We start from the raw sequence: 271,291 nt of genomic DNA on the forward strand, positions 1-271,291 counted from the left end.
AGCACACAGTTTGAACCTTATTTTTTGCAATGGGGAAGTGTAAAGGGTCGGTTTGGATGAATTTTTGCTTTGTAAGCCACTGTTCTGGATCCTTAGCAAAGTTATTGTTGTGCTGTTATTTCTTCAGGAACAGTATTGCTATTTTTTACTTCCCCGTGAATGGCAAAACCATAAAGAAAGCTGGCATCAAGGATTGTGTTTTATAAGAAAGGAAATAGGAAAGATGAAATGGCTACATATGGCAACATGGACAGTTTCCAACTGAATGTGGAAAAAAAAGTCAGATTTTTGCAGAATATACATAGAACCGAACTGTATTTTTATGCAAATGCTATAGAAAATGCAGCTCAGCAAAGGCTGTTTTCCTCCTGTTAGCTGCAAAGCACTTTGAGTGCCTAAAGACCTACATTTTCCACAAGAACTTCATGGGAAAAAGTATAAAGAGGTAATAGAGCGTCTAAAAACATTATGCCTACCACTTTTTTTTATATCCAATTTTCATCTCAGGAATCAAATACGAGGAAGAAGCACTGTTGTGCCTTTGATAAGTCTATTAGTGATGTTTTCCTTGCTGTTCTGACAGTGAGTACACATCCGAGGGCCATTTGCAGACAAGACTGCAAGCTCTGAGTGTCTAATTCATATGCCATTAGATAGGAAGAATTGTTACCTGGTTTTGGAGAATGTGTGAATGGAGAAGTTGAGTTTGGAGGGACGCTTATAAAACGGGAGGGGACCCTAAAGAGATTGCAAACATCTGCGCTGACCACAAGGAAGCACACTTCACTTCATCAGGTTAGCTGGAGCAGTGAGTAGGGTCAGAAGCACTCCACTTACTAAAAGAGAAAACAGAGATGATTGAAAATGTAGTAGGGCCACAGAACAGCACAGATTGCTTCTGGTCATGCTATGCAGCTATGGTATAAAAGTCTGCTTCAACCGTATCAGCTTTGATCAGCTGGGTGTCTGGCTGCTGTAAAAGAAAAAAATAAATAAAATCACAGAATCATAGGGGTTGGAAGAGACCTCTGGAGATCATCGTATCCAACCCCTGCTAAAGCAGTTTCTTTAGGGTAGGTTGCATAGGAAAGCGTTCAGGTGGGTTTTAAGTATCTCCAGAGAAGGAAGCTCCACAACCTCTTTGGGCAGCCTCTTCTAGTGCTCTGCATCCTCAAAGAAATTTTTTCCTCATGTTCATATGAAACATCCTATGTTCCAATTTGTGCCTGTTGCCCTTTCTCGGGTCACTGGGCACAACCAAAAAGATCCTGGCACCATTCGCTTGACTCCTGCTCTTTTAAGTATTTATAAGCATTTATTAGATCCCCATCAGGGGGACAGCCCCAGGTCACAGCCTTTCCTTATAAGCAAAATGCCCCAGGCTCTCAATCATCTTTGTGGCCCTCTTCTGGGGTCTCTCCAGCAGTTCTCATTCTTTCTTGAACTGGGGAGCCCAGAACTGGACACAGTACCCCAAATGTGGCCTCAGCAGGACAGAGTAGAAGGAGAGGATCAGCTCCCTCAACATGCTGGCCATGTTCTTTTTAACGTACCCCAAGATACCATAGGCCTTCATGGCTACAAAGGCACACTGCTGGCCCACAGCCAACCTGTTGTCCACCAGGACACCCAGGTCCTTTTCTGCAGAGCTTCTTTCAAGCAAGTCAGCCTCTAACCTGTACTGATGCACGCGGTAATACCTCCCCAGCTGTAGGACTCTGCTCTTGCCCTTGCTGAATCTCATCAGATTCCTGTCTGCTCAATTCTCCTGGGGCCTGGCTGGGTCCCATAGGATAGCAGCACAGCCTTCTGCTATGTCAGCTGCTCCTCCCAGCTTTGTATCATCAGCAGACTTACTGAGGGTGTATTCTATCCCTTCATACTGGTCATTGATGAAGATGTTGAATAAGACGGATATAGAGGAGTGAAATTTGATATTTTAACAAAAAATTAATGTGAGTCCTTTGATATATTTTTATCTCTAGCATTAACTTTAGTACACTTATTGTAATTTCAAACACCTATTAAGGATGAGTGGAAAAAGAACATATTGTCGTCTTACAGAGCATGTTCAAAAGTGGCCAGTATTCTTCCCAAATAACGCAGATCTGTCTCTCTTCGCCACACAGAGCCCTTTTATTTATTCCATGTGGATAAGAAATACAACAACCTTTTGGGATGAAAATATCATGCTCACAGATTCAAAGCTATTGCAAGAAACATCGACACTGAGAATACGTATTTCTCTGCTGGCAGCAGACGTTCAGTGCTCTTAGAGAAGCATTTTACCAAAATACTTTTGATAGTAATACCTCAAAAATACTTTTCTGTATTTGCGGAGGGGAGCAGTTCAGTGCACATTTTCTTTCCTACAGTCTCTTTCCTAATACTACTAGAGAAATTTCTCTGGAAACAAGAGATTATCCTATTTTGGTTATGGGTACACACTATACACTTTGAAGATGCCCACGTTACATCACCAGTGGCCAGCTTAAGCCAGAATGCTTTCAGAAAATTGATGCTTTCCTTGGTTCTTGGCCATGGGGAATACTAGGGACAATAAAGAAGCTTACAAATAAACATGCAGCTGTAATTACCTGAGTAGCACCAAGAGACCATTATATCCAGAAGGAGGCAAGAAGCTGTGTTTCTTCCCCCCGGCTCCTGTCCATTGCAGCAGGTGGTGAGATGGGCTGTGGATATACTGCCATGTGTTGAATTTATAGGGGTGAGATAACTCATTGCTACACACTGCTGATGGCAAGAGTCACGCTGGAGGATCTGAAGACTTGTTTAGGGCAGAATGTGCTGAAAGCAGCACCAGCCCCTATGCTTTGTTGCACCAAGACTCTCCTCAGCTTTCTAGGCATACCTGGCACAGCGCATTTCCCAGGCTGAAATGATGCAGGCTCAAGGTCTTTTGACTCCAACTTTTGCCCAGGGTGGACATAACCATATGCAATAGGGGCCATATGGGTGACTGGGAAAAGCCATGGTGAACAGATTTCACTGATGGTTGCTTATGAAAATGAGGGTAAAGAGAATGTGATGAAGGGTGTGCTGATGGATTGCCTAGATGAAAGCTTAGAGGAGATGTCATATGCAGGCCCAGAAGTTAATAAAAATGGCTTAATCTTCTCAGATTTTATGTCAGGCATTGATAACCAAAAAGAGAGGATGGGAAAACATGCCAGTCCCATCAGGAATGAAGAACAGGAATGGGCATTGGGCTCTCTCCCATTGTGAATTCTGAGAGCTCCCACAGGATTGCACCTGGGATTTATCTTCATATGGGAGATGTCATTTGGGCAATCTACCAGGGAGAAGCGTGCAGTATTGACAAGCTGAGCCAATGCTGCAAAGCATAAGGTGTTGCTGATTTCCAGCTCGCTGGATAAGTTGGCTGAGATTTTGTGCTTCATTTCCATTGCAATTACAGCACTATGAACTGATAGTCTTTCAGGGTTTGCTTCTTCACAGGAGTTATGGTTTTTCAGTTTCTGTGTGTATATCAGCCACATAACTGTTTGGAAACAACCTACAGAGATGACAAACTGCAGTGATAGCTACTTGAACATTTCTCAGGTATGGGCTGTTCCTGTCAGTCCTGGATCTGCCTGCACCTCCACCAATGCCAAATCTTGGATGGAAGGAGGCAAGAGCTTTCCTGGCAGCCCAGTCTCTGGGATTCCGGCCATTCTCACTTTCCATTAAAAGATCAAGTTTCCAGCTGCCGTGATTACAAAGAAAAGGTTGAAAATGTAAACCCTAAGTATGCCAAAGCAACAGAAGCAACTATAAAGCAAATGATTTTTCTTTTTCCATTTAGTCCTGTTTTGAACTACTCCTCCTTTCTCTAGGAGGCTGATTCATTCTTTTGAATAGATTGTGTTGGCAATACTGCGTTTCTGCTCCCCCAGGGATAACTTCAGAGCTTTTCTTTCAAAACTACTTTGCCCAGTTTAGACATCTATTAGAAAAACTAAATGAGAAGGAATTTGTAAGAAAAATTAATGATCTGCTAACATAAATTTTTCACAACCTCGCACACGGATGGAGTGGGTTTGTAGAATTACAGAACCATAGTGACTAATAATAGTAATGAAGGGTCTGATTGTATCATGTGGTTAAAGATAGTCATAATACTCTAATTGTCTTTGCCATTTTCCCACTCCTTGCTGTGACATCAGCCCGTCCCCAGACCATTACATCCTGCTCATGGTTCTTTCTTTGTTGATAAATAATGAGTCACTGTACGCATTGCTCTATGACTTGTGCAGCTGCATTGCCAAATTTTCCTCTCTGTAGAATGAATCTCTCTTCCCAAGGGCTTAGTGTGCCTTGCAAATGGTGAGGTTTATCTGTTGACATACAAGCCCATTAGCAGAGGATGAACTTGGCAAGGGTTGACTAGGCATGAGGTTCAACAAAGCCAAGTGCAAGGTCGTACACTTGGGTTGTGGCAACCCCTGCTATCAGTACAAGCTGACAGATTCAAGGATGGAGCACAGCCCTGCCACAAGGACCTGGGGGCATTGGTGGATGGCAGCTGGATATGAGCCAGCAGTGTGCTTTCACAGCCCAGAAAGCCAACCATACCCTGGGCTGCATCAACAGAAGCATGGCCAGCAAGTCAGGGAGGTGATCCTGCCCCTCCACTCTGCACTGTGAGACCTCACCTGGAGCACTGTGTCCAGATGGGGACTCCTCAGTACAGGAGAGACCTAGACCTGTTGGAGTGCATCCAGAGCAGGGCCACAAAAATGATCCAAGGGATGGAATACCTCCCTACCAGGACAGGCTGAGAGAGCTGGGGCTCTGCAGCATGGAGAAGAGAAGGCTCTGGGGAGACTTGAGAGGCAGCCTTTCAGTATCTAAAAGGAGGGCTGTAAGAAAGAAAGGAACAGACTTTTTAGCAGGGTCTGCTGTGACAGGACAAGGGGAAATGGTTTCACACTAAAAGAGGGGAGATTTAGATTGGATACAAGGGAGAAGTGTTTTACACTAAGGGTGGTGAAGCACTGGCACAGGTTGCCCAAACAGGCGGTGGATGCCCCATCCCTGGATACAGTCCAGGTCAGGCTGGAGGGGCTCTGAGCACCTGATGGAGCTGTAGATGCCCCTGTTCAGTGCAGGGAGTAGGACCAAGTGGTCTTTAGGGGTCCCTTCCAACTTAAATGACTTTGATTCTCTGAAATAAGGTTCCGGCTGGCTGCTGTGCCCTGGGAGCAGGCTCACCTACAGGAAATGGCATACCTTCATTCATGGCAAAGCACCACAGCTGTGTACCAACAGTGGAAGCCACTGCATGTCTGTGTGGGGTCTCCATGGGCTGCCATTGTAGGGCACATTGGATCCAGACCTGAGTCCTGCTCTGACTCCGATTGCAACTTGAGATGTTTACATTATAAGCACGTGCACAAGGAAGTTCTGTGTTTCATCCACAAACAGTAATTCTGCAGTCAGAATCTACTTTCCAGCTTGCTGACAGGCTAAAGAACTTGTTGTGAGCTCTGAAACAGCTGCCAAAAAGTAGTAAAAGGTGTGAGGGAGAGATGTGTTGTTTTCCATTAAGACAGCAAAGCGCACCCTTCACTTTGACACCAATTCAGAGCGGAGGCGGCATGGAGCCTGGCACTCTGACCCAAGGGTATAACAGAGAGCCCTAGAGAAGCGGGATCCTTCCCCGCCGATTCTTCCCGCTGGGCTTGGCGCTGCGGCGGCCTGCGCGCCTCGGAGCTCCGGGGCGGGGCGGTGGGGCCGGGAGCGCCGCGGGCAGGAGGGCGCCGGGCGGCGGCAGGGGGCGCTGCGGCCCCGCCGTTGCGGCGGCGCGGGGGCGGCGGGAGCGCTGATCCTAATTGGAGGCGACGCGCGGCTCCTCCATCATGCTCCCGCAGCCCCCGCCGGCTCGCAGCGCCTGGGCGGGCGCTGACGGCAGCTCCGCGGGGGAGCGGCAGCCGCCGGGGCAGGTGTTGCCGCCGGGTGGCCGCCCCCCGCGGCGAGGCGGGCCGCGCTGCTCAGTGCCGTGCTGGCTCCTCGCCCGCTCCCCTCTTTCTCCTCCCCCCCGGGCGGCCATGTTGTCCCCCGGCGCGGTAAAGGCGTGACGAAGCAGAAAGGTGTGGGGAAAACGCTCCCGCGGGTTAATAATTAAGCTTGAATGTCCTCCCCAAAGCCCTTTTGTTTTTTTTTTCCTTTTTTTTTTTTTTTTTATTTCAATCCTAGGTGTTGTGTGTGCAAACATTTGCACTGTTCTTGTAAATATGAAAGGTGAGGGAGGCAGCAGCCCCGGGCACAAAAGGCAGCCCTGAAGGAAGGCCTGTGCCCTCCTGAGGTGAGGGGGAGCACCTCACCATGGCACACCCCCAGTCTTCGAATGGGGACAGTGGTGTCCGGGGTGACATACATGCCAAGCAGGGCCCAGGTCCCTCAGGGGGGCCTGTAGGCCGGCTGTGGGGCTGGAGCCCAAAGCAGTCCCACTCTTCTAGGGGGAAGCTCCAAGCAATGGGTTGAGGCCTTCAGCTCACGTTGGTTGACTGGATGATCTTACTGGTCTTTCCAACCTTAACGATTCTACAACTTGATGATCCTTATGGATCCCTTCCAACTCAGGATGTTCTGTATTCTGTGACTTTTCAGGTTGTGTCTGTGCCCTTCCTTTGACGCAGATGAGGAGTGCTGCATGCAGCAGGGCCGCGTGTCAGCAGGAGAAGCTGCCAAATCCTCCCCACCCATCACACCCTGCCAGGGCCTGTCTGTAAGGTAGAGTTTCCTGCTCTGTGCATGTTTGGAGGGGAGGAGACATCGTGGTGTTGCTCCCGGGCTGTGTGGGACACCTGGGCCAATGTAGCGTGTTTGTCAGCCGGAATAAGCAGAATATCTGAGAAGCAGATGTTCTCTGTCTTGCAAGTGCTACTCTGGCTGAGCGTAGCTGAGCAGGCAGCAAGGTCTCCTGAAACTCGTGTGTTTCGAGGTGTGAATGTGCAGGCTGTAATGAAGTCTTAGAGGCAGAGTCCATGCAATCTGATCCCTACATGCAGAATTTAAAAACTGTTACATACCCTGTCAGACGTGCTACAGACATGGATTGGCTTTACAGAGATCTGCCATTATGTGTCTCCTTGTGTCTGCCGCGAGCTATTAAATCAAGGTTAGTAGATGTATTCTTCTGCAGCTTTGTTCTCTTGGGGCAGATTTATATATATCCCCATCCCATAATCATGGATGCTGTACATCACACCCCTGGATGATGTCTAGTGCAGGAGTGCAACACGTAAAGGACTCTTTCAGTCCTTTATAACTGATATTAGAGCTTTTTTTAATGGGACTGGGCAGCTCTACTGCCCACAGCATGACTGTGTATTTGCAGGATGACAAAGACTAGGTTTCTCCTGCCCTTTTACTTATACATGCTCCCTGATCCCAGAAGATGGCTGTGTACTGGACTGGAACAATACTTCTCTGACCTTTAGATGAGCCCAGAGCAAGTACAAGGAGAAGCACTCCCTTTGTCCAGTTTCTGCTTACACTTCAGGTAAACCTGGGCTCTAGGATGGGGACATTTTCAAATACTTCTGCTTTTCTTCATCCTGTGGCCACCTGGACAAGACCATTCATTTTACGCATTAGAGAGATTTGCTTTACAGGATTCTGCATTTTCATTATTTAAATAGATTTTTTTTCCTGTTTCTTCACATTGACTTTTTTCCACATGTAACGTTTGTTGTTGTGTGCTTTCTTCTCTGGTATTTTACAGTCACCTAGAATGGAAGGCAAGGATGTATCAATTTATCTTTTGTTGCTGTTACACTGTCAAAGAATATCCACCATTCCCCAGCAAGAATTATATTTTCCTTTTTTGTGTGTTTACTTTGGGATCTTCACTTGCACTCCCAGCCCCTGCACATTTTGATTCCTTTTTAGATATTCTCTTTTCAAAATCCATCAAGTTTCTGCTTCCCCCTGCAAGCCTCTGCCTTTACCTTCTAGAGTTCTTTGTGAATATATATATATAATTCTATGGCTGTTTGAAGTCCTGGTTCTGCTTTGTCAATGTGTCTTCCAATTTCTTCATGTTGGCTGTCAGGTTCCTCTTCACAGCTTTACTTTTTAGCCGATCTCCTCCCATGCAAACATTACCCAGACAAAGCTGCTGGTAAACTCTGAGTGGGCTTTCTATCTCTTCTAGTTGTGCTTCTGGGGTGTTTAGCAGGCTTGTGATCCATGGAAGCAAACTCTTTTGCGGACAGTAGTTTGTAGAATATAGCATAAATATTTGCCAGTGCCTTATTCTGCATGTAGAAGAGGTGTGGAAGAAAGAAGTTTAAACAGACTTTTGCCTGTCTATTATTGCTTTGACTTATGAATTTATGATTTGGGTTTTCACGAAGACTTATGAATTCTTACAACATTTGTCATTCTGAGCAAATTTGACTCCAATTCTGGTATATATACATAAGTATCTGTTTTCTCCAGAAAATGGTAGTGTGCGTATTTCCCAGCGGCAGTTCTGTAGACCTTTGTATTTTTCTTTTTTTTTTGTCATTTTGAGCAAATTTCAACCTGATTTTTGTTATATGTTTTTATATGGTAGAGAGTATCTGTTCATATTCACCAAAGCCAGTTCTGCAGCAGAAGCTCCTGAATCCAATTTATCTGCTTCTGTGCAAGCAAAGGAGCCAACTACCAACCCAGCCAGTCCTGATGGAGCTGTATGAAACCAGTAACCACTCGGGTTTCCAGGTGCACCCACTGTCAGCCAAGCTAAGGAACACATTACATAGGCTTGTGGGAATGTGCTGATGGCATCTCATGAACTTTACTGCCCTTGATGTAAATCTGCCTGCCTTTCATCTCACACAGGCACGGCTATGGGAGCAAAACAAAAATCAGCTGAGTAAGGAATTGTGACTGTGGTTTTGTTTACAGGAGAACAAAACATAGCAAGTATGGTAGAGAGAGTAAGTGAGGCTACTAGTCTGTCCTTTAGAGGATGGTACTTGGTTCTCTTCTCCCTTTATGGGGGAAAAAAAATTGGCTGTCACATTTTTGATACGTAATGACTGAATAGATGAGTTTTCTGGCTTGAAAACTTGTCTCTTTCCTTATAGGCAAAAGTCTGGTTACTGGAGCTCTGTACTTCGGACTGTACGATTCTTCCTAGAGCTGGATGAAGGCAAAGTGACACTGAGCAGTAGATTTGCTGAAGGAAACAAATTTTTCAGGGAGACCGGATCTGTTTTGGGGAGACATTAAATTTAGTGCAAGGAAACAAACAAACAAATAAAAATCACACTGTGAAAAAGAGTTTAAACAATGATTTAAATTTGTGTGGCCTTTTTTCTTTTCCCTTTCATGTCAAAAATATAGAGGAGAGGATTTAATACGTTAAAAGCAAACATTTCCTCCTTTGTTCCTCCTTTTTTTTTTTTTCTTTTTTCCTTTTTCCTTAGCTGTACTCCCCACCCCCTTAGCTTTTATTCCAAGTAGATTCAACTGAATTTTTTTCTACCCATGATTGTTTTTTGTTTGGCCATTGAACCAGATAATCCAATATTTGCACAGCTCTCCCTGGAGCTGCACAAAGAGGTAATGCTGTCATTATGATAGGTAGACCTCAGGAGATAGCTTGGAAGCACAGGGTCTCCTAGCAGAAGCTCCCTGGCCTTTAAATGTTCACTCTCAGATCTTCAGGATTTCCCTGCAAATCTCTGGGTTGTGCTATATTAGAGGGGTTGAAGTGGTGAGGGTCTGTGCATTCCCAAAGGAAGTAGAGGAAAAATGCTATTCAGCAACAGGGTGTGGAGTTCCTGGACTGTTCATGAATATTTTTCCTCTAGGGAAAGATAAGGCTTATAGTGTTAAATGGCAGGTTTTATTCATATATATATATATATATATATATATACTTATATATATATATATATATATATATACTTATATATACTTATATATATGTATATATATATATGTAGGTATATTTGAGATTTATTTTGTGGGGTTTTTTTAAATGATTATTCTGAAAACAAGGTTATTTATATACGTGTATACTTCTTTGTTGCTATAGGTTCTCGCATAGTTCAGTGTACCTCGTTCCATTTGTACAGATATATTTGTTCCTGATTAAACTCCTTTTCTGCTGTTTGCACCAAACCATCCTGGTATCATGAAAAGTGCCTGACCCAGGAAACAGCCTATTTGGGCAGATGGCTTTTTCATGTCTATCAGTTTGCATGTGGAAATTCAAAGTTTTGTTTCTCTGCCTCGGACAGTTAGTTGTATGCACTGCCTAAGCAAATGCCCACTGTTAGAAGCAGCTGCAGGTTTTGTGCTTGTGGAATTTGTTTGCACAAATACTCTAAGCCACCAAATTCTCCACCCAAACCTGCCACAGTTGCTCAGATCTTCCGACAATTACATTCTAATTAGACCCGGCATTCAAAGTTGCCTCCAGCACTTGAAACAAAAGTAATTTAGCCATAATAAAAGTGGTAGATTGACAGCTCTGGAGGCTGAACTCAATTCATCTGCAAAACATACCCAAGGTGGGAAAGAGCTGCAAGAATCGCCACAGCGACTGTCTGAAGGGCTTAACCCCTGCCTTGAAATGACAACCTCCAAGGGGTGAACATATGGGTAATTTTCTGCAGGTCTCCTACTGTCACTACTGAGAGTGCTGCTAATTACTAACAATAATTAGTGTGTTATCTGCGCTATGAGTACTTTTCCACGATGGAAAAACACGTGATTCATTGTACGATAACAATCCAATGCCCATCATGTAGTGACAGTGTTTAGTAAGTTAAGAATTATTCTGAATTTGAACCACAGCTGGCGAGGTGAAAGGCTTTATCCTATTACCAGTCCCCTGAATCATTCAGTCTGGAGTGTGAGGCACAGGGCTGTGATTACCAATTCATTTCATAAAGGCCAACCATTTAAAATTCTCTCAAACTAGCAGCTGCTTGAGGAATGAAAAAGCTCTTAGGTCTGGACAAATATCTTTTTCTTCATCTAGGTTAATTTAAAAAGAAAAACAACAATTCTTTCCCTTGACAAATGAGACTTTCAATCAGCATTGAGCTATCCTTGCAGAAGGATAACCTGTGTTCGCTTACTTGACATATGGGATTCTTCCACTTCCAGAGGTGGGAGCCATGGTTAGGCTGAAGAGCACTTGACAAAATAAGCTGCTTCATGTGACCGGTCCATAAGAGGAATCATTTAGGTTTAATGGGGAGAAAAGAATAGGCAATCACTCGTCTTAGTTTTTTTTCTTTTTTTTGGTGTGGTGTTGCTGGATTCTTTTATTGCTGTTGCTTATAACCACGGATGGAGACAGGAAGGACTTCTACTACTTTTCTCTCTCTATCCTTTCCTTCTGTTCATTGGTTTCACAGGAAGGACCACCGATGACTTCTGAAATCTGGCGGGTCTTAGCTTTCCTCCAGATGCTGAGTTAGAATACTCCTTACTGCAGGAGGCAAATCTTAATTCACTTGGTGGTAGGATTACAGCAGGTACATTCATCCTCATGAAAAACACTCATTTTTCCATACCTAATTATCTCTTGATCTGCCAAGTCACGAGGAAAATCAAAATCATCTTCTGTTTTAGATTATATTTTCTTAGGATTGATGGGAGAATTCTGGGTGACATTCTGAAAAGCATTCAATTTATAGGATCAAAAGACTGGCTTTTAGGAGCATCTGTTCCTCAGATGTATTAGGGGCATAAGAAAACAGTACCTTTGGTTTAGCATAGGTGGAAGATTGCTGCCTTTATTGCCATTGGTGTAGGGTAAGATCATCACTTGTGTTTTCAGACGTGGCTTTGAAAACGATTATCTGGTACATTCTGACTGGAAACTGAGTTGCCCATAGGGCATGCTTCAAAAGAGTAAGAGCTTGCACTAATAATTCCACTATATTTTTTCCTTTGTCCTCTGCAATACATTTTCCCAGCAACCACAATCCGCTCCAGAGGAGGAACAAGGTGGTTTGGTTTTGCATGTGTGTGTGTAAGGCATTTGATTTATGCTTAGGGCAGCTGGCGTTGTTTTCTTCTTTTCTGCGACATTCCTGTGTGATCTTTACATTACTATTCCCTAATTGAAAATTGGTTATAAGCAATGCTTTTCTGCCTGCTTCGTCAGTCTATTCTGCTTAGCCTACAAGCAGTTTCAGACAGAGGCTGTCTTTCATTCCAGAAGCATGTACGCTTCCAGTGTGCGTGCTTCAGTGGCCTCAGAACGCTGTGCTGTAACACTTGCTGGCCACTTCTGGTGTGGACTTGTTGTACCTACAGAGTCACGCACTGCATGTCCTTTTCTCATCCCTTTCTGTTCCCTCAGCCCTACTTGAGCAGAATTTGCTCGCTATAACTCTGTCTGTGAATACCCATGGCAGCTGTAGCTTTTCTCCTTCTCTCTGACTGCATGTATCTGTACCAGCATTTTGGTTTAATCCATCACATCCTGGATCTCGCCAAAATACAAATCCCATATGTAAGGTAGCAGTACAGGTAGAAGCCCTCTCATGGGTATATGGTTTGTAGAATAGCTTGGGATCATTTAGATTGATAAGAGCTGCATAAGTTTGAAGAACTATTATGTCTCACGCTCGCATAAACTTACATTCTACAGCTTTGCATTCTGCTGTGCAGATTAAATCACAGCAGATCTGTCTGAAGCACCCATTGAGGCTAAACAGCGGCATGTTTTCCGCTCCGTTGTTTAAGATCAGATGTTTTATTAAGGGAATTAAAATAAAACTTGACCTAAACAAGGCAGGCCTCCTGCTATTTTTAGAACGTTATGCTGTATTCCATGTTCTTATTTCGCAGGCTGGTGTGTAATTAATGATGTGTGTCCTTCCTTCCCTTGCTAATTGATGCACGACCTTTTGGGAGGTGGGCATCATTATCAAACGTAATCATGCAGAAATGTGAAAAGTGGAAAAAGGAAGAAACAACAAAAAAAAAAATCCCCTTTCCTTGATGTTTTCTCACTGTTGAAGCATGGGACACATTGCCTACAGTTCAGGACTTGCATGTCTCTCCCACTGCTGCAGGCTCCATGGGCTTTGAACAGCCTTTGGCTCCCAGCGCCTCCACGATCCTCTTTAGAGAAGTCATCCTTGGTGTGTCTGCTTCTCCTGCCGCCCCTTGCCCTGGCACATGGCAAGAGGGCAGAGAAGCCTCTCCCTCCATTTTCTGCTCAGTGATCTCCATCTCACTGCTGTTCACTTTCAGGTTGGAAGGCAGGTGTGCTGGAGACTGTAGGCTCCTTTAATCCCTATTAAGAACAGCAGATCACAGTGGCCCCTCTGGCCTTGTTCCCTATGACTATGAAACTAGCTTTAGCTGCACAGCTGTTTAATCTTTCTATTGGAAATGTAGTGCTGGTCAAAGGTCTGTGTTGCATCTTTTAGGATGGTTTCTTAGCTCCGTGAAGTTAATAGTGAGGCAGCGTCTGCTCCAATTCACAGATTTTGGCAGAAGGTGTGTGCAGCACACTCACCTTCCCGCAGCTCTGCACTCTTGCAGGGAGAGGTCCCAAAGAGGAGAACCAAAGACATGCAGCAGGCCTCCTCTGCAGGCCCCTCTTCTCAGTGCCACCCAGCCAGTGACCGCAAGGAGCGAGCGAGCAGCTCTGGGCTGCATTATGAGCTGTGAGGGGATGAGAAGCAGCTCTGTGTCATTTTATCTCTAAAACTGACCTGATCCTTGCTGCAGGTCCTTGCTGAGAGTGCAGACAGAGCGAGCTGGGGTGCCTGCTCTGCACAATGCCCCGGGCAGGACAGGGGGCAGAGAGAAGGGCTGATGGGGGTATCTGCTCCTTTGGCTGTTCCCCCCAGCGCTGCTCCTTCATCTGCAGTTAATTTAGAGCCTACCTAAAGTGCGTCCACAACTACGTTTAAGCAAAAGTGGTTACCATAGTAACACTGGAGCTTTTCTAAATGCAGTCTATGATGTAAACAACTGAAACGACTGTCACCCCAAACAGTTGTTTATTTCGTCTGTGTAGTTTATTGAGTATTTAAATCTGTTGTAGCACACACAGATTTACCGCTTCTAAGTATAACTTAGAGCAGTAACACATTTTTTTTCTTTTTGCTTCCATTTCAGCTGATCTGTTTCCATGTCAACAGCACACATTGATAAAGAATTGACATTCTGACTGCATGTGGCAGTGCAGGGTACGAGGTGGTAATTAAAGTAAATCAATGTTTCTAATGATGGCAGTGTTAAAGCTGTGCCAAAATCCTGGGATTCCCATGCACGGTAGCCAGAGATTGCTTCTTGAAGCTGCAGAGAGCGAGGCAAGAATTCTCAAGGGAACAGACTTTCTTTGCGAGGTTTTCAAGCCTTCCTGCTTACAGATGCAGAAATACTGGGAAAGCAAACTCACTCGCTCTCTGCCTGTCTCTCAGAAAAATGCACCTAGCACTGTTTGTGTGTGCACATGTGTATTTGCTTTGGCTCATCCAATTCTAATCTAGGTGCAGCCTAGAAATGCATAAAGCATGCATTAAAAAAATAGAACTCAATTCTTGGACTACAAACCTGTTTTGAGTCAAGTTTCTGGCAAAAACTGTGGAGCAGGAGGGCTTAATTAGCCCCCTCTCTACTCCTGATTTTCTTGCGGTGAATGCACGTATTGAACGTACTAAGGGACAAGAAACATGGAGGCCCAGAAGGGCGTCTTTTAAAATTGGAGGCCTGCTCAACAAAGACCTGCACTCCAAATTGTGTACTTGGGGGATGAAAGTGGACTGCTTTTCTCTGTCTGTGTGAGCAGCATGTAGATTCACAATTGCCACTGTTGAGGTGTCATTGTTGTGTTTGTTTTGCTTTCTGTTAGAGCCTAGAGCAGCTCACATCTGCATTAAGCACCCCATTTATACACCCTAAGAAAGATGGACATAGTCCCCAAGAATTCTCAGACTAAGCAGGCAGCAGATAGGGAGAGAGAGAAAATACTACCCCCGTTTTGCAGGGACAGAGAGGGATTGAAAGGAATTTGTTTAAAGCTGCAGATAGGAGGATGCAGGCTCCCTACCTGCAGTTCGGGTGCCAGAAAATCCCTCATCTTCTATTTTCTCAGGGTCATACTGAATCTTCTGGCAGGCATGGAAATTGACTCTCCGTGCTCCTTAATTGAAATGTGCTCTCTTCCAAGGGTGAGCAAAATTTGGGAATACATTTACTTGGAGACATTTAGCTTTGTGGGGATGCTCTGTCCAGTTTGAAGTGGGATTAAGCTAGTAATTTCTGTTATTTTTGGGTCTATGCTAACTTCCTGGTCTCAAGCATCTAAATGACATGCCTAGTGGTCATTGTTGCTGTGGATTCTGTTGGTAGCCACTGGAAAGAAATAGTTGTGTCCAAGCAACAGCACAGGTCACCTTCATCAGCATTTAGTACTACCGCTTTGTGAATGTATAAATTCACTTGTTCTGTCTTCCATATTGTGAGTTCATACCATTTCTGTGTTTCTGACAGACCCATGAACTTTCTTTGTCTAGGAAGGTTTCCATGTTTAGATTAAGTTCTTAGGTATTGTTTTAGAGAAAAAAAATGTAAACGCCAATAATAGTAACGTGATTCCTGATACCACTGAGGTGTACTAAAATGTGGTGAGTTTTATGCTGTCGTGCAAGCACAGAGGAGCAAACACCTAACCCCAAATGCAGTTGTTTGTATATTGGAGAATGGCGATGAATAGAATAAATCCCCCACATGTGCTAATGATCATGCCAATTTTATTTCCAGATTGATGCTTTGGAGGATCTCTGAGCATTTCTGAAGAACTAAAGAATTATTCCTCACAGCAGCCCGCAAGGTGGTAAGTATTATTACTATATTTTGTAAATGTGAAAGAATTGTGAGATATTGATAAGCAGAGAAATTGCCAAGTCAGTCAAGTCAGTGGCAAATAACTTTTTTCCTGTAGGAAAATATCACTCTTTCTGATACAAGGCAAGTACAGTGTTGATGTTTCTGCAAACAAGCCCTTGCAGAATGACTTTAATTTGATTGCCTCAGAGTGAGACTCTTTTAGGGTGTATTCTGTGATTGTCACTGAGGTGGTATAACATAAAGAATAGATTGCAGCTGAGAGGGGATTTGTAATCTGTTTGTTGGGCTTGAACATTGGCTGTAGCTGGCAGTAGAACAGCAGCTGGTTAGATGGGTCCACACAATAATGAGGGCTAAGAAGATCTAGCGCTCTCAGTTGAACTGCTGTTGGCCTTCCTTATCATATTACCTCACCTCCTTGCTGCAGGGACTGACAATCTTTCAAGGAGGTATGCACAATTCTGTTTTTCCCCCTTGCATTAGGGGGAGGAAAGCAGCAGAGGCTGTGGGTGTTTCTTCTGAGAGGCTTGGCTGACTGTGCGGGGGAGTTCTGTGAAGGGTAACATCCAGCACCGGAGGGATTTGGCTTTGGAAGGAGCCAGGGAAGGCAGATGTACCTCCTAGTGCTGCAACCTCTCCTGCCTCGCTCTGCCCTAGGTGGGGTGTCTCACTGGAAATGCTTTACCATAGTCTTGCGGCTTTCAGCTGCCAAGCTGTGTTTCGGCACATATAGCTATTGTTCCATATGGCAGTGCTGCTTCTACCCTCATTTATTAGCTTGGATTAATTAGCAGGCATTTATAATAATCTGATAGACCAATACAATAAGCTACTGTCATGCTTTATCATAAATAATGGCCATAGTAACCGCAGTGATACTGTTTTACTTAAATGAAGGTGGTTACACATGCTTTTGAGAATTAACTGAATTTGATACATGACATAAACTGGTTAGTAACACGTGGTCCCTGTTGTTCACAAGCTCTGGAAATCCATTCACAATCATAAACAGCAGAGTTCTGAAGAATGAAAGGACAATCACAAACATTTATATGCAAACTAATGCAAAATGGAGGAAATGCATAACCAGCCACAGATAGCTGTTGAAGAAAAGCAGTACCAGGAATTCTGTACTAAAGACCTAGACCTTAAAAGGAGTAGATAAGACCCATTCCTAAGAGACAACTGAGAAATCTTTGTGTAGAACAGAGGGAATATGGAAGCGATAGATGTGTAATGATGTTTGGCTATAATTGCATACAGCATGACTACAGTGAAAGCGTGAACCTCATTCTTTTCCAAATCTGAAACCAAACCTTGTTTTTACAACCTAGAATTTCTTAGCTTTGCTGAGGTGCAGTTTTGGAACCAGTAATTGAAAGAAAACTATTGTTCTGATAGTTGAACTTGCCCTTTTTTCGCCAGTGTTGTCCAATGACAGAAAAGGGAGGATGAAAGAAACCGGTTACTTTACAACCTTTCATGTAAAAAAAGATGTGGTGGGAAATGTAGGGTTTAAAAAAAATAAGTCTGGTATATTAAGCTATAGTCTTATGCCATTCTAAAATAAAAGAAATAAGAGTTTGTCAGTGACAAAAAACAAAACAAAATGAAAACTATCTTGTAGAATTTTAATAGAATTGTAAACCACATTCTTTTGCCTTTGGGAAAATGCAAGGTGCTACTCACAGTTCTGCTTGGTTTCTGCTTGGTTTCATTCAGTTCTGAATCGCCTTTTCTTGGCAATGGGGTGCAATTCTCTTAGAGTGAGAATAGGGCTAATGGACGCGCACATTAACAACAGTGAACTGTAGCCAGTAAGAAAAAGGGGAGGTTGAAAAGAGACAAGCAGGAATACAGTGTTGTGAGTACTAATTTCTCTGTTGTTACTACCTGACACAGATTGCAACCTGAAACATACACAACTGAAATACTGCTTCAAGCTTTCTTAAACTTCAAAGAGGCTCAGTTCTACTGGTGAGAATTGGGCAGAAGACATGGGAAGGGCAATAGCTAGGGCATACTGAAACCTAGTGGGGCTTTCTGCTGGGACAGACATTACTGAGCAGTTCCTTTGCTACTTTTTGAAGGGATAGGCTGTCTGTGCTGGTGAAGACACAGACCTCTTAGTGCTGTGAAGAAACCTGGGACCAGAAAGAATGCTGCAGTGATTCAGAGTTAGTAGGTTTCTGACCAAAAACAGGTTGGAAGTGCACACAGTGAGACACGCTATATCACTTTCTTCCTGTTCTGCCCTGAATGTACCAGGTACAGTCCAGGTCTTTGTCTGCCTCACAGCAGAGGAGCACCATAGTAAGTAACTGATTTCTCCATTAATTCTCCCATTCATGTGATGTGAAGAGCTGCCACAGGAAGCAAAGCTGTGGGTCTCTGCTGGCAGGGGAAGCAATGACTGGCAAGTGCATGTCACAAAGAAAGGGAGTTTCCAGGGTGTCAAAAATGTCTCACCTTGGCTTTTGTTTGGATGTTGAAATGCTGAGCCAGCATCCTGATGCACTTTGTTATTCTGGAAGAAAGCAACTCCATTTATGCCTCAGGTTCCTGTAAGAATTGCTGGGCCAGAGACTGGCCCATAATTGCAGCTGTCAGCTCACTGTTAAATGGAGAGATGTAAAATACCTCCCTGCACATCATTTATTAACATTTAAAATCCATCAGGGGACATATAAAACGTTTCTCTTTTTGTAACATTTATAAACTACCGAGGAACACAGACATATTCCCCTATATTAATTACTCTAATTTAGGCAATGTCCATGGAGGGCCCATGAGCACACCAGCTATGATTCCCCCCACAATCCTTTTATTTCTAGTCATTGCGGTTCCCCTGAGCCCCTTCCAGCTGCAAATTCTCCCAGCATGAAGCAGAGTAATGCTGGAGAGTGAATGTATTTCCAGACCTTGTATGCATGAGGGAGTTGCACTGAGATGACTGATAAACCTGCTTAGTTAAACCAATGCAAAATGTGTTGTGGGCAGTCTTATTTCATCTGGCTGCTTCTTTTAGATGTAGATTAGCTTTGAAATCAAGTAAACCCCCATTTAACATCTTCAAATAAAGATGTATGAAGGCATTCACATCAGTTTAACTTGAATTGTTTCAGTCAGATGCAAACGAAACCGGTGAAACTTTCTTGTACTGAGATGACCTCAGTAAATACAAATTTCTGTCTGTCTTCCACAGGCCTGAAGGGTTGCAGCTATTCTGCAACTTTCTTTTTGCAAGGCATCATTTTAATCACCTCAGCCAGGAGCCAGGGGGGGTTATAAACTCTGCCCAATCAGCGTAATTCAAGGGAGGGACATTTAGTAGTCAAGAAGGAATATGAAAGAAGGCAGCTTCACTTGTCCCCCTCCTCTCCTTTTAACCTCTTCAGGCCTGCTGCTGTAAATGTGTTGGGCCTACTACACATCCTTGGTGCTTCACTGTTGCAGGCAGAATTTGCCATGGGGCTGGGACATGTAGGATAGCCCAAGCAATGCATCTGACTAGGGTGAGGTCACCCTGCTGCATCTTTAGACAGCGAATTCTCCAGAGCTTTCAGTCTTCTCTGCCAGACTTTGGGGTTGGTACCCACATGCCAGAGCAAGAAAATGAGCTGTCCTATTCCTCCTGGGTCATTTCAGCCAGCTGTTAAAATAGCTGATGAAAAGAAACTTGGCTGCTTGCAGTAGACATGTTTTCCTGTGGTAGTATGACATTTGGAGAATAAAATGAACGTCATCATGAGTTTCCCCCGTGATATAATTTGAAGTGTATTCCCCAGCCACGTGTGCTGAGCTGTGAGAGTTGTTGCTGAAAGCACATAATGTTGTGTATGCTTAATTTTAAATGACTGTACTGTGGAGAAGTCTGTATGTGTTACAGAGTTACCGAGGTTTCAAATGAACAGACCTATGATTTTCTTCATCAGGGATGAGGCCAGATAATGTTGCTTGTCACTTTCCTGCTGTACACTAGCCCTATCACTTGGGGGTGTTTTAGCAAGTGTCCCACATCAGCAATGGAAAGGCAGCGTGAAATATAGGGGGAGGCTCCCGTAGGGTTGTTATGCCAAGGATGGTTGGTAAGGTCCGGTGCCCCGAGGAGGATCCTTTGGCAGAAGCATCCTTCCCATGAGCTGTGCCACTAAATCATATATCATAGGAGGGCTGAAATTTGTTTTTAGCAATTCAAGAACAAGATCCTACATCTGTTTCTAATTACAGGTAGGGATCTCAGAGGAGGTCTGAGTTACAGTGTATGTGGATATCAAAATGCATAGCTCTCATTACTTGAATAGGTAAATAATTTTATTCATCATCTGTGTGGGGACGTAGGAAGTGTAGCCCAGGAGATGTTAACAATTAACTGCAATCTCGTTTGCATTACCAGCTATCAATATCTTCAGCTTTTCTGCACAGTAGTTTAATATTGACTGTGTAAACCTTCTGAGAAGTGTTTTTTTTTTTTTTTTTTTTGAGAATTGGGCATTTAAAATATGTATTTATATTTTTGCCAGATTGTGTTTATCTTCTATAGAAAAAAATGTATAGTGTATGTTTTCGTGGTTCTTTGCTTTCTCTTGGGGTCCAAACATCTTCTGTAATATCTGGGCTATCTCAGCTTGTGACTGGCTTCCATTCAGGTTGAGAAGCTAACCACCATGCTGGTCTGTTTCCCGTTTCTGAAACAGTTTTCCCTGGATCCCAGAATTTTAGTTTGGGCAATATTGGTGTTGTTGCTCATCCTTTTGAGGGCAACTATTTCTTTCCCCTGCAATATACAGATACTACAATCCATTAAGTGCAAGGATTTGCTCTTGATTTTCAAAGGATGTGCCTTCACTGTAGAGTACACCGGGAGACTCCACAACCCGTATTAGTACAATTTATTGCTATAGATTGAAACAGACAGAAGAGAGAAAAATAATGAGAAGTGGAGCTATTTGTGGGCAAATACGCCGTAATTCAAATTTGTAACTTGAGTTGGCTTAAGTGAAGCGCGTTGGTGCCTTTTTCTGAAGTTGTCTTCATGCTTGGAGAGTATAGGCAAAAATGTGAGTTACTACTACACAGCAGCTGCTAATAGGACTCCCCTCTATGGCTTCACCGTGACACTGCAGCACGACTGTCCTCCCTCTAGTGCTCCTAACTCAAAGGCAGGTAGCTCAAGGGCACGCAACTGCTGGGAGACTCTTGTTTGCAGTTGGAGATTCCACCTGTATCCCAACCAGTGCAAAATATTGCTGTCACATTGGTTCCGCCCTCTGCTAACTGTGGTATTAGAACTGCTTTGTTGGTTTGTATGTACAGGGTTGGGACACCCCCAGAGAACCACTGCATATGCAGTGATGTAAAATACTCCCCTGCTGTTCCTTCAGTTGTTAAGTGTGTTGAGGTGAGCAGCACCTACCTGCTGATGGGAACATTGCAAAATCTGGACGTTGCAAAGCAGGGTGTTAAACTGGAATTCAGTCCCCAGTATGTTGTTGGAGTGATTGGTAAAGTTAGGATGCAGCTACAGCAATATGGATGGGAAATAGATGGCAGCAAGGATTTATTAAAAGTAAATCATACAAACGAACAGAATTTCTTTCTGTGATAGGATAAAAAGCTTAGTGGATAAGGTAAATCCCCTCAGTTTTGGGAACGTTCTTCTCACAGTTCCATGCCACATTCTTATAAGAAATTTAGGAGCCTGGATAAGATGTAATTTTTATAAAATAAGATGGATTGTAAGTCATTTTGAGCGACAGTAAATATATATGTCAAGGAATATCTAAAGTGCTTGTCACATTGGTGCTTATATACATATTAATAACTCAGATTTGGGAGAGGAGAGAGCTGTCTTTCAGGAATCAATTCTGGCTCCAATACTAAGCTAATGTGCTCTATTTTCGTTAATTGCTTTGATGGTAGGATTACGACTTCATTGATTGTATGTGTGAATGATGTTAGTCATGTTGGGACTGCAAATACCACGCAGAGAGCAGTCATTAAATTATAACCTTTCCTAGACACGTCCTTGGCATACAGCGTCAAGCCTCAAAGAGGGAATGTGCACACAGCTACTCTGGAATTCCTCTGAAAGCCAAAACTCCCACTGTCCTTCCAGCTACAGTCAAGACATGTGCTCTCTATCTGCAGTTGCATTTAAAAAAAAATCTTGAAAAATGTACATTAAAGGAACATTAAGGTTGTAAAGCGGACCGCTGAGTAATTAGGAAATAATAGAATTCAAGTGGCCTGTATAATTTTATTTCAGCTTCCTGATGCATATGTATTATGAGGCGGTCTCCAATTCCAGGAATCCATGCTATTTTTAGCTCAGGATTCTCCTTCGGTAGCCCTCCATGCAGGAAGGAATTTCATGCAGACTGAGTTTTGCTTCATGCAATTTCATGAAAAATTCCTCCAAGCTTCATTCCATGCTGGTTTGCAGCCCACTGTTTCTCATGGTACTTTTGCAGGATTAATGTATGCATGCAGAAATGGGGAATGCTTCAGTGAAATGTTTCAGAAACACGGGAGAAGGAAATATGCAATGTTGAAGTGCAACAATGATATCAGGAATTTGCAGTATCTAACATTTTTCATAAATCGAACTTAAAAACAGCCATCAAAACCAAGCAAACCTTACAGATGCAAGTTTCATTGCAGATATTTTGCAATGCCTTTAATTGAAGTCATAATGCGATCTATATGTACACTGAATCTTTGTGTCTGAAGATTTGCACTGTTGCCTTAGATGCATGACAATTAGGCATTTTCTGTTGGATGCTCTGGATAATACCATTAGATGCACAATAATTAGGTGTTTTAATCTCATTAATATTCATTTTCATACATTTAAATGCCTCTCTTATAGCATTTGTTAATTAACGTACATTACAATAGTATATTCCTCTTCCCCATTCACCCGTTCTGACTAATTTAATGAGCTGACATATCAGATGACTTCTCTTACAGGATTCTGCTGTCGTATCTCTGGTGGGAACAAAGCTGTGGTTATCGTGTTGTTTGTGGGTGGTATTAGTGCTGCTATTTTTCTCACAAGGAATCTGGGGCATGGACAGCCTGTCCTCAGTGATGCTGTTGCTAAATAGATGGCTCCTCGCCGTGCATTTCCTTTTATTCGTATTATTATTTCCCACATCCCAGAAAGAAAGTTTGGGTCCCAATGTGTTTTATGAATTGAAAGTGAATCCTGTTTCTACCTCTAAAAGCTTGCATTTCTTCCACCACAGAAAGTAAAATGCAGCCTGCAAAACTGCAGGACGTGGCAACAATTAAAAATAGCTTTCCTCACTCTTAGTAGGACTAATTTAAAAGGTAAACTAAAGCATTCAAGGGAGTTGAAGAAAATCCCTGTCTCCTGACAATGTCTGCAAGGAGGTGAAGTAGTAAGTGAAAAGCTGCTGTATAATTACACCTACTGGGGATATTCATTATGATTCTTGGGTTACTCTAGAGCCTGACTATTAGTATTAAGTTAGACAGCTTGCCTGCGCGTTGTGCAAATATTTTAACAGACTGCACAGCACCTCCCACAATAACGTCTGTGCTTTCAGTTCCTGTCTTCTGCCAAATACAAATAATAACAATAACGGTAAACATACAATGAATAAACTTAGTTTCTTCTGTCGATTTAGCAGATAGAGTTATTGTGGTGATTTGCTACTGTTTTTTGAGTCTCAGTTCATCAAAAGTTAAGGGAAAAACTCCCTAAATTCTTCATATTGATAAATTGAAAAGAAGTCTCAGCAGTTAACAGATTATTCAAATCCAGATGGAGAAAACACACCTGGAGGGGAATTTTCAGAAGGGCTCAGTGTCAACTTAACTCTGCTCCTACTGAAGTCAATGGGAGTTAAGCCAGTACGGAGCGATTTTCAAAATCTTAACCCTTGGATCTGCATATCCGTCTGAGTTCGGTGAGGTTTCTTCTTTAGGAGATTCCAAGTTATTAGGGAAGAGATTTCCAGTAGCACCTGGGGGATTTAGAAGCACAGTTCAATTAGTCTTTCACTGCAATTTGTGCTTCTAAATACCTGAGACAGGTTTGGAAATCTCACTCTAAAACCCCATCTCAGCTGCTGGGTAAATGCTCAGCACACACGTCTGTTCCGATAAAAACAGGATTCTGGACCGAGGCACATGCAGGATTTTGTGCGTGGTTAGACAGTACACTGGGAGAACAGGCTGTCACATTACCGTTAACTGTAAATGAAGGGCACTGTCAGCTGGGAAACGTTTGAAGCAGCTGCTGCTGTGGTCCTGTGCTGGGTTCAGCTAACGCTGATGAATCACGTTCTGTGACCTCTGCTAAGCCAAGGGGCACGTAACTCCCCGCAGGTGCCGAGAGGGTAAGTTAGTGTCTGTCTGGGTCATGATGGAAGGATCTGGTGCTCCACTTTTTGGGCTGCCATGTCATTCAGGAGTGATGTATACTGTTTTATGTTAGACAACATGATTTGCCTAGATTTAGTGACTCCTTTTCGTGTGTTTTTTATGCAGCACAACTGCCGCCACCCAAAAAAAACCCTACCCCATAGTACAGGTAAGACAATAAGATTTAGGTGTCTTGACAGCCCTCACTTTTTCTGCTGGCAAGAAAAGACAGTTCCTGCTTTTCTGTATTTCATGGGAGTGAAAGTACCATTCCTTTTAAATGTCTGGAAGAGAAGGGGGAGAGGGATCTGTCAGTGTGTTAGAAACAGGGAGATTTTCAGTTGTGGTTCTTAGGAGGAGGGGTTCAGAGCCCAGCCCTGCTTCACTTGGAGGCAGTGAGGCCCTGCTAACCCCCAGCCTGTTCGGGAGCTCCAGCTGTGATGTGCCTCTGCTTCCGAGTTTAATGTACTTACTTTGCTCATATGTTTCACACAGAAGTGGGCATATACCCTGATTTAGAGGTCAAATATTCCTTCAGATGAATCCCAGTATAACCATTGATGGAAACTAGCAGGGCAGTTGGTGAACAGCGTTACTGTGAGAATGATGTTTTGTACCATACATCTCAGGACTCTTTGCAAAGAATTCCTTGCTTTACCTTTTAAACTCCACTGTGGTGTAACTGAACAAGAATTTGGGGTTGGGATGTGGAAGAATGGGAGTAAGAAATCTGAAAAAAAATATCTTTAAAAAAGATGGCTAAAATGGATATTTAATTTAAATTATTTTAGTTGTCAGTACCATGCAAAAAAAGAAGAGGAAGCTTGTAATTTATAATGAGATTGTCCCAGTCATGACAGAATTAAGCTTAACAGGACAGCCAGCCTTGGTCTCAGCTTGGCTAAGCAAGTGGGTGAAGAAGAGTAAGTCTGTTTCTGTACCAGCCCCTTTCCTCAGCAAGCTTTTATTTCTGTCCTGGGGGGGCGGGGAGAAGCAGGAACATTGTGGCTGCACACCTAGAGAAGTCTCAGATGCTTTCCTCCTGTGAGCAGGGGACAATCAGGCAGGGGGAAATGGGAGGAGCTTCATCCTGGTGAGTGCATGGGGGTAGTGAGCTCTGTAAAGCAGGGGAAACAGCTCCCCACTGCAAAAGGGAGGAATCTGGGCGTGAAGCATGACTCATGTCAGCCCCTTCAAGGGACTGTACTATTGTCCAATGCAGAGTGAAGGATTAGGGTGTCACTCAGGATCTCCTTTGTACAGTACTGACACTAAACCAAGCCTTCTGTGGCCATTTAAAGGGAGAGCATTTGGACTTTTGCTGGAACTAACCATTAAAGAATGGCTCTAGAAGGCTCAAATTGTACTCAGAGCTGAGCTTACCTCTCTGATCTTTTTACGACGGTACCTTTGTTTAAACAGAGTGCCATGGGAACTGCTGGCCCACGGCATGGAAGAGCTGTGGCCGTGATGGCGTGAGGCAGAGGGCAGAACCAGCACAGGTGCCAGAATTAGGCACAGGGTTGTTCTGTACCCCATTATGCCACGTGGAGGGCCATAAAGGCACAAGCTGTGAACGGGGGCCTGGCTAGTGCTGGGAAGTTGGTGGGTGTCGCTCAGCAGCAGTGAGTCCTTCTGTTGCTGGTGGGGCATTGGTCGGTGAATTGCAGTTCTGTGTATTGCTATCATTGCATGTATGTTTCCATTTTCTTCTTCTGTCTTAGTAAATAGTTTTTAACTCGTAAGTTCTGTCTGGTTTCCAGTTCTCTCCTTCATCCCACTTTTGAGGGAGTGAGCGAGCAGCTGCGTGGTGCTGAGCTGATGCCAGGTTAAACCACAGAACTGCTGTGGGCATCAAGGGAATGGAAGAGAGTTCAAAACAGCCATCTCTTGGCCTGTGTGAAGTCAGGCAATGTGGAGCTTACCACAGATCAAAGCACAGCTGCATTACAAGAGCAGTAATGGCTTGGGAGCTGTTGTGGTTGTGTGATGATAGATCGGGAGGCAGCCAAGGTGGAAGTACAGAAAGTGAAGGAGTGAGCTGTTGTCTCCTTAAAACTTAACAGGTAGGGAAGGAGAGGAGTGATGTTACCAGAAAGGATACAGAGGAGTAAGAAGAATACAAATGTATCTCCATGACCTGGAGAAAGCCAGGACAGCTGTGGATGATTCTCTGCTGAGGGATGGAAAGGCCCTGTCTGGTAATCAATCTCTGAACGTATCCAATCTAGCTTACTGTGGTTTCTGTGAACAACTGCAGCTCCTGATGAACAAATGTTAGAAATACCCGTTTGGTTCTGTATGGCTTGGCTGGCCTTTAGGCTTAGCATAGTGTGATGTGTTATGAGAGCTTTGCTTTGGCAGGGGTTCTGTTTAGTAATTGATGATTTGGAAAGTAGCACTTCCCTCGATCGGTCTGTAAGAGAGAGTAAGTCACTGCTATTGTTCTCTCATTTGCTTGGAGAACTGTGCTGATGGGGGGAACATTATTATAAAGACTGGTTTCCTATCCTTCCCTTCCTTGCGTGTTTCTCTCTTGAGCTAGCACATCCCACTTGTGCAGAGGAAAAAAAAAAAAGACTGGAAAGGGAGCCCATGGACAAGTGGCTCTAGAAGGGAGAGATGAGTTTTTTAATTAATGGCTTCTGTTTGCTCCTGCCAACCAACCTAGTCTACTTCTGCCTTTAGCTGGCTGAAGGAGAAGAGCTTGGGATGAGCAGAACCTGAGACTATCCAGCTTCACAAGGAAACAGTGGATATGCAGCAAATAAATGTCTGGGAGACATAAATCCTGGTGCCATTTAATCCTGGTGCCAGTGTGAAGCTACTTTTATATCAACGCTAGTAGGATGGGCAGGCAAGATAAAAGATGGGAGAGAGAAGAATTCCAGGACATCCCTTGGGCCACGCATAAACTTGTACAAATCCAGGGCTAAGGGTTCTTTGTCCCTTCTCCAGCTGAGCTGCTCACAGTGCCATGGCTGAAGGCTGGAAAACAGCTCATATGCTAAGGTGAAAATAGCAGCACACACTGTATTTTATGCTGTTCTCTCTCCTGACGTAATCAAGTACTGTAAGTTTTACATACCAGTGCACAGATTACTGGCATTTACTAGGAAGCACGAGGAGCAGGCTGGCAACTGCTTGGAGGCACGCGGAATATATAGGCAATTGCTCTGGAGCATGGGGAATGCACAAGCAATTCAATTCCCAACTGGTTTCTAGGCAGGAGCTACCAATTAAAATTAAAAGAATAAAAGACTGCAAGCTTGGGACTGATGATGTGCTCTGGAGAGAAGAGTTGCCAACAGCTTGTGCTACAAAGATGCCTCTCTTTCAGTAGATTTCAAATGGCAAAAGAAACTCAGGTAACAGATCATTCTTTTCTTCTGGCTTCCCTGATTTTCATGTACTCAGTCATGCAGCCAAAATTCCTACAAAGACAGACAGAGCTGCACCCTGTGAATTCCAAGCAGCAAGCCAACCTTTGGAGAGCTGATGCAGTGAATATGCCAGCAGTCAGCTGTACCTGGGAAGCAAGATTTTAAAACCAAGCCTCAGACACCTGAGTGCTGAATGATGGGGCTCAGATAATCTATGAATGAGAGTATGGTATTTACCTGTACATACATGAAAGGATTTAGGATTTAGGAAAAAAAAAATATCTTCTCCATCTAAATGTGTATTTCCCGTTAATTGTTAATGAATCTCTGAAGTAAAACTTCCCTTCTGATGGAGAAAACTGAGGCCTAACTAGGTGAGGCTATTAGGCATATGTGGGATCTGTGTATCCTCTGCATTTATGCTGTGCCCATTACAGGGAGCCCTGAGAATCATGAAGGAAACAGGCAAGTTTTAACTGCAGTTACCAAACTGCAGCTGCCTTGGGGCAGATGAAATCACAAATCACAATCTGTCATTGGTTTTGAAGTCAAAGCATGCTTTCCTTGCTGTTCTCAGAGGTCGGGTGAATGTTAATGAACTCAGCATTCCACCAGCCACAGAAAAATGGGTGCACTAACGCAGTACCACAAATGTCTGGAAGTAGTGCATGCATTATTTTAGGATGCATTTTGTCCAAGCGGTATTTAATAGGGAAGCAGAAGGAAAATGAACAACCTTCAGGCACTTCACCTCCAGCTGGTAACTCAGGAATCTCCACACCACAGAACGGAGTCAGTGCGGTACCTTGTGTCTACACAATTCTGTCCCATTACGATTTGCCTTGTGAAGAACAAGTTGTGTAGCTCTCAGGTTTTTCTGTCAGAGAGCTTAGTGTAGGAAGTGACCTGCTAGCAGGTGCAGGATAGGATCATTTATTATTGCTTAGCTTAATAAACTGCATCTTAAATTATGATATCGATTACAGCACAGAATGAAAAGGCTGAGCTGGCATTATTGTATTTGACACAAGAAGCATTTTAAAATGTTTACACTGATTGTATGGTGCATCAGTGTTGTTTTTGGAAAGCAGTAGACTGAAAATATGGTGTTACATAAAGTGCTAGGTGCTTCTGAATCCATTTACTTAAATTTTCATCTAAAAATCAAAGATTTCACATGGCAGGTGGAGCTCATCCGTGGTTCTCCCCGTTAACAAATACAAGCCAGTATTTACTGTATCAATTCACCAAATGAATGACACTAAAACACAGCAAAAATGCATTTGCAACAACCCTGGTAAGTTCTGTAGGATGCTCCTGACAGGATAAACATGTCTGCTCTGCCCTCCTTTCCTTCCCTCCCCCCCCAAACAAGCAATAAAAACATTTTGCATAAACAAATTCCAAATTACAAGTAATCATAGGAAAGCTGACAAATGTATGCTATGCTAGTCTGTGAAAATACTAATCAGAGCAGCCTGTCAATTGTTAAAGTTAATGATTTAGATATGCAAAACTCTGACTAAATTTTTGTGGATAATTACATAATTACAGCTGGGTTAACACAATCAGAAATAGCTATTGCATGCTCCATCTTGAAATCACCATGGCAGTTCCCTACTATTTTTAAAGACCTCTTTTCCCTCGTTCCACCTGCACACAAAAAGCAGTAGGGAGGGGGAAAAAAAACTGGGAGCCACCAGGGAGAGGAAAGCAAGTGAGGAGGGTGCCTGCTCCAGCCTCTCTTCACCTCCGCTGGAAAACAGAGTCCCTGCTGGGTTGGGTGGTGGTGTGGGAATGCCAGTCAGATAGAGGGGGATTGGAAACAGGAGAGTTGGCTGCTGTAACAAGCTGCAGTAGCAGCACCTCTACCAGTGGATTAAAACCTGTGAAAACGAGCTTTTTCTGTGGGAAACCTCTCTGACTGAAACGGAGTTGCAGCTTCATTTTAAAGGGCTTGCTCTGATACAGGAACCTGGGACGGGCAAGGCTTACCCACGCCATTCCATTCTTTGTTAAATTATGAAGTCATTCTGACAGCCCTTTGGCTCACAGTCTGTCTTCTTGCAGGTGTTTGGTTCAGAAGGTGCTGTGAGGCCTCCAGATGCTCTGAAAGGCCCCTCTGGTTCATCCTGGAGCTGGAGGAAGGCAGACTTTAGTGGAGAGGAGATCCAGGGAGGGGGTAAGCTTGCCCAGTTCTCTGGGCACTGGTCTTTTTTAAACTCCCTTGAAAGTTGTTCTGAATTGTTCTGTCCTCAGAAATCGTGAATTTCTCTTGCAGCACAGTTTTCTCCCTCTCGTGTTGGCCTCATGGTCTCTTTTTATACTAGGTCTGACTGGTAGAGTGTAGAGATTCCAGCTATTGGGAATTTCAGGAAGGTGACAAAAGCATAAATAAAATGAATGTTGGGCTCTTTCCTGAATGTCACATTGTCTGGGATGGGGTAATGATAGTGATTTAAAAAGTAATATATCTCTCATGTAATTTTTTATCATAATTTTTCTATACAGTTTCCATTAAATAGATAAATGACCTAAATGAGGAAGAGAAATAAAGTGAGAAAGCATAAAATCAGTCCCTGTCAAGAGGGACTACATAGAAAGAGTTGAGATAGTGCATCATCTTTGCTGGTGCAGGTTGCAATGAGCGCAGCATGTAGGTTTCTGTTCATCACTGATGAAAATGCAGAGCTAATGGTGGTGACTGTGTTGAAAAAGAGTGTTTTGTAGTCCAGAATTTGCTCTGTCAAGCAGTTATTGTGCTCTTTGTATCAGTTGTAGTTTCCATGGAAACAATTAGAAGGCATTACTTTCAGAGCAACCTTTGTAGATTTGGCCCTGGACAATTCCCCTTCACTCATTGTGGCCCAGAGAAGCAGTATGGTTGGACATCTGTGGTCTTGTGGGAGAAGGAAATAAATGCACCTTTATGCAGATGCAGATGTGTCGTCCTCCCCCCCAGTATGTTGTCAAAGTCAGCTTGAGGTAATTGATGATACAGGGCCGATGGTTGCTTTTGTTATATCCTCAAGAGAAACTGCTACAAATTCATTTGGTGGATTGCTCAGCCTGCAGTAAGGGCATGAAATTAAATAGCGGTGCGGTTGGATGTCTGAATGAAACCTGAAATGCTCTTTTGGAAACACTGCAGGCACCTGGAGCAATGGCAGGGCTCTGAGGCACTATTCACTGGTCTTACCCTGCTTACTTCTGCTGCGCTGATGAAGCAAAAATAAACTTCCTGTACTTAGACAGATTTTAAACATTTTTTCTACAAGACAGAAACCAGATGGAATATTTTCACAGCTGACACCAATATTCGCAGTTTTCGTGACTTCAGTGATATTATGATTTATACAGGGATTGTGTGTGTCGGCAGCCTCGAGCAGACAGTCTCTTGCCATCCAAGCTTTTAAATGTTATTTGGATTGATAGGTCAAAAGATTCTACGAGCTGAGCACAATGTGAAGTATCACTGGATTTAAATGGTAACTGCGGGCTGATCTGGTTCTGTATCTTGACTATAAGGCGTAATAATAAAATATGTTAAAAGGGCCTCACTCCAGAAGGGATAGCAGACCCTTAGATGCCTTGAAATTAAGCATTTGTAGAAGTAAACAAAGAATTGTCATGTCGGGTCACGAGCACAAAGCAGGCTATTGACTTGAAGCCTTCATTGGCTCTCGTAAAGCAAGAGGTGAGTGGCAGCAGGCATGGTGTTGGAGCTGCCAGTCTCGCAGGCAGTGTTTTCAGATGGCCCTGAAGACAAAGAGGAGTTGAAGGGGCTTTTCTCTCCACTGGGGAGCGAGCAGTCAAGTAGAAGCTGCAGGCAGCCCAGGTAGAGGGCAGGGTGGGGAGCAGGCCCACAGAGCTGGGCACAGGCAGGGGGTTCTCTTCGCTTCCTGTTTCTTTGCCCTCTATTTGTGCCTGGATCAGCTGCTGTTCACTACACACGAGCTTCTTCCCACCTTTGTGGGAATCCCTGGTTTCCTGGGAAACTTCTGCTGACCTGTGCCTGAAGAAAACTTCAGAAACACATTGATTTTTTTATATTTAATGGCGTTTTCTCTTTGCCTAAGAGTGGCAGCTTGTTAACTTTGGTGGCTGCCTTTCTGTTTTCAGAGATGTCTCCAGATTGTATATTTTCTCCTTAGAGTTTTAGGTGACGTTTCTGGCTATGTGAGATCAGCACTGCACCTTGGTTGGTGCTGATGATACCAGCGGCGCTGGAGTTAATCCTTGTGTGCTCTGTGTATTTATCAGATCCGTTCTGTGAAGTCCACACCTGGTAGTGCACCAGAGCTGGTTTGCACAGGGCTCCAGAGCTCTGAAAAATGCCTCGTCTTTAATCAGGTGTTTGCTTAGGAGGGGATGTGTTGTTGCTAGGGGATGTAAGTTCTCTCAGGCTTGGAGATAAATGGAGGTATATATAATTTCAGGTGCTTATAATATGTGCACCTAATCTTTATAGAAGGATTTATTGTGTAAATCAATGACAAAATAAATGGCAGTGGCTCCTACGCAGCTAGGGCAAGGAAATGCTGCATCTAATGTGCTTTTCCTGCTCAGCCACTTACTTAGTAAGGCTACTGGCACCCCAAAGTATCCTACAGTCTTCTGCCATGCGTGCTTCAGATTCAAATCCAGTGCAATGGTCAAAGAAAAGGAGCATAAAACCACCCTGATCCTTCATGGTGACATGGTAGCTGATGATGTTTGGACCTGAGACTATTTTTCCCCCATAGAAATATGGTAGAAATACAGTAGAGACAGAGTGAGAAGATGGTTAATAACCTGTAGCAAACCCTACTAAGTTGTGGGCTAAATAAATGTTGATTCCAATGATATCTGCTGAAAAACAGCATACGACAAAACATTTGGTGATAACATACGGAAGGAGGTGTGGGAGACAGTTAGAGGAAGCCTTTCACTTTTCTGTACATGTTTATAATCTGGTGTCCTCAACATAATAGAGACTACATATTGAAACTGTCTGTATGGAGCCTGGCTTCCAAAAAATAAAAAACGCTCCTGTGAGTAGAAACACTGCCATTTTTTACATGCTATTTCCTCGTTTGGACTTCCCACCCCCAAGCCAGCTTCAGTGAACACAGACACTGCATTATAGGGGCCATGCTAGTGAACAGTTGTTTAGAAGGCTGTACCACAAATCTGTAATGTAAGTAATGTTCTCCTATGCACTGTCGCTTAAATCCAGGAAACCACATTTTAAATATGATGCTGATCTCTATCTAGGGGAGTTTAAACAAAAGCAGCCACTCTTGCAAGATACTTCCTTTGCTAAGCTGGAAATCCTAGGCATGTAGGAGCTAATCTGGCAAATTGCTTAAATGTATGCTTAAACCCATGTGTATTTGCTTTGAAGTCAACGGGATTACTTGTATGTTTATACGCTTCAGTGGTTTGAGGCCTTGAAACATAGGAGGACATTTGGCATCTAGACAAGCAGGGCTAAAAGGAGCATGAAGAAATTATCTCCCTTCTCTGGGATTGGTTATACTTATGGCATTCCTGGCAGATTTTTTTTTTTCCTCGGCTGTTGTTAAAAACATCTGGTGATAGAGACTCCACAGCTTCCCAGGCTCTATTCCTGTGCTTCACTATTGTTACTATTACAAATGTTTTTCCCTCAAGTCTGACTTGCATCTGTCTTCCTGCAAGTTAAACCCGTTGATGTTTGGGCTTTCTAGCTTACAGGAATGTTGGGCATGACAATCTTCTACACACTTAAGAGTTTTAACGTTGCCTTCTCAAGAACTCTTGTCTGAAGACCCCAAAATTTTCAAATTGTAGTCCTCTGGTTTTCTTCCAGGACTCTCCAATGAGTCCATCTCTACCCTGCACTCTTCCCTTTCTCTTCCCCCATTGAATTTCAGCCATTTCTTGGCACCGTTGTGATTTGTCAACATCTTTGCAAACTGGGAGCCTCCTTACGGACTACTTGTTAGTCCGTAAGCACAGTAAATGTGCTGTTTCAGGTCTAGATGATTCATGAAAATACCAAAGGGAATCATATCCACAGCAATTTTGTATCTTCCCCCAGGTGGCTTGCTTTGGCTGTGGGCAAACGGTAACTTTCTCTGCATGTTCAGCCACTTTGTATCTGTCTTGTAACTTTTTCATTCTGGCTGTGTTTCCTTGCTGTGTGTATGAGAGAGACAGCCCCAAAAGCTTGACTAAATCAGGAAATGTGACATCTCTTGCTTTGCTTCTGTCTACGAGGCCCGCTGCCCTATGGCAGAAGGAAATTAAATTGATTTGACAGGATTTATTCTCTACAAATCCATACTAGCAGCTATTCATTTCAGTGTTATCTTCTAGGCGCTTACAAATAGTTTGATTACTTGTTCTGGTGTTTTTCTGAGGATTGAAAACAAATTGACTGGCTGCTAAGTCTTCAGCTCTGCTTTCCCCCACTTGCCAAGCAAGGTCTTGTTTGCTCCCCTCCAGCCCCTGGGCACCTCATCTCCACCACCAGCACTCACAGAAGTGACTGTCCGGTGATTTAGAGATCGCATAAGTGGCTATTTAAGAATCCAGGGCTGAAATTTAGTGTGCCCAGTCAATTTGAAGACCTTTAATTTATTTAAGAGCATTTTAATCTGCTCTTTCTAGGCCATTATCTTCCTGCTGCTACATATTCTGTTCCTTGTCTGTGCTGGCGTCTGTGTCCTTTAGAAGTTTCTCAGAGGCACTCCCAACTCTCCTTAATTATTTATTTTTGCCTTCTGTGAGGTCTGAGTTTGGGCCAACTGCCTGGGTTTAATCCTGCTGTCAGCTATGGTTGTGTTGCTTCTGAATTGAGGCGTAACTGAAGGCTAAGGAAACAGCCTTAATTTCTACTTCTTACTTGGGCAGCACTCTTGCTAATGTATGAGTGCCCTGCTTAAAATTAAGAGCTGCAATAATGGGACATGTGGTGTGTTGTGATTTGGGATGTCTGCTGACTGAGGCTGGGTTGGAGTTGATATATTGATTTTGATTTTTATTTTTTGTCAGCTAACTAGAACAAATGACTCAACAGTCAATGGGAGAGGATTAAGAATACTCTCCTCTTTGTTAGGGGTGAGAATTAATTTTAACAAATAGTCTGCCTAGAGAATGAATTTATCACATTGCTATTTACCTCCTCAAGTTGTTTCTGGGTGCACTATCCCTTTTGCAGTTGTACTGTTGTTCAGGTACTGGAGTGATAGCTCTGTCCCTTCCTTTTTTCCTAGAAAATCAAGTAGAGAGCCTCATTACAAACTTCACTACATTATCATTCTATTATCTATTCTCATAATATCAGTTTCTCCATAGTCAAATGGGGAACATTCCATTGAAGTTGCTACTGAACTAGCAATTGACTGTATGTAAATCAGAAGTTTCTGCAAGTTTAATAGATTTGAGGGCTTTTAGTTTCTTTCCTATAGAAGAGTATTCTCATTCCTGTTATATTTTTCCATAATCTTTTTCTTTCTGAAAGGGAAAACTGTGAAGGTGCAGTAGCCAAAGTTGTCTCATTGTTTTGAGACATGCAGTGAGATACTGGGCTAGAAGAAATGGCAGTATTCTACATAATTTCAGAGGATCCGCTACGGAAATAGCCTGATTTTATGGGAGCTCTTATGGAAAAATTCTGACTTTATGTGGATTCAGGTGAAAAGATAAATTTCTTGGATTTCTAAAATTGGGTGGATTCCTTGAGTTCCATTAAATCTATGACAGCCATGGAAAAATGCACAGTTCTTGCCATGGAGTAAATTTTTGTTGTGGTCTCCAGAACTTTCTTTTCTGTGTTCATCTGCATCTCTGACACGTGCATTCTGGAGTGCATTCCTCATCTTGTATTCTCTTCCTGTAAATATTTTATGCTTCTTGATGGATGCATAGCACTCTGATCCTCAGATGATAGATCATGGCTGCCTACAAAGGAGGTTCAGCGTGCAAATGAGTGTGATGGGGACAGGGTGTGAAAAATAAGAAATACCAAACACAGGTCTGCAGGTTTTGTGCTTTTATGCTAATACCAGCTTATTTATGCATTATAGGAGGGAAAATAATTGGGAATAAGGAATGGTAATGATTTGTTGTATTCAGTGTGAGGCCTAAGCAGTGCAGCATCAACAGCAACCTTCTTGCAATTTGTAAAATCCTGGCTTTTGCAAAAGGTCCAGAACAGAACCACCTGAGAAGCATATAAAGCTTCAGAACAGAGAGATGGTATTGCAGCATCTCAATTTATCCTGTAAGCAATGCCCTCTATGGCTAGGACGCAAGTGTGACTGTTGCATGCTTGCCTTGTTCCCTGTCTCAACAGAGGAAGCAGAGCTGAAATAGATCTTGCTTTTCAAGGAGAGAAATTAAGACACAGAGGAGAAAATCCTCATACAAGGCTTGAAAATCAATGGTGAGATGAGGTGAAAACTTGTAGGAAGGCTGTGTCAGAAGGGCATGGGAAATGACAAAGAAAAAGCGATGTTAGATAAGTAGAGGAATCAGAAAGGGAAGAATTGTGAAAGAGATTAAGCCAAATCTATGCAGGGTTTTAAATGAAGAAGCCTGAACAGTATCTTGAGATGATCAGGGAGCCATCTGATTAGCTTTGATTTAATGATATTCTTGAACGTCTTTGTAGGCCTGAGCAGCCAGAACTGAGAACGTTCCCAATGGCAGAGCTGAAGTGTCTCGGTGGGAATCGCCTGTCCCTAGCTGGGAGGATGTGAGGAAATGTCACATGGAGCAGAGGCAGAGGGGTATGCAGGTACTGGCAAAGGAGAGGAGATGAATATCAGGGTCCTGATGATGTCCCATGCTGCTGTTGCTTCAATAAGAAATATGAAGCAGAGAGCTGGAACTGAGGCTGGGTGTTGGTGCACTCAGAGCTGTCTATATTTAGCCAAGCCACAAGGAGTTTCTGCAGGTCAAGTGGGACAAATGGAAAGGGATGTCTGGTATACAAGGGAGCTGTTTATATTAGCTGCAGCAGGCACAGGTATTTGTGCTCCACGTGATGCTGTGCTTTATTGCCCGCTACTCATTCTCTTTCCTGAACCAAATAGGTTCTCAGGATCTCTATTCCCTTTTGCTCAGTTTCTGTAAATGCTAAATAGAATTTTGCCGTGTATAATGTTTTCCAGAGAAAACATCACCTTTTGCTGTATTAGCTATATTATTCTAAAGGAGTTTAGGTCCTACTGGGACTGAGAACTGCTTTTCCTCTTTCCCCATCAAACAACCTACAATCCAGCTCTCGTTTGCATAATCCTATTTCAAATACGAACAGTATGAATCCTCCAGTTTATGCTAGCGAGGAAATTTGGGTGGTTATTTCATCATTGCCTGGAGAAGCAGGACAGGGAAGCTGCCAAGCTGTCTCTGTACAGCTTTGCTCTGCTGAAATCTAGTGTAGAAAGTGTAGCCGTCTTGATAACATATTCAGCTCTTTTTCACCTTTTGCTAGCTCGTGCTATCGGTGAGTTGTGGCTGTGCATTTTTCTCTCATAGTAGATAACAGTCTGCCCACCTCCTCCCCAAAGGGTACAGGTCGGACAAGGTCCTGTTGTCTTTCTCTGGCTGCAGCTTCCTGATGTATCTGTCTCTACGCTGGTGACCCTTAGATCACACAATCGATTCTTGCATCACCTCTAGGATTGCTAATAAAAAATGCCTAGTTAAAATGTTCCTGTAGCAGCATGTAGTAACCAGCTGGAGGCTTACCTGCTGACTGTGGTGAAGTTTTCAGTGCAGAAGAGGGGTGCCCAGCTTGAGGACAGTGAAGCCTGGAAAAGCACACGGTTGTCCGACCATGTGAGCCTGCAGGTCAGGAAGAGGCAGGAGGCTGGGGAGGCTGCTCTCCCCTGGCCTCTGCTCCAGTGCCCCCTTCCTTGCCATGGAGCTGCCCTATGCTCTGTGGAGATGTATACCCTCAGAGCCACGGCCAGTCCTGCTCCTCCTGTGCCACAGGTCAGGGTGGGGGGCTGTGTCTGTGGGCACTGCGCATGTTGTGCAGTCCTTGTGGTGCAGAAACCAAGGCTGGCTGTGATGTTGAGTGGGGCGAGGAGAGGATGTGTTGCTACTTCCTCAAGAGTGCAGACCAGTTCCATTCTAATGTAAAGGCTTTGAAACTTTCCAATTATTCCTCCTCCTTCTGTGCAAAGTATGCTTGCCTTGTGCGTTTTGTCAAGTTACGAAAGAAGAAGATGTCCACTTTGTAGTGCATTTTCTCCAACTGTCCCATTTTCCGCTGAAGCAATTTGTGCCAATATCTAACTGCTCCACAGACAAAATCTGCATGGCTAATACCTGCAAACATATTCATGCTGATGAGTCCCGCATGCTGAAAGGGTCCTGCTTGCACCACATACTGCAACCATGGCCATATATCAGTGGATTAGCATATTTGATTAAACATATATACAGAACCGGAGATCATAGTAGAGGGCATGTACTATATGAGCCTTTAATCTCAGATGTGCCCCGTGGGTAAGGTAGATGGATTAGTATTGTCACGTGTAATCATCTAATCTTACCTCTCAGCCCCATTGACAGAGCTTCAGGGTTGGAATCCCCAGAGATCTATGGAGAGCTGAGAAGCTCTGGAACACCTGATTTTGCATAAGCAAAGATACAGATTGCCTGCCTTGGTTGTTGTCTCCAGCAAGGAAGATTGAGGTGGCAACCCAGATGCTTCCCTGTGGGTGACTCCGTTTGAAACAGTTAAAAGCAGTGGGACTTGGAATGCCTGATGCCCTGCTGCCTGCACGTATCTGACATCATCGTTTCACTCATCATAGTAAGCTGGCTAAATTAATTTGATTTTAAAGAAGTGAAGCACTGAGACTGTGCCTGACATTTTCAGGATTCCAGGACACCGTGTTCCCAGATCAATATGCTGATTTAGTAACATAACTTATGCTCAGGAAGGCCACGTGACATTCCTAGACCCTAAGATTCCATCTTAGTCTAGCTTCTTTGTTAGAGCTGCACAAATCCTTTCCAGGAGTGCAAGTGTGATTTTAGAAGCTTCCCATTAGAATGAAATAGTGTGAAATTACAAACAACTCCCACTAATACCAGATTTGAAGATACCTCTTCTCATCTGAGTCTCAGGTAGGTCCTTATACAAGACCAGCACTATTTTGCTAACAATCAGACAGGCACATGCATAGGTAAATGCACAGATACAACACCAAGAGCCTGATGCCCAGAACATGAGTGCTTGCATATGGAGATAAATCGGTTCTGCCTTTAAGCAGGCGGACTTCTTCAGATAAAGAAATGCATTTGGAAAGGTGAAAGGGCACTGAAAGCACCAAGAGTTTATGTATTCAAAAGCCAAGGAGATATTTAAGTTCTTTTCAGGCTTAAATAGAATCTGAATAGTGCTACAAAGATAGCTTTACATGTATGGGTTTACATGTACGAAAACCAGCCAGATATCACTTGATCATGCTGCTCATTTAAAGTTATCAAAACTGTTTTGTTATGGGCTATTTCTGTTTGTGATGCTCACAGAAACAGCACATTGATGTCAACGACTGTTGTGTCACAAAGTGATTTTAGAATGCAGACTATATGAGCAAACTTTCTGTTCTATCATTTACTGGTAAAAGAAGAAAGAAAAAGCAAACGCTATCCTCATTTTCTGGGCTAAACTGCTCAAGTTTTAACTTTCTTAAACAAGACCATGCTTAGAAGTTATACCTCCTAATGCTTGGTTGGTACTGGCAGCCGTGCCTCCTAACAGTGCTAGGAAAATCTGAAGATATTTCTTTCGAGGTATATAGAAATTCCAGTTTAAATAATGAGACTGCTAGCTTAACTTTCTCTTCCAAACAGAGCAGAAATTAACATAGTAATTGAATTGATTGTAGCGATGAAGCATCATGACTTCTAGACCCACACTGTTTCTATGCTATCTTAGCTTTAATTCAGGATATCTCAGTAGCACAGTGCTTGGCTTATAAGGATATTTGCCTGACTACAACTTTGAGAACAGGCTTAAGAGTACACTGAAAGAAATCTGCTCCTTGCTAAAGGCCACACTTTTTAAAGTACCTTTCCTACTCCATGTAGCCAAAGTAGTATTGAAGATGTTTGTAGTGGTAATGCTGAGTCACAGCCTGAACCAGTGATTGAGCACCTGGAGGGAAGGCGGGGCCAACCCAGGGGAGCTCAGGTGCATGCAATGAACCTGAGTGACTAGAAGGGTTGGAGCCAGGATTCACCCCTTCCTAAACTTCATTTAAGGGTTGGCAGTGGAGGTGAGGGTATTTCTCTGGAGCTCCCTGCATACCTGAGACCTTCTAAAGGTAAGAATATTCTTTCCTTTATTTCTGTGCCTGCTGCTGTTGTGTTTGAGCAAATCCTTATTGCTGCAGCTTGGGGTCTTGCTGCTCTGCTGTCATTGTTGTGCTTTCCGTTCCGTTACCGGAGTTTAGAAGATGGTTTAGTTTGTGGTTTTGTGTATCAGTCTGCCAGGCAGCACTTTAACCATGTGCTTTCAAGGTTAGAGCCTTGGTTTCAGCCTTGTGCTTACTAAGTGGTATGGAAATGTCATGCACAGTACATGGAAATGCTGTAATCTGTTGCTTTCTAAAAGCTACCCGAAGTACTGCACCATAATCAAATAGTACTTCTTGATGACATTGTGTGCCTCAGCTGTGTCCTGAAACATACATAAATAAGTCATCCAGGGATGCACAGCCAATCAGGAAACCTTGCTAAATGGAGGGCTCACATGTGCTTTTTCTGTGCTTAACTGATGGCTTTATTTTAACAAAACACTTGCTAACAGAGAGGCTGTGAATGCACATTTGGTCTGTCCTTGTTGTTCACAACTAGGTCATTGCTGTGGCTGTGTTCTGGACTGCAGTTAGCCTGTGGTTAGCTCGTCTCCCTGAAGGGAGCAAATAGGCCTGTTCCACCTACTCCTTCAGGTATGATGGAGAACATTATTTTTCACCATACTTGTACCATTAAAATATCCCTGTTCTCTTCTGTTTCTCTTAAAAGTCTCCCAGAGAAAACTTCTCCTGCAGACTTCCACTTTCTGGAAGGTTCCAGCTAATGGCTTCTCTCTCATTAGTCCTGGAGTTACCACCTGAGCAGGCTTCTAGTGCCTGCACCACTCCCCTTTGTTAACGTATTTCTGGCTCCCTGTCTGGCTGTGCTACCTTCCTGGCCTCCCACTGGATATCCAGTAGTAAATGTTAGCATAAGGACTTGGGCACCTTTCTGCTCTGGCTTCCTGCCAGTTCCAGGAGCTGCTCTTCCATGCTTTTGGGTAACTTTTCCATTGTTGCTCAGCTATAAAAAGCAGTTAGTCTCAATTTCTTTCTCTTTTCTTTTGGTTTGCAAGAGGTAGGAAAACTTTAGTGTGACTTTTTGCTTTCATGCTGAGACTAACGAGGTGTTTGGTAGGCACCTGTGTGCAAGAGGCAGATGGCATGGTCTCTTGCATGGGCGTTACCTCAGTAGCTGTTACTACTGCTAATGAATAAATGGAGTTTGTGGTAAGTCTGTGAGCTGTGCTTCCCCTTTTACTCAGCGTATTATTGCTCTGGGCTTAAAAGTGTATCCTGTAGCTTTGGAAACAATGGGTCAGCTTCAGCCCTGGCAGTATGTCCAGTAACTATATATAATATAATTGTTACACCTTAATTTGCAGATATCTTATGTTTTGCTTCATCTGATGTTTTATAATGCTTTTCTGCGCTGTTTACTTCAGGTGATTTATTTTGTAAGACAATTTTGCCAATACTATGATTCTTGGAGTGTTGTGTTCTATAACATAAATAGAAGCTAGCGTATTCATGCCTTCTGAAGTCGGTGAAAGTCTGTCTGTTGACTTTCGTGGGCTCTGGATTAGATCTTTAATGAACATCTCCTGATATCATTATAGGAGCAAATATTGGAACAGCATCATGAAAACTTCAGATTTAGTCGATACGGAGGATTTATTACATTTTTTTATAGAACATAAAGTAGTTTGGAAATTGCTTCTTGAACGACTTCACCTGCTGCTCTGTTCATGCTTGTCCCACAGTGACCTGAGCCACCCAGACGAATATTTTCGTCAGACAGGAGCTGAGACCAAGATTAGGAGAAAGGAAGGGACCACACAGTGTAAAATCCAGCTACAGGCTTTGAGGCAAGCAGAAAACAAATTGCAGACTCAAAAATCAAAGCCTAAGTGCACCCAAAGAGGTGTGGAATTCCTGTCAGCCTCAAATGTTCTTCCCCTTAGTGTGGGGTATTGAGTTGCAGAGAACGTGAGAGTTTGGAAATGTAAACATGCAATTCATAATGCAGAAGCCACAGAATTAATGAATTTCACACTGCCCCCACCTTAGACTAATTAGTGCAATTTAAATGCTGCACTTGTCAGGCAGAGCAGTTTGTGCATCATGTATTGTGTTAAGAATTATTTTAGATCGATTTTCACAATGCAAAAATAGTGTGAAAATATCTTTATTTCAATTAGTGGTAGTTTTACAGCCATTAAAAGATTTCTTTAATAGGCTTAGACTCCCATGGCCTGCACAGCTGCATGAGGTCTGGTTTGCATTTAAAGGTGGGAGAAAATATAGTGGGAAGAGAGACATTTAGCTGACTGGATTTGCTTAATTAACCCCCACCCCATGCGAAAATGCCAAAGCAGGCCGATGAATTATCTGTCCCTTCATCACAGGCCAATTGCTTAATTGCAAATTATCCCTAATAATTACGCAGTCAAATAACTGCTGGATTTATATTTAATGAATTAGGGAGCCCTTAACAAGGATTTAAATGGACCCACCAGGATTACACAAAATTGACAACTATCAAAGGGCTGGAAGCTGCTGCTCGTGCTTACGTGGAGGAGAACTTGGCTCTGTTTCCCGTTAGGTGATGTTTCTCCATTTCCATTGTCTCAGTGGGACAAACTGAAAATGGGAGATGACTGAAAATGAGAAAGGGAATCAGAATCGGGGAGGCTGGAAAGGCAGGGCAGAATATAGGACCAAGTAAGGAAACCCCATTCTGTACTAAGTGAGATGGAGCCCTGCCAAACAGCGCAGGAAGGGTGCACTTGCCTTTGGTGGCATTCCTGGTAGGGGCAACAGAGTCTGCCTACTGCAGAGGTGTGTGTGGATGCAATTACTGCTGATGCAAACATGGGGCAAAGGTTTTGGCACTTGTTTTTCAGTTTTGACAGCAAAGGGAAACAGAAGGGAGTCTTCTCACCTCCCTTCCTTATTTATTTCCCTTCCTCTGCTCTCTCCTCATAAATAGCTTTCTCTCTTCAAATTCCTGTAAATTACTCGGTGTGTGGGATGTGTTCCATAGCGATGGCCACTTGTCTTGTTTCCAGGCTGACATGTACCTTGCTGAAATACAAAACCAATTGAGAATAGGAGTTTAAACATAAAGCTGCATTTGCTTGTAGTCGGAAGGGTAAGATTCAGTAATTGAATAAGCAATAGAAAACTTGAAAAGTGAAGAAGGGAATAAGCTGAATGCAAAGGAGCATGCAGAGGAGAGTTAGATGATGCTTGCTTTCCCTAACATGGTCCAATCAGATTAAGGTGACTGAACTGTTTTTGAAATGGAAACTAATACCTGTCTATTCCTTATCTTTCTTGTATTGATGTCCTGAGGTCCAGTTGGGAAATTGGGATCCCTCTGTGCCTACAACAGTAAAAACACTAGCTCTGTCTCTCCCCACCACTGTTGTGCAAAAGTGCTCTCTGAGCTCTGATTTCCTTTCTCATTCCTCTGTTGCTTGCTCTTTGTAGGTCATGTGTAAGCAATTTTTTTCTGCTGCTTTTTTTCTTGGAGGGTAAGTAATTAACTTGGAGGAGAGTGGGAAGCTCTGGTTTCAGGTGGCTTTGAAAGGCCTTTTACTGAGATTTCTGGAGTGTGCCTCTTCCTCCTCAGAGATTTCTCACTATGGATTCATGTATAAGAAGGTGATATTCTGGACTTCAAAGTCTCAACTCATATCTTTCTTGATTGTGAAGCATCCTATGTTATATCCTAAAGAGATTTTAACGTTTGTGAAGCAAGGCATGAGGCAGTATACTTCTTTTTGTTTGTTCTTGTTTTCTAAACGCTTGAGCCCTGTCTGCATACACTCTGCCATGATGACTGTCAAATTTTGCTAGGGCAATCACTGCCTGAAAATTTTGGATTGCACTTAACAGCTCAGTGGCTAGAGGACTTGATGTTGGAGCTGCAGAAACATGGCTGCATCTCCCGGCTGTCAATGGCCCAAGATTGGTATAAATTGGGCTTATCATCTAAAATCTGAAGTTCTTCAAAATGCAGATAATTCCCAAAAGAAAAATTCAGGGATGTTCATCATTCCCATGAAACGCTTTGACTACCTTGTTAAGGCTCTGGACTGTTGTTTCTCTGGTAGGTTTGCTCCGAGTGAAGTAGCATACTAAAGTGGATGTGAATCTCTACCTGCAGCCCTTATTCAGGGAAAAGAAATGTTGCTGTCCTATGACCTGTTGCTTCGAAAGTTGGACTCGGTGATCCTTAAGGGTCTGTTCCAACTTGAGATATTCTATGATTCTATGAAGACCTTGCATTGCCAAAGCAAAGTGCTGGATTTAATGTCTAGAGCAGATGCCAGTAACGGGTCTGGAAAAAGACTCACCTGTCTATCCTTTTAATGAGCAGATCATTTCTTTTTGTAATTGATGTAACTTACCCTTTGATGTTGTCTTCATCAGTTTCTCATTCTCTCCTTGTCAGTTTTTTCCCACCCTTAAATATACATTCTAGTCTGTGCTGCTGTTCACGCAGCTTCAGTTGTGGTTTAGTTTTATCTTTCATTCACAATAAATACATTTTTCTAGTATATATACCCTTGAATTAATGCCAGGAGTGGTTAAGGGTGCAAGAATCTCAGTCAATATCATAAGAAAACAGGACTGCTTTTTGGCCCTGTTGGCTTTTTTTAACCAGAATGAGCACGTCTTCTAACTTCTGTGTGTCCCTTGTCATTTGTTCTACATGAGGGTTTCTTAAAGGGTGATAGTAGGCACAGATGCCACACTTTCTAGGATATCTTTTTCCATTCTCTGTCTAATAGGGATTTTGTGGCATCAGAAATATTGATGTAAATCAGCCTTTTCCTTAGAATAGATTGGAGCACGTATCTCAATGAATCTTTTCCCGTGTTCTTCATCTGGTCACATAAACAATCAGCAGTTCTAAATAATGTTGTAATTAAAATATCCTGGATTGTTGTTGTTATGGACACTGTTAAGTGCACTGAAAAGTGCCATGGGTTAACTGAGACAGAAGACATACTAATATATAGTCTTCTGATGTTACTTTAACATGGGGCGGTGCGGGGGGAGAAGGGAGTATATGAAACACAGCTATGCACTGTTATCCAGATAACATGTCACAACTGGAATACAGAACATTTTTTCAATTTTTTTTACTCTTTAAAAAGTACACTTTTTTTTTAAGAAAGTATTTCCAAATAGCAAGAAACCCACTGTGTCAATTGGAAATTCAGGCTTTGATTTTCACTGTCTTCATCGCAGATTCCTCTGTGGGTGATCTCCTTTGGAGGTCACCCTTCTCAGCATGGCTCCAGGCACCCCACAAGGACCTGGTGGGGGGGGTGAACAGATGGATGGGGGTCTGGGCCAGCTGGGTAGCTTACCTGGTAGCATGAGCACTCAGCAGCAGAGCTGGAGCTAATGCCTTTGTGTGCAGGGTGCCTTTCTGCTTTATCACCTTCAGATCTGAGACTTACTGTGCCTCTTCGTTTCCAGTAACGACATTCTGGAGGGGAATTTGTCAAACACCCTTTAAAAGTCCAAATAATCTATGTCATTTGGTTTTTCTCTCCTTGCTCTTACTGACAGCCACAAAGGATTCTAACAGATTAGAGAGGACATCTTTCTGTCTTTTTTTCTTTTTTCTCTTCTTAGAGAAGGATGGGTTTGTCTTTACCATATTCCCTCATAGCTTCAACCACTATTGTGTGTACTGAAGTAAGGCTTCTTACTCTGCAAGCACTGTTAGGTGTGTGTGTATGTATGTGTAGATATATATTTGTATATGTATATCTGATATTACTTTATAGCATCTTTGTTTCTAAACATGTATTAAAAAGCTTTGGTAAAAAAGTCACTTTATCTGTTCAGCCACTTAGTTTTCCATATCCTTTAATCAAACCAAGCTGTTTCGTTAATTTGACACAGTTTTCTATTTTGATACCTTTATCCCTTGTTTTACTCCTCCTCACTGGAAAGTAATGGTTCAACAGCTTTCACTGCTGTGAATATATGTTCAAAGAATCTTTCGCACAATACAGCAGTTCACCCAAGATGCAAAGCATAGCTTTGCTTTTACAACATATTGCAATGTGTCAGTGCTGCTGCCATTATCCCCCATAAAGGGCAGTGTTCTGCCCAGTAATTCTGTAAAATGCATAGAAGCAGATTGCAGAAAAGAGGAAGTAACCCTGGAACATCCTAGGAAGACCTATAAACAAAAGTAATGAAAGTCTGGAATGAGCTAAACGAAAGGTAAACGTTGAAAAACAATTGAAGTGGTGAAAGCACAGAATGGACTTTTAAGTGCAGTGAAGGCCTCTCGTATTTGAATACCTCATTAAGTGTCTGCATGGGAGTTGAGCACCTAAATACCTTAAAATCTGGGTCCAAATGACTTGGATTTTAAGCTCTCTGGAAAAAAAAAAAAAAAGTGATTTGATCTTCCAGGATACAGAAATACGAGATGAGCAGTTACTTCCTGCTCTGTGTATTTGAGATTTGTCTCATCAATCTTAAACCTAAGAAATAATAGTGAAAATGTAAGCTCTCTACAGCTACGTACTGGCCTGTTCTCAGAAACGGAGTGAAAAGGAATGCTAGAGGTCTTGCCTTGTGAATTAAATACTTTGTAAATGGCAGCTGCCTGCTGTGAAGCGTTTGGTTCAAAGCAGAAGCAGATCTCTGTAGGAGAATCTCTGCACTTGGCTGGGTGTGTGTGTGCGTGTCCTTGCCTAGATGGGGATGTGTACTATGTTCAGCCTGGAAAAGTTGGTGGGTTGGGGCACAAGCACCTGAACTGTACACATATACTCTTACCCAACTGAGTTTTTTCAAACTTTTCTTTTAAAACAGCAAAACAAACAAACAAAAAAACTCTTCAGTTCCAGGCATGACAAATTGAGAGTCTTGGAAAAAACTTCTTTTCAGTTAAAATACTGAATTCTATTGGGAAGTGGAAAGAAGGAAAAAAAGCATCCTGAAAGTACAATTAGGCATTAATGCTAAAAAAAAAAAAAAAATCAGCATATACACAAAATTATAAGTAGCTAGGAATAAGAATTTAAAAACTACTCTGCCCTTTCTGCCATGGCACTACAGTAATTTATTGTTGCAGAACATTCCCTCCTAGAACTGTCTAAATATTTCAAAGAGTTTCAATTACATATTGCAGAGGGGCGTCTTAAAAAGTATGCAGGCTTGCTAGCTTTGCTACCTTAGAGAAATACACACACAGAAAAGCAAACAAAACCAGTAAGAAAAAGCAGTAAGAAACGTAGAGTGTTTAATTAAAATATCAGGTTTTGGCACATTTGTGTTCTTGTTAACCATGACTTCTTTAGGATAGAAACCCAGCATAAAATCCGTTAATTGTAGAGACAGGACACTTTTTTTTCCCTTGGAGCTTTGTTCCAGAGGCTTGTGTCCTCACCAGGAGGGAAAAAACAACAACAAAACAAAGTCTATATTGGATCTTCAGCTTTATATGGAAGTTAGATGTAGTGTCCTTGGCTGCTGTAACAATGGAGTTGCTACTTTCAGCAAAAAACAACTACTCTTTGTGCTCCAGCTAAGTTTTATAGTGGTTTGAAGTAATGCAATTAAGAATAAGGGTGGCTTGGATGTGTCAGTAAGTTGTTGAGGGCCTTCTCCAGCTCAGTGGCTGGCTGCGGTCCTCTCTGGTGTGAAGTACTGCACAGCAGTGCAAGCACACCTTGAAGCCTCAGTCTGAGAGGCAAGTACACGGTTTCAGTCTTCTAATAGGCTTCAACTGAGAGCCAAAATTTCCTTATTTTCTGTACAAATGTAGCTTTTTGGTCACTTCATGCTCTTCTGTTGGCCAGTTTACTAAGCTATGTAAGATAAGTGATGTGTCTCTTAGAAATAAATGTTTGTTTCCTTTCTAAGTCAGGACTCTCTCACTACTGGAAGAGTGAGGAGTTGAGAGAGAGATGTGCATACTACTACAAGAGTAGGTAATGAAGGGCTGTTGGCAGAGTAATGCAGGTATTTTGAGCTTCAGGGGAAGTGTGTTCGTTCCTTGTCGATTTGTCTTATCAGGAGCTTAGCAGGGAGGGAGGATCTTGGGCACAATTCTGGGCCTTGAGGATGGAACTTGACCATGTGGGTCCATCCATGCTGGTACCAAAGTAATTTCTCTCTCTGAGTATACTCTGCATCCTGCAGTGCAGATTCCTATGCCATGCCGATCTCTTATGTAGATATGATCAGTATAAAAATATGTTCTAAGTTTTTTCTCTGAGTAACACTAGTGTTCTTCTAAAATCAACTAGCAAAGAAAAAATAGCTGAGAGCAGCCTGTGGCTGTTTATTCATTTTTACATTCTCTTGCAGCTTAGACTTGGTGGTGAGACCTAATGCTGCCAGCACCCTAATGCCAAGCATCTCTCGGCAGGCACTCACCTTGTCATCCCAGAGCAAGCTGTTTTGTATGCCAATTCTAAAGAGGGCTAAGTGAGTTCAGGTTATGGTATTAATAGTACTGAGGTAACTGGGTGACACACCAGAAGAATTTGAAATTGCTAGGTGAGTTATAAGCACTGGGGATTCTGGCTTATTCTTCCTTAAATACACTCTTTCTATATTCCCTTGACTGCAACTAAACTGCAGAATATTTACCTGCCTGATTGTTGTTTGTAAATCTAGGCTCTTTCCTCCCCACATTCTAAATCTTCCTTAGATTCTGAGAGGAAAAAAGAGCATACAAGAAAGTGGCTGTAAAGCATTTCTTTTCTGTTCTGCCTCTCTGCATAGAGCTTTTTGTGGCACTCAGGGGTGCAGTAGGGCTTGAACAGTCCAGACAGTGTGCCAAACCGTATTCCTGTAGGACATCACTAGAGATCCCTGCTCATAAATGCTGCCTGCAGAACTGTAACCAGAGAGAGAGAGATGTGATTCAGGGAGGACAAGCAGGTGTGATTAAGGGCTTCCAGGGGAAACAGGAAAGGAAAACAATGAAAAGGCAGGAAAGGTGGGAAGAATCAACATTCAAAAGCCAGAATGAAAACAAAGGGGTTGAAATAGGAAGTAAAGGAAAAAAGATAATTGCAAATCTGGGACGATGTACGAGACTGAAAAGGTGGTCCAGTCATAACAACCCTATGTGGAAGGTCCGAGAGCTGGCTGGCAATCAGCAGGCAGAGGCAGCAAGAATAAGGGAAAGATGGAAGAAAGAGGTTGGCTGTGAGAGCAAGATGTGCTGCTGTGCTTTGTGAGGGATTGAGAGTTGTTGTGCTGGGAAGGTCTGTTTGCTTGTAGACAAAATGCTCAGAAACCTACAGGGAAAGAAGGAAAGGGTCTTGTGTGGGGAGATGGAATGATGAGCTGCTCACAGTGAATGCTTTAAAAAAAAAAAAAGGTAAAAGGGCAGCAAATTCATTAAGAACTGCTGGATGCTGAGCACAGGTGAATTTCAGTCTGCTTCTTTGAGCATCTGAATGTGGATTTTAAAGGTGCAACTTATAAGAAAGAAAAATGTGGGAAGCCTGGTCTTATTCTTCCTTCTTTGCTGATGTAGATCTCTAGAAATCAAGAAGATACCTGAATGGTGGGAGGCTTAGCTTACTGCTTTTGCAGTAGATTGTCAGCAAATCATTTCATTCTTTAAAACAGAAGAAATATCTGAGACAACGGAAGGAAGAGTTGATGGATCTTGTGCAAGCCTTGCTAGCTCAGTCAGCCTGAATGATTGTAGTTATGGGTCAGCTTCACCTTGTTTCCTAGTGGATGGTTTGAAATCCTTTTCCCATTTTTATGAAATGCTTGTATACTGCTAATACTCTAGTGTGTGATATCTTGTTACTCTCAATTTTTTTGTCTGACTAGTTTTCCTCAGGTTTGTACAGGCTAAAATTGAACATGAGTTCAATACCATCTATGGTGATAAGTAGCGATTTTGATTCAGGATGTTATTTATTTAGCTGTGTCTGAGCAGAGACTAAAGAATTCCTGCAGTATTAAGAGACTCTTGAAAATTTCAGCCAGTTCCCTGATTCTGACTACTGATGTCATGAAAAATCAGAAGTGGGATAAGTGAGTAGGGCTGACTGGGAGAGTCTGAGGGTTGTATTTCTTCCCTTCCTCAGTTCATCACAACTTCCATTACGTTATGGATAAGCTCAATAAAAACAATGAGTGAAAAAGCAATGGCTGAATTTTCAGACTTGGATGATGTGAAGAATTACTTTAAGGATGTTAGGAAACATAAAGGCTTGAAATGTGTGACTGTGAACATCCAGGAACACATTATATTTTCTCTTTTCAGCTTCTGGTATTCACTTTCATGACTAGCCCATTTCAGTGACATTAGTGGGACAAGATCCCTATGGGTATAATTTCTGTTACTTCTATAACATCAGTTCAAGTCAACATCTCTACACAAATTAGAACTTGCTTGGTGAATTTTGTGAGGTTTGTGTTAAACATGAGACAAGATGTGGCTGCTGTCATTAAACGGACGTGCAGGGGAAACTGGTGCTGTGTACCATCAAAGCAATACTTGCTGCAAAGTGCAAATAAGGCAGTCCTACAAACAGGTGAGATTCTGAGAGGTATCTGCGTGGGAAGGAGTGCAGAAAAAGGTTGTGAGTGGGGACCATTGTGAAACAATAGCTAAGGCTCCCAGGTGCACCAGGAAAGCACTAAATATCCCTAGAAAAGCAGTCCAGCAAACACCTTTTTATGGAGTTGAATGGAGTGTCCAAAAGGGAATCTAAGCAACGAGTAAATGACTTTATTAACACTGCTTGATAAGAAAGCTGATGTTGTTTGATAACCTAAGGAAGGAAGTATAAAACTGTTACCAGCTGTTGCAGAAACATGAAGAGTATTGTACTGAGAGAGTACAAAATGCTGGAGCTACAATACAAGTCTCATATGGGAGACCAAAAGAAGGGGAAATCAGAAACATGTAGCAGGCTTAAGACTTAAGAGCTGTACAGATAATTTGGAATCCTTGGCTTAGAAATAGATGGCAATGGGCATCATTTAGCAATAGGACAAAAGGGAATGGCTTCAAGTTGTGCCAGGGAAGTTCAGGTTGGATATTAGAAAGAACGTCTTCAAAACAGTGAGGCACTGGAGGAGGCTACCTGGGGAGGTGGCATAGTTGTCATCCTGAAGGGTTCAAGAAAAGGGTAGATGTTGCACTGAGTGGCATTGTCTAGAGTGGTCACAGGCATGAGCTGGTGGCTGGACTGGATGATCTTATTGGTCTTTCCAACCTTAATGATTCTATGAGACCCTAGCTGTGAACCAATTGTAGATCATCCTCATCGTGTTAGATCATCCCGAGTTAACCCCAAAAAGCAGTAAGGATGTGTGAGGCTATGGAACAGTGCCTGACCAGCTTGTGCAGGTAGGAGAGCCACAGCAATGCTTCCATGGATCAGGGCTGCCACCCCAGCCCAGGAGCGCAGAAGGCAGAGCAAAGCTGATGGCTCCAAGAAGGCTGCCAAACATACTCTGGGCTCTCTGTGCACCACCTCAGTGTACTGTGCTGTGTGCATGTGGTGGTGCTCAGCAGGCTGTGAGAAATGATTCGGTAGCCTAAGCTCAGTTCCACCACAGAAATGCCAAGCTTCTTAAGCTGCTTAGCAGGCTTGGTGAAGAGGATAATGATTAACTGTTTATTAAAGTCAGCCCCTCTAGGTCAGGATGAGGATATTGGTAGCAAGAAGGCTCGTGCTGCTCTTGCTTTCCCAGTGCCTTTTATGTAGATAGTGGGACTTCAGCCTTCAGGGTTACAGCCACCAGTATTAAATTTACTTAAAAGTATGAAGTGGCTTCATTCTGCTCCAAATACCACTGTGGGCCATTGTGAGTTTCCCTCTGCAGTCTGAATCTCCTTAAAGTTAGATATGCACTGGGTTCTGAGAAATAACTCTATGGGGGAATGCAGTGTACATGTCAACTTAATTAAATGAATTTGTTTAAAATATGATCAATGGTGTGTGAAATTATATAATTATTCTTTAAATACACTGTTAATTAATTAATATTTTAATTAAAGAGTAATTGGAAACTCTTTGCATTACTACCTTTTCTGAGTGATGTGAATGTGTCTTTACCTCTTAGTAACTGATTAGACCAAAGAGGGATTTAAAAAAAAAAAAAAAAAAAAAGCATTCAACTGGCCTAGGAGAGTCTCAAAAGAGACACAGGTGACAGCTAAGTCCCACTTTGCCATAGGAAGAAATTTGGCAGCCTTTTAAATTCTTCCTCCTCAATCAGCCTTCAGTTTTTCTAATATTTTTTCACATCTCTCTTTTGGGAGGAGTAATTGTGTCCCTTGGAGGCTTGCCTTGGAATATCTCCCTGAAAAACTAACTGGGAATAGAGCAACATGGACTAGTTGCTGGTTGGGAGCTGGTGGTTGCAGTCTGTGTGAGCTAGGCAGAAGTCCCTCTTTCTCCCTCATAATCAGTTTCCTCCCAAACCTATCAGTTTACTTGTTAATATGGACAGCCACAAAATAAACAAATTCTAACTCCCTATTACTCATTGCCAAATAGCACTGCAGCCCTCAGACTACTTTTTGTAACTGCTGGTGTGGAATAAATGAAAAGAATTGGAGACTGGGAAGAGAGAGAAATGACCGTGGCCCTTATCTTCCTCCAGGAAATTCATATTTAATTCACACTGAAGCCAATGGTATGTAGAGAACAATTTGAACCCTGCCTGTGGAAAAATTATCAGGAGTTCTCAAATTAAGGCTGTGATTTTTTTAGATGTGGGCATTCAATGTGAGTGCACCCAGTGAAAGCAATAGTAAGGATGCTGCTTACATGTCTAACATGAGCGCACACTGTTGTGTGCAGCTTTAGGGCAAAGACTCATAGAATCATTTGAGTTAGAAACTCAAAACCACCTGGTCTGATGAACAGGGACACCTACAGGTGCTCAGAGCCCCTCCAGCCTGACCTTGGCTGTCTTCAGGGATGGGGCATCCAATGCCTGTTTGGGTAACCTGTGCCAGTGTTTCACGGCCCTAGTGTAGAACTTCTTCCTTATGTCCAGTTGAAATCTTCCCTCTTTTAGTGTGAAACCATTTCCCCTTGTCCTGTTACAGCAGACCCTGCTAAAGGGTCAGTTCCCTTATTTCTTACAGCCTCCCTTTGGACTGATGTGATCCAGGAAATCCTGGACAGTAGATGGTTATTTGTGTTTCAATCTTCTGTTTAGATGGCACACTGTGACTTCATGCAGCTATTGGCACCTTCTAACTGCTTGCTTCTGCTGAATGTGTTTAAAGCTTACGTGAGTAGTTTTACTGATAGAAAATGCCAGTTCTGTGGGATTCCTGACATACCCTGCAGTGTCATATCCACTGTAGACTTATAGGGTTTTAAGTGAAATCATAGTTCAGTGCAGTGGTGGTGCTTTAGCGAATAACATGAGAGGAAAAAAGATTATAAGAGGCCAGTGCAGAAAGAACAAGGAACACAGTTAACTAGCACAGGAACAGTCTAATATGTGATTTGGAGTATTACTGAATTCCTGATAGCAAAATTGAGCTCACTTTGTTATATCCTCATAGAAAGCTCCTCTTATTTGCCTTTAAATTCAACAGTGAATCCCCCTGCCACGCCTGAGCTGTTCATGCGTGAGCTGTCAGGTGCATGAGAACTTACATCATAGCCATGCTGCTGCATAAAATTTTTAAACCTGCCCTTGACAACCAAACAATTCAGCAACCTGGCCGCGAGCTGCAAGGATCAAAAAGTAGGACAAAAATTACAACTGTTTATACAGCTTTGCACAATGCCATGGCAATGGTTTTTGCAAGAAGAAATATTTACTGGGGGTAAACATGATTTAGAATGAGATATTATGTCTGTTTCTTCTCTGTGGGGTCCGCAGTGCTGCAAATCCCAAACTTTTACTTTGACAAATTCTGTTTTTCTAAGGTACAGGAATCACTGGGTAAAGAGTATCTGTGATATGGGGCTGGCAACCCAACTTGAATAGGCAAGAGGGAAATTTAATGTAGCTACTGGAGTTTTTTTTTTCCAGTGCTGTAGACTGTTGGGATGGATGATCTTACAGGTCTTTTCCAACCTTGGTGACTCTATAGTTGTTTAATGAGACAAGACCGATTAGTGCCAACCGTGGCATTCTTTATGATACTGACATCTGTCCATGTCAATATCAAAATGTCCAGAAAACAGCCTGGAAACATCAAACTTATTTTGCAGATGTTGCTGAATAATCATTAGGTGGTTACAGCTTTCAGTTGCCCAGTGGAGGAAAGTTTCAGCATGTTAAATGGATTAAAAGTTTCTCCATTTCAAAAATGTTGTGGCAAGAATTTTCACATGAGGTAGTAGGCTGAGACCTTGTGGTCCATCTTTCTCATTGAGCATGAGAGCACAGGGAGTGGCCTATTCAATGAGGCTGGGGAAAATGTGAAATGTGTGGGATTTCTGTTCTGACCAGGTTTACAGGCCCAAACATATCTTGGGGTTTGCCCCACTAGTAACTCTGAAACTGTGCCTATTTATCTCCAGACTGATTTTTGCACCTAGAGAAAACTGATTATTCTGGCAGAGGCTCTTTATTACATTCAGGAACTATATAAATGTTGAGCTGATTTTGGTCAATATTTGCGTCTTTTTATATCAGCTGCAAACATTTAGGCTTGCAAGAAATTTCTAACCTCTAACCTTTGGACTCCATCTAGAAGGCAGCAGAGGAATGCCTTGATTCTTCTCTTCCAGAGCATACACAGTGCTTGGTGAAATCCACGCCACCTACCAGCTCTGGTTTTTGAGCTTCCCATGTAACTGAATAAAAATGAAGTTATGTGACACTGGGTGTTCATGTGGCATGTGTTTCAGAGATCTGAGTATGTCCTCAGCTAAGTATAGCTGGTTTTGTTTACTATATAGCTGTATGCTTTTGTTTAACTCTAGAATTATCTCCCTAAGAAAAAACATCTCTCACTGTTTCCAATTGCTGCCTAAAGTTTGGAAGGGACAGATCTATGAAAGACTTACTGAATGTCCAAACTGAGAGATGAATAGGGATACATGAAGGCTGAGGCAGTGTGTGCTTCCTGACAGTGCTAAAAGGGTTGGGATTCCTTTCCATTTAAATCCCTGGGCAGCCACCCACACAGATTCCCATCTCTTTGCACACAGTGCCTCAGTGCAGAATTTATACTTCTTACACATCATCACTGAAACTAATTCTCTTGTTCTAACCAAACCTGAAGGGGTCTAACATGGGATAATTTCCATGATGGGGGATTGTGAAGATATGTAGCAAGAAAGATAGTGATTAGAAAGTTACAAGAAGATACAACTTAGAGTAAGCATAGCCTACTTTTACTGAAATACTTCAGATTCGTATACGAATTTGGCCTTTACTGTCTGAGGGAGAAAGCAAGATTCTTTATTATTTCGCATTACTGTGACAGATTCAAAATACAGACACTTCAAATTCCTGTGTGTCTGATTTTAGAGGAAACTATAAAATAGGTATGATTCTTGTTTTATTTTTGAATTGTGTGCTCAGAAAACAATGCACTTGTAGATATGAGCAGAAATCATTGCAGCCTGCTAAAACAAATTAGGAAACGTGCTTTCAAATCTTAATGTAATTTCTGGAGGAAGGAGCCTCTTGACTTGAACGGTAAAGGTCTGAAAATGGTCAGAGAGAATCATAGAGCTAAGTGGGGATCCCAATTACAGATTAGCAATAATGCAAATGTTGCTGCAGAGGGACCACTCAGCTTCTGCAGCTCGGGAGCTGTGGCAGTGAGCAGAGCGCAGGCATAAAAACCTCTTTCATTATTGTTTTTAATTATCTGCACAACGACAGAGCTGGAATACCTGCTGCACACTGAGGCCCTTTGTGCAAGCTCATCAGCGGAGGCTAAGCAGGCCAAGGCCTCTATTTCTTGCTTTCTGGCAGATATTCAGCTGAATTTTGCTTTCATGCTAATGCCTTTCTTTCCTATTTTTTCCTTATCTTTGCTGGCTATTTTCCCTGCTCCACTGAACGTAAGTAACAGATGCAGCCTTACGTGACAATACCAGAGCTTGGCTATCCGGCTGCAGTCCCTGAGTCCTCCTGTGCAACCCTAACACTCTTGCCTTGGTAGGAGACAGGTGGGGTGCAGAAAGCACCACCAAAAACTGAGAGGAGAAGCAAGAGCTGACAGTGGGAGGTTTGCTTTCTTTGCAGAGGTTCATTGAAGCTCATCCCCTTTGAGAAAATCATTGCTGTTATGTTGCAAGATTTGCATCCAACCAGAGGCTGTGTTGTTTGAGACCACTATGAAACTTACAGTGCTGCTGTGTACTTGCAGAGAAATGCAAGGAGATCTGGCCCAGGTTTTTGGCCCCTAGGCAGTGTTATTGATTGTAGGAGGGCAGGAGGGAGGCAGAACGAAGCAACTGAGCCACATTCCAGCATGAGCACCTAGCTGCCTGTGGCTGAGCCTCTGCCTCCAACTCAGCATCGTCAGGAAGAGCCTGAGAAATGGTTGATAGCGAAGGGTATGGCAACTTAAGGCAGATGTTGCTGAGGCTTGCATCAGAACTTGTGATAATAAGGTGCTCCTCATTCACCTGAGCTGTTTGCCTGACAGCCGTGTGCCAGAGATTCATGTGGCGGCGCATTTCTGCCTGTTGTAAACTCGTGAAAGATGGCATTTAAGTATAAGGATGTAAAGGACCCTTTTTGTCTGTGGAGCAGCAAGCAGAGAAAAGCAAAAATGTGGTCTGGGAAGAGCTACATGGGGTGGATAGGTGGAAAGTGGCAACACTGGCTAAAGCCCTTCTGGACAACCAGAACTGATGTAAGGGTGCATCAGTGGGGACACCAACACTGCAGAGCGTGTGCCCGTTGTTGAATGAGGAGGAAGTGATGGATCAAGTCATCATGGCAATAAACTCCTCTCACAATGAGGGGCAACTGGAGAGTAGCACAGGCCTTGGGAAGATTGCAGACAAGAGGCAATGTGGATAAATGCAAATCATCTGGCCCACACCGTGCGTACCCCATGGGGAACAAAGGGACAAATGCGATGAATCACTAATGGCTATTTCTCAGAAATCATCAAGAACTGTGGAAGCTCCAGAGAGCAAGAGGAAGAAGCAAAGGTGAAATTCCACTCTGAGCCCGGCTGGGCTGAGCAATTAAAGCCCAGTCAATCCAGCAGTGCTCCTCCGGGAAATAACGTGGCAAGCAAGTGGAGAGGAAAAATCTTTGAGAAAAGAGGAAATGATGAGTGGTGGGGGCAGGGGTGGCTGTGTGCAGCTCTCCTGCAGCTGATGGGAGGGCTGCGGAGCGGCTGCCTGGAGGTTCCTGTCAAGCCCTGGGTGGTGATTTGTGGCTCTGGGCTGCTCGGGGGCAATGCGTGGGGAGCTTGGTGTGGGTACAGCTGGAGGCTTTGTGTTGGTGTGATGCAAGGGAGAATCCTGCAGAACTGGGCAAACTTTGCTTTCAGAATTAATGTTTAAACATTAGCGATAATAACTATTAAAGCTATATACTGTATAGAAACATACTGGCAGCTCTGTGTTGTTTAAGCATCTCCATGAATGCAGGAAAAAGGGAACAAATTTCAAGGGGCAAAGTAAGTGGCAAGGGTTGGGAAAGTGTTTTAATTCCTACTGTAGCTAACCCATTTTTCAAACATTTTTGTGAGGTTAACTCATATAAAACATCTGCACGGCAAGAGAGTGCGGGTTTCAATTAGAGCCTTCCTCTAAGCAACTGGAGGGTCTGCCCTGAACCCCAGAAGCCTTCCCAGCTTTAACACTGCCCAAATCCCTCATATCTTTGCAGAGCATTTAAGCTCTGACAGAGCTTTGCCAAAATCCTTTTACTGAAAACAGTTTAGTGAATTCTGGCTACCTTGGAATTGAAGATCCTGGTGTAATTAGATCTAGAGCATGGTTAGGGATGCACACAGCTGAATGTAGGTGTCCATTGTGGTCAAGTTTGGTCGTAGCTGGGTCAGTTTTTACGTTAGGATTGCTCTGACATGGCTTATTGTGCTGCTGTGTGCCTGCTGCTCCCAGCACAGGGAACTACTGGGAACAAAGATCTGGGAGGGGGCAGGGTGCTGGTGCCTGGGCAGTGGCAACAAGAACCTCTGTTAGTGTGGGAGCTTATTTGGCCCTGAGTGTGGCCACTGCCCTATGTACTTGCCTTCAGGATTTGTTGTGTTCGTAAGTCAGGCTGTAAGAAAACTTCAGTTTGCTCGTCTTTCACTTCTTGCTTTTGCAGGCTGTTGCTTTTTTGATTTTATTTTTTTCTGGGGTGCAGGAGAAGGTAGTGGAAAGTGAATGGAAGCCAGGTTGTGGGTTTTTTTTTTTGTATCCATTAATGTGTCTCTAAGTGGCTGCAGTTCAAATGCAACAAAATTCAAGCAATATGGCAAACATAACAAAGGAAGAAATATCAGAAAAGCTGGATAGCAGGAAAATAAGAGTAGGAAAAGTAATAAAATTGAGAATCAGACTAGGAAAAGAATACAGAATCCTTTGCATGAGGACAGAGCGTTAGGGAAGAGAGGGAAGGCACAGAGAGCTAAGATTTCTAGCAGGTGTTGAGCCTGATGCACACATCTTTTGCACAACAGCGAGTGGCTAAGCAGGGAGAATACAAAGAAGCATGACTGACATAAGCACAGTCACCATGCCAATGAGCACAAGTGCCTGTATATATTAATAGGCCAGAGGGAAGACGTGAATGCAACGGCAATGTTAGCTGCCAGAGGTGAGCTGTATTGTCAGCAATATTTGGATGTGGGATGGAAATCGGACATCCAATTTCAGTGCTTGTCGTCTCTGGGGGGAAGGGCTGTTGGGGCACTTTGAGAACATCCTTCCAGGGACAGCCTGAGTGCTCGGAGAGCGCAGCGTTATGAAAATCCCAGCAGTTCTGTGCCTGTGAGGTGGTGAGGGACAGATGCTGGAGCATCTCAGCGGAGCGGCCTCTGTGGCTTGGGGTTAGGGAGCGTTGTAGCAGAATCCTAGCGGTGAGCTGCCCTCTGTGTCTGCTGTACAAATCTATGGCTGCTGGAGGGGCTGCACCCTGCCAGCTGTGCACAGGGTTCAGCTTCCCTGGATTTTGGTTTTCTGCTTTGTGCCTTGCTTTATTCCTAAAGCACAGGGACAAAGGGCCTGAGCGGCCTCTCCCCAGTTCCTTGTCAGAAGGGCTGGCTACCTTCCCCAGTTCCTCCTGTAGTGTGGCTGTTCTCTTTGCATGTGGTACCCTGGCCCTGCGACCTCACTGTGTGTTAATCACCATGCAGTAACCATGCAAATGTCCTGTAATGCTTCAGCTCTGGGAACAGCTATTCTCACTCCTGATTGACAACTGGGCCTCCGCCAGTGCACTGGTTTGCTACTGTAAGGGTGAATGCGTATGTAGATAAGCAGCTGAGCTTCCTTAAACATTTCAGAGGCTATTGTGTATCTCTGTGCATGTACCTACACATGGACTTTTGCTGTGCTCCACTTGGGAGACTGTTTCGCTTGCTGAATGAGCACAGTTTCCGCTTTTGCCATAGCTCTTTATTCACTGCTATGACTTTTCATCCCTCCGGTGCAACAGCTCTCCTCTGCAGGATTTGCTCTCATTTAGTAAGTGGAGCCCCATTTTTCTGCTTTGTGCCTGTGCCGTTTCTTTGCTTTGCAGCCCACTGGCAAAAGCCATTTGCCTAGTGAGACTGTGGTTAACGTATCTCACCCAGTTTCATTCTTTTATTCAGTCTTTCTACCTGGCTGCTGGCGGCTGACAAGCATCTGCCTCCTATTTTTTTTTCCCTCAGTCTGTCTTCCAGCCCTTTTATTCCCTGCTAAAAGTCTCTGTGCTTCGTTTTTACTCACATTACATAGCACCTGGGAGCTGGAACAAATCTGACAAGTGAAAATGTGGGAACTAGATAGTTTTGGCTGTGTTCAGGGGCATAAACAATAACTTCATGCCCTTTTAATATTCAGATATCATTTGGGGAGCTCGTGGTTACAAATGCCTGAAGAGGTCCTTGGCTAAACTTTGAGTTGTTTTTTTTTTTTTAATTTTCATTTTTCATAAGGTTTCTGCAGGTCCTTGTGATTCCTATCTTTGTTCTCTTTTCCTCATGGAGATGTATAAGGAAAACTTGTGGGAAGTTGATTTGTAAAGTGCAATGCAAAAAAAAAAAAAAAAGGGGATATGTGCTAACATCTTAGTAAGTAGCAGAGTGGGAATTTAGTAGGCTGGAGGAGTTTTCTAAAGCCCTGCTCAACATTTCACATTTTATGATTCTTAATGACAAATGGCAATTGTGAATATTCATGAATTTTTCCCTGGGTTAATGTCATAACCTTTGCAGGAGAAAGGTGCTTTTTCCTGGTAATAGCTACCTTTCAATTTATGTGTGCGATAGCCCCAGAATTAACATTCAGAGTGTGAGAAAGTAATCTTGCTTGTTTGTTTGCTGAGATGGGGAAGGGAAAATACATCTCAAACGTCTGTCCTGTTGTACCTTTATTGAGACAGTGCAGTTCTTTACTTTCAAGCCCTTTGTTTTCCTCACCATATTTTTAGACTGCTAGGAAAGGTGCCTCAGTTCAGCCTTTCTGAAGAGGCAACTCAGTGTGTAGTATGAAGAATTTGTTTTTCTTCCCGAGCACAAAGAATTTGCCTGTGTTTGTTTCGACCATTTATTCTGAACACTAATTTAGTATTTTATCAGTAATTACCATATATCCTTTCCCTTGGTCAGTATTCACTCTTCTGCTGCCTTTTCCCTGTCTGTGATTGTATTTGGTGCCTTGCAGTCATTACGTCTTACTGTGCCGCACTGAACTGGATGTGCCCTTTATCTGTCCATAAGCCTAATTTATTCAAATCATTTTAAATTTCCTTGCTCTGTGCACCATTTTACACTTATGTGCTATCAGCAAAAAATTCTGCTTAAATAATTATATCCCCTGCAGGCCATTTATATAAGTTGAACAAAAGCAGTGTTGTGCTGGAATTTGGAGCACCGCCTTGTTACTGTCCCGCTAGTCATCCTGAGCCCTTCCATTTTTTGGACACGCCATTTCTTGTCCCAAAGATGACTTCGAAGCTGTTTGCAATCAGTCTTTCCTATACTTTCTGATTTTTACAGATCAATCTCTTTGTGAGGCGTGACACCATGTGAATTCCTTCCATGTGGATAAATTATGCCCATCACTTCACTTCTGCCTCTCCATTTAGGACAGTGCTGTAAGAATTTTAAGCACATTTGACAGACACGATGTGAATCCTGGCTGCCTCTCCTTCCTCAGACTGTATATTTCTGTGTTGCATAATCCTGTCCCACATTAACGTCTCCAATATCCGTTCTGTGGCTGCAGTTAGGATTATTGGTGAGTAGATTCCTAAATCCTCCCATGATTTAAGAAAGCGGGGGGGAAGCAAAAAAAAAAAAGGAAAAAAAGGGAAAAAAAAGCTGGAGTAACTACCTCCTAGGCATCTCAGATATGCCTTCCTCAGGAAGCTATCAAGCAGTATTACTACAGGTTTTCCAATTTCCCTTGCTATTTCCTTCCAAATTGTGAGATGCAGTTAATCTATATCTTGGGCCCTGTCAACTTTTAATAGTTCTAATTAACTATCTACCTGTCCAGATTGGATCATAAAGCCTTTTAACGTTTCATTTTTTTTCCCCAAGAAGAAAATGTATCCTTGTTTCTGGGATGTGACCTTCAGCTTCTTCTGTAAATACTCGGGCACCGAATATTAATTCAGGCTCATTGCTGCATCAGTCTTGTCTGTCACTGGCTTCTCACTCATACCCTCTCGCAACCCCATGAATTCCTTCCCTGGTTGTATGCTTTTAATATATCAAATGAAAGATCTCCATTGAATTTCTTCACATCCTTGCTTTTTTTTTTTTTTTTTAAAAGCATTTGCTACTCCAGAGTTTCCTGCCAGTGTTTATAATTGCCCAATTTTGAATGCGATGTCATCAGCAGACCTGCTAAGTAATATAATAATAATACAGTAGAGGAAACTGAAACCACGGTATGGGCCCAAATGGCGAACTTGTCTGGAACTGGATTTGCTGAAGTGGAAGCAGCACCAATTTTACAGTGTGTGGAATGAGAGCAGAACCCACCCTTGTCTGTGAAATAGCTCAGAAATGACCTGGGGCTTTTCAGCTTGGCGTAGCCGTGGGGCTGCCTAGTGCTTGGAGCTCCAGTGTTTTGTAGGGCAATCACTAGGAAATCTGAAACTCGCCGGAACACCAAGCTTGGTTGAGCTTGGATTTCCTCAGGAAAATAGCAATTCTGCTCTTTGTTCTGAAATAAATTCCTTTTTCTTCCTAGAAGATCGCTATTTCTGTATGACTGTGCTAAGGTTTTCAGTGGCACCTTGGTGCATTTCCTCGCTCAGTGCCGTTTTGCCTAGGTGCAAGCACAGTGTAAGTGGGGTAGGGAGGCACTGCAGGAGCTGTTTTAGCTTAGCAGTCACTATTCCTACCTTTTTTTTTTTTTTATACCTTAATGTCCTAAATCACATTCTCTGTGTTGCTTAATACCACATCTGGCATTCTTCCCTTCCTTGTCGGTTTAAGTACACATTAAATTAGAAAGCAGTCCTGTACCAGATCAAGCTTTGCTTCCTCTGCTTAATGTAATCCACTCTGAGGTCTAGATAATTAAACTCTCCCACCCCTGCTGCTGTGGTCTTCTACATGTTTTGCTTCATATATGTGATTCTTCTTAGCTCCTTGCTCGGTATGCTGTGCCTAACGTGTTCCTTTTGAACAGCTCCAGTGTGGGTATGAGCTGTGTCATTCTGCTACAGCTGCCTTTATTCTAGGCTTCAGTTCTCAAGTTTGGCCAATCTCTCTTTTGGAAATGGAGCTCTGTTGCTGTGTCCTGCCTGCTTCCCTTAAACAGCCTTTTCTGATACAGGAGTATGAAGAGACTTCCCACCTCCAGCTCTGGTCCCCAGTGCCTGAATTAAGGCTGTTGGATTTCAGTAGTAGTCTCCCTTAGACAGCCCTATTCTTTGTTTGTTTGGTTTAGTACTTGATGGTCAGGATAAATCCAGAACCACTACTCCCTCCTTTGGCAGCGGCTGCAAAACCACTGTAGCCAGAGAGGTTCGAGTAGACCTTCTACAGCCATTACCCCTCAGTGCAGCTCTCTGTGGGACTCCGAGTACCACACACCTGAGCAGTGTCAGCAGTAAGAGAGCAGGCTCTCCCCCAGAACTAGTGATAGGACAAGAGGGAATGGCCTCAAGTTGTGCCAGAGGAGTTCAGGTTGGGTATTAGGAAATGTTTCTTCTCTAGAGGAGTAATCAGGCACTGGAACAGGCTGTCCTGGGAAGTGTTAGAGTCACTGTGGAGGTGTTCAAGAAAAGGGTAGTTGTGATATTAGGGGTGTGCTTAGTGGACAACATTGGTGTTAGGTGGATGGTTGGACTAGGTGATCTTTAGAGGTCTTTTCCAACCTTAATGATTCTATGATTTTAAACTAGTGTCCATAAACATGTTTTAAAATTGTGGAGTCAACTTTGGGAATTAACCTGTGTAAAGTCATCTTTTCACCAATCCTATTGGAAGGCAATCTCACATGTGTTTTAGGGACATTCAGACAATTTGTTGGGATGAGCACTCTCTGTGAGACTGCAGTAGGAGTGAGAGAGGAAGGGGGAGAAAACAAACATATCTCTGATATGCTGCAACAAAATATGCTTAGCTCTAGCCAATGCTTTCTCAATTGAAATTCAGAATTGTTCCAATTTTATTTCAAAATAGAAATAAGATGTTGTACTAGTGTACATAGTTGTTTTCCCAGCTAAGCTTTTTCAGTCAGCAAAAGCTTAAATAATGTAAAATGTGATGTCACTTGAGGAAAAAAAAAAAATTCCTGATCCTCGTTGTCACGTTCTGTAGTGGAAATAACACTTAACAGTTTTAGAGATTTAAATATGTCGTTACAGCTGAGGACATGCTTCCACCTTGCTCTGAAAAAGAAATTGTTTTTTTAATATACTTTTGCTTTCAGTGAATAAGTCTCACCCAGTGTGGGTGGTTTTTTGTTTTTTTTTTTTTAGTGCCCACAAGGTACTAAATATTGGTATTTACGTTAAAGTGCAAGCATTACATGGCTGTACTTTCACATAGCACTTGCTGTTTCTTTCCAACATGGGAAGACAGCTTTATCAAGGTGGCTGTGTAAGTAATTTGCCTCAAGGTGTTATTTAGAGGTCCTAATAACAAGCAAAATTTTCTGAGATTTGAGCATGTTGTTTTTGGTCGGGATTCCCAAGGAAGGAAATGTTGGGATGTTGTTTGTGAAGGATGATATCATTGGAGACTTCTGTGTGGTAGACAGGCTATTCATGGCTTCCTGACCACCCGTCCCTGCCTCATGGCCAGATTGACTCAGGAGATTCCGATTGTCTTCTACTCAGCTCAATGCTGAGGTTTGAAAAAACAGTGTTTTCCAGAGAAAGCACCTTCTTGTGGTGTCCCCAAGTCCTTCTTCCCAACTGGCAGAAAATCAAATCATGGGCTGTGTTCTTCCACCCCTGCCTAGATTCCAGAAAAAGCCAGCACCTGTGGTCCCTGAGCAGGTAAGTGACTCCAGCCATTACACTTGCCAGCCCACTGGGAGACTGACAAATGAAGCTGTGCTCCTGAGTCCTGAGCGTATAATTTGCCACATGCAATTTGTGTCGCATCATGTCTAGCTGGAGCTTTATTTTCTGGAATACCCAAAATATATCTACAGATAGATCGTGTCATGTCAAAAATGAAATGGAAGTTGATAGTAATCATAGACTGTATAATTAGAAAGCAGGAATCAGAATGTTTCACTAATGGCAACACCTGGAATACCTGCACAGAATCAAAAGTTGTCTTTGAATCTAGGGAAGCCTATATACAGCTGTTATTGCCCCTTTAAAAAGCTGCTTAAATATGGGAAATTACACTTTGATCACGCTTCTGCTGGGGTAAACCACTCAGAAGTCAAGCATAGGACAATAATCTGACTCTTCTTGAGGAGGTCACATCCATGAAATTTAAAACGTACAAGTTACACAGAGTAGGTTTTTCTAAATTTAGACACTTTTCTATAAAGTCATGGTGTATCCAGGCCTAATGACAGTTGCTTGATGTTGTCTAAAAGTCTTCAGAAATATAGCAGAGGAGGAGGAGGGAGAAGCAGCTTTAGGGCCATGTAAAAACAAAGCCTTTCTTTTCTCCTTTTAAATCTCTCTGCTGTGCCCTGATTGAACATAGGATGAAAAGCCACTGTCTTGAGATTTGAAGAAAACAAAGGATTTCTGTTTTTACTATTACATTGAAAAGCTCTTTACTGTGTGAAAGGTTGTCTCTTCGAAACTTCCTCAGATTTGTGACCCAGGTTTCTGGGGAGTTCAACTGCCCAACTTCTACCACAGAAATCTAGGATGTAATATCTCATGGGCAGAGCATTAGCTTTTGATCTTCATATCAATTTTACACTGTATTTTGGGTGAAGTATTTTAAGAATGAGTTTTTTGGCTTTCAAAGGTGATGTGATGGAAGGGGTGTGGTATGTTTTGATGCAAACTATCTGCTGTTACACGGTAAGAATGATAGTGAGTGGGCTGAAGCATTGTACTGAGGATGGCGGTCACAATGTCAGTATGAGCAGTGGGCTCTTTCAAGATCGGGCCCTAAAATTTTACGTTACTCTTGAGCTCATGTATCTTTCCATTACGTTAATTGTCAACAACACAACTAGCATCCATTAGAGCTTGTCATGACAACTGTTTGGAGAAAAAAAAGAAAAAAAAAAAAACAATTTCAAGAAAACATATTTTGACAGATTAACAACATTTTCCAAAAATACAAAATGTTTTGTGGAAATGCGTTGGTTTCAATGAAAATTTCTCAGGGAAAATTTCTCAGAGGTAGGCTGGAATTTTTAGAGAAGCATGATTAAAAGGAAATAAACTACATGGGAAACAGTGTAATGACCTAGAGTGCTGGAAACCCCATAATACCGTCTATCTCAAGTGCAGAGGTGATTTACTGTGCTCATCTCCCTATCCCACTTTCTATGATGGATATGTTCAAACTGGGCTTTCCCTCCTGCCTCCAGAAGGTTATTTTCTTGCTTGTCCTTCTCAAGTACTTGGTCTATCAGCTTAAAACAAAATGAAACAGTCAGTAGTCCAGCAGATGCTAGATCCAGGCTGTTCTCTGCAGTTTGGCAGTGGTTCAGACTCTTCTTTGAGAAATAGCTGCTGTTGTGATGGTTGTAAGAACCGAAAGTTAGCTTCATTATGAGGGCCGGGTTACAGTTTGAGCTGCACAGTATGCTAATGAAAATAAGGCTACAATTAACAATGTGGTGTTGTGTGTTCAATGCGTTTTTGGATCAGAAATACCTCCTTTGTGCGCTCATTCCTTTATGCCTCAAAGTGGAGGGAAGTGAGACTGTGGTCTGCTTCTTTCTTGCCTCAGCTCCTAGTAAAAGCAGAGGAGGAGATGTGCTATCCATGGAGCAGGCTCGAGAAAGAACTGCACATGTGGGAACTGTGATGTCTGCTTTTCCTCTTCCCTCTGACCCCTTTGCGGCCAATTGCAGTCTGTCCTCTAGGAAGTATTTCCAAGAGAGTTAGATATCACTGATGTCTTCATGACAGGATCAAAGAATGGCTCAGGATGGAAAAGACCTTGAAGATCATCAAGTCTAACCACAACCTAACTAAACTACCCTAACTCTAACAACACTCTGCTAAATCATGTCCCTGAGCACCACATCAAAACAGTTTTTAAACACATTCCAGGATGGTGACTCAATCACCTCCCTGGGGAAGCCTATTCCAGTGCTTGACAACCCTTTCTCTAAAGAAGTTTTTCCTGATATCCAACCTAAACTTACCCTCACACAAATTCAGGCCATTTCTCCTTGTCCTGTCACCAGTGAGAAGAGACCAACCCCACTCTTGCTGTAAGCACCTATCAGATATTGGAAGAGAGCAACGAGGTCTCCACTCAGCCTCCTTTTCCCCAGACTAAACAGCCGCAGTTCCTTCAGTCTCTCTTCATAGGGCTTATTCTCCAAACCCTTCACAAGCCTTGTTGCCCTTCTTTGGACCTGCTCCAGCACCTCAATGTCCTTTCTGTTCTGAGATGCCCAAAACTGAACACAGTACTTGAGGTGGGGCCTCACCAGTGCCAAGTACAGGGGCAGGGTGACTTGCCTAGTCCTGCTCATCACTTAAACATAGAATCAAAGACTCACTTTGAGATGTTTCAATTGAATTATTTTCAAAGAAATACATGATTAGGCAAATGTTGCTCCCTCTGATATCGGTGTAAATGTGGTGCAACTCTGCTGAAGTCAAGGGCTAAGTAAGCAAAGTAAGGCCTGGAAATTTTACCTACTGGCTCAGAAAGCAAAGAGTCGACAAAAGGGACTGATTTGTCATTGAGGAAAGCCAAGATAATGCCACAAGTAGATACTAGTTTATTAATTTGATGTAGAATTTGACTGTAATGAGGCAAGGTGACCCCCTGATTTGGTCACTGGCTTCAGTTAGCTTGAGTTATTCTGAAACAGTATAAAATCTTACCTAAAAATGTCACTGCTGTACCTGCAGAAGGGAGCAGCTTTGGAATATACCATTGTTGTGATGACTGGGCAGCCTCATCCCAATCCGTGATACAAGTGTATGACATTCAGGTGCTAATTCACAATTAAGGTACTTATAGGGAGTCTTTATTCTGTATCCACGTGACTAAACCTAGCAGCGTGTAGATTAGCTATCTATTCTTGGAGAACTTGATTATCAAAGAAAGGCATGTTTCCAGATGTCCCAGTCTGAATGACAACCTGGCCCCAAAATGTGTTTGTTCAACCCTTGTGTAGAGACTTTGCTTGGGCAAGTTGTTTGAATGACTTTGGAATGGAGATGAAACACTGCCATCCTGCATGATGGGTGGTTGAAGCTCAGGGTGAACTAACGTGCTGGATTTCCTGTTGTAAATCCATATAGTAGATATGACTCATTTTGGGGGGAATAATATAGGAGAGATTTTTTTTTTTAATTTACAAATGATTTCTCCATAGGAGCAATATAAATTTGAACATTATACAGGGTTATTACTTATTCAAAATGAAACGAAGATCCATACAATTAATGTGTTCAAGCTAAAAATCTCTAACAATCTATTATATTGTTAAAATATTTTAAATTAAATTGATTATAATGTTTTTTGTGAAGGACAAGTTTGTAAAGGCAGTAGTTTCCTACCGAATGGAATAAAAAAGCATTTCACATGCACAAAAAACTAATGTACCAAATTTCAGGGTATAAATAAGGCAATTGTAAAATGTAGATGCTTCAAAACACTAGCAAAATTCAGCCAACAAAGCAGGGATCAGAAATTTATACCCTCGTTACCAGTAATTACAGTCACATTCTTTACTGAACTGTATTCCCAGCCAACACATAAAAGTGTCCTTATGCATTACCTGCTTAGAACTAAGTCACCCCTAACACACATGTGCCAGAAAGCGAATCTTTAGCTCTGTGGCCATGTTAGCACATGGAGCTCTGCATGCGCTGCTGTAAATGTATCTGTCTACCTTTTAAGCAAAGTAGCTGAAAGCCCCTCAGGGTGTTCTTACGAAATGTAAATTCACTGACTTGGAGACCTCAGCATAAAATTGCTGCTTTTAGTGGATGGCAGTTTAACACTCTCCTTTCCTCAAGAAAATGAGGAAAAAGAAATGCAATCCCGTGATTGGCTTCACGTACATTTGGCATTTGTCTTTTCCTTTTTTCTTTGACAAAATAAAAGCAGCTTAAGCGTCTAAAAAAGTTGCCTTTTTTTCTTTTTTTTTCTTAGTGCAGCAATAAATTCTTAATGCCTTTGTGACAGATCAATCTCAACCTGTCAATATTTCATATTAGATACTTCCGCTGGCTAAGTTAAGACGGAATCGTAAGGAAAGATAAGCTGCCTTCTGGCTCAGGTTGACACCTCCTGCCAAGACTGTTAATGTGTATAAGAAAAAAAGGCTCAGACTTGGGAGCTTAAATTCATTAGTGGTCTTTCTGCAAGTATTTTGGCAATACTGCATGGATCACATGTATTTTCTTCACATGGTACACACGCTTGATTCAAATTTCTTAAAAACCCAAGTAACCATAAATTCAAATACATGGCAAGCACCCACTTTTTTTTTTTTTTAAACTTCTGTGGAACTGTTGGGGATGCTTCATGTTGGAAAACCAGACCATTTCCAATGCCAACTGTTAGCTGTTGAAATTCTGAGCAATTGGACTGTAGTCACGAAACCAGACCAAAGCAATTGCGCTTGGAAAAAGAGCTGTTGCCTGAAAGTCTGGACTGCGGGGACTTGAGCACCTGCTATAAGAGTCACTCATTCAGTTCTTAAATTATCTTGATGCAAGGTTGCATTCCTGATGGGGTCGAGAAGCCCCAGAACACGTTGCAGAACACAGAAGATGCTACCTACCACAGAACAGTCGGGTCATCCCAAGTCCTCAGTACTCATAACCAAATGCTGGATGCTTTCCATTTGGAAAGCGAGATATCTGAAGCAAGTGATGGGTCTCAAAAAGTTTTGCTTGTGATCTTTCTGACCACTTCAGAGCTGAAAAGTCGGATGTTAAGAATATTTTGTTTCAAGATTTCTGCATGCCTTCTCAGGTGAATAGACCCACTGTTCAAAAAGTGTTTTTCAACTTTTTTCAGTTTGAACATGCCCAACGCATTCCATACTTTGGGGAGGCAGACCCCCTGGGTAGCAGATGTAAGTTTACTTAGAAAAGGCTTTCTTTTCTTAGTCAGCTTCATTGCACTATTGGAAGCAGTTCATGGAAAAAAATACCAGTCTTAATGCATTTCAGTAAATTGATTCTCTTTGGGATTATTGAAGGGTAATGCTAAAACAACCTTGAGTTTTAAAGCACAGTGACAGTCTGTGTAAAAATATTCTCCGTGTTTCTTGTGTCTGTTGCTAGTGAAATAAAAATAAAAAATAAAAATCAGCTCTCTTCCATTTCTAAGTTAAAATCCTACTTTACCTTGTCCAGTGTCTGGCTGCATAACAATCTTTGTCTGGTCTTTCGTAATTTTTTTTTTTTTTTTTAAGACCAGGAACATTATTTAATGAACTTGCCAATTAGCACTGGTTTCTCTCTGGTTGCTGTACAAATGCAGTGTGAAAAAGAGGCCCTTCTCTGGAGATCTTCCCTGATGATAAGATGTAATCAAACAGATTTTGTAGGTTGTCAGTGGATTTCAGCTGTTGGGGCTGATTACACAATCTAGCAAAAAAAAATCCATTGGTCCACAACTGAAAAAGTTTATTTAGAGCAATGTTGGAGGTGCGTACAGAAGCTGGGCAGACCTTCCCACCAGTTGCTAAGGGAACAGGTCACACTTATCCCATTCTCAGGGTAGTCAGAGCTGCTTCACAAAGCTTAGAGAATGTATCATAAGGCTGGAGAAGGGGATCAGTCCTGCTTACACCCAGCATGAGAGGAAAGCCACGTGAACCCTCCAGTTACAGCATCCGTCCTTCCCGTCATGCAGTGAAATCTTAATTTCTCTGGGCTTACAGATGTCTCCCTTGCATTAATCACAGCTGGTTTCTCAATCCAAACAAACTCTTGTGGAAACTTGATTCTCTCTCCTGTGAATGCATGCAGGAAAGAAGGTGCTATTTTTTTGCACAGTCATCTTTCAAATTAGAACTAGATGATATAAGTGCAAGACACATCATTAACTAGAGGAATCTGTTAATACCCATTATCATTAAACGGGTGGAAGACTATTTCTTGAATTGCAATCACAAAACTGTGTGCAGTGTTTGCTAACTGCTGTTTGCTTCCAAATACTGCATGTTACTTGCTCATTAATTACTGCTACAGTTTGCAGGAATTATTCCATAATTGATTGGCCTTTAAAGCACTCTGCTGTGTCTTTCTCACATTTGGGAAGTGCTGCTCATGACTGTATTTTTCATGCAAGTTTTTCATAGAAGCTTCACCAAAGTTCTTTGAACACGTCATCTTGGCAGATAAAAACATGACTTAGGAATGGCTACTAGAAATGAGATAGCATGAAAAGTTTTAGAAGCAATGAAATATCACTATTAAATGTAAAATTAATGTGGCATTCCAACATTGTGAAATCCGTCTGCCCAAACTGTAAAACAAGTGATACTGTAAAAAGTTTGAATGCACAGTACTCAGTAATTTATGTAGTAATTCAGGAATTGGTTCAACTCTTAGAAAGGCAAAAAAGTTGTTGAGTACCCATCAGCCTTCTCTGTGCCCATTGTTAGCAGCCTGCCTGTTTGCTCACTAGGGAGGGTATGCCCTCTTAGACTTTCCTTTTCCTGTTGATTTACCTATGGATGTATGATGTACCTATTTCTTATCTTTCTTTGTGCCCCCTGCTGAATATCGTTCCAATTGGGTCCTGTCCTTCCTGACTCCATTCTTACATGGCCTAGCAGCATCTCAGGTTACCTGTCCCTGTTTCCACTGCCTGCGCGTTTTCTTCTTGCCCTCCAGTTTGACCAGAAGGTCCTGGTCAGTAGTAGTGAATAGCACAATCGTGCTTCATAGGGCTGAATGTTCAAGACCTAATCTCGTAGCAGCACCTCATGTAGCGCTCAACATGCAGGACTCCTGGAGAAGCTTGACATTTATTTAGATGCTTATTTAGATAAATAGGATCAGAAGTCTTGTGAAAATCTCACTCTAGCAGTATGGGAGTGCAAGGCCTTTGGGAGATTATCCATACAGTAGTTGGATTGTCAAGCAAGAGACCAAACAACAGCCTTGGAAAGAGGCTATATAACGCACTGTTAATCCACACCCACTACCCAGCCAAAATAAATAAAATTAAAGCTCTTAGTGTGTTATATTGATGCAAAGCTTAAGATAATGCAAGATATATTCTGTCCTGAGTCTGACACCCACCCCGCTGGAGTTGTTAAGTGCTGGTGGTCAGGGCGCTGCCAAGAGCGTGGAAGGGGCATCAAGGACAGAAAAGGAGGCAGAAGAGAAGTTGCCTATAGGTGAGAGGGTGATGCTTTCAAAAGCTGCTTTCATTTGGACTCCTGTTCTTGCAGGTGTTGGAGTGTGCATAGCCACACACTGCTTGAGCAGATAGCTGCTGCCTGCTGCGTGCCGGTGATGACAGCCGTGACATCCTGCCTCTTACTCTCTGTGGCAAGTGCCATCACACCCAGTCAAATCAACTAAATGGCATCTTGCTTTTTTATACCTTTTTCCCTAGAATTTATTTGTGAAGCTTTTGAACAATTCCTCTTTCGCTCTGGTTTGACCAAGTGGCAAGTTGAGACTTTCACTTTTCTATTAAACTCTTTTGATTTAATTATCCCTGGTCCCTTACAGCAGCAAGTTTTTCTGTGTGCCGAAGCCCACCTGGTATAAAATCTCCTAGTTTCCATAGCCTATAGTGATGCGAGCTGCAAAGCACCGCTGTGAAAATAAGGTCCTGAGTCATTCCTGCTGTGTAGCAGACACAGTTGTGGCTTTTCATTAGTGAGAAGGATTCTGAGCTATATATTCATTTAAAAATAAATTGTGTTTGGAGAGTTGGAGGTGATCAGTATTGGTGGCTCCATTTAGTAGCAGCAGCAGATGATTGGTGCAATTTAGTGTGGTTTGGGTGCCTTTATAAGTGCTGAAGGTGGATGGATACATGCAAAATGAAAAAAAACATACAGCTAGTATGCTGTCTGCTTTCTGTATTGAGAGAGGACTAGCTTGGTACTGAAGGGCTGATGAGTAAAGGTGGCTTCCCAGAGGGAAAAGGGATGCGCTTTGCACAGAGAGAAGGTTGTGTGGGTGCATATCTGGCTCCTGTAAATACATCAGAGTACTTTGATCTCCAGGGTTGCCAGGCCAGCTTCCTCTTGAGTTTAAATGAGATGCTTTTTTTCTGATGAGTTCATAGTGGATGTGATGGTTTGATGAGCATTACATTGAGGTGAAATTACCGAGACAAGCAAATTGTGGACCATCTATACTAAAAAGCATTAATGATTAAGCTCTGGTGGCAGTATTTGATAGAAGAAAGATAACATTCTCTTACCTTTTCTGAAAGGGTTGCTAATGCTATAGAGTGGTGGAGATGACACTGAGAATAGTATGAACCTGAACTTGGAGTCAATGACTGAAAAGTGAAGGAAATTAGTACTGAATTAAATATAAAAGTGATTGAACTGTGGGTTTAGCCTGAAAGTTGGAGATCTGCATTTTTGCCAAGATAACCGATTTTTACAATTGGAAACCAAGGGCCAACAGCACAGAAAGGCACTGGTGAATGCAGAGTTGACTGGCCTATATTAATATGGTACTGCAAATACAGCTATGCCATCAAGATACTAGAGAGGCTTTCTAGCTATAATACAAACTCACAAATTGTTTTGGCACTGAGCTCAGAATTGCCCAGACAGATGCATGGGATGAATCAGAACATGATAGGAACGCAAATAGCTGCCCTTGCTGGAACACAGAAATGCTTTCCTTAGTGCTAAATGGCAAAAACACGATTTGGGGAGACATCAGTAAAAAAGCCAAATGTTGCCAGGTGAGAAAATGAGGTCAAGGTAAAAGAAATGTATTTTCTTCTGATGTTTAAGGAGGCAGAACCAAAGCTGAGTTTCAAACTGGCAGAAAAAATCGAGGGAGATAAAATGATGCAGGAATCTGAGTGAGACTGCAGCTAAATCAAAGAGGTGAGAATTAATGATCTACCCTGAGGTATAATGCACATGGTATAGTTTAGGTGGCCCAGCAGAAGCAGCAAATCAAGCTTAGTAAGAGGTTTGGAATCAGGAAATCTGAAAAGGGGACGGAAAGAAAAAAAAAAAAAGATCAATTTATTGCAGAGTGAGAAAAGTTTATAATAGATGGGAAGCAAGCTATAATGCAAAGTGAATACATGGTATTAGCTAGATGTATTGTTTTCCTCTTGTGCAACCTGACTGAACACTAATGCAGTTTTTAATATATGGAAAAAGCAGCAGGACTTTGCAAGAAGAGCTTTAATATCTTAGCAAAATCTGGTTGTCACCAAGAGCTTCTGGTAAAGCACTGCAATTGTAACCTCCCATGCCAAAATGAAACCAAGGGGACCGAGTTGGAGCAGCTGATATAGCACACTTTCCTATCAACACATAGGCATCTAAATCAAAAGCTTGATTTGTCTGATTGTCTGGAGCAGCTAGTCTAAATGGTGCCCCAAACCGTGCAATTAATGTTACTTGATCCTCTTTGTCCTTGGTGTTCTGTACGTGTATGGCACTTAAGGGCAAAAATGAGTTTAAGTTGAGTGGGGAAGTAATCCATTCCCTTTGCTGATGTCTGCTAATGCTGTTAGAGCGTACACAGATTATACCGTATTCTATTTGATCTACCTGGCTTCATCTCAAGTGTTTTAAAGGTTGGTCATAGTCAGTGGAGGAAAACATCAAACGAGAAGCTTTAACTGAGATGGGAGTACGACGGAAGGGAAAATGCAGGTTAAAATCGTTGATGCTTTTTACAAGTTGTTAGAACTGAATCACACGTTCCCTTTCCTCCTACCCCCCAGTCAAACAGTCTCCAACTGGAAGTAATAGAACTGTCTTTTCAAGGTAGAAACAGCATGTGATCATTAACATATAGCTTCTGTTTCCTATGCTGTGTCAAGCCATGCATCCACTTTTTCCTGGGTCATAACCAGCAGCAACCAGGAGACAGATAGCTTCTGAATGAAATGGAGGCACTAGGGTTGTCTGACTTTCATCCCCATTACTGAGTCAGCAGACATCCCTGCTCGCTACATCTATTGCAGAGCCTACAAGATAAATCTTTCGGAGTAAAACACATGGAGGAATTAAGGACGTATGTGTGTATGCACATCTTCCTGTAATCTGAGGCTCTTCCTTATAATTTAAAAAACCCTTCTAAAGAATGCACCTAGTATACAAAAATGATCTCCTGAAATCCCTTGTTGGGTGCTCTTTCATATTACCTCTTGTGGCGATTCCTTTTCCACGACAGGGACTGCAGGGAGTGCTAGAATTGTGGTTGCCTTTGACTTGGATACATTTAAGCTTTTCAAGTGATTTTCTTTCTCTAAGACAATGCGCTTACAGCGTTAGGCACTTCTCTTTGGAGATCTGAATACATTCTCCTTAACGGAGAGAGAGAAGGTGAGAGTTTTAGCTCTTTTGCTCCCTTACACCTGATAAAAGGGAAAGAATAAATTAAAGCCAGACTCACTGTCCTGTGTCCAGCTGAGAGGGGTTCTTGGAGGTGCAGCAGAGAAGAGTTGCAAGGATGTCATTTACCCATGGCAAGTATTGGCAGGAACAGGACTTCAAATGGTGAGGAAAGGAGTAAAGGCACAAGAGAAGGATAACTCTGGGATATTTCTTAAGACTATAAACTTTTCTTAGTTACACTGACTTCTTCAGCACTCCAAACCAAGGTAACCTAAAGCCATAAGGCAACTCACCCTGGAGTAATTCTGCTTGATTCTTGGTGGTATGTTGGCATGATGGCTAATTGACTGGAATCACATAAAATAAAAAGGAGTTTAAGTTATTTAAAGGGAAGTGAGACTTTATAAATATAACAGAAAATGTGAAATTTAAAGTTTAGTACAATTTTTGAATTAAAAAAATGGAAAAGTAGCAAGGAGAAGCAAATGTTGGAAATGCAATCCTGAAAACCCTTGACTTGTATGGTATGTTAATGGGTTGTTAAAAGCTAAGAACTACAGAGAAAATGAATAATAAATGGAGAAAATTATGTCAAACCAGCAGAAATAGTTGAAGTAAGAATTTTTTTTCTCCTGGATGTTTTTCTGGGACCTGGCTGCTTTCTCTGATCAGCATCAATTTCTGCATATTCTCTTTTCTTTCCCTTTCTCCCTTTTAAATGTTGTGACTGGAAAGCACAGCGTATTCAGTGGAGAACACATTACGATTGTATATGAATGTGTTGTGAAACGTACTGGAGAGCTGGTGTGCACATGCTAGAGTAATTGCAATCATGTATGTCTGTGTTTCTACTGATGGATTTATTCATCTTGGTGGTAAGATCTACTGCGAGGGAAATGTTAACAGAAATTTGATGGAAGAAGAAAGTAAGACTTGTGTACTAGAGTTTCCTGAGAACAGGTAGTATTGTGGATCTTATCACTGGAGCACTTGCTGCTGCAGTGGCAGGCAGAATCATCTTATGTATCTGCCAGATAGAAGGAAAACCAGTCAATCAAATCATGACCACTTTTCCCACCCATGGCAGTACTGACTTTCACTTCTTCTGCAACAGTCTCTAATCCATCCATTTGCTTCTGCCCTTTAAATCCTTCTGCAATGCTTAAAGAAGACATCTGGCCAAAGATACCTAGATTGATTGGTGATAAAGAAGAGATGATTTTATAGTTACAGAGATCATAAGTAAGTCAGACTTACTAATAAATAAAACTACTTTGGTTTCAGAACTACTCCAATGTGCATGGTTGCTGTACTGCTGTTGCCCAATCTTCTCTGGTCTTTTTCATCACAACTGTGGGTCTTCTCTCAATCAGTCTAGAACCTGCTGACTCCCTGCATGTGCGCTCTCACTGCTCTGACACAGCAGCCTCCTCTTTGAGGGTCATTTGGACACTCTGGGTTGGACTCATCTTACCTAACTTTACCTTTTAACCTATACATCTGAGTCAGGGGGGATAAATAAAAATCAAAAGATGCCCTTCAGATCTATCTGTGACCTGTACTGTAATAAGGATTATGTTATTGACAACTAAACTTTGTTCTTTCCTGGGATCACTGCACAAGCCAGTGGCCATTGTATGTATGCAGGCACATATATTCATTTTGAAGTCTACCTTAGGAAGCAAAAATTGTTTGGAAACTTCCAGTGTTCTGTCAGAAAAAAACAAGCAAGTCTTTTGAGTTGGACCAAATGCAGAGAAAGGGCAGGTGAGCTGATGGTATTGAAAGGATTGGTGTGGGGTGCAGTTGCTAAGGAGAAACATTAGCCAAAGGGAACAGCGCACTAAATTCTGGAGGCTTTGCATGGGCATCTGTATACGTGGGGTGCGTATATTATCTGTAGACTCATATATCTTACTGGAAAGAGCAGGATACAGGCAGATATTTGAAATAGAGAATTGATAACAGTAGGAAAGAAAGATGAGTAACCCTGAAATTGCCAAATATAAAAGGATGTTTATTACAGCTGCAGCAGGAAGTGAGACACATGAATGTAAATAGAATTACACACTGCTAGGAATTATACATGGCTGGAAAATGTGCAGCCCCTATACTTCTTTCAATATATGAAAACATGCATTCCTTGAAGATCTGCTTCTTCATGTATGCTACAGGTCTGCTGTGACCCCACTGTTTTATGGTCATGGCTTGAATGGGAAATTCAGTGGTTCCTGTTTCATTGAACGTTGTCTTTTGTCTGCAGTCTGCTGCATGTTTGGCAGTAGTGGGTTTTAGCAGGTGAGATTCTGCACATGGGAGAAGGAGCAACAGGGGAAGCAACAAGAAGCTAACTTTGACTTGAACAAACAGAAAGGCTAAAAAGCTCCGTCATTAAAGTCAAAATATTTAGAAGCATTCTCGAAGGATAGGTGTAATTTCTGATTGCAAGCAAGGCTAATGTACCACTTAACCTACAAGTTTACATGAGGTGTAAATGATACACAGTAGGAACTCTCTCCAAAGAGGTACAAAGCTCCAAAACTTTCAGTGTGAATGGAATGATACGTAAAGATATTCATATTTTTGAGGTAAACATATTACTGATGTTCTTGGTACTTTGCTTTTAAAGATGCAAAATCAATACCTTTTTTAGGTGACTATTTATTCACTCATTCTAGTGCTTTTACAATAATACAGACATTAAAAGAATCATAAGATAACACCTGCAATTTGTCTAGAAGTACTAAAAGAAAATAACGTATTGTTACACAAAATGATCAGTGTCTGAGGTCTTTGACAGCTGTAAAAACAGCACCCTTTCACAGGCAGCACTATTAAATAATTTTTAATTTGCACTAATAGTGGGGTTCAGGTTCTCTAACGATCCTGTGAAAACATCCACAGAAACGCTGAGAGAAGATTTATTTTGTGGCAATACCAATTCTAGGTGACAAACAGTGTTCTTGAGGTTTTTTGTTGACAAAGACAACAATAATACTTCCTCATAAATAGCTGTATAATGACTACAATCTGCAAAATCCAAAGTCATTAAAAAAATCTACATTCAGAGAACACAATCCTCACTCTTTCTGAAAGACAGTTTCCTTATTATGACTTTTTTCATTTTGATTGAGCCAGATGCCAACAAATTTTTTGGAGGCTCTATTCTTTATAAATGGAGAGCAAATTATTAGCAGGAGCCAGCAGCAAAATAACAGAGTGCACTTTGCTGAACAAACTTGAGAAATAATTACCAGATCCCTTATGAATCTTTTCTTTGTCTGTGTTTTTGCTGCTGAAGGACAGGATCGTCGTTTACATGCAGATGCCAGGGCTCAGCTCCTTACCTGTAACAGGACTTGGTTCAGTGCAGCTGAAGTGGGGACTGTGAATTCAGAACACCTTCACATACTAGCCAGCAATCTCTGGTGCTGCAAAAAGCTGGCCACAGCCCCTGGATTAATATCAGTGTCATTTTGTCCCATTCTACCCTCAGAACATCATATGCTGCTGTTAGACCCACGTCTTGTTGTCAAGGCCACGAAATGAACTTTGGTGTCCAATTGGCGTTCTTCAATGCCACAACCCCATTACAGTTGGCATAAACACAAGCAAGAAGCATTGTTTTCCTCTTCCCCCCTCCCGTTCCCTCCTAGGATAGCTGTGGCCATAAAATAAAGATAGTTAAGGAGGACTTTTGTATTAATGATTGCGTGTACATTACAGTAATCAGGTAATGGCTATATCAGCTTTCATTAGAAGTCTCAAGAAGCCCATCTTTGCTATGCGTGATAAACTAATTTCTAAATACTTTGGTGGTGTTGAGTAAAGCCTTAATGTCCACTTTATCTATCCGGGCAATTGTGTGTTGGTCTGTTCATTACTGTGTGTAACTGCAAACTCGCGTGTTAAATGGGCTTGGGTACTAAGGATGCTCTGTGTGCCATGCGAGCTCTGCACTAAAGTATTTGTGTCAGTTTTTTGTGTCATTTTTGTACTGCAGTACAATCCCAGGTATAAAAGAGAGAAGCCTGTTAATCTCAGTTATCAACTAAAAAGTTGTGGGCCTTTAAGTACTGAGTGCAATAAGTGAATTCACAAGGTGCACTTCTGCTGTCCTGCTTCCAGTAACGCTTTGCAACTTTGAGTCAAGTAGATTCAGGGGGGATAACAGGCAAGAATTTAAAGACCAGAGGTACACTGCTTCTTGTTCAGCTTCTTGATAGCATCTCCTGGCCTGCTACAGCATGTTTTTACAAGATCTTTGTACTCGGGGCCATGTTTGCTGTGTTGTAAGGCTGTGGTGTACGGCAGGTGCACGCTTGCTTAGGGGTAGAGTTACACTCAGGGAGGGCTCAGCACGGGCTGGAGGTGATCCTCAGTGCGAGCATGCAGGCAGGGAAGCAGCTGGAGAGGGAGGGGAGGCCAAGGGGGTCCAGGCAGTGCAGCACCAGCTGCCTTGATAACAGCTCTGTTGCTGGCTTAAAATACTGGTGTGACTGCACCTTTGGACGGGACTATGCACGTGTGAGAAAGGATAGATCTTGTTGAGACAAAGCAATTTGCTTGTGTCCCTGGTGGCGTTTTCTGTGTTTGTCCTGCCCGTTTTCCTATCACATCCTCGTGATACAGTTTATCCATCTCACTTGTCAGCTTTTGTTGGCTCCTCAGCATATGCCCTCTTGTCCACTTGCCCGGGCCCAGTAGCTCACATTTTGTCTCTGTTCTTTGAGTGTGATGCATTCTATCACCAGCTGTTGGCATCAGGGGTCTCATTTCCTTTTCCCAACAACCCCTTTCTTGACTCTGAATGGTCACAGCAGTGAGTAGGACAGCACCGAGAGGTACTCAGAGAGCTGGGCTGACAATTACACGATGATGGAAGTTAGCATTATTTGAACCCCAGCAGCTACCTCTTCTGCAAGATGGTGCCTGCTGCTGAATGTTCAGCATAGGAAAGGAGACGATAATTGTGTCGTTAGATGATGGATATTGTGCTGTCAGCATCTGGCATCTTTTAGACTCTCTAGTGTGTAGAACAGCCAGCTGACCTCCACAGCGCTGCTCGGCTGTGGGATACCTCTGAAATCTATGAAAGAAACAGGTTCTGGGGACACTGGAGATGGTCCAGAGTACTGCTGTGGGATTATCCATCAGTCCTGCACCACGCAGCATGTGGAATCCCTTTTTTATGCCTTCTGACAGAAAAGCCGAAGGCTGATCAACATGACCTCAGGGGACAGTAAGGGATATGGCCATCCGCTGTGTGTTGATGCCTGCTGCCAGTCAGAAGGGTGGCCTGTAGGATATGAGTGCTCCTGGCACTGACACCAGCTTCGAGTGATTGATTGTCAGTCCTCTCAGTAAAGCCTTAACCATAAATAATAGTGTTGTGTGAAATCGAGTATTTGAAAAACAAGCTTATTGCATATGAGTCTGCATCTCTAACAGTGAAAATGTGACAACGGATGAAGGGAGCAACGCACTGACAGAGCTGTAAATATACACGTGCCTTTTCTTGCAGCGTGGAACTGAGATGGTAACAGAATCTGTGGTTATTTCAGGGAGAAAGTGGCCAAACCTATGCAACACCACAACCAAAGAAAGTATTTCTTTAGATTTTATGATCTTAAAGGTCCCTTCTATCACAAACCATTCTATGACTCTATGGCTATTTTTCCTTTTGTTGTTTTAGGAGGCATTCAAAAAGTTGGGCATGTTTGCTGCTATCTATCTCCCGCCTTTTTCTAATGCTTGTACAACACTTACAGGATCAACAACAGGTTGGGATAGGTTTACAATGGCAACTTTACAGATAGGCATGAGAGCAAGGCATGGAGTGAACAAGAGCAGAAAAAATGAATTTTGGATCGTTTTTTTTACAGTTTTCTTTTTGAACAACCAGAGCAGAGCAGCTTCTGTGTTCATCATGGGCTCTGCATTCCTGCTAAAAATGAAATAGCAGTGGCTTCTGGATGAAAAGCAGAGCCTGGGATTTCCAACTTTCCATCCCTCCCATCAAAGCAGGGATTACAGTGAGAAGGACAATCTGGAATTGCTTTTGTAAGGCTTCTCCTGAGAAAGCTGTAGCTGGAATGTTGGCTGCCTCGCCAACAAACACCTGTACATTTTCCATTCTTCCCATCCTCTGACACTCGAGCTTGGGGTGGGCTGCAGGATAAAGCAGGCTCGTATCTGAAAACAAAACAACTTTCCCGAACAGAAGGTTTTGGAGAGAACCCATCTGGAGTGAATTCCATGCTTTTTCCCAGGCACTAGAAAAGTGTGCAAGTTTTCTGAGCTGGAGCGGAAGGATTATCTGTAGCATTGCAATCCAATTCACGTGACAATTAGAAAATATATGAAACGTCCTTCCTTATGCATGAGAAAAGATGGGTAGGGATTTTTCTCCTTTCTTCTTTTAGGTTATTAACAATGTAACTCTTTCAGAGTAATAGATTAACTCAGAAAGGACTGCCAGTGTGTGACCAAGGCTGATATGAGAGGAAATGTGTAGTTCAGGAGGATTCTGTGTTTGAATGATGTGCTGAGTGCTTGGGGTATTGCACAGGGCATGGGAACTAAGGGAGGGGGAAGAGGGGTAGGGAATCACAGGACCGTTTGAGTCAGAAGGGACCTTAAAGGCCATCTGGTCTGACTCCCCTGCAGTGAACAGGGACATATACAGCTCCATCAGGTGCTCAGTGCCCCTCCACTCTGTGATGTTCCTGAAATACCATTTCCCCTCGGTTGTTTTTTTTTTTCCAAAAGTCCCTTCCAAAAGAACTGTCCTGCAGGATTGTGCCGTCTCCTTGGGAGCTGATGCTTTAATGCGTTAACACCTGTTCGGGGTATTTTTAAATGCACACTGTGTGTTTAGAGGCAGATGATCAGTCTGGATCATCTGGATCGCTGCAGCGGGTTCCGAATAATGCGTGCTGGTCCGAAACACAAGTGTTGGGGCTCCTCAGCTAACTGAGGGCTGTCTGACAGACCCGGGCTGCCGCTGCTCTGCTTGACCAGAGGCAAATGTAAGATTCAAAGCGGTGAGGGTGTGAATGGCGTGCGTCTGGCCGGGTGCCCGTGGGGTGACCGCAGGTGCGGCCTGCACCGACACTGCCACCCAACTTCGGCTTTCCAATGGCAACGTGGTCGCGGGCACACCGTGGGTTTCCAGAGGCCGTGTCACATCTGCAAGCCAGCTATTTCCCTTCCACCTGCCCGCAACGCGCAGCACCTAAACACCTCCCGCAAAACCAGCAGCAGCAGTAACAAACGATGCTGACGGTCGCTGAGCCGCTGGCACCAAGTTGCGCGCCTAGCTGCGCCTACCGTCAGCGCGGCTCTCGCAGCCCCCCGCTGTGCGCCGTGCCGTGCGGTGCCGCGGGCAGGGTGGCGGCCCGTGCGCGCCTCTCGCGGCGGCTGGGCAGCGGCCGCCCGCCTCCCGCATCCCCGCCCGCTCCCCCCGGCCCCGCCGCCTCCCTCCTTCCTTCCCACCCTCCCTCCCTCCCTCCCGCCCCCCCGCCCCGCCCGCCCGGCGCGCACGGCCGCAGCGCGGGGACGCGGCCCCGGGCTCCCGCCCGCCCTCGCACGCACACACACACACACACACACACGCATACACACGCACACTCACACGCGCGCTCCCTCGGTGCCTGCTCCTTCCTCGCCCCCCGCCGCCTCCCCCGCCTCCTCCTCCTCCTTTCTCTGCAACGAGACGGAGAGGGAGCGAGGGGAACGGCGCTCGCAGGTATTTGTTTAGCGGCTCGGCGCTGCCGGATGGGCACCCCCGCCCCCCGTGCCCCTTCCCGCCGCCCCTCGCAGTTTGTTTACAAGTCGCAAAGTTGTAATTGAGGAGCCGCCAGGACACAGCTGGATGCTCGCTGCCGCCGCTGCTCCGTCTCCTTCTTTGTGTTAGGGACTGATGTGCAACTAATTAGCGGCGGGCAGGCTGCGCATCCGAGCCCCCCCAATAAAGAGCCCGGTAAGTGCTGCTTTGCTTTTTTCCCTCTCCTCCCCCCTCCTCCGTGTTTTTTTTTTTTTTTTTTAAGGGGGGGTGGGTTTTCTTTTTTATCTTTCTCATTTTGTGCTTTGTCGGCGGCTTTTTGTATCTCTTATTTTTTATTTTTTGCCGTCGTTCTTGTCCTCAGGGCTCGCCAAAGTACCCGAACGCCAGAACCGGGCGAGAAAAGGCGCCGCGGCATTAATTTATTAATTAATCTGCCCCCGCCCCTCCTCCCGAATGTCAAATATGACCTCTGCACCCCGGCTCCTGCACGCCAGACGTGCGGGAGCGAACATGCACAGCCACGGCCGCCTCCCGCCGGCGGTCCCCGGTGCGGGCTGCGGGCTCAGCCCTGGGCACGCGGCCTCTCGGTGTGTGATCGATGCGTGTCCGCCGCCGCCGGGGGCCCCGAGGCCGTGCGGCTCCGCTCACCTTCCTCTCGGGGCAGCCTTTGTATTGCCGGCTGCACCCCGGGCTCGTCCCTTCCCCGCCGAGGGGAGGACGCAGAGCGGCTCCCGGTCTCCTCCCGCCGTGTTCCAGACCGGGGCGAGGCTTCTCGCTCAGGTTCGCGCTCCCTGCGCTCGGATCTGTTGACATAAAGCCCGCTTTTCGGTGCCTCGGGAGAAGATGAAGTTGGTGCGCTCGGTAGGTTGGGCTCCGAACGGTTCATTAATCTAATTACGATCGTAATTACCGTAATTGATAACCATTTGGAACTAAACGCAGCGGCGTCTGGCAGCTAGACGCGGCCCCGCGGCGTGCCCGGAGCGAGGTTCTGCCCGATGGCCGCCCGTCGGAAAAGGTGCTGAAGTATCTGAGCCGCTCAGGTACGGCAGCTGGAAAACAAAGAGCCACTGTTCGGAAACTGAGGGCTTTTGAAGTTCTGCTGCTGTTTCGCCTCAGTTGGCGAAGGCTACCGTAACGTGCCCTTCTCCCGCCTCTAAACCGAGCCCCCCGGCAACGGCCTGCGGGCGGCTGCCCTGACCCTGCGGCTCCCCGCAGACGGCCTCGGGGATCCCTCCCTCCCCGCGGGGTGAACCCCGGCTCCCGCAGCGCCCGGGGCCTCCACGCGGTTACGGCTCGCCTGCCCCGGCGCTGCTGTCGGCTGCCGCCCCGCTGCCAGCTGTGCCGCGGCGCTAATGACCGCCGGGCGCAGAAGGACACAGCGGCAGCTGGCGGCTCCCCGCCTCCTCCTCTTCGGGGCTTCTTTTTTATCCCCTTCCCGCCCCCCTCCCCCCCTTTTTTTCTTTTTTTTTCTTTTTTCCTTTTTTTTTTTTTTTCCCCTTACGCTTTCTCTGCCGGTGGGCAGCCCCGGCCCCGCGCCCGCCGCAGACTTCGCCGGGACTTCCCCGCGCCCTCCCCTCGCTCCCGCCCCCCCCTGGGAATCCACTTTGTGTCTTTCAGCTCCCGTGAGGATGCGGCAGGCCAGGCCGGCCGGCCGCTCGGCGTCGCCGGGGACGCGCCCCGCGTGGGACTGAGCTCCCCCCGACCCCCGCCCGCTCGCCGCCACCATGAACACCAACGTGTGCGTGGAGAGCGGCCCCAACCCCGAGGCGCCGGGGCTGCCCAAGGACAGCCACCTGCCCGAGGGGGCCCTCAACAGCCTTGTGGATTACAACTCGGAGATGGAGAGGTACCGCTCCTTCGCCACCTTCTACAAGACCAACGGCGGCGCCTTCCCGCAGGCGGCCAAGATCGCGCGCATCACCACCCCCATCTTCCCCAGCGCCGCCGCCGCCGCCGCCGCCCGCATCGGCATGTCCCCCTGGAACTGCGACACCGCCACCGCCGCCGCCGCCACCGCCATGCTCTGGGGCAGCGGCGGCGGCGGCGGCGGCGCGGCGGGCGGCGCGAGGAAGCCCTCCTCCTCCTCCTCCTCCTCTGCCGCCGTCGCCGCCGCCTCCGCGGCCGCCGCCGCCTCCTCGCTGCACGCCGGCAGGGGCGGCATGCACCACCGGAGCGACTCGCAGCGCCTGGGCAAGCCCGGCTGCGCGCCGGCCGAGCAGCCCGCGCTGCCCATGGCCAACGGCAACTTCCTCTCCGGCCTGGCCCCCGAGCACTGCCGGCCGCTGGCGGGCGAGTGCATGAACAAGCTCAAGTGCGGCGCCGCCGAAGCCGACATCATGAACCTCCCCGAGCGCGTCGGCACCTTCTCGGCCATCCCGGCGCTGGGCGGCCTCTCGCTGCCGCCCGGGGTCATCGTCATGACGGCCCTGCACTCCCCCGCCGCGGCCTCGGCCGCCGTCACAGACAGCGCCTTCCAGATCGCCAACCTGGCGGACTGCCCGCAGAGCCACGCCTCGGCCGCCCCCGCCTCCGCCCTGGGCGCCGCCGCCGGCGCGGGGGGCGGCGGAGGAGGAGGCGGCGGCGGCGGCGGGGGGGCCGGCGGCGGTGGCGGAGGTGGCGGCGGAGGAGGAGGCGGCGGGGCCGGGGCCGGGGCGGGCAACCCCGCCAAGAAGAAGCGGAAACGCTGCGGGGTGTGCGTACCCTGCAAGCGGCTCATCAACTGTGGAGTCTGCAGCAGTTGCAGGAACCGCAAAACGGGACACCAGATCTGCAAATTTAGGAAATGTGAAGAGCTTAAGAAAAAACCTGGCACTTCGCTAGAGGTCAGAGGAGATGATTTCTTTTTCCCCAGCCTCCCGCCGTCCCTCCTCAACCCCCTGCCCCCGCCCCTGCAGTGCTTCTTGTCTAGCTTCAAGATGCAGCACCCGTTCTCCGAGGCCTCCTTCAGGCTCTGAGGGTGCTCCCGCCGCTGGCGCGGCCCCGCGCCCGCCGCCCCCGGCCCCGCCGCGCCCGGCCCCGGCCCCGCCGCCCTGCGGCCGCTCCCCTGCGGGTTGCGGGGTCGGAGGCTGCGCCCTGCCTGCCGCCCCGTGCCGTGGGGAGCCGAGGCGAGGTGCTGCTCGCCCGGTGCGCCCGCTGCGTGACCCAGCAGACTGGTGGCCGGCCGGTTTCGCTGTGTTTTGTTAGTTTTTTTTTTCTTTATTGTTTTTTCCTTTTTCTTTTCCTGGAGATTGTGGTTGTTTCGGGGCGGTTTCAGGGCCAGGACGGTGGGGAGAGGGAGAGCTGGAGCTGAGCATCGCCCCAGCAGAAGTCTGGGGTAGCGTTGGCTCACCCATCTGGGGGCTGGCTGGTGGCAAAGCTGATGCTGTGACACGTGCCCATGTAGTACGTTTTGCAGAGTAGCCCGCTCGTGGCCTGGGGAACACAGTGGGGAAATAGCAGGGGTATGCTGGGCTGCTTGCCTTTGGACCTGCATCCACGCTTGTCTTTACACTGTGCCTCCGGACTTGACGGATGTGCCCAGCGCTCCTGGCTGCGCAGACAGGCTCCCGTGTTGGCAGAGGTTTTGGTGAACATGCCAAGCCCAACAGACAATGGAAGGCAGAACACCCGCTGCACAGAGCGCGGCTGGGGCTCATCGGTAGGCAGGCGAACGAGGAGAGGGAAGCCCAGTAATCACACGTAATCCCTTGTCATTATTAAAATTATAGCGTTGCTGGCAAGGTGCGTACATTGGATGTGTCTGGAGGTGTCGAGGATGATGGATTCGGTGCAGAGGAACAGTGCAAGTGGGGTGACATCGAGATCCATAGTGACAAAAATTAGCAATTCAGTGAGACCTTTTTTTGGTGCCCCTGCTCGGTGCAGGCAGGAGTGAGCCAGCCAGGGGGTCTGGGGGAAAGCAGCAAGAGCCCGCTGGTCTGTCCTGCATTACATCAGTGTGGGTAGTGGCATTGGCGTTGGCACTGCCGTGGGACACTTGGGTCTAAAGTGACATAAGTGACATGTGGTTGATGGCATTAACTCTTCTGTAGCCAGCCTCGCCACTGTCACTGGTGAGAGGGACCTACTCTTGCTGGAGTTTGTTCTGTAGCTCCACATGCTCTTGGCTGTCGCTGCACATGCGTAGTGGCCCAGCATTGCTAACCCCATGCCTGGCACAGACTCCACATGTGAGAAACCAGATAGGCTTAGCAGCTCATGGCTTTCTTGGTAGCACCTTGGCTGATTTCGTACAAAGTTTGCTAGGAAGACTCAGTGCTCTCTGTTCGGGCTCGCCAGCCCGGGTGCTGTTGGGCTGAACATGATAAATTACAGCTTCTGAGGACTCATTGACCTGTATGGAAAGTGAGATATCTTGGGAAATGTGCTTGCACGCTTGCAGATCTTCCAGTGGGCTCACATGCTTCCCTGGCTGCATCTCCAGAATTTCCTTGCTCCTGATGGAGGGGTTTGGCAGCCTTAAAAACTACTAAGGGGTGCCACCTGTTAGAATTGCTTAACCAGTGTGACACCATGGATTTACTAGCCACTCGCGTGCTCTGCCTTCACTTCACTCCCTCTCCCTGTGGGTGTTCCGTCAGCCACACAAATGCAGATCTCTGGTCCCATCTGTAGAGTGTCAGCGGAGCATTGCCTCGTGCCACACGTATGTCACAGAAAGTAGCTCCTTTTCTTGCAGAAACAGCAGTAGGATCAGTAGGCGAGGAAGGTCCCAAGAGGAGCAGCCTTCCCTTGAGGTTGTTTCTTATTTCCCTTTCGTTCTTTTCTTCTCTTTAACCACGTAACGGAGCATGGTGGCATGGCCAGGGTGGGCGGGTGAGTGTCCTGGTGCATCCCTAAAGTGCGAGAGTTGTACTCAGCGTGGCTGCAAGTTGTGGAGATGGCTCAAGGCAGGGGTGGGACTGTGCTTAAAAACAAAATAAACAGAAAGCGAGAATAATAACAATAAACAGCGAACTGATTGATTCCAATGCAAGCATTTTTCTCGTTTTTCCTTTAAATTCGTTCTTCTGTGCAATGCAACTCTCAAGGTTAGTACACCGAATGGAAGAGATTCACACTAATGTGTTCCACCCCCCAACCCTTACATTTTTAATGGCGTGCTTCCCTCCCAGCTTTTTTTTTTAAACACTTGACCTACTTTTTCCTATTTTTCTTGTATGGTTTTCACCCGCAAAGTGTCCCAATGTTCTAGTATTTTACATAGAATGTTATTATTACTAGGAGATTTTATGTACAGTAATAATAAATCTGTAAAACTCAGACTGACGTCACATTGCACACTGCCTACTTGTGTATGTACGTTCTGTCTTCATGCAGATTTACAGTTGGTTTAAAGAGGCATAATCTTTATTCACCCACTGAGACTATTTGTTTGCCTCGGATGGGCGGACGTGTCTCACTCCTGCTGTGGGTTAGGGAGATAGGGAGCCAGCTAGGGCTGTGCATCTCCCCTCTTGGAAGGAAGCCCTCTTGACCCCACTGCCCAGTCGGTTAGCGATAGCAGAAGGGGATGGAGGGCTGGCTTGCAGCTGGTGTGTACTATTCAACCCTGGTGCGAGATGGCTTCTGTCAAACAGGTGGTGCTGCTTGCTTTACTGTAGCAGCCTCACCAATTAGCAGCACGCACTATTAAAGTTTGCGTATCAACCTGCAGTATCGACCTCCAGATACCAACCGAGAATGCCAGCTTCTGTACACCAACACAAAATACAGCCTCCAAACCCGAGGCACCTCACCGAGCCACATCCAAAGGCAGCTTGAGATCCTTCACCTAGGTTAGAGTTGCAGCAACTGGTTTCAGCAGAAGCAGCACCCAACCTGATCACCTTAACTGCTTTGCTTGTGTCTGCTGGGAACGCCATGCAGCATAAGGCCTTTGGGTTTTCCCAAAAACTGGGTTTTCCTTTCAGCCTGTTGAGATGCCTGGGGATGGTGTGATGCAAGGCCCCTGCGCGTCCTCATGGCTCACTGAGGCCTGCTCTCTGCTGCTCAGAGCACTCATCTGTTGGCAAAAAACCTGCTGGCTTTTTGCTCTAGAACCGTGTCTCATAAAGTGTGTCATATTGCTGTCAGCGGAGATGTGGCATTGAGGAAGCCACTGAGGGCCCTGCAGGGTTGATCTTGTACTTTGTCAGACTACCGAGCATAAAAAGCCTAGCACAAGGAATATCTTGAGATGAAGCTGGATATAACCTGTTGTACTGCTTCGTATTTTCTTGCTTCTCCCTTCTTCACGTGATGCTCACACAGCAAAGGAGCTGCCCCAGCCACATGACAGCACCATTCAATCCATGCGATGTGGGAGCCACAGTTTGATGCAAGGGGGGATGAAAGGCACGCTTTTTGTTCCAAATGAAGCCTCTCCCACCTAAGGAATTCTCTTGGTGAAATTTGATAATTGAATTGAACAGAAATTTGAAGTAATTCAGCAAAAATGGTAGGCCAGTCAAAGGCTGAACAGCCTCCTTCATACAAGCTCTGTTTTTTTTGTGTGTTGGAAATTGTTTGCTTTAAACTGTTGAATTGTGATTATTTGCCAGGGAAATTGTCCATGTGGCAAGGGAGGTTAGCTGGCTGTGACAGTCCTATGCCCAATGGCACTGAGCAGCTCTCTGAACATTTTTGTCCATACCAAGGCAAGCTGTGCTGTTTGGTTTCAGGATGCTGTGTCAGACTTAGAACTTTGCCCAGTAATGCAACTGATTCATTTGTCTTCCTCCCTCCCTCCCTTCCTCCCCTCCCTCCCTCCCTCCCTCCTTCCTTCTTCCTTCCTTCCTTCCTTCCTTCCTTCCTTCCTTCCTTCCTTCCTTCCTTCCTTCCTTCCTTCCTTCCTTCCTTCCTTCCTTCCTCCTCCTTCCTTCCTTCCTCCTCCCTCCTCCTCTCCTCCTCCCTCCCTTCCTTCTTCCCCTCCTCTTCCTCCTCCTTCCTTCCTCTCCTCCCTCCTCCTCCTTCCTCCTTCCTTCCCTTCCTCTTCCTTTCCCTTCCCTTCCTTCCTTCCTCCTTCCTCCTTCTTCCTTCCTTCCTTCCTTCCTTCCTTCCTTCCTTCATGTAGATGTGAAATGGATGTGCAGTCAGATGTGCATTGTTTAGGACAAGTTGCATGTGTCGTGAGAAATATGATAAATGAAGATAACAATTTTTTCTAGAGCTGCAATAAGCATAACAAGTTTTTGTTGTTTGTTTGTTTTTATTTTATTTTATTTTATTTTTCCCTCCAAATGGTCTGAATCCCTTTGGAACGTGTACATGGAAGGCAGTATGGGTTGGAACTGTATGACAGCTACAGCACTTTTGGGAAATGTTGTTACAGCTGTGATTGTGCAAAATGCTGTGCACCGTACACACCACACTGCTTGTAGGAGACTTGTTTAAGTCAGTAGATAGGTGAGCACTGTGTGACATACTGCTCATTCAAGGTGGGGAATGGTAAGCAACAATTCAGAGCAAGACTCCATTTCTGTCTGCCTGTATGTGTATGCTGACATCGCTTTGTGGGGTCACTTTCCATGCAACTCTGTTTGCTGGGTTGACACCAAGTGTGGGGAAGGCTTGGCTTGCCTAGGGGATGGATCAGGATGTCAGAAAGCAGTCCCTATTGAATAGCAACATCTTGGTACTGCGTTTTTGGTTTTAAAAGAAATGTGCTTTAGGCAGTTCAATAAAAGACAGTCATTAATTTCTGTACTCCGTGTCATGCATTTGATGTGCGGTGATGGCTGAGAACAAGTGCCTTCCAAAGAGCCAAAAAAAAGTGTGTCAGTGAAAGGGAAGATGGTAAGATTCCAACTGTGATTGTGCTTGTGATTTAAGGGTTTGGCTTGATGAATAAGACATTTCTAAGCAGGCAAACCTAGAATGTACAGCCTAAAGTCTCACCAAATACCGCATAATCCTTTTGATCACTGGCTGTGGTGGGAAGCAGCTGCTGATTGCGCAGGGAAAGGCTTACGATAAGCTTTTCGAATGTACCCGAGTGAGTTAGGGGGAATGAAAAAGTAACTCCTGTCCCTGTAAGGAAGTCCCTGGGACTTGACCTCTGTGGCTAACAATTCCCAATACCGCTTATTTAAAAACTGCCAGCAAACCTCACTTTTGAGGAGCACCACTGTGCCAAGGAAGTGTTTCTCTGCTGCTTAGCATCTGCATTTTTTTAATAACTCACAAGCTCTGAAGGATCATACTAAACCATGATGTCTAGAAGCATGCTACTTTGTTAGATGCCTCTTTTCTGTTCTGTTCTGGGAGCCTGCTCTGTCTGTCTGTCTTTTCTTTTGGATACCCATATTGCGTTCCACAGTCATGTCTTGTTCAGTCACACACAAACACCTCCTGAATCACTCTGTGGCATCATCTCAAGCCACCTCCTGTTGGAGCATCCTGTGCTTGCTGTTCTTTGTTGAGCTATGTTGCACCATACTTCGGATGCAAAGCCATTTAATAATGTTGAAGCCTTAGCTCTGCAGGGGCTAAAAAGATCTCAGCAGGCTTGTTAACTTCTACTCCCAGACATTATGGGAAATATTTTGTCCTCACTGGAACTCCTAGGCATCTTCTTAATTAAGATCATAAAAATCCATGGCCAGGTTTGTGTTAAGCCTTTTGATTTTTTTTTTTTGCAGCTTTCCAGTGTTTCCCCATATTTAACCAGCCACCACAGTGCCAAGTGAAGTACAGGAACTTAAAGGCAGCATGGTGGTTGTGCTAGATGCTGCATTCTTAGTGGGCCGTACACATCAAACATCTTCGCCTTTGCCACCGAGGAGTTTGAGTCTTTCCTCTTCTCTGCTAAAGTTTGTCCTCATCTCGTCTCAAAAGAGACATTTTCAAGCTCAGCTCCTCTGCAGTCTCAGGACAGTGTTCCTTTTGGTTCCAGGCTGCTCTGGCAGTCTCTGCTTCTGTACGGGATTGTTTTTAGCTGGTGTCAGGCTTCCTTTGACTAGGAGCTAATAATGGATTATTCAGCAGCTTAGCAAGTAGAGAAGCAGTGTTAGAATTTGAGGTGGAGGTAGGAACCTAATAAACACTGGCAAATTATGGGAAGTCCCAGGGAGTTCAGGTTGCAGATGAGTGAACTCAAGCAAAGAAGAGAGGGCAGCTGCAGGGTGCTCGAGCAGGAAAGGACCCAGGATCGACTCTGGCATGGTGCTAATGAGCAAAGCCTCGAAGGAGCATGCTGCTCCTCAGTTGGAGCGAGTCAGACAATGTAGGTGGATGGATGGGGTTCTGAAGGTGGTCTGCAGTACGGCCATGCTGAAAGTGACACTGAGACCTCTCATGATAGGGAGAAAGCAGCATGCAGATGCTGCTGGGAGCAGGCGGCTTGCGTTACCAATGCAGGCACAGCAGCTCACCTATAGCTCTCTTCCCACGGCTTCTGCCTGCGGTGGCCAAGGCTTCACACATCAGAAGAGGACCCTGGAATGGGTGAGCAGGGCTTCCTATGTCTCGTGACTGATAGGGAAATCTGGTTTCTTTCATTCTTTTTCTAAACTGAGTATAATTTATGGAGAGAATCTGGGTGCTGGTGCGAGCACGTGGTATGGAAGGATTCTCATGATCCAAACAGGTTGTTCCAGAGCCAAGGAGACGATGAAAGCGTACATACAAATGAGCAAAGAAGGAGGTGATGCTAGCAAATGAAGGGTTGAGAATGATGGATTGTTGTACAAGTACTATTTGGGCTTAGAGTCTTCTTGGGCAGCATATACCACGTGTCCCAGGGAAGTTGGAGTATACCAGAAACATGTGAGCATGTTTCTCAAAGAATTTGCTCCATCATCACAGGAGTAATATCCAGTGGCAGCTGTTGTTAGGTGCCATCCATCTTTCTGCATGTGGGGCATCCTTCGCTGTGCACCGGTCTCAGCAGGTGCAGGCATAGCAGGAAGACAGGGAGTCCATTCCTCTGCCTAGAAGTATAAGGAGGGCAAAGATCATTGGGGTGCTGTCAGAGGTCGGGCATGGAAGAGGAGAGAGAGGCAGTCAGTAGATGTTGTCCCATGCACTAACTCTATGAGTGGTACCTATCTGAACCAAAGGCTGCTGGTTTTAGAGTGAGTGGGAGAGGAGAAAATGTGCTTTGCAGGGTCATAGGTCTGGATAGGTGGCCGACATGAAGTGAGTGGGAGAGGACTTGATGGCAGAAGCACAGTAACGACATAAAAGCTGTTCACTCTAAATCACCAGCACAACTCAGCCTCAGAGGCAGGGATTGCCAGTGGCTGCTTGCTTGGAAGCTGATGTAAAATAAATTGGAGGTCAGTAACCAGTGGAGGTGATAGCATCGTGAAAATAATCACTGAGATGAATCTTAATTGTCATGCTTGAAAATTTCAGAAGGCGTACCAGGGAATGAATGGAACTCAAAGCCACATGCAGTCCTGTGAGGCTTTCTACTCCGGTCAGGCATGGCAGCGACCTGCTGCATAGAGGTTTGCCTTTTTTCCTCCAGCTGGGCAACCTGCAGAGCTCAGTGGCTGTGAAAGCTGAGCCAGCACCCAGCACCCACAGCAGCTCTCTGGAAATGCCCCAGCCCAGGTAGATTCCTGAACAAAGCATCTTTTTCTTCTGTTAAAAAAAAAAAAAAAATTGCAGAGAAAGAAGAAGCAGGCGAGCAGAGGCCAAGCATTTAATGGATGTATTTTTCACTGGCTCTTTTATCAACAGCATGTGTGAAATCCCAGAGGACAGAAGCAGTTAGCTAACCAATGAGGCATCGTAGCTGGCGCGAGGCTCTGTGCAGGAGGAAAAGATGCCGAAGGCAGAGCAGCTCTAGGGGAAGGAGATTGAAGTGCAGGCCTGGCAGTGGGAAATGTGCCTCCTTCTGCTTGTGGACCAGTCCATGCGAGCTCACCATGCCCCGCAGCAGCTGCTTTGCTGGTGATAGAGATGTCAGTGTGTGAGCGCGGAGGCTGGTACCGCTGGGTAATGAACCGGTGGGGATTTCTCATTAACAGAGTGAATGTTAACAAGAAGAATTCCAGTTTGTGAGCCTGCATGGGAGGAGGATCGGTGAGAGGGGCTGATGGATTTGATTATGTGTGAGGGATTGGCAGAGGGCAGGTCCCTGGCAGAAGGCCCGCTTCCTGCTGGTTCTGTCTGACGGAGGACAATCAGCGGAAGGCACCTGCTGGGACCTAGGTGAAAGCAGGAGCTGAGCAGCGGTCTGGATGTTTCACTTGTAGTGTCTTTTGCATAGTAGTGCCTCAGGCTCTATGTTGTGGGACAGTAATAAACCGGCATCCAAGAATTCCTTTACAAAACATTCTTCAGCTTTCTATGACAGCATGTTGGGCTCATTGATGCTCGTTCCCACTGCCAGCACAAGGCCCCGCGTGGCAGCTCCCCTGACCCTCTCAGCCCTGGTTCAGGTGTAGCACTGTGACATTGCTGGCATGGCTGGTGCTGCCATTGGTGCTCAGCATAGATGGAGCTGGGCTAGGCTGGGTTCCTTATGGCTTCTGCTCTGTTTGCCATCTGTTTTCCCCAGTGATGTTACGCTTTTTTTTCTTTTTAGATCAAAAATTGAAATTGTTTACCCGTTCCCCAGACTTAATCTCATATATAAAGCAAAAAAAAAAAAATATATATATATATAAAATAAATTCTGGTGTGTGCTGCATGTAAAGGAGAGACACATTTGCTCATTCTTTCTCCTGGGGTGAAACAAATTTCCCCAAGCTCACCCTATTGACTGGGACAGGAGCTGCTGCACATGCTGAGCCCAGCAGTAGGACCTGATGCTCCTGGGGTTATCTCGAAGAAGCTGCTGGGGAGCAGCTGGCTTCCTGAGGCATTGCCCCAGATGAGCCGCTCATCTCACATTGCCACTTGCTGCATCTTGTGGCAGAGCTTTGCTTTTCGCTTCATGCACTCGGCGGGGAAAGCCAAATGAGTTTCCTAACCCGGTGTGTGCTAAATCTGGTTTGTGTCAAATACGGTGCGGGAGATACGCAGTGCGAGTGGAAAAATAGCTGCCGGCAAGCAGATTCATGTCCTCCCAGAGCAAATAAAGCTAGCTTTTAAAATAAATGTTAAATCTCCTCCTCAGCTTGAAGAGAGCCAGGCCCACGGCTCAGCCTCAGCAAGAGGGATTTTAGCCTGGGCTGCAGCCAAAGTTGTGACCCCATGCCTGTCCCTGTACCCACTGGGGCCACAGACTAGGACGGCTCCTGCTGCTCGGGCTCAACATTGGCAGCAGCTCTCTGTTTGCAGAGGGGACGAGGCGGGGGATCCACACACCAGTTCTGTGCCCCGGAGCCTCCTCGCCTCAAGGCAAACATTCAAGGAGACTTTGTGCGGGCTGGATGTGAGTGCTGGGAGGTTTTCCCCAAAGTCATCGCTGTAGGTAATGTATATTTATGAGGGGAACAAAGCGGGCAGCAGTTGCTTCCAAAGACTGCTCTCCTTTCCTGGTGGCTCTGCCTTTGGGCGTGTGGTGTGGGGGAAGGCTGCTTCACCTTGGGGCTGAGCTCACTGCTGGGGCTCTACTCTTCTCAAGCAGTCTTGCAGACATTATGCTCTGTAGACCATACTCAAGACCATACTCATAAGTGTGTAGGAGATGTGTGCAGTCATTGTCAGCAGTGGTCAGTGTTTGCTCTTTGGCTGCTGATTGATCCAAATGGTGTTTCATGCAGGACGATGACTTCTCAATTGAACTTGTTGGTCATCATGTAGCACTGGATTTCTCACTTTAGTTTTGTGTATATGTATCTATCTATATGTATACATATATGCCTACAAATGTGTAAATGTGGTAACTATCTATAAAAAAACACGTTTGGGCCAGATTTCAAGCTGTGCATCCAGTAGCCTAACTGCCAACCTGCCGCTCCTGTGGGAGAGATTTCAAGCAGAGATGGTTCTCCAGCCTGAGATGCTCATATAGGGTTTGTAAAGCTGAATTTCCTAAGGTCTTTCTCCTCTATATGGCCAGCACCAGTCCTGCTGCTTTGGGAAGTAGGAGAAAATATACCAGTTTCGGTTGCGTTGCAATTGGGATTTTGGATTCAGTCAGGGCAAAGTTCCTTCCCTGTTGCCAGTTTCTGTGCTTGCGTAGGTTTGTAAAGACAGTTTGGTTGCCAGTATCTTGAACATACCCCAGCAGCAGTATATCTCCCAAAAGGCCTCTGTAGAGCCAAATCGTTTTAGCCAGGACTCCTGGAGAGAAATGCCACATCTGACAAATAATTTGCTGTAGCCAATGTGTGGGTTTGCTTCTGTGAGAAGAGGTTTTTTGCTCTGGGATCAAACATCAAAGGGTTCTTACATAATGCAACATCTTTTAACATTGGTAAGGTATTAGGGCATCATCATGTAGCACTCTGATACATTTTAGTATTCTGTTCTGTTTCTGAATGCAGCTCACCTCTACCCAAGGGATTCCCTAGCCCTACAAAAAACAGTACTGAAAGTGATCTGGAGCAAACCCAAGGATTTGGGTGCACTCCAAACAACAGCATCCATAGCAGGAGTGGCTGGCTCTCCTGATTCTAATCTACCTGCAGAATCTTTCCAACAGCTGTGAGACTCATGAACACTTCCAGCAGGTTTTGTAGATATAAAGTAGCCAAGAGCGGGGGCTGGGGCTGGCCTGGGAAAGCAGGTGGGCCTGTGGGTAGCCCCTTAGGATCCATTGGGTGGTCAGTCACCTTGGATGTGGAGGGTGTTGATCTTTAATGAACACCTTTGATGTAAGAATGAAGAGGTCAGCTGTCAAAATAGAGTCTCTGGTGATAAATATAGTCTCTGGTGATGAATACGTGTGTGATTTTCCTACTGCGGCTTAATTTCAGGGATTTACTCAGTCCTAGCTGCCTCTTTCACCTTGTGAAACCCAGAATCTTCACCAAGTCTGAGCAACACCTTCCTCTTCTGCAGCAAACTTATGTCCTGGTGAAAGCTGCTGAGAGGAAAACGCAATAGCGAGTGTTAAGCGGGAAGGTCGTTTGGCAGCAGGCTTGCGCAGGGATAAATCCTCCATCCCGCCGTGCCTTACAGCATTACGGGTTTCTGAGCATTCTCCTGGGAGCCAAGCTGCCGTTTGTCAGCATTTACACCAGCGTGAACGGCGACGGCTGCCTTCAGGAATGCTGATCAGCCCCCGGCCTGCTCCTCGCCCGATGCATGGGGGAATCCGTCCTCACTGTCACTCAGGATAATGATACCCCGCCGGCAGAGCACGAGGCCACAGCGTGCCCTAATCTCCTCCAGAGCTGCCTTTCCCAGCTGGGACTCCCGAGTTTAGTCATGCGGGTGGTAGATGGAGGCTGCAATTGAGCTGAGCCACCGAGTGGGCTGCAGGGTCTTTTTTGTCTTGAAATAACCTTAGCTTTCACAGGGCTAAGCCCTAAGGGCCTTGTCTCATAAATCGGGTTTGCTTTAACTTGGGCCACGTACTCCCCTTTTAAAAGCTTTCTAGTTTATTGTGGATGAAAAATTTATTCCCAAACTGGGGGGTTAGCACACTGGATATTTAATTGTAAATCTGTATATCTGTATAAATTGTATATCTGTAATTAGAACTTAGCTTGTGGATGCAAAATTCCGTATCTTGTGGTTTTTTGAAAGCACACATCTTAAACTATAGCCTTGCCCTTCAGAAATACTATTCTGTGTATTTAAAGGTCTGAATGACCTTTTAATCAGACATTGCACCTTTCCTTCCAGCCGATATGACAACGTCTGACAGTAACTCAACCTGATGTTGTGAGGAAATAAATAAAGACCATTGCAGCCGCTATGCCTTTAAATCTGTCCAGCTAGCTGTGGTTTTTCGTGTTTAGGTAGATGAACCCATGGAGGAGCATTACGTTTAGTTTTCAGGCGAAGACAATATATCGAGTTCAATACATTTGCATGTCTGGCTGCTCTTTTGAGATCAATTTAGGCGTGTGATTGCTTCCTACCACTCTGAACTCAAGCCTTTCCTGCAGCCGACCTCCTTATGAATTATGAATCCACATCCCTGGCTGGAGCTCAGCAGCCATCTTACAGCCTGTGCTGACCTGGGGCTGTCCTCAGTGTTCACGGACAGCTGCTCATGCTGCAGGTTCCAGTGGGGGGCTGGCAGGGCTGGCTGCCAGTGACTCCTGCTTTAAGGCTACTGCTTCAAGGAAATTCTTACTGATGGGGGCAGGTGTATCTACAAACCAGGCCACTGCCTGAGGGAGCTGGTGTTCAGATGATCTGTGGAACGCCAGCCCTTGAAGAGAGGGACTGGGTACTGGGTAGCGTGGGTTGCGCAGCTGCTCCGCGGGCACACGGGGTAGATGTAGTGGTAGCACAGACCCTGTTCAGACAAGCTGATATTTTTATACATGGTCAGCTACATCAGCAAGTCTTTGTGTCCCAGGGTTGTGTTTTTAGGGTAATCTCATGTGCTGTGATGCTGCTTTCCCTCAGCGGTTCTGTATGTCAGTATGTAAAGTACATTACACTATGTGTTAAGGTGTGAAAGGAACTGTGCTCAGGTGCATGTGGGACACCCAAATGCAAGTGGATACCATTCTGGGGAGACAGCAAGTGGAGGGGTAGGGGGGGAGAGCAGCAGCCCTGAAGGCAAACTGTTTGATGTGAGGGGCCAGGGCCTCACACATGTGTGGAAGCAAGCAGGTGGGCAGCCTGGGCAGCCCCTCCGGTCAGTTGGTGTTTCCCTTCCTCACACCAGGTCGAGGATGTGCTTCAACTGAAATGTGGAATGAGGGGAGGTAGAGCAATGCCTGTTATGCTCCTGTCCGAAGAAGTGCTACTGCCAAAACACGTGCCTGACTGTCAAGCAACCCACCTGCCTGCAGCCAACAGACCATCCCCTGTGCCGAGCTGCAGCTGGGCAAGGTTGTGTGTTTATTCCAAAAGCACTGTCTGTTTTTCAGGAGATGTTTTTGATATTGATGTTCACACGCCTGTGACTACCTTGCTTAGCTAACTAAAGAGACTGCATGCTAGGGGTGTTACATGCTGCCTAAGATGTGTCACATGTGACCCTGTAATGGCATGTGGTTGAAGGAGGGATGTTTCTACGAATTGTCAAGCTACGTGTGGCATCGTGCTGTTCCTAGATAACTGAAAGTATGCCTGAAATGTACAGGGAAAGAACAAAGAGAAGAAATCGAGTTTTGTAATGCCACAAAAGAAAGCTTAACTTGTTTTCTTGCTTTTTTTTTAGAGAACACCTGTTCCCAGCGCTGAAGCATTCCGATGGTTCTTTTAAGCAGTAGTGTATCTTATTTTCAAGGCAGTCCGAAGTGAATGGCAAGCTAAAGTCTTGTTTTAAGAAACTGCTTAGTCTACCACTGAAGAATATACTCAGATACTATTTTCATTTCTGTATAGGGGTTTCCTCAAAAGCAAAAGACAAAAATCTGGGAGCCTAGGGAATTGGCCGGCTTATTCACATTCAGTACACTGATTCTTTCTTTGATGTAACTTAGCTATACTAGTGAAGTTGTTGTCTATTTTTAAAGTGGCTGTTAAAAAAAAAAAAAAAAAAAAACACAAAAAAAAAACCACAAAAAAACAAAAAAAGTTTGGGTAAACCCCTGCTATAAAGTCATGTATCTTTGAAAAGTAACATATCTATACTTCATTTTCAAATATATGTGTTTCAGTACTGTAAACTGTACAGATAGCCGCTTGTATTTTGTGTGTTTAGACACAAGGAGACAATCATGTCTGAGCATCTATGGAGATTAATGGTTTGTACACAACGGTGTGGTTCTGCCAGTTAAATCCGGAGCAATAAATCCTAGCTTTAAATATTATTTTGCTAGTTGTTTAGCAGCAGCAGCAACAGCAGCACTGTTTTACCATGCATCCTTCCATAGAGACTTGATACCAAGTTTTGCAAGATAAAAAGATTGTGACACATCTAGCAATTACCTTCCATCATGATGTTGTAAGAGGGGAAGACATAAAATATAAGATTAATCTTTCAAGCACTGTATTAGAGTAGTGGTTAATACACTTGCCTTGCTTCCGAAGGAGCTTTACATAGGGGTATCCATCCAAAAATGCTGTATGGTGTTTGACCCACTTTTCACTGAGTTCTAAGGCGAAGTGCCCAGCTTATGTGGATGTGCATAAAGTTTGTTCTAGGATGCAAAATGAAGTGAGCATGAGCCCTTAGTATAAATAAGGACTTGGCTTCATTGCCCTCCGTGTACAGGTTCTTACGTAAAGTTTTTGGTCAGTGGAGTAAATGTTTTGTAAAGTTGAATGCAGTATTTTTGGTCCAAGAGGAGCTCTTCACGATTGAGTTTTGACCGTTGGACCGGTTTGGGTCTCACTTGCAGTTGTATTTAATTCAGAACCTGAATATTTTTGAAGTATAAAACTGAACTTAAAAATACTTCTATAACAAAGACCTGTTCTCCCTACATGGTCCTTGGTCCACTCATCTCAACTTTGCTGAACCACTGCTCCCTTAGGCCCTGAGCAGAGTGCTCTGCTGTTCTCGTTCCTGCTCTGTCTGCATGGAGGAAATGGCTGAGAAAAATAGGAGGATACTGAAACTTAGTGATACTTAATACTGGTTGACCATCATTTCTTATTGCTCTGTATGACAAAGCCATACCATTCATGAGTGAAAAGGCCATCCCGTCAAAGTAAGTGAATGCTGTTGTGCCGCATACTTGATAGATTTTGCGTTTTAAACAAAATAAGACTACCAGTAGTTTCACAGAACAGGTGCTGGGCATGGAACTAACTGATCAGTGGTACACAGCCCACCCAAATCTTCTGTCATTTCAGCTTTATCTTCATGAATGTGCTCAGTGCTCCAGCCTGTGGTCCCCAGTCACCCTCATGAGCTGGATCGTGTGGCGTGGTGGGGAGCGTGGCAGTGCGGGGCCTGTGTGGATGAGGGGATGCTGACTTTGGCAGGGGAGGGAGCTGTTGGGAGCCAAGGTCCTCCAGGAGGAACCTCCTGAGATTGCCCGTGTGTGTCAGCAGGGCTGTGCTGGGCAGGGGTGGGTTATTGTATCTGGAGGAGCATGACTGGATGAAGGGTGGACCAAAAGCCTACGTCTTTGCGTGTGTGACTTTGGAAATGGAGTGTTACACTCAAAGTGCTTCTGTCACAGTGCCCCTCCTTTTGTTTATAAGGGGTCATCAGTTGGATAACCATATAATGAGCTTTACATCTGTTGTTATGTCAACTGTGTACAGATTTCTCTTTGTGTTTGAGACTTTTTGGTTAGGGCCTCTGTTGTTGACTGACCAACACAAGCTCTGTAAGGTCTTCTCTACCAAAACGCTGATTGATTTATCAACCGAAGCCTTATTTGCACATCTGGCTGGTAAGCTTGCCTTGCTTTTTGGAAAATTGTGATTGTTCTTAAAGAAGTAGAGACAAGATTAAATTCAGGCTACATTAGGTGTACAAAGAATATTCATAGCGATGTACTTACTGTCTAATACCCTAATGTTGCATGTCTTGATGTGCTTTCTTTTTTTTGTTTTGTCGTTTTCTTTTCAAGAACTGATGGATCTGTATATTGTAATTGTGGTGTTTTACATGTCAATTCAAAATTGTTAAAAAACAAACAAGCAAACCTGTTAATTACTGAAAAAGAACATGAGTTGATTTTTCTTTGGTTTCCCCACGTGGCTTTCATTTTGGATATTGTTCCTTTACACCATTGCAGTTTTAGACTTGGGGAAAACATTATTTCTGAGATGCAGTACGCGTAGAGCATTTTGGTTTGGGATGTTTGAAGAAGGAAATCCCTTTGCTGGCCTTCCCCCTCCCCTGTTGTATACATATTTGTAAAATGGTTTCTTTTTTTTTTTTTTCAAGTTTTAATGACCTTATCTGTGTTTTTCTCAAAGTCCAAAAATATTTTCCAGTACGAAAATCTGTATTTCTCTATCTTTCATTCACATGGTGCAAAAAAAAAAGTTAGAAATTGTAAAAGAAAAGCAGAACACAATTTCACAGTCTCCTAGGTGTGAACACTAAGCCTAATGGAAGCATTGTTGGCATACTCCAGATAAATGTAGGAAAAATGGTAAGGCTGAATGGGAGGCACACGTACCCATTCTGTAAATTAATAACAGACCCCCCCTAAGAGGGAAATGCTCCCTTTTGTGCAGAACCCCCGGTATGTAAGTCATGCAATTAATGTTAAAGCATATCAAGTCTTTAAATGGGCTATATCTGTAATCAAATAATGAAGAAAGAAAGTAGTTAAATGAACATACCATTCAGGGTCGAATACACTCAGCAAAAAGCAGTAGTGGGTCTTTGATCATGGTTAGATGCATAGTGATATCAAACAGTGGATTCTCATGTAACAGCTAAATGTTTCAGATTTTGTTTTTATTAAATTTGGCAGTTTCACGCTGAGCTCTACTGTACTCTTAGTGAATAAAAGACAGCTCCTATGTTAGAAAGTACTCCATTTTCACAATTGCAGGGAACTAGGAAGCTTTTTTTCAGAAACACGAGCCACAGAAATGTACTCCTTTCACAGTGTTCTCCTATTTCTGAACTGTGCAGTTATCTATTAAATTTTCTAATAGATATTTGTGTAAGGTGTATGTATGCTTGTGCAATTATGGAAAAAAAAACAGTTTTGGAAAACAGTGTATTTATGAAAAAAAAAAAATCACTTATGGGGCATGTAGAAAACTGTATAAAAACATTCAATTTGCCCAGTAAAGTTGTTTTTGTGATATTTCTGTGTTGTTGAATAAAGGACTTTAGTATTCAAGATATTTCTCTTTTTCCATAAACAGGCTTTGTTTGTGGGATCTTAAGCAATGAAAATCTCTTTTAAAAAACAATCCTCAAAATGATGAAGAGGGTCCAAAAGCTGACCTCAATCACGCGTTTGGGAATGAATGCTTATGAAGTGACGGTGCAATAGCTACACAGCTAATTCCTTCTCAATTGGCAGTCGTTGGAAACCCCATAAGTTGTGTACCTGCGGGTGACGTTGTGCTCTGAATTGTTTAAGATAGCAGAAAAATAATACCACCTTTGTAAGACTAGGAATGTGATGTTGAGTTGTGGAGACTATGAAAAGTGGAGTTAGAAGGAAGACAGATTGCAGAAAAGCCTTCAGCCCTTTGGTGCAGACCTCTATTGTATAATGGAGTGGGAGTGATGTGATGAATTAGTGGTTTGTTTCATAGGGATGAGCATATGATGGTAAAATCTCATCTGTAACTCTTGCAGCACACTGTAGACCTGAGGGTGGATTGTCACATCAGTACTGGAGCATTTGGGATTGCGAACATGGCTTGTGTGAGAATGACAGCAATATCCTTCTCTTTGTTTTTCTGCTTTTCAGTTTGAAGTTCTGCTCTTTGCCTGCTATACTTAGGAAATGTTTCTCGTTTCCGTTTTCTTCCTTTGTGCTACAGACAGGTGCTAACATCATGCCAATAGGTGGGAGAGTGTTTGGCTGAGTGGGAGGCGTGTCCCCTTACTGTCATGAAGCTTGGAATGTCATTGCTCTGCCATTACACCTTGCATAAACATAACGTTAGCTCAGTGTGCCAGTGCAGGACTGTGAGAGGGGTAGAAAGAAAAGGTATGTCCCTTGGGCTGCAAGGTTCCTTCGATGCCAGCTGATTTTCTGGGAAGCCTAGGTGTATCCTTCTGGTTTTTAGAGAAAGCAACAAAACCAAAAGGAACAGAGGTGGATTTTCCCTTGATCCCATCTTCTCTCATCAAAATCCATAAGGATATATGCTCTTATGAGACCTAGACCACTCATTAGACAGCATCAGGGATGAGCCTTGAGTTGTTTGAAGAGGAGGAGGAAAGGGGCTGCCAAGTTGCTTAGGCACAATCAGTGATCTCTCTGGATTAGATACAGAATTTGTAGGGAGGAAATGTGCTAATTTCATAAGATGGTCGATTTGGAAGCAGGAAAAGGTCTCTGAGTTCCTATTCCTTTAATGCTTTCTCTTTCAACTTTTTCCCCCGGGGTATTGTTTTATACTAGTCTGAATGAAAAATATCCTTTAGCTCCAGAGAAAAACTCACCACAGATATGAACCCTGCAGTTTAAAACTACCTCTAGCTTTTTATAGCTTTTGTTTTTTAATTAAAAAAAAAAAAAAATCTTTAAAACAAACAACAACAAACCCAAACATAAAGCAGGTAATTCTTCAAAGCCAAAACTGACAAACTCATTAGTGAAACTATTAAGAGGAAGGAAAATATCCTTTTGCGAGAAGTTTGATTCTTCTAGGCTGTGCTGGACTCAATTTGTTTTTGCCACTAGCCATTTCATCTCTCTCTGATATTTCTCCAAGGAACAAGTCTGAAATTATGAATGGCCTACGTGATACGAGGCAACATGCTTCCTGGGAGATTCAGTCCTCCCTGGCTTCCCATGGGCTTTGCTAGATAACTTGTGAAGTTGGAGGGACTTCACAAGGATTTACTCAGTCACCAGCTTGTGTTGGGCATGGGTAGATGGACCTAAAATCTAAGAAACACGTCATCTCAGTAGGAAATACAATGAAGTTTGAGACCTTTGGACCTACCTGAGGAAGGAAAGATGAAGTTCAGTGTGAGATTAGCTATCATAATCTCTTCCTGCCATTGCCTTGATTCTTTTTTCCGTTTGGCTTTTAGGATAGATGTGTTTGGCTGGGTAGCATGGACCTGCAGAATGGCTGTTCTGCCTTAGATAGCGAGAGTGAAGGAAATGTGTGTAGTAATCTTGTAACAAAAAAGTCTGTGCCGCCTAAAGAAGCTGTAATGTTCAGGAAATAAGGGGTTCTATTGTTCTAAGTATTCAAACTATATTAAAGGGTTGTGGCATTATTCAATAAGCTGCAATAGTTTGTAATTCTACTGCCCATTCCCAGAAAAGGGGTTTTTAGACATGAACCCCAATGGGTTACTGGGCTTAGAAGGTAGTTCTTAGTCTAAGCTGGCTGCTCCATGAGAAGATCTCGTGATTGGGGATTAATCAGTCTGTGTAAGCCATCTTTGCCTTCGTGAATGCAGGATCTTTTCTATAAAGCAGTCAGAAACCTTGTGGGCAGATTGTCAGATGTTGCCATGTCAAACAGAGCCCAGACTAACTATTCAGAGCGGTTTTCCCCAGCTCTGTTTATAATGTGTATAAGCATTCTCCAGCTGAGAAGAAAACACCTTTATTTCCTTACTCCTCTACATATGCCCTTGTTACAGAGTTAACAGCACTAGCCATCTGCACATCTTCAGGCAAAATAAATAAATTGGAAGAAATAGAGGACTGGTTTGCTAGACTTTTTTCTGTGGGAGGAGAGAGAAAAGAGCTAGCCCAGGTCAGAAGCTCCTGTTGCTGGCCCACCTCTCCAATGTGGGTGCTCTCCTATATAGCCTGTGATTGCCTTTGGCGATCAGATGCAGCCCTGAAGAAGACCATTAGGGTAAACAGGGTCTGAGAGATAGGCAAACCTCCTGATCCTTCTAATTGCAGTGAAGGTGCTGGGGGAGTTGTAGGCAGAAAGAAGGCTTGCACATCAGGGTGGTGCCTAGAACAACTCAGCCTGCGTGTCTTGCAGAGATTCTGCTTTTGGCTGGGTGTCTGAAACACCAGTCTCTGTGAGAAGTGTGCTTTGTCTCTCATGTGCCTGCGTGTTGATGCTCATGCCTAGAGCTGGGTAGCTCATTTGGCCAGCTGATATGTTGGCTGAGGATGTGTGGTTTAATGCCAAACTGAACAACTGGCTTTCAAGTTGACTTTGGACAATTATTAGGGTAAATAACCTGGTCTAACGAGATCTGCCACCTAGATTAGGAGATATGAACCTAATTATTACTTTCTGATACTCTCCTCTGACTTGTTTTGCCTTTTTGATCTGATTGTTTGCATTTCTAGACCTGATTTGCCTTTTTGATGCAATGCCATGTGACCTGCTGATTAATTTTTGTGAGCAACATAACCTCCAACCTATGGCTGACTTGCAATATTTTCATGATGTGCTCCATAAACATTCATTCATTTCCTATGATTACTGTGTGGAAACAGACTTACGAGCTAATAAACTTGGATTTGAATTGGACGAAGGGTTTTCTTGTGTTGATTTTTTCCTGTTGGTGAGAAAAAAAAAAGAACAGAGAAAGGGAGGTACGGCCTTTGACTTGACATAACTGCTGTTCTCCCCACAGATGCTCTCCACAGCAGGCATGGCAATACCAGCAGCAGCGCCTTGAGTTCATTTTGCGGTAAGAAATGCTCCCTGCTTGAACTCAACCAAACTTTCAGGGCTGAGGGCTGGTGGAGAGGGGGAAGGGAAGCAGGGCTGCTCTAATTGCTCGCTGCAGCGTCTCCTCTCCATAGCCCTGCTTTCTACATCGTGCTGACACGTGCAGAGCAGCCTCCAGCTGAGACCAATTAAGCATTTCGTTCACCGCCACTACTCCACGCCTGCCCGAGCTGGGCGATGCTTGCGGCTGCTCGCATGTCGTTGGGCAACCCCTCAGCATGAGTGGGTCTGGGTAGCGTCCTCGCTTGTTCTTGGGGCCTGATGTGCCCCAGGCGGCGACACGTGGTGAACATCTGGTCCTCAGCCTCAGCCGGCTGGAAAATGCTGCTGGCATTTCATTGAAATGAATTCTCACGTTGCAGCTGTTCGCTGTGTCCCTCGGGGGATGCATGAGCTGGCAGCGGCTGGTAACCTGCTGAATGGTCCCTTCGAGGGGCTCTCTGGGGTGGGACATCACTTCTGCAGGCTAGAAGCAGGTAGCTGAATGCCTGCATGTGGCTATGCACAGTCCACCAATGTGAAGAATTCCTCTGCCTGTATCAATCTGACGCACGATACAAGTGTGCACAAAAACTGTGTTGTTAGGATGGCTCAGGCCACCACCACAGGCCAGTGAGGCGTGCATGATCTTGATGTTGCTGAAGGAAGTGGGCAGCAGCAGGGAGGTCAGGCTGAACTGTGCAGCTGAGTGAGACAGGTCCTAGCCAGGCACCTTTTTGGGCACCAGCTTCCCTACTTCTGCTGGAAAGGGTGACTTTGCAGGGGAAGCAATCCCTCCTGGTGTTTAACCACCCAGCATGCTTCCATTGCAGCCTCAAACAAATTTCTAACAAGTCAGTTTAGTGGAGCTTCCCTTAGCAGCTGTAGAATGCTCACCATCACTGCCCACCTTAGAAAATATCATTATTACTGGAAAAGAGGTTTTCTGTTCACGTGCTGATATTACCTATGTTGCACATGATATTGCAGGATGGATAGGTGGCTGGTGCTCACTACTTTCTCCAGGAGTTCGTCCAAGTCGCTGCATTTCAGGTGCTGGAAGCAACTGGGGTAGGAGTAATGTGCCGGCTGGGGAGTCGCCCAGCAGCCAGTGGAGGGTGACACCCGTGATAGAAACGGACATTCATTTGCCTTCCGGATGGAAGGGATGTGACACCTCTTGTCAAGTCCCATCTTTGTAGATTTGAGATGTGAGGCAGCAAGGCAGAAGTCATGGCAAAAGGTCGGACAGCTGCAGCACTTTGCATGCGCAGGCCTTTGCCCCAGTGCTGCGATGGCACAAGCACTGGGCATAAGAACAAGCGTGGCGAGTAGTTGCAGTACTTGTGTGGTTCTGTTCCCCTTAGCTCCTGTGGTTCTGCTCCCACTTTGCACCTCGTTGAGATTTTGCACCACGAGACTCAGAAGACCACACTATGTGTCACGAGTCCTTCTCTACATCTTGCCTGTGCCATGAGCTCCACATGGGTTTCCATCAGCATTGGATTTGGGGACTTCTCTGAGAGCTGTAGGAGATCAGCATCTCTGAGGTATCAGTACAGTGATGAATTTTAGAAATGGGTGGAAAATATGAGCTCAGATGTGTTTGAGTGGCTGTCTGCAGAGTTTGAAGCAAGGCCAGCTAACTAAGGCTGGCCACGAGCTGTGCTCCATAGAGGACTGGAATGCATTGCTCTGATATAGGCATAATCAAGGCAGGGCAGAGAAAGCAAGCTTCTTCCTTGTGAAACAGGCCACTCAGATGCCTCAGAGCTGCAGGCAGGAGAATAGATGGATCAGGAAGAGACGAATGAAGGACTCCTTGCCTGGGAGATAACTTATGCTGCCCATAGCCCCTCTCTGGGAGTTGAGGCCACATCTAGGTCTCTTTCCCAGCCCTTCCTCTGCTCTGCCTGCCTGCAGTCCGGTCCTGCTCTTTTCCAGAGCTCATGGAAACACAGAGCCTGCTGCCTGCCGAGACCCTCTCAACTCCTCTTTTCCCATCAGTAAACGCAGGCAACCAGCACTTCGTGCCATTACACCTCCTTAGAGATGCAGAAAACACATGGGCTGTTTGTTTTCACATCTACCTACCTAATTGATGGGTTGAGAAAGGGGAGGCGGGAAGGGAACTTCAGCCCTATTAAACAGCGGGGAATTGCGTGCAGTAGATGAGGAGTGTTTGTATTGCAAACACCACCAGCCAAGCTCTCGGCATCCAGGACACAGCCGTGGCTGTGCCAGAGCCCTTGGTAAACATCTCTATTTTCAGGGTGTGGAGGATGGTCAGTGCAAGCAGAGTGCCCAGGACGGGTTCAGGCTGGAGATGGCTGCCTTGCTTCTCAGCAGGGCTGTGCTCTGGAAAGAGGGGGAAAGAAAAGTGCTGGGCTATGAGGCAGGTCTGCGACCTACAGCATGATGAGAGCGTCGCAGGGTGGCAGGGCTCAGGGTAGCCAAGGGGTAATGGCTCCCACTTGTCATTGCCAGCACAAGGCTGGGCTCAGCCTGACAGTGCGTTGAGCCGATTACCTCTCCCCTTTTAAAAATGATAATCAAAAAGAGGCGAGAGCCAGAGGTCCTTCAGCGAGTTATCATTTTCCCACACTGCGCATCTGTGCTGAGCTGAGACGGCTTCCCCTGTGTGCCGAGCTGGAAACAAAGGGGGAGTGGGAGCACCACCCAGCAGGGATGGGCAAGGGGCCCAATGCTACTCTGCAATAAGAGATCAATAGGCCCCCCCTCGAAGAATGTCAAGCGATCGCCCAGGCAGCACCAGTCCAAAATGGAGAGCAGTGCTGTGGTGGGCTGCTGCCTCCATGGGAAGTCAGGTGCATGCTGCAGTGACAGTGCCACTGTGGGGCGGCGAGGCTGTGGGTCCCCCCGCCTCCAATCTGAGCAGTTTTCTGTTGATAATAAAAAAACAAAAACAACCACACCATTCCCCAGGAACTCAGCCATTAGCATACTCGCCCTAATACTTTAATCCCCATCATTGTTTATAATCAGGCTGCATGCAAGGTTACGCATGGCACCGCCTGATTTATGAATATATATATTTTTCTGTTTTAATTGAAACGGCAACATTTAGGTTCCACCTTAACAGTGCACCTTAAAAGATTATCTCGGTTATTTCACAGGCACCGAGCCGGCACTAATAGTCCAAGGCAGATATTGAAAAGCAGCACAGGGCCAGGCAGATCTATTAGAAATTCCCATCCACGCGCCTCATACATATTGATTTCTGACACCAAGCAGCAGTGAAAGCCCCCGTGGGAATAATATATTTAGCAGGGTTCGCTGCGAGGAGGTCACAGAGTGCATACAGATTAGCTACAGAGGACCGAGGCACTAGTGTTGGAGCCAAATGCTAGATTTTATATCATTTTAATCTGAACTTTTATAATCCTTTTAGTTCTTCTTTCTCTGGCTGGCAGAGGGAAGGCTCCTCCACATGGATCATGCATTTCCCCCCCCACCTTTATTCCTCCCATAAATGTGCAAATGCTGTTGTAATGGGAAGGAAGGCACCCTTAGCATAAGCAGAAAGAGGCACCAGCAGATTTGGGTTTTATACATGGCGCGTGTACATGTATATATCCATACAGATAGATATAGATAAGCATGTGAACGGGTATCATAATGGTCATTCCAGCTGGAGAGATCTTTATTTGAAGATTTCCTTTCACGGGTTGTGTGTGTGTAAATCCCAGGCTTCAGCTTTAATGTGCAGGCATAAAGGGCTGCCAAAGACCCTCTTTTATTTTATTTTTATCCAAGAACTTAATTGAGCAGAAGTCGCAGTTGTGCTGTTGAGCCTCGGAGAGCGATGACAGCAACAAAAAATACCTAAACAGCTTTAATTACCTTTCTGCGTATGCTGATGGAGAGGAAATGATGCCTGCTCGTTATGCGGCGAGGTGTTGTGACGGATCAGATGGAGGTGTCAGGAGGGAGCCAAGCAGGCGCTTGGGAGGCTGGAGCCGTGCCAGCAGCACAGAGGGGAAGCTTGGGGTTGACACACTTTGACACCAGAGTGAAATGTGCTCCGACAACAAAGGAAACTGGGAGGTTTCAGCAAAACAGACACAAAAGCTTACTGGCGTCTTCGGGGCGATAGAAACACGGTGACTTCCATTTGTCGCTTTTTTTTTTTTCCTTAGGAAAAGGGCCTTGCTATCGTTCTGCAATTAAAACCGCCATGGGGACCCCCGCCTGTTGTGGGGTCAGCTCCTCCACTCTGTAGGATACATACAGCATCCTCGCTGGCTAGGAAAGGAGAACTCATTGTAGACTTGCTTTCTACTTCGCAAAATCAAGTGAAACATCTTTCTGTTCTCTCTCAAGCTATCGACGTGCTTGATGTGTTATGAGAGGCTGCAGTAATTTTCTTTTTCCTTCCTTCTGCAGCTGTCTGGATGCTCATTTCTCTGCTTTATGTGGGTGGAGACCAGTATGCTGCCTTGAAAAACCCCTGTGCATCACATCTGCACTTCCTATGAACACTGAGATGCAACCTTATGGGCAATGAGTGCTCCCACTTCCCAGGGTGCCAAGCTGTAATTAGGCCTCTACTGGCTGTCAAGGTAATCTAGCTACCAATGGTCAGGCCTATAGAGGACCAAGAGGGTCATCCTCTGAACCCTAAGGTTCTGAACCCAGGGCTGCTTTTCTTAGGCTCTTGAATAAGTGCTGCCTTGTTCTTACTCTGTGAGACAATTTATGGTTTCACTGACTGCATTCAGCCACGTGTCACTGGTTTGGGTCAGTCCCCGTTAGCCCCATGCCCTCTCCCCAGAGGGCACATAAGCTTGTGGCACATGATGATGTACCTAAGCTGAATGGTGTCAGAGCAGCTTTTGTTTCTTGCCGTCTGTTTGGTTTCTTGCTGTACCCATGGCAGCAAGAGCAGGTCTTCAGCAGAGCGGACAAACAGTTTTTCCATCTCTTGCTGCTGCTGCTACTTAGTTTGTGATGCAAAATGGTTTTCGTATTTCCACTGCAGATTTGATAAGCCAAATGCCCAGAGTGACACTGTCACGATACACCATGGCATAAACAAACAGCTGGCCAGGCTTCCAAGAAACACAGAAATAAAATTGGGTTATGGTTCCAGAAAAAAAAAAAAAAGAAAAAAGTAGGAAATGCCATGAGATTGGAATTCTTTTTAAATTAATGCATTCTATGATATGCCATCGAACTTAACATTTCTTAGAAGTTGTGCCAGGCTGAGCCAAGGTATTTTGCAGAAGAGGTCGGCAGGAGCTCAGGAGCTGTGCCTGGCCCAGACCTTCTCCATCTGGAAAATGCCATACCTGTGTTAGGCTTGCCCTGCTGCTGGGGCGGCTCAGCCAAGTGGCTGCCTGGAGCCTGCTCCCACTGGCAAGATCTGTCCTTTGAGCCAGAACCCAGCCCTTGGACATGGCAGAGGTGTTGGAAGGGGCCTCATGTGTCTAATTCAACATTTAAAAGGCTTTAATTATTAATTATATTTGTCAATATAAATTATTGGGTTTTATCCTCTGGGTTTTTTTTTGACTGCTGGATACTTTGAATCAAATTACATCTGAAAAATCACATTCATTGACCTTAAAAAAGTAGTGGAAAGGGTGCATGATGCAGAAGTGTTTAGGAGTGGGGGTTTTCATGCCAATCACAGCTTGGCCTGTCTCAGTAAGGACACAACAGAATGCCATACATAGGTTTATACATTACCTCAGTTCCCTGGTCACACTGTTTTGTTTGCCAAGTCCCACATCCCAGCATCAGTCTGTCTGTTTGCTGCTCAGACAGGATTTCTGCTGACAATCTGGGACGTGCTCCACTCAGATTTCGTCTTTTTTGTCTGTTTTTGGAGATCTCTATCGAGGTGGCAAACAGTCGTAGCATACTGAGGGGAGGCCAGTGCTGGCCCCTGGTCAGACTCTGCTGCTGGGTCTGGGGCCGCACTGAGGCCTACGAGCAGTGGGACAGTTGAGGGCATGCAGGCAGCCAGGCAGCATGGTGGGGCACGGGTCTTGTCCCAGCAAGGCAGGAGCTGATAAGTTCTTCTTTTTATCTTTTCTGTCGTGGTGGCAGTCTGATGGCTGCCTCCCTGACCATGCCTTGGTTGAGTGGTTTTTGCTAAGATGGACAGAGCTCCCCTGACACTTGTATGAAGGTGACACTTATTTCCTATCCAGCACAGCCGTTAATCTCAGATACAAACGGCCTGAGCGTTTCTGGCATCTAGATAGGATCTTCTAAGAACCACCTTCTTAACAGATGCTTTTAAAATTGGTGGGGACAGTCAATGTTATCTAACAGAACCAGCCTAGTCGTAGCTCCCCACAAGCATATTCCAGTCTTTCAGGAGCATAGCTTGTGTGGGAGTTCCCTGGGATATATATATATATTTTTTTCTCATTCTTCATTTTTATAGTATAGACCTCAGCACTGCTTCAATCATCCCCCCAATTAAAGTTTTTATTTTTTTTTTTTATTGCTATTTCAAGAAATGCTCTCCCCTTTGGATTTCTCTCTCTTTAAGAGGGAGTCCCTGACTGACATTGTTAAAATCCACCAAACTGAGCGTGGTGTCAGACGTGACAAGCTGTGTTTCTGTGGTGGTGGGGCAGATGGGGCTCCCCACACACCCTTCTCCTCCGCCTGTGGCTTTGGAAGGGCTGTACAAGGGCCAGATTCACATCTGGCTTACTATTCAAAGTCTCGACACGCACGCCAGCTCCCTGCTGTTTATACAGCTGGGTTTTAACTCACGAAGCTTGTACTGGGCTTTGGTCTCATCATGTGGTAAAAAGCTGAGACTTGTTGGTATTTCTTTTGGCACACTACCCTACAGGCTGGGGTGTCTGAAACGGAGCAGTGCCAGTACTAAAGGAATACCCTGTCCAGTCAAGGATCCCACCCATTGTGGTTTCAAAATACCATGTTTTTTCATATCTACATATATGTATTTGCTATATATTTCTATTTTTACATACATCAATGCATTTCTTCATGTACGTACACATAGATAATAATTTTATTAAGCAATTCAGCTAGAGGAAAAGAAAACATCTTGTTCCAATGCAGATATGCACGTCATCCTGTCTGTATCAACAACTCTAATCTGTAGGCATTTTCAGCTCAGACTTGGGAAAGTAATGAGAAATGGCGAAGGTTAACAGCTGAAGAGTTAACCCTGCTTCTGTTGGAAAGGGAATGCAATACGACGTAACCTGTCCAAGGTGACTGTGGGTGTGCTGAAAAGAGGTGTTTGAGACAGCAAGTAGAGAAAAGAAACAGATGTTATCGTCAGGAAATACTTTGTTTAAAATGTGAAGCTAGTATAACATTATGTGGTTTCTGAACTGAGCTATTTGGTAGGTGAAACCCTATGGGAAGCAAGGCTGGGGGAAAAGGAAGATCAGGTAAGTTAGCATTTCTTTTGAATAAATGATCTTGAAATCCAAGTACAAGCCACTCTACCAAGAGAGGACAGATGGAAAATGTTGTAACAGAACAAGTAAACATAAAGCGGATATATTCAGTTGCATATAGTAGTCAGTGAGTAGAAAAGAAATGGCATGCAGCTTGGAGTCAAAATGTGAATGCCCAAGACATGAAATGAGAAGCAACATGTAAGGGGCATAAAGAAAAATATATATCCCACAGCTATCTTATAAAGGAATTGTAGTGACCCACAGTTAAATGAAGTGGGAAAGTTAGCAATAGGTGATGCTCTGAAGGCAAAAGCATCCTGTATCATTTTCATTTTGCTTCAGCCTTACTTACGTCACTATCAGTGAACAATTTTTGGGTTCATTTCAGCAAACAGGAGGTCAAATTTAGGGTGGAGAAAGAAGACGGCAGGATACCTTCCATTAGGCTGAATGTGAGAGCTCACAGAAGGAGTCATTTAGCTGTTGGCAAGGTGATGTTGTTGAGAACTTGTGGCAAGGAGGGGAGGCTCCTGTATTGTGGGAGAGGATGAGCAAAGTGCCTGTCTTTGGAAAAAGGCAAACCGGGGAGCCAAGGAGCTATAGAACAGTCAGTCTACTTAGCGCATGGAAAAATGCTGGAAGAAATAATCAAACAAATTATTTATGAGCCTCCAGAATATAGTGCAGAGATAAGTAACAGCCAACAGGGATTTGTCAGGAACAAATCATGTCAAACTCACCTTATTTCCTCCTATGACAGGGCAATAAGCCTTGTGGAGAGGCAATGAATATCATATATCTTCGCTTAGAGAGGCTTCTGGTGCCATCTCACACAGCACTCTTTTACGGATGATAGGGAATGGTGGCTTTTAGTAAGCTATGGCACGGGCAGAGGATCACCCCACCAGCCATCACCAGTGGTGCCCTGTGGTAGGATGTGCTGAGTCCAAAGTGTCCGGTCAGTGTCTGGGAGAATCACTCAGGGATGGACCAGGGGTCAAGAGGCAGAGAGACAGGGAGCTCAAGGGAGGGCAGGGATTCAATGTGCTCATGGCCAGATTGGTGAGGAAAGTGAGAGAAGGTGATGTTGGATAAAGCCAAGTATGAAGTGCTGCCCTGAGGTAGAAATGAATGACATGCACTCCGGGCCAGGAACCATTAGTTAAACAGGGGAACAAAAGGAAAAAATATCCTCTGGGTCTTGGGAGCATCTCAAGCTGCATGCGATGCATGGCTGTGAAAACTGCAAACACCTCACTGGGAAAAGAGAAGGGAGACTGCAGATGAGGCGGGCTTTCTGCTCTGCTCAGCTTGGCCAGTGCTCAGCTGGTGCTTTCTGCCCCATTTTGAGCACTGCAGATTAATCAGTGGGAGCCCAGCAGGGAGCACTGAAGGATGATGCAAGGTTAGGGGAACATGTCCTGCAAGGGAGGAAGGAGAGGTGGGGACTTATCTGGGCTAAAGGAGGGACGGCTGGGGCTCAACCTGTAGATGGCCAAATGGTGAGTGCAGGGGGCTGATCCCCCCAGGGAGCAGAAAGGAGGCTCCTTCCAGCCAGTTTTGTGCTGTGGTAGTTTTGTTTTCCCCAGGTTTTCTCTCAGCCTGGCCTTGGTGCTGCAAGAGAATGCTCTCTGCAAAGCAGAGCAGGCATTTGGGATGTCTGCTGCTGGCATGCTGAAATGAGACCCGTGCTAATCAGCGCAACGGGGAGATAATTAATTATTCCCCGCGCCTCCTCAATGGAAATGTTAGGAAGGAGGGCTGAACCATCCCTGCTGCCCTGCCTGTAATCCTCTGCCACGGCTGGCTTTATTGGCTCTGGGGGGAAAAGAGGCACATTTGCCTTCCTGCTGATAGCACGTTAAGCACGCTCACTTCACAGGCGCGTGCGGATGAAAGTGTAATTGCATGGAAGGTGAATTGATTGCAATTAACCTTGGGACTTGGCCTCGGGCTGGGGTGTCCCACCTTCCTCCCCGGGAAAGTGCCGCCGGGGGCATCCCACACAGCTGATGAATGTGTACATTGTGGCATGCAGCACATACGTTGCTCGAGAACACGCATAAATCATGTAGGAAAACGCGTATTATGGCGAAATGATCAAATTAGAAATGAAGCGCATAAATCATGAGATTACACTGTTGAATTGTATCTGGAGACATAAATTATACAGTGAGATCCCAGGTTCACCGAGAGGTTCATGGCGTAATGAAATGGGGCTCACGTCGCTGGAGGAAAATGCTGCTGCGCCATGAAATGTACCCAGTCCGACCTCACGTGTATTTTTGCAACATCTTCTGTCAAAAAGGATCAAAACAATAGGGACGGTAAGCCCCAAGGAAGCCTCCCCTGCCGAATCAAACAACAATTACACATTAAAAAGCATGTTCGGAAGATAAGTTTGTAAGGAAGATAAAAAGTCTCCAGCATGGCTGAGAGTTGGACAGACAAGCTGCTCTGAAAGCTGGTGACATGCGGGCGAGCTGAAAGAGCCATGCTGCTAAATGTGAGAAGTGGGAGGACGTGTGTGAGTGGCTGCCCAGTTTCCTATTGCCCGGAATGTGGGGTGCTGGGGCTGCCGCCTGGAAGTGGGCTCAGCAGCTCAGCACGGGGTTGCCTGGTGGCTGCAGCCAAGCAATTGACAGTGAGCAGGGAAGAGGAACTCCAATCGATGGGCCAGGCAGAGTCAGCAGAGTTCATGGGAAGGAATGGGAAAGGGATGCTGAGTGCAGCTGTTCTGTGCCTGACCATCTTCTGGTTTTTTTCTTCTGTTGTGTTTCCTATAGCTGTCATCTGTCTTCCATAGCATAACCCTTTTGTGAGCATCTCAGGAGATGCTCGGGCCCTGTGAGAGAAGGCTCCCTGCTAATTTATTCTCAGTGAGCTTGGGATGGGGCTTGGGCTTGGGTTTGCATTGTGTACAAACAAACACACCTTCAAGAGCTTTTGGACTGTGGGTCCCTGGGAGGAGAGGCACCAGGCACAGCCTCCTACTCCAAACAAGTTGGTTCAAAATAAAGAAACGGCATGGACGTTATCATTTTACCAGATGATCTATGCATTTCATTAGTTGGAGCATGCATTTCGCTACAATAAACATGCTCAGAAGATGATCTGCACGTTGCTTTCTGGAATGCATGTGCTACAGTGGAGTAGGTACATGTGCACTGGCTGGGTAACACCTGCTCTCCCCCAGCCAGTCCTGCTGCTGCTGCTGACGGCATCGTTATTTGCTTCTAATGACATCGGTTATGGCAGCAGCATGCGTATTAGTTGTGGCCACAGGATTAATGATTGGTATCCAAGCCTTTATTTTAAAATCACTTCTCATCAATACATCCATTTTTATACGTAGAGCTTTATATTATTTGTTGCACGTATTTCCCCGTTCTGACCTATTTTGCTGCACCCTGCATCTATCACCACAGACGCTGTTCTCCTCTTTGGAAAAAAACGCTGCCTTTTCTACTTTGCTGTTCATTAATATGTGCAGAAGCTACATTTACATGTATTTTTGTATTGTTTTATAATTTTTTCCCTCTACCTGGAAAGAAGTTCTGATTCTGAAGAGGATTGTGAAATCTGAGTGAAGCTGAATTAATTAGGCACTCTGCTGATGCTACGCAGCAAGCATTGCAGTTTACCCCGTATACATTCTCTGATTAGTCCCGCTCTCTCTCCCTCTCTCTTAACAAAAATAAAAAAAATTAAACATTTTCTAGCATGCCATTCGGGAGCAGCAGTTTTAAAGGAAACCATTTGTGATAGATCTAGTTCAGTACTGAAGCATAGTTTTCAAACTGGGTCAGCCTGGAACACTGGAGACCATTGGGAGACCTGAAGCATCCGTTCTCCACCAGGGTATAAACGTTTGGGGTTGGGTTCTTAGCAAGCAAAAGATTGAGCAGATCTCACCATAAAACCATCTAGGTTGCAAAAGACTTTCCGGATCACACAGCCCAACCTTCTGGCTGATCAACACTAAGCCATGTTATGAGTAGCTCTGGGCATGTGTTGGTGCAGGTTGAAGCACAGCAGGGTAAGGAGCAGACCCACTAAAGCTGATTTTTTCCATGCTTACAAGTGTGGTGTGGAGCTGTCTGGTGTCTGCAGGGTCCTGCTGGTTGCAGGACTCAGCACAGAGCGTGCTGGGCTGCAGGTGCCATCACTGCTCGGTATTGAAGCCCTGTCACTGATGGAAATATTGCAGGTCAGAAAGGTGGGAGACGCTCTCGTTTCTTCCCCAGAGAGCATTCCTCACTTATCTCCTTCTTCAGCTTTTTCCCCTGTCCTATTTTATTCCGGGCTTGCAGGGTACGTCAGGATACCTGCCAAATATTTGCTGACTCAGGACCGTGATTTGTGTGCTGGCTCCTCCACACTCATCTGCTGACTGCAAGTCTTTCTGTGTGCTCTGGGACAGGCTTTTTTAATTTTCTGCGAATCGCTGCTTCCTTTTCAGATGTTTTTGCTACCATAGCATTATGATTATGAAACACGGTTCAAAGAACACTGGTAGGAAGAAGATAGACTGGGGCATTGCTTCTGCTTGTGAAACGCCTATAGGTTTTGAAAAATAATGAGAGGAAGGGGGGAAAATATTGGGTGATACAGAGAGGACCACAAACCCCACATTGTTCTGATGTTTTGGTTATCAGCTCTGGTCAGGAATAAATCAATCTGCAGCAGCTGCAGACACGAGAAATGCCCATCATCTCCAAAGGTTTTCTGAAGCTCTGGAGGGGTGGGGGAGGGGCAGCAAGGGGACAGGCCCATAAAGCGATATCCTGACTTATCTTGCCGCTTCGATCCATTCAGGTGCATGCACACGATGCCTGAGGTTTCTGAATCTGATCCGCTCCTGCCTGCTCCCAATCTGTAAAAGTAATGCAGGCTGAAGGAGGTTGCGGTTGTCCAAATCCTGTTTGTTTGTTGCAGTCAACTGCTTCTTATTAGAGCATGATTTAATGTGCTTGGCAGCAGTAAAACCACCAGTTTTATGTTCTTTTAATCTCAAATGGAAGCTAAACTCGGTTTTCCAAAATGTTAAAACCAGCTGTGATCTAATATGAGGTTCTTGAAGGCAGTAGAGCTGGGTGTTTCTCAGGATAGAAAATCTTTAGTAATAATGTCCCAGATTTTTGAGATGCAGTATTTACAAAAGGAATATGGTTCTTCTAAAACCAGATAAAGGATCTCATTTAATCTGTACTTGGTCTCCCTTTTCCTGCAGGTTCTTTCACTTTTTTTTTTTACCTTACATACAGTTAATTTTGTAATATTTCTCCTGTGATTCTCCAAATAGCCCGAATTATTAGTCTGTTGCTCATATTATTTTTGCTTTCATTCTGCCAGGAGAAGCCACAATTGGTTAATGATTATCTAAGATTTGTCACGGGACATCTTTTCTGCGAATGCATTTTCCATGCGTAATAATCACACCCCATTGCAGACCTGTGGCCACAGAAGGGTTGAGCATCACGCTCTGCGCATCCCTGTAATGGATGGGGTTTTCATGCCAAATGATTTCAGAGCGTTATCGGTGCCAAATATATTCCTGGCTGTAAACGCTGTTTTTCCACTCGTGCATGTAAGCTCTGCTTTCCTTGCCATAGCTCGGTGTTTGGAATAGCTAATGACTGCTGCTTATGGTGCATTTTAATATGTCTAGTGGGCCAAGGCACTTATCAGGTGCTACCTGCCTCCTCTTCCTCCCCCACATCAAACAGCAGTCAGGCAAAGGCAGAAGAAGATTTTTGATCTTCATCTCTGATTGGGTGATGCAGCACCAAGTGTTGGTAGAGTTGGCAGAAGCAAAGAGAAGTCTGTCCTTGCAAAAGCATGTGCAGAGGTTTCTCTCCTGGCACCTTTCTTAGCAGAGGTTTCTGTTTTGAAGACTTCAAAGCATAAACTGAGAGTGAAACTTGGAAATGGCATCAACTTTAGGGGAATTTCCAAGTGGTTTTTTGAATTGTGCCTATGGGATGGCCTTCCTGCCCTTTGGGTTAACTTAGGGTAATGGATGGAGAAGGAGGGAGTGAGAGAGCATGCTATGGCCACCAGCCATTAAAAGAGAGCCTCTCAGCATTTTCCTTGCAGACACCGCTGGTTTCTCTTGTTTCTTGCACACTTAACGGTGTGGAAAAGATAAATTGCCTCAGACCTCCACAAGGAACTACTCTGCTATGTCATTTACAGAGGCTGCTTGGTAAAACCTTACTGATTGCACCTCAAAGCTTGATATGCTATTCTCACAAGTGAAAACTGGAATTTATGAAAACAGGTGCACTAACAGGGCAGGCTTCAGTGGAACAAGCCCACAGAAAAGTGAAAAGTAGGACTTGGCTTTCCTAAAACAAAAGCAGGAGAAAGAAACTATTGAGGTCATTGTCATGAGAGAAGACAGTACCCAAGTACTGTCTTTGGGACTTTTAGATCCCTCAGCAGGAGGATAAAGCAGAGAAGTCTTTTGGGCTACACTTGTACAGCAGCTCTCAGGTACGTGATGGTGTTCGGCATACTCCTGCACCTGGGACAGCCCCTGCTGTACTCCCTGGCTGCAGGGCAGGGTTTCCATACCAGTCCCCTCCAAGAGTGAAAACCCAACAGCCCTCAGGATTTGGTTGCACCCTCTGGATGAACACTTATGGCTTGAGTCCAGGAGCTCCTCTACAAGCCCGTTTCCAAAAAACTAGAGTTATGTTGCTGTAATCAGGTACAATCAAACCCCAGCCTCCACCTGCAGTTTGCAATTGCAATTGGGTGCGTTTTTCCTATAAGCGACTGTCAAAGTCGCGAGATGGGCTGATTAATCCCAAGGACAGCACAGTGCTGCTTTGCCTTATAGCACAGTCACTTCAGGGCCAGCCCCAAGAGGGACCCCTGGTAATTAACACAGCTCTCACCCTTCCACTTTTAACATGCCTCTTAATTAAGCTCTCTGGAATCCGAGCTGCACTTTCTGGCCGTGGTGGCTGTGAAATGATTTATCCTTAATGGTGGCCACCAGCAGCGGCCCTGTGCTTAACCCCGTGACTTGTGGTGTCTCTGCCCCTCAGCCCAGGGTAGGGCTGGCAAAGGGACCTGCATCACAGAGCCAGGGTGTCAGTGGGCATATGGCTCTGTGGGGCAGCTCTTACCTACTTACGTATTATATATAAATATAAGAAACAATAAGGATGCATGTGAGAAGACACTGACCTGTAATTAGCCCGTCTAGCTTTTTTTTTTAGCGCTTGTGTCACACCATTTGTGGATTAATTAAACCTAATAGATGTAATGAAACGCAAAGAGAGCTAGATCGCTTTCTAGCGATTTAGTATTGATTTGTAGGCTAAGCCAGCTCCGTCGGATTTTAAGCAATTATTGTCGATAGATAAATTCTGCCATAATTGTTTTACGCGCAAACAGATCACGCCGAGGCACAAAGCCTACCTGCGTACGCGCTGGGTAATTAACCCCCCCCCCCCCCGTTTATATTTCCGTAGCGCCGAGCGCTCCCTGGCTGGTTGTGCTGTGCGCCCGGCGTGGTTTAATTCCGCGTGATGGATGCGCCACCGGCAAGCCGAGCATCCATCATCGCTCGGGTGCGTGCTCCCTTCCTCGGGGACGAGCGCTGCCAGCTATCAGCCCCGCGCTGCGCCGAGAGCACTGCTCGGGGAGCGGCGGTCGGGTCGGGGAGAAATCCCATTTCCCAAAGCGTCTCCCCGCGGACGCGCTCCGAGCAGCCCTTGCTCCGTGCCGGGTGCCGGTGGGATCTCCCCCCCTCCCCAGCCCAAAGCGCAGGGATGTGATGATGAGGGCTGGCGCCAATCCCCCGAGCCAGAAAGCAGGGATTCCTAATTGTCAGCTGCGCTGTGCTGGGCTTGTTTAAAATAATTAGAGTGCGGCGGCTTAAACAGAGCGGGGGGATGCAGTGTGGTGGGTTGGGTGTTAACGCGTCCGTGCGGGTTTTGTCACTGCGTCGACTCCTGGCTGACAGCATCGCTGCTGCGGGGGGATGGGGCGGGGAGGCAGGGTATGAGATTTCAGGACACAAATGTCAGAAAGGTGGGAGGAAGCAGCCCGGAGCGCGAGATGGATGGAAACAATACAGCCAGCGTTCCCCGGCTATATTATTAAAACTAAAAAAAAAAAAAAAAGAAAGAAAGAAAAAAGAAAAAAAAAAAGAAAGGGGAGGAGAAAGAAAAATCTGCTTTTCCCTCTTTCTCCTTTTTTTTTCCCCTCCGAGAGGGATAGCTGAAATCTTTCTTAATTACCGCTTATTCCAATGACAGAATTGTAATTTATCATTTAGTTGTAATTTGACATATGTTCACACCTTTGCCATTTCCAATTTCCTCCCTCCTCCTAATTGTCTGCCTGGCTCGCCTGTCACGCGCGCCTCCTGGGATTAATTCGAGCTGTCTGTCTGCGCCCGCTGCTGGCACCCGGGGCTGCCGGGAGCGTGACAGTGTCACTGCGCACACCGCTTAGCCGCCGCGTCACCCGGCCGTCACGCACCCGCCGCAGCGCGCCGCGACCCCCCTCGCTACTTGTTTGTCCCGCGTCGCCTCTGTGACTTCGGGGGGCTTTATTAGGCCCTAATTACGCCGCCGACTGTCAGCTCCGGGGAGAGGAACCCTCGCGCTAATTACCGCGGGGAGGAACGAGAAGGGAGATGTGTCTCGCTCTGTTTCTGCGATGCGTGCCGCATCGAAATGCTGTGCCGGAGCTTCCTCCTGCTGCACGGCTGCGCTCGCCTTCCTTACAGCTGGTCCCGCTTCTCCCAGCACCTGCATCCTCCTGGCAGAGCCTCCGGCAACTCACTGAGTCGTTCTCAAGATGCTCCCGGTGCAGAGATGGTGCGTTGCCCCCGCCGTGGCCGCTGGTGTCCTGCATTGGCTGGTCCGGGGCTGCGGGGAGTTGGGGTACCCTGAGTGCAACGCTCAGAGAAAAAAACCGGGATCGACAGTCCTAAATGCAGCCTCCCCAGGCAAACCCCCATCAGCACCTCCAGCCACAAAGAGAGAAAATTGCATGCAATGGAGTGCCGAATGGATGTAGGGTTGTGTGGGATGAGCTGCCTCCCAACCCAGCGACAGGCAGAAGCTGGGCTAGATGGGCCGGCGTTGCCTTGAGTGTCAGGGATGCAGGTGCTGCAGATGCAGCACATAAAGTCAAGGTAACACCTTGAAAACACAAAGCCATCCACCCGACACAATACCCTCACTGTCCCTCACCTCGGGCCATCCTGAGCCTTTCCTGGCACTGCACCACGACAAGGGCCCAGCGGAGCCCTCTGGGGTCACTCTGACACCCACATTTCAGCAGACACCAGCCAGGGCTCTCCATTTCAGATGTGCCACGATGAGCTTTCACTCCCCTCAGTTGCACCCTCTCACAGCCCGGGTGTGCGGAGCAGCCAGGCAGCACTGCCTGTGAGTATTTCATGTCTTGTAGGAGGCAAGGCTGAATGGATTTACATCTACTTAGATTTCTTTTCCTTTTCAGGTTTGCTGACCTTTTAACAGTATTTCAGTCCTTGCTTTGTCTTCTGCATGCTGCTGTGAGGATTTTTGTCTTTTGGATGCCTTCCTTTTTGCTGTATGCGACAGCCAGCATTTCCATGCAGTTTTCTTTTGTTGTGGATGGAGATGTTCCTGAAGTGCCTACCAACTTTCAGGAGCATTTCCAGCCTTCTCTGGCAAATTACAAGCATGTGAAAATGTTTTGAGATAAGCCCCAAAAGAGAAAGTCCTCCACACGCCCAGCCATGTTCTCCAGCTTTGCTCTCAAGACTGGGGTGTGAGGTGCTGACATTTGGTTTCGGGTCTTTGCTATCTGTAGGAGCTATTTCATCTACTGGAAGTATTTCACTGGCAATGCTGTTGGAAATCAATGTGCTCATTAGGAGTCGATGCTAAGTGCTTTTGAAAATTCCCTTTCTTTTTCATTCCTTCTAGCTATCAATTTTGTTTTTGTTTTAAACCTGACTTCCCGAGGCCTTATTCATTAATAGATAAGCAGCAATAAGTAGGTTATGAGAATGCAGGAGGCTCTTATTCTACGCCGGCATACCCAGTGCGCTTCCTACTTAGAAATAAATCTGATTTTGCAAGGTTGTGCAGCTCTGGTGGCTCGCAGAAGGTCTCCAAAAGGGATACTTGTTGCATCCCTATCAAATCAAACCCACTTTTGTTTCAAAATAGAAGGAAAAACTAACCCAACTGAACCATCATTGCTTTCTGTGAGAATGTGAGATGCTTTCTACAAGCCAAGAGGCCTCTCATTCATATATGGAAGAAGAACTTTGCTTTAAGAAGAGCGCTCCCCAGCCCTGTGACATCCAGACAGAGAGCACACACAGCCACTATCCCAGTGATGCCCGGGGAACCTACGGGGAGGCAAAACCCAGGTGATGCCCCCATGGAAATGGCTTTGTGTGCTGCAACAGAGTGGTCGCTACTGGTGGCCGCTGTAAAACTTTTATATGTAGAAAGTGACAGGCTATCACACTTTTTATATATATGCATATATAAAAGTGACAGGCAGTGGAATGGGCTGCCTGAAGCTGTAGGCTTTGAGCGCTATAGCCCACAATCCTGTTATTTATCTATCTATCTATCTATCTACTTATTTCTTTATTTATCTTCTAAGAACTGAGGTGCTGAGAAGCCCCTTCTGCCCCCATCCAAGCACTCAGCAATGCTGCACAGTCCCAGCTCATGATTTAGGGTTATTAGGGTGGGTTCTGGATGCCCTCTGTGGGGTGGCATACGTTGGTAGGGACACCAATGCCAGCTCCCTGAGGAGCACTTGGGTGCCCCAGATATCTCGGAGTGCTTCCCAGGCTGCTGTCACACCACGCTGTTTGCTGGAGGACACAGGTTGGGGGAGCAACGAGCTAACGAGCTGAGCAGAGAAAGAGCTGTTATCAGAAAGTCAGCGGTAATGTGGCCTTCCAGATAAATATCCCAGCTCTTCCCGTGCTTTATAGTGCCATTTCTAACTCTAAGAAGTCAGGGTGTAAATCTAATGGAGTAGGTATTCGTAAAAGTTCAGGTTGCGTAATAAAAGTAACAATTTTCCGTAATGTTCCTTTATAGATATGAATGAGATATAAAGTATTTTTGCTTTTATAGTATATGTAAAAGGAGTAAATACACCGTATCTATAAAACAGGGATTACTTTTAAATCCTTAAAAGATTTCTAAAACAAAGTAAATAACGCTCATTATTTTTTTCCTGGAGACCATTGGAATGGAAACTTGTATCTTTTGCATGAGAACAGCACTCCTGCAGCTTTCATGAATCACAGAATCACAGAATCATTTAGGTTGGAAAAGACCACTAAGATAATCCACTCCAACCACCAGCCCATGTCCCTCAGTGCCACATCCATGCGGCTCTTGAACGCCTCCAGGGACGGTGACCCCACCACCTCCCTGGGCAGCCTGGGCCACAGCAGCACAGCTCTTTCTGAGAAGAAATGCTTCCTAAGACCCAACCTGAACCACACCTGCTTCCCTCTGCCCACAGGTTCTCCTCCCCCTTCCCATTACCACACACGCTGGGATATGTGGCATGGCCATAAAGACACGTAGCTAGAGGAAAGTGGGCAGCTTGAGTCCTTCGATGCACTTCTCTGTTGCTCTGCCTATAGATCTACACCACAGCTGAGCTCCTGTGCTTAGCTCAGATGGGATCGCTGTCACCTTGCCACCACATAAGCGCAAAATAGTGCTGGCTGCTGTTTTCTGTGCAGTGGGGATCACGTGTGATCAGCTACAAGCAAAGTCATCTTTTTATAATGCTTCTCAAAGAGGAAAAGTGTATAGAAAACTCATACATGAAACATTCCCTGGCTGCTAGGTGAGCAGCAGGCCAGCAACAAATAACATGAAGCAAAAGACCTTTTGGGTCAAACTCATGGTCACATTTACCTGGAAGTAAACCATAAACAAAGGGCCGGGAATGCTGCTGTGCTGGAGCAGGGCGGGTGCTTCACAGCACTGAGGCACCGAGGGCTTCGAAGCTTAAATGTGGGAGAGGTCTGACTGATGGTCTTATTTTAGTATCTGATTTCTTTCATTTTACTTTGTTATTTTTTATATTTGATTTCATTTCTTCATTTCATTTCATTTTATTTCTTCATTTCATTTCATTTTTTAATTTTTATTTTTACAATTATTATTTAATTTTTTATTTTTAATTTAATTTTTTATTTTGTTTCTTTTTTGGTTTTTATTTTTTTAATTTCATTTTAAGTTTATTTTTATTTTTCATTTTTAATATTATTTTGTTTTCTTTTTCTTTTTATTATTTTTATTTTATTTCATCTTTACTTTTATTATTTTATTTCACTATATTTTATTTTTATTATTTTTTAAATTTTTATTAGTTTTTATTTTATTTTTCTATTCTTATTGTTTTATTTTTATTTTCTTTATTTTACTATTTTATTATTTTTATTTTTATTTTATTAATTTTTATTGTTATTAATTTTATTTTTATTCATATTTATTTTTATTGTTTTATCATCATAATTTGTATTTTTATTATTTTACTATTATTTTTTATTATTTTTCTTTTTCGATGTTTTTATTATTTTATTTTGTTTTTACTGTTTTATTCTATCTCTATTTATTTACTTTTATTTATTATTTCTTATTATTTTTGGTGATTAGTTTTTGTTTTATTTTCATTAATATCAACGTTGTTGTTTTTTAACCAGCTGGTTGGCGCCCGCCTAACAAAGTCAGCGCCCATTTCTGAGGCCTGGCTGCAGCTCCACGCATCGCTGCGTGCAGGCGGCCATGCGGCGACGCAGGCAGGCGCGGCGGTGCAGCCGTCCCCTAGCAGAGCAGCTCGGCTCCCACCAGGCAGAAGGCTGTGGTCCAGCTGAACGCTCGCAGAGAAGGGAGAGCGCTCTGTTCACCGTACCGTGGTGATGGAAAGCAAGAAGCAAGGGAAGAATTTAAAAAATAAAGGTAGAATCTTAGAATCGTACTATTTTTAAAGCCTGGTCCAAAGGTGACCGGGCTGATGAGCGGAGGGAAATGCTGCTTGGGATGCCTGGCTGCGGAGCTGCTGTTTGTACCTGTAAACAGTGGAGCGAGCGAGTGTGGCGCATCTCAAAGCAAATGATGGACAAACGCTGCAGGGCATGCTGAAGAAAATAAAGCGCTTCCCCTTTATCCCAAATCTGTTCATCTGGAAACCGCTGTGGGAGCAGAGGCTCTCTGAGCCTTTTCTTCTCTTTGCCCTTGTTCTCTTCGTTTCTGAGAGCTAACCCCAAATGTCCGAGCACTCTGGCTCTGGCTTCAGGCCTGACTGAAGGCTAGCTGCAGGGTCAGTCTGTTTTTGGACATTTTTTCTGGGGGGTGGGACATTCTAGCTAACTTTTTTCTTAGCTGGAGCCTTGCTCCAAAGCATTAGTGATAGGACAGAGGGGAATGGTTTTAAACTAAAGGAAGGGAGATTCAGATTAGATGTCAGGGGAAGTTTTTTGCTGTGAGGATGGTGAGGCACTGGCACAGGCTGCCCAGAGAGGCTGTGGGTGCCCCATCCCTGGAGGTGTTGAAGGCCAGGCTAGATAGGGCCCTAGGCAACTTGATCTTGTACTGGATTCAGCAGTTGGCAATACTGCCTGTGGCACAGAGGTTTGAACTAGATGATCCTTGAGGTCCCTTCCATGGGACCCAAGCCATGCTATGATTCTATGAAATCCCATGCTCTCAATGAGGATCGAGGGCTCTGCGATAGAATAGAAAACCATCCTGCCATGTTTTGCAAAAGGGAAAAGGTTTTTCTCAGGTCCTTCTGAGTTCTGCAGATGTCAGGAAAGCTTAGGACAGCTTCTGCTCTTTATTTAGTTTTTTAAGATCTTGGCTGAGCAAATCCCATTAACCCTTTTGGGTCTTCCCTTGCTGCCAGCCATGGGAAAAACCCAGCTCCCAGTGCTTCCACTTGCACACCACACAGAGACGCAGAGGCAGAGGCTGGGTGCCACGGGAGCGATGCTCCACACATGCCGAAGCCATTAATTAAATTAGAGGTCTCCAAAGGCGGCCGCAGCAGCAGCTGGGCCATCAGTCATCGCGCCCCAGGCTGACACACAAGCCCTGGTGCAGGCAGGGAGATGGTGGTTTCTATTTAAAGTTGGCTGGAACCCAGCTCTTGGCCCGTGCCGGGTCCCGTGGCAGCACAGAGCCCTGCGGTTCATTGCATGGTGCACAGGGTGAGCTGTGACACCCCCGGCATGGCACGCTGACAGCAACGTGCTGCTCTTGGCAGGGCAGGGCCAGCTGGCGGGGAACTCCCTGCTTCCACAGGGCTGCGGCTCGCAGACGGTTAATCAAGTGAGCAAGGCTGAGGGGAGTCGCTGCACCCTTGGCAAATAGCAATCCAGACACAAGAGCAAATAATTTGTGTCAACGTGACAACAGAAAATGGAATGTAAACTTGCTAACCAGCCAACAGATACCAGCTTTTATACGTCTGTTTGTCTCAGCCATGTGTCTTTACATTTGGGATCCAATAATTCCTCCACGGCATTGTGTTTCTCTTCCTCCTCTCTCCCTAATATTAATGGGGAGCAGAAAGCTTGCCATATTAAACCTCGGGCCAGTTCCTGCAGTGGGGCCGTACCCGTCCCACGGCTCACTGACACCAGGCGGTTTTTTGTGCCTGCGAGAAGTGGCCCGTGTGTAGATGACCTGCAAAGAGAAAATTGTCAGCTCAATTATTTGTATTGAGTAATTTGATCAGCTCTCCTTGGAAGCCTAATGAATAGGTTATTTTCTGCAGCAGCTGCTGTTCAGGCTCTTGGGTGCAAGACCACGTGGACTGGATGTTCAAAGGGAATTACTGTGTTGGGGTTTTTCAAGTAACCCTTCAAAAATTCAGACTCGGAGAGCTCTATCAGTCAGTGGGGAGAAAAGACGGAGTGGGGAAGGCTGAAGCAGGTAGGAAAATCTTGTGAAGCCCTACAAGCCAGCAGCTGAAGGGGTTCTGGTGTGAAGATGTGTCCCTGGGGCTGGAAAGGACCCAGCTTGGAGATCTCAGCTGTACCCTGTACACTCTGCAAGAGGGATTTCATCCGGGGAGCTTCCTGTTAGCAGCCTACTGCCACTGCGCTCTCACATTGAGCGCATGGAAGTTGGGGTTATGGGGTTATGTCCAGGGGAATGTGGATTTGGGGGTAATGGTGACAGGCTGCTGTCTGCAAACAACCACACTGCCACCAAGGTGCCGAGCACCTTGGCAGATGTTACCAGCACTGGGATGGAAATCACGTGTGGATCTAGGGATCATCTCCCCCAGAATGAGGGCCTGGATGTTAGAGCAATATTTGCAGGTTATAATTACCATTAATGTTGGCACATATGCACAGTAAGAACAGTGACAAAAACAGGTTTTAGCAGCAGATGGCTGCCACATCAGTCAAGTTTTTTTGTTTTGTTTTCTGCACATTCGGGCTGATTCAGCAAATTTTTTGCCATACCTTTTATTGCATGGTCTTTGCATGGTGCCCTTTTTGATCAGGGCTGATTAAGATTCCTGTTTCTTTCATCCAGAAGCTCTCTATTTACACCCAATACAAGATCAGTGGGCTAACAATTAAAGCAATGGTGTGCTGCTATTTTGGGACTGTCGCCTGTTTATTTGCCACAGCTGTCTGTGCATGTGGGCTGCATGATACACAGGTTGCCATGGTTAAAAACCCTGTGTACTGTGCTTGGTAAATAGCTGCACAACTGGCTGTGTAAATGCCAGGTAACACACTAGGGTTTCTCTCAGGCAGTTTTGCACAAACCTTCTTCCCATTCTGCACTTGCACTGATTTGGTTTGCTTGCTCCCATCCACATGGAGTGGGAAAAGAAAGGAATGTGCCTCCAGGAAACGACTCACTTTGTGTTTGGCCTTGAGAGATGAGGATGGAGGGGACTTGCAGGTCTTCACAGGCATAAAAGGCCACCAGCAGTTAGCTTGGAGGAATCTTCTCCATTGCCAGTGCATGGGAAGGGGTTGTGGTCTTCAGTCGCCGCAAGGAAGAATCCAGTTAGGTGCCAAGGAGTGACTCTGTAATGATAATGGTGGCTGTCAGACCTGGACTGCTGAGGATCTCTAAGAGCAGATTGCATCTCTCTTCGGCAGGAGTGATATATTGTGACTAATGCGACCTTAAATCAAGGAAACGGGCCAGCTGACCTCTCGAAGTGCTTCATAGTCCATAACTTTATTTATGCCGTTAATACTTGGAGGCTGAGCCTGATTAAACCATTGAAGCTGGCAGAGCTGTGCAGTGAACGGCTTGCTGCACAGGAGCATGGGGCCACAGAGCCTAGGGGCTGGGATGCCAGCATCCCGACGCTGTACCACTGGGCATCCTCTGGCCCGTGCCCCTTTGGCTGCGTCAGGGCAGGGAAGTGCTGGCACCAAGCACATCCGCTATTTCTCTCCAATGCTCCAGCCCAAGGACTTATCTTAAATTACAGCAGTAGTAAATTAAAAATATGTGTTTGTGGTTTGTTTTTTTTCCCCCTTCCATTCCAAACAGCTCATGCTCACATTTCCTGGAGCGCCGTGTTTGGTTCTGCAGATGTAAAGGAGGGCCCATGGGGTCAGGCAGTGCAGGTTTTCCATTTTTCACATCGCTGCACCCACAGACAGACAGAATTCAGTATTATTCACATGGTACAAGGGAAAAGCCTTCCCAGTCATTTTGCTTTTAACACTGCATATTTTTCTTGCAGTAATGCTGAGGAAAATAAAAGCTCTTTCCTGCAGCAAAAGGCTGCTGTAGGCCCAGGAACTGCTGCAGGTTGGGAACAAACATGCTTCCCAGCGATGTGGTTTTCTTTAAAATGGGAAATGTGAGAGGTGAAAGCAAGCTGTAATGGTAGCAGGCTGCAAGATGGATTAGCAGATACAGGGCTGCTGGAAATGGAAAGGGCTCACCTCTCGCAGGGGCCTGAGCATGCTCATCTGCCACACAAGGGCTTGCAGAGTAACAGCTATGAGTATGTGTATGGTAAAATAAAAACATAGATTTAAGTGCTGAAGGAGGAAAAAAAAATAATTGAGATATTTGGGTCACCTTTATCTACCAAAGTTGAAAAAATTGATGGGAGATCTGTGAGGAAATTAGCACAAAATAGAGGAAGAAGTCAATACATGTGATGGCTTCCAAAATTCTCTCTGCAGTCACTGCAGTTTAACCATGGTTTCCCTTAAGGAGAACCTGCCCTGCTTGCAGAACATCACCAAAAAGGCTTCACCTGTAGTCTCCAACCCCTGCAAACAATCACTGGGAGCAAATGAAAGCACAAGCCAGGGTAGGAATTGGTACCCATTCACAGGCAATGAGGATAATATTGTTATGGGACAGCAGTCCTCGTGCTTAGTGAGCGTGGTGTGAGACGTTCTGGGCAGAGCTAGGCAAGCTTGGAGGGAGCAGGGCAACCCACACCTGGCTTTTCCTCCCTTCCCATATAGCAAGAGAGTCAGCATGGCATTAATTATGCAGACTTCACATCAGCTTTGTGTGGTGTTGTCTTCATAGCAAAACAAAAGCACAAAGAAGCTGCTTTTTTATTATTAGTAATAACTATTCCAGAGTCATATTGCTAGCCAGCAGCTGGCTGGTCCAGTGGCCCTGACCACAGATGGGTTTTGGGTGTAATTCAGCCCCTGGAGATCATGGTCTGGAAAGCCAAACAAATGAGGGACAGACTGGACAGTGCCAGCAATCAGCTCATGGTGTGAATGCACTGAACAAGCCCTGCTGATCCGTGGGGCCAGTTGGACAAACCAGCTGAGCTTCCTGCCCACAGAGCAGCAGCTCTGCTCTTAACACCAGCTATTCGAAGCAGCAATCACAGCAAGCAGCTTACCAGCAGTTCAGCCTGGAATGTGTTTGCATTGCTCATCAGATAATTTGGAGAGCTGGACATATTCATGAAAATTGTGATCTCTTTCAGGACAATGCGCATGCAAGAAAAAACGTAAATTCAACAAATCAATTCTTTGCTGTGAATAGCTCTCCCAGAACTAGTTCCTCACAATACGGCATTACACATTTGTCATTTCTAACTCAAATCAGCGTGCTGCTCTGCCATTGCATTGTTTACCACTAGCAGTTTTGACTCCCTACTCACTGAATCATGAAAGCAAGGTTACATACAACTTCTGACGTGGAAAAATGAGTCCTTCCCCCTTCAGCCCCCTCCCCTACAGATCTAGCAGCGTGCCACATTGCTCCTCAGTTTCCTTTGATGCTGTGTCCTTTCCCACCTGGGCTTCTCTTCAATGGGGCAAAGAATGGCTGAAATGTCATGACTCAATGTTGGCATCCACTGGCCATAGATACCAGTTATTCACCAAGGCCTTTTCCTGTTATATTATTTCCTAGACTCACGAGTCAAAAGAAGTCGGTGAGTCCATGACTCCTGCTTTCCTCACATGAATGAAACTTAAAACTCCATCAGACAATTTCAGGATGTTGGCAACTTGGCGCCTGACCGGTATAGGACTGGATTTTATCCAACAGATATTTTGTTCAGATATGGCATTGAAAATAGTTGTCTTAACTGGATTAGTAATTACATGCAAATACTTTCCTTTACATTCCTGAAAGATCTGCTTGTTTCTGTTCATGCTGATGGGTGTGCTCAAGGAGCCCAAACTGCTGCAGTCCTGCTGGTGGAGGGGGGGTGGGAAACATGCAAGCCAGCTTAGCCAGAGCTCAAGGCATTCAGAGTTGAGATTGTCACTTATTTTTCCCCATTTGCTGTCCCCTTTCTGCAGTCTGTGCAGAGGAATAGGCTCCCTGGTATCCTGTGGGTAAGCTCTCAGCCCAACCTTGCTTTTGGAAGCAGCTCACATATCTCCCAAATTGTTGCTGGGTGGGTTTTTTTGGCATTTCTTTTTTTCCTCCTCTTGGCTCTCCAAATGTACTAAAGTGTCATTAAGACAAATGGCAAACATTTCTCCTTTTCTCACATCTGTCAAAACCTCAAAATCTACTTTCATGACATTTCACACAGAATTTTTTTTCTACATACCACTCAAAGGACATAGAATCCTAATGAGCCTTGCTTTCATGATTTTAATCTGTCATGTGCTGCTGCCCTTGTATAATAAATTAACAAAAGGGAAAGGAGGAACAAAGAATATAAAGAGCTGTGGGCAGAGAGGGAGGGAAGAAAATTAGGTCGGCACTCACCTGGGGTTTAGAGGCACTCTGAGTGAGGCATCAGTGCTGTGTCACCAAGTAGGCACGTCACAGAGGACCTGAGCAGGGCACTTTTCCAGCTTGCACCTTGTGGGCAAAGAGGTTAAAGATATGGCATGTTCTTTTTGGTAGCTGCAGTAAGACTTGAGAGTATTTTTCTATTGCCAGTGTCAACAAAGTGCTAAGAGCTGAAAGAGGGCTTCATTTTTGGCCCTTAATTTTTAAAATTGTTGTTCCTGCAGTGGTAGACTTGGCCAGCAAAATGTTAACTGGTGTGCTTTCTTTTACTGTCTGTAAATATAGTAGCTGCTATATAATAGTTTCTAATGGAAGAATAAGAACACTATTTTTTCTCATCAAAAACGGAAAATGTACCGAAAATTGCTTAAGTGCATCCTTTATGGAGAAAAAAACTGGACAGCCATTTCTCCTAATTCATGACTGGGAAGCTGTGGGTAGCTCAGGTTCTTCCTCCTTAGCCACAACAAAACAAATAGAGCCACCTCCTCCCTGCATCCCGGGGAGTGGAAAGATGTGTTCAGATGGGCCAAGTGCCTGTGATAGCTTGGGTAACAGCAGTTAACAAGACTGTGGGCAAGTCTCTAGTAGTTTGTTGTAGGCAGTCCATGGGCAAAAGGCCCAGTTTCAGTATGAAGTGCTGAGGAATAGCTCTGCTGGCAGCATTTGAAGTCATCTAGGAGTTATACAGGACTTCTGCTACCAGAAGAGTGTTTGCCGTACCTTGATTACCAGATATAAGCAGCTGTAGCTGATGCAGGATGGTTGGTTTCCCATCCTTACGATACTTATTCCTCTACCTGAAAATGGTCTATATTGTTATTTCATAGCAAGTGTGAAACTCATAGTCGGTACAACACAAATACACAAGAAAAAAAAAGTCTCTTTCTCAGTCTCTTAACACTTTCCTGTGCAACATTGTCTAGGGAACCTACTGTAGCAGAGAGATAGACTCAACGATCCCCAAAGACCCCTTCCAATCCCTGCTATTCTTGGATTCTGTGATAACAAAGAATTTTAGGGTAGGGCACACAGTCATTGAGATGCTCAAGGAATTGTTCCTTGCACACTGGCAGGCCATGCCGTGTTTCTGTTTTAGACCACTATAACATGATGGAAAGCACAGCAATGACAGCAGAGTAGTAAGGCCCTAGGCTGCAGCAAGCGTGGATTTACACAAATGCAAGAGCCAGGAACACAGAAATTAATTAATTAATTAATTAAAAAAAAAAAAAAAAAAAAAGGCTACTTACCTTACAAGACCTCAGGTACACAGAAGTCACCCACAAGAGATACCCATGAGGTCTGGGAAAGGGTAGATCCCGGCTCCACCCCTTCCAGTCACTCAGGTACATTGCATGCATCTGAGCTCCCCTGGCTTGGCCCTGCCTTCCCATGAGGTGCTCAATCACTGATTCAAACTGTGACTTACCATTTCTGCTACAACCAGAAGAATTCCATAAGGAATAGCAGTACTGTCCATGCTACAACACTGGTCAATGAAAACAACCATATCTTGTTATTTCCTTGCTTCATCTTTAACCTGGTGTATTGGGATGCATAGTGATGCTGTACATCCACACACACATCTTTTTACGGCCCGAATCCCAGCCAGTGCCCATGTGACAGTCACCCTTTTGTTGCTAGCCAGCAGGAAAGGAAACCAGAGCCTTCAGGTGAGCTCCAGCCTTGTGGGGCTGTCAGTGCCCCCCAGTTCCTGCCTTTGTTGAGGGCCTCAGGGGTCCACAGGAGAGGAAAAGCACAGCTTCTTCCTGCCCAGCATCTGAGGCACACACCAAACTGCATCTTGCCACCTCCCTGATGTGAAAGTTCAGCCTGTTCCAGCAGCAGTCAGCAGGGAGCCTGGATAATAGTTGGACACGGCACGTGGCAGCATGGCGGAGGACCTGCGACAGCCCTTCTGATATATTTTCAGAAAGTTTCCCAGTGAAGCAGATATGGCAGAAACTGATGAAAATTTGATTTCACCTACAGCAGGGGAAAGAGAGGAGGAAGTTGGGTTAATGTGTTTCTGAGACAGAGAGCCTCCAGGAAGCGTTGCCTGTGCCATGTTTACTTTTCACATCTGATGTCGCCTTTTGCTAATTGCCAGGCTGTTCGTTCACATCAGAGGCGGCTCAAAGTTCAGGAAATCAACGTGCATTTGGGGGGCCAGAATCTGAACCCAGAAGAACAGTCTTGTGTTTTTCTTACCACTGAAAAATGTAAATATCGTTGGTGCAATGTTCACTCATTATCGTTGAATCAAAGAGCATTCCCAGCTCCTGCTGGAATCACATGGAAAAAAATACAGATCTCTCTTCCCATTACTGACACGCCTTGCTGTGTGAATGGGCGATACTTACTGGATGCTAGCATCTCACATCCTCATTGGTGAGCTGCCCTATTTCAGGGCTGTTTGTATTAGGCAATAGGCTAGTAGAATCATTAACATGCAAATAGAATTATTTACCTGAAGAATGAAACACATGATTAAAATGGCAGAGGTTTATAGAGGGGGTGAAACCACATTACATAGGTGAGACACTGTGGTTTGAGGCAGATGAGCTTTGCTAGGGATGAATGACAGGGCTGAAGTGCACATGTAAAAGTAATCAGAATTCCTGTGCGAAGTGACACTGATATATTCTGAATGTCACGTTACACTGCATAGTGCTGTGCTCGCTCCAAAAATGCCCTTTAATTATAGTTGCTCCAGCCTTAGAATCACAAAAGTCAAACAGAGTGGAGGTGGGCACCATTTAGGCAACGTAAATCAAGTTGCTGAAGGTGCTATGTAAAAAGGATGTTCACCTCCCAGATAATTTAGTAAGACTTACCTGTGACTTTTAACTACGTATAGGTCTATTTAAGGCTAACAGTTAGCCAAAGCTCAGTTTCTGAATTAAACGGGACAGTTCCACCCATGGTTGGTCAAGCGTCATGGAGAATGCAACCTGTGCCTGGCTGTTTAGGCAAAAAAAAAAAATCTTTCCTTGAGCTCTTTCCTCCCAGTTTTCTTTTCAAGAGTTGGCACAGAAGAAAGTATCTTAAAAAAGAGAACACCAAACAGGGCAGAATTTCAAGCAGAATAACTGAAAAGCTCTCCTGAGCTGCAGCCACACACAGTCGCACACTCGTGACTGTTCTAAGATTCCTCCAGCACAAAGTTTGCTGACTTTTTTTTTGGTGGTGTTCTCTTTCTTTCCCATGGCACCAACAGATTTATCAACAGGTCTCTGAAGAGTGATGTTAGATTGGACATCACCTCGGATGCTGGTTTTCTTTCATCCCCACAAGCAGGGGATGTGTTTGTCAAAGGCCTTCGGACTGACATTCTCAATAACAGCAGGTGTATGTGCCATAATTTACCATTAATGAACAGGAATGTGGTATTTCAAGTGTGCTATGTTACAGTGAGGTAGATGTTTTGAAAATTACTTTGTGGCTATTTGAAATTAAACGACTCATCCCTCTGCTGCCGCTCAAAAGGTAGGGCTGCTGAAGTGCCTGCTCCTGCATCACCTGCTCCTTACCTTTACAGGGATCACCATTTCTGTTTTTTTTAAAATGAGACATTTCTCACGTGGAGAGGGAAAGAACAGAACATCTGCTTTCATAAAGTGGTCTTTTTTGCTTGTGTTATGGTGACAGATGTTAAAAATTCGGGACAACCATGTGTGGGTGAGCGGCACCCTGGGATGCACCTCTGTGATCCATGCACGCCATGTCTTCTTCTAATTTGAGTTTTTTTTAGGTGGAAACTGTTTCTGCACCCACACTTGAAGTGTTGCGCAATAGAATAATGGATGTGTAATGGTTTCTTTCCTGGAAGAGCAACAGTTCGTTTTAGTTGAGGAACCTGGAGCCATGCATAAAGGCTCATGTTCGCTCCTTCTCCCTTTCTCTCTCTTTTTTTTTTTCATTAAATATCTTTTTGCTCTTATAGTGCCAAAGGAAAAATTCAGTTGGAGCTGAGTCTCTGCACAAAATACAAGAGGTTTGCTGGAGTCCCCTGCTGTGCAGGGAAGAAGCATCAGCTGATTGATCCACCATATCATTTTACTTTCGCCCAAGATTTCACAGCCTTAAATGTCTTTGTCTGTAAAGATTTTAAAGCTGGTGTAAATATGATTGAGGTTTTACACTGGAAAAGAAAATCAAATGTAAGCTTTAAGGGAAAGAGGTATGTGTGTGGAGGAAGCAGTAGCTGGATTTGTTTCTCAATCCGTGAGCGTGCTTGCATTTTGCTATTTTGGACACCTCCAAGTGAGAGGCTTTGCAAGTGTTCCCCTTTCCTCCTAATGAACCTCAATTTACCAAATTTGTGCCTTGTTTGGGTTGGAAAGTGCTCGCTACTCTGTACATTGGCCCTGTCACGCTGCATGGCTCCAGCCCCAGCCTTTTGTGCTGTATGCTTTCAGATGGATGGCTTTTTCCATCATACATCATGGCCGTGACAGCAGGCTGATGATCTACAACTCCGAGCACTGTAGCTCTGATGATGTGGCTGTGGCTGCAGTAATAATGTGGGCCTATTCCTGGGAGAGCAATGCTGTGCTGGGCTTTTTTTAAAGGTGAAGAAAAAGGCTTAAATCCCCTCCTGTTTGCTATCTGCAACCCTCCCTAAAGCCCCAGATCAGTGGGAAAAAAAAAGAAAAATTAATCCATCTTCTGTGGAAACATCAGCACTGGTGAATGAGAGAGCTCTGATTTAGATGCTGGGCAGGATATGACAAAAGCCAGCTTTGTAAATAAAGATTTGGGTCTCTCACCCAGTGGGTGAATATGGTGGGATGGGGGAAGAACAAACGTGTCTCCTACACAGCTGTGGCTCGATCAGTGCTTGTGGTTCTTCCATAGGCTCTCCTCTCTTGTCTTTCTCAAAACTCTGGCTCCTGGAGGCAAGGGAGTCTGTTAAATCACATGGTTCTGAAGTAAATGAACATCTTTCTTCTTCAGAAGGAGATGTAACCTCTCCAAATCATGGCATCGGTTACCCACAGAGCTTCAGAAATAAATAAAAAGGCCGAGGAGGAAAAAAACTTGAATTTTATCATTACTGTATTACTGTAACGGATTTAAAACCATTCTACTGATGTAGGGTTGAGTCCCGATGCTGGATTATGTGAGCTAATAATGGCACTGGATTTAGACCCTTGCCTGACTGTTGCTGACAGGGCTGAGCTCTTTGCCTCTCACTCCATCTCCCTAGGGCCTTGCCAGAAATGCAGTTTCTGATGGGCTGCATCTGCTGCCATAGAACATGTATGTTTGAGTTAAGGTTAAAGGCTTTTAGCAAGTGAATGCAAAATCAGCCTCTGAATCAGCCTAAAAGTGAAGTTGTTCTACCTTTCCTCTGGCAAATGAAACAGAAAATGCACTAGCAGACACATTTGATAGTGTTAATTAAGCTACAGCTGTTTGCAGGGGACCTTAAGGATCTCTGCTGGCAGAGGTAAGTTTTCAACTAAAACAGACAGATTTAGATTAGCTGTAAGGAAGAAATTTTTCACTGTGAGCTGGTGAGGCCTTGGCATAAGTACCCAGAGAAGCTGCGGATGACCCATCCCTGGAGGTGTTAAAGGCCAGGTTGGATGGGGCCTTGGATAACTGCAATAGGGGATTTGATCTGGATGTTCTTTAAGGTGCCTTCCAATTCAAGCTGTTCCATGGCTCTGTTTCTATGAAGCCGAGGTACCAGCTCTGTAGCAAAAGCTCTGCTTTATTTTTTTAGGTGTTCTCACTAAAGTTTTCCTTTCTCACTAAAGTTTTCCCTTCTGTGCAGCCTGCTCTCTCTGAGACACCTTGTTGTCCTCACGAACATTTTGGCAGAGCTGATGCTCAGTGCATTGGCAGTGACCTCCAGCCTGGCTGCTGGTGGGCTGCTCAGGTACCTTCCCCATTGCCTTTGGCTCTCGGTGCCTAGTCTCTCCTAGCATCCCTGAGCCAGTGGCTACTGGCCAAGCTCCTTTGACACTGTCCACTCTCCAGGTTTCTTGCTCCATTACACGGTCCACCTTTGAGTTAAGTTTTCCCTCATATTTAACCTATTTTTTGCCTACAACAGTTAAAGCCATTAGTTCCTGTTCTGTCCTCTTTGACTAATGAGAATTGGTCCCAATCCTCTTTATAATGTCCCTTAACATACTCGTAGACAGTTATGTGTCCCTTCAGCCCTCTCTTCTCCAGACTGAACATGCCCAGCTCTCTTTGTCTTTCCCTCACAGGCCCTGTTTTCCAAACCCTTTATCACCTTCGTTGCTTTCCCATGAGCTCTTCTTCCCAATTAATCCTTTTAAAAATGTGCTGCCCCATACTGAACACAGTGCACCATTGCCTCTGCTGCTGAAGGAGAGCAGCAGCATTAGCATAATTATCTCGCCTGGTTTTCCCACAGCTCTGCTATTAACCATTTTATTTCTGGGACACCTTGCCTGGCTGCTCAAGCAAGAAGGAGAGTACCGCAAGCAGGGAAGAGCTCTAGAGACCCGCTGCCCCACAGAAGTGGTTCCAGGAGGAGCTGGTGGTGGTCTACCTGCAGGTGGGACACTGTCCACACTGGGCACCAGACTGGGCAAAGCAGGTCGTTGGCGGGGAAGTCGGCTTTGAATCAGCATCTGCAAGGAGAGTTTGCACGATCCAGAGTCATGGCTGTGGCTGTGTCACCCCGCAGAGCCCATCTCACCCGGCTCACCAGGCTTCTGCTGCTTTGGTGGGTTTCACAGTGACCTCCAGATCGCACAGTGGAACAGCACGACTCCCAGCATTTTCTGCTGATGTGTTGCAGCAGCACATTTCATTATTCTCCACCCTGCAGAATACACTGCTTGGCTGTGTTGAATCTCACTGCGCTTCTTTAATTTATCTCCCAAACACCACGTTATACTTTAATCCTGTCCTTCTAGATATTTGCATATCCTCCTTGGTTTGAACAGTGCCTAAATGCAGGCTGGCTCTTAAAGGCACAGAGAGATTTGCACGGCTGCCTGTGCCAAGAGCTGCTAATGAAAGCACCAATGAGCATGGGAGTATAAACTCACCACCTGTGGAGTCTTGTTTGGCATCCTCATTCAGCCTAATAAAGAATCATTCATGTTTAATTGCTACATTTGATTGTTTAATTACGGTTATTTTACATGCCATCTTGTTTTGTCTTGGCTTTAGACGCTATCTGCTACCTTACCCTTTCTGAATAGTGAATTATACTACAAGAGAAAATCAGAACTAGAACTAGTCCTTTAAACTGCAATCAGGTTGTTTTTTTCTCTTTTTAAAAAAGCTGTTCATAAAACCCTTTCTGTTTGACATTGCTCTATAGATTCAAATCCAGGGTGGTTTTTTATTTTTTTTTCCGTGCAGCAAGAATTATACGAGTAACTTTTTCAAATGCTCTTGCAGGGCTATGATGTGGGTAGCTTCATCTTCTCACTGAGGTTTTATCAAATTAAGTTTACTTTGTTTAAATGTCAATTCATCTTAACAATTGCAAGATTGTTTTTTTTGGCAGAGGCTTAACTTGGCATAAAATTAGTTTATTGTGGGTTCACTTAGTTCAGCAATGCTATAACTTCAAATCAATACAAATCTGTCCTAAAACTTCAGTAAGATGGTCTGCTTGCAAATCTGGCTCCTCTTTAAAGGAATGGAAAGGAAGCCAGGACCTGCCCCATGTTTCTCCAGCTGTGCAATTTTGTTGCCCATCCTGTGCTGGTGGTCTCTTCTGTCTGATGACGAACCTTCCCTGGGCGAACTGCTTCCTCATGCACTCTCCTCTGTCTCTCAGTTTGGAAATGAGCTGCCTTTCACTTATGTTTCAGCACGACAAGCTCCCTTTTAATTAACGTGCTTAATGACTCCAGAAACAACAGCACACCTCTGGTTCACTTATGATCCTTTCTTGGATATTGTTGCATGGTGAGCTGTCCCAGGCTCCATTTGGCTTTATGGGCAGCACAAGGCAGCACTCATCTGTTCTGAGCCCTCCTGGTTCTGCTCTTGTCCCTCGATGCATCTCTGTCCCCAGATTTCTATGCACCAGGGTGTGCTGTGCTCCATCTTGCTGGTATGTGCATCTTTTTCCTTTCTTTATCCATCAAATTGCCTGGCATTGGTCAGTCACCATTGCTAGGGCACAGGTCTCTGACAGATCTGTGTAGAAGCAGCTGAAGAGATGCCCAAGTCTACAGGAGAACCACCTATCCTTTCTGTCCTCTTCTCCTTCAATATTATGACCTTCCCAAGTCTTCCTCCCTGCAGCCAATGGACGTTCTCAGGAGCCTCTGAATTAGCTCCTTCCCATGGAAAGTGATGTTCCTAGTGTGACACCATTTTCTCTGGTTTGCTTGTTCCCTTTCTCTATGACCAACATAGACCCAAGAGGAGGAGGAGGGCCTCCCTTTCACTGCTGCCTTCATTCCTGCATTACTAATGCCTAAATCTGTCTCCAAGCAGTTTGCTCTGCCCACCCAGAAGAGAGGTGACCTTTGGATATTGCTCTTTAACCAAGATGTTTAATTGGAGAAAACTAGCAACTAGTGTCCAAGATTTAGAGAAATAATATGGAAAAAGCATTTATCAAATAATAAAAAGAGGAACTAAATTCAAGCCATTGTGCTCTGCCTGGGTTCTTGCCTTAGAAAAAAAGAAAGAAAAAAGGTGAGCTGAATTGCTGAAGGACAGCTGAAAGCAGTTATTTCCCTGCTTGGAGGCTGTAAGGGATTTCCCTTTGGATGGCTCACAGGCTCCTTCCCAGGAAATTCTCCCCTTGCTTTTACTGCTGTCTTGCCTTTTTCCATCTTGCCTTTTTCAGCTAGGAAATGACCTGCCACCCAAGTGCTTTTTTTTAGGGCAATTTCAGCTACTTCTTGTTCACTTAGGGGTTTGGAAAATATCAGGCTTATGTACTAAAATCAGTTTAAAGCGCTTTGCAAGAATATGGTACAGGAATACGAAATCATTATTCATCATTTGACCAGATATGAAAATAATCCTCACTCATAACTAGCTTCTGAAAATGGCCAGCGTAATTTTTATACGTGCAATAACAAAGTAGGAAGCGACTGCTATTTCTGCAGCAGACAAGGAGCATCTCACTGAGACAAAGCTACAGCGAAGCAGGCAATTTTCAGTCCTTTTCAGCAAGCTTTCTATATCCTTTCTTGCCTTTGCACTCACAGAAAGCCAATTTTCCGTGTCCCTACTACACACAAAATGGGGCAAGATTTTAAAGATACAGCTCTGCTCTATTTGACTGCAGCAGACTGAAAGAAAAATGAAGTTCAGTACTTAACCGATCCTTTGCAATATTTCAGGGTAAATTAAAAATCAAAATGTCAAGAGGTTCAATATGTCAGTGGGCTTTTTGACAGGGCGGCTACTTTGAAACCTAAATGAGAACTGTGCTGCTTTTAAAAACTGGAACCAAATGTGTGCAGCTGCTGCGCCATTTAGAAATTCTGGTCCCTCATCTTTTTTTCTTTTTTCTTACATAATAAAATTAGTAAAATATTCTGGCTTCTGTTCTACTTGTTTTCAGAGTGGAAAGCCTCCACTTCATAGAGTAGATGGCTATTTACGAGACTGGCTAGTTTTCATTATCTGCATAAAGGTGAAGCCCGGCAACATTACCCTCTTGCCTCGTGTACCATTGAGCAAGCCCATCTTTGCTGCCCCCAGTGCATTTATCTCTCGTGGCCCTCAACAAACCATTTTTTTGTTTTGCCATCTCAGTTCGTCTTTGTAAAACAGGGAAGATAATAAATGATACTACTTACCTTCTTCAGAGAGATGTGGTGAAGATTAATTACTCCTTGTTTATACAAAGATTGGCAATAGTGATCTGCAGGTTTGCTAAGCACTGGGATGATTGCTATCGCTGCCTCTACTGACAAAGAAGCACAGCCAAGGACAGGAGCTGGTGCCACTGCAATCATTTACAGGACCAATGATAGCTGTGGCCTTGAAGAAAACTCTACCAAATATTTTGCATCTGAGAAGAGGAGGAAATGCATACCGGCAGGGCCATGGCACCTCTGGACTCTCCTCAAGTGGGCACCTCCAGTCCAGTCCCTGTCGCAAACCCTTCCGTGTGTGGGAGAAGTATGCACATAGGCAATCTGAAAGCTTATTCAGAGCCAACTATTTCCTTCTGAACTTCGCTTTGGATGCAGAGATGGACTTAGCCTCTCACATACGTCTTTGCCAGAAGTTGCTGCACGCATGCATTGTGCCACAGCAAATTGGCACCTTTCGCTTTGGCCTGCTGTGTTAGATAGACACTTGCAGGCAGTCCTGTCGGCAGGTTAGACTATTTTCATAGTAATGCAGCCAGAGTGAAATGTGTTTTTCCCCACAGCTGTCCAATTTGCTCTTGCTGGTGCTCTGAGCATTGCTGGTTTGCCTGGTGTGTTTGCTGCAGGCGGGGCTGTCTGTGCATGAAATGACGGCAGGCTTTGCTGGCCTCAACTTGTCGTCTTCCCCCACTTGGCTACAGCTTTCTGTAGTCTGTGGTTATCGCTTTTCACTTCACTCAGTAATTTCTCCTGCTTTGACAGCTGCCCCAGCCCTCCCGTGCCGCTTGCCGCTTGCAAGGAGGAGAGGACACATCCATTGGCAGTGAGGCAGCAGGTTCCCAGAAAAGCCCATCCTTCAATGACTGACAATTACAAGATCCCCCTCTTGCTATTGTTCAGACAAACCCCAGGACCTAACTTCACCCTTCTTTCCTGACCACACAGCTATGTACTGTTGTGCTGGCCCTCTCCAGCCCGCGACCTGCTTACCTTGGTCCTGAAGCACACATCTATAGGTACAGGTGGCAGCAATCAGAGGAAAACACCCAGCCAATTCTGACTGCTCAGCAACTCCATGCACACTGTAACAAAAGCAATGGCTGATCAAAATTCCTCATTTTGTTGTGATTCGCTTTCTCAGCAAGTCAGGTTCAGTTACCGTAGTGGACAGTTCTGCTGGTAAGAGGTCAAAGTCAACAGTCCACAAGTCTGTGCTAGGCTACTGGCGACCCTCTAGAGTTGTGTAAGTTGAAGGGAAGGCTGTATGTGGAGCAATTTGCATTGCAGTGCATGTGCAGGTGAGAGTGCAATATGACAGGAGATGTCATACTTGAGATTAGAATTTACACTCACAGCCTTAGTCAGATTTGCGTTTGAGAAACTATGGTGCTCTGGAAAAAGATTACTAATCATCTGATAATTTTCTATTGTTTGTATCCAGTAAATATCCCTTTAGTTTCCTATTTCCAGTTAAGATTAATTTTCTGATCAAAGAAAGTTTGATCAGAAGTGCACAGACAGCACAAGAGCAGCAATATTACATGGCTGGAGGATATGTGTTGTGTCTTTGACTCTGAAGGAAAGCCAGCCAGGAGGGGAAGATGATGGCTTCTGGTAGAAGCTCTGCAATAAATAATAACTCTCTGGGTTTGGAAAAGAGTTATTTTTATATATTTCCTTCCTGCTGTCAATCAGAGGAGTCCTTTCTTCATTTCTGAAGTAGAGCCAGTCTTTGTTTTATCGTTGGGGTGCTTTGGTTGAAATCCTGTGCTAATTTCCATTGTTTCTATTTTGATTTCTTAGAGCAGTCCAACAGAGATGAGTGCTACTGCGCCCTTTGTCCTGCTGCTCTTGGCAATGGTAACAAGACCTGTCTCCATCCTCCCAGGCTCTGCCTCATCCCATGCAGCAGACAAGTCCCTTCTCTTCCCCTCCATCCTGCTCAGTCCTGCTAGATCAGCTTTCCCTTTTGCATGTGGAGCCTCTCACCATGCACACTCTCAGTCGTTCCCACCACCAGCAATATCACCTTTCTCACTCCTTCCCTGCAACCCTGCTAAATATCTGCCACTTCACAGTGTGTGCAGGCTGGGTGGTTTGTTGCTGATATCTGGCTCCAAACGGAGGCATCGCTCTCAGAGTATTTCCAGCACCATCTGCCGCCTTCCTTTATTTCAGTTTCTAGAAGGGGTTTTGCTGTAGCTGAGAGACAGAGGAGGAATCTGGATACGGCTGACACAAATCCCAGAAAACGTTTGTCTGTTTGCCTTACACGCTAATTAGTGCCGACGTGGTCAAAAGTGCTCTGAACTTTTATTTATTTATTTTTCTCCTTTCTTGAGCATCTATCACCATGACAGCAACGCGCTCCAACCGCAGGAAATTAAAACACCCGACACAAGCAGCTAATCAAATGCAGAAGCAAACAGAAGAATTTTGCACAGAGCTCTCGGTGTCATTCCGATCCCGCTTTGACGGGCAGCAGAGTTTCTGCGGGGAAAAAGAAATGTTTTGTTTGCTTCAAATTCCCTTTTCCCTTGGAAGCGTAAACGTGAAATTACTCTCTCCTCCTCCATTGGGATGTCTTATTTATTTTCCTGCTGGTGGCTGTTAAAGGAGACGCGGTTCAATTATGCCCTGGGTTGAATTAATGGCTCACACAGCTCAGTGTGCGTGTTCTGGTGTAGTCTTACCCACATGAAGGGGCTGGTGGGGCTTTTGTGGGGCAAGGGAAAGCCCTGCAGGAGAAGAGCTCCTTGCAGTCCTCTTGAATCTCTGACATATGTTTGGTTGTAGGATCTAGAGTAGACCTCACGTCTGGGCTGAGTGAAGCTTTTTATTTTCTGACATGCTGAGTTTGTCCATCTCAGTCTGGACCCTATTAGAAACTTCAGTTAGAAGTCTGCTAACTTCCCTTGAATGCCGTCACTCAATCACCACCTTATACTAGTCTTCAGATGCCTTATTTAGAGGAGAATGGAGTTTTACCACGAATAACTTGGTTGATTCCCCTTGCACCTACATTTGTTTTTGTTTGTATTCTTCTTTGTTGACAGTTCAAGCACGTAAGTACCCCCCCAAGGAGCATCCTGAAAGACTTTTCTCCTCTTTGTCTTTCCTTAGCATTGAAAACTGGACTGCATTATTTTTTACAAGCACTGATAAAATATTAGCCATGTGAACAAGCCAAGGTGCCAAGCAGTTCTGTACTCAGTGTCTGCCCTTCCACCCAGATACATACAAGAGAAAGCAATTCAGCAGTGGTCTTTTTTCCATCAGTAATGAATGAATTTGTCTCTTTTTTAGTTCTCCCTCCAGCTTTTTGAGTTATGTAGCTGATACCGCCAAAAGCACTCAATTTACTGTGGGGCCCTTGTAAACAAGCAATGTATTTCTTGCCATAAGGGCACAGCAAGGTTAAATACTGAATACCACTGGATAAGATTTTGCAGACATTTTGGGTATGCAGAGCCATGAAAGCGCCTGAGGCTGTCATCAGATCCACCTGGAATCCATAATCAGGATAAGTGAGATGATTGTCTTTGTTTTTCATAATTTGAGGAGTGACTCCCAACTATTTCATCCCATAATGTCCTTCTGAAACTTCTGTTTTGTGGATGCAGCTAGGCAGCCTCTGCTTGCTTTGATTTTATTTCATGGCATTCTTCTCTTGCCTTTGCTTTATGTTTATAGTTGCCAGCATAGTGGCTGCTATTTTTAAAGATTTTTTTTTCCTTGCTTGCTTTAAAATGATTTGTTAGTATAGAGTATGATGTATTTTAAATGGCTAAAGAAGAGCACACCAGGTGTAGATTCAATATAAATTGATTTGAGACTGCAGCAACCACAGTACCTTCATCTGCTCTAACCAGAAGAGGTCATAGTTTCTAAAGTAGTGAGTGTGAGCACCTGAGAAATACTCACTATTGGTCAAGTTTAGGTTACAGCCTGTAGAAGTTATTCTCTGGCCTGTAGCTATTTACAGTTTTCTGCACTTGGAAATAAATCCCACTCAATTGAGGAGAATGACTTTGTGAACCCTAGAGAGGATACTGCGTTGGGAACCTGTATAAGCATAATCACATAGCACTTGTTAAAACAGGAGGAGCCCCTAAAAGGCTTCGGCTGCACAAGGGGTGGGTGGTGCTCACAAGTGCTGCTAAGGGCAATGGGCTCTAAATTTCAGCTCTGTTCTCCAGTCCATAGGGGCAATTCTTCTTAACCCGATCCCAAAGTCTGCTGCAAACTGTTGTATTTCAGAGCCCTTGGGAGAGTATTTCACAAGATGGAGATTAGAAAGCAAGAACAGAAAACTGGAAAGTGCTTCGTGGTGTCTCTTTAACAGCTTAGGATTGATTCATTTTAGTATTTGTGTCTGGGTCTTATTCACTGCTGCCTCATAGATCAATGGCATGACGGAGTCCCAGATCGTGTTGATGCAGCATATGGGAATGGGATCCATTATCTTTAGTTCCCAGGACTATAAAATGTCCAATAAACTCAGCAGCAAGAACGCTGGATTTGTGCAGCTCCACCAGCTGCTGGAGCTTTGCTGCCTATTAAGCTGCGTTTTTAGTTTCATTATTGATGGGGAATGCTGATAGCTGAGTAAATGATGTTGCCTGTAGATTTGAGGCACTTTCCCTGCTTATAAAGGTAAGTCCTGCTACGGTGCCTCCTCTTGCCGAGGGAGGAGGCTTCATGCTACAGTGAGAAATCAATTTAAATTAGCATGGGCACAACCAATCCGTAGTGATGTCAGCAGCTCAGACCGGTTGCAGGAATCTGAGCAGCAAGGCTAAGCGCCTCAGTCTCAAATGCTCATCCTCTCCACAGACCCCAGGCAGAGCATCCCTGTGCACATTTGTTGCTCCAGCATCACTCTCAGTCTCTTCCCTGGCTGTTTATGTTACAGTTTGACTTTCCCCTGTTTTTCCCACTCCTGCAATACCTTTGGAATAAATTCCATAATCGCTCTGAAAATGGTGCAAAACCTGAGGTTGCCTATAGATGTTGCCGTGGTAGAGTGGTGAGCAGCTCTCAATTCCATTTCACTTGTTTCCTTAGCACTGCCACCATAGGCACACTGCAGTTCCACATCAGTATCAGCTTTTATTGCTTTCTTTACTCATCTGGGAAACAGAGATCAAGAACAGCTATGGCAAGTTAGGCAATATCTTCAGCCTCCTGCATCATTAGTGTACGTAGGCATTCTAATGGAAGTCAGTGTAAGCCAGCTCTTATTTAATCCACTGAATTTTGATTTCTACGAACAATCTCCAGGTATTATTTCAGTGCATACGTAGTTGACTTCCTACTGAACCATTGGCATCCACTCTTGAGAAGAGAAACCCGTATCCCACGGGCAGGACATCCTGCCTGTTCCTGGACATCATGGAAGCCAAACTTCTAGTAGCAATGTTGGTATGAATACAAAAGAAAACTTTCCCTGGAGCTTCTCCCGTGCTAAGGTCTGTGCAGGTGGTGATTAAAGTAGCTGTCACCGTGCTTGTAGCTCAGCTGCTCTTGGCTGGACGCCTGCTGTTACTGCCTGCTGCCCATGAGTGCCTTCCTCGGGCATCTGCACCTCTCAGTGCCTGCCATCAACAGCTGCAGCTCTGGCAAAGTCTGATAAACACCAGTGCGTTTCTGCCAGCTTTTCTCCAAGGAGCAGAAAGGAAGACATTCATGTCTAGTAGAAGTTTACTTTCAAGAGTATGGATCAGAAGTCTTGTGCAAACTACTCTCTTAAATTATTTAAAATCTGCTGTAATTACTGAGTATTTCAAAATATTATTGGGAAGAACTTCTGGGCACATCTGTTTTTCCCTTCCCTTCACTGCCACATGTCCTCTCAGCTATTAGGAATGCTAAAGGATGGCTTTCATGAAAATGAGGGCTATGGCAATGACATGTTTTGACAAAACGTGACTTCTGTGGTCCAGAGGTGGAGGATTCATTACCTCCATCTACAGTTTTTTTGCAGCTTTTCCCCCATCTTCTTAAAAATGTATTCCTACCACCTCAGATTTGTCTGTCTCGAGCTCCCAGCTAATGGTTCTTGTTATCTACCACATTAAAGAGCTTCACAGTTCCCTCTGTTTCCTTTCTGTGAAGGTAATGGTACATTGTAATCAAGCCACCTCTCGGTCGTCTTTTTGATAAGCTAAACAGATTGTGCTCTTTATGTTTCTCACTCTAAAGCACTTTCTTCAGCTCTTAAATCATTTTCGTGGCACTTGCTGCGGCTTTTTTCTGTGCAGTCACCAATTTTAAGTTACACCCTTATTAAAAAAGATGAACCTGGAGCTGAGCGTATTGTCAGGAACTGGCCTCATATAGACTGCAGGCAACCTAAAAAGCCTGTGCTTGAATCTACCTGCATTCCCCTCCTTGTATACAGGGATTATTTCACCTCTTTAGCATGGCTTCCTCCTGGCAACCTAAGTTCAGACGCTTGTCCCTGTGCAGTTAGTGCAGGGCTGTCCTGCTGCCCTCAGCCTTTACATCTGTTGGTATTTAGGTGCAATTTTTTGAGGCAAGCTTATTTTCCCCATCCATGACTGTTCCATTAGGCAATGAAATGGGAGAAAAGGAAGCCCTTGACTCCTTCAGCGTGGTTGGTACTCCCAGCCCCGTCCCTGTGACAGCCCCTTTTTGACCTGCCCCATCAGCACATTAGTGAAGTTATTTCAAGGTAGTCCCAAATAGAAAATGCCTTCACTGTCCCAGTCAGTCCTAGAAATATCTCTGTTTGAGTCCCACTCAGAAATACCTCATGAAATCAGTTCTTCATCCATCTAATGCAATATTTACTGATGTTGCAGAGTGCTCATTTCTTAATCACCATGCTGCAGGGCACCAAGCACTGCACCTGGCAGTGGGAGGAGGTGAGCCATCGCACCAGATCCATCCTCAGACAGGGAAGTATTTTTTGAGACAGGGCTTCTATTCACAATAATGCTGACTGACATTAATTATCACTTAGAAATCCCTGTCAGCACTTCCATTTGGCATAGGAATAGTGCCAGCAGGCAGCTCCAGCAGTAGGAATTAACGCCCAGGTCCCCAGCGGCTGCTGCGGTGTTGTCCACGACCGCACATTGGTGGCAGCAGCGCACGGTGTTGCCCTCCCCTTCCTAACCCCTTGTCCTTCCAATCAGGTTTGCAGGCTCAAACCCTTGCTTCATGAGCACGCAGGGTGATTTATAATGGGCTTCAAGTGGGAGGCACTGGGATGGCAGTTGCGGCGCTCCCTGCAGCTGGCCAAGCCCCCTCCCCACGCAGCGATCTGTGTGGCCGCACAGGAGGCACTTGCCCATTAAAATGCTGTCAGAGATCGTCTTTCCGACTTAAATCAAGGCTGTCGCTTTGGTAGGCGAGAGTTTTCGAGGTGTCCGTCTCTTCATTTGTTGGTTGTTTTTGTGTTGTGTTTTTTTTTTTATCCTGTCCTTTCCGTGTTGTTATTGCTTCCATTCCTTAAAGCACTGCAAATTGCAAGCCTGTGGCTTGCCGTGAAGGCATGCTGGTAAATGATTTATAGAGGGTCCTACAAATCATGTTGCACTGAGCGCAACCCCTTCCCCCACAGCACCAGCCATCATTTCAGTGCCGCTCAGCCTTCAAGGGAGCTAAGCTGTCCTTTCCCTGCTGAGATTTAGGAAGCCAAACAGCACAATGCAGCTAAACGTGAGAGTAAACACGCCACAGTAACAGCCTGGCATTTAAGTTTCAGCAGGGCTTAAGATGGCCTTGCTTATCAGTGGAATTGTGTTATGACACCAGCCGGTGTCCATATACAGTTCTGATGCTTTTACAGGCACAAAATAAAAGCCCAATATATGAATAGGACTTCAAACACTAAAAGATGAGTAGAAATTTCTGATAGTGAAATGAACTGCTGTATTAATTGTGCCCTCAGCCCTCCCCATCCAGGCAGACCACAAGCACTCTTTGGCTTACCTCAGGACTTTCTGAGGGCCGGTGAATGCTGAAAGCTGTCAAACGTGGCTCCACAGGGCGTGCCAGAGTATCCACGTATACTGAATGCTGGAGATCAGAGGCAGGGAAAGATATCTCATCCTGTCCCAAGTCTCAAAATGCAGAGAAAGGACACTCTTACCTGGTGGGTGAGCAGAGGCTGTCCATGGTCTGAGGATCTCACTTGGTCTCGGCTGGTTTTGGCACAAAGTGCACGTGGAGAGTCACCCAATTATCCATGTTGCCATTCCACTCCCCTTGTTCCCCATGCTGACTGTAAACTCACAAAGCAATCTGAGTTGGGAGGGACTCGGGATCACCCCAGTCAACTCCAGCACCTCTTGGCCTACCCAGTGTCTCTTGACCCACATAGCAGCAGGGAAGAGGCTGGTTCAGCCCTGCTGGCCCACCCTGCAGAGAGCTGCTCCAGGTTCAGAATGCAGAGCTCACATTTTGCCAGCTCTTTTGAACGTGGGAACTCCGAAGAGTTCATGCAATACAGTATCATGAAGAAAACAGTTCTGGTGCTTGGAAAGAGACAATTCACCATGCAGCAAAACAAGTGGATCACAATTTAGACAAAATATTTTCCCCTGCAAGTGCCCAAAAAGTAGAAATGAAAAGTTTTTGTCTTTTTTTTTTTTAACTAATTAGAAGTTCCTCTGTGACTGGGAGTGGAGTGTTCATCAGGAAGTTACGGCCTCTTAAAAATAATCAAAATGTTCCAGGAGCTACAGACCAAAGCCTCAGCAAGATGCACCACTTCCATGTTGGAAAAGTGAATTCCAGCCACTGTGATACTCCATCTGATGAGAACACTTAGCTGTGATGGGGTGAAATAAAGTGCTTTATTATACTGAAGTGAGCCATGCTGGGAGTGTTGGAATACGGTTAATGCAAGTACAGGGAAATTATACAGCATCCGCTTTGACTTTCTGATTTCCTCTAATGGACACATGGCCTCCAGCCCAAGTGCTCAGGGAGCTTTGTGCCATGCCGTTTCCCCAGAGAGCCATGCTGTTTCTCCAGTTATTAGGTGGGCTTTTCCTCCAGAGGCCCTAGCAGCAACAGACTCATTCACAAATCTGGTGTTTGCAGCTGAGAATTGAAAGCACTGGCATCTCAGGGCCGGCATCCCTCCCTGCAATCTGTTTTTTCTCTAACAACACATTAAGCATTAACTGATGTCACCTGTACTCTGCAGGAAAGGCAGCAAATCCAGCACTTCCCCATGAGATTTTGGCTGCGGGTTCTTTTAGTTCAACGCTCACCCTCTGACCACAGTTATTTTCTCTCTTTCAGATCCATCTCGGTTCCCCAGTTTGATACTTCACTGGTGGATGCAGCAGCACATTGAGCTGCCCAAGAACTGCATTACTGGTGCAAAAGGCTACTGAACATACAATGTATGCATATATAAACATTTACAAAGGGGCTTGTAAAAAAAAAGCCTCTTGACAAGCCACCGCCTCCACCGCCCCATCTGCCCTCCTCTCCCTGCCAGTCTATGTCAACAACTTGCTCACCTCCCCTCCAGCACGGTATGCTCTCCTCCACCATGTCAGTCTCTCTTCCCATCCATCCTTGGGCCGTTTTCGCCCTGCCACTCCTGAACGGGGCATGATGTGCAGAGCTGTTGTTAACAGTCTGGCTTCAGATTTGTCTTGGTTTTCTTGTCCAGGCAACAGGGAAATGCATACAGAAGCAGTCTCCTAGGAAAACCAACCGTGAAAAATGCAGCTTAAGAAGCAATAAAAGAGTTCCCTGCCATCCCGCAGGAACCAACAGGAGAATTTACATCTCCTACCGAAAGCTTCCCAGGGGCATCTCTGTCGTGGTCCTCAGTGGGGCCACGCGACCGTCCCATGTACTGACAACCTCCACATCCCTCCTCCAGGGCCTTCTCCACCTCCTCTCCACCCCACGGTAATTTCCCGCTCGTTGCCTTCTGTCACAGTTCTCACTCGCCTTACAGGATCCTGCTGACATCCCGTGGCACCCAGCTCTGGGACTGCCACCCCAAAACCTCCCGTGTGCAAGCAGTCTCTGCACTGGCGTGCATTCACTGGAGTCTCTGTGGGACTTCTGGTCTTATTTCATCCAGACATTGATGTCACTTCCAAGTCTGTTGCACTAAATTCAAGGGCAAGCTAACATTTAGGCCTGCTGCTGTTGGCACTGGAAGCCTCAAAATGTCCCTGTTGAATACTCCCTGGAGTGTGTGGACGAGATATGCCAGGAAGGTATCCACCCATGTGGGTCAGCAGGGAAAGCCCCATTAGCACTACCATCAGCACAGGGTCTTGCAGGAGGGTTTAGTGTCCCCATGAGCCATAATATTAGGATAAGGTTCTTCGCCAGAGGGTGGTAGGCATGGAACAGACTCCCCAGGGCAGGGGGCATGACCTCGAGCTGCTGGAGTTCAAGGAACAGATACAGGGTTTGAGGTTTTGGGTGGTCCTGTGTTCAGCTGGGAGCTAATCTTGGTCCTTTAGGGTCCCTTCCAATTCAGGATATTCTTTGATTCTATGATTCTATGAACCCCTTAGGGCTGTTCTGGCACTTTTTGGGTTGCATGGGAGAAGGGAGGTGGGGCCTTTGCAGGCTTTTACAGAAAGAGCTTTCTTATGGGGGCTACACATGCAGGCACTGCTCGAGCTGTCCCCTGTGCTCAGAAAAGCCTGGGTGAGGGCAAAAAGCTGCACGTGGCCCTAAGTGCCCCTTGTTCCCCACTGTGGGGACAAAGGCATGGCACAGCCTTGACAAGTTTGTATACAGGCATACTTCCCTGAAAGCCATTTCTCCAAAGTCTTTGTAGTTTTGTTTTTTGTTTTTTGTTTTTTAATCTCAAGCTCCTTTTCCTGCTTTACATCATGCTTTCCATTCTAGAGATGTCAGATGATCTGTGATAAAGTGACAGGATGTGCAGGAGCAGTGAGGAGACGAGGTCCATTTTAATGAGACTAACTCTACTGGGTAGTGCAGACCGTGCCTCAACAAGCCCTTGGATCTTGTTTCCTTTTGCAAAGCGTCTTAATGGCATAAAAGGATTTTTGCACAAATAAGGAAAGGCAATTCCCCAAACAGATTTCTTTCAGTGGCCATTGAAATGGAAAGCTGCCACCGAGAATTGCATGATCCTCTCTAAGAGGTAAGCACAATTAGAAATCAGTATTGCTTGGCTCCCAAAAATGGACTGAAATACTGTGGAATTAGCAGCGTGTTTGCTGGAGGCTCACCATTCACCCAGCAGGTCCTGCCTGCTGGCACTGAGGTGTAATGACATGTAATATGGTCTCACCCAGCACTACTTACCTATGACCCATTCCTGCAGGCAGCTTGGATGCAAAGCAGGAAGAGTGGGGACTTATAGCAAGGTGCAAGGGAAATATGAGAAGGCCCCATGCTGTTCTCCAGCCTTTTGTTATTTTGTCAGCTGATCTTCCAGGCTGTTATTAGAGTTTCAGGCAGACTGGGGTCATGCTTCACATTGGCTACAGCATCAGGTAAATGCAAAAGGACAACTAGTCCTGGTCAAAGTTGCAAGGAAGGGTTTCTATCAATGGTATATTTTTAACCTAGACACCACTAGTTTAATATGTTCTGGAACATCTACAGAGAATCACTTTTATGGGATCTATTTTTTAAATCTTGCTTTCCAGGGAAGTACTTTTTTTATCTAGTATTTCTTCCTAAGCTACTATTGGATCCGAGCACATGAATTCTAAGATTTTCTGGGCAATGTTGTGAAAAAGTGAGTAGACGAACAGAAGATGTAAAATACTCCTGACTGCCTAAGAGTTAGGCCATTCAGTCTACTGGAATGCGCATTTAGGAATGGTTTGTTCAGGTCTGCAGGAAATCTTATTTAGTTATTTTTTAGTATTAAAAAAATATATATATTCTGATCTTAACTTGCATTTCTGACTACAAATGACTCCTGTATTTTTTTCAGGTAGGTCCGACTATCACTCCAACTATGATCTATTCTGGAGCTTTCTCTTTGTACATAAAAGTCAGATTTATATAAATAGATGCAGGAAATCTCATATAGCCAGTGATGAGAGGATGTTAACCAATTTTTAAAGGCCTGATCAGAACAACTATAGAGAAGAGGTCAATACTAACTGTTATTCCAAGTGTTAATCTTGACTCCAATAATACTAGATACTAAAACAGGTTCCCAGATAAGAATTGCAAATCTCGCATTTGAGAAGAAAGGAAGTGTGATCCTAGAAAACAGATGCAGAGCCCTCCAGATCTCTGCAAGCATCCAATCTTTACGCGTTTGATCGATAGCTTTAGCAGTGGGACAGATGTGTGATGTATTCATTTTCAGATCTTTCTAGGGAAGGGAACAAAACAACATTAAAATCTCCTGCCGCTCGTCAGTGAGTAGATGGCATTCTCCACGGGAGGGGCAGGCAGCCTGCCTTGTGGACAGCCGTACCTACAGGTACCTTTTTTGATTACGGGAAAGGCAGGAAGGTGACAAAGCTCTGCTTTCCATTCACTGGGACAACTGGCAAGGCAAATAAACAGGGCAGGTGGGCATGCACCCAAAAACTGAGGAGTGCTGGGGGAACATCAATATCAAGACAATACCTGAAGTGATGAAGCTGTGATGGGCAGACCTGGCCCTCTCTCTTCTGACAGCCAGTATAGATAGCTTTTTCTGTTCTCTATTACACTTTTAGAGATCCCAACCATCACTCGCAGCAGCTTGGGAGCAAAAAAGCCCAGGGCCTTTGGGTACCACAGATCTCATCAATAGATCTTCAAACAGCAGGGAAATGCCAGAGGCCGTATGGCTTACAGTCAGTGGCAATTACTGTCCAGTGCCATGAAAATTGCATGAAGAAGGAGTTAGCAGCATCACAGCAACAGAACTGCTTATGGGTTCTTTGTGACCCTCTCAGAGCCAACCAAAGCAGCCCCCAGGCTTCCATACAACATGATATAGAGGAAATTTTGGCGAAGCATCAAAAAAAGCCTGCCCGCATAGTGCACCTGCACATCTTTGATGCCCTAGAAGGAAGTCTCTGTGTTCTGATATCACTTGAGCCTCCACAAAGGAGATGAAAAGGAGGAATAAAACATCTGAACAGCCCTATCTGACCTGAGCTGCACACATTCATTACAGCAAAGATGGATTTCTTCTGGATCCTCCTGTGTATCCTCCTCCTTGGGGATGGCAGCAAGCATCTCAACGCTCCAGTTACAAGATATTCATGTTAAACAGAGAAGAGGGACAGCCAGTTGGTGACAAACATTTAGGATATAGCTTCGGAGGATCTTCACAACCTGCAGAAGGATTAACTGCAGTGACCATCATGGCCCCACTCCTCACAAGTCTTTGGCGTACGTCAGCTCCTAGCAGGCAGCCTCACCAGGGCTTAAATCCCCCCAGCTGCTGCAAAATGGGACCAGAGGCCTCAGCTTAGCTGCATCTCAGCTCCAAGCCCTGTGGCACAGGGCTGCACCAGGAGCACTGCTCATGCTGATCTGTGGAGGCTGCTTGAAAGCATCTGATGCTCATGGCTTAGAGACAGCACAGTCCCTTCCAACTTCCTGGAGTTTTTGCCTTTGTTTTCTCCCCTACTCAAATGGAAATGAAAATGCAGGCTAAGAAAAATGGCATGAATAATACAAACTGGGGGCCCTTGGGAGAAAATTTCAGTTTTGGAAAGTCACAACACTGCATGGATGTGTCTTGCTATCAGAAGTTTACCTGGATTTTCTTAACTCTTCTTGCATGCATGTATTTCTCTGCTGCCACGCATGGTCCTTTCTCCTTATTTAATTAGGGTATAATCATAAGCATATTCCTAAATTAGAAGAAATATATAAAGATTCATCCATTCAGCAGGCATTTTTCTGGGAAAATAGATGTTCTCCTTCAGGTATTGGCTTTCTTCAGTTTTGTTTCTCTATTTTTAATTTAAAGGAACTTCTCTTATGTTTTATTCACTTGTTTTCATTAGGTAAAAGAATGCCTTGGCATGAAAACCTGTCCTGAATGCACTGCCTGCTTGACAGATATATACAAAGACTTGAAACCTGAGAGGAGAAGCGGATGGTTGCAAGCAAAAAAAAAAAAAATCTAAACAAAAGAATGGAATTAAAGCCAGCACCGGGGCACGTATTAATACCATGCGGCTGTCATTGCCCGCACCGATTCCTAGGAGCGATGCAGAGCATTGTGCTCAGCAGGATAAGACAGACAGACCTCGAATATGAACCCCCACTGCCTTCTAAAGAGGTAGGGCCGTCCTTCTTATCTCCGGATTGATCCTGACCAGTTTACTGCGAGAAGCTGCTGCTTGAATTTCAGATGTTGAGTGCTGGTATCTGCAATTGGCCATGCACGGTAAATCACATGCTAATGTTGCTCTGTCTTGACTGGATGAGAATAAACATCATAATCAGGAAAAGGCCTTGGAGGAGCCACAGCGGCTCTAAATCTCTCAGGGAGCAGCGGCAGTTTTGGGAGAGGCGGCTGATAAAAGCGGATTAGGGAATTTTAGAAAATTTAAAACCCGCTCCTTTCTGGGCCACACAGGCTCTGCCCAGGGTGTCATCGCTGGGAAAATTAGGCTGCTGGGAAATTTATTGCCAGGGCACTTCATTTCCATTTCAATTTCTCCTGTTCCAGTTCCACATGTGTGCCCAGTCCAGGGCTGTGATCAGATCCTGCTCTCCTGCCTTAACCAGCACCAGCCTTCAGAGTGCTAAAGCCAACTGCAGGCTGCTCTTCCAGCCACTCGAGGAAAGGAAGGGCAGCCAGCAGGCCTTACAGGGGTCGTTTATTGCTCTTTTTGTCGTATTCTCATCCTTACAGGATTTCCCATGGCCAATAAGTTTTGCTCAGGAGCTCATCCCAGAAGAGGTAGGCACAAGGCATGGACCCGGCATCCTGTGGCAGGCACCAGTGGGGCACTGCTGGGCTCTGCAGCTCCATTTGCCCCCCAGCCCAGGTGATATTAAGCTGCTCCCAGTTGGGCTGGAAAGTCTGAAGATGTTTGAGGAATGGAAGAATGGCAAACAATGAGATTGCTGGTGATAAAGCAATTCTGGAAAATGGATGAATTTTCTTCAGAAGATCCACTTCCCTGTCACCCCTGCCTCTCTGTGTTCTGCTGATGTTACCCTCTGTAACAAAGAGGTCACCAGCAGGAAGATGTGCGGGAAGGGGGATTGGTAGGTGGATATTCCTAAACATCTAGCACACCGCCAAGCACAGGGCAGGAACATGCTGCATTAGTTCTGGGCTGAGCAGAGTTAGACAAAATAGCTTGAAAAATTGAATGTACTTCTTTGTGGAGGAGTCTCAGACCTAGCACGGATGTCATGAATAGATGAAATTATGTCTAAATTTGAGAAGAAAAAAAAACCTTCCTCTGAGGTGTGTCTTGCAACTGCAAATGAGGCATAACTTGAATAATCTATCAACTATGATGAGCTGCTATTAGCATTTGAGTTACATTTCCCTCGAAAAGTCAGGAGGGGCTGCAGCCCCAGATTAGGGGTCCCTCCTGACATGTAAATAGGTAGCACATATGGAAATGGAGTTGTCCCGAGTGTCACCACCTCGAGGTGAATGATAGCTAGAGGTGGAAGAGTGGAGAATAAATGTTACTGCAAGAAAAGCTGGTGAATTTTCTTTTGAGAGACTGATAATCCCGCAGGCTTCTACAGAAGCAGCTTTTGATTATCATTGCTGATGATATTAGAAGACATCTCTGGAGTCTGTCCTTTAAAAAATGTTTCCCTGGTGCTACTTGAAAACATATGGGTTGGGAACTGAAGTGAAAAACTGATGTTTTGCTAACTCTCTTGGCACGATGGAGGCTTAAAAATGATGTGCCTGATACCAGAGATGCATTTTTAACAGTAAATGAAAGCAGACTGGATAAAAATTCAAAATACTAGACTGGTAAATGCGAGTGAGAAAAGAAGTTGGAAGAAGAAACAGGGGCTGGCTAAAGGACCAGATGAGAAAAGGTGGATCAGTTCAGCTGGGCTGAACAGGAGCAGAGCTATTTGAGTTGCTTCAACACACTGAAGGCGCAGACACACACCAGCAACTTACAGAGGGAGCTGAGTAAGCCAGGTCTAACAGTGTACGTTCAAATGCACCACTTTCCCAAGGGCTTCATCAAGTAACGATGGACAAGCTCAGGCTGCCACTTGTATGGTAACAGCTTGGATGGGGAAGATGGAGCCAGCTTCTTCAGTCTAGAATCTAATCCATGCCAGACAGTGGTCTGTAGATGGCTGCGGTATCTAACACAGGCACAGCACCTGGAGAGAAGTTCATGCCCCATTTCCAATGGCTCTTATCTATAAAACTAAACCTATTTCCAGACAACATACATTGTAAGTGCGTCTTATACTGGAGCTGGATGAGGTTAGTTTTGCTGATTCAATAGAATCACAGAATCATTAAGGTTGGAAGAGACCTCCAAGATCATCCAGTCCAACTGTCCACCTGCCACCACTATTCCCCCATTAAACCATGTTCTAAATACCACATGTACATGTTCCCTGAACACCTCCAGGGACTGTAACTTCACCACCTCCCCGGGCAACCTGTTCCAGCACCTGACCACTTTTTTGGAGAAGAAATTTTTCCTAACCTGAAAAGGTTGGATAGGTTATAAAGACCAACCAACCAAACACAAAAAAAAACATTATGCTGATACCACTTTAGTGTCTTCCCTGTGAAAAATGGTGGCCCTCAACAAGGGAAAAGCTAGATAGGCTTCATCCCATCAGCTCCACCAACTGTAAAAAAATGAATCTGTTGAAGTTGCTGCAGAAAAACTTTTGACAAAAAGACACTTTGAAAAAGTGCCGAATCTGCAGAATCATTGGATCTCTTGGCTGATCATGCATTTTCTGAGCCTCTGCCAGTAATTACAGTTTCTGAAAACTTCTGAAAGCAAAAAAGTGTTCCCTTCCACGGCTTTCTGTTCCACCACTTTCCCTCTTTTGGGTCCATTAGTCAGCACATGCATACCCCCACAGTCAGGTGACCAGCAGATTGGTGCTACAAAACCGCTTTGCCTTCCAGAGTGTCAGGTGATGAAATTTAGGAGGTTTGGGTGTAGTCATAAGACAAAATAGCCAACTGCTGATGAGGTAGGAATCCTGTGCCAGCATGGGCAAACTCATCACCTATTTAATTTCTGTAACCAGGTCAGATATTTTCCCAGGAAATGTTCAATACAGATGCCAAAACATGCATTTTTGGTATATGGTGGTTACAGTGTCTGCTGAAGCTATAAAGTTTTGTGGTATCCTGAAGAAATGGTAGATCCTAAAGACAGCTTTTGCTCTTAGCCACAATCAATTAGCAGTATCTATTTCTGAGTTTTCCCAGGCCCTGTTTTAACAATCTCTAACTAGGAGCTTAACTTCTGTTCCAAAAACTGATGTGGGTAAAATGCACTTAACATTGCTCACAATTCTTACAATGGACAGAACAGGTTTTGCATTTGGCTACACAGAGAAGTTCTATTCAGTGATTTTAGGAGCTAGGATTTCTCCAGTTGCGACTCAAGCCATGACTTCCCATTAAAAGAAGCCTTTATGCTTCTTCATCCAAGAGACAGATCATGTTCTGAGAAAATTCAAACTATTTTATTCTAGCCTATGTCTAAATTGAACAATAAAAATTGTTATCCTTTATGACCACCAACCAATAAACTGACCTGGTGATAGGGAATTTAGTCAATCTTCTTCCTTTGAAACGACAGCTGAAATAGTGATACAGTCTCCTGTTTGAGGGCAGGAGAGGAGGAAGGATTGGAAAAGGATGACTGACAGACAAAAATCTTGACCTTGTTGCAACACCAAAATGCTTCCCATTAACTTCTGGACGCCGAGCTCTCCCCATCATGTCACGCTTTCTAGGAAGCCTTCATAAAATCAGGTGAGCAAAGCATCATGCTTCTGCTGTGATTTATAATATTCCACAAATTGCTCATCTAAAAAAGCTCTTTGAGTATATTGTACCACCTTTCACTTTCTTCTTCTGTCATCCCTCAGGATAAATGACAGTGGAGTGTGAGGAGTGCTCCCCAGCTCATTGAAGGTGTGTGCCAGTGAACTTGTAATATAAACATGGTCTGGTGGGAACAGATTAGGGGCATTCGGGTATAAAACGAGAAGCATGTGAAGTGTCAGGGCTGTGGCAAATTCATTGGCATGGTGGACTGCAGCGTCTCCATGAAAGATGGGAGATACAGCCTCAGAGCCAAGTGCCAGCTTGACTACTGAGAAGGTTTTGCCTTTCGTACTGCTACAGATAACTTTGTTATAGGAACTTAATTTAATTGACATACAGTTGCTTTCATTCCAGGATAATACCATCCAAGGTTACACAACTCAAGACAAAAACCACACATTTACATGGAAATAAGCAAGTCTGTATGAGGCATTATATTGGCATAATTATTCTTGTTTAAAATCATGCCTCATCTATTATGTTTTTTCCAGAGCATCCGATCCTTAGGTGTCTGTTGATTATGCAGCACTGTGTGATAAGATCATCGTGGATAAGCATCAATGTACGTTTACGTATTCTACAAAATCACAGACAGAAATCACCTCAATACACATGATTTCAATAAAGCATCTGAATGCTAGTAAGACAGCAACAAATAGACAAAAATATGCATCCATTTTGGTGCCACTTGCCAGTCAGTGTAAATTATTTGCCAACAGAAATCTGACTTGAAAGGAGGAAAGATTGTTTTCTCTCCTTATCCCCCCAACTGCCACAACCATCACTGGACTCCAACTGAAAACAAAAAGTTGCTTACAGCTATCCTTCCTTACCCAGCAGAGGTCATTTGGCACAAAGTTTCTATTAATTGATATAATTAATTAACTTCCATGGATGGCAAAAGATAGAAACAAAAGCAAAAGAGCAAGACAGTCTCATGCAGATGAGGTTTCTATAGCAGCTGAACACTCCCTGCTTTCACGGCACTGCTGTGCAAGTTCCCGTTTGGGGCCTGTTGTTCTTCTTGATGATGGTGGCATTATTAATTGCCCACAGGGATGGACTTCAGAATGTCAAAAGAATTAGGGCTGTAGTGTCAGAAAATAGGAATGTAAGCCATGCTGAGTGAATGGACAGTTTTTTGAATGTGTTTATATTTAAAATCTTTTTAAGGGATGGCATTGCAGGCTTCAAGTGCCCTAGCAAATCGTTAGTGATAACAGGAAACCCAAGCAGAATTATAGCAGCTATTTCACCACAAACTTGGGCATCCAGCCCTGTAAAGAGAGTCCTTTCCACCTCTGACTCATAAAAAATAAATATGCCACCTTCCCACCAATCCAGTGGGAAAAAGCTTGATCAGAGATGAAAAATGGAAGTGACCCATGTTGGTGATATTTTTGGCTTGATACAGACTTAACAAAAAGAATGGACAAATTCATAAAAGAAAGTTTCTTTAAGGGCTGTTTTATCTCTCAAGAAGTTGGTGAGCTCCAAACTGTTGCAGGTTGGGAAAGTCCGTGGAGGGACCATCCTTACACGCTTGTTCTGTTGCTCTGTCTGAGTACCCACTGTTGGCTGCTGTCAGCAGCTTCTGGACTCATGTTCCAGACAGTGACTTCAGAGGCAGATCATAATTACAGATCTATTTTTAGATGCTCTAATTTTGGCAGGAAGCCAAAAATTGTAATAAAACAGCTTTGGTATTATCTGTCATCTCCAGACATGGAAAAGAGCCATGAATTCAGCATGGGGGTAGATAATGTAGATATATTAGAATGCATTATTATCTACAGGGTTGCCTATTGCCAGTTTCATTTTTATTGCATGGCAAAGGTCAGCACCTTTCGGTAGCTCAGAGATCCCAAAGGATGACAAATTACCAAGAATTCCTCTATTCAGCATATATATGAAGCCATCATAAAAGAATATCAGCATGGTGCTAGCAGTCTCTGATCTACATTATATGCTTCTTTTGGCAACGAAGATTTGTCTGCCATTGACGGTGGGCAGATAGTGAGGGATGAAATTTAATACAGACAAAATGAAAGTACGGTGGCACCTTACTTGTTCTTCAGCTGAAATGTAGCTCAAGTTAACAAGATTCACAAGATTCTCTGATTCCAACTGGAAAATGAGCTGCATTTGGTTTTGGGAAATTGCAAGAACATTTTTATTTCAGAATGTTTTACTGTTATTTCTACAAAAACAGGTCCACTTGGACTTTTTTTTTTTTTTCCCCCAATTAAAACCAGGAAGAAAATGGAATGAATGTGCAATAATAATGGAAAAAATGGAATGTTTGGATAAGGATAAATGGGCTGTGCTTCCACAGCTCACTTTTCCAGGCACAATGCGCTCGTGGCTGCCATATGTGACAGGCTTCATTGGATCCTTCAGGACAACTCAGTCTCAGCTAGAAGAGATTGCACCAAGCAACTTAGTTGGTGATGCTTAGGTGAGTAAACTATTACGTTAATATCCCAATGCACTGGCTTATAATTGGTGTTCAGGTGCATTTAAGCCTTCTGGGATGTGCTTGAGAAGAACCTGCTTGTTCTAGGTCTGAAAACTCTAGAGTCTGGCATACGATGGGAAAACAAGAAAAGTTCCAGCACATGAGACAGAGTTCACATACTGGGAGCTTTCAGGGAAGGGTCCAAAACCTGTCATTTTGCCCTTAAGGTTTTATCCTGACTAGAGTACTGTTAGATCACCTCATTATTTCATCTCAAGCTATACCTCCTTGCAACCGTTAAGCCTTTTTCTACTCATAAGGCTCTGGCCTCAGTGGTAACACATTAACAGCACATGGATCCCTCATTCTGTAAAAGAGTTTCTGAAATTTGTCACTTTCTAACTATGTTAAAGTCTCTTTATTGTAGGATAGAAAAGATGGCTAGAAATGCTCAGTGTACCTTCCCTTTTGCCTCTCCTGCTTCCCCTCTAATCCATTTTCCACATTGGTCTGACAGAGTCTGAGATGGTTGCACTTCAGGCCACATTGCAAGACCCATCTATTATCCTGCCTTTTGCCAAAGAGACTGATTTGAAGGGGTGTGAATTTTTGTGAGGCTTAGGAAGTGTTGAATTGACTTTTCTGTCACTTTTGCTACATTTCCCTTTCCGTGGGTTACAGCACTGATGGAAATGTTCTTATAGTCTGTGATAGGCGCATTCTAGAAATAGCATGATAAATAAATGGAAATGTTTTTAAAAATTAAGAATCTTCCACAAGTTTTAAAAATGAAGACACTACGTGTAATGGGCCAAAAATAACCACAATGTTTTTATTTCTGGCAAAAGATACGCAGCGGGAAGGAAAACTATGCAGTTTAATTTGCTCCTTGGTATTAGTTCTTACAGTATTTGCCAGTAACGGCAACATTATAATTTGTAGAATTAATTAATGATCTGGCATCTGATTTTGATTCATTAATGCTTAAGCCAGCTAAGTCTCAATTATCCTCTGGACTATTTATTCCTTAACAAGCTTTTAGCTAATGTGATTTTCAAAATATGAAAATAGGTCTTAGCTTGCCTTTAAGAAGTGGCAATACTTTAACGCTTCTCTGTAAAATAAAGAACCTTCCTATTTTTTTTCATGCTACTATAGTTACATTCAAAATTAGACTCGGAGATTTTCAATGTATGCACTAAATATATATTATATTTATATGTACCTGGAACCTGACTTCAATTTAGACTTGATTAAAAAATGTACTGAATTGGAAACTGTGTAATAAAGGACGCCTAAATCATACTGACCCAGAATAGCTCACTCCGTCAGACAGTTAGCAAATAAGTGCACAAGCAAGCAGATGATACGAGAATTCAAAATTAATTTTATTCTCAGAGGATGCATAGACTAGCAGATAGCATCTGATTCTATCTGCAGAGGTGTAAATCCAGACTAACGCCTTGGCTGAGGTCTCGTTACCCTGAATTTGATTGCTTATCCTGCAAATGATCAGAATTGGGCTCTTCAGTGCCCAAGGCTAGGTTAAAGCAGCTGAAATAGCCAGTGTTACTTCACAGCAAGTAACACTGCTAATTCACTTTTGTGATGCAACTGGAAGATTCTACCGATTTCCACGTATTAGTTATTTATAACAAATCCATTCACCAAAATAATTTAAAAACTCCTGAAATTTTCTCCAAATAACTGGTATTTTTGAAAGTTCAATCACCACATCCTTTAGGAAAATCTCCCCGATGGAGTTATCTCTTGTGCTGCAACTGTATTATGATACATTCAGATACTACAGCCATTGATTTGGGATTGTTAGGCACCAGTTTAAGAGCTCATTTGACCTCGTTTGGGAAAGTTGCTTCTAGTGCTGGGCTCTGACATGATGTTTGTGCTTGCCATCATTGTATGCTGTCCCCACTCACGTCAAAACAGAAATGCATCATTATGGAGAGTAATGAGTAAACAAATGAATCATGGATGTTTTATCCAAATAAACCAGCTCAGTTCATTGTTTTAGTTGCCGAGATTTGTTCTGAAGGTATCTTCCGAACCTTTCAGACATTATAGAGATGGTAGAAAATACAAAACTAAGCAGTTAGTGTTACAGAACTTGAAATAACTCATCTTCTCCTGAAACCATTCTTTTCCTAAGAAGACATCTGACAACCTCTGACCACTGGCATTTGTGTGTAACACCATTGGTGTCTATGTAGTTAACTCTCACTTCACAATGCTGAGACACCAGATAGAGCTTTCCCCACCCTTCTCACCAAGAAATCCGAACATATGAACATATCTTCCCTCCCCCTTTTAGATCATTAAATTCAGCTCCTATCAGCCAAAGATGGGAGGTCAGTCCATGACTATACGGAGAGAGCTGGGAGAGCTGTAATGCCAACTCCTCTTTCGCCTGAAGAGTTGTTAGCTCAGCCAGGTCCCAAATGGCTGCTCTGGATCTACAGAGTGGGGGCACTGCTCACATTCCCAGCTGTCTATAGTTTTAAAAATCAACTCCCTCTTACCAAGTTTAATGCTCTGGCCCACAGAATCCATTCTGTGCTGCTTCATGGACAGCTCTAAACCCCGTATAGATGGTTGGTGCAGAACTGGGAGGTCACAAAACCAGCTACCAGAGACATATCTGAGGCAACAAAGAAATGAATGCACGTCTGGCTACTGAGGTAAAAGGAAAAGTGCCAGTTACGTGTGTTGTTATGGCAAGAGTACTTTCAGACTAAGCGGTAGGTTGAGGTGGTTAAGCTCGGGTTCTAAGGCTGGGGCTGGACTGCTGGAGGCACCATTCTTCTCAATTCCTTTGAGAAAAGGTTTAGGTTGAGAAACAAGAGCAGCCCTGCTCGCTTTTAATCATCTGAATGTGGAGAAAGGAGAGAAGGTGGAGGCTTGGTAAGAAAAATATGCAAAGCTTAAAAAGTTCCAGCTGCCGTTCTCTAATGGAGGCTTGGTTCCTCATGAACGGTGGAATAGTTAGGCCACCTGGTGGTAAAAGGCAAGCCAACAACCCCACAATTTCTGAGGCACAATAAAAACCCCGAGGAGCAGAGAGCGCAGGGAACCGTCATAGGCTGGTGCGCAGCCACCGCTGGGAGATGGCCGCCAGCCGTGACCTCCCTCAGCTCAGAGCAGAACAGGGGGAGCCTCCTTCCATCCCAGCCAGCTCCTGCTATGCCGGGGAGGGAAGCAAAGCAGAAAGCAATCCAAGGACATCTGAACCTAGGTAACCTTGGGGGGGGGGGGGCTTTAGTGGCGGAGCGAGGTCCTCTGTCCCTAAACGCAGCACCAGGTTTATGCAGATAAATCAAGTGAGGCTGGTGGGAATGGTCAGAGTTATACTTCTAGCATTCCTATTTTAATGAACTTCTACAATGTAGTTCTCACGTCTATGTCTGTCACTTGTTTCTTCCAGTAAAACTGCTATCCAGAAGTACTGCAAAGTGTCAAATGTAAATGCAGAGTGCAGAAGAGATGTTGGCCCTACTGGCAGGGGTCCTTCACAGCGCTCCCAAGTGCCAACATCTAAGAACCGAGCTGGACTGGACACCAGGACAATGCCAAAGAGTGCTCACAGATGGGCACAGCACAGGCAAATGAATGCTAAAGAAAATCTGGTGGACGATGTGTCTCTTCTTAACAAAGGAACTATTGTTTGTTTTGCCCAATTCTGCCCCCTGGAGCTTTCATCTGAGCCTTGGGAAAGCAAACTGCTGTGCCTAGCACTGCTCCTGGCTGCTCTCTCCTTGCTGTCCCTGCCTGGTTCCCTCAGTGCATCCTCCAACACTTGAAAATTCACCCGACTTGTGACTCACATTTTAATCTTATCCAAGTCACAATGTTTATTTCACAGGATGCCCAATTAAACAGTAATTTAGTCTGCTCTGGTGTTGTTTCCTTCCATATGTTGATTGGTTTAACCTGAATAATGTAGGAAGCACAGAAGAAAAGGCAGAAAACAACTTCAGTGATATTGGGAGAGCAAGCTACAACTTATCCCACTGAAGAAGAGGGGAAAAGAGCATGCACAAAAGTGTTAACATGGGTCATCATTTCTGATGCTCCCTGACTCCTAAGAAAGGGAAGGATTTCAGACTGGATATCAAGAAAAATTTCTTCCTTTGAAAGAGTGGTCAGGAGAATAGGCTGCCCAGGGAGTCACAGTCCCTGGAGGCGTCCAAGAAACACGTAGATGTTGTACTGAGGAACATGGTTTAGTGGACGAGTATTGGTGATAAGTGGATGGTTGGACTGGATGATCTTGGAGGTCTTTTCCAACCTTGGTGCTTCTGTGATTCCAAGATGGTGCTACCTGGCATGCATAACATTCCCCTTAAGCCTGGGGAACAGGATCAGGAGCGTGGCTGTGCAATTCACACTAGGTGAAAGAAAATCTATGGTCCTGCTCTCCCTGTCCCACTTCTGCCCTCCACTGTAGCTACTGCAGAAATGCCTGTTCCTTGCACCTTGCATCCAAGGTGAGTGCTGGAGCTCCACACTCTGTAAGGTGAGGAGCAAGGTCTTGACTTCACTAGCTGCACGCTAAAGTCCAGGAGTCGTAAAAACTTGAAGGGGTTCTTACCATGGCATAGACCTGCATGCTTCTTCAGGCCTTTCACACCCACACAGGCAGGGCCACTGCCATACTACCCACATAGACTTGCTCTTTTTGCTATTTGCTCCTCCAAGTGCGATTGCAGCACTCTTCTGCAGCACTCCAGGCTCACGCTGGAGGCGTGGAAATAGAGACAGTGTTCCTCCCAAAGAAATTTTCAATGTGCTTTACTGAGACTTTCTAAAAAAATATAGATTAATTGTGATAATTAAATTTCCCTCTGAGTGATTTCTTTGATAAATGGGTCTAGTTAGGACTTTCAATTAAGCACCAGGCCCTGCTGTGAAGTCAGACAGAGCTTCGTGTTTCAGGCATTTATTGCCTCATTTACACAGAGACAATATGAATTATTTCATGTTACGCTGTTTTCTTTATGTCTTTTTTTTTTTTTTTAACACAGGTATTCGAATTCCTATTAACCCTTCCATCAGGAGCCAATTAAAAAAAGATGGTCAAGCGATTTTTAATCATTTTGTGATGGTTTAATAAGCCTCCTATTATCTCTCTTCTGTCCATACCGCAGCCCTCTGCTGCATAAACTCACTGGTTTGTTGCTGTGCAGATTCTCAGAGGCTCCCAGGTGGCGATAAAAGGATATGAAAATAACATCAAGTGGGGAAGAAAAGACATTGACCCCAAAGACTCCGTTATGATGAATGGTGGTAATATGCAACAATTTGGGGCACTTCTGTGTTTTTGCCTTGCCCAAAATTCTGAGTATATGTTAAGGACTGCCTGGAGAATTTCAGCTGTCGGGGGGCACTCCACTTTGAACGCTGTTGTGCTCTTAAAAGTTATATCCCTGCACTGGAGCACAGCTGCGTGGCCATTTTGAGTGTGGACTGAATTAGTTAAGATACACAGTTTGTACCTTTTTACTATGAAACTGGGGTTTTTAACTTGTTTTTCTAGTTACTGATATTGATGGTTACAGAACACCCACGTGATTACCAAGCACTGTTTCTAGCCATGAAGAGCAAGCAGTGCAATAATTTAATAATGATAATTAAAAAAAAACAATCAAACGAAACTAATCCAAAAGAGGGTCTATTTTTTTTACTACAGCATCCACATCTAAACACCAGCATTCATTGTCATTGATAACAGAGAAGAAAAAAGTCTACTAGACTTAGGAAATGGTTTTAAATTTTTATGAGCTCTCTGTAATGCCATCCTCAGCTACTCTAGCTAAGATGAAATTGCAAGGTTTACCCACTGATGTGCTTTGAGAAATAAATCAGAAACTAATTGTCTGACATTAGAGAAGAACTTGTTTTTACCTCCTCCCACGCCACTCAACATAACTATTTCTGTTTCCTTTATACTGTGTAGTAGGTGTCAATGTATGTGATGAGAGCATATATATTTATTATTACACTTGGATTCTTCATGCAACCCATGAAATTGATATGCTTCCTGTGTGAGAGTTAGTCAGAGACATACTTTAATTCTTATTAAACTAAACCTTTACCAGGGGGCAGGGAGATTTCAAGGGAGTCTCTGCCATGTAAAGAAATCATGCTGTCTTTCCGTATATGAATCTTAGTACAGTCGGACCTCAGACTGTATAGAGCAAGAGATGTGAAATGAGTTATGAGTACAGAGAGTTTGAATAATTGACGGAAATTTCAATGCAATTAATATAAAGTAAAGGACGTGAACTCATTGCTGATAAATTAGGGTTTGTGGATTATTATGGCATGGTAAATCCAAACGTCAGCCACCCCCCCATTTTTCTCTGCTGTAAAGCAGCAAAGCCCGTGCTTCTAATGCAGATTTGTTATGCTCTGGCATATCTAATTTCTTAAACCAGAAAGACAAAGATGACTGATGCCAAATTCTGGGAGGGTACATTTTAAAAATCCCAATGCTATTTTAAACATGGGCTAAAATGAGACCATTGTGTGGTTAATATTTATCTAGCATCCTCTCTGGTTGAGGCACATCTTGTCATATAGAGCAATGCTGTTAAAGTAGTTCATGGGAATGATGTGCATGACTCCTCTTGCTAATGGGAGCTGTGTGCATAGAACAATTTAGCTGTTACTGCTCTGAGGAGAACTTGAATAGCAGGGGCTTGGAGACAAACAAAACAAAAAGAAAGCTGCTAAGGGCATTCTGAAAATACACTCGCTATTCTTTCTCTTCCCAAGCGTTGCTGCGGTAAGCAACTGCTTCAAAATTCCTCTTTAAACAAGTGACATGAAAAGGAAAAGAGCATGACTTAAATCAACAGCCATTCAGAACAGAGTGGGTCCCAAACTAACCTTGGGGGTAAGGAAGGCTGGTGGGGGGCACCGTGCGGCCGTTCCCTTTGGTTTATTTCACTTCATTTGCTGGTAGTTTAGAGAAAGCATCCCTCATGGGAGCGTTCTGACCCAAATATCTGGGATGCTGTACAGAACATGGGCAGGCCAGGATTTCAGAAATACAACTGCCTACAGTTAGGCACCCAGCAAAGCACTTGAATATTCCACCCGGCCCCCAACCCCCAGGCAATGGGATTGCTTATGCATTTAAGGCTAGAGTGCTTAAGAGCTCCCTTATGTATAGGTTGGAGAACTTAGACATGGGTGCGGACCCGACCGTGAGCTGTCTGCTATTGTAGAGCTTGGCCGGAGGGAGGCTTTCTGCATTTGATTGTTGTGGTTTTTTTTTATCACTTTGCTTGTTGAGGATTTTCCCAACCAAGCTGTATGCAGCAAGCTGCCTTTAAATGCACTGCAAAGCATGTTTCTGAACCTTTCCTGAACCTTTTAATTGTGGGGTAGGCTGCAGATACACAGGTTGTAACAGGGCTGTGTACAGCTCCTAAGGTTATGGCAAACACATAGCAGACTGGAGAGCAGCTCCTTTTAAAGGCTAAGCTAATTATCAGTGCTCCCTTATTTCCCAGTCAAGCCTACAAAAACCTGGGATATTAAAAATGCCAAAGAACATCATGGAAATCACCATCCTTTCCTAAATGATGCCATGTACATTTCTTAATGAGTAAAAAGGTGGCTTCAGGTAGTGGGACAGGATACAGAAACCCTGATTCCAATTCCTACTCCCACCAAAAGATGTATGTATGGCCCTGGGCAAGCCACTGACCATTTGGTTCCAAATCTGTAAAAGGGCAATATATTTTTCTGCCTTTTGAGTGATGAGAGCCTAACATCCATTAGTAACCGTGACACACTCAAATATTAATTCTTAAGTGCTTAGATACATCAGTAGAAGAATTTTCCAAAGAGACATTATTGAACAGATCCGTGCATTCTTTTTGGTAATATTCATTATAATGTGTTGCTGTGTATCTTTATTCCCGATGTTTTATTTATTACAAAGTACTAAAGGTTAGGTATCCTTACAGGAGTGGATTGACTTGGAGGAGTTCCACAGGGAATGTAAATGTTTTCTATATCAGAAGATTAATAACATAACAGGAAAAAGAAAAAGTTAAGGCTTCCATTTGATTGAGACAATAAATAAATGCCTTCACTTTGGCTCATGGTCTACCATCTAGCTATAAGGTTCTTACGCTTGTTCAGTCTCACTCTTAACTGCCACACTTTTTGTTTTCTTCTACTTCTAGAACTGATAAACTAAGTGCTGCCAAAAAGACAACCAACCAACTTTCCAAAGCACATAACAAATATCGCTCCATATTTCCTGAACTGAATGTTACTGCGGGACAGTCCGTGACACCAACAGGAATGCCGCCTTGCTATTTAGTTGTCAGGTCCAGCCCAGGTCTGACTATTAGTGACAGGAGAGAAAAGAAGCCAAGCTACTGATACAGGGTTAGCTTAAAGATGAGGAAAGGCTGATAGACAGGAAAAGTATTTAAATTCCTTTTGAGAAAGCTGAGTGTTTCTCACATATAAATCGGGGCTAAATGTTCTGACTACATTCCTGTATCTTGTGTTACAGATATCTACTACATCATCCTGTCCATTCCATTCCTCATCCTGGTTTCCCTTATGCTCACTGATGTGGTCTTCCTTCAGGGCTCTTTTTGTCTCTCATTAATAATCTCTAATCATTAATTACCTCTGTAACCCAGTGGAATGTCTCCATTTCCTTAATCACCACTGAAAGTCTTTCAGGAGCTCTCCGATTACAAGGCACTACATAAAATGCGGGGTGCTATTGCCACTAAAACCTTCTGTGGTTTTTATACTGTTGCTATGAGGGCTGCTCCGAAAGTAATGCCTCCTATTTTATGACATTAGTCTATGAAGTTGAGGTTGAACCTTCTTGCCAGTAATCTGTTACATTTTGTTACTGTGAGATAGATGGCAGCAGAGGGGCACTCTGACGGAATGGTGTTTGATATGGATGTGCGTATGAACTGTAATTTAATTCCTCCATACAGGAAAAAATGGCACCCACTGACAATCATTAATGCTTGCTGAACATTTCTGGAGACCAAACAGTGGATGTGAGCACAGTGAGGTGTTGGATGGTGCATTTCAGCTGTGGTGACACAACAGTGGGTCACCTCCACTGGCACAGATTTGTACAAGCATGGTATGCAGGCTCTTGTACATCACTGGCAAAAATACACAGCTAATAGTTGTGACTGTATTGAAAACTAGTGTTTTGTAGCTGAGAATTTGCTCTTTCAAACTGTGTTATTGTGCCCTTTATATCTGTTCCAGTTTACATGGAAATAAACAGGAGGCATTACTTTTGGAGCATCCTACTATATATCCTACTTGATACTTGTCCTGTTCATCCAGTACTTTGATGCAGAATTTGTAACAGTGCACTCTGCTTTATTACTCCCAGTGATCCTTTTCTGTCCACTCTTGGCTGGTACCCTGAACCACAAAGGTGCTGTGTTGTACTGGTATCACCAAGGCACTTTAAGTCACTTTTCTGTAATTTGGACCCTGAGCTGATCCCAAAGATTGCTCACTTTATGAGCTATATCAGTCTAAAGACAGCTCTCTGTGGACAACTCTGCAATTCAGAGCCACAGAGAGTCCCTTCTGAGTGTTCTGCAACGCAGCCAAGTCGTACCCTCTCCTCTCCCCAGCAGGCACTGAGCACAGCTACATGTTGGTCAGAGCAGGTTGCAGAATGGAAGAAGATTTAAACCCGTTTTGCTAATAAAACTGAATTCAAGCCATAACAAAAATAATTCATGACACATTTCTGTCTGTCTTTAAAGGACTTTAAAGAAAGGAAAAGGGTTAAAGCACCTGTGTCAGTTAAAGCAAGAGGGCTCCTTTTATAGGTTAGGAAACTAAGACAATGTCTCAGTTTACTACTGGCTACCAAAATAGCTGAAGATTAAGTTTTTAAAGTAGTTTTCTACTGTGTACAAAGAGCAAAAGGAGAGGTCTAAAGATCTTCCAATGTCTGTGCTTCCTTAAATTCCTCCTGCTGTTTATAGCTCTCCTGTTGTATTTTTCTTGAAGAAACAAAAGCCCATAAACTTCAGCCTTCTTCTCCCTGCCCTGCCCTTTTCTTGAAGAAAACGATACAAAGCTAAAAGGTTGCCCTTGGATCTGCTGTACGCTGCCTGACAAAACAAAAATCCAAAGCACAGAAAGGGATTTTGATTAACGGCATTTTGGCCAGCGTTTAGAGCAGAACATGCGGCGCTGCTCTTCGACTTTGCCCTTTGCTCGGATACCCACAAGACACAGTCTGCATCCATGCCGTGTGCTCTGCCCACAGCCTGAGATCAATGAGGTCTATGCAAAAAGAGAGCACCTGCCACAGCCCGTTACTGTTTTTATTTATTGTCGGTGTTATCAGACCACGTAGGAAACCTAACCACAAATATTGTCTGAAGCACTGTGTAAACACTGAACAGAATGATGGCCCTGTCCCAAAGCGATTACAAACTAAACAGAGGACGGAAGACCACAGACAAGTACAGAAAGACAGATGGAGAATAAAGGAAATGAGAACGCTCAGTGCGGCTGACAGCAGCAGTACCTCACCAGCAGCATAAAGGCTGTCAAAGCTTTTGTAGACGTCATGGCAAAGGAGGGCTTTAAGGACATTCTGGAGAGCTACCGAAATAAATCCGAGAGCGTTTGCACAGCATAACCTCTAAGTATAAGAGAGGCCACAGAGGAGAAAATGAGGATGAGAATGTAGGAGGATGGTAACACTGGACAAAAGGAGAGGGTATGTTTCAAGGTTCCAGCAGTGTTTAAATGTTACAGCTGCCAGCAATCCTGGCTGTGTTTAGCAGCGGTCCCTTAGTTTGCTCCTGACCAGTCCTGCTGACCCATATCCCACTCCAAAAAGGTACATAAGGACAGAGCACAGCAGAGCTGAAAGCCTGCTCAGCAGGCAGGGCAGTCACTGGAGCTGCTCTGTTCCTTGTTTGTGCCTCCTGACAATGAGAGATGATAGGTGGGGTCCCAGGGGGCCTTGAGAATGAAGATAGGCAGCTTATGTTGATGCAAGATAGGGGAGGGGGAGGCGGTGCAGGGATGCCAGGAGAGGGGTGACACGTTCAAAGTGACAGGCTAGGAAAATGATCTTTGAAGCAGCAGCAGCAGCATTCAGTATGATTAGGGCTTGTGTCGGGGCCAGAGAAAAGGATGTTGCAGCAACTGAGCTGTTAAATAATAAGAACTTAAGCAAGGATTTTAGCTGTGACGGAGAGTGGAAGAAGATGCACCTTAAGAGCTGGATGATGTAGGAACTGAGTGTGGGCTGATATGAGCAGCTGAAAAATTGAGGCTCCACCTGTATGTAACAGAGGTCAGAGTCGATGCTGCCACGCAGTCAGGACAGTGCCACGCAGTGTGACAGAAAGCATGGTAAGCTGTGCCCAGCATCAGGAAACAAGGTGGGCATAGAGCTGGGGGGACAGAGAATGCTAGCTAGCAAAAGTCCAGGCACTGTCTTTCCCTCATCTCCTGTTCAGCTCTTCTCTCTGCAGCCATTAAATGCAGACAACTATAGGAAGCTGCCTAGGATAAACCATCAACTAAGCCAAGAATTTAAATGCAGTCTCAGTAATACTTCTGTTCTCACGTGGTCTAGATTCTGCTCACATATACCCACGAGGTTGCATCTCTCATCTAACTCAGAAAATACAAATCCTTTCCTCTGTGCTCAGTAATAAACTGTGCAGACATTGTGCAGTTTTCTGCTGTATTCCTAGAAAAAGATTACCAGCAAGATTAAGGCCTCTGGTTTTGAAGGGAGGTTTCACAGGATTAAATATTATCCAGTCTACTTCTGAAAGCGAGGATAAAATTCAAGAAAAGACAATGAATTACATTACTTCAAATATCACAGACTGCGATGTTGGTGGACGGGATAATGAGAAAAAACAAATACTTCTGCACAGAAGTAACACCTGGGGAAGGCGCTGCGGGGCGGCAGTTCCCGAGTGCTGCCAGCAGAGGGCGCTGGCGGCTACCCGTCTGATTTGGGGGCCGGAAGTCGAGATTTCCCTGGGTAGCGTTTCCCAGGAATAAATCAAGTACAAATGAATAACCTTTGATTTATAATTCCTAATGGAGATGTACATCATACTAGCGTGTCATTACATTTCAACGTTGGCCATTATGGTGCCAAACCTGTAGTCATCTTCTTCCGCATCATAATCAGCGATGAAGACGTACGTTTCCGTTCAGCACAATTAGATTTGCACATTTCTTCATGGCAGCTGAGGGCACTGGGCAGAATACCTGCTTCGGCTGCCTCTAATCCCGCGGAGCGCGGCTGCGGAGATACCGGGCAGGGCGAGAGCGGCACGGCTCCCGGCGGGTGCCCGGGGAGCCGCGCCGAGCGGGGGGTGCTCGACCCCGCGGCACAGCCATTGGGGACGGCGGCAGCGCCTTCTGGTGGCCGCCCGCAGCAGTGCGCCCTGTGCTGGAGGCGGGGCCCACGGAACTTGGGATCTGTGGCTGGCGGAGCTGCATTCGTCCGAGATGCAACAGAACAGATGCGAACTCAGGCTGGAAAAGACCCTTGTTTGTGACTGGATTTACATTACTGTCTTTATGTATATCTGTTGACGTTGATGTGGCAAATGATTTCGGCTTTGCTGCCTGTCTGCCTGTAAGATGTAGAGTCAATAAAGGCAAAGCTTAAAAACTCTGATGAGAATCCCAACTCTTTTCCTAGTAAAGCACGCTCTAAAAAACAGCTTGCCCCGTGACAGTAAATAGAAAACAGAAAATTTACTCAGCAATGAAAAACAAACAAACAAACAAACAAACAAACAACAAACCCAATCCTCACTGGGGATGACTAAGGCAATGAATTACTTGAAGGTAAAAGCTGGGATTCTTCTTTTCAAAGAACAAAGAGCAAAAGGGAATGAATGCTACTTGTATCACAGAATCACAGAATAGTAGGAGTTGGAAGGGACCTCTAGAGATCACCAAGACCAACCTTCTGCTAAAGCAGCTTCTCTAGATTAGGTTGCAGAAAAGCATCCAGGTGGGTCTTGAAAATCTCCAGAGAAGGAGACTCTACAACCTCTCTAAGCCAGTTCTGCTGCTCTGTCACCCTCAAAGTAAAGAAGTTTTTCTTCATGTTCACATGGAACTTCCAATGTTCCAGTTTGTGCCCGCTGCCCTTTGTTCTATTGCTGCATGCCACCAAAAAGAGCCTGGCCCCATCCTGCCCTTCACTTTTTCATAAGCATTTATTAGATCCCCCATCAGTCTTCTCTTCTCCAGACTGAACAGCCCCAGATCTTTCTCCCTTTCCTCCTACAGGAGACGCTCCAGGCCTCTTTGTGGCCCTCTGCTGGACTCTTTATGAGGTTCCCTGTCTTTCTTGAACTGGGGAGCCCAGAACTGGACACTGTACTCCAGATGCAGCCTCACCAGGGCAGAGCAGAGGAGGAGGATCACCTCACTTGACGTGCTGGTCATGTGCTTTTTAATGCACCCTTGGATTCCATTGGTCTTCTTGCCTACAAAGGCACACTGCTGGCCCACGACCAACCTGTTGTCCACCAGGACACCCAGGTCCTTCTCCGCAGAGCTTCTTTGGAACAGGTCAGCCCCTAACCTGTACTGATGCACGCGGTAATACCTTCCCAGCTGTAGGACTCTGCTCTCTCTATATGAACATGCTACTTCCAGTGTTGAAGACGGAATCCTTCTCTACTTGTACCAGGGTGAACTGGGAATAACTCCATTGAAACTGGAAGATGTAACAATGTAGAAGCAGACTGAGAGAAAAATTATGTTCTTGCAATGCTTACTTAGTAAAATATGTTTTACTAATGAATGTGGTAGCTGCGTATGTCACTCTCAGCTTCCTATTTTCACCTTAGAATGTGTTAGTAGTGCCCTAATTAAAACTGCATGGTTAGCAGAGCCTCGGATTTGGTCAAAATTGTTAGGATTAAAAGTTGTGCAAAACCAGACCCTCAGACCTGATCCTCTTTGAATTTCAATGGAAGGAGTTTGAATTCAAATCCCCAGATGTGAACTTGCACAGATTAATTCTGGGTCAGCACGACGAGCAGTAGGAGGAGGCTGTGTTCCTGGTGTGGTTTTGTGTGGGTAATCTTGCAAGAACATTTGATTGTGAGATTTTTTGGGTTTTATGAATGATTGAAAGAGAGAGAAAGGAGGTATTTCATGACTGTGGGTGAGACCAGCATCCCATTCACAGAGTAAGAAGAAACAACTGACAATTATTAGATGGGTTTTATAGGTCATTGGGAAAATGAGAGAAAGTAGGAGGAAAAAAGATTATGCAGATGACCAGAGGTTTGGAACAAAGGTTAATTCTCTATAGTGTCGGGCGAATAGAACTTCATTTTTGGTTAATTTTTAGGCATCATTATAATAAATGATTAATATTAAAAAAGAAAATCCAAGTTTTGTGGGTTAACTGTGGTCTTCAGCTGTCCCCGCTTGAATCTAAACAAAAATATCAGCATAAATGAATTTGAACTCTGTTATTTTACGTAAATCCAGCATTTCGTCTGCTACAGCAGCTGAATTAAATTTGTCTGGAGAGAGAAAAGAGTGCAGACCCACAGCGGGGGTATGATGGGAAAAGATAGCAAATAGGGGAATTAAAATGCTTTATCAGGGTAAAGATAAACATACTGGCTGGGAGAGTCTTGGATAAGAAAGTAGAGCTTGAAGTGCAAAGTTGGTGTATTTGACAGAAAAGTCAGTGTTTGAGAGGAGCTTCTGACATGTAAACCACAATCTACTATACTAATGGATCTGTAACTGCACCAGAACTTGCCAGTGCTAATGGATATGTAACTTTGGTGTAATTCTATGAAAGTTCAGGCTATTCCATGTAGCAAAGCATCTAGTCTGCACTTACAAACCCAAGAGTTTTTAAGAATTTGGGGCAAAAAGATTTTAACCTATGTTAGTTAGTGTTGCTTTGCTCAGCATGTCAGCTGATCCTAAATTACTAAACCCAGATTCAGCTTTGTCTTTGTGCATGTAGACTTGTTTTTTTCTTTGAGAAATGGAGTTGGAGATTTCTCACTCAACACTTTCATTAATTCATATAATTCTGTAAGAATATCTCTGTCACATGGCTGGTAAAATTATGCATTTCTATTTTCTTTTTTACCATTTTAGAAAAGCGTGTTTTCTCCTCATTGGGCTAAATCCCCTCCATAAGCTTTCCCTTCAGCTCACTACATTTCCTGTCACTGACAAAGGGCATCGCCTTCATCCCAGAACAGGAGGAGCCTTGGAATGCATCAGCCATTTCTCCGCCTGTGTGCATCTGGGAGATAAGGAAGCAGTACCCAATCTTAAAAGAAAATATGTTCTTCTGAGTAGCGTCAGTATGTTTCCCCGTGCTTCTCATTTATTAACTTTCACATGTGACACATGTGTCCGAAAGCCAGTGTGTTGTATTGGGGCTCAATCCTACACTGCTTTCAGGGGAAGACTGTGCACTCTATGATGAAAGGCCTTAATGTAATTCCATTGTCAAACAAGCAAACCATTTTTTTTTTAAAGAAAGGAACAAAGCCAAAACAGAAGGAAGCCTGACTTTGTGTGGTTTATGGAGTTTTATTCCTCCTGTTTTTATTTGCAGTCTGGCAGTGTGACAGCTGTGACGTAATGACCTGACTACATATTGTACAGCACAGTGCTGCAGATATCTTTATTTTCCTGTTGCTCCTAATCACAATTGATTGTTTGAGATGATTCTCAATCATTTCATGTACGGCTCCAAAGAGAACAAGAGATCCTCTAAGCCACATGAGCATGGACAAGAGATCCTCCGAGCCACATGAGCATAAAGAAAAGATCCTCCAAGCCATGTGAACTTGAACAAGAGACCCTCCAAGCCACAAGAACATGAACAGGAGATCCTCCAAGCCTTGTGAACATGAACAAGAGATCTTCCAAGCCATGTGAACGTGAACAAGAGATCCTCCAAGCCATGTGAATGTGAACAAGAGATCCTGTAAGCCACAGGAACTTTTGCCTTTGACACTGATTTCATTTTAGCTTTCTGAAAGTCATTAGTCCACAGTGCAGGTGAGCACAATTTCTTCGTAAATATACTCTCTGCATCATAATTTATGCTTAAATTCATAACACTAAGAAGGAAGAGCTGCCTCTCACATTCAGCCTGTGATGGGGCTGAAGCAGAGCTTATGTGTTATTCTTTACTCCAGCACAACTGCAAGCTGGTATTTCATTCTGTTCCTGCACATCCAAATAAAATGGTGATTTTCATAATTACTACTGTTGTCATTTATTTGGATATTTAATACTCTACAGAATCTGAACATAAGCTGCCTAATATTGTCAGAGAATAAAAGCTTATAGTGTTATTACACTAGGGCGACTGGAGTGGACCATACTGGGGCAGGTTATATTTCATTTATGATACACGCCATGTACAAGTTAAAAAATCGTTAAAAGATACAGTAGCAGGATCTTACTGTATGACACATACAAACTAGAAATACTTCAGTCTGAGAGCACTGTTTCATAGAGGAAACACTGTGCCTGTGTAGGAGCACATACATGTTATTGTAAGAGGAGGAGACATTCAATAAGAAGGGCTTTGGATTCAGTATAAAGCTGCAAGGTAATCTCATGGAAGTAGTGGTGTAGTGTAGGGAGAGGCACCAGTGTAGGAGTCATGCAGTAGCCTTAATTATGTAATTTATTTCCCCCTCTTTAATTCTCAGCTTCCCCCTCTGTCTGCTTTGATTATCTTAGAATATTTCTGTTTTTTTTGTTTGTTTGTTTGTTACATCTGTTTATGCATTTAAATTTTAGTGTTAATCCCCATTCTTAGGGCACTGTTCCTTCCCCTCCCTGAAGAAGGGCTAGATTTCCCCTTGCCTTTAGCTCCTCTGTGCCACTCAGCTGATCCAAAGCTTTTCTTCTTCAGCACATTGCCCTATTCTTCTAAAACATATCGAGAAGTATTCAGGAGTTATGAAAAAATCCCATTGTTAATCAAACAATATATTAAATTAATCATTCTTGTCATCGTCCAAACAGCCTGATTACTGCTGTATTCTGGTCTCTACAGTTCTCTTGTCCTACTTCACAACTTCCTTTTCTTACTGTGTGCAAACACTAACTCGGAAGTGAAACCTAGCAAAAGTATTGTCATCAAAGCAGAATAAGACAATGTAAATAACTCATTTCCCAAATATACAATTAAGTCTGTTCTCTTTGTAGTATAAAAATAATTATGTCAGAAATCTTTGCTCACTATTTAAAAGGGAGTGCTGCTAAATCCAAACTGTAAATCTTCAGAGCGCCAAAAGCTCAATAACCTTGGGAGTACCTGAACTTGGATTTTTATCAATAACTCAGACTTTTCTCAGTAAGATTCTGCTGGGGTGTATGTGCATGGGAGGACTGGATGTCACTCAGCATTCATGCAGTGGCGATGCTATCCCCATCAGCTGCTGACATCTCTCATTAGCAGTTTCCCAGCCCCCAGAGCATTTAACCCACGTCTGGGAGATGTGAATTCAGTGCTTGAAGGGGATCTCGACCTTCGCAGGGAGTATGCAACAACACAAGTGTGCAAAGCACATTGGGATGAAAGACAAAAAGGGCTGATCTTCTCCAAAGCACAATCAGGATTCAGAATAGTCATACAGAGTCACTGATGCTAGCAAAAGCCTAACAGATGGAATACTTAATCATGAGAAAGCAACATGGGGTTCCAGCTCTGCTCTCCTGAGTATTTTTGTATTAGATATTCAGTAGTGCAAGGAATAAAATCCAAGGTTTTGCTCTTCAGCCTGGTGCTGGAACCATTCAGCTCTAGCATTGCTCTCACTCTGCCTGCTGCAGGCATGCCCTGCCACTATACAGTGGAGTGCCTTCAAAGGGAATATTAAAAACCCTGGCAGACAGCTGAACATTACACAGCCACTCACTCGCTCCCCCACAGTGCGGGGAAATGTGAAGGGTAAAAGTGAGACAACTTTTGTGTTGAGATAAAGACAGTTCAGTAGGTAAAGCAAAAGCCGCACACACAGGCAAGGCTAAATAAGGAATTCATTCGCTATGTGCAGTAGCAGGCAGATGTTTAGCCATTTCCAGGAAAGCAGGGCCCTGTGAGAAGCTGGAAAGGTCTCAACACAGTGCAAGCACTGTTTGGCAGTAATGAACACATTTGTGTGCTGTCAGCACTGTATCAGTCACAAATCCAAAACATAGCACCATACAAACTAAACTCTATCTAAGCCAAAACCAGTACGTATGAGTAACAGATGTCAGTATAGTGGCAGTGACTGTCATACTCATCTTTCTGCAACAGTCAGCTCTGATAACTTTTTCAATCAGCTTCTTCATCCCAAGTCAAGTAATCTGTACCCAGAGCTACCTGTACGCTTCTTTTTGTATCGTATCATTGAATCTTTACCCATGACATATCACCATTACCTCTTATTTCCCCGTCCACCTATGCTGCACAGTTTACACACAGTCTTTTGATGTGCAGTGCAACCTTTTCTCATTTTTTCCCTTTGTCCCTTCTGCACAGATTGCATCCATCAATATTAACATTTCAGGTCTCTGATTTATCTCATTACATTTCTGTGTTACCAGCCAAATCATAATTTCCTTCCTGTAATGTCACTCCGATCTCATTTCCCATACCCTCTGCATTTGCATATAGACAATTACTGGGTTTATTGCTCCTTCCTTCCTACTGGCCTTGGCTTTTCACAGTTGTCTTTATCTTCCAGCATTCAATATTTATGAAAAGAGCTCTCTATTGAATTGTGACATCCCAGCATAAGTTGGCAGCTGCTTGAAATAGCATCCTAGTACTATCTCCTGTACTCAAGTTGCCAGTTTTTAAATACAAACTGCCCACTCTTTCCCCAAAGAAGATGATTTGGTCACATTTCCAGTCTCACTTGCTGCATAGGAAGTCCAAACAGACCACGGAGTTTTTATTTATGTGGAAAACCATCACACACCAGTTAAGGGCTACTTTCTGCAAAAGAAGAACTGTACTATCACTGTGAGAGAAGACACTCTTTATAAGCAGTGACTTCATGGTTCTTTGAAAGGTGAAGAGGGTCTACTTTATCAGGAGCAAACCTCTCCCTCACATGCTTCACATCAGGAAGCAATCCAGACCTCTGCATCTTGTGGCTATAGGGGCAAACACATGAGAACTGCAGAACTGGGACCAATACCTAAGGGGCTGCACAACTGCTTGTGCCTGAATGCCGTTTGCATGCAGCCCCATGCAGGGAAGACCAGGTTATCCTGGAGGATTCACACCGTTTCTGTCCTACCTGCAGGCAATTCCAGCTCTGTCCATAAGTTCCTACTGTCCTGACAAAGACCACATTTAAAACCTTAGCTTTGTCTCAGCACTCATCTAAAACTTTAAGCTCAGCCCTTAAGGTTCATCCCAGAAGCTTGCAAAAGTTCTCTATCCTCAGCTGAATTCTTGCCCCGAACCTCAATGCCATAACTCCACTCTGTCATGAAAATAAGAACTTAAAGCCCTCCTACAGCCCATCTCTTCCAGAAAAATAGGTGTTTGTATTTATATAATTGTTCACTAGATGGCAACCTTAGCTTAAAAATAAATTCCCTTGCCCTCAGTGAAGAAGCAAAGGTGAGCTAACATGAGCTTAGAGGGAAAGTAGTAAATAAATGTCCAACGCCCTGCTCCAAGGGCAAAAAAAGACAGTACCTGTTGAGATGCTAAGGAAGTATTTCAGACCATAACAGAAATCAATGACAAAAGAGGGGGGATGTAAGAAAAATAAATGTTTTGGCAGAACATAATGTTCTCATTCAGTGAGAGGTTTCAATATGCTTTATTAATCTGAAGGAGTGCTTTAGCTGTTCGGCTGCGGGGGACGCCAAGAGGGAAAAAAGAGGTGTGGGCTAGGCCTTGAAGTAGGTATAGGAACCTAATGTACAAGGAAATAAAGTACAGGTGAATGGAAAAGAGAGATGGTAGCCAATCTAAGTGCATGAAGATGTAAGCGAAAATTTGGTAAGAACAAAGTCATGGTGCAATCAAAGCTAGCCACATGGCCACGGACTCTCTTTAGGCTGGAGTGACCACGTTAGCACAGAAGGGAATTTCTCCTGCTTTTGTCTGACAGTTGTTACTTGCCTTTTATCCCTGCTGAGGGAGACAACTGCTCGCATTTATTACCTCCACTGCCAAAGTAGGTTTGTTACCCTTTCTCCCTGCGCCGCTAACGTAATGATGCCCCCAGAGCTGTGCCTGCCGGCAGGCTGTGTGCTCCCAGGGCCGCCAGCAGTGCCTACCCATAACCTAGTGCAGGTACACCCGCTGGGGCCCACGGGTGGCATGTGTGCTCATTAGCAGTTGCATGCTGGTAATGAATTGGGTAGCAGTACGTAAACACCCTTTTGCTGACAATAACACGGCTTGTTAGAGGTTTATAGCACAGTTTTATAATTGGATTTGAAACACGAGGCAAGATTGACAGTTCTCTATGGGGGCAGTGTCTGGAATTAGGTGAAACTATCACCAACGGGGACTGTGATGCTGGCTTAACTGCAAGCCGTGCTAGTTACATTCCCATTCACTTGGATGAGAGCCCTTGATGCCAGTGAAAAAACCTAACAGATCTGGAAAAGCCACTCTCCCTCCTTAAAACTACCTGTCTATGTATTCGTCTGCAAACAGCTCAGAAATTTGGAACTGAGAAGCGTTTTTCACAGCCAACACATGCCTTTTCTAAGCAGAAACTGGAAAAGCCCCCTGAGACCATATAACTAAATTTATTAAGGTCTGATTAGACTCAATATTGACTCTTGACTCTGTCTGTACTCCCTTTGCATTTTTTATCACTCCGTGGATTCAAGAATGTGGAAATTTATATCTTAAAGTCAAAAGCTTGCACTTCTCCCTCTAACTAGAAGAGATCAGTCAATGAATCTAACAGGTGCCGTGCTGTATTTCTTGCTCAGGAGCAGGAAAGTGAGCATCTCAGCTCCTTTCTACCAAGAACAGTGCCAGTGATCATTCTTGTGTGAACCATTTCCCCTAACAGAAAAGAATCTGATGGAAAAATGAAGCAAAAAAACCACCAATTTTCAGGACATACATTTTAAGTTCTGTGGAAAATCGCATCCTCATTTGCTTCCTGGCCAGCAATTCACAGACTGTACAGGATGTTGAATATTAAGCATGTGCTTATCGGCTTAGAATGGCTGGCAAAAGGCTCAGACAGTCAATAAGCACGTTTGTATCCAAACTGCCAGGGTGTGCACTTTGCAGGGCAGCAGAATGGCATGGCATGGGGCTGCTGCTCAGCTTTTGCTGTGCAGAAGTGCCACGCCAAGGGCTGCTCTGAAGGGCAGGTTGGGCTCCTCGCTCTGCCACCAAAGAGCACTGAAGCTGCAAATGGTACTGCCAGAAAAGGAATGTGGGTGCTGTTGCACCTTGAGAGCAGAGTTTGAGCGACTCTTAACACTATTTTGGAGGGAAAAAATAGTACCAGCTCTGAGTTTTTTCTAAAATGTCTGTGGTGCTAAAGCAGCCTGAGGAATTGCCCCTATCTTCTTGCAAACAGAGTGGGAACAGTTTAACACATGCAACTGATTCATGCCATTTGCTGCAGAACTTGTGGCTAATACTAAGCACTTTCAGAGTATAATTTGTGGGCTGTGGCGACTGATTAACAGTCTGTTAGGATCCATCATGTTGGACCATGTCACCACTGCTGAGAGAGACTACTGCACATGGATGATGCTTTCAGAGCCAATACATTTGGTTATTCAGATTTGCATGCATAATAATTCTCTGGGCTAATAACTGTCACCAGGCATTTATTCCAGTAATGCTATTTACTCTTCTGTGCTTCCCTGAAGACTAAAAATATAAGTGCTACCACAAACAGGGCCAGGACTGTTGGTTTATAGCAGGCTGCAGAGAAAAACTATCTTCCTTTATTATCGTTCCCCTCAGTTTCTTCTTATTCATGCTCTTCTTGTGGCTGAAACAAAACCATATCATCAGGAGCTGGAAAACTGTTCTTTCACTCCCCACGAAGGGCAGCACATGGCAGCTGGTGCATGCCAGCAGCCCAAGAAGCTGATGAGAAGCACAGATTTAACAGGTGAGACTAAGGGGTGTCCAGGGCAGCATAGCTGCTAGGGTGCTGTCTCCACCTCTGCTTTTTCACCACCTCCATCTTCACTCTTCTCCCCCAGCATAACCTTTTCATTTGTTGCTTTGGATGTGGCAGAGCTTTGTAGCAGTGCTTTCACTCAATACCTTCAAAGGGGCCCAGGGTGACTGAAGTCAGAGGGAAGCAAAACCTACAGCAACCAAAGTGGCAGCTGCCAGAGCCTTTCCTGTCATTGTTCTTCAGGCTTCAGAGGAGAAACATCTCATAAAATATAGCCACGTATGTTTGTACCCAGTAGATGCATGCCACTTAAGGAAAGAAACCTTTTCCATTTCTGCTTTTTACAAGAAAAATGACAAGATTCCATAAGAAACATAGTGTTACATTTTTCGCATTCATTTTATGTATAAAAATCTATTCTGGTAACATGCTTATGTTGTCTTTTTTTTCACATGATTTGTAACAGAGTGGAACAGTGATGACAGAATAGAGTTCCCTACTGGGAAAGATTACTATAGCCCGTAAGTGCTAAAGCCAAGCAAAGACTATTTGACTGATGTTCAGAAGTCCTTGCCAATATAAACACTGATGTTATTCTTAATAGAGTAAATTACTGTACTTCAAATAGTATTTCTGCCAACTGAACTTGTGCATTTTGTTAAATACCATGCTGGAAGGCACTTTACAAAGGTCCCATCTGCAAGCCTCAGTTTATAAGCATGGATTAGCCTGGTCAATGTGCTTAATTTTATTTATTTATTCACCAATTAGTTATTAAATGCAAGAGTTACCAGGAGGATACAACTCATTTACCTTTCCTGACATCTCGTGGCTCTCATCAGTGACCATCATGCTGAATTGCCAGGCTTTAAGTTTAGAACCACAGAATCATTAAGATTGGAAAAGACCACGAAGATCACCAAGTCCAGCCATCAACCCAACACCACCATACCCACTAACCGTGTCCCTCAACGCCACATCTACTCATTACTTGAACACCTCCAGGGGCAGTGACTCACCACCTCCCTAGGCAGCCTCTGCCATTGCTTGACTACTCCTTCTGAGAAGAAATTGCTCCTAATATCCAACTTGAATCTCCCCTAGTACAACTTAAGGCCTCATCCTACTGCTGTTACCTCGGGAAGAGGCCAACCACCACAGCCTCCATTCAGGGAGTTGTTATAGAGAGCAATAAAGTCTCCCCTGAGCCTCCTCCAACTCTTCCTTTTTTAATGAAGTTCTACATCACTCTTCCACTTTGGTATGACTTAACTCCAGTTGAAAAAGAGGAAACAAATAATTTATGTAAATAAGGAGAGAACTTGCTCCATGTTCTCATCTCTGCACAACCGCCTCCTGCAGTATGGGATACAATAGAGATTCAACCCCATTTACATTTCCAAGCGTGCTGTCTTTCACAGAGTTCAGCTGGCATATTATTTCCAAGGTAAAACAGAGCCAGGAAGAAAGCTCCATGGGCAGCACAGTACCAGGCTGCTCAGTTTCCCCCCATTATGTTTCCCAGTTGCTTGCCCTGTCATTCTTCTGGTCTCTCTTCCTTTTAGAGCTGAATTAAGATTTACAGAATGCCTCCAGGCAGTATCTAACTTGTCTCTGCCTGAGCCCTACGCAGCCCTTCTAGCCCCATCCTCACCGTCACCCATCTTTGGTGCAGCCCAAAAATACAATACCAGGAAACACAGGTATTGCTCCCCCAAAGAGGTCTGGGTGACTGAGGGACAGTGGATATAGTTTAATGCAGAGTTTTGTACTACACTTTAATCCTGAGAGATGTTCCTGAGTGCTGCAGCTGTAACACAAAAATAATGATTTCCTATCCCAGTTTACAAGTGGCATTAATGGTGAAAATGCTAAAACCCATCTATTCTCCTTACACATAACTAGCCTGGAAAGTGTTCACACCAATTTCTTCTGTCTCTTATAACAAAGACCTGCAGTGACACCTGTGATTCATTTGGTAAAACAACTGTGGTGACAGCTGACGTTAGCAGCATGGGCTGCAGGTATCTGTTACTATTACTACTAGTAGGATTTCAATTGGCAAATAGCTCAGCACAAATTAAGACCGAGTTTTCCCTACCTCACAGGAGCAGCTCTGTACAAATAATACAAATGTACCTTGTACTTTTCAGCCTTCACTGCACAATAAACACAAGACACAGAAAAAAGATGCAGCCCAATGGTTTTGGTAAAGGAAAGCAAAGAGATTGACTTTCACAGATAATTAACAGAGATTTCTGGTATGCTTTGAAGCACAGCTACCAGCACAGCAATGCATTCTAATTTTATCCCTTTAAGATACCACAGGGGATTTAAAACCTCTAGGACAAGAACAAAGTACTTGGGCATTTACTTGCCCCAGGTGATTACATGCTGTTGAACCTCTCCCTACTTCATCAGCAGCTTCACTGGAACGATAGGACCATGACTAGTCCTTGTCCACAGTTTCTCCATGAAGAATATATTTAGTGTTGTTTTTTTTTTTCTTAATGGACTTCAACTGCATGAAGAAACACTTATTTCCCAGACTCGAGACTGAAACTCCAAGTGAGTTGAGGAGTCAAAGAACTTATTTTATGTAGTTGAAATGCAAGTGTGAGATTTTGGCTTCTCTTTCCAAATGCTTGATGTACACTACTACTACTTGAAGCTGGACATATAGGAGAAATAATAGTAAGAAGGCAAAGTATCTCATGCAGCTGTTGAGCACAGACTTTCACACAGAGGTGCAGTGGTAGTGGAAGGGGAGCTGGATGAGTCTCCTCGATGGCAAGTTTTGACTTGAGCACTTCCAACTCCTTGCAGGAGCCCAGTTCTATGGTTTGATTCTGCATCCTTGCCTCTTGGCCTGAGCCCTGGGCATGGCAGCAACTGAGCATCCCTTTCTCCCCCAAGGCCCACAGATCTTAAGCTGTGCCAAAACAGGATTTCACTTTGCTTGTCACCTTGACAGAGGCAAGCAAGTCAAAATAAAGGAAAAGATGACTGCAGCTGGCAGTAAACCAACCACTATTTATTTCTGTCCTTCAGCCTTGCAGGGAAAAGAGTCTCCATTTTAGAATATTTTCACGAATTTAGTTAGCAGGAAAACAAATGTAGGAAGCCGTTGCCAGTTTGCAAGGCAAAAAACAGACCAGTAAGCACAGCGCTGTATCTGTAAGGAAAGTGAGGGAATGAAGTTGGCCCCGATACAAAATTGCATATTCCTCCACCTTTTTTTTTTTTTTTTTTTAAAGCTTTAGCAACATTTTTTCCTAGATCTTATTAAGTACATCTCCAGAGGGCCCTGCAGGGTGTTTGACAAGTGTAAGAGGGAAGTTCTGTACATTTAATCTTTCTGTACTTACACCTCATTTGTTCCATTCACATCACTGAACGCATTTCACCTGTTAGGGTGAGAGCAGAGCAGAGCCCCCAGTGTGTTCCTCTGGTGGTTATTTCCTTACAGCTTATTAATGCACAGCAGGAGAATAATTCTTTCAGTAAGTGCTGGTAGAAGGATTAGATATCCCATGCAATCATCCATTTGCACTGAGCTGTAAAGTCCTTGTGCTAGAGAAATTAGAATAACAAACTCAAGAGCATTCTGAATCCCTGCAGTACTGCAGCCCTCGCTCTGACCCAGTGGCTTTGTCTCTGTTGAGACACAGGAGCAAACCTAGCCCTGTTCTGTAGGCTCAGGGGTTAAATTCCCAGCAAATATTTGCAGTAAGGGGCCACCCCTGTGCTTGCTCCATCCTCTGTCAGCTCCACTTACCTATCCCACAGCTGCCTCCATTGACTTCTCTCTCTATCCAGGTGAACAATAGCAAAATCAAGTCCAGGCTTTAACAGCTTTTCTGCCATCAGCAAAGCAAGCAAATGGGAAATGCATTTAGCCAAATCGCCATTCCTATCTTAATTTTGTCTAAGATTAATTCGAATGGAACTACCTTTCTTCTACTAAAGCTCCTAAAGGTGGAAAGCATATAATTTGCTCCTGCTCATTTGTGAAGGAAAGAAAGAAAAACCTCGCAAGTTAAATACAAGGTATGGAGCAGTGAACCTCTTACAATGTATGAGCTCAGTGATATGTTCACAGAGAAGCTAAAATAACTAATGCATTATAGAAATGGGACATAATCTGGAAGTGAAATAAGTAGATTTATGTGTTTGATCACACTTCCCCTTTGGAAAGAGCACTGCTTTTTTATTATTATTTTCTGAAATGTCATCTCCATTTACTTTAAATTTTTTGTTTTACAAAGTTAGTTTCTGTATGGGACTGCTGAATTACGGCCTGAACCTTTGATTGATCACCTGAGGCGAGCAATGAGTCAGCCATGGGAGCACAGGTGAAGGCAATTCACCTGTGCTGCAGGAAGGGGTGGAGCCTGGCTGCACCTCTCCTAGACCCATTTAAGAGCTGACTGCCAGTGGGGAAGGATCTCTCTGGAGATCTGCTCCATCAGGAGTTCATCTCGTGAGCCCAGGACAGGGTGAGTGACTTTCCCTTATTTCTCCAATATAAATTATATTAGCTAAGCTCCTGGATATGTATCTATACCATCTGTATATCCATTGATTAAACAATTGACGAGCCAGGCAGGCTAAATCCACTTTACATCATGTCTCTCTTATGGAGTTTCTATAAATGGGTCAAGGGGGAGAACGCCATTCCCCTTGATAAAATGATCCCCGGGCAGATCCCAGGGTTTCTGGGATCTCCTTATTATCAACTGGCAACTATAATTGAGAAATGGGGTCCCCTGCGTACTTTAGGGAATATTTCCCCAGTACACTTAACAGAATACTTTCAGGGACTGGACAAAGATACCTTAACTATGAAAGAAAGGCAATTAGCTGCATCCACGGTGGCATGGCCACTTTTGAATGCTTTAAATCAAGCAGAGACAAGATCAGATAATTTAGAAAAGGAAAATCAGCTACTAAAAGCTTGGATTGATAAATTGGAGCAAGAACTTAATGTATTGACGGGAAGAAAAAAAAAAAAAAACAATTTTACAGTCTCTAGGTCAGGTCTGTAGTATGTCAATAGATGACAGTCATACCTCTGAAGTAGCGGACCTGGTTCAAGAGGAAAACAGGAGTTCCGAATCAGACCTAGAGGTTCCAGTTATGGCAGATCCCCTGGAACTCCGTCCTATTATAACTCAAAAAACTAAAAAGGTGCAAGATAGACCAGCAGGGGTGCCCCCTGACCAATGGCCCCCTCCCGAAATGCATTTGCATGTGACAGCCAGACCACACACTCCTACTGAATTAATGGACCTGGTGCAGCAATTTTGGCAGAGGCTGAGAGAGAGTATACTTGCATGGCTGCTCAGGTTATGGGATTCAGGAGCAGAAAGTATTATAGTTAATGGGCTGGAAATGGCAAAGCTGGCCACCGTAACATTACATCCTGCTGTCAGGCAGAGACTATATGCTGCCATCCAGTATACCAATGAGAACCACTCAATAATAGATTGGTTAATGGCAGCATGCCGGATGGTTTGGCCAAATAAAACAGATTTTCCCCTAAACATAGGATTATGGTCCTCCATGGAGGACCTTCAAAACTGCATTCTTGAGTTAGGCATGAGAGAAGCAATATATGAAGACTCGTATGATAGCCCGGATATGATGAAGTTCTCGGCGGGCATGCGAGATTTAGTTTTACAACAGGCCCCTTCCCACCTATGGGACCTTGGTTTCGATATTAAACCCTCTGTGACCTCGGAAGCCGTAGTTCAGTAGGCTGCTCAGATAGTAGCTGATCTGGGGGAGACAGAACGCCTATGGACTAGGCGCAACATTCGGATGTTAGAAGAAGCTGAGGTCCTGCTGGTGACTAAAACCAAGATGCCGGCTATTCAAGCTCCTCAATCGGGACCCGAAAACAAACGTTTAATGACCTAATTTGAGCTGGGGTCCAATTTGCTAAGATTGACCGCCAGCCCAACCATGTCCTTCTCCAGCTTTGCAGACAGCTAAAGGACAATCAAAAATTTCAAAACTACCCTAAGAAACCAAGGGTAAGAATTACAGAGAGGATACCAACAACAGCATGGAACCTAGAAGACTTTATTGTTCCTAATAGGAAAAAAAAGCCACCTCAAGTGTCTTGGGCCACGATGCCTGAGCCATCGGAAGCAAAAGAATTGGCCCTAGCACAGTTCATGGTGTGACGGGGGATGTTAGTCCCCCTAGGGCCTCCAGACGGGACCGGAGGCCCTATGTAGAATTAATGATTTATTGGTCCCGAAAAAATATTCAGAGAGTAATGGCATTAGTGGACACTAGAGCGGAAACATCAATCATTTACAGAGATACAAACAAATTTCATGGAAACAGAGTGATGATTGGTGGTTTTGGGGGACAAACTATTCCTGTCACCCAAACATGGTTAAAATCGGGGGTTGGGCGTCTCCCACCCCGGGAGTATAAGGTATCTATTGCCCCAGTCCAGGAATACATCTTGGGCATAGATATTCTATGTGGTCTGGCTCTCCAGACAACCGTGGGAGAGTTCAGACTCCGACAGAGATGTATTATTATCCGGGCGGTGCAGGTAATATTAAGAGGCCATGCGAAACATGGGCCAATTTGCCTGCCGAAACCATGCCGGATTACTAATGTGAGACAGTACAGACTCTCGGGTGGGCAGGATGAAATATCAAAAACGGTGCAGGAATTAGAAAAAGTGGGCATTATAAGACCTGCCCACAGCCCATATAATTCCCCCATATGGCCAGTGCGAAAGTCGGATGGCACATGGAGAATGACAGTAGATTATAGGGAATTAAATAAGGTCACGCCACCTATTCATGCAGCCGTACCCAATACTGCTTCCCTAATGGACACATTGAATAGGGAGATAAAAACCTATGATTGTGTCCTAGATTTAGCAAATGCGTTCTTCAGTATCCCAATTGCTGAAGAATTGCAAGATCAATTTGCATTCACGTGGGGAGGCAGGCAGTGGACCTTTCAGGTCCTGCCACAGGGGTACGTGCATTCACCAACATATTGTCATAATCTAGTGGCGCGTGACCTGGCCGACTGGAAAAAAACGGATCATATTAACTTGTATCACTATATTGATGATCTCCTGCTGACATCTGACTCACTGGAGGCAGTAGGACAGGCGGCGGATTCATTAACCGCCTATTTACAACAGAGGGGATGGGCTATAAATCCCCAAAAGGTGCAAGGTCCGGGCCTGTCTGTAAAATTCCTGGGGGTAGTTTGGTCAGGAAAGACCAAAGTACTGCCCAGTGCTGTCATCGATAAGGTTCAGGCGTTCCCAGTCCCTACAACATCGAAGCAGCTGCAAGAGTTTCTAGGTGTATTAGGTTATTGGTGTTCTTTTATACCTCACCTAGCGCAGCTGCTAAGGCCACTGTATAGACTCACAAAAAAGGGGCAGCTTTGGGATTGGGGGAAAACAGAACAGGACGCTTTTCAACAGGTGAAACTGGCAGTTAAACAAGCCCAGTCATTGGGTATATTTGATCCTACCCTACCAGATGAGTTAGATGTTCACATCACTCAAGATGGCTTTGGTTGGGGCCTGTGGCAACGCCAGAGTTCTGTTCAGACCCCCATTGGTTTCTGGTCTCAGGTTTGGTACGGAGCAGAAGAGAGATACAGTATGATTGAAAAACAGTTATTGGCTGCCTATTCAGTACTGCAGGCAGTAGAGCCAATTACTCAAACGGCTGAAGTTATAATCAAGACCACTCTGCCGATTCAGGGGTGGGTAAAAGATCTGACCCGCCTTCCTAAGACAGGGGTGGCCCAAGCACAAACAGTGGCACGATGGGTCGCCTATCTCAGCCAAAAGAGCAGTCTGTCTTCATCCCCTTTGAAAGAAGAACTTCAGAAGATCCTAGGCCCTGTAACATATCACAGTGATGCACCGAAAGGAATACTGGTCGCTCCACCGCAGAAGAGTCCCATTCAGGAGGGAAAATACCCTATCCCTGAAGATGCTTGGTACACAGATGGATCCAGCAAGGGCAATCTGAGCAAGTGGAGAGCAATAGCATACCATCCTTCTACTGAGAAGATCTGGTTTGATGAGGGGGGTGGTCAGAGCAGCCAATGGGCAGAACTGCGAGCTGTGTGGATGGTTATAACTAAGGAACCCGGTGATGGCATCCTGAACATCTGTACGGATAGTTGGGCTGTGTACCGAGGGCTCACTTTGTGGATTGCACGGTGGGCCACCCAAGAATGGACTATCCATGCCTGGCTGATCTGGGGCAAGGACATGTGGTTAGACATATGGAATACAGTCAAACACAGGACTGGACGTGTCTACCATGTTTCTGGTCATCAGCCCCTACAGTCACCGGGAAATGATGAAGCCGACACGCTGGCCCGAGTTCGATGGATTGAGAATTCACCATCCGAGAACATTGCCCGTTGGTTACATCAGAAGCTACGGCATGTGGGACAAAAGGCAATGTGGGCAGCTGCTAAAGCATGGGGACTGCCCATACAGCTACCTGACATCGTCCAGGCATGCTGGGATTGCGACGCTTGCTCAAAGATGAGACCAAGACCGTTGCCCGAAACAACAGCCCATCTTGCTCAAGGACATAATCCTCTCCAGCAATGGCAGGTCGATTACATCTGGCCCCTTCCTCAATCTGAGGGGGCGAGATATACCCTGACCTGTGTTGACACTGCAAGTGGGCTACTGCAGGCTTATCCAGTACCGAAAGCAAACCAGGCATATACCATCAAGGCACTCACAAAACTGATGTCTGCCTATGGGACATCTCAAGTCATCGAGAGCGACCAAGGAACTCATTTTACTGGTGCACTGATACAACGCTGGGCAGAAGAAAATAACATCGAATGGCGATTCCACCTGCCATATAATCCAACAGGGGCAGGCCTCATCGAATGTTATAATGGTATTCTTAAGGCTGCCCTGAAGACAGACTCCCAGTCCCTGCAGGGGTGGACAAAGAGACTGTATGAAACCTTGCGAGACCTGAATGAAAGACCCCAAGATGGTAGACCCAGTGCCCTGAGAATGTTGCAGACAACGTGGGCTACCCCGCTTAGGATCCAAATTACGGGCACTGATCATCAGGTAAGACCCCTGATTGGTAATGAAAATAATCTTCTGCTCCCTGCCCCTGAGAATTTAGATCCTGGCACCCACAGAATAAAATGGCCATGGAAGGTGCAGGTAGGATCCAAGTGGTGTGGCCTACTTGCACCTTGGGGGAGATTGTTGGAGGTGGGAGGCTCAGTAGTCCCTCCAGTAATAGGTACATGGCCTATTGATGTTGTGGTCAACAGTCCGATTTTCACTGCTGAAGGGACTCCCATCATGTCCCTATGGCAGATCAGGACACCTCCTTTGGTGCCTGATATTATTATACAGCCGCAAACATCCAGCCAAAGTGTGGTACAGGCAGCCAGGACGTGCCCCTGTACAAGTGGAAGTGTTGACCAGGATAGAAACACGGCCTGTATTTTGCCCTGGAGGGCAGACCTTCCCCTCTTGGTACCTCTGAAACATCTGTATTTCTCCCCGTGAGTCTTTGAGCCTTCAGGATCACCGGAAGGAATGAAATGTCATCAAAATGTTCCAGTGTTACTGTTAGATCATGTGTAACACCCAGTGATGGTCTGCATGGGACTGATGGAACATAGGACGGACCTGCACTTCATGACTGTATGACGGTAACATCATCGAGCGCTGGCCCATAGAAGGAAGTCAACTTTCACCAATCGTCACTCATCTTGAAACTTACCAACGTGTCGCGATGAAATTGTATAAGCGTCGCGGTGTACTGGATCTCTGTATTAGGGAAAGCTCACCCTTTTAGTCAACCTAATCATTGGTTCATGCCGTGAAGGGGTGGAGTGTATAGGGCTGCTGAATTATGGCCTGAACCTTTGATTGATCACCTGAGGTGAGCAATGAGTCAGCCATGGGAGTACAGGTGAAGGCAATTCACCTGTGCTGCAGGAAGGGGTGGAGCCTGGCTGCACCTCTCCTAGACCCATTTAAGAGCTGACTGCCAGTGGGGAAGGATCTCTCTGGAGATCTGCTCCATCAGGAGTTCATCTCGTGAGCCCAGGACAGGGTGAGTGACTTTCTCTTATTTCTCAATATAAATTATATTAGCCAAGCTCCTGGATATATATCTATACCATCTGTATATCCATTGATTAAACAGTTTCTGAAAGTTTTAAAACTGAGGGAAAATCTGTTAAACAGTAAAGCAGAAAATTTCTGTACAATATTAAGAAATTAAGTGTTGGTATCAAATTTTCTGACAAGAATACCAACTTTCCAAAACTACTTTAAGTTCTACCTGGAATTGCTCTTTCAGTTTAAACTGATGGCCAACAGCCTAAGGAAAAAAAATCCTGGAGAGAACAACATGGGACCCTCCCTTTCATACAGACAAAAATCAGATTGGAAACATTCCATCTGAAATCGTCCTAGAGCTGGAGGCACTTGCTTGGCCTCCACTCCAACAAACACTGCATTCTTACTCTGGATGACCAAATCAGCAAGGGAACTGTATTCAATACTGTGTTGTCATCAGCATTCTGAAGTATTGATTCTTGTATAAAATTACAATGAATAATCATCCCAAGGATTCCCAGATTTTTTTATATTCATCTGATTTAAGGCTGAAGATACCAGCTCCCAGATCTTTCTGAAGGCCTAAGGCACTTCTCGTAGTTGAGAAACAAAACAAAAAGGAAGGTACTCTTATTTTTGTAGGTGTGCAGCACTGTACCAGGAAGGAGTCAAACCAGTCTATCTGCCAGTTTTCCATAGGTATCCCATAAAATGACATCATGCAATGACCTGATGCCATTAGGACAGGTGAAAAACCATGGGTCCTATGGAAAACAATGACAGTATCAAAACTGAATTCACTCTTTACAGCATATTTGTTGAGATTGTGGGTTTAAAAAAAATACCAAAACAAGAAGTGCATGGTTAGAAAATAACTAGGAATATATTTAAACTTAGGGAATTAGATTTTCTCTGGACATAAGAATAGTGAATTATGGAACAGTCTCCCAACAGAAGCAGGAAGGTCAAAAAAAGTTGTATTAAGATCTTGCTGGATGGTTTGTGAAAGAGTTGATGTGTCAGTACTGCCTGGTAAAAACAGGGATGGGACCTGATAGTTCAAGAGGTTCCTACATTAAGGAATTATTATAGCAATAAACAGACTTTGCTTACTGTAGGTCTGGTAATTACAGTCTTTTTCCACACTGGATGACTCCTTAAGTTCTTGACCTCTTCATTGTCTGTGAATATTACTTTTCTCTAGAAGCAGTTTTACTACGTCACTGAGCCCATTTCTACCCTGTGCAAAGAGACCTGGGGCGTAATAAGGTCTTGCACTAAGGCAAATTTCAGAATAAGCCTCTAAATGTAATCTATATGTCTAAATACCAAGCTCTCCCAAGTAAATGGGGCTGTAACCATTTGCCTCAGAAAAAACTGAACCTCTGAACCACAGTAAAATTAATCACAGGGTATTATGCTAAGAGCAGCAAGAGATATTTTCCAAAGTACATCCCAAATACTGTGAAATACTTCAGAATCAAACACTATGCTGGAATAGACTCGGACATTGCTTGACATTCTGACTTGTCCGCTAATCATTTTGGATGGCAAAGATCTGGATTAGCTCATAAGCAGTCTCTTCAGGCTGGTGTATGAATGCACAGTAATTAAACAGAGCTATGGAAATACAAATCTTGTCAGGCCCAAAAGGCTGATATATACATCTTCCTTGATGCATACTGTGGGCCTCCTTTTTCCTGATCACCAAAGAGGTTATCGTAGTGACTACAGTCCAAGGCAATGTTCTGGGATCTTCTTGTACCAGTGATGTTGTGAAGGGATCACCAATCCTGATGGCTGGAGTGTGCCTGATTTACAAACTTGGTTTCTGCTTGTGAGGAAGACTTGCTTTTTTAGAAGACATAAAAGCTACAATGTCTTCTTTTCTAACTCTTTAATCTACTGCCAAGTTTGAACACTTCAGCACTCGAGAAGAGCTAATAACAAAGCTGAACGTGCAGCCTTAATTATACTTCAACATGGGTCATATTCTACGCATGCACTCTTCCAAAGGCCAGTTTTATTTTCTAGTTCTGTAACTGTGTTTTGAGCTAGAAAGTTTCTTTTGCACTACCCAGTTGTGCTTTAAGCCCAATGATGCCTCGACTATAGATATTTGCCATTACATCACATACTTCCACTGCAGCTCTTTTTAATTAAAACGGATTATTTCTTACAGCTGAGCTACTAAATCTGTTTTCTCTGGGTACTTGGGCCAGAAATTTTATTGCCTCTCTTGCTGCAATTGCCTGCTAGCCTTCACTAGCTTGTATTGATCTGACATAATCCGCATTTATAGATGCCTTCTGAATCTGTTTGAATTCAATCTAAAATGAAGTTGATTTGGCCACATCTTTCCTCCAACATACCCTTAAACAATATAAAAATAGCTTCAGCTCTTCTACAGCTCAGATTTCTCTCTGCAGCAGACTTAATATTAGTGCACTGTGACACATCATCAGTGTCAAACCCCTGCAGCACAGTTGAACAGGATAACAAATACCATGGGACAAAAAAAAAAAAAAAAAAAAAAAAGAAAAGAATTACAGCCGCAACTGCTCATTGCTAGTTATATCAGGTGCTGCTTATTTGCTGGTCCCACTCTGCTTACAGGACACTTTGCTGTCCTGTACCAACCAAGCTTGGCCATCTGCATACATAGCAAGAGCAGTCCCCCCAGATACTTTGCTACTGCAGCTGCTGTGATGAACCCTGAGCTTCACGCTCTATGTCACATCTCAGAAGCGGCTAGCTTGCTTTATCAGCTGCTTGCTTTCCTCCCCATTTGTCTTCAAGGGATAAACACGCAAGGGTTAGTTGCAGGACAGAAAGGTGTTAAAGCTTGTAGTCAAAAAGGCCGAGGACAGATATAGTACCACATGACTGGCACTTACAGATATGAATGCAGTATAAATGAAGAAGGAACAACAGAATTCATCTTCTGTCCTCTCCATAGCATTGACTCAATTAAATAAAGAACTGCTGTAGCCAAATGCTATTCAGGTGTGAGGTATCCAGCCTACACTCGTTACCTTCAGATTAGCCTATACTACAAAGAATCATCTAAACTCAAAATACTTTTAGCTTCTGGGGTTCTAGCTAACAGTAATGGCACACAATTAGCACTTCTCAAGAGACCTTCAGTGCTGTGCAATGATCAGTTCATGCATTTCTAGAAAATAAGATTTATGGGCTATTAGGAGAAATACATGTACTAGCTTTCTGCAGCCTTTTTCTAGCTTAGCATCTTACAACCATCTGGACTTTGACAGAGACAGATCTAACATGACTTTGCTGCGTTACATCCATTTCCTTTTCCAATTCCTTGCAGAGATGATGGAATGCCAAGCCAACCTCTGAGGGATGCTGGTTTCCTTGGCTGACCCGGGAACCAAGTACACAGAATAAATGATTCAGCTTTTGGCCACACTGGCATTTATGGAAGACATCTCATCATTCATCTTTGTGCCCCAAGTGCTGACACCATCCATACTATAGGGTTAAGTAAATAACCAAGTAGCAAACTAAGAATTATTCTTAACTTCCAGATGAAAGGCCAGCAGATAAGTGCCTGCTAATTTCTACTAGCAACTTTACTATGCCCATTCAGCAATTTATCCCAGCTTGTAAGCATGCCTGACTGAAGCCAGACTGATAGCATATCACTGTCAATACATCAACCACTTAAATCATCTTCTGTTTACAAATAAAACATTTGTGAGTGTTAATATTCAAGGATAAGAGTTACAGCCCATTTATTCTATAGCAAGACCACACAGTCCATAATGACAAAAATGCTTTATGTAGTTATTCTGCAAAAACTTTGGTCAAATAGACTCCATACCAATCTACTGCCAACTCTGGGTTCCCCAGCCCGTATCGGGTTGATTTGCTCATTTTACGTGGATTCTCCCTGCTGGCCTCTCACGTTCTGCGTCTGTATCAAGGCAGAGTGGGAAACAGTGGATTCCAGGGTGCAATAGTCACTAGCAATCTGACACAGAGAAGTGCTATTGCATATTTCCACTCTTGAAGGACATCATACTCAGTCCTGCAAATATAAATACCGCATATTCAGGGCACCCAAATGAGCTTTTGCCAAATGAAACTGCAGGATGCAACAGAAAATGGAAATTGGCAGTGAGCTAAAAGACAGAGACCAGAGACAGACACCAAAAACAAGAGGAGAAAAATAGGAGCTGTTTCCTGGCAACAGGAAGCAGGATGCAGTGGTCTGTTAGCTGGGAGCCCTGCAAGTGTAATTGCTTGTGTGCAATCTGGACCATCCCACCCCTGTTTAAAGAGGTCTTGTGCATGCTGTAAACACATTATCCTAGAGCATGTGCTGGTGAAGTCTGCTTGGCAAAGGAGAAATTTGTTTCTGCTTCATGTGGTAACACAGCGCCCACAGTATCATTTTGCAATAATTGGAATTCCAGAAATAGCAGTATAGATAGTTAAGGCCCTGTTGTGCGAGTGGTTTTATGAAGAACAAACCCACGGACAGTCACGTTTATTATGGATTCATATGACTAAACGTATCTTTGTGTTTTTCAAAAGAGAAATGCAAGCAAAATAAAAGAGACTCAAGTCATATATGGAAAACAAATGCTTTCCCTTGGGTAGGAAACCACCTAACAAACTCATTCAGAGATAACCAGGTGAGGAGAAGCAGTTAGAAATTGTAGATAGCCCCTGTGCATTTGTTAATCCAAAATTTTATTTCCTCGCTTGCTTTGCTAAGCCTCTGACTTAATCTGTGCAAAGGAAATCCTTCACTGCTTCACTGTGTGGAAGACGTACCATCCTGTGCTTTCTGTGCACTGTGCCTTCTGCTTACTATCAGGAGTAAAGCTGGCACCTTGCTCCAGGTGTCTGCCACCTATGGTACTCCTCGGGCAGAATGAGGAATGAGCACACAAAAAGTGTTTCAAGATCCTGTCCTTTCTTTAATTCACCACAATTGGTGGATCTAGAACTTCAGATATAGTTTCCAATTTTATATGAAATAGCCAAGCAGCCAGCAAAACCCACTTTACATATCCTGATTGTAGTTACAGTGTGGGACAGTAGCTCATAGATCATTGCTGGGCTTCCTATTTCTCTCTGCAAGTTTGTTCTTAGAATCATAAATGTTGGAAAAGACTCCAAGATCATCCAGTCCAACCAACATCTCCCACCAATACTGCCCACTAAACCACGTTCCTCATTCTCCCTACTGACTATCTGAAATATTATTCTTCTGTTTCAGTGCCCCTTACTTCAGCTCACCAGAGAATATCACGCTGGCATACCACAACAAACCAAAAGGACATTAAGCCTAGCGTGCCTTCTCCAGTGGTGGCCCACATCAGACATCAGTGGCTGCATGCCAGAAGAGAGAAATTTTTATGTACTTTCTTTCAATGATTTTTGGGATCAAAATCCCTTTACAAAGATACTGTGTGGCACATCATAAGCCATGCTCAACTTTTGAGTTTTAAGTCTTTTGAGCCCTGTACACTTCCATCATCTACAACAAACAGCTCTACTGTTCAGCTTCCAGTTGCATGAAGTACTTGAGCTGACCACAGATCTGTTCAGATAAGTGCCTTTTCCTTCCCTTATAGCCTAACAACCACTTACATATTCAGAATTATGATTCTTCTTTCTCCAATCAATTTTGAAATCATACTTTTGGAGCTCGTAGAAGTAAAAACTCAGGCCATCTGATCTGGAGAATTAATTCTATTTGATGTGGTTTCAGCAAGCTATTTGTGTGATTTCTGCACTGTCACTTGATCAGTTTCTTCTATCTAAGTTGTACCTACTGCTAAGAGAATTGCAAATAGAGCAAAACAATTTCAGAGCTTCTATTTCATAGGGATGAAGCATTAACTTTTTTTTTTCCTAGCAAACATTATAAGAAATATGACTGCAAATTTTCCAGTAAGCCGATATTAAATGTGTTATTTACCAATATGCACATCCCTGTTGGTTGTAGTTGGCAGGATTCTGATCCACAGATTACTGTGACCCCAATGAATACCCACCACACTCCAGGACTCAGCTTTCTTCCTTTTCTGAAGCATTTTTAGATTACGCAAATGCCAAATTCTGGACAGTTTACTCCTGAGCCTGCATTTTCATCGCTCATCCCTTAGGAATAACAATCCTACATAACTGTTTCTGCTTATAATCTCAACAAAACTGCCAGACTTTTGATCACTTTCCAGTTCTTTGATTTAAAGATTTTGCCTTTCAAAAAGGTGGAGATAATTCTGAGATTTTGAATGGTAAAGATTGATCTACATTTGAAATCTGGGTTAAGTTGGAATAACATGGGATGCAAATATAAAATACAACACTTAATCTGTGAGCAGAAAATTGTTCCGGTGTAATTAGGAAGTAGGCTAAATTAAATCAAGCTGGAGTCAAACAAAAAAACTATGATATAGAAGTGCGTATACATAGTGAGAGTTACTCAGGAATGTCTTAAAAGCCATTCCTAAGTAATTTCACATCTGTATCTCAAATCTAAATGAGCTCACTCACCAGGAGATGGGTAACATGGCTAATTTACCCAGCTGAGAAAACAGAGCACCAAATAACAGAGCGGTGTTTCTTTCAGAAACAAAGCAAGCTCATTTAAAGCTCAAGAATTCACACACAATACTCCAGCTAGGCATACAGTTAATAGAATTTGAGCACACACAAGCCCCAAAGCTGTTAAAAGCTTGTGGTCTTCTCAGCTGGAAGGTTACTGCATTCATATGTGAGGCGTGGTGACTGGGTTCTTATTTTCCCACACATCTAACCTGTTACAGGGCTACGTGGGGCAGGTGAGTACAATGACTACTACTCTGGAGAAGAGCTGTTTTGCTTCTGCTTGCAGTCTGCCCAGCACAAGGTACCAGACATCATGCATTCTGGATTCTAACACCAGAATTTCCTCACATGGCTTTTGCTGGTCGTCTTCTGTCACTATCAGTGATCAGTGGTGTGAGTCTGTTTTATTTTGCATTTCTGTGATTAAGATTGTGCACACACAATCAGTTGACTGCCTCTTGATAGACAAGGGTCTGCAGGAGGATAATGAATTGCTAAATTACAGTGAAGAACTCCCTAAAGCTTTACAATCCAAGCATACGTACACCATGGATCCAAATACTTGGCATACATTCATATCAGAAGTGACTGACTTAAATGGTGTCTAATGAGAAGTGTTTTTAGCTTCTTTTTCTTTCTCCAGGGGAATTTAAAATATCTGCCTCTTCCTGCTGCTAATCTTCCTTCCCCGATCTTCTTAACTACAAGTCAGTTTCAAGATATCAAACTGAACAACAGAATTATTTAGAGCTTAAAATTCTGAATGCTGCCTAAGGAATACTAGGATATGACCTACTGTTTTTTTTGTTTTTGTTTTTTAATTATAAAGCCATAAACCTTTCTTGCAACCATAATTTTGTTCAATATCCATTGGTCTGGCCGTAACAATTTTAATTACTGTTATTATTTTATTAAAAAAAAAAAAAAAGAAGAGGTGACCTAGAAGAACTGAACATTTTCATTGTCTATTCTGAGGCTACTGACCCATACTCAGCTCTACCAATTTAGTCCTTTGACCTAACTCTCAAACAATAAGTGGAAGAGCAGAAACAAAATAACATATCTATATTTTAATATCAGTAACAGTCCTGCAGAATGAACAAACTGAAGGGAGAGGGTTCAAACACATCTCCAATCAGTGCTGACTCTACCAACTTCTGCAACTGTTAACAGACCCATCTAATTTATATCCAAACAGACCAAATTTTGGGACATTAGTTAATGTTCTGATGTGGGAAGAAACTATTTTAATAATCGGAGTTAGTTCTAGCAATAATTCCACTAAGTCAAAAAGCTTTAAATAATATCCAGCTTTTCAGTTACTCTTCAGGAATGTTCAAACACAGCTTCAGTTTTTAAGTCTATTGCAAGCCACTCTCTAATTATTTTTACTTTCTTTTGGAATGAACAGACTGGCTTTGATTTATTTTTATTGATTAATCGCACTTCACAAAAATTGCCTGCAGCACAGAAATTCTACCTGATATTTGGTTGTTAATGAACTAGGCCAAAGCTTCTGATAAACACTGGTTTCTTTAGCAATAGGAATCAGTATGTGGCAGAAGACCACTGGAGGCCGTTACCATGCATGCCCAGAGGGATATTAGTATATATTAATGAGTTCTTGGAAAAGAACATGCATGCTGATGTACTGCATATGGTTGTAGTAACTGTTTAAATGTAGAACCTGAAAGCACACTTGCTTGTCAAGTCACCCAGTAGTACCTTGAGGAATAAAGGAAGGCTGCTTTCTAACACCACATCGGAGTTAGAGTTTTCTTCCCAGATTTCAGATGACATTACTATCAATATATATTTGACAGTCATCATTCAAACATCACACAACAAATAAATACCCCATAAATTACTAAGAAATCATTTAGGAAAAAAACTCACTTGTAAGTACAAAATCTAGCGTTCATTGGTGCTACAATACTGCAAAAATGAATCCCTCTGAAATAAAAAAAGCTAGTAGATCTCTGAAAACCCCACAAGCCACAATAAAAGAAGGAGCAGCAAAATAGCATCAACATTAGGCAGTCAGACTAACTAACTATTCAGTATCCCAAGATAATGAAACATTTGATTGGGCTCATAAAGCTTGTTGCATGACTTGTCACGCACAACATCACCACCACCATCTCCTCACCACTTCACAGCAAACAAAACAGTGTAAGTAAAGTAACAAAACACTGTTTAGATTTTAATTATGGACAATCCATTAGCACAAAGGATGAACAGCAGGTAGAAGTAATTTCAAACTTCCATGGGTTGGCTAAAACAAAAGGTTTGCACTCTTGCAAGACAAAACAGTCTGTTCAGTTATTTAGATAATAATGCTGCAACTGAAGATTCCAATCTAGCTAGGTATAAATTCCTTTGCTGACTTCTCTAGGCTCTTGCAACACGTTACTTTCCTCTCATACTCATTCCTGTATTCCCTCATGTTCTGTTGCAGAAGGATAGTTTCCTTACAATCCATGCAACAGATAGTTAAAAAAAAAAAAAAAAAGTGTTCTCTCTGATTACTGATGACTGATGCATACCTGAAGTATGTATGATTATCCAAGCCCATAAAGCAGCTGCAAAAGTGACCCATCAAACCTACCTGAAGGGTTTAAGTATGTCAATAAATGCACTCAGTCGCATCATCACAGGCCACTAGCCAAACCAAAGTACGCCATTTCCAGCAGTGTTCTGTCTTTAAGGGCAGAGTTACACAAGATATACAATTGCACTGAAAGTAATTAGAGTACAATTACTCTATCAGCTCTTAAAATTACATAGAATTATCAGCAGATGAAAAAATATTAGAGACTAGAATCCAACCTAATTTTTCATCTACTGACATAAAAGTCATTTAAGCACTGTGACCTATAAATTGAGCACAATATAGGCCCAATTTACTAATCACTGAACACACAGCAGCATTCCGACCTAGTTTTACCACTCAGTAAAGACTCTGTCTCCTATCAACACAGAAAATAGAAAAATAAATATAAAAGTGCTCTGACATTCAAGAGCACTGGGTACACAAAATAGTAACAATGGTTAGTGAAAAAAATTAATAAACAAGGCATTTGCAGCAGAATTCCATAGGAATTCTTTGCAACAGATGAATATAGCACTCATGTAAGTATGAATTGGAGTTATCAAAAGTCACATGCCCAGCAGCTTGGAAGGCATTGTAAAGGGCATGTAACTGTGACTCCCAGAGGACAGACAGGGGAAGGCAGTGAGTCTGGGCAGCCTTTCCTCACAGCCTCTGCAATGAAAATATTGAGACCTCTGCTGCTCTAATAAAATTCCTGGAATGGAAATGTTATAAACTCAAGCCATTGGGAAATCAAGATCTAGAAAAACACCTTCCTGCATCTAAGTCCCAGAATGTTTATTTCAGTTCTCTGTTCTTCTATCAAATTGCTGTGTTCTTCTAATTGGTGCCCAGCTCCTTGAGAACTGCAATTCCATAAATATCCAATTGAAAATAAACAAATCTGAGCTAAGCTTATTAATGACTTGGAGGTTTCATGTAACTATTTCATAAGCTCCGATAAATGCGTGGCATCATTACGTGCAGCAGTGCAAGTTGGGGCGGGGCTGAGGAACTAACAAAACCCTTAGCTCAGAGGTACTGTTATTTAGGAAGTCATTCAGCATAAGGATGAAGGATTAAGATGACACAGGGAATGAAATAACATAGTTGAGACCTTGCCAACCTTATTTTTGAGGGTTTTCTCCATTCTTTTCTATTTAAATCTGGTTGGCCTTCTTCCAAGGACGCAATAGACTAAATAATTGAAGGATTTCAAATGCTGTTTCTTATTCACTAGCCCCATTTGGCTCATTGCACCACTGCAGATTTCTTTAAGTCTTCTCCAAGCAGTAGGCACCAACTTTCTGCTAGTAGTTCAATTAAGCAGGTGTAAAAAGGGACAGTTTATGTTTCTGTTATTTTTGTTCACCTTTTCTTCTGATGTCATTCCCCATCCATCCCGCCTCAGCTTAACTTTGTCATTACCCTTGGTTTCTCCTCATCCCTCAGAACCAGGCCAGAGCATCCCATCTCCTGGTCTTTCACATTACCACTTAACCCCTTCTTCTCACTTGGCAAAATATTCACCCTATCATCAAAACTTCCTAGTCCAAATACCACCACTACAATTCTTTGTTCCAGTAAATTGCAGAAATTCTACATAGGATTCATGATCAGGCTGCAAAAGAGAGTCCTAAGCCAAAAACATCATCGGTACAAAAGCTTGCTTGAGGTTGTGATGATTGTTCCACGTGGGAAATTAGACAGTGCTAAGGACATTAATCAATTATGCACTGGTATTAATTTCTAGCATTACAGTAAAAATTTCTACTCATCAGCCTTTCCTCCTTGCTTTCAAGAAGGAAATCTTGAAAGCTGAGAAGCTGCTGTTAAATTCTGTCAGCAATATGCAGTGCGTGCTGTGCTTGGGGGCTTTATAGTCAATCATCAGAACCCCCCGGTTGTCAGCTACTGAAGTCAGCACAATACTTGAATTCACATGAAGGGATGCACTGTACTTGGAGACAATGGAATAAGCCAAAGATATTGTCTGTTATAAAACACCTCTGCTATCAAAGGAAAACAACAAGCATGGGAAAGTCTCGCTGCTCAGTGGTTGTGCTCGGGCTGTGCGGGGACAAGCACGCAGTGTTCTGCTATGACCAATCTGCAGCACAGATCTGAAGGGCTGAAATATAACAGCACGAGATTCTGATTAAAAAAAAAAATAAAGAAAAGTCAATCTTCCCATATCCTCTTAGTTGATGTCTTTTACTTCCCATTAAATATTCAAGTGCTGCATCCAGCACAAAGAGACCCAGACCTTGATGGTTTCTTTGAGCAAAAATGCACTGCACCATAACGTTTCCTAACATGTGCTTTAAATCATACAGTGTACAGCAAGCAAACAAAAGAACATTCAGATTTAATCAGTTGCCAAATGACTCATTCTGGTTTGGGTAACTTAACTCACCACCATATGGGCAGCTTCTAAAAACATTTTGCAAACAGTATTTTCATAAATGCAAGATAAAACAAGCAAAAAGAAAACTGTCAATTACCAAACTGAGGGAAAAGGCCAGAGCTTCAAATTCTGAATCAGAAATGAAATAGCTATCCTTTCATCTTCAAGGCTAGAATTTTTATTAGTCAAAGTGCAAACAAATACTCACTGTTGGATCAATAGTAAGTACACAGGTCATGATTCTACACATTCCATGGGTGGTTTTAAGCCAACTCAAAAGACACCTGGCTCTATTTAAATGGGAAGGATACCAATTAACAGGACAAGGCCAAGTGGTTTAATTTTTTTTGCTAAAGAAGTTATCTCAGTCTCTTCACTGGTTCTCACAGCTGTTAAAGAGATACAGAAATATTTTTCCTTCTTCAGTAACACAAATTTCACAGACTAAGAATTCTTCTACCCAATTTGAAAGCTTTCTTCAACCAACTCTTCAGGACAACCACAGGAGCACCACTTCTTCAAATTTAATTACTTTCATTTATTTATTAGCAGGCCTCATAAAGAGCAGTTAAGCTTAGTTGGTGTTAGCAGAATGTCTCACAGATGGTAGCACCAAAGGGTTAAGAATAAAACATGTATGTTCTCTTTTAATGAAAAAAATGGTTAATTTAAATTGAATCTATAAATACAGATGTTTCCATAAATATAGGCATAATTCTATATAAATATCATATGAAAATCAGAGCTCATTTTTCACACGTTTATGCTGCCTAGGCTAAAAGTGCAAGGAAAATAGATGAGATATTTTACTGTTCAACAAAAGCATGGGAGAGAGCAGCAGCATGTTCCCTCCCAGCCCAGCCAATACTCTGCAACTAAGGACACACCAGAAAATCTCCATTGCATCAAATGTGCAACAAAGACTTGAAGCCTTTTTGCTGCAGCCTAGATGAATGCCTTAGTCACTGCGCTCACATCTGTCTTAAGGTAAATGAAGATATTTTCTTCTTTCTTGTTATTAAAAATCCCCCTGCTGTCACAAGTTATACGTGATCTTTAAGAAAACCGCCTGAAGGAAGCTGACCTTTGAACAGTCACTTAGATGCTTGCCATACCATCCTGAAATCTATCAGCAGAGCTGCATTATAAATGAACAACAAACACTCAGAAATAATAAAGTACATTTCAAGAACGCTTAGCTAATAAAACCACACACTCCACAAACCAATGCTGTTGTTGGAGTCCTGACAGCTTTCTGGAATAAGCACCCAAGCTCTGCCTGATTCCTAAAAGAGTAACGCCCTTCTACCTGAACAGCAGTCTCAATTTAGTTATAAGTACCACCTTCAGGGAAACTTGGCTTTATGCTGTCAGCAAAAAAGAGTCAAATATTTAAACGAGTCATGCAATCATACGATTTACTGTCTTCACACAATACAGTACCACATCCCCAGAGAACATGTGGGTCATGTCTAGATTCAGTGTATCTGGCTTTGACATGCTTACAACCTCATGGGGACCAATAAAACAGTTCTGTTTATTTTCCTCTGTAAGTAAAAATTTCATGTTTGACACAAGTGTGACCTGTCTGTATTATTACTATTATGAAGGAAATATCCTGGGTCTATTTATCCATATGACTACCTGAATGTAAAAATCCTATAGTCTTGTTCTTGGCTCTTCTTCAATAAAAGCATTATGCCTTAATTTTTACGCCAGGAAGTACTTTTTTTAGACTGTCTAAATGCGGCACATTCTTTCAGCCTTTTCAACAAACATGAAAGGAGAAAATAGTATACAAGACAAACGTCAAGGGTTTTCACCATGCAATTCAGCAAGCTCAATGTTCCAAAAACAGAAGTTGCAAAATGCACCAGTAACCATCTCTACTAAGCACCACCCAAAATGGAAGACACTGCAGTAAGGAAGTGAATTCCTTTTATCAAAACCTATAGATCGCCATTGATATCAGGAGATCTGCACTTCTGGTGTTGGCACAGTTTGAGGTAAGTCAGTACAGCTTTCCTGAATGAGGGAAAGGCAAGAGCAGCTCTTGAACCCAGTGGAGCTGGCAGATCTGGGGGCAGCCAGAATGCTGGAAGCAGTTTGGCTCAGTCCGGTCTATTCAGTCTCTCATCTCAAGTGAGATCTCACAAAGAGTTGAGAGCTACAGTGGCTGCTAAGAGGCAGAATAATACTGTAAAGCAGTGCGTGGGGCAAGCAGCATCAGGTATCTGCTGAATGTATCCTGATGAAGTTATGGTAATATTAAAGCCTGCCCATCCTCCCTACAAAGGAGCCACTGATCTGCCCTTCCTTTTGTTGAAAAGCCTTCCACAGGAACCTATTCCCTGGGAAATTACTGCAAATTTTTGCTCAGATAATCTGCTCATCACCACTGCTTAAATGCTTTATCTTTGAGTCTGACTAAATAAGTAGTTTTACATCAGAAAAGATCTGCAGGAAAAGCAGATAGCAGAAGGAAAATAAATACTGCCTAGTTCTCATAAGAAGGAATCCAAATGCATACAGAACAGCAGAGAATTATTTTGTAGATCAATCTGCTTGAATCTGCTGGAGAAATCATTGAAATTACTTTTGTAGGTCTTTGAAATCCGTGGTTATTTGCATTTCAAAAGAGCAACAGTTTAACAGAGGTTATTGCAGTTCTCTGCTCCTAACCTGTGGCAACCGCAACTGATGATAGCAAATTCCTTGCTATCACATTGCCACCTTCCTGACCTTGCCCCAAACCATAACACTTCTGTTTTGTCAATTAAAATTATCTTGCAAAGGTAAAGCACGTTTATAATTCTGGATTGCTTGCTAGCAAGCTGGTGTGAAGTAGCTCAGTAAAAAAGACACCTCAGTTTCAGGACATTCTTGGTACCTTTGTGCTGTATTTCAATGCTACCACTGTATTCTCTTCAACTCCAAGCAAAGTCCAATACCAAGCGAAGTTCTGAATTAGACTGTAGCTTGTGCATTCCAGGCCCTCCTCTCAGGCAGGGAAATTCCTGACAGCAAGACCCGCAGCACTGTGCTTACTGCTGGCCTGCGTCTCCTAATCCTGCCAAATCTGATGGATCGCTCTGAGCTGCTGCTTCTAGCAGCAAGGAGCAGCAGTGACAGTACCAGAGAGCCCTTCCATTCCAACGCAAGAGACAGATCTTGCTGTTTTTAGTAACTATTTCTTTTAACAGCATCTCTTTCAAACAGCAGCTTTATGAATCAGATAATCTATTGACACATATCAGAGTGCTCAGGGAGGCATAGGTGTGGGTGTGAATGAAAGGTTCGTTTCCAGTAGCTTTTCCAGTTCCCACAGGAGCTGCCTTGCTTAGCATGCTGCATATAGCTGCCCCAGGGGGTTGTGCTGTTGTAGGTGGGGACACAAAAGTTGTGCCAGCTGATTAGATTTAAATCCAAGTCAACTATAGATTTAAAGTTTAAAATTTATGCACACTGCATTGCCCAATTATTTTAGCAATAAAATTTAATATTTGCTTCAAATCCGCTACTCAATGCCCTTAACCTTCAGCATTGTATTTCTTTGGGGGTTTCCAGCAGCTTGACATTCAAAAGGACCTCTGTAGCAGACTGTCTCCTGTTGCTCATTCCCCAGTGGCTGTTTAGGTCTAGGTGTCCTCCAGAGCAATTAAACCCCTGTGGGCAGCGCATGCTGAGTGCCTCATAGACATTCTGCAAAGCACTGAGGTGTCTGGCTCATCTGCTCCCACGAGGCCAGATTCACCCTCCACAGCTCTACTTTAAAGACACGTGTGCAAATACTGACCTCACAGCAGCATATTAAGACTTTACACTAGAAGGATGCAAAGGACAAAGCTAAGAGACTTGCCCGAGGTTGGAGAACAACATGGGTACATGAGCATGAGCACGAGCCTGCCAGTCATTTGGCAGCCTGCAGAGCTCCCAGGATGCCATGAGAGACCGCTTTTCATGGAAAATTCCTGGCACCTCAGATGTTTCCTCCCCACCCCAAAGACCAGACCCAACAGCTCCAATTTAAAGCTCAGCTCCCCTTTTACAAGAAATTCCCATGCAGAAGTCTCAGGAAAGTCCCTTTTCCCCAAGTGCCTCACTGATAGAAAGCAACAACACTGCAGCAGGCAGAGGCCATTAGAGAGTTATTACATTTAACTGCTGTGTGATCATGGCTGCACACTGCAAGTAAACTCTGATACTGAAATAATTCCTGCCAACAGTTCCTTAAAGGAAACATCAGTATTGCAGTGTCTAGACATTACCAGGCTACCCTAATTTAGATTGCAAATGCCAGTCAGCACCACAAACTCGTACGGAAGGAGTTAAAACAGTGGCTTGTCATGAAAAGGGCTTCACAACAGTCAGCCTCCAGCTGCTCTCAGCACAGCAGTGCTCAAGTTATTTGATGCTGGGGGAATCACCACCAGAAGTGCAGTTTGAAAAAGGGCAGAACAGAAGCTCCATAGCTCTAGTGGCAGACCTAATACCCTGGCCTTATCAAAGCAAGCAGAAGGCAAACCCAGCAACTCATGGCTCGCTGCCTTTTAGTCCTTGTGAAATGAGAGCTGCTGCAGTCACCTCCCTATTGCCCCAAAGCCTACCAAGGTATGTTGTACCAGCATAAGGACAGTCCTGGCCCAGGCACTGCTGAGGACAGGAAGAACCCACTAGGGCATTTCTGTGGCCAGCGACCTCAGGAGTAGATCCTGGTTCCCTATTCCTCACCTTAAATCTGACACAGGGTTTTCAAAAGAGGCAGATTGGCACAAGGACAATACTGGTGTGAGAACCACTGCTGTGACAAGCATGAATAAAGGCAGCAATTGGATCCTGAGAAAGAGCAGGTAGCTCCCTCCATTCTGCCAGCTGTCCCCACGCAGGAGCAGAGCCAGGAGCAGGTCTCCACTGCATAGCACAAGGACAGTTACTGCAATACTGGCACAGGCTCTGGGTGACACTGGCTGTCCGCATACAGTGAGTGGAAATTGGTAATATCAAAGTGTAAGAGAACAGTTTTCCTCCAAGGAATGTGCCTTGTGATGTGATTTGCAAGGCCTTCCTACAGTGGACAGTGAATATATTAAAGACTTTCAATAGCTGTAGGGAAATAATAGATATCCTAACTCACCAATTCTTTGCTTGTTGCAGGATCAGCTATGGCAGCTGAAGTTTAAAGATGTAGTAAAAAAAAAAAAAAAAAAAGTAGTAACTGCTGCTTGGAGAGCGTGCCTACAAGTCAGCCCAGAGCCCCTTCACTTGGTTTGGAAGTTCAGCAGGAGGTATAAGGCCACTATAACCACACAGAACCACCCTTTAGCACAGACCAAAAGTGTTCCTGTAAGGCACTAATCTTCTTTCCTCCACTTGCAGTTTACATGATTTACTTCCCTGTAGTGCACCATTCTTGAACAGTTGGATCAATAAATGAAATCCTACAGTATTTTGACTGCTCCAGTCAGAGACAGACAGCAACACGTTATTCCCTGTATGGGAATTAGACTGCAAAACGTAACCTGCGCATATATTATTCATATGGAGGTGAAGAAGTATTCAACCTTTTAAAGAAAAGCCATATGAGAATAAACATAAAGGAGGCAACGCAACATATACCAATGATTTACAAACTCATTCCCACAGTCGTGCAATTGCTTTGCAATAGCTCTCAAACAACAGAAGCTCACTGAAAAGCCACAGACCTTCCAGGCAGGAGGCTGCCGAGAAGAGGGTCATTCTCCCACTCTTCATCTTCCCGCTCCAAATCCACTGAGACCATCTGCACATATAGCACAATCATAGCATGGCTTGCATTGGTAGGGACCTCAAGGATCATCAAGTTCCAATCCCTATTCCACAGGCAGGGTTGCCAGCCACTAAAATCCAGTACTAGATCAGGTTGCCCAGGCCCCATCCAACCTAGCCTTGAACACCTCCATTGCATTTTCTCATATCCCTGCCTGCTGTAAACCATGGCAGAGCAGACAGTAACCTCTGTGCGTGTTTACCACATAGTACAGCACATATTCATGCCAAACTCATTTTCAACTGGACAGTGATGGAAAGCTGTGTCCTGTCCCTGCCAATGGCAGACAGGATCTGGTAGATGTAAAGGTGCACCAGCAGACTGAAATATATTTTAGAAAATAAACCAGTGTACTCACAGAGCTGAAGAGCAGCCTGAAGCGATGACTGAAGTGCCTCACCAGAACAAAGAGCAGCTCCCCACACACGGTCCACATCTCATAGATTGTGCCATACTAGCAACCTCCTCCACCTCCTCCAGGAGGGCATCAGCAGGCAGCATATTCCTATCATGTGGAGAGAAAACACCATTAAGTTCTAAACTTTTCAAAGACATTACAACGCCAGAGGTGCTCCTGGAGGTAAGGCAGGGGAAACAAACTCCTTCCCATCAGATACACCTGTGTCACAAAGCACGGGCTAGGAAAGAGATTTTATTTTCTTTACGCAAAGCATTTTTAGTTAAGACCAATTCCTCTGTCCTAGAGTAGTCATCATGATTTATATCACAACTATGATATTTGGAGTCCAAAGATGGCCTTGCCTTTGCTTTGGCTTGTCCTGGAAAGGGAGAAGGAAGAAGATCCCTAAACAACCTCAACTATATTCTCCGCACTGGATTTCTGTGCGTATGAGCTCCCATCACCTCAGCAACTTCCATGCTTCTCTGATTTCCCTCAAGGCTTAGTCATCCAAAAGGCCCCAGGAAGGCTCAGGTATATGAGAAATGAAACACAGGTCCATACTGAGGTCCCAGCACTCAAAGCTGGCAGGGAGCCACATCCAACCATCCTGGCTAGAGAGCCAACCAGCCTTGCACAGGCTCTCTGAACTCTTCATGCTTTGCAGCAAGTGGCACACTTACACAAGAACGAACATCATGCTCTTTCTTGCCTTAGTTTTCTGCTCTAGATATTCTTCACTGTTTTGATCAGAAACCTGTCAAATTGCAACTTTTTCTTCCTCTCAGCCCTCCTCTATTTACATCACAATTTTCCTCTAGAGGATGAAGAGCCCCCAGAAATAACCATCCTTGGTGCCATTTGCTTTCGCATTTCAAAAGAAAAAAAAGAAAAAAACAAATCTTTCTATGAGTTTCTTTGTAGATTAACTTCAGATACAAAGCTTTCGTGATTTTTCTCCTTCCCCCTCCCCCCCCCTTGTTATTTTTATTATTTTACTTGAATGACTTGTTCAAACTCTCACAGCCAGAAAAATACTACAGGAGAAACCGGAGCCACGTCTGCAGCTACTTCCTCATCCTATAGGGATCAAAGGTATTAAATCACAAACTTTCTAACTGTTCTGTTGTCCTTTGTTTAAGTACAGCAAGAAACAAGACAGGGCAAATTGTTACTAAAAGTAACTTAGTTTTAAGAGAAATAACCAGTTTCCTACATTCTCTGGTGCATCAAAACTTTGGTTTTTTGTAAAGAAGTAGGCAGAAGTTAGTAGTACTAATTACCATAGTTTCTAGGAGAAGATCACAAAAGATTCCCTTTAATATGCATGTTTCTTAAGTGACATTTTGTCATAATCCTACAGTCTGCATCTGGCATTGCAGATGCTACATATAAGAACCTTGCCAAAATACAACTAACAGTGCACGTTCTGCAGCAACAGCTCTATTTATAAGTGGTCCTTTTGGGGCATGGAATAGGGAGCCTCTACTGTTTTCACTGTTTCTTCAACAGAAACTAGTTTCTCCAAATAAAGTCTGGAAAAAAACCAACAACCTTACAAGGACTAGTATACGCCAAAAAAAAAAAAAAAAAAAAAAAAAAAAAGCTGTTATTTTTAATTTCTTGATAAAATTATTATTTACTGTGGTAAGATATCCCAAAGCTTTTTAAGTTAACCTGCACTGGGGAACAGTACGTGTTCAACAGATCACAAGCAGAAGAACTCCCATATAGAATGGAGAGTTAGAGGAAGAATTGATGTGGTTTACCTCTCACAAGGTTTGTTTAGAAAAAAAGCATAGATATATTACAAATGTACAACATTAGAAACGCATGTAGGTCAGAATGTCCTTATACTGGGATGAAATAGAACTCAACAGATGGGAATTATAGGTGAAAGCACAGGTACCTTATGGAATAGCACATTAGAGCAGCTGGTGCTGTGGCTGCCCGATAAGTACCCAGTAGGAAGCTGGAAATACTTCAGTGATTCCTCTAAGTGTTTGCTGAATAGTAACCAAATCACTGTTCTCTGTAGGATAATAATTGTCTTGGTTAAGTAAGAGTCATCTGTTTACTGCTGCTTATATAAACCCTAGCCTCTTTCAGGTTAGAACAGGCATGTACGACCCACAGGCCGCATGCAGAGATGTGTCCTGGCCCTGCAGCAGTGTGCAGGTGCTCAAACTCAAAAGGCCCCAAGCAGCACCAGTGGTGCCAACACTGCTGCCTCTGAACAGGGTGCACTGGGTGCCAAGGACCTGCCCTCCTATCTTTACCTTGCCACCTGCAATGTTGTTCCAGAGAATGTGCAGGGAAAGAGGAAAGATACCCCTGAACAAAATAATGCAGCAGAGGCAGCTGATGTCCCAACAATCACATCTGGAGTGAGGCAGAGGCCAAGTCTTCAGCTTCTGCTATTCCTGAGGGGCACCATGATCCTTGTCACATCGTGTTGCCTGATAGTAATGCCTCTCTCACAGCTGCAGCATCTCTGGAAGAGGCAAAAACAGCACCTCCCTCTCCATCGGCACGCAAAGGAGGAGAAGCAGCAGCTACTACCATGACTGAATCCTCCAGACCAGCAATGGATAGACCTCTGATAATTCAAGATGGCATCAGTATTAACAAGGAGAACAATTATATCTCCTCTTGTATCCCACCAATCCAGACTGTTCCTTCCTGGAACAATGAATGTTAAGATATTACTCAGTTTTCTTTCCCTTGGCAGTTGCCATAGCCACAACTTCAAGGAACCAGTTATTTTTATCCACTTCCTGAATGATGCCAAATATTGTAATTTCAAAGGAAATGTTCCTATTCATTCATAACCATTAATCTAATCTCATTCTCCATCCCCTTTCCCATGAGATGAGGACAATCAGAAACAATGGCACTTCTTACAGCTCTACCTGTACCAAAAGGTGTAGCAGGTTTATTTACTCACAAGCTTGGCAGGGGGTGTGAAACATAGGAAATAGATTTTTCAAGTCCACTAATACTCCTGTTGTTAAGAGAGAAGGAATATGAGCCTACATTTCACTACTTGAAAAAATTCTCCTCAGAATAGCAGTTCTTGCAAGTTGATCCTTCAGTGAGTCCTGTTGTTGAGCAGCAGTTCTCTGCTCAGAAAGGACAGGAATCTCATTTTAATCAGTGAGTATATTTATAGAGAAATTACATTCTTACTCTTGAATTTTGATGTTCATAGAATAATAGAATGGCTTGGGTTGGAAGGGACCCCAGGCATCATCAAGTTCCAAACTCTTGCTGCATGCAGGGCCACCAACCTCTGCATAATTGTTAATAATGTTCTTCTCCATCTCTTCCTGGTAAAAAAAAAACAAAAAAAACAGCCTTGCAAGCAAAAAATAAAAACAATATACCTTAATAAGTAATGCTTTGGAGGAAAAGGGGGAAGGGAAAGGGAAGTAGACCAAGTGCAACAATAAATACAAGATTGTTCCAAGCCTCTCAGCTTAAGCTTGTACAGCACTCATGGAAAGCATCTTTTCAGAATACCAAGCTCCACATCTTCATCAGAAATGAAACACCTCCAAATAATTAAAAGTCATCATCAACTCTACAGCACCTATCTTTTATTATGAATTATAAGCTACTTTCCCATGCAATGCAGGCAAAGATCTCAGCAAATACTTTAGTATAGCACAGACTCACCTTTGCTACTTGATGGTAGGGCTGTTAAACAATTAGAGGTGTTAATTCCTTAGCAACTCAACACTGCTTCCCTCTGAGTAGCTGTGAGAATTACAGACACAGCCTAGAAACCTTACAGCTCTCTACAATTCCCTGAAAGGAGGTTGTGGTAAGGTGGGGGTTAGCCTCTTCTCCTACATAACTAGCATTAGAATGAGAAGGAAGGGCCTCAAGTTGTGCCAGGAGAGGTTCAGGTTGGATATTAGGAAAAATTTCTCCTCTGAAAGAGTGATCGGGCACTGCAACAGGCTGCCCATGAAGGTGGTGGAGTTACCATCCCTGCAGGCATTCAAGAAACACTTATACATCATATTGCGGGACATAGTTTAGTGGGGGAATATTGCTGGTGGTTGGACTGGATGATCTTCGAGGTCTTTTCCCAACTTAGTAAATATAATAATCACAGAATCACTAAAAAGAGAGATGTTTTCCTGACAGCTGAAACTCTAAGATACTCTAACTCAGGAGAAAAACATCTTTACAAAAGTATCACCCACAGCATTGACTAACTCCTCTTGAAGACATGGGATTGCCAAACCCAGAGGGAAAATGAAGAGGGGAAAAAAACAGAAGATAAAGGGTCTCTGTATTTTTTTTATTATTATTATTTTTAAAAAACAACTCGGAAAAGTTAAGGAAGTTGCTAAGTTGCATTGAAAGGGATAAACAGGATTGCAAGATGACTTTGCAGGCCACTACACAGAAAACTGATTTCCCTCCCACTCTCACCAAGTTGTTTGAATGTTGGACTTATTCCAGTGACAGTAGAAGCATTTATTATGTACTGTAAACCAGCCTCATGCATTCTTATGTCAAGAAGGATGATTATAGTTATTTGTGAGATATGCAGTTGATAATTGCTTGGAAAAGAAACTATTGTATTTTTTCTATTTATGAAAGGTGATTTCTTCTAAGAGCTTTGCAGCTTATGTATATACATAGATTCTTTTTTGAGGAAATGGATAGCTTTCTGTAATGGCATTTTAATAAGAAATGCAATCAACTGTCAGGGTATATAGTGAGCTGTGTTCTCTCTAAAGAGATATGGTGGTATCTAAAACTATTTAGTATCTGGAAAATAGAGCTACTTCACTTTTACCATTAGATTGCCAGATCAGGCAAGGAAGTTTACGCCTTTTCTAACAAATTACCACAAAAAACAGTTTAATGCTTAATTTAAAAAGTCACTAATCCTGATACTGGTTATTTCTGAAGGTGCTACTGATGTGTTAGCAGTAATATGTAGTCATAACTCATGACTCACAATTCACATGCAAGGCGAGTCAGTTAAGGTCAAGGACTTCCCAGTTTATAAGCATTTGATTTTGTATACTTTGTTATCTTTTATCTCGTATGCATCTATATACACACACAAAAATAATACATCACTATTTCCATTCTGCTTCCTACTAGTTTAGCTATAAGCAGCCCTGTTCTTCCTCACGCTCCTTCCTTATATTCATGATTTTTTTTCCCCACTCACATTGTTATCATCCTCCTCTTTCTTTCTAGTAAAGACTTCTCATTTCTGCTTCCAAATACCTTCTTGTCTTTTCCTCATCCACTATTCTGCAGACTTCTTCGCTTTTTCTACAGGCCATGGCACACAAGTACAAGCAACAGCTTATGATTATTCAAAACTTGTTTTCACATCGCATTATCATTTGTCATCAGATCATGTTGTGTGCCTCTTATTTGCACAGACAGCTCTACCAGTTCATTCACCAATACAACAGTGGTATACATTGCTAAGGTCACATATAGAGTCATGATATTGACAATAGAAATGAGCTATTTAAGCAAAAAGGTTCTCAGTAAAGAAAATATCTGAGCATTTCCATTGAAAAATAACTCACACAAACCAACACACTCAATTACAGCACAGGCTATAGAAGGACAGCACAGTGAAAGGATAAGTTGCTTCTTTTTCAGGCTGTAGTTGGTACAGAAGTGGCTGCAAGACCACTGTGAAGATCACTTCAGTAGAATTGGGAATTACACTTGAAGGTGGAAACTCAGAAGCAGAAATAGTTGACTGTTTGCATATAGAGCTGTTAAGTTGGCCATGTGATTTTGAAATATTTCTCCTCCACGCAAATGCTTCATATGATTTGTGAAATTAACATCAGATGAACCAGGCTGTGTGATGTATGATGATACAGCAGATACCATGGTGTGACACTTGTTATAGTAATGACAGGTCGGAAAAACCGTAGAGAAAGAAACATGTGGCATCTTCACACAGTTTAGCCACACAGTGATTAGATCAGAAGAAAATGACAAGTAGTGATGATCACAATAGCATTTAGAGAGGTCCATTATGCCACCTGCAAAAATAAATAAAATTGGCACCTCCAAATGCCACCCCATTATAAGATTAGATTGTACTGTGAAATCCAGAGACAATTTCAGATATGCATTTCATAAAGTCATGAATCAAGCTTTAAGAGTAGATATCAAGGAAATAAGCTATCAAACAGGAGGTGGAAAGACAATTAACTGGATTACTGTACTTGGCTTGCTTTTTTCCCCTACTAGTGACAGAGACTGAAGTGAGAAAATGAGGGACTAAGCAAATATTCTCACAAAAAAAGCTGCTTGTGAATTAAAGTAAAGAGTTCCTCTAGTATTTTGATATTTGTGCCGACATTTTCACTGGATTCTCCCTGTAGAGTGGGACACGATTAATAACTTCAGTTCTGCATGGAGTTCCACTGCAGGAAGACGTTCAGTACCAATTTAGAAAATCCAAAGAGGCACAAATATCACAGAACAGTTTGGATTGGAAGGTACCTTAAAGTCCCCCCAACCCCAACCCCTGCTCTGGGCTGGGTGCCCAGGGCACATCCAGTCTGGCCTTGGGCACCTCCAGGGATTAAGTACCCACATCTCTGGGCAGCAGTGCCAGCACCTCAGTCCCATCTTCTGAATAAAAAAAAGCAGAGACAACATTAACTCATTAGTCAAAGTCTGCAATTAGTTAATGATTAATGTCCATCAGAAGCAAGCTCTCACAGGGAGAACCATGAGCAGCAGCAGCACCTTTCATTCAACATGCCTGTTTAGCACACTAGAAATTAGAAAGCAGCACTGCTGCCAGCCACCCCAAAGGCAGGGCTGAAAGTAAATGCTGTCCAGCCTTTTTCTCAGTGTAATTAATTGCCATCCAGCCTGATGTCAGTCAAGAGCCAGCAGCAAGCAACAAGCACAATTCCCAGTTAACATAATCATACAGCTACAAATTAAAATAAGATTTAACTTGCAGAGAAGCTTGATTCTGCAATGTAAGTATTGGACAGCCTGATCAGAAGCAACCCGATGTCCACAGATGGTCAATAATATACATATCAGCCAAGCACAGGAGTTGTCAGTGCTCTTTTACAGCCCAGATGAAAGCCCTGGAGAGCCAGGCAGCAGTGAGCAGCTTGGCAAGAGCGGAACTTCACACTTCATTTACGTTTGTAGCTTAGTTTGTTGAGCACCATAAGCTAAACATCAGGTGTAATGCTGTGAATACGATCGAGCATGCTGTAATAACTGGTATCTTCTGCCAAGCAAAATGGTATTCCCTTAGAAAGAGGGAGGGAAGTGGAGGGGGGCACAAAGGGCAGCCTTAGTGGCTAGATCCTTCATTTCTAGCTTAGATGTGAAATATGTGCCTAGTTTAAAAAAAAAAAAAAAAAAAAGTACAGCCTCCTGTTCCTGCAATTGTGGGCATTTATTCTAGCTTTTGAGATTATTCAAAAAAGTTGATTTCAAGCTAACTTGGAGAAAACCCACGCATTACTTTTGGAGCACCAAAATGCCTCAGGCAACTAGACAAGCTCTTATACAATAAGGGCATTCTAAGAACTTCTAACAAGGTGCAGGTTAGTATAAGTTTCCATTGCTTTTAAGATGTTTGTTGTTGTTGTTTTTTAAATTTGGAGAAGAAGAGTATTTTAAATGAAATTGCTTATGCAAAGGACAGAGTTAGTTTTACTTGAAGAGCTTCCTGATCATGACAGCCTGAATCTAAGCTTTCCTTATTAACATATTTTAAAACATCCTCTCTTTTAGCAACTTTAAAAGCTCTTGTTAGCAGGAACATTAAAAAGAGTAAGCTCCATCAGTTTGGTATATGATACCAGCAGGGCCTTACATACCTTTAAAGGCCACGCTTATTTACAGAAAGAAAGCAGGTAAGTTTCCCTGGTCTTTTTTACTGACCAGAAGGAATCTCAAAGACAGGAAGGCTATCACAGAGTCAGTCTTCAGCCTCAAGAAAGAGCACAACTATCTTTTCTGCTTGCTCCCTAGACAGCACATTAAAGGCTGATCTTTACACAGCATCCCTCCCTCTTAGCCCTTGAGTAGCCTCCTGTTCACCCCACAGACATCCCAAAGCAGGATATTAGAACCATTTCTTAAGGAAGGGTACCCTCCAGACATCCCAACCAGATCCAGATAAAGCTCAACACTGAGCTTTCTATTTCCCTCCCTCCAGGTGCATCCCCATAATCCCCAGACCCTGCAGCTCAGACAACAATTCTCTTCCCCTACTGCTTCAAATCCTCCCTGGGCAATTCAGTGAATTATACTGAAACTGATAGCACGTGAAAGATAAAGAGGGAGAGGATGCTCTTTTTGGTTGAAATAAAGCAGCAGCTTCTCTCTTCACTAGTGAGGCTCTAGCTCACATAAAGCATGCTAGCTCAGAACTGGTAATGCTCAGGTAAGGTTCCCTGCTCCTTGAAAAAAAACTCATGATGTTCTAAATGCTGCTTATGCTAAATGCTGACTTTTGAAGGACTATGTCACGCTTTGTCAACGTAGGTTGCTTCTTGGATGTGAATGTACACACACACACACACCATCCCCTATTCTAGAGTCACCACCAGCGGTAATAACATTGAGATAAATAAGCTGGGAGGAGCTCAGTATGACTGCCCCTCTCTCAAACAGAGAATTAACTCCGTCAAATGGACCATACACTGTGCCGACACAAACCAGCTCCGAACATCAAGGGAGTGGCACTTTCTGCTTGAGTAAAGTTTTAAGTACAGCAGTCTAATCACTTTGGTGTAGCACAGTAGCAGTGTTTCAGTATCTAACGGGAGCTACAAGAAAGAAGGGAACAGATTCTTTAGCAGGGTCTGTTGAGACAGGAAAAGGGGAAGTGGCTGTGCACTGAAAGATGGGAGATTTAAGTTGAACATAAGGAACAAGTCCTCAACAATAAGGTTGGTGAGGAACTGGCACAGGTTGCTCAGAGAGGATGTGAGTGTCCCATCCTTGGAGTCCACCAGGGTCAGACTGGAGGGGCTCTGAGCACCCGATGGAGCAGTAGGTGTCCCTGTTCAGTGCAGGGCAGTTGGACAAGACAGCCTTTAAAAGTCCCTTCCAACTCTAAGGGTTCTACAATTCTACGAAATAAATAATGCATCTCCATCAGAAAAATGCCTTTCAGGCTTGCATCTCTCACCTGGATTCACATTCCCTGCACAGAAGGGTAGCAGACTGTTTTGAGGGTAAAAATGATTCAGTATACTGAAATGAAGAATGTATTTTTAGAGAGGAATTTTTCCTCCCCTTTTCCCCATGAGAGACAAAGATATACACTGCTTATCTCAACTGCAGACAGAAAGGGCATGTATTCATTTTTAATATTGCTTCCCCCATTCTGTGCACAGCTAGTTAGCAAGAGTTTCCAGAAAGATAATTATACTAGACTATCACACTGCAGCCAGATATGGAAAAATCATACCCTTTCCATCTTCTGGTTTCAAAGAGGCAAAAATCTGTACTATAACCTTTTCTTCCTTAAACTCATAAGAATAAACTGAGACATACTATTTATCTATTTAGAGCCATCATTCCTCAAAGGTCAAATTTTGCTTTTTTCTTTCAACTGATTATGAACTCCATGAGTTTCCTTCCTTGCTATCTTTGTCTTGATGTAGTAGTTCTGCATATAATAAAGCTTTAGTCACATATTTACTCTTAAAAATAGGAAGGGGGGGAAGAGAAAGGGAAAAACACATTTTCTCTTGGATGCAGGAACAAAATGTGCCCCTTCATTATTTTCTTGCCTATAATCCCATCTTACCCAGCAATATGTTGCAGCTGCCCAGCACCGATATCCATTCCCTTCTAAACTCACTGATTTTGTATCATTTACTCACAAATATACACTGATGAAATGGTGATTGCTTTCTACTGATTGTAGATCATCACAGCAATGGATATCCCTGCCAGGTGCATCAGGGAGAAAAAAAAACCAACAGACTACAAACGCTTCAGTAACACTCTGAAAATGGCATTTAGAAGTGTTCCTATACGTAACTCTTACACTATCTTTGCTATCAGCTAAAACAATTGATACCCAACATCTTTAAGATGCATCTCAGTTAACAACACAGCCTTTATGTCACAGTAGTGCACAACAGGCTCTACTGCCAGGTGCTTCAGCCACTCGAAAAGAAAACTTTTGGGGGGGTCAGACGGCTATGTTCTGATTTATGGACTGGAATCAAATGTGAGTATGTTCAAACCACAGAACGCTCTACCAGCTCATTTTCTCACAGATCATTAAAAAATCCTAATTGATCACTTACAACTCCAGAATTATTCTAGGGATTAAGTATGATTTAGATTTGGACAAACACAATTGAAGTTTCATAAGATTAATTACCGCTCCTCAAATATAGAACATTTTTTCCTTTTCCAAAATAAAAACAATTCCCCTCCAACTATTCATCATTCTGCAGTTTCCTATGGCTGTAATCGCTCTCATTAATTTTTACTTGTTATCACACGGTAACAACAAAACTAAGAGATGACACAGGGAGAAAGTTCATTGGCATCCCTACATAAATCCTTAGGCAGAGAGATGGAAAGACAGAACATTTATACACTAGCAGGGATTCAAATCTACACAAACTTGGTACAACTCTTCTCACAACTGGGAGGACCTGTTTCCAGCTGCCCAGAGAGGTTATGAAGTCTCCCCCTCTGGAGATAACCAATACCCAACCACATGCCTACCTGTGTGATCTGCTGTAGGGAATCTGCATTAGCAGGGGGTTGGACTCAATCCCCAGAGGTCTCTTCCAGCCCCTATTATTCTGTGATCTGATTTGTAGCACGCCAGCTATCACTTGCAGCCTATGTGGAATATGGCTCACATAGAGCTATCAGCTGCACAAGTCCATCTCGGATGTTTCTCCCACAGCATTCCCCATCCCTCTCCCCCACTCTGTCCTCATCCCTTGAGCAGCCACTTCCTCCTCTACTGCCCAGAGCATAGGGAGCACCTTGTAACTCATGTGGCAGGAAAAGAAAAACTTCCTGAAAATGAGATGAAAAAAAAGAGGTTGTTCCCAAGCAGTAACAAGGCACACGACTGGTTTGAAGAACTAGTACTACAAGGCAGAGGAATGGAGAGAGTCATGCAAGTGAAGATTGCCAGGGAGGAATTACACACATGCTTGGCTGGAAAGTACTCAATGTTTTTGCAGACATACTGATGGTATTATGAAAGGAGCTAGTGACAGCAAACACTATCAAGGAATGCATTAAATTCTGAAGTAGACAAAATCAGATCTGATCAACATGTTAAAAATATTATTAATTATACAAATGCCTTTTTAATAGAAAAATACTAGAATTTGACTAGAATTAGGAATCTAGAAATTAATGCTACAGTGCCCAAAGGAAATAAGTCCAAACAACCAGGTGAGTTTAGTTTTAGTAAGCATTATGTCACACAGAATAACATGAGGTAAAGTAGTGCAAAGAGTAAGATTGCTAGTTTAATATTTGGTTTGAGACAGCATAAGTAGTCATAACACGTAAAAATATTAGAATTTCAACGGTGAGTTTTGACAGCTCGTGTCATTAACGTTATAATTTAGAAGTTCTATAGCTTCTACTGGCTGTGTTTGCTCAAATAAAGATGAAAATCAAAGTCAAGAGTTTTATTTTCTATCCAAATCAAGGTGAAAGCTCTAGATGACCTTAAATGAAACAAAAAATAAATGTTTCAGGATAGGTTACCACAAAACAAGGAAGCAGCTCCAGACCTTTGAAGTAAGCTGAGCTTTCCACTTGCCCCATTTATTTAGACAGGAAGGATCCAGCTGAAGCACCCCATTCTCTAGGTTGCCCACGAGCACTCTCTGAGCCAAGCTGTGGCTGAGACTTGTCATTACGTTTGTAACACACACACACACACACACACACAAAAAAACCAGCTAAATATATTGTCATCCATAACAGAGCGCCAATAAATAAAAGAAGTCCAAGCAGCTACCGAAAAACACAATAAACATGAAATTGGGGCTTCAGTCAGCACAGAAGTCAGCTTTTCAAAATCCTTGCAAGTCACTGGTCCACTTTCCTTCACAGTAACTTAAGCAACAGCAACTTTATCTCGCATTTTCAAGTGAAAACATGTTTTTCCCCCTAGAGGAGAGGATAAAAATTAATCTGCTTTGGTAGATGTCAAAGAATAACTTAAAAATAAGGATTTTTTCCCCCAAGTCAAAACATTTTAAGACATGATGATGATTATAACTAATTGGCAATATTTCACACTTAGTATTTGTTATGGCACGACAAACTATTTCATGCTAATTAATATTCCCATTTGTATTCTGCAACTTTCCTAGAACAAAGCTGATGTTTCGCAGCAATTCTCTGATCACCCAAACTACTCTTTATTGCACTTGGGGAGACACTGAGGGAGATGCTTTGCAGTTATGAAAGATTCCTTCCCTGAGTCTTACACCTAGGTCAACCACATATAGATTTCACTTTCTTTGTCCATAATTACGATGCTAGAAATGCTAAATGACATTCTAAAATACTTGCAGATTTCTGTATTTTTATTCCCACAGAGTTTACTTTAAGAACCAAAATCTCTCTCAAGGAGGATGTGGATAGCCACTTTTGCTATGAGTGCTTTGCTTATACTGTGAGTATTTTAAAGGCCTTTCTTCTCTTGGAACGGTGCATCTTGCTCTCAATAACATACTTGTTAAATAAGTAATTTTCAGCTAAAGAAAAGCAAGCGAAAGCAATTTAAGTTAAGCCAACCATCCTATGGTTAAAGGCATTAGTGTGGCTCAACTGTGATGAGAGCTTAAATGATTATGGATGTTTCTGAATACTCTTGAGTCATGGATCTGTTTGGACTTGTTTCTCTGTGATATTTAAGATACAGTTTTTTACTGGATGGATAGTAGTGCAGCAAGCTAGAGAGGAGTCCCATCTTTTCCCACTTACAAATGCTCCAAACAAAGAATATATAATAAATGGCTTGGAGGGGACCTTAAAGCCCCCCTAGAACCCAAACCCTGCTATGGGCTGGGTGTCCCCCACCAGCTCGGTCTGCCCACAGCCCACCTAGCCTGGCCTTGGGCACTTCCAAGGATGGGGCACCCACAGCTCTGGGGAGCAGTGCCAGCACCTCACCACCCTCTGTAAAAGAATTTCTGCCTGACAACTAACCTAAATCTCTCCTCTTCTGGTTTAAAGCCACTCCTCTTTGTCCTATCACTTAGACCATGTAAAAAGTCACTCCCTTCCTGATTATAAGCTCCCTTCAAGTACTGGGAGGCTACAATGATGTCTCTTGGAGCCTTCTCCAAGCTAAACAAGGCCCCACTCCATCAACCTTTCTTAGAACAGACTTGTACTTCAGTGAATTTGCAGTGAAAAAGAACAAAAAACCCACACCAAAAAAAAAAAAAGAAAAAAGAAATTCCTAAGCTGACTAATCTTCTCAGGTGTGCAGCTAGGATCTACTTTCTCAAAATTGATTTTCTCCACATTCACCCTCCTCTTGTAATTTGTTTTGTAATTGGGTTTGTAATGGGAAATGGTATCCATAAATAGGCATGCGTGTGTAGGAAAACTAGTTTACAAGGCTAGTCATTGCACATAACATCTAATAGACTACATATTATGAGTTTTACTTAGACATTAAAGAAAACAAGTACAGTGCAAGCAGGGAATGTATGTATATAATCTAATAATTAGGTTGACTAGTGATGCTAACCCAGTTAGAACTGATTTCAGCTAAATAAGCATTGCATGTGCAGCACCCCACACACAAAAATGAAATAAAAAGTCATCAGATATTATTTCATCAGCTATTTTGTAAGCTGGCCTTTTCAAGGCCTTTTTACCATACATGGCAATAAATGAAATACAGAATTGGGTATGTATTTTTACACTCACAGACAGCACTAATAGATAAGTTATACAGTGTGCCAACCTTCATGAGGAAAAAGAGATAATAATCAAAACGTTAAGCAAGGGACATTCTGCTTGCATGATACGGAAGAAAAATGCTCCTGGTGGCCTTTAGGACCCAAATGAATTTAGGAATTTCTGCTCATGATCATATTCAAACACTGAGCAACATCCCATAACTTGGAATTTTGCAAGGGGTAAAAGCAGAGGGTAAAATTAACCCAAATCTAGTAGAGTATGCTCTATCGCTAAATATTTGTTTTTTGCATACTGAAGAATAGATGAAAGTTACTCGAACACATACACACACAGCAATTTCTCAGCCCTATCAAATAGACTGATGAGTTACATGATATTATACATGGAGAGAAGCACCCTACTCGGATTTCTAGAAGCATTTTTAGTTGGAAATATCCATACCAAATGAAAAACACAGCTAAAACTGCAAAAAATTACTCAGGATAAATCTATTTTACCTTTACATAAGCATTTAGATTAAGTCCAGTATTTTTGCTCCTAGATCAGCATGAATACAGACGTGAGGATATATGAAACAGCACGTTAATTTTCACTGATTTTCTCTGCCCTTTCTAGCTCACAACTATGATTACAGAAGTCACATGAGAATTCAACACAACTAGAGGCAAGAAAATAATTCCCACCAACTAACACTGATTACTTTAAAGTAAAGTAAGGCATATCAAGAAGGAATGCAAACAAGCTATCGGTTTCAGTATCTTTTAAACCCTTCCATAGAAAGATTTTATGCATGAGCTCCGTCTGCTGAGCAGAAGCCGTCATTTCTTAGAGAGGTTTTACATCACATTTCCTAAGCTTTCTAGAACACTGAAACTCAACTTCTCCCTTTGCTAAACATCAATAGATCCTCTTGCCTAGAGGCAAGTAGCAGTTTTTAAGGGAATAGCAATAGATGCTCTTGACTAAGCATGCAGCAATCATAGAATGGCTTAGGTTGGGAGGGACCTTTAGGATCACCAAGTTCCAACCCCCTGCCATAGGCAGGGCTGCCAGCTACTCGATCAAGTACTAGATCAGATTGCCATAGTACAGATTTGCTGCATCTGCAGCTACAAGTGATCGAGAGCCAGTACAAGAAGCAAAAACTATTTAAAAGCAAGCATGGGATGTAATGAAATTTCTGTAAAGGTGAAGAATAGTATCAGAACAACAGGAGCTATTACTAGGGATTACATTTCACAAGGCAGAATGGACCAATACAGAAGCAGGAGGAATGAAGTAAGTCACTGGAAGCTAAAGCAGCATCATGCAGAAAAATATTCCTCCTTTTCTTATAGGCAGCTTTCATGTTTACAGCTACAAATGCAAAATAAAATATGTTAGAAATGTTTCATTTTTCCTTTAAAAGCCAAAAAGAAAACACTTCATGAATTTCTTGTAAACATTCAGCAGTACCTGTGAAGTTGACATTGTAAGTAATAAAAAATATTAATAGTTTGATAGAATAAAAACACTGCCTGGAGTTTTGATCAGATGGTTTCATTGCTAAAGCCTTCAGAATTATATGGTTCTAAAAGACAATGCAAAGAAATAGTCTGATCTGTGTACAGTACGATTTCTAATATTTTAAAAATTAAATCAAGTAGCTGGTAAATAAATCACTGCAGTTAGTAGTAAAATAAATGATAGTTTATACTTTTGCAACAAAGAATCACCCTCTGTTCAAGACCTTCCTATACTGCCCGCAATGCATAACCTTGCCAATAGACCCTGATAATGTTCACCTCTTCAGCCATCATTAAACCTTCAGTAATGAAAAAATCTACTAGGTTATCTGAATAAATGTATTAAACATGGTAAATTCTTGCAAGACTAGGTCAATACCACAAACTTGAGTGATGAGGTAGAAGATCCTTCTATTAGAGAAAAAAATAAAAGATACTTTCCACTTACATTTCAGTTAGAGTAGAATCTATATCCCACACAGGCAAACAGAGCTGAGCAAGTCTTGGAAAACTTACTCAGAAATTCAATTTTACTCATGGTATTTGCTCAACTAACTGAATGCTCACAAGAAACTATACCTTTATGAAATTCACTCTAAGCAATTAAGCTCATGTCTACAGGTTTATTATGTTTTGGAACTAGAGAAATATTAGTTTTTGAATTGGATAAATGTTTCAACAACAGCAAAATTCTTTTTTTTTTTTTTCCCCTTTATGATCCAGAAATGCCTTCTGCATTTTGATTGAATTTCTCTCACTGGATGCAGGAAATGGGATGGTATCCTGGAAATTAATCACAGAAGTTACTTCTCTTTGCAGATTGCAGCACAATTTACTCATCGTGTGAGTAAATTTACTCATTTCTTGGTTTTACAGAACAATAATTCAGGTAGTTGCACATGCAGCTGAGGACAAATTTTTTTTTTCCTGCATTTGATTTATGGATACTGCATGTAGATCAAATTGTTTTAGACTTATGCCAAAACAGTAAGTAGTTGTCTTGAATAAAAATCCAGTTGTTCTTTCTGATTTTAATTAAACACAATCAGTTAAATGCATCTTTGTAATTACATCTAATGTTAGATCAGCCCCTGAAGTGAATCTTGTAAATATGTTGCCCTGATGAGTTGACAACATACATAACATTCAAAATTTTTCTCAAGTTCTCCTTTGACTTTCCTAGGGAGTCATACTTCAGTATCACTGCACAACAGAATCATCTGCAGAACTTCAGTTCTCAAGTACTTCATCTATACAATGAATATTAAAAATATATCTATTTCAGAAAACCAAGCAGATGGGATATCTTCTACTGCCAATAATTGTGCAACATAGCCAAATTTACGCCAAGAGAAACCTGTTGGAGACTACTATATACTAATAACATTACAGTTTCATCTATCAGAAAGCATAGTCAAATAGAGACATACCACTTAGCAAGAGAAAGACACAGTTTTGAATAGATCATGTTAAATTTTGTTCAGTTAATCCACAAACTGTCTTCCAGGCTTCAAGAGCAGATGCCAGGGACTGTCAGTGCAGTAAGAAAAAAAACAGTTTAGAAGAGCTTTCTTACTTGGAGCAATAAATCCCCAGTCAACCATATGTGAATAAACATGAGCAGGTAAATAGAATGGTTCTGTGACAGCAGCTTCAGCCTTTGGAATAAAGTGTGCGCGCAAAAAGGAGAGCTGCTAAGAGATTTTATTATTTATTTTTCAATGTTTTATTGCTTGGTGACTAATCTGGAAAATATCTACAACTGTAGATGTATGCAGCATTGTAATAAGTGTTTACATCCGGGGGCCCAAGCCAGGCATATTTTCCAGGGGCAAAATAAAAGTCTGACTTCAGAATTTTCACTCCTTTTCTAACAGAGATAAATGGTGATGAATTATTAAATCATAGAATGGTTTGGGTTGGAAGGGACCTTTAAGATAACCTAGGTCAAATCCCCCTGCTATAGGCACAGACACCTCCCTCTAGACCAGGTTGCTCAAGGCCCCTTCCAGCCTGGCCTTGAATGCTTCCAGGGAGGAGGCATCCACAACCTCCCTGGGCAATCTGTTCCAGCACCTCACCACTCTCACAGTAAAGAATTTCTTACTAATACCTAGCCTAAATCAACTCTCATCTTCATATGAGATATTAGCAATACTATGGTATATTAAAGGAGGAGGAATAAAACAATTTAATCTTGATTTTGACACAGACTTCCTGAGGAAATTGTATTTGTGTATACGTTATAAAGAACAAAAGAGAAAATACTCATATTTACCTAATAAATGGCATCACAAAGTGCTCTGTATGAGCAAAGCACAAATTGCCCCTGGCACTAAGTGAAGGTGAATGTAGAGATTTTAGTTTCTCTGCTTTTTTTTTTTTTTTTTTTAATTTTACTATCCTGATTTATAATACTACCATGCAGATGGGTTTCACATTCAAGGTGTGACTGCATACAGCTGCTAGAATTTAACCTAGTAGTAGGAAGTAGGATAGTAAGAAGGAAGGGGAAAGAGGAGGGAAAACAATTAGAAGATCATACCAACTATCAACATTTGGCAAACATTCATCTCAGTTACCTAACTCCCTCTACCCAGTTCCTTTGAGAAATATATTTTTGCTTTATAGAAACTTACAGAAAGCGGTCTGAATTGAAACAGCTTCCTTTACTTTTCTTTAAACGCAAATAAATGAAGAGGGGGAAAAAAACCACCCGATTCAAAGCTGAGAAATGCTCTTAACACCACAACAAAAACCACTGTAGAGGAAAAGAATTATTTGGAGTACTGCTCAAGAGAAGGCCATAAGCAGTGCTTCTAATGATAGGAAAAGTAGAAATCAATACTGAAGATAACAATCAACAGTTCAAAAATTATCTGGATAACTGTTAGGTATCTGTATGCAGTTTATATATTCCTTTGTCACTTTGGATGACGGATGTTTAATAAATATACTGAATTAAGGGTCCATAAAAATATTTATCTGTGTTGTAGCAGATGCCAAAGCTCTGAGGCTTTAGACATAATTCTTACTGGCAGCTTTTCAGAACCATGACACGTGTGAATAAAGTCAACCCAAGGGAAAAAAGCAACAGCAGAGCTTTCAGTTGCTGATGTTTCCAAGACAGAGCAGCTTAATGATTCACTGCTGAACATAACCCTGCAAAGTGTCAGTAAGTGCAGAGATGACTTAATGTACCAGAAGTACAATAACTCTATTTTAACATCCCTCTCACTGAAGTTTGTGTCTTGGTGTCTCCTCTCTTGATGCTCCCTCAAGACCCCACCATCCTGATCTAAGGGGCCGCAGCCACCCACTCAGAATATGTGTGCAACAGCAGCTGTGTCAAAGATCATAGTCATTACAGTGAATCACTACATTCGTTGTAGTTCAGAGCTCTGAGCCACTCCACCGGAAATCTATACCAGGAGAAAGAATTAACTTGCATAAAGATGGCCTTACCAAACATCCAAGTGCTCTGAGAGCAGCCAACAGCAAATGCCTGAGAATTATTACAAGAAAGCAAGGGTATGTACGCTTCCCCATATAGTCACCTGGCCAAAAATTATGTGGCATCAGAAATTCTGGAGTTTTAAGTGATATATTTGTGATTAACATCTCTTGATGATGTTCTCCATTTACAAAGCCAATATTTTTTCCACATTCATGTAAACATCAGCCTTCACAAAACAAAAAACTCCCAAGTATAAATATAAACATCACAAAGAAATATCTTCCATTTTTAATCCATCTCATTATAATTTTATAGCCCTAATTTCATGAGTTAAAAACTAACACTGAAATATAAAAACTAGGACAGCCATTCTCTCCCTCTTTTTCATGCATTTTCAGCACTTTCATTTCTGTTTTCTCTTTTGGAAAAAGAGACAAGTCCTATCCTGTTGTTCTTCCTTTCAGTCCCCCAGTACCTGAAGTCTTTTGAATCCATGACACCTGGAGGAAGGGAATCCTTGCTGCACTTCAGCCTGACTGAAAAGTTTCATTACCTGCTACATCCAGCTGGATGCCTACACTGCCTGATCCGAGTGTTTGTCCTTGCAAAATTAATTGCATTATAAGGGGTTTTATTCTAGTCCCTTCACAGACCTTTAATGGACATTCAATAGCCCTTTTCCTCCATTCAGCTAGCCTTCAACCCTTGCTTCCACTTGAATGACCCGACTTCACTTTTTTAGTACGTCAAAGGATTAGACTACCACAGCCTCTCCTCCAGTTACCATCAGGAAGGAAATAGCAAGAATAGCGAATTCCAGATTAGTAATTACTCTGATTCACTGCCACACTTCTCTACCAAATTTAGGAAAGATTATATTTTTTACCTTTCTGTGTGAAGTTAAGAATGTGATATATATCTGTATGGGAACTGCTGAATCACCTGCCTGAACCTCTGATTGATCACCTGAGGCGAGCAATGAGTCAGCCATGGGAGCACAGGTGAAGGCAATTCAGCTGTGCTGTTGGAAGGGGTGGAGCCTGGCTGTACCTCTCCTAGACCCATTTAAGAGCCGACTGCCAGTAGGGAAGGATTCCTTGTGGAGATCCCTCCTCTGGAGTTTTATAGCATTAGGTAAGCATTCTATCTATCCTCTTTTGGTATAGTAACTGCTTAGCTAAATGCTCTGGTGTATTTCATAATTATAACATCTGTACATTCATTGATTATACAATATCTTAAAAAAACAAAGAATATCAGCAGCTTAAATTTTTAGGACAACAACTGTTGCATTATTTTTACATAAGTGTTTTTATGTTTAGTAGTACAACTCCAGAGGTTTTCCATAGACCATCCTCTTAGCATACCAGACACAAGGGAATCTAGGGTTCCCTTGAAGTTTCTCCACTTGTCCAAAAGTGGAACTTATCTATACATCCATCTTCACTTTCCTTTATGCACACTACACTTTCAATTTCAACTGCATTTCATTGAAGAGTATTGCATGAAAAGAGAACGTAGATTTTTTTCAGGATTGTTTAAGTAATCTCAACAACTAAGCTACTAAAAAAATGAGTAAATCCTCTCTTCAAACATGCACTAACTCCACAGTAAGAAAATACAGAAATAATGAAGTTTCCTCTCCTAAATCAAGTGCATACCCAGGCAGCCATTCCTTTAGCAATTCTTTTCCAGGGCATTCAGTCTAATTATTTAGCAGTAAAAATGCATCCAAGAGAGTCTCCACTGAAAGTTCAGTTCAGCTTGCTTCATAGTTTAGCTTGCTTTACGTTTGTAACTGAAGATCAGAGTCCATTGAGAAATCAAGAGGGTACATTGATGATAAGACTACAAAACCAGTTTTATGTCACAGCATTTCAGAAAGGACCACAAGAGTTAACCTGAAAGTCTTCCAGTGACTCTTTTTTCTGATGGCATCAAGCCCCAAGCTTTTCACACTGTGACAATATAGATGGAATTGATGAAAAATGAACATACAGAGTGTTCAACAAACTAAGGACCATGAAATACTTCTGCCAAAGATTAAAGCATAGTTGTGCTCTATTGTAGGACTGAAAAGAAATTTGTTTTCCTAGGAAATGGGCTATCTCAGATGCATCTAAATTTATCTGGAAAACAATGTTTTTTGCATGATGAGACATCTGATGTCTATAGACATTCAGAGATATGCTATTTTCTTTAAAACAAAACATGCTGTTCTTCAAGCATTAGCGAGGACCTGTAGCTCAACATTTTTTCTAAGTCCAGCAAATTTTTTGAGCTAGTTCCCCATGCAGAATTCTCTATCGATTTTCAGAAGGTCAGGAATATAGGTAAACAGAAACCAGCAAGAAAGCAACTGATGGCTTATGAGAATATCTCCTTGTAATTGCCGAAAAGTGCATCTTAAAGCAAAACTACCTTTATTTATTTACTGTTCTATTCTCTTCAGAAAGCCTTCTTTTTAATGTGATCATTTAGTGAAAAAACAGGGCTCCCATTGTCTTACAGACAACATAGACTCAGTAAGCACACCTGTGAGACTTGCTGACACTTTCTGGGAGGTTAAGGGGAAAAATCTGTAGTGATGAGGACCAATTACCAGATTAAAAAAAAAAAGTAATAGCTTTAGGTTAAATAGATTCAATGAGAAAATAAGACCAACCACAAAACATCAGATGAATGGTCCATCTGGTTCAGTATGCTGTGTTCATAAACAGCCAATGGAGGATTCCTAGGGAAAAGTATAAAGAAAAATAGCTTTCAGCTATTTGTTCTGAAATTTCCTGAACTACATTCAGCATCATTTTTTAACAGCCCTAAGTCACATTTTTCCTCTATTAATTTTGAACACAAGGAAACATTTAGCATTTATAACAGCCCCTGGCAAGGAATCACACAGCTTAGCTCTGCATTTCACTTACTAACTTGTTTATTCTCAACTTGCAATAAGCAATTTAAATACATTCACAACAGTTTTAAAGAAGCTATGGAGACCAGCCCTGGATGATTGTTGGGCTTTTTTGATACTGTTGCTTATTCTTTTTCTTTCTTTCAAAATTCTGAAACTTCATTCTTGTTTTATGCATTTTCATATTCACTGAGCCTTACCTTAGAATCTTTGATCCTAAGTTATCTAATATAACGTACTGAGATAATCTGTTTCCTCAGACAAGGAAAAGCCTTTCAGCAGATTAATTATGAAACCTCTATCATTTGTGCAACTGTCTGAAACTATTCAGCATCTGCCATTAGATCCATTTAATTGAAGTTCAGCTATAATTAACTGTTGCTCTAACAACAAGGTTACTTGGAGCAACTAGAGCAGTCTTAGACACTGGTATTTACCTCTGTTAAACTTTCAGTAGCTAGCAGTATTGACTTCTGACAAGCTTTTCCTTGAAGAATAGAGAGTCAGCTAATTATTTTCATTACTGCTATTTGGCTTTTTTCCCCCTTCTAAATCTGTATTCAACTTCTAAATTTAGGATTTGAACTCATAGGTTGTTGTGAGACTCTTCCAATGTAGGATATTCACAGCATCATAGAAACTTATTCCTTTATTCAAGTGACTCAGTCACACAAGTCTCCAGGGAGCTGTTTTCCTCTAATTTTAAGTTTGTCTATACAGCTGTTTAACACTGTTCTGGTTATGGTGCTACACTAAATGTTTCAGGATCTCAAGAGATAGTTTTGGGCAGCCCACGTAAAAACAGTGCTGTCTTTATAATCACAAAAGCAAGTGAAGCAGGACTTCATTTTTAGTACAAAATACACCACACCTTCAAGTATCACCTTGGTAAGGTTGCTTCATTATTAATATAAAAAACACAGTATAGATGTGCTGTAGTTAAGAGCAAAGCTGTACTTTGGCTAGAAGAAACTTTAGTATCACTGCCATCTTACTAGCCTCAGCTCTTACAGGAAAGATCTGCAGATGACCAAAAGCTGAGTTAAGATCACTGCTATTTAGTGCACAACACAGTTTAAGAGTGGGAGTAATGGAGGAAAACAACATTCCAGAGGAGAGTAAATCAAAAAATGAAATCCAGTAGCTGGAAGTGGTACAGGTAAAAAAGGAAATAAGGAACATTTGACTCTGTAGTAATTGTACTTTAAGTTTTAAATTCCTCTCTCCATCTCTGACCCCAGAGCCTTTGAAAATCCTAATTTTTTCTTCTTAAGATGAAACTGCTCTGAGCTGCTAATCAGTGGCATATAACAGCTTTCCCTACATCAGATGCTCTTGCTTGGCAAACTGGGTTCTCTGTGAAGCAGGAAGTCCAGATAAGTACATTGTTCCCTACTATATTTGTCATCTTAGATCTCCTTCATTATTAATGATTTTCATGTGGTTCTCTTCCCACCAGAATAGGTAAGCTTTTCCGTGGCATCACTGAGATCCTTCACATTTAAATAATTTATGATTATTCACCTTGTCATTATCCCATGTTGTAGCCTCATGCTTTTTTTAAGTGCTTTTATCATCTTTCTGCTTCAACTAGTACAAGCATCTTTGTCACTTCACTACCCTCAAATTTCACTTAACTATCAGCACTCTGACTGCTTAAACAAGGAGATACTTAACAAAACTGCTCCTAGCACAAGTTTCCATGGTACCCCTGGAAAGATTGTTGCTATTCACTGCTTATTTTCAATGTTTTGGTTAGCTTAAGGTACAATACTGCAATCCAATTCAAGCTACTTCATGTCCTAGCTGAAAGTGAATAGAAGAAATTCAATTAAGTTCCAAGAAATTATTTTTTTTGTCACTAACTTCTTTCCCTTTTACTGTAATATCAGCTCAGTCATGTCTGTCTACATTTTGAAAAACCTTAGCTGGCTCTAGGGATTAGATCAATTCAACTAAAGTCAACTTTAACTTACCCCTAGCTCTATCTCCTAGCTCTCGCCACAACCCCACAACTCTAACCCTAGCTCATTTGGCCATAAGGATGTAGGTAAAGGGCGAGAATTTTGAAGTCATGAAACAAAGGAGAAATCCCTGCTATCACAATGGTAGCTTGCAGCGGAGATGCTGTTTCTATTCAAAATGTCTGCAGACATACACAAACATGAAATATGGCACAGGGTTCAGTCCCCATCTTCCCAATGTCAATTAAGGATTCTTATTACAGTGCAGCGAGAGTGGGACCCCAGCATTTACTTTCTCAAAAAGAAGCGAATGCATGCAGTTCCCTTAGCTTTTCTCACATCTCTCACATGTGATTACACTTTCTCCACTTAATCAACACTGATGGAAAAGAAGGCATGGCTGAATTCCCTTGGTGTTGCTTCAGTGACTATACTGCAGTAAAACTGAAATATTGGGGAAACTGCTTCTAATTCCATCCTGTTATAGGTAGCTTGCAGTCATGAACTAACACAAATGGATATGGATGAAGAAATCTATATAATAATTTGTCCTTAATCCAAGGACTTCTTTTAATTTACATTTAAGTTATACGTGATCTGACTTGTGATGTGAATGGCTATAAAAAGTTTTTTCCCCAACACCACACATCTACTCCATTGCTGAAAATACTCCTTTTCCACTAAATGCTCTTGAACTTCAAACATAACTTCAAAACACAACAAAGTTAATGGTCTTCTCTTAAGATGATGAGTAAGCAAGTACAGAAGAAGCCCAGTCACAGGAAATCTGCCAGCAGTGGGCCACTGAGAGTCACTCACTATGGAATGCTGTTTAATATGAAGGCTTTCCCTTGGTTTGTCTTAAAGAAAGCCATTTGATTGATAATCTAAGCAGAATCTCAGGAGTGTACTTTTGCAACTTCAAGTATCTGTTTTTTCAGTGGCTGTAACTTTACACAAGAAAAGACTACAGGGACATTTAGGCAACTTGAAAATACAGACCTGGGCTGCAAAGAAGCTTAAGGAATGCTTAATATTTGTAAGTAAAACAGAAGCCACTAGTTAAAGTTGTAGATTTATTCCACAACTTTGGATAAGTCAGTAAATAACCACATATATGGAAGGCCATTTGCAAATGCGAGCTAGGTTACTAAAACATTAGAAAAACAACAGTTTGTGTCATGTAAGTATGATACCATTGGCTACCATACTCATAGACTGTAAGATTTAAAAACAAATCTAAAAGCTACCTGAAAATATGCTTTATCTCAAAACAAAACATGATTTAGACAGTTGCTCATCCTACTTATTCAGAAAAATTCACATTTAGAAGTCTCACAAAGTCTCTCTGCAACATGAAAGACAACTGGTGTACGCTAATGACACAGTTACTACATAAGCTTCAAAAATCTGTCCTCATGGCTGTTCAGCTCACAAAGAAGCAGAATTTCTTCAGATGGGTTTTTGACAATATCAACCAAATTATTCACAGATAAGTCAGCAGATATATGCATAAAGAAGAACTGAACTCACCCAACTGCTGAAGGGGCTCTGATGGCCATGCAGCACTCTTTTCTCAGAAAGCAGCCCAGGTCCTAGAGATTCTTTCCCTTCAGTGGCCAGCCCTTATATAAGCCCAGGGTGCCTTCACTCTGAGTGACCCCTTTTGGTCACCTGTGGAGCACAGGTGTAAACAATTTGCCTGTGCTCCCTGGGCCAGCCACAGCCTTTCACCAGGTGTTCAATCACCAGCTCAAGCTCAGACCTAACAGTTCCCCTATCATGGTTCAGAAGAATAAGAACTATAACTGGTCTAAAGATTGCACCAGAACTATGTAACTGTTACTGCAGGCAACATCAGGTTACCAAGGGTGAAAATACAAAATTTGAAGAAAAAAGCTCGCCTTTTTTTATGTTACAGAGGAGGTCACAAACTAATGGAAATGCAAAGGAATTGAGGCATGTGAGTAAGTAGAAGAGGCAATGGGACAGATAGAAATAAAACTAAAAGATTGAGAAGAATCCAGGATCTCAGTTTAAGCTGAGGTTTAAAAGGTCTAGAAGTTACCAAAATGTCTGAAAGCTCTGAGAATGAAACTAAGAGGAAACTTCCCTTAATTGAGCAGGGAAAAGAGCAAGAATGGAATAAGAGGTATTGAGTGATTGTCGTGAATCCAACAATCCCACAGCTGACTGCAATTCTGACTGGAAGACAGGAACAGACTTTTTTTGAAAGATTACTTCTACTCACAGTTAACATCAATAAAACTAATTAAGGGAATAAATATTTTGAATAGTTTACCAGAGTGTGTAGTTGACCTTGGAGTCAACTGCGTTTTTACAAAATAAAAATCATCAGCCCCAAGATAGCAGCTTTGAAGGGAGCTCTAGGAAAGTTCAGCTCTTTTCCAAGATAAATTCCTGGGTAGCAATCAGTGGATTGAGACAGAAGAAGGACAAATTCATTGTAACTGTTCCTCTTGGCCATTAAAACCAGGAGCAGATATTTTTTAAAAAGAGAGTAACTAATGCTAGTGAGCTTGTAGGTGTTTTCTTCAGGGCATTATAAGAAGCATCAAAAGGCTAAAGGGTGCTTGGGATGACAAGATGTTGTAAACTGCTCTTTAAAAAATATCAGTTAATACTACCTTCAAATATTCTTGTGACTGTTTTAATGAAAGTACTACCAGTTAGTTAGATTTTAACAATACAAAGTATTACCAAAATATCAACATCTGATGAATACCAAGCACAGCAGAAATCTTCAATTGCTGTAATTACTCACATTAAGACCACTAGTGCTACTTCCTCCCAGATGAAGCATTAAAGCATTTCTCACTTAATTTCATTTGCTTCAGATGATAATAACTGTCAGCATCTTAATGCATTTATCTTCTCTTTGTTCCCAGTTTTAAACTGTTTATTTCCCAAAATTGAAGCCTTATTATTGTTCTCTCCTTTGTTGCTGTTGTTTTGTTTTCTGTGGTTTTCTTTTGTTTGTTTTCTTAAATCTCAAAACAGCAATAGCTGCAGTGCTACAGAGCACTAAAAATAGAGAGAATTAGGGGTTAAAGAAGACAATAAAAAAGCTATGACCATACAAACTTGCTTCTTTTGCAGTCTCCATGGACAACCTGTCAGCTACAGACCTTGACATTTTTTCTCATATCTGCAACAACACTATGGAGTTGAAGATAAAAAAATTAAATCTCCCCCCCAAAACATTTATCTCAGCTCCTCCTTCAGTGTCACATACTCCATTTCCCCAACTATTTGGTAACCTTTCACTAGACTTTCCAGTTTGACAGCACTTTTCTTTTACTAGGCAAGCCAAAACAAAATGTAGCGCATCCAATCTGACTCACAGATACTAACTAGGATGGAATAAGCACCCTTATGGCTGCATTCTTGTTATGATATCCCCAAAATATCTCCCCAAAAACCAAGACAACATACATATAATTATTTTTTTTCCTCACAATTTCTCTTCCCATGGGAAATCAAACGAGAAGATCTCACATAATCAATTCAATGGGAAGGAAAAGTTGGCAACAGAAGTGGGTTTGTATTTATGCTTTGGTCTTTACCAGGTTGTAGTCTGTGATCAATCTTTATTTTAAACAGTGAGAAAATACTTTCAAAGTTAATTTGGATAAATATTTTTCAAAAAGACTTTGCAAAGGCTATTCAAACTACCTTCTGCTTGGATTACCAGAAATCAGTACACTCGATTTTCTAGCAAAGAGGGAAATGTTTGTGCATGGAGAACCATGTGTGAGAGCGTGCATGTATTACATATTCTTATGTTTGTTCAGACTTTTAAAAAATACCCATTATATCAAGAGATGAGGCATTGTCTTTTATCTAAAATAGTTCATTTCTTTTTATACTTTCCTGTGAAATAAATTTTCCTCTGAAAGTATAATTGCTTTTTGATTAAAGATGTCTACTAGCATTTTGCTAGAATCTCTGTAATTTGACTGAATACAACATTTCCCTTTGTCATACCTTTTCAATAACAGTAAACCCCTTTCGACTGAAAGTAAACGGATCCTGCTTTCACAGTAAAAAAAACTTGTGAGGATTTTTACCTGGTTCTCCACTGCAGAATCTGAATGCCAATGAATTTATAGTGAAGAGTTTATAAAACATAAATCATCCTTGTCCCACATATTCATGAAGTTGTGGGATTTTGCATCACAGTAAGTCATTTCTCAGTAACACACAAGCTCACCATTTGCCACAAGAAGCTGCTCTACATATCCAGAAACTAGCATCCATTTTGTAAATAGGAGACGATCAGTGCTGCTCTTCACTATTTATACTGCATACTGAAGCTCTTTGGTCAGACCTGAGCTCCTCAGTAACTCAGGGAAATGTCTACTTGCATCCCACTCATTTGCATGGACCTCAGGAGAGGCCATGGATGGTATGGCATCAGTGTTCAAATATTTTCAAAACCAGAACTGCTTCTTGTCAAAGCTGTAAAAGGAAAACAATGAAGCCATGAAAGATGTTTGCTACTGGCAGCTTTTGTAATAATTTGACAGATATCATTCTGCACTTAAACGATTTAAGAATTAATGTTTACACTTCTATAATTTTATAAATAATATTTTTGTTGTTGCAGAATGGATGTCATGCCTCAACAGCAAGAAATATGTGACATGCCACAGGTGGCTGCTAGTCTTCTATAAGATGTCAGAGCAACAAGCTTTTTCTCCAAGTACAACAAAATATCTTTAATCAAAAATATTTGACACCAGATACAAGAACTGCAGTTTCACTTGCCAGATCACCTCTGAATTCCCCTAGAGAGAAGTAGGAGTCCAGATTCCCTCAGGATTAGCTCAACCACAGATCCTAAAGCATAAGACATCATCAAAACCCCAGGGTAGCAGAAGTGAACTTGTCAGTTCGTGGCTGTTGGAAACATTCCTTCCCTCTCCCAGTCTCGCAAGACATATATTTTTTGTCAAATGATGCAAGGCAGCAGATGTCCCATGAGGAAAAAAAATCTAATAATTCCAAATTACAAAAATCAAAGTAATCTAAATTCCCCATCTGTTGCCTAGTGTGGTTGTCAGAGAAAATCTCAGTGCTCTGAGAATGAGGTACAGAGTTCTTGATGCAATTAAAGACTTTAGGAAGGTGCTAAGCTTTTCTTTTTTTTCAGGCTGCTTTTCATAGTCTGAAGAAGAAACCCAGCTCTAGCAAGATACAGACAGTAAATATTTTCCTACATTTCTGCAGTTTGAACATCTGTGACTCCATAACATGTAACAGACAAATCACAAGTTACCATGGCTCTGATGAGCACTGTGTCTTTAGTGAGTACATTTCTTTATGCTCACTCTAAGGCCAAACTAAGGTCATTATATCTGAGCAGAGAGAATATATAAGGCTTTTCAGAACTGGAAAACAAATATAATGCAATTAGCTACTGGGGAAAAAAAAAAGACTAAAAAGCTATTAAAAAAAAAACACCCAACCACCACCTAATAAAGGCATTACTCCCAAAACAGTTTACTTTTTTTTTAATTGAGTGCTAGAACCATGTAACTAGCCAAAATTCCTACGAGTGGTCTTGAGGGTGGGGGGCAAGAGGATGGAGGCTTTTTAAAATTCATTCCTCTCTGGTCACACACAAAAAATTGCTGCCTATAGCTGGGTTTGCACAGAACACAACAGGACACTACTTACCCTTCTTGACTTACAAGAAAGTCAGTTCTAACAAGAAACTAGTTCTTTTAGACATCAGCAGAAAAAGATGATAGTCATTTTATGAAGGGGGTTCCAAAAGCCACTCCTCAAATTCCAATTTCTCTTCAAGCTAGTTATCATATACAGTAACTGTTAACAATAAAATAAGATGCAATGTCAGAAAACAAGGTATTTTCTTCATGAACTTTGCATAAGTTTCTTTGCATCCACATCACCTTCAGTGACAGTTCTGTCTTCAGTTGTGTGCAGAAATATATATGCAACAACTTGTTTAATCAAATCTTAACAGCTATTTTTCTTCCTATTCATTTAATTGCATTCCAATTTTAGGTATCAATCACTTCAGAAGGGGTATTGCTCAACTAGCAAAACAAATACTCTCTATGTCAAAGGCAAACCATCCATGACCACCAAAGAACGCAAGTCAATAATCTACTGCATTTGCAACATCTTCCCTTCCAGGCAACACTTATTTTTGTGATACACATTTAATAAGTCATTGAATAAAGTACAGAGAAGAGCACTGAGGTAAGCATATGAACACAGATCATTCCCTGATTCAGACAAATATTCTCATCTCTAGGCTATAAACCTACTGTCTTCCAGTTTTGCTTCCTCTTCAGTTGTTTAATGGTCAGTGGCCCAACTGCAACAGGGGACTGCCAAGTTCAGAGCAGCATCATGGTCCAGAAACACTTCAGGAGCTGAAGACAGATTGAATTCACTACAGCACTCAGCAAGATACTGTATTTCACAGCAGTTTCACACTTTGTAGATCGGGACTGTTAGCCAGCTGACTATTACATGGACAGTCAGCAGTAATAACAACAATTTTCTTCCCTCACTTGGCACTGGTGAGGCCATACCCTCGAATACTGTGTTCAGTTCACTTCACTACAAGAAAGACATCAAGGCCCTGGAGTGTGTACAGAGGAAAGCAACAAAGCTGTGAAGGGTTTGGAGCACAGGTCTTATGAGGAGCAGCTGAGGAAACTGGGATTGTTTAGTCTGGAGAAGAGGAGACTTAGAGGAGACCTTATTGCTCTCTACAACTTCCAGAAAGGAGGATGTGGCAAGGTGGGGGTCAGCCTCTTCTCCCATATAACCAGCGTTATAATGAGAGGTAATGGCCTCAAGTTGGGCCAGGAGAGGTTCAGGTTGGATATTAGAAAAAAATGTCATATCCAAAAGAATGGTCAGGCAGTGGAACAAGCTGCTCAGGGATGTAGTAGAGTCACCGTCCCTGGAGGTATTCAGGAAACATGTAGATGTGGTACTTAGGGACGTGGTTTAATGGGCAATATTGATGGTGATGGATTGACAGTTGGACAAGATGATGTTAGAGATTTTTTCCAACCTTATTGATTCTATGATGGAAATACATAAGACCTGTTATAGAATAATCAGAAAAAAAAGTATTTATAAGACATTATATCTAACATTAAAATTCTGAGTTGAAGATCAAGTAGAAAATAATATTTCTCCTATCTTGTGTAGGAGTCATATAATTCCTGCAGACACACCACTCATATCTGTTAAAGTTACCTTTTCACACTCCCTACTATTTAGATTTCTTTCTAACCACAAATCACATTTGCATCTGATGCAAATCACATTCTGTCATACAGAGCTGTTTTTCTTGGGACAGCGACACAAAAAAGTACAGAACGTCTTCAAAAGCCCACTGGCAGTAATTTTGGGTGTACAGTAGGTGTCTCAGAGTCTTCCCAACTGTAGAAGTAGATAAAATAATGGATATAAAAAGAATTGCAGTGCCTCTTTAGTACTGAAAATACTTGTAATTCTAGCCAATTCAGTATGAGAGCAATATAATTTAAGGCATTGTAGGCCATGACAGATATTAAGCACATGCTTTTTTTACAAAACCCCCTGGCCAATTGCTTAGTGTACCTTCAAAAATATCTAAAATTCAGCTGCAGATGCAGAATACATCCAAGGGTTCAATAATGTTAAACTTTCACAGCATCAAAAAGAGAGAATGGCTGCCATGCCCTCCTTTGAAAGGAAATCAAGATAGTAAAAAGAAGATGTCCGTGTGGCTCTTTCAACAAAATAGCACTAATATATTTTTCTTGGTGGTCCAGATTTGATACACAGCATAGACTGCAATGAATTTTGCAAATAAAAGCATCAAAGAGAAATGACTACCCAAGGTCAGCAGGTAATTAAATGGCAAAGTTTTCAGTACAATCCTGGGCTCCTAGCTTCATATAATCAACAAATTCTGGGCCACTCTTGCCTCACATAGATCATTACTTTTCTTCTCCTTCTCAAACACCAAGTTGCTCACTAGATGCAACTGTTTTCCCAGCAGCTCCTCTGTTATTCACATATTTCTGTAGGAGTCATTCACCACTCCTTGACTCCAGAGCAGAGCTAAATATATAACATAGCTTCAGCTGGAACAAGCATCAAAACTCATCCCTGCTCTTGCCAGAACAGGAGCTGACTGCTAATTAGCACTGCTATAGTTTGTCCCAGAAGAGCTACATGAAAAATGGTACTCAACAGAAGAAGCCAGATCTCATGACATCACTGCACTCTCAAGAGTACAGCAAGGCCTTCAGGAACCAGAAGTCAAGAGACTGCAGCTATTTTTCTTTTCTATCTAACTCTATAGCCATTTATGAAAGCGTGGTCTAGACTGCTAATTGCTGCCAAAAGTGAAGCAAGACATACAAAATAACAACACCTCTGAACCACTTCCAGTCTGTGCGGAATTAGCTCCTGAGCAGGACAGACAGTTGACTTTGTATGCTGCTTTAGGTTCTCATGTTTCTTTCTCATATCTTTTTTCACTGAGAACATGTTAGTCAATGGACTCAAAGAATGAGAGCTACGGAAACGATATAACTTCTGCTGCAAGAGCAGCATATTTTGGTGTCTGTTTCCAAACACAATGACAGTGGTGGAAGAGAATTAGAATTTGATTTATTTCTTAAACTACCTAAACGTGTTTTATTGTTGCTATTACTTTCATTTAAGGTTCCTATGTCTTGTGTTCAGCACTGGTTGTTAGATGAATTTCTCTAGACAAATCTTACACAGCAAGTTTCTGCAAGCTTGTGCTTGCACAGACCCCCACCCCACTCACAAACCAGAAGCTATTATTATCTTTGCTGTTGAAATAAAGGTCAACTCCAACAACGGACTTCACAGGTCACAACTTTGGCACAGCAGGAACAGGATGAACAGTTTGCATCGTTACACCACCTTGAAGAAAAAAGTTTCAGAGTGGCGTTCTCTATCTTCAGGACAGGAAATTGTATTAATCATTTATGTAACAGTGTATGGTTGCCATAGTTGGTAGTTCAGCATTATTTCATTTGCATTTGTTGCCAAATATAAAATAATGTTTTTCCTGTTCTGCACTTGTCTCCCTGCTCATTTTCACTGCCCTGTATTCCTTCCTAATTAAGTATCTGTGGAAACTGTAGAAACACAGCTACTGTTTGATCCTGTATTATTCTCTACCTGGCCCATAACATGTGGCTTCAAATGCAAGGTATGAAATTTTTCTCTAAATAGAAGTATGTCTTCATATCTAGAAAATGAAATGGGCCAAACCCACTGACAAAGCAATCAAGAACTGTTAGAAGATAAAGTTGCCTTTTCTTGCCTGGACATAGGATCAACAAATCAGAATCCTTCGAGTTGGAAGGAACCCTTAAAGGCCATCTGCAACCTTCTGCAACGAACAGAGACAGGGCAGTCACTGCCTTTCTGAGCAACCGGTGCCAGTGCCTCAACACCCTTATTGTAAAAAACTCCTCCTCACGTACTATCTAAATCTCCCTTTTGTTGTTGTTGTTGTTGTTGTTGTGAAACCATTTCCCCTTGACCTGTCACAGAAGTCTGCTGAAAAGTCTGTCCCCTTCCTTCTTACAGTCCCCTTTAGGTATGGAAAGGACATATGAGATATGTGATAAATTAACAAAGCAGATCTTTTCCAGAACTTCTGAAAGATATATGTTCCAATATAAATCCTTAAAAAGTAATGATAATTTCTTATGAACCAAAACTGTTTTTAATTCACTACGCATTTAAAAATTTTACAACTAAAAGGTGTTTCAATTAATTTTAGCTTCCTGCCATTTTCTGTAAATTCAATTCAGAATCATAAAGCCCTACAGATTCAGCGTGAATCTCTCTATGGTTCAGAAATACCAGAGCTTAGCTTTCTTTTGCAGTTTTTTGTTTTTGTTTTTTGTTTTTAAAGTAAGCCAAATTAAACATGAAACTCTACTGAACAACAGAGATAAATATCCACTGAGACACTGCACAGATCTCATCATCCCTGTTTTCTGCTTTTCGTTTCACTGTATGGAGAACTGGAGAGAGAGCTCAACAGATGTAAGTGGATGGCACAAGAATCAGTTCAAAGAGATTTTCTAGAAGCATTGCAACTGGCTTACATCAGCTTGGAACATGCAGACCTTTGTGTCTCATCTTCCAGTTGTATTCTAGCACAAGGCAACAAAGGCAGAAGGAGACTACACAAGGATCAGTTCTTTAAAAATGTAAAAAAAAAAAAAAAAAAAAAAAAAAAAGGCCTATGTTGCTAGCTGTGCCAAGTACAAGGGGGAGAATTGCTTCACAGGCAGTATCAGAATACACTTATGAAATAATCTGAAAATATATTTAGACCATTTACAGTAGAAAGACAAGCACGCATTCAAGCTTCTGACACAAAGGCAGAAGCTGCCTATATGACAAAACATGCCAGAGAAACCAAGGCAGATGAGTTACTTCAGACAGCCGTGACATTTGTTAGCATGTGCACACAAAGAGCCTTCTCTCTTGCCATCGCTCCTTGCACCCTGCACATTTATTTTCTGTCCAGTGTCACAAGCTTGAAAACAACACTCCAAGTGTCTACTGACATCGTACCCAAGTGAAACACGCAGTTGAGCATTTTTACTGCTCTTCTATGCTACACCATGAAGGGAAACAACAGGTAATGCACTTGGAATGAACACCTAAATCACAAACATTTTGTCTGGTTTTGCCATAGGGCTAAAGTAATGCTACATATTCAGTTCAAGAGTGCTAAAAATGCTGTAGCTAAGAGCCATCTGATTACTTGCACATTTATAAAGAACAACAAACTTGCCTACTAATAAAAGAAAGTACAAGGCACAGTTATATATACCAAACAGAAATCAAAAGTTACTGTAATCAGCTGATAAGTCTGAGAAGCACACAGTTAGCTTTTAGCTGAAGAAATATGGGAGGTGTGAACAGAGCAGTTTTGCTGGTGACATCCATCAGAATGCAGTACATGGAAAAATCTTTTTTAAAGCATCATCTTCTGTAATCCAACGCTGCAAACACAATGCTTATTTAAGATTCTCAAATGCTGTGGATGTGGGATGATATACAAAAAGTACTGTTGAACAAATAATACCCACAGGCACACACACACAACCAACTAATACATAAAGTGTTGGAGCTCACACTGGAGACTCTGTATAAAATTATAATGTTGGGAAAGGATATATTTTTCTTCCTAATCAACAGAAAACCCAACTTCTTTGGCCTACTCATTAGCCTAGAGGAAATTCATGCCATCAAAAACATGGGGAGCTAAATGATTGTTGATCTTAATTGAATTATTCATATGTAATAATAATAGTGAGCACTTGCACAGTGTTTCTACTTACATTTTCCAAATAGCTTTATAAATACTAGCTGTTTGGTTCACAAAACACCCTTTCAAAGGAAATGATTATGAGGTAAACAACACGGTCTGGAGGCATTTTCTCTAACCTGTGTCATGTTTTGACTTCTACACACATCCAATATAAGTATCTGCTGGAAAATCATTTGGATAATTACTGTCAATTATCATTTGGTGATTTATTTTTCCAATTTACTGCAGAAGTGAACGTTTTAATAGGTAGCTTGCCTAACTTTATTTGAAAAGATTTTCCTGTAATCTAAAGGCTTTGTGTTCAGATAGCATCAAAAGACAAACACTTTATGAGCTTATGGAAAGTGGTCATTCTTCATCCTGAATGCTGTAACTGTCCTAGCTGCACCTTACGTTTCTGAGCACAGGCACACCTAGCCCTTACTGACAGCTAAAGGAGATGTTTCTGGTCTATCTTTCTGACCACTCAGCCACCAAAATATCTTCATAACATTGTATTTGCAGAAGATGATACTGCCAATCTCTCAATAGAGAGAAAATAGCTCGAATAATACTTAATAAAAATATGGTTTGACTAAAATAATAAGTTTGGTTGGGGGTGGGAGGAGACTGGAGATTAATTTCTTTGAAATTAATTTTGCTGTTTTTATAGAGGCTTGCCTTAATGCACAGTAACTACACAGTGAGTCCTGCCCTCAGAGCTTCTGTGTAGTCACTAGCCGCTTCTTCCTAAAGCGAAGCACCCTTAACTTTCCTCAGCTCCCCTGAGTTGAAGATGTCTGCTTCTGTAGGGAGGCACTACGCACAAGTCATTTAGAGTTATGAAGGCACAGTTTGTTCGCAGGCTTCCTTACCCACAGAGAGTCAAGTCAACTCCAAAGTAAGGACTAGGGAGAGCTTCCCCACGGTGTAAAAACAGAATAACAAACTCAAGACATTTAATTACCCAAAATGCAGCACTGCCTTTCAAGCTGTATGATTATGTACCTCAGTTTAGTTTTGTGATTGACTGAATAATTGTCTTCAAGTAACTACCAATAATTCTGCTTTACTCTGGGCTCAGATGCAAACACTGATCCCAAACAGTTCCTTGCATGGCTTTGTTAGCTTCCACTGAACTAGCTGGGCTGAAAAAGGACACAGTGTTATCTCGGCCTCTCTAAATCAAAGTGAAGACCCAAATGCCATGACTGAATTGTAAATACTTTCATTCTCCTGAACAAAAGGATACGTACTTAACTAAATCCACTAACCTTTGTTAATGTTTGCAAGTATTCTTCAATATTTTCCATTGACTCCCATAATACCTATAGCAAAATGTCACCATTCTTCTTTCACGACAGAATGTATTTTGTTGCACTGTTTGATGTCTTACTGTTATACTATTCCATTTATTGCTTTCTAAAAAAGAAACTGTATTGACATTTAAGGATTACTTATGACAGGTATAAATTTAAACACTCTCCTGCCTTTTCAAAGTAAATTCTAATTCTTTTTCCCTTGACACTTACACTGTCTTTAGTTTTCTCTTGTGCCAGTGTAAATTTTTTATCCCAAGAGAATGACATTTATTTATGCAATCAAGGTGTTTCCGGCAAGACTTTGTTTTTCAGATACATGGCAGATTAGAAAATCAAATGAATCAACAAACCTAGCTATACTAATGAGGAAGTACATGTTTTGTCTCTTTTTCTTTTTTGATGCTCAATTTGTCAGACAAAAGTTACAGTTATCCATTTATAATCTACAGTCCTACCTATTGGAGAACTTCTTATTACCTTTTCATTTGCTTTTCATCCACCATACTGCATATTCCTTACAAAGAGGATCTATGCATTTTACATACAATGATCATCTTCCTCTGGAAACCTTAAACCTACCAATACTATTCCATAGTTCTCTTCTATATCTACTGGTTTCTATAATGCTATATCAACTTCTCTTTTTTACAAAGTTCTATAGGAATGCCTAATCATTTTCTGTTAATATTCAAGGAAAATATACACTGGTATAGTCATATAAACTATCAACTCGTACAACAACAACAAGAAAAGATTTCCAGGCATCTGAGTAGTTGACACAAAAACAATTCTAAAAGAAATTCACTATCTGAAGTCCTATCTTCTAACAGAGTGATTTCTTAGTCTTGTTTATGCTAATCTATGCTTTACCCCAAAGGGTGGCCTGACCTATCCTGTCTGCTTGGCCATTCACCCCTTTCAATTCTAACACAAGAACAACCATCTCAATTATCTTCCTGGGCTTGCACAAACCCTTTGGCACTGTCTCACATGACATTCTTGTCTCTAAATTGGAGAGATGTGGATTTGATCGATGGATCATTCTGTAAGTAAGGAATTGGCTGGATGTTTGCATTCAAAAAGTTGTGGTCTGCAGCTTGAATTTTAGGTGGAGACCTGTGATGAACGGCATTCCTCAGGAGTTGGTAGTGGGACTGGCTTTGTTTACCAATTTTGTTGGTGACATGAACAGTGGGACTGAGTGCACCCTCAGCATGTTTGTTGATGACACCAAGCTGGATGTCACAGTTGACATGCTAGAAGGAAGGGATGCCATTCTGAGGAACCTGGACAGGTCTAAGAGGTGGGCCCAAACTCATGATGCTAATAAGGCCAACTGCAAGGACTGGGTTGGGGCAGTCCCAAACATGAATATGGGCTGAGTGTAAAATGAATTGGGAGCAGCCAACAACTTGGGGCGTTGTTTAACGAGAAATTCAATATGAGCTTATACACAAGACAGAGATTGACTTTTTTCATGTTCTGATAGTAATAGGACAAATGTGTGTGGTGGGTTTAAACTAAAAGGAGGTATACTTAAAACTATTCTATGACTCTACAATTCTAAAACATCATAACAGTTTTGGAGAAAATTAATAGAGAATGGTTAGTCCATGAGATTTAGAAAGGGGAAGTGCAAAGAAGTTATCAAGAAATGGATTTTAAAAAGGTACATTTTGAGGTGCTTTTCAGAACAATGCATTATTTATGTGTTCATCTCACAGTCAGAGGATGGTGTATACCAAAACTATAAATATAATCACTTCTGTTTGTTCTCAGTGTGGCTATTAAGCACAGTACTTTAAATGTGATCTCCTCACTAAGTTTCCAGTACAATAAATACAAAAATCTGGAATTGCTTTATATTTCTCCTGTTTGTTGTACTTCTGTTACAGAAAGCTGAAACTGATTATATTTGTGTAGAAGGTAAACCATAAGCTTTACCCATCTTTGGTTGGAAAACTGTGGTAACCCATGTTGTCGCACAGAAGCCCATCTTTACAAAGTCATATACATGGGAAGCTTGGCATATAACTTGCTAGCAGAATTTTCTATAACTAACCCCAGTTTTCTGAATTACTTCTTTCTCTTCTCATACTCAGTAGACCTAACATTGGCACAGGCTGCCCAAGGAGGTGATGGAGCATTGTCCATGGAGATGCTCAAGAAAAGGACAGATATGGAACTGCGTGACATTGTCTAGAGCAGTCACAGGCATGGGTTGGATTAGATGACATTATTGATTTCACCAACATTAATGATTCTATAACAAGAAATCAAATAAATCTACAGCTTTAATTTACCATCAGTAGAACCAACCAATTTTCTTACATTTCAAATAAAAACCTTCAACTTCACTGAATATGACATTTGGTTGGAAAGAGTCAATAACAAAAACTGAAACAAACTTTCACTGTTCAATTTTTGAAATTTACTGAAGTGAAATTAATTTTAGTCAATTTTTTTTTAATTCAACTGAAAATATCTTTTGCTCTAGACAATTTCAAATATTTTCTTAATGAAGCTTCTCTAAAGTATCACCTGAAAATGCTTTTTTTAAATAAGTATTTCCCATTGCAATACAAAACTTTCAGAAAAATATTTCAACTTTCTTAAGAAGTAACTCTTTCAAGATAAAGTTGTCCTAGTCCTTGCAATTTATATTATCAAAAGAATTATTTTTTCATTTATTCCTGTTTACTGTTTCATTATTATAGAGATACTCAAAGGGAGTTTTGATTCACAGTTATGTTTGATTAGTTAATCAGATTGTTTTGAAGATATATAAAGGTGTGGAAAATCAGCATGCTAAATATGCGCTCATGTTTGATGAATAATTTTGTACTAAGGATCTTTCACAATAAAGAAAAATAAATTTGGAGCACATAATCTTTTGTGTTCTGGACTAGCATAACTTTTTTAAGAGCTGCTCTTCAATGCAGAAGCCTGAGTCTACCCTGGATTTCTAAATTAATACGAGTTTTCCATTCTGAGAACATAGCAGGTTCCCAATAATAACAATATATAAAACTTATCTAAACTAAAGGTAAGTCATTATTAATAGCATGTTGTTGTTGGCTCAGATATACCGAGGTTTAACAGGATATTATAATACAAAAGTATATTTGAGTTGGTGAAAAACTGATCAGCTTTTATAGTAAAATGTCTTCTCCCATTCTAAAATAAATTATAATTTCCCAAAAGAGTAATCGTTTTTAAACATGATTTCTTTAATTCTTCTCTGGTATTTAACAGAATGGCTACATCAATGCTTTCTCTTTTGCTGTTCTCTGTTACTACATCTAAATGTTTCAGAAATCCTTCAAAGTCCTTCCTTTTCTGTACAGTCCTTACCTGTGACCAAGTATTAAATATTCATGTCATACGGATATAATATACCCTTCTATCAACAGCTACCACATATGTTTATTCTAAAATTGGATCAACTTACAACAACAAAGAGGATGTCATTAAAAAAAAATAACCTGAGTATATGCAACATGATCTCGGAGCCCCTCCTAGCACTTGGGTTCAGGACATGGTCCAATCATATCCAGATACATCCAAAGTGATTCAAATTAATGTGATCTAAACAAAGTGCATTTCCCTGGGAACAACTAGCCAACATGTAAGAATCCACAAGAATAAAAGAAATCAAAGAAATAAATATGCACAAAAATAAAAAATAATGATATGTAGAACAAGAGGTCAAAAACTTTTAGGATACCATATGCATTTCTTGTAACATAAGGATTAAAGAAAGACACTGGAAAAAAATGAGAGCTGGTACTGTTTAAGGACGGACAATAAACTTCCTACTCACCTTAAAGTACAGGGGCCTCTTTGATTAGATGAAAAAATAGTAGGGACATTACTCTATATAAAACTCTCAGTGACTAATGAAAAACATCTTCACTGCAATGGGAATTCAAGAGAGTATTTTACTTCACTGTTTCCTTTCTCTTAAAAGTTGGAGAATTTTATCTCTAAATGTAGTTCTACAATTTTGTGATGACCAGGAAATACGCTATATAGTTTTTGGATCTTTGCACTTTTCCAAACTTAACATCATAAAACAGAAGGGGTTTCCACTTGACTGATGTCTAGTGAAGTCAGTAGTAAAGATAAACAAGCTTAAAAAGACATACATATACTAGGGCAAATTTCCACAGGATTTTAAGCTAACATTGGTAATTATTTCTAATGATACAATACATCTTACATCTATCTGACAGTATTTAGTTCCATTGTAGACAAAAGATGCAGAGCAAATTCTGGCAAAAAAAGATTCTTTCAGTTCTCTGGGATGGGAGATGGTTACTGAATTAGCTGATAAATCACATTAGTGAAGAGTCTTGAAAAACACAAAGCCTGTGGGACACAGAACATTCTGGCAAGAAAGAGGCTGGCAGAAAAGTGACAACACGCATTAATTAGCATATCAATATGAATTTGTCAGTCACATAAACCTGGAATACCAGGTTGCACTTCACTTAAGAAAGAACAGTTTGCTCTTCTCAGATAAGACATGACAGCAGAAAAGAATACAGTTGATTGCTGAAGATTGATGGCATTTGGGATAAGGGAGATGTACCTGGATAAAGAAAGTCTTTAAGTGAAATATGCTATTTTCTGGCCAGGGGATCAAACTGCGATTTTCTGACCCTAAGGCTTGACTGCTTGTAACGAGACAGCAGAAAATGAACAGTATGCCAAAAAGTCAGACTGCACTGTACAGCCACAAGAAATTTCAATATGTATTTTGGTCCTGAATCAAGGGAAAAACACAAACATAGAGCTCAACTTCCCCCCCCCCCCCCCCCCCCCCCCCAAGTGGAAATTTGCATCAGTTCAGAATTTTAAAAGTTCACCTAACTGAATACTTTGCCACATTTCACAAAAGCAACCATTTCAGCAGTCTGCAAGTCTAACTCTTTCATTACATTGGGCTGGGTTTGGAAACGTGTAAGGCATCTAAACTCTGTGGTAATGGAGGCTGCAGAAAATCCTGCCAGAGTCTAAACACAGGTAAAACAGCAGTAATTTTAGGTGTCCCAATGGAAGACAGAGAAAATGCTTGTTAGACAAGCATTAATCTGCAGGCACAGGCAGTTCATTTTCCAGTTCTTTCACTCAACCTCCATAAACCAACTTGCTTCAACTTCCAGTTATCTCCAGTATTCCCCTTCCAATCTCCTGTTTCCTTTCTTCTTATTGATTTCTCTTTTTCCATTTTGTCCTTCCCTTGGATTTCAATTCTCTCCAGCTTTTATTTTTCTTTTTGTTCAGAATGGCAGCTGATTTTACCCACTGTCCTTGTCCCCTCACCTCCAGGCTCCACTGCTCTTTGCCTTGCTTTCTTGGGCATCACATATGGTATCCCAGAAAGAAAAAAGAAATGTGTCAAAAACACTGCTTAACAGCAGGGAACACAGATCCTTCCCTCTGGGATACTAATATTCATTAGGGCATTGTCAGAATGCACCTGAAATATATATGTTAGTCCAGGATTTCCTTATCTCTTTCATTTATTTAAAGAAAATAGTGGATGCTGTATAGTGATAGTGATGAAGAGTCTTTTCTCTGCCAAAATAATCTGTAAAAAAATCCATTATATAACACTCAACACAAGTCAAACACAAGAAATTAGTTTTTTCAGTCTGCAAATGCTAGCTATACACATATTGCTATCACTACAAATTCTGTTTGACAAAATTAAATTATCTGAACAATTTAGTGAGACAACAAACATTTTATCAACATCCAGCATCCGTATCAGTTTTAAAAGAGCAGAAGATTTATAAAATAGATTTAATCCCACATGCTTGCCATGTATATGAAATTTTTTTCAAACAATAGCCTGAAGGGGATATGGGAGATTTAATCAAAACGCCCATTTTGTTTTATCATGTCTGCTTCAGGAAAGTAAAGGAAGACTCACATTTTAATTTTAGAAATCCCAGAACTCTGAACTCTTTTTGTAGCTTTACACATAGAAGATTGCATGGGGAAGAACAGTCATCTCACCTGGGATTTTTGCATCCATCTTGTTTTGATTTGCTTTGTATGTATATGTAGGGAAGGTGTTGTGAATTGTTTTTTGTGTATGTTTTTTTTAATAGTAGAGTTTCATTTGTACATTTATTATCCTGTAGAATCGGAGAATCATGGAATGGTTTGGGCTATAATTCATTTTCATTTGTCACTTTTTGGAACAATTCAAGGTACAAAAATTTATTTTAGGACACTTATGTTTGTATCTGCTTAAGTTTTTGGACTGTAGGTTTGGGCTATATTTTTTTGTGAAAAGCATCCAGGTTGTGAGACATCTGGTTTGCTGTTTTCACAGACAGGGAAAGGTTTTCACCTTTGTTAAGAAAAAGTCCACTGCAGCTAAAAGATTTTTACCATAAGATTACTACCTGCCCGTAACTCTAGATGAATGGTATCCTTTGAAGAGAAAAATGTTTTTGACAGAATCATAGTAGTATGATCCTATGATTCTCACATACGATTAGAAAAATTGTGAGACAATTTCAACTGTCATCGTTGTGGATGCAATACCAGATTATGTATGCAGTCAAATTCAATGACTATTTATGAGACTTGACCCCATGATTAGGAAGGATGTAGCAGTGCTATCTACTAACACCATTATTGTTTTCACGTGAAAGGGCTTCTCTTGTGCAGCAATAGCAAGAAGGATCAGTTGGTTTTTTAGCTACAAGTTATAATAATAATCATAGAATCATTACAGTTGGAAAGACCTCTAAGATCATCTAGTCCAAGCATCCACCTACCACCAATGTTGCCCAATAACCCACGTTCCTAAGTATCACATCTACACTCTTCTTGAACAGCTCCAGGGATGGTGGCTCCACCACTGCCCTGAGCAGCCTGTTATGGAACTGTTCCAGCCTCTTCATCATTAAGTTCATCTCAGTGTTTCAGCTTTTCTTCCAACTATCTTTGCTCTTAGCAATACCTGAACTATTCAACAAATAAATTAGTCTTAAAACCAACCTAGAACATAGAAGTTTAAGTCAATAAGTTAAGGGAATTTAAATCTGCAATTAAGGTGAAAACATCTTAAGCTTATAGAAAGGAAAATTTCATCCCGTCTCTGTTTAATGATTACTAAACTTGTTTTAAAAAAGCCTAATTAAACAATTAGACTTTCAGTTAACTGGAACTTTCTAAAGAGGATCTAGGATTTAGGACACAACTGAGTCCTTAACATTACACTCAGAGCAGAGACAGCCCTCAAATGAAAGAAAAAAAAAGAAAAACCACACAAAAAACCACCTCTTCTCTGAAATTTTCTTTTCCTAGAAATGAAATACTAAACCACAATAAAATATGAAATTTGGTTTTCTTTCAAACTGCTTTCAAAAATACCTCATCTTTTTCTACTACCTGTACTATTTGTACTGTACAAAATGAGAGCATTTTAAATGCATCTACTTGGTAGTATCTTTTCAAAAAATAAATGACATACATTTATTCCTTATAAAGCAAGACAATAGCAACAAGAAGGAAACAGTCAAAATTTTCAAGGCAACATTTAAAACATGAAAATAAAAGTACTTAGTAAAGTCACTTTTTGGAAGCTATTTTAAGATAGTCCCAGGAAGCAGCATCACTCAGTCTAGCAAAGTAAAAAAATGCCGCACACATACACATATATGTTGGAGCGGAGGGCCAGACTGAGACACTGCTTTTTATCAATTCATACTTCCTTAGGTCAAGAAAGTAGTAGAAAGTTGTTGGTTCTGAGTTTTTTGTGTTTTTTTGTTTTGTTTTGTTTTGTTGTTGTTGTTGAGTAAGCTTCTTACGATTGCTACCTCCATCATCATTCACGAATGAAAGGATGGTTAATTTTATCTTCACATACATGTTTTTTTTTAATTTCAAAAAAGACAAATCCCTTCCCTTTTTTCTTAGGATGTATCATCCAATTTTCTAGTCTTTTTAAGAGAGAGCTATTGCCAGTAGTTGGAATATCTTCTTCATATAGCTACCAAGGTAATGACTCATACTATAATATCAGAGATTAAAGGGAACTGTTCACAGAATGCAGTAAAAGTAATATCCTTTGTGTCCCAAGATGCTTTCACTGAAGCCTTAAGACTCTGACTAAAATCTGGGCAACTTTATTGAAAATTAAATTTCTCTGACTGAATATATTCATAGTGCATAAAAGCCTGTCCACTGCTGAATTAATTGTAATCTCTTGCAGATGAGGAAGCAATGGGGGAGTTGGTCAAACCAGCAGGAGGGAAACTTCTCACTTCCTTGGCTCCCTAGAGTTTGCATAACATCCCGCTAAAAGCCAGTAATCAGTAAATGAATGACTATCTGCTAGGTTCTACTGAAGGTTTAATAAATTCATAGAAGGCACTCAGCAAAAGAAAATAATAAAGAAAACTGAGCTAAAGCATGAAACTATATTTTAATGGGATATTTATTTTCATTCTCACAATGAGAACATAAATAACAACAAAACGTTAAAGCCATCACCCAGTTTGAAGGGACAGCAGCCTATCTTGCTTCATTATAATTCCATAATATTTGTCATGTTTCCTTTATAATCTCTTAATCATAACATACCTGGACATCTAATGTCTTGACTCTGCTTACTTTATACCAGTTTTTTTTTTTTAAAATTCATCTTTTTGAGATCTCGATGATCTTTCTCATTATTTAAATCAAATCCAGGTGTGCAGATCACTTACTGCACAGCTGTTTCTAAGCCATCTTCAAGGTAAATGTGAGTATCTCAGAGAGGGGAGCACCTTCATTTCATGATAGTAGCATCACCAAAAAAAAAAAATAAAAAAAAAATATCATCTTGAGAAACATGATATTGTAAAGGCAGTTGCAGATCTTCACAGAAGAATTACTCCCTGTGGTTTTTGATTCTCCCAGTCAGTATCTTAGAACTCCTGCCTGGTGCTCTAAGTATTGGCTATTCCTGGCAGGACTTTTTATCCTCACTTCATCTATGGAGCCAGAACACCTCATTAAAAAATTTCCTCATCAGTGGTTATGAGATTTCCAAAATGACTCTGACAGTACATATCTAGTAGTGTAAGTCTTCTCTTGGAAAATGTGTGCAAAAGAAGAACTCATACAGGAGGATATTCCCAAAATACAGTTCTAGCATAATGTGTGTGGAGCTGATAAGGATCAAGCAGACTAGGTAAAATTACAAAGGCCAGATATCAGTAGAGATGTTGTTGATGCCCCATCTCTGAAGACTATCAAAGCCAGGCTGGATCCGGCTCTGGGCAACCTGATCTAGCTGTGCATGTCCCTGTTCATTGCAAGGAAGTTGGACTAGATGACCTGTAAAGGTCATCTTTTCCAGGAATTCGTGTCAATACAAAAATAGAAAGAAAAGGCAAGGGTGAAAATCTCTTAGTCAACAGACAACAATGATAAACAAATAAGGTAACTGCTAGTTCCTAATTAGCTTAAAAACAATGACATTTTTTTTGCAAGTGAGATTGTAATTGCTGTTAACCAAATGCTCACTAGTGGCGATATTACAACAAATCTTACTAACATTTGGGCAGTTTAAAAAGTCATTTAAATGAGTCAGTAAGTTCAGGAAGGATTCACTAAAGACTTCAAATTTATATTTTTGTTAAAGAACATTGCCAGAAATAAATAATTGTGTTTTGTTTTTTTTTTTCCTTAAAGGTACTGATGAGGTTTTCACAGTGCAATGATAAATTCAAAGCTTGCAGAACTACTAATAGATTAGTAACCTGCATTTGTGACACAAATTTCACCAATGCTATTTTAGACTATTTCATACTTTCTATAGTTACTGTGCACCAGAGGAAAAAATGTCTGAGGATAGAATTCTCCCAGTGCAGAATTTTGGAAGGGTAGATGTAAGTACTTAGGGACGTGGTTTAGTGGGCAACATTGGTGTTAGGTGGACAGTTGGACTATGTGGTCTTAGACGTCTGATTCTATTCCACGATTCTACTCTACAATTCTCTGAAGAGTAAGAGAAGCATAGTTTCTATAAAGGCAAGTTTTCCAAAGGAAAAGAAAATCTATAAATGACTGCAAAAAAAAAAAAATTGTCTGATCTAATCTTGCTTACGAAATAATATAGGAAAGCATTTGCCAGGCACAGTTTCTACTTTGCACTATAATTTATGACTACAAACACAGTCAATGAACGTCAGTCAGTAAGCTGGACAAGTAAATGGAGACATCAGCCAGTGATTAAGCAATATAGTAATTACAACTCTCGTAAATGAAAGATGTTTGTTTCTTTAGACACCATTCAAGGAAAGCAATTTTGTCATCAACTCTTGTCTTTGTTAGCTATAGTTGAGCATAGCATCATATAGTACCACACAAGCTAGTACAGTATAGCCCAAGAGCATGCAGGCTCTGTCGTCAAGTAAGATAAGCTAAAAGATTGAGTATAGATCATAAAAAAAAGTCACATTATTACCTTAGATTCAATAATAATGATTAAATAAAAAGACTTGATTGGAAACTTCAAAATATCTTTCACAATGTTCCAAAATAATTGATAGCCAAATGTGAATGCTAATGTTTAGAGGTTATCTGAATAAATAAGTTACAATTATTATGAATTATACAAGTTCACACCTTTTGCTTTTATTTCTCATCCCCATTCTTTGCCACTGCTTCTTCAGACTGGATCTGGTGATATATCTTGTATCCACAAAAAATAAATAAGTCTAAATCATTTTACCTCAGAAAATAAATTACCTTCTCTATTGTCCTCACAAGGCATCTGGAACATGCTAAATTATTGAGAAAGGTCAGATCATTTGCAATAAGATTCTTTTTCAGCCAAATTAGCCTGTCTGACACTTGAAACAGGAGAAGGGCTTTGTGATGTAGTACATAAAAAACCAATCTGATCTTTTTTTCCCCCAAAAAGTGACATACACAGAATAACATGGGACAAAATTGCAGACACTTGGCTTCCAACCCCAACAGCAACACATGACAAGGGAGACTAGAAGGATAGTAACTGCGAAGTTGAGAGAGGAATTGATTTATCCAAGCTAGTTAATGCTGCAGCCAAACTACAATGCAGGGCTGCAGAAATCTAGTTCAATACTCTTAGCAGTCAGCAATCCGTCTTTTGCCTATCACTGCTCTAGAAAAAAAGCATAAAATTAATCTGATTGATTTGTGTTAAGAATACTTAACAGAGTTGATGTCATACAAAAAGTGTCCTCACAATTAAAGGAGGCACTATTCTACACTGAATCAAAACTTGAGCAACTTGGCTCTTTCTTTTCCATAATTTGCAGAATATGTCATCTGAAGAATCTGTGGCTCTTAACTAGCTGTCTAGAACTGCAGACTGGCCACAGACTAAACAGTACCAGCATACAACAAACACTGTGCTGAAATAAACAAAAGGTGAGAAATATTTCTGTTCTTGCCCTTCATTTGTCTCCTCTCTACAGAACAATCAAGGCTCAGATGAAGCTGGAAAAAAAATTGTTTTCATGAAAAACATGAAGCAAAACCTCAGGAAATAGTTTTGAAAATAATTTGTAATTAGAGGTTACTTATAGTCAAGCCTGTTAGTCATTAATAGACATACTAGAAGCAGGGAAGGTAGTAACAAAACATTTGCTTGAACTGCTAATTCTCCAATGACTCTTTGCCACTGTGTCAAAAGTCTTTCCCATACCTAGTCCAGAAAGAACTTTTCTTTAGTGTACAGGAGAAGTTACTGAGAATAAAAGTTCAGTGAGTCAGACTCCAAAAAGGGAGCGAGAACATCCTTATCACATAAAATGATCAAAACAAGGAAGATGTATTCAGCACTATGAATTATTCCTAGAATTATGATGAACATAGAAATCATGGCTCACTTCATATCTGAATTATATCTGCTCTTCTTAGATTATCTCCACTATAACTGTTTTTTTGAGATGGTCATTAAATGTGATTATTTACTTTTTCTAAAGGCCTCGACATGCAATTATTCTGTTTTCCCTTAAAATCTAAGCAATATATAAACACAAGTGAGGAAGAAAGCTCTGTTGACCTTGCAAATAAAACTGTTTTAAAAAGCATTTTACTGAGCAAACAGAAACTGAGGAGCAATCTACAATTTGCAGTAAACTTGAAGGAAAAAATATTCAGTGTCTGGAGGACTCAGGGGAATGAAATTACAATAGCATGTTTCTAGATATCTTTGATTAGGGAAAACCACCAAAAAAACCCTCTTTATCTCTCATCCTCTCCTTCACTTCTACTAGTCACTAATTTTTACTCACTTTCTGGGAGTCACTATGACCCAAGAGTCTTCCACTTGATTTGTATTCAATCATACTTTCTCATATTTTTTGGACTATAATGCATCTTGCTGAACACCAACCAAGAGCATACATTCAGTATGTGATCTGGTCATAATTATTTTTTCATCCCAATACCAAAGGAGAAGCATCATGGAACAGAAAAACTAACTGAGCATTAGGGAGAGACACAAAATGGAAAAAAAAATCCAAAACATTTAGCTTTAACTTTCATTGAAAAATAATAATCCTTAGGACATTATCATTTCAGTAACAAATTCCATAAGAGTCTTTGTAGGCAAATCATATTGTATTTTGGAAATATGAATTTTTCTATTTCTCCTAAAACCAAACAAAATAGCGAACATTTTGGCCAAAGAGACTCTACCGTTTTGGAACAGAATGGCATTTCTAAAGAACACCATACTCATCATACATCACTTTTGAAAGTTTTTTTTCCAACTGAGAGATAAGGAAGCAAATGCACTAGACATTATAAGAAACAGTGAGCATGCAGTATGTGACACTGTTTTAGGATTCAAAAAAAATTCAGATTCCATCTCAATCTGCACCTCAACTACCTGATAAAAAATTAATTCTGAAGTAGGCAGGTCACAAATCTTAATTTCCAAAATGCAGACTGGGAGAAAGCAATGCTCTTCCCACATTTGAGAGAGTCTGTTTTCTTTTTAACCTTTATTTCCATTTCAAGAAGACACAATTCATATGCAAGATCACCACATTACGAAACCACTTTCTCCTATATATGATACAGAATTTGCAGCTGCAGATTTTCTATTTACTTATTGTACTTTTCCTGCAAAAGAAATTACAAGACTCATTTGTCACAGCATCATAGAGTAATAAATGTTCTGGATTGGAAGGGACCTTAAAGATCACCTAGGCACCCTCCAGCCCCAACTCCTGCCATGGTCTGGGTGCCCCCCACCAGCTCAGGCTGCACCAGCCCCATCCAACCTGGCCTTGGACGCCTCCAGGGATGGGGCACCCACAGCTCTGGGCAGCAGTGTCAGAGCCCTCTGAGTAAAGAATTTCCTCCTCACATCTAAGCTAAATCTCCCCTCTTCTAGTTTACAGGCATTCTCCCTTGTTCTATCACTATTAGATCTTGTAAGAAGTCACTCCTCCTCCTGCTCTTAAGCTCCCTTCAAACACTGGAAGGCTGTAACAAGGTTTCCCGAAGCCTTCTCTTTTCCATGCTGAAGAAGCCCAGCTTCCTCAACTTTTTTCATAGGAGAGGTGCTCCAGCCCTTTGACTCATATACTGTTCCAGTACTTAGAAGTTGTTGGTTGTTTTTTTAAGAATTAAGTAAAACCACATGGAAGTTTATACTTTTGCATATTTTCCTTGTACAACAAAGAAAAAAGTAACAAATTCTTGCTGTGCTACCAGAACGAGTTACCATATAAACATTCCAATCAGACAGTCTTCTAACATAGGGGAGATTATACTGCTTTTTAGAAATACTCTGTAGATCTTATTCCAAATCAGTAAACTGCCTGTAAAGATGTATGAAGAAGGATTCATGGAAATCCTTTTTTAATGAAGGAAGCAAGTAACACTGAATGTTCTCTTAATACAATACTGAAAGTAAGATAATAGGAAAACTGCTTGTCAGATCAGTTCTGAAATCTTTATTTATTCTTTATAATCAGTGTCAGTAATATATATTAAAGACAAATTGATTCACGCTAAAATCAGTATTACATAACTAAGTAGCTGTATTTAACTAATATCCCAGACAGAAGTACAGACAGGGAGAAGAACTCTTTGAGAGTAGCTCTGCCAAAGAAAGACCTGGGGGCCGTGATGGACTGAAGGCCAGACATGGGCCAGCAGTGTGCCCTTGCAGCCTGGAAGTCCAACAGTATCCTGGACTGCATCAACAGAGGAGTGGCAAGCAGGGTGAGGGAAGGGATTGTTCCCTCTGCTCTGCCTTCGTGAGGCCCCATCTGGAGTATTGAGTCCATGTTTGGGGCCTTCAACACAAGAAAGATGTGGAGCTTTTGGAGAGGATCCAGAGGAGGGCTACATGGTGGTCTATGAATTTGCTATTGTCTGAGCTTAACGATTTTTTTTCTTGCTTTGTTTTCTAAATACTCTTTCACATTGTTATTGTTTAATGTATTACCAACATATAAAAATGAAAGGGCAACATAAACACATCTATATACATCACTGTTATAACTGCAATCAGAGCCCCACAGCTAGACAACTGAAATTCAGACAACACTGGAAGCCAAGTACTCCAAGTATGATTCAGCATATTCAAATCATTTCAAACTTTACATATACAACTGATCCACTCACCTTTTGATGCCAAAATGATTTTTGTAGATTTATTTATTGGTGAGAAGTATGTGGATCTATGACAATAGCTCTGGAGTGTCCTGTTAAAAAGCAAATTGTTCTTTTCAACAGTGACGGTAACAGTGAAACACACACGTGTCGTTGATGCTCAATAAATTACATGGATAAATTATGGAATAAATTACCCCAAAATCTTATTTCCTGCTTTCAATTAGCCCTGAGTTATTATGATTCCACTTGTGTCTCTCCATCTTGCTCAAGAGCTTAAAATATGCATTTTATTATGTATGAATACACTTGTGCATTTTATTATATATGACATATATTTCAGTAACCCCAAGAGAGAGAAAAGTTACCAGTAAAATTCCCCTTAATTTGAATATTTAGAAAGAAAGCAAGCACTGGAAAGAGCACTGTGGGAGGCAGAGAAAACTGTGTTGTTATTAGGTGTCTTTTTGATTGACGTATTGATTGGTGTAGGTGTCTTTTTGATTGAAATATCTGAATGACTTACAGGTCATGAGAAATTTCAAATAACAACAGCAGCTAACCATTGGTTTGATGACTGTAGGTTCAAAACTTGCAAGATTTAATAGAAATTATTTTCATCTCTAATTTCTGTGACTCCGTAATTCTGTTGTTATATGCAAATTTGAGAAATACAAAGTAATTACTGAAGTGATTTAAAAGAAAAGAAGGGTATAGGACAAATGTGTATGAGTATGCACATGAGTAAGACACTAGTTGATCTCACTTATGACATCAGACAGGCACTTGAGCAGCTGAAGAAAGAGGAAAAGGCAAATATGCCTATAATTACAGGTGCAAATAATTTGTCTCCCTCTGCAGAAAATACAGCACAGCAATTGAAGAAAAACATTTTAGTTCAGTTAAGACTTCACACTAATTTGTTTCAAGGACTGCACTGAAGAATGTAAAGACAAAAAGAATAATGGCAGGAAAGAAAACAAGTCACAATATTCCAAGATAATGTTTATTGCATCACCATCCATTTCACTCCTTTGCCCTTCTCTCCAGGTATACTGCTATCAGATAAAACTCTTCAGATCAATCTACAATATTTAAAATACTGTTTATGCTTTCAAACAAAAAATTTTAAGCACTTTCAAAAAATTTCTAGCTTTGCACACTGCATAATATGTTTTCCTCTTAAAACCATAGCTGACCATGAAAGTAAATGGATAAGAATTATTTTTCACAGAGCAGTGGTACATTTCAAATTACATTCAGAGACAGGCACCTCACTGTACCAGCTATTCCGCCTCTATAGTCATATCCCATGTGCAATAGTTATAAAACAGAGGGCTAAGCAAAGCTAGTAATAATGGAAACTAAATGCATTTAGACTACTGGGAGGATCTGAAGAGGTAGGACCACTACTTCCTTCATAAAAGAAGAATGAAAGTTATCCTACACAAAAAAAAAAAATTAAAAAAAATTGGCAAATATATTACTGATCCAAAAAAGGCTGCATTTTTATTTATTGCTGTTTAATCTCCCTGAAATAACTCATCCTCATGCATGCTGAATATTACTTTATTCTAAAAGCAGTTTCAACGTAGCTGTACTTCAGTACAGTATTCCAGAAGAAAAGTTGGCTTCAATCAATTCTTTGGCTCTGACAGCCTGAGCTCATTATCAGAGCAAGGCATGCCCCTGTCTGAACCACACCTGGCACTGAGCACCTGTTCCTTCACTCAGGGCTTGTTGCAAACACAGCTGAGTACAGGAGGTAGAAGAAAACAGCTGTATGCTTCAACTTTGTCTCTGATCTAGATCGCAGGGTATTGACACTCCATGACACACACCGTGATGTGAAATCTAGATATTGTGAATAGCAGCAATCCTAGGCTAAGTGCTTGGAAATGTAGTTACATTCCATGCACCTTTAAGCCCCAGTGCAAATGGTAATCTTTTCCTCACATACCCAGTAAACATACACACAGTGAGGGAAGGAAAACTATTTCTCCCAAAACGAAAATTCAGTTCAAATCAGGAATTATTTTTCTTGTAAAAATTTCTTGCAAAGGCACAGCAATGACAACTATTTTTTATAAATGAAAACAGCTGAAAAAAGACTTAGAAACGAAACGTTGAACAGCAAGGTCATGGAGCAACTTTGCGCATTAGCTCTTCAGCTATATAAACCTCAGCTCATACATTCCTTAGTGAAAGAAAAAGAGAAGACTAACATTTAAGATAGCATACAATGAAATGAGAATTCTAACACTTTAAATGATAAAAGAATTTTTCCTACAATGCATAACTAAACTGTGGAACTCACAAATCCAAAAATACACCACAGTGAGAGAAGAAACTGCACCATTACATCCACAAATACCATAATGAACAAAGCATGAAGAAATTGTATTAATTGCCATACTTTTGAATTTCAGCCAGTTTTCAATATTAAGCATCTAGCTGAGACCTATCTTGCCCTATTCTTTCCCATCGCAGACGTCTCTTCTTTCAGAAGTGTCTGAAAACAGGATAGTGGCTATCTGAACCTCTCGTTCAACTGATGGTGTGAACCCAAACAGCAGGCGTAATATTTTTTGCAACAACGTGAAGGGCTATTCTTGCTTTTCCATTGTTTTCTAAAGTATTTATTATATAGTAGACCTGAAAGGTGATGGAAAATTGAATCTGGAAGTAACTGTATACCCATTGAAAAGACTGCTTTTGTTTACATACACATGTTCTAACACAAGGATTGGATAACATCTCTGCTGCGTTATGATACTCACAAGAGAGGAGTCTTCTCATCTCCTAGTTAAAGGCAGAGCCAATACATTTCCTTGCAACATATTTTAAAGAAACTAGTTCTATGAAAAGCAGTGAGGCAAATGCTTCACTGGGATGTGACGCTGGGAAAAATATTTCAATTCCTGATCTTTTATGTTGCTTCAAAAGGTATATTTTCAAGTGAAGAAAAGCCCTTTGAAATAACTGGCTACCAATGCATTAACAAATTTAATAGTTGCAGATATCTGAGAAGAGGGATGAGTAAGTATGGTACCATGCCTTTAACGTGCCAAAAAAACAACAAAATGCCTTGGGTCTACTCTAATGTCCAATCAATTTCTAACTCCAAGAACTAATCAAGTTAAATATAAATTATTTCACACTGAGAAAAGAAACGGAACAATTGCTGAAGACTGACAGACATTCCACACCATCATTCACATTAATTCTACATAACTCTAAATAACATCCCTTTTCTGAAGCCTCCAATCTGAACTTTTCTTGATCTCCTAAATACAAAAATACTTGACAATTAATTATACTGGCGAAGTTTCTTTGTTCAATTATTTTGTTAGTATTTTTGTGTTCTACTACACCAATTCTTAGAATTAGAAGGAAAAAGGGTTGGCACAAGTGGTAGCTTTCTACACCAAGCCTCAAAAAGCAAGTAACAGCAGATGCAATCCTATTATATCACACCAGTTATGCCTACCAGCAGATCATAAGAGTCTTGGCATTCCTATTATCTCAGTACTTCTTTATACATAAACCATAATTCTAAAAATGTGATGGTCATCATTTATTCTAATTATTTTCATCTTGTGTTTAGTTTAAGAGGTTGAAAAGCCTGGAAAATCTTCATTCCAGTTTGCAGCTGGCATAAATTTACCAAAGATGGGTGGAAAAAAACAGAAAAAGAAAATTGAGAGGAAAAAGAAACAAAAACAAAGCAGTGGAGAAATCTGATAGCTTTAAAGAAGCATTTCAAAGCACTGACTAGGCCTATATGCATATAGAGAACACTGTAGATTCAACTGCAAGAAATGTAAATCAACAACATAACATAAATAAAAATTTTGTGGCCAACCCTTTTTTACAGGCTGATCAAAAATGGAAATCCACAGTAAGGTTTCTACTGATTTCAATGTTATTGGTGTGTTCGTAAAAGGGGATAGCATTCTGTTTGTTTTCCAAAAACAAATTTTACAACAAAGTTTAACAGTTTCTTTCTAATCATATAGAAGTATTAACTCTAGAAAATCTCCCATTTCTCTACATTCTTTTGGCTACAGCTATTAACTGTATTTAATTACTAATTGCCATTTTTTACCCATAACTTCACTTCTAAAATGAATTTATTATTCACCCATCAAGAGTATTCACCCAGGTGTAGTCCTGAGTGTTTGGAGAAAGCTATCACTTGGAGAAACCCACCTGCCTCTATGGAAGTCCTTCAAATGAAAAGGAAATATATAGTTCCAATAATTGCACTAAAGCATGATTTTAATTACTGAGCTAGTAAGTCTCTACTATAGTTTATTGCTTCTTTCATTCTTTAACATAGAGAAAATAGTAACGTTTCTCCTATAGGGCATTTAATAAGAAAAACAGTTTGGTTTTTTTTGCTATAAAAATAGGGATGACAAAAAAATGGGGCATTCATGCAGAGTCCATATACTTTTGGGAAACATAGGTGGGAGACTAAGGATCAGGGAATCTGGGAACTAAATGGCCTAGCAGTGAATGGGATTGTTCCCAGCCTTTTAGCCACCTCTATGAAGAAGTACTATACTTCTGGGTTTGACCTTCCCCTTTGCTTCAGCAGCCTTACTCGCATGCTTGTGTAGTTGCCTGATATCCTACTGAATCAGCTTCAGTTGGTGATGGCAAGAAAAATTTTGCATTCATATGCAAAAATCAAAAACGAGATTCAAACTGAGTTTTCTAGCTATGCTTTAAGCCTCATAAATAAAAGCAAACTGTTCAAAATCCAGGTAGACTGACATTGTCATGACAGCAGCACGAGAACAAGCAGTCACAAAAAAAATAGGACAGTGTTAAGCACTTTTAAACTGCAAACATTCTCCTACAGTAACTAAAATTTTGCCTGATTGGTACAGAAGATACAAAAGCAGCTGAGTAACACCCCAATGAAGAAAACAATCGGGGTCACCACAGTTTCTGATGAAGGATCACTTCTTTCAGCTAAGGGCTTGGGTGAGGAAGTAGAGAAAGGAGGTCATGCAGTTAAGCGTAAGCAAGCAAACCCCCCAAAAAAGCCAACTTAGCTGTGCCCTTGGTGCTGTATGCAAAAGAAAAAGACCATGCAGGACCACTGCTGCAATTTACAGCAATGGAGGTTAGCGCACATACCACATAAGTATGCTGTACAGGATGTTGTTTTCCTATAAACCCCTACTTGTGAACTGCTGTTGATATTCTCTGGCTCTCTCCCATGCTGTACAAGTGAATTTAGTGGATGAGTGACTTGAAATGAAAACTTCAAGTTACATTGTAAGAACTGTACAAGATAAAATCATAGTTCCATAAATAGCAAAGAACAGAAAAATTTCTAAATCTACCTTAGAGTCAAGATGCTAAGACAAGAGCTTATCCTCTGCTTCAAGCTCAGCAGGAAAGCTGTGGTTGGAACTTTGATAAAATAGCTTCAATGTAAGGGAAAGGAAGAACTATAGACAATCATGGTTAGTTTCTTAATCACAGTTTGGATGTTTCATACACTTTCCTCAGTAATTCTGTGAAGCTATGGCAAGGGGAACTACTAACAACTACAAGTTTGACCACATGGGACTGTGTGAGCACAAAACTATCAATGAAAGGATGAAAGAGAACAGCAAATAGCATATAATGAGAAAACAGTCACTCTCAAACTGATTAAGGTACATTGTATATTTGTATATTACCTATACAAAAATTCCCACTGTGAATATATGTAACCTGGAATGGGCAAAAGAATGACATGCTTGTAACAGTTTCAGAAGAAAATACCAGAATGAATACCCTCTACAACTATCTTATTTTTCTGCAAGAGAGAGGGAAAAAAAAAAATCTTGGTCCTTTGCACTGCTCCTTCAAATAAATTTCACCAGTCAGACAGATTTTGCTACGTAGAAGTTACCAATACAAATGCTTTCACCAAAGTTGCTATAAAACTTACTTGAGAAACTGACTGCTGATGAGCTTCAGCTGATGAAACTTCAAACAGTACATGCATAATCAATACAGATTTTGACAGAAAAGCACAGCTAACTTCACTGTTCAAGTGAACTGACCTTCTAAGCAAGAGCCATTTGCTGGCTCCCTTAACTCTTTCCTTCATTAGTTAATTGCTAGTGAGATAGGTGCTTAAGGACAGGTCAACCTACCTCTTAGCTGTAGTCTTTCGGATGTAGCAGGAGCTTTTTCAGAAGCAGATGGGGAACGAGGGCTTGGGCATCTCACGTGGAAAGGTGGAAAACAGCTCAGGTTACTAAAAGGGTACAGTCTGGCGTTCCTAGGGTGGGCATAAAAGTAGAAAGGGGCAGGGCACAGGATTGGGTTTCTGCTTTCTGGCTTAGAGCCATGTGACAGTCATGGATGAAGATTTTAATGTCAAGAGCTGGGTGCTAAAATCTCTGCTGTAATTAGTGAGTCCAGTATTCCTCGTGCATTGGAAACAGTACTTGAGCTCTTCAAGAGACTTAGATTCACAGAGATTGTCTTCACTGCAGTTAATTCAATTTTTTATTTGGATTTTGCCCATGATTTGGATTGTTTCTTTTGTTCAGGTTTGGGATTCTCTTGGTCTATCCTGCCGGCCTATTCTGGAGAATATGATGCAACAAGGAGCCCTACCTTCTAACTTCCAGGTTGGGATCCCACTGATTTTTCTAGGAAAGTGTACCTGAATTACTCAATTGCTTAGTCTTTCCAAAGCACCCTCTATATATGTCCAAAAGGCAGAGAAGCATAGTTTACCATTCACTGTGCAGCTAACTTAAAGAGTACTTCAATTCACTATGGCAGTACTACAGCCTCTGCTGTTCTGGTGATTCTTTATTATAGAATCTTGTGAGAATAGGACACAAGGGGTAATAGAGAAATGGTGTATGAACTACTACTCCCTCTTTCATGCTTAGGTCAAAGGAGAGGATGAAGACTGATGCAGATGGAAGATGTGGGAAGCAATACAGGGAACTATGGGATTGACTCCCATGGTTTTCC

The 271,291-nt window shown here is 42.7% G+C and overlaps 3 protein-coding genes and 1 long non-coding RNA gene across 23 annotated transcripts; 2 read left to right on the top strand and 2 right to left on the bottom strand.

Annotated features, from left to right (window-relative positions):
• The first annotated feature begins 5,707 nt into the window (after positions 1-5,707).
• CXXC4 (CXXC finger protein 4) lies at positions 5,708-176,693 on the top strand. Of its 20 annotated transcripts, XR_014882881.1 has the most exons (10): positions 5,709-6,116; positions 6,637-6,759; positions 15,772-15,844; positions 29,706-29,817; positions 106,101-106,157; positions 151,913-152,536; positions 156,595-160,547; positions 160,664-160,709; positions 162,878-163,080; positions 166,520-167,932. XR_014882881.1 is itself a non-coding variant. In XM_085222383.1 (4 exons), exons 2-3 carry the CDS (start codon positions 84,700-84,702, stop codon positions 106,143-106,145), a joined length of 1,143 nt encoding a protein of 380 aa, XP_085078509.1. In that variant the 5' UTR covers positions 82,705-83,167; positions 84,593-84,699; the 3' UTR covers positions 106,146-106,157; positions 139,237-142,346. The 20 variants fall into 20 exon arrangements, 5 of the variants coding, with proteins under 5 accessions (XP_085078509.1, XP_085078510.1, XP_085078508.1 ...); XR_014882882.1 differs by lacking the exons at positions 106,101-106,157; positions 151,913-152,536 and having other exon boundaries at positions 5,711-6,116; XR_014882878.1 differs by lacking the exons at positions 5,709-6,116; positions 6,637-6,759; positions 15,772-15,844; positions 29,706-29,817 and adding exons at positions 82,705-83,167; positions 84,593-85,797.
• Positions 83,245-84,701, bottom strand: LOC146544428 (uncharacterized). Its single transcript, XM_085221939.1, has 3 exons — positions 84,542-84,701; positions 83,883-84,471; positions 83,245-83,804 (listed from the first exon to the last, which is right to left on the bottom strand). Exons 1-3 carry the CDS (start codon positions 84,699-84,701, stop codon positions 83,429-83,431), a joined length of 1,125 nt encoding a protein of 374 aa, XP_085078065.1. The 3' UTR covers positions 83,245-83,428.
• LOC146544429 (uncharacterized) lies at positions 125,955-139,253 on the bottom strand. Its single transcript, XR_014882887.1, has 3 exons — positions 132,810-139,253; positions 129,494-129,664; positions 125,955-128,297 (listed from the first exon to the last, which is right to left on the bottom strand). It is a non-coding gene; the product is annotated as an uncharacterized LOC146544429 (long non-coding RNA).
• Positions 176,694-189,545: 12,852 nt separating the features above from the next.
• On the top strand, positions 189,546-191,018 carry LOC146544430 (uncharacterized). The gene is made up of 2 exons (XM_085221940.1): positions 189,546-190,298; positions 190,342-191,018. Exons 1-2 carry the CDS (start codon positions 189,887-189,889, stop codon positions 191,016-191,018), a joined length of 1,089 nt encoding a protein of 362 aa, XP_085078066.1. The 5' UTR covers positions 189,546-189,886.
• The last annotated feature ends 80,273 nt before the right edge of the window (positions 191,019-271,291 follow it).

Source organism: Meleagris gallopavo, chromosome 4, assembly GCF_905368555.1.
Source record: "Meleagris gallopavo chromosome 4, MGAL_WU_HG_1.1, whole genome shotgun sequence".
Classification (NCBI taxonomy): domain Eukaryota; kingdom Metazoa; phylum Chordata; class Aves; order Galliformes; family Phasianidae; genus Meleagris; species Meleagris gallopavo.

Excerpts from the sequence above, each read along its gene's own strand:
- CXXC4 (XM_085222380.1), top strand. The coding sequence starts at position 84,700 with ATGAACACCAACGTGTGCGTGGAGAGCGGCCCCAACCCCGAGGCGCCG.
- LOC146544428 (XM_085221939.1), bottom strand. The coding sequence starts at position 84,701 with ATGGTGGCGGCGAGCGGGCGGGGGTCGGGGGGAGCTCAGTCCCACGCG. Across the intron at positions 84,472-84,541 it reads GGCGGGAGCGAGGGGAGGGC|GGGAAAAAAAAAAAAAAAGG; the intron begins GCGGGGAAGTCC and ends AGAAAGCGTAAG. Across the intron at positions 83,805-83,882 it reads CCAAATGGTTATCAATTACG|GCACCGAAAAGCGGGCTTTA; the intron begins GTAATTACGATC and ends TCTTCTCCCGAG.
- LOC146544430 (XM_085221940.1), top strand. The coding sequence starts at position 189,887 with ATGTCTCTCTTATGGAGTTTCTATAAATGGGTCAAGGGGGAGAACGCC. Across the intron at positions 190,299-190,341 it reads TTTTACAGTCTCTAGGTCAG|CGGACCTGGTTCAAGAGGAA; the intron begins GTCTGTAGTATG and ends CCTCTGAAGTAG.